General features: G+C 41.6%; 2 protein-coding genes and 1 long non-coding RNA gene across 11 annotated transcripts; all 3 read right to left on the minus strand.

Moving 5' to 3' along the window:
• Positions 1 to 838: 838 nt before the first annotated feature.
• On the minus strand, positions 839 to 13,304 carry CST7 (cystatin F). The gene is made up of 4 exons (XM_081033962.1): positions 13,035 to 13,304; positions 3,348 to 3,520; positions 1,158 to 1,274; positions 839 to 991 (listed from the first exon to the last, which is right to left on the minus strand). Exons 1-4 carry the CDS (start codon positions 13,102 to 13,104, stop codon positions 914 to 916), a joined length of 438 nt encoding a protein of 145 aa, XP_080890088.1. The 5' UTR covers positions 13,105 to 13,304; the 3' UTR covers positions 839 to 913.
• Positions 13,305 to 75,286: 61,982 nt separating this feature from the next.
• SYNDIG1 (synapse differentiation inducing 1) lies at positions 75,287 to 224,193 on the minus strand. 9 transcript variants are annotated; one of them, XM_081033966.1, is made up of 5 exons: positions 223,774 to 224,193; positions 168,541 to 169,100; positions 144,536 to 144,673; positions 121,867 to 121,926; positions 75,287 to 81,080 (listed from the first exon to the last, which is right to left on the minus strand). In XM_081033966.1, the coding sequence occupies exons 2-5, from the start codon at positions 169,018 to 169,020 to the stop codon at positions 80,922 to 80,924; spliced, it is 837 nt and encodes a 278-aa protein (XP_080890092.1). In that variant the 5' UTR covers positions 169,021 to 169,100; positions 223,774 to 224,193; the 3' UTR covers positions 75,287 to 80,921. The 9 variants fall into 9 exon arrangements, with proteins under 9 accessions (XP_080890092.1, XP_080890093.1, XP_080890094.1 ...); XM_081033967.1 differs by lacking the exon at positions 223,774 to 224,193 and adding an exon at positions 223,298 to 223,552; XM_081033963.1 differs by lacking the exon at positions 121,867 to 121,926 and adding an exon at positions 86,480 to 86,551 and having other exon boundaries at positions 79,871 to 81,080.
• A 48,503-nt stretch (positions 224,194 to 272,696) lies between these two features.
• LOC308491145 lies at positions 272,697 to 275,711 on the minus strand. The gene is made up of 3 exons (XR_013992287.1): positions 275,643 to 275,711; positions 275,143 to 275,167; positions 272,697 to 272,798 (listed from the first exon to the last, which is right to left on the minus strand). It is a non-coding gene; the product is annotated as an uncharacterized lncRNA (long non-coding RNA).
• Between the last annotated feature and the right edge of the window lie 12,647 nt (positions 275,712 to 288,358).

Here is a 288,358-nt window from a genome sequence, read left to right on the forward strand (position 1 = left end):
ACTGCTTCCAGTGCAAGTGCAAGGCCTGTCTTTTCCAAGGCCCCCAGGCGTTCCAGACCATGGCACTTTCCTCTTTCCCTTGTGCCCCCAGTGCAGCATATCCACCTCTGATCTTGTCTTCCCTCTCCTGGGTGGGGCTGTGGGGGTGGTCCCAGCACTCCATCCCACCGCACCTGTCTAAGCACAGCTGTGTGTATGCTGAGCGTCAAAGGCATTGGAGAGACTTAGGTGGACAGCCCACAATCAGAAGAAAGCACAGCTGGAGGGTGAGCACCCTCTGGGGGGTGTTACCTCCCTGCCAGTTCATGATGTGGACAGAGGCTGGCCTGTTTCTGGTTGCTTTGGTACGTTGGAGCCAGCAGCTAATGGCTGGAAAAGCATCGGGGTGCTTCATGGAGGTAACTTAGACTGGTCAGACCACTCAGTGAGAGGGACCCCTCACAGTGCTCACCTCACCTTCCTGACTCCCTTTAACAGGTAAAGCAACACCCATTACTCTGAGGTCAACTCTTTATTCATGTTCGTTCAACCACAAAAGGTGAAGATGCTCAATAGTAGACTTAGTCCCTCTGCTCAGTGCTGTAACGATTCAGACAAAAGGATGGATCTCTGGGCTTTCATCAGAGACCTGGGACCATGGGATAATCAGGCGGGGACCACTGGGTAACTGGGTGGGAGGGGCTCCCTCAGAGGTGGAAACATTCCCATTGGAGGACTCAGTCCCGTATGTTCAGACCCTGAATCCAGGTGCACAGCATCGGTAAAATTAAGTTTAGAAGATAATTCAATGTATTTAATCTAGTAGCTTCCATCCCAGCTACTCTATAATGAACCCATGGGCACTTCCATTCTGCTCACTGGGAGATACTATTTCAGAAGTGACAGCAGCTGTAGTATTGCTGAGAGGCCAAAGTCAGTGACAATGGAGAATGGTTACCTTGAACCTCTGGAGCCAGGGGATGACCCAGACTTCAGAGTAGCAACTGAGAGTCTGAAACAAAGAAGAGTACCTTGAGAATTATGCTGCCTGTTACAGAGGCCACCTGCTCCACCGAGGCCACCCACCAGAAGCTCTGCAGAGTTCCCAGTGCTGCTGTCTGTGTGTGTGTGCGCATGTGTGTGCATTTTCCTTAGAAGGTGAGACCCCTTTGTTTTACCTGCTTTAAGGTGTGGTTGGTTTGGAAGTCACAGTCGTCCAGACTGGGGTGATTGATTTTCTTGCAAGTAGTTCTGCCAATTTCCACATCAAGCATGTATTTCAGGCCTTTCACTATCTAAAGAGAACAGAGGGCAGGGCCCGGGTTGCTTGGTTCAGGTCAGAAGGGATGGCAGCTCTTTTGCCAGCAGGAGGTAGCATGAAGACAGGTGGTAAAGATGCCCTGATGGGGTTGGTCCATGCCCCCTGGAAAAGGAGTGAGTGGGGGAGAGGGCATGTGGAACTCACCAGAACCACTGTGGGAAGGAAGCCTGTGGCTAGACCCAGACCCCTCCTTCATTCACTCACCTTCTCATTCCTGTTCAAGGACCTAGCTCTTGGTCCTGGGGGGCGACATACATGCTCTGTGTCCTGTCTTAGGATATCGCCTTCCTGCCTAGAACTTTCCATCAGGAGGGCAGCACACTAGGATCGCCCTGGACCCCATGCCCTAACCATCCACTGGTGCCTGCCCTATGTGGCCTTTACATGTGATGAGTGCAAGCAGGGTGTCTGCTAGCTCCCCTCACCATTACTGTCAATGCTGTGGGGTTTTTGGGTTATTTTTTTCAGTTTCAGAATAGCCCTCCTCTACTTGGATATGGCAGCAACCTGGTTCATTCCTTTCATTTGTGGTCTCAGAGGACTCAGAGAAAGAAGTCCTCAATTTTCAGTCATAGCCCCACCAAATATCAAGTGAAATAAAGACCCCAACTTCACAGGTGTAATTCCCACCCTCAAAGGCCCTTGGGCACTGGGCACAGGGCATCTCACACTTGCAGCTTTCCTGCACGAGGCCACAGCCTCACATGGTCCCTGGGATTCTATCCTTGGAGTGATGACACTTGGCTATTTACATGGTAAACCTTATACAGTTGTACCTCGGTTTTCAAACATAATCCATTCTGGAAGACAGTTCAAGTTCTGAAACGTTCGAAAACAGCCGACAGCTAGGCCTCGGGATCTTGCACTCAGCGGAAGCTACGTGACATGGTCAACTTCCGAGGCATGTTTGAAAACCGAAGCATTTACTTCCAGGTTTATGGCATTCGTAAACTGAAATGTTTGTCAATGGAGACGTTCGAAAAATGAGGTGCTACTGTAAAGCCTTTCCCACACCAGACTGTCTTCTACAAGACGCTTTTCTAATCATAAAAATACACTACTCATAAAAGGTTTGCAGTTGCCAAAAAGAATAAAGAATAAAAATCAGCTATAATCCTGTGAACCAAAGATAACCAACCACTAGTACTGTGTAAAGACTGTCTGCGTCTTGCCTCCTTCCCTCACCACTACTCATTCATAGGAGTGTGTGGATTTTGTCCAAAGTCAGCTTCCCACATCCATGAATTTGCCTTTGAATGGCTGTACGATGTCCTTGGATTTAGCAAAGGCAATGACTGCCGGGCAGCTGTCTCTGGATTGTGCCTCATCTCTGTTCTGCATCCCTTATCCCAGGCTGACCTTTTGTTCTCAGCACACAGATGAGCAAGGCCTACTTTGCCCTGAAGGGTTCCCTCTAGGAGGGGGAACGCTGAGCCATCTGTATGACGACTTCGTAGGGTGTGACATGGGGATAAGGTTAGAGGAGGTGGGGTTTGTGTGTAGGGAAGGAGGTACATCTTGGGCAAAGCTCTGATGTGAAAGAATAAGACCCACGTGGAGAATGTCAAGAGGTCCCTTGGGGCTGCATTGTGGTGAGGGGGTGGAGAGGGGTGGGATCTGGGTGGGGGCATCTCTGGCAGGTGGTGCAGTAGGCCCCTCTGAGAGGGCAGCACCTGCATCAGTTTGGTTCCTATGGCCTAGCTTCTAGTTTCTCCCCACTGGCAGCCTTCTGCATGTCCACCTCTGGTCTCTGTTCTGCCCCTGCCCTCTTTGGTGCTACTCTTGGTGGCTCTGCCCAGCAGAAGCTGGTTTCAGTAAGAGATGGCTCCAGGACATTTTGTTCCAGGACATTTTGTTCAACTCTGGTGATATTGATTTGGGCTGCTCGTGGGCTGTCTGTAGCTGTTGCTGTCAGCCACATGACTTGGTCTGTGTTCTAGATGGTCAGGGCATTAGATGGGTGGGCTCCTGGTGGGACAGGAACCTCTGCAACCTGGCCTCCTAGCAGTGTCTCTGAGACACTGGCTGCCAGAACCCAAACCCTTACCTGGACCAGGGCTCTGCTGATGTGGGATTCCTTGAACAAGAAGGTGTCATTCGTGCAGTTGTTGAACCTTTCAACGCTGTGTCTGGCCGCTTTGAGGACTCCTGGGTCATTGGTCTTGATTGTTTTGGGAAATCCTGGCTTTACACATGAGTTCAAGATCTGGGAACAAAAATCTGAAAGAGCAAAACACAGAACCAGAAAAGAACATTGCTATTAGTGGAGCCCTCGGTCCAAGGTGCCACACCTCACACCTTCGTGCTCACTTCTCTCTGCTCCCAGTGTGGTCCCCAGCCTGTCCAGTTCCTTGCCCATCTGCCCTTCCCTCACCTGTCCACCCACCCCAGCCTGTCTAGCCCTTCCCCAAGTGCATTTCTTGTGTATCGCCATGGTTGTCCCTTACTGAAGGCTGCGGACCAGATGAGGTGGGTGATACAATGATGGTTAAGATATAGTCCCTGTCCCCTGTCCCGGCCCACACAGCCTCCTTCAGAACCCAGGATTATTTCCCTGGGTTATTATGTGTGTTAAAGAAAACCGGAACACGTCTGAAGGTGGCGGAGTCTCTGGACAGGATGCAGCCTCAGGGTGTTGGGAGAAGTCACTCCAGCTGGATTTCAAGGCTGCCATATGGGCCAACCTCTCAGCTTGTCCCCAACAAGTGGACCATGAGGGAGTGCCCAAAGGCCAGTCCTACCTTCTCAATTGTAAGGACGCTGCTGCTGTCCTCTGCCTCAGGGACTTTTGTTAGGACCCACCCAGCTTGCAGGCCCCACTGCCAGGGGCCCCCACTCTCTAGGCAGCACCATAGCACCTGGTACCCCTCATGTGCTGCCTCCTTGTGCACTGTTTTGGGTACAAGTCTGAGGGCAGGGCCAGGCCAGGAAGGCTTTATTCCACATAGCTGCTGTAGGGAGGGAGGGAAGGATTTCTTTTACCATTTCATGCGCTTTTTGTCCTGAGGAGGTCCGTATTTGGATAAAAGATGGGGGAAGCAACATGAGGGGCTTCTCCCCGACCATTACATACACCCTCCCTCTGACAGCCAGACAGAACCAGGGACCCCGAGACCCCTCCTCTGTTCTCCATGTCCTCTGCTCCCAGTAGCAGAGCTCAGATGGACCCAAGAACTCTATGAAGAAAAACCTGACTTTTTACTCCTTTATCCAGTTCCCCATGGGGTGAGGCCTCCTCATCCTGCAGTTGCAGGGGATTCAGAAGCTTATGTTTTCTGGAACTCTCATTCCATCAGTAAACAGGTAAGAAAAATATCAGAGCAGAGAGTGAGGAAAGGCAGGAGCTGTGCAGGGATCTGTCTGTGGGTATGGAGAGTCTGACAGCCAGCTGTGGGCCATGAGGCAGAGGTGTCCCAGGGGTCGGGACCACAAGGCCAAGGTGAGGAGGGCATGGGGAGAGGTGCTGAAAGGCAAGGCTGGCCAGGTGTGGGTGTGTACTAATTCAGGTTACTTTGGATTTTACTATAAAGAAAATACTATGTTGGTGCAAACATAATTGTGGTTTTTGCAATTATTTTTAACCTTTTAAACTGCAACAACATAATAGGAATGTCAAAAACCCACAGGCTCTTTATAGCAACAAATGAATGGTCGCCTTTTCTGGTTGGTGGCTCATGGATGAATTTGTCAATTTTACTACAAAGGTCATAGACTACATGTATATCAAAATAACAAAAAGTTAAAAGTTTGGAGAAAAAAATCGAAACAAATTGAGGGTAGGGAGGATGGGGAAGAGGGTTTTTAGGTCTGTGAACTGCTTCTCTTTACTAAGACTTTCCCGCAGATTTTCATGAAATGTTAGCATGCTAGACATAATCCACAATGCTGGCACTGGCCCAGTCAGCAACTTTATTTTGTTAATTAAATGGCATGTTCAGCTTCTCAGTAGCATGGCTGGTTTCAGTTGCTCTATAGCTGAACATGGCTGTGGCTGCCATCTGGGCCAGTGCAGACAGGGACGTTGCATCCTTGCAGAGGGAGGGAGGTTTAGCATGTAGCAGAAGTGCCCACGCAACAGGAAGTGGAGACTTGGGGTGTGTGGGCAGCAGCCGTGCTAATCAGACAAGCTTCCGGCTTAGAGATTCCTGCTGCATTATCTTAGAGAAGACAATGGTGGGGACAATGGGAAACAGATTTTTAGGGGAGTCAAGGTGGTTCCTTGGATTGTGAAGAAATCAAAACTTAGGGAGGAAAACAGCAGCATGGATTCAACAGAGCTTAGGAGTTTTAATAGAAGCATTACTCCCCGGGGCTGGATTGGGATGTCCCACTGGGGACAAGGAGTCCCCCACTCATGGGCACTGATGGAAGGGGGCTGAGAAAAGTACCTTTTACCTTGTACTAGAGGTAGGATTAGAAAGGGCCAGTGGGATGACAAGGCTGAAAACTGGAAACCTGAACTGCTCAAGGATTTGCACCCAACAGAATGGGGACCTGTGTGGCTCTGTGCTTACTATGGCCTGCCAGTGAGGCTGTGCCCAAGAGCCCAGGGGACAGAGCCCTTGTGGGAGGGGGATGGGGAAAGAAGGGGAAAGGCTTTATAGCTGGGTTCAGGGTCTCTGAAACAGATTGTGCTGATGGCCCCAGGCTGGGGTCAGTCAAGCATGCTGGGACATTTCCCAGGGGACTGGCCTGGGTTACACTGGTCACAGCAGAGGATGAGAAGAGGAAGACGGAAGTTCAGCTCAGTGAAAAGGCCTTGCCAGGGTGTCAGTAATCTAATTAGCTTGAAGTGAAGGGTCTCAGAGGAGGCCCTTTCTGTTGCCAAGTAAGGTCTGCATGAAGCCCTACCCGGAACCAGGATACCTAACGTCATGGTGTGTACATGAAACCCCCACTGAGTATGAGAACTAGGATGGGACGTCTGGCTGGCTGGTCTCGTGTAGCCTGCCCGCAGGGTCTCCTCTCCCCTGTGGGAGGTACAGTGGAAGGAGGCTGGGAATGGACAGAGAAGGTGTGGAGCCATGTAAGTTCTGTGACCCTGGGGGGGCATCCTGCCATCTGGGGAGGACCCACACTGCCTGACCAACTGGGATTGCCTGGCCAATGTGTCTTCCCTAGCTGGTTCCCTGATTCCAAAGGCAAAACATCAAGACTAAGTTCATGATTCCTCTGCAGGGCTCCCTATGCTTTAGCAGCTCAAAGGACCTGGCCCTTTCCAACAGAAGGTAATGACCAACTGCTGGTCCAAGTTTTTCCCAGAGCTTTGTCCCCTGCAAATGCCCTCTGAGGTTCTCCTTTGTAATAATCCAGGTCTCAAATGACATCCCACAAAAGCTGCCTGAGGCCTTCAGTTGAAGTGTTGAAGATGGAAGCAACAAAACCTGCTCTGTCCCCTGCGTGCCAAGAGCTGGGTTGATCAGGCTGCGTCAGGCCCTGAAACCTTCATTTCCCTGGCTGCCCACGTGGCTCTCATTCAGATGGTGCTGGGAGGTCTCCTGGCACCTGTGCACACTGATGCTGACACTGGGACAGGGCTGCCCCTGGGATACCTGTGTTTACTGACCACAGAAAGATAGGTGTGAATTTCAGTTTTAACAAAAAACTGTTTTGAAAAACAGCTTTGTTTCTGTTCATCACTGTAGTCTACACAGCAGAGAAAGAAAGAAGCCCCTCAATGGACAGGATCGAGTCTCCAGTTATTACAACGTCTCCCATCCTCCACTGTGGATTAATATGTTTGTTGCTTTGTAAAAATTACATTTATTGCCTTTTCTGATTACAAGCTCACCTATTTTTGGTAGGAAATTTGAAAAATATAGAATAGTTTAACAAAAATATTAGAAATCATTCTCAACATCTCCAAGGTAACCACTGTTAACCGTTTTTAAATAAAATGTATTACATTCAATTTTGCTTGAATTTAGCAGAATTAAAACAATGAAATGAAACTAGGTGTGGCTGAACCTCAGATAAATGTGATGTTAGTTCCTAAGTGATTTTGGTAAAGTTACAAAAATGTTATGAAAAATATTGAAGTTGGCTTATTTTATTGAACTACATATTTCCTAAAATACTTTAAGTCAACACAGGGGTCCAAACAATAAAAGCTCCATTTTTAATTTTTAAAAAAGTTGAAAAGTCAAACCTGTTTTTAGGATGATTCAATAGAAATTAACAAGGAAGGGCTGATCATAAAGAAAAACATCCCAAAGAGGTGACTCCCCTTCAGGGAAGAAAACACACAAACAAGCGGGTGTTGAGCATATGGTTGAGGTCCCTGGACCCCAATCCGAGAGCCAACCCCTCCTTACCGTTGTCCTCTGTTAGGGGACTTGTGGTTTGTGCTGGGGAGCTGAAGTCTGGGGGAGCAGCCTGCTCTTCAATTCCTTTTTCTCACGCTTCTGCAGGGGCAGTGTTTGCATCCCCACTCTACAGGTGAAGAAACTGAGGCCTCAGAGGCGTGCAGGGCAGGTTTAAACCCAGATTTGACTAATTCTAAAGACTACGTTCTCTTTTTCTCACTCGAGAAGTATTTTTTGGCAGCGATGCCAAGATGACTTTGAGACTGAGAAGTCCACAGCACAGGAAGGGAGGAGGCATGCAGACCTGGGCTGGGCAGATTCCAGGAAGGTAACCTGTAACCTGCACATAAAAAGAGCGCTGAGTGAAGGGAGCTGGGGGGAGGAGACCAGTGAGAAAGTGGTGGAAATGACCTAGGTGAGGAGGAGAGAGAGCTGAGTGTGGAGGCAGAACCCACAGTACTTAGCAGGAGGCAGATGTGGGGCCAAGAAAGTCTGTGACTCAGACTGGTGGCACCATGACGGCCTGGGTGATGGGCACTGAAAGGACAAACGGGAGGAGCAGATTGGTGAGAAGAAACAAAAAATTCTTCTGCAAAGGACCAATGCTGGGGTGGGGACAGGCCACGCATAGTTGGAAAGAAGTGAAGTTTCTCCAAATGAGAGGCGACTCCCTCGCTTGCTCCTTTGCCCCCTGCCCCCACCATCACCCCTGGCACCCCCACCTACTGCCTCCCAGGACAGCATAGAGAACACATGAAGGCCCAGGGCCTGATCCTCAGGACTTGAGCCTCACACAGTTCTATCCACAGCCAGGTGGGAAGTGAGGGTGATGCGCCAAGAAAGGAGAGAAAATGTGGGGGTTTGCTCCCCACTCTGGCCCTGCCAGACCAGTTCTGGAGCAGGACTCCACAAAGGACCCCCTTACTGCTTGTAGGAAAGAAATTGCTCTTTGGCTGGTCATGAAAATAACCTCAGATGGCAGGAGATTTTGGGGTGCAGGGAGGTACTACTGAGGGAGGAGCAAGGCCCGCCCCATCAGGGTCCCTTCCCTGAAGGGGCCAAAGGACGAGGGAGGGAAGATCAAAATGACCTCAGGGCGGGGCTAGGTGCTGAGCAGGGTATGATGTGCTTGGGACAGAGGTGCCCCCTTTCCCCCTTCACCCCCCGCCCTCCCAGGGACTAACAATTGTAACAATAACGGGACAAGCACAGTTTGTAGACGCAAAATGCTGAAGGACTTGGCGGAGGGCAGCCGAGTCCCAGCCCTTGGGACATCAGGACGCTGGCCAGATTTTTCCTGAGGGTGTGGACTCCTGCCTGGGCAAGTGCAGATCGTGTCCTCAGACAACAGGCCCTAGAGAGCTGGCACTGAGACCCAACGTGTGGGTAGGAATCAGCCACAGGGGCGCCGAGGTGCAGACCCTGCGACACCTGCCCCTGAACAACTCAGACTTGCTGCAGGAACCGGGACAACTAGGGCCACGCTGGCTGGCACCAGGGATCCCCGGGCCGTCCTCTGTACAATCTTCCATGATCAAAGATGTCTAAGGGTCTTCTCTCCCTGGTGATCAAAATGGGAAGCAAAGCTTCAAGGAAACGTTTTGATTTTTCTCACTTAAAAATGTAATTTTTCTATACAAATCACAAATGATTCCTGCTCCAACGTCCTGTTCCTGTTTCTGTTGCATCTCCATACCCCCTTCTTCAGAACTGTGACACTGACCCTGGATTTGCTTTCAGCATGCCAGGCTCTGCAGGACATCCATGTGGGCAGTGCCCTGTCTTTTATGAGCGGAAGACTTCATTTATAGGCCTCCTAGTGTGTGTTGACTCTTAGGGAAAATAGCTAAGTTTCAGTCAAATCTGCAGGTGAACAGGCGACACCAGCCTGGGGACACTGTAAATACCCTGATTATTAGTTGCAGCAATAGTTAACTGTTTCTAGGTAGATTAAAGAGGCTATAATCTGCCCTCAAATTACCATGAACATACATGCAAATGTCCTATAAAATTGTGTGGGACAAAGACTTCCTGATAAAAAACAGTTAGTAAAATAATCCAGTAGCAAATGTTTTTGATAAACATCCCTTAATTTACTTTTCCGAAAAACTTAATATATGCTGGATGCATGTCCAGTAGGGGTAACCAGAACCTGGGACATTGACCACGTGTCCACATCCTGAAGCCTTATGGAGGACCAGATCCTTTGGAGAGAGCTCCCGTACCCTTGGACCTGTCCTACTCCATCCTGTGTGCTGTCCTACATGTGGAGGGAAAGGGGGTGCTCTGGGAGGTTGGGGTTCCCAATCATCTTCATCTTCCAATACTCCTCTTTCAGGAGTATTCTAGGTGCAGCCTGGGAGGTGGAGGAAACCCCAGTGTGTGAAACTCTCCCTGAGAAAAGAATCCCAGGGTCCCCAAGAGCCAAACACTGGCAGTCCATGCTAATGACCTCCCTATATCACCTGGGGGTGTTTTCCTCTAGGTGGCTGCTTGGGCCTTCCCTGCCAGTATCATGGAGCCCTTGTTGTGGGCAGGGTGCTGGGACCTTTGGGGAGGTAGCCCCCATAGGCCCCCTGCTCCTGGAGCTCACAGTCTGGTAGGCTGGGCCTAAGGACTGGAGAGGTGGATGGTGCCTGTCAGGCTGGTGTCCACTTTCTGCCTATCTGGAGATGTCATTTTGAGTCCTGCGCCCCTCTGCTCCTCTCGTATGACACCAAACTTCAGTTGGTCTGGGTGGTTGACATTAATTCCATACCCCTTCCCCCCAAGCTATGTTCTAGGGGCCCTGGGTAATGAATAGGCCCATTTTTTTGAGGATGCTTGTGTTCTCTGGCACCAACGGGATGCCGGTTAGTCCTGGCCTTAAGCCATTGGGACATTCCCATAGTTTGAATCCCAGCTCTGCCTCTCACTGGCTGTGTCATTTGGGGAGAGCTGCTTAACCTCTCTGACCCTTGATGTCCTCATCCATAAAATGGGAGTGATATCGGCATTGCTCTCAGAAGGTAGTGGTAAGAATATACAAGATGTAACAGATAAAGCTCTTACCAATAAACGGCATGCAATAGTGTCACTATTATCAATATTACATCAAATATTCAATGTGGCTACAGTGGGGGTGTCTGAGGGCAAATTGGTGTCCTCCAGTGCGGGGAAAAATCTCAAAATGCAGAGAGTGGGTCACTAGCCCCCATGGGCTCATACACAGCCGGTAGGAGTTCCCAAGGCCCCTCCCCAAGATGCAGGGGCTACACAGACCCTCCCCTGCTGCAGGTGGCCTCCGGGTGTGACAGGTGCTCCCAGCCCTTACTTCTGGTAACCGAAGACTGAGGTCAACTTGCAGGTAGAAGGGGTGATAGCTGCTGGACCCCAGGCCCTTGTTCAGGTGGCCTCAAAATGAGATGAGTCACTGCCACTTGGAATTGGGGGGTGGTGAGTGTGACATGGTGGCTAAGTGCAGCTTCCCAGAAGAGCTAACAGGTTGAGAAAGAAGGCCTTTTCAATTTTCAACTGAAGACAAAAGGGCTGAGGAAACTGATGAAGCAATTCCCTAAGTGCTGAAGGGCTCAGCAGAAGAAACTACTGGGGGCTCTGCATTTAGGTCAGTGCGGTTTAGCTTCTGGGTGTGGTGAGAAAGCAGATGCTAAGATGGCTCACCCTCAGAGTCCCTGTAACCTCCCCCCCACCCCTCCGCCACGGGAAGAGTCCGGAATCTGTTTCCAAGAGGCAAGGGAGAGGATATGGGAGCCATAGGACAATATAGGAGGTGGGTAGGACCAGGTATGGGGTTGAGTTCCAGTCTCTGCTCCACCACCAGAGGAGCCTCCTCACTGGGGCTGTCATCTGTCAAATGAAAAAGCACCACGAGAAAGGATCAAAGCTGGAGCAGGATGGGGTGGGGTGGTATAGCATGGGGGCTGCCAGCACTGCACATACTCAGGAGGAGGGCTAGGGCTGGTGACTGCCAGCATCTCAGGCCTAGTGAGTGTCTCCGAGACTATCGCAGTCAAGCCTCACAAGGGCCCAAGGGGAATGGGTTATTTACCCATTTCATGGGTCATGAGACTGACACTCAGGGAGCTCTAGGCCCCACAGCCAGTAGGTTCAGGGAGTCTCTGTGCCCCAAGGCCCTTAGCATGTGCATGTGGACTCTGGACCCTCTATCGGTGGCAGAGAGCAGATCTGACAGGATTGCCCAGGCCAGATGAGAAGGGCTCTGACGGGGAGAAGCCTTCTCTACCTCCATATAGGGCAGGCATAGCTGTGGACAGGGCAGCAAATTGGAGAGGGCTCTGTCCAGTATGAAACACAATCCTATCAGTGAAAAGGCACTAATAGTCAGCTAAGGATTCCTCACGAAATGCTGATACTACTGTCCCTGTTTTGTTAGGGGAGGAAACTGAAGACAGTAGAAAGAATTTAGAAAATAATTGCCAGTAGTATAAATAATTAAATCGCAGTACAATTGAGAGGGCAGGCACCACTTCTACCTGCAAGTGGACTTCAGTCCTGGGTTACTAGTAGTAAGGGCTGGGAGGACGTGTGACACCCAGACCACCTGCAGCAGGGGAGGGTCCACACTGTCCCTGAATCCTAGGGAGGGACCCTGGGGACTGCTGCAAGCTGTGTCTGAGCCTGTGAGGGCTATTCACTCTGCATCTTGAAGTTTTTTTTTCCAATGAAGGACACCAGATTGTTTCAGCCCTCCAACACCAGCTTGCTTCCTTGTTGGTCAAAAGAGGTGGGGTGGCGGCCCTCCATGTTTCAACCAGCATTCAAGACCTATGATTCTGGTGCTGGGAGGGCACCTCCAGCTCCACTAGAGTGTGTGTGTGTTTGTGTGTGTGTGTGCGTGTGTGTGTGTGTGTGTGTGTGGCAGGGATGAGGGAAAAGCAGGGCTAGGCGCTCACTGGCTGCTTGACTTGGGCAAGTCACCTACCCTAGCTGTGCGGCAGTGCAAAGGCCACATCTCCCGTCCTCTCGTTCCTCCCAGCCCTGGCCTGGCAGGAAGGATGATGGTGTCTGATCATCAGGGTCCCTTGAGCCAAGTTACAGGACATCAGCCAGCAGGCAGGAAGGATGAGCCATTAGATAGAAACCGCCTAATCACGTGCATCCCTGTGATCGGTCCCCACAGAGGGTCATGGGGAGTCAGTCTTTGGCAGAAGGTCCTGAGGCTACCACGCTGGATCCTGGGAGAGGCAAGGAACAGAAGTCACCTCCCTCATCCTCAGGTGGCCCTCAGATTCCTATCCCTGAACTCCACGACGGCAGCTGCAACCAGCACTGGGGCACCTGCTGTCCACTGGGGCCAGCGCAGCCAGGAACCCGCCTCCTGAAGGAGCTCAGGGCATGCCAGGCCTCAGTTGGGCAATCTTGGTACCATACTTTGGAGTGGCAGAGCAGAGGGGAGACCCTCCTCTTACCTGCAGAAGGGTTCTCCGTGGTGCTCAAGATGAGGCCGTAGAAGGCAAGTAGCGCCTTGGCGGGCTGCATAGCTGGGCGGAAGGCAGTGCCTGCTGTGGGCCACTGGATTGGTGCTGGGGAGTGTGGGGCTAGGGTGGGGGCTGCCTGCCTTGCGGCTGGGCAGGGGTGGTGGTTTCTTGCTGAATCATTTTGACCAGAAGCTCTTCACCTCCACATCTATCGGCTACAAAGTCAACCACTTCCTTTATTGAAGTTTCCAAAGTGCGATTCTTTGCAAGGAGAAGAGGCAGAGAAACAAAACCTATGAACAAAGCCGCTGATATCTTCTACTCTTGAAACACATATAGAAGAGACATTGCATTAAAAAAAAATTAGCAGGGATTTTCAAAAGAAGAATTACTTGGATTTCCTTCTCCAAACCATACTTCGCAGGCCCAAGCCTGCAGCATTCTGAGGTTCTGAAGGGCCCCTGCAGGGGACTCTCTGCCTGTTATTTGTTGTAAGTGGACATCCCTCCTTCCCCCACTCTGGGAAGTGGGCAGGAAAGAGGGTGCAGACTGCAGTTTCAGAGAATGACCGTGGTCAGGGCACAGGCTGCCTCTGGTGATTTCTACACCTAAAATGGGAAGATGAGCAGTGTTTGCTGATTGATGGATCACAGCCCATTTTTGGCTCAAAGCTAGTGAAGGAGAAGAAAGAACAGTATGTGGCCCAGAGGTTCTAGTCCCTTGCAGAGTGCCTGTTTACATGCCAGCCCTGAGGTTAGGAGTGAAGCTTTGGAGCCAAATGGCAAATCCGGCTCTGACTGTTAACACTTGGGTGGCCTTAAGTATGAGACAGACTCTTATGCTTGTTTCCCACTTGATAGGGTTGTGGTGAGGATTTGGGGACTTCCTCAATGTAAATGCTCAGGACCTGGATAGAGCAAGCTGCACAGACGGTTCATGCACTCCTCCAGACTTCTGGGCAACACAGGAGATGACCGAGTCTCAATGCTCCCAGTACCATCTGGACTGTGACTGCACCAACATCCTCTGGGCTGGTTGAACAGGCAGACTCTCTGAATCAGGACCTGCATTTTAACACCATCCAGAGGGAGATCTGTATCCAATGGGCCCTACTGTGTCCTACTGGATTCTAGGCAGGGATCCGGGTTTGTGTGACTCAGATGAGCCGTGTAACCTCTTGGGAACCCACAGGTTCCTGGCTGCCATGAGGATTGTTATTAGTGTCAACTGAAAAGTAGTATTGACCAGCTGTTTCACCACCAAAAAAGACTTATTAGGAAACAGAAAGGTTTGCAACCCAGTACATGATGATATGGCAAGCCACGTGCAATACTCTGACCTGCATGCCAAGATGGAGGGGTATTTATAGAAGTGAGGGGAAGTTAGAACCACAGAGCTTTATTATAAACACAGTGTTCTTCCTGTAGGGTTCTTGAGATTACATATTATGTGGAACTTCCATAAACCCTAGTTCCTCCCATAAACCCTCCCAACTGATTATGTTTGCTTAAAGTTCCAGTTCATTTTTATCATTCCCCCCTTTTGATCGAGATCTTTCTCTGAAAGCATCGCTGATCAACAGTCAGGTTTTCCAACTTCAGCAGCCTTTTTGTTCCCCAATGTCAGGAAAGACTTCTTCTGGTTATCGTCTCACATCAGAGGGAAAGTGCATAGACTGGGAACAGCTTGTGTCCAGGGTTAACAGGCAACAGATTCAGAACTTAGTAACGAAGAATTCAAAACAATTAGAATGATCCAGTCTATATAATTAATTTAAACTAGTAGCTCAAACCTGTGGATAATATAGCACAGACCATTATTATCTTAGTTAGATCAAAGTTCTTGATGATAGATTCAATAACCAGAAAAGTTCCCCTTTCACAATAGCTTAGGAAATGTAAGCAAGGGTACATTCCTTCTAATGAAAAGAGAAAAATTAAATAAGAATTGATAGAAAAGAGTTATACAAGCCTGATTCAGTCATGTTTGTATTTTGTTTCCTTCAGAAGTCACCTGTTTTAATTTTTGACAGCTTTAGTTTCAGGTCATCAGACTATGTACAGTTCCAGTCAGGGTTTGGTGCTTTCTTTAGATATGACACATGTATCCCAGAGTCTACTCCCTGGAGATTAACAGCACAGGGGTTACTCAACAGTACCTGGTAAGGGCCCTTCTAGCAAGGCTGGAGGGAATCTTTTTTGAGGTGTTTTTTATAAACAAAATCTCCAGGTTGTAGAGTATAGATTTTGAGTTTTTCATTACCCTGGAGTACACTGTGAAAAAATTGTTCTATGAAAGCATGATTATTTTCAATAGACATGATTAAGCTTTTACAATATTGAAGTGTGTTTTCTTTTACCAACTGTGGATCAACAGAAGCAGGAGCCAAATGCATGGGCTGTCCTATAATTATCTCGAAAGGTGAAAGCTTATGTGTCCCAACAGGGGTAGATCTGAGCTTTGTAAGGACAAATGGCAAAGCTTTTGGCCAAGGTATTTGAAGAGTTTCTGCAAATTTTGCCAATTGAATCTTAATAATGCCATTAGTACATTCAACTAAACCTGAAGATTGAGAATGGTAATCACAGTGAAAATGTTGTAGGACTGGCCAAACAGCACAGACTTGCTTTAGCACCTGACCAGTGAAATGGGGTCCTCGATCACTGTGGAGTTCAGGAGGAGTTCCCCAAGTAGGAAGAATCTTCTCTAACAGGACTTTAGCCACTGCAGATGCATTAGCTTTTCTATATAGGAAAGCTTCAGTTCAGTGAGAAAATACATATCATGACTAAAACATATTTATATCCATGAGACAGGGGCAACTGTATGAAATCTACTTGGCAAACCTCAAATGGTTCATTTGGCTACTTAAAATGTCCAGAAGGGAGTGTGAACAGACTTTTCTGGGTTGTACTTTGGAAAGATGGGACTTAAGGTCGGCACGTTTTGCAGCCTTGTTAATATCCCCCCACGAATACTGATTAATGAATGCTATCATATTGTCAGCGGACCAATGGGTTAGTGCATGTACAGTAGTCAAGAGTGGAAATTTTAGAGTCTGATAGGACTGGGTTGTTATTTGGCCCAAACCAGAGCTTTCTCTTATCAAACCAGCAATTGTTGGATTTCCGATCTTGTTTTTCTTTTTCCAAAGTCAATTTTTGGGCGTCTCTGGCCAGTTTTTCTAAGTTATCAACTGGGGAAACATCTCTTTGGACCATGACAGAGATTTGACTGCTGCTGATGCCTTTAAGGGCAGCATTCTTAGCAGAAATGTCAGCCAGGTGATTTCCTTTAGCTTCCAGGGAGTCAAGTTGAGAATTCCTGGAATCTTAATAATAGCGAGACCACTTCGTGGATGGTGTAGATGCCTGACTACTGTGCTATACACCTGAAGCTGGGCTGTGGAGTACAGTATAAGGAATAGAGTCAATGGAACTGTAACAGCTATATATGATGTGAGAAGGGTAGTAGATTGGGGCAGGGGGTTATGACATTGTGAGGGGTGTAAATGTCTAACTAGTACATTGTTTTGTATATCTGGAACTAATAAAAAATAATAATAGCCTAAAGCATCAGGTAAAAGTATAGCATCCAATAATTCTTAAACATATGGACTATTTTTAGTTTTATCTTTATTGGAGGTAAGGTAACCACGTTGTTTCCATAACATTCCAAAGTCCAAAGTCATAAACTACTCCAAAGGCATATCTGCTGTCAGTGTAATGTTGACAGTCTTACCCTTTGCTAAAAAGCAAGCTGTAGTGAGGGCATATGATTCAGCCTGCTGTGCTGAAGTGGCCAGAAGTAAAGGTGCTGCCTCAATGACTTCAAAAGGGGCTACAAAAGCATATCCAGCACAGAACATAACTGTTTTTGTTTTCTAGGTCTGAACCATTTGTAAACCATGAGAAATCAGCTTTACCTAAAGGAGTCTCCTGCAACTCCTCGTGAGGAGTCAGGAGGTGACCTGTCAGTGTCCACCAGCAGTCATGAGGGGCTTCCTCACTTTCAGCAGGGAGCAGAGACGAGGGGAAAAAAAATGGCGGCGTGAGGTGAGCCTCTGTAACGCTCCCCTGGAATTTACAACGAATCTGACAACAATAACTCCACAAAGGACTCCCTGCAAAGCAGACAGGCAAGACGAAGAGGTCCACTATTGACTTCACCTCCAGGTGGGTGAATCGGGCGAGCGGGGGAGGAGGGAGAGGAGAAGTGCGGAGACAGAGCCGCGCGGGCGCAGGACACAGACCTAGCTCAGTGCTCGGAGCCCGCTGCTCCCGGATCTTCTGCAGCTGCGGGAGAGGGAAGGACTCGGACTGCTAGGGCTCCACTTATCGCACACAGGGCTGAGGGGGCAGCATATAGCATGGCTGAACCCAACGCTCCTGGCAGCAAAGACTGAGGGAAGAGGGCTGAAATCGGTGGTTTAAGCCCTCACTGCCGAGCGGAGAACGGAAGCCTTAGGCACGGAGACTAGCCGCCCCCTCCCTACCCTCCCAGAGCTCGTACCGCCCCCACCTGCCCGGTGCTAGAAGCGATAAAGTAGCAGTGTCGGATCAAAGGACAGAATATTTGCTGCTCTGAGAACTGTGGACCACAGACACAGATTCGCAGCTCAACTAGTTCCCGCAAAGGGGAGGGAGCTGTGGAAGCAGGACTGGCTGTGGTGGTGGTCGCCGCCATTGCTCTGTGCCACCTCTCACAACTCACCCCGCCCCTGGCCCCACCTATCTGGGCGGATCCCTGCAGGAGTAAACAGAACTGCTGAAACTTACGGGCTCTGAATCTGGTGCAGAAAGAGCTTTGGAACTTCAAAAGCTCTTTGCATATCTATCAACCTGTTGAAGAAGCCACTCCTGTAGATGTCTAGGAAGAGACATAGTAAATCAGTGATTGCCATGAATAACCAAGGCAACAAGATAGCTCAGAAAGAAAGTGAAAAGTCTCCAGAAAAGGAACTTAGAGATATGGACATTTGTGATTTAAATGACAGAGAATTCAAGATTGCAATTCTGAAAAAACTGAACGAGATGCAAGAAAACACAGAAAGGCAGTTTAATGAACTCAGAAACACAATCAAAGAACACCATGAGCATTTTACAAGAGATTGAAATCTTGAAAAAGAACCAAATAGAATTTCTGGAGATTAAGAACTCAATAGAAAAAGTTAACAATAAAATATCCAGCTTAGGCAGTAGAGTTGACCAGATGGAGGAAAGAATCAGTGACATCGAAGATAGGAACCTGGAATTTACACAGAGGGAAGAAGAAAGAGACTTGAGACTTAAAAGAAATGAAAGAACTCTACAGGAACTTTCTGACTCCATCAGAAAGAACAATATAAGAATAATGGGCATACCAGAAGGAGAAGAAAGAGGGAAGGAAACAGAGAATATATTCAAACAAATCGTCGATGAAAACTTCCCAAACTTGTAGACAGAACTGGATCCTCGAATCCAAGAAGCAAATAGAACACCTAATTACCTCAATCCAAACAGGCCTTCACCAAGGCACATTGTATTGAAGCTGTCTAAAATCAATTGCAAAGAAAGAATCCTCAAGGCAGCCAGGGAAAAGAAGACGGTAACTTACAAAGGAAAGCCCATTAGATTATCATCAGATTTTTCAGCAGAAACTCTACAAGCTAGGAGGGAATGGAACCAAATATTCAAACTATTGAAAGACAGAAATTATGAGTCAAGAATAATATATCCAGCAAAGATCTCCTTTAGATATGAAGGAGGAATAAAGACCTTTCCAGACATCCAGAAGCTGAGGGAATTTTCTAATACACGACCTGCACTACAAGAAATACTAAAGGAGGCTATTAGACCACTATCAACAGGGACAACTTGTGGCAACCGAAACATAAAAAGGGGGAACGTAAAGGCCTGAACTGGAATATGGGAATAGAGAAATTAAGCGTACTGAAGAAACTGGAATACTCTAAATATCAAACTTTCTTTTACATAAACTCAAGGGTAACCACTCAAAAAACATCCAAATCTGAAATATATACTGTAATAAAAGAAGAAACAGAGGAAAACATCATAGAATACCACCACACAGAAATAATAGACAACAACAAAAAGGCAAAGAAACAATGGAGACACAGCCTTACCACAAAACTAAAGATAGAATGACAGGAAATCCTCACGTATCAATAATCACCCTAAATGTAAATGGACTGAACTCACCAATAAAAAGGCACAGAGTAGCAGATTGGATCAAAAAACTAAACCCAACCATATGCTGTCTCCAAGAGACACATCTCAGCTACAAGGACAAGCATAGACTCAAAGTGAAAGGGTGGAAATTGGCACTCCAAGCAAATGGTACCCAGAGAAAATCAGGTGTAGCCATAATGATATCAGATGAAACAGACTTCAGGGTGAAAAAGATAACAAGAGACAAAGATGGACATTTCATAATGGTAAAGGGGACTATACAACAAGAAGACATAACAGTCATCAATATTTATGCCCCCAATCAGGGAGCACCGAAATATACCAAGCAACTACTAACAGAACTAAAGGGAGAAATTGACCAAAACACAATTATACTAGGGGACTTAAATACATCATTGACAGCTATGGATAGATCATCCAAACAGAAGATAAATAACGAAATCGCAGCCCTAAATGACACATTAGATGAATTGGACATAATTGACATATATAGAGCACTTCATCCTAAAACATCAGACTATACATTCTTTTCTAGTGTACATGGAACATTCTCAAGGATAGACCATATATTGGGACATAAAAGCAGCCTCAGCAACTTTAAGAAGATTGAAATCATACCAAGCATATTCTCTGATCACAAGGCTTTGAAATTGGATATCAACTGCGAAAGAAAGCAAAAAGAAACACAAATACATGGAGATTAAACAACATACTTTTAAAGAACGACTGGGTCAAAGAAGAAATTAGAGGAGAGATCAAAAGATATATAGAAACAAATGACAATGAAAATACATCCTACCAAAATTTTTGGGATGCGGCGAAAGCAGTCATAAGAGGGAAATTTATATCATTACAGGCCTATCTCAAGAAACAAGAAAAATCCCAAATAAACAACCTCATGTTACACCTCAAAGAACTAGAAAAAGAAGAACAAGTGAAACCCAAAGTCAGCAGAAGAAAGGAAATAACAAAAATCAGAGCAGAGCTAAATGAAATAGAGAACAAAAGACAATAGAAAAAATTAATGTGACAAAGAGCTGGTTCTTTGAAAAAATTAATAAAATCGACAAACCCTTGGATAGACTCACTAAGATAAAAAGAGAGAAGACACTAATTAACAAAATCAGAAATGAGAAAGGGGAAGTTATCACGGACACCACAGAAATACAAAGGATCATCCAAGAATACTATGAAGGACTATATGCCACCAAATTTAATAACCTAGAAGAAATGGACAAGTTCTTAGAAACATATAGCCTTTCAAGGCTGAACCATGAAGAACTGGAAAACCTAAACAGACCGATCACCAGTAAAGACATTGAATCAGTCATCCAAAACCTTCCCAAAAGCAAAAGTCCGGGACCAGATGGCTTCACTAGTGAATTCTACCAAACCTTCAAACAGGATCTAATACCAATCCTGCTCAAACTCTTCCAAAAAATTGAAGAAGAGTCAGTACTCCCTAACTCATTTTATGAGGCCAACATTACCCTGATACCAAAACCTGGTAAGGACAACACAAAAAAAGAAAACTACAGACATATATCTCTGATGAATACTGATGCAAAAATCCTAAACAAAATTTTAGCAAATCGAATACAACAATGCATTAAAAAGATCATTCATCATGACCAAGTGGGGTTCATCCCTGGGGCACAAGGATGGTTCAACATTCACAAATCCATCAATGTGATACATCACATAAACAAAATAAAGGACAAAAATCATATGATTATATCAATTGATGCAGAAAAAGCATTTGACAAGATACAACATCCATTTATGATTAAAACACTTAATAAAATAGGTTTAGAAGGAAAATACCTCAACATAATAAAGGCCAATTATGACAAGCCCTCAGCTAATCTCATAATTACTGGTGAAAAACTGAAGCCCTTTGCTCTACGTTCAGGAACACGACAGGGCTGTCCCCTATCACCTCTGCTTTTCAACATAGTGTTGGAAGTCCTTGCCAGAGCCATCAGGCAAGAGAAAGAAATAAAAGGCATCCAAATTGGGAATGAAGAAGTTAAAATATCACTCTTTGCAGACGATATGATGCTATATATAGAAAACCCTAAAGACTCCACCAAAAAGCTGTTAGAAACAATTAATGTATAGAGTAAAGTTGCTGGCTACAAAATCAACGTACAAAAGTCCATTGCATTCCTATATACTAACAATGAAATCTCAGAAAAAGAAATACAAAAAACAATTCCCTTTGCAATTGCAGCAAAAAGAATAAAATACCTAGGAATAAATTTAACCAAGGATGTGAAGGATTTATATGCTGAAAACTATAAGACATTTTTGAAAGAAATTGAAGATGACACAAAGAAATGGAAGGACATTCCGTGCTCATGGCCTGGAAGAATCAACATAGTTAAAATGGCCATATTACCCAAAGCAATATACAGATTTATTGCAATCCCCATCAAAATCCCAACGGCATTTTTTAAAGAAATAGAACATAAAATAATCACATTTGTTTGGAACCACAAAAGACCCCGAATAGCCAAAGCAATATTAAAAAAAAAGAACAGTGCTGGAGGTATCACACTGCCTGACTTTAGCTTGTACTACAGGGCTACAATAATCAAAACAGCATGGTATTGGCGGAAAAACAGACACATAGACCAATGGAATAGAATTGAGAACCCAGAAATAAAACCACATAAATATGGACAGATAATTTTTGACAAAGAAGCTAAAAACATACAATGGAGAAAAGACAGCCTCTTCAATAAATGGTGCTGGGAGAATTGGATAGCCACGTGCAAAAAAATGAAACTGGACTGTTATCTGTCACCATGTACCAAAATTAATTCAAAATGGATCAAAGACTTAAGCATAAGACCTGACACAATAAGCTGCATAGAAGAAAACATAGGTACTAAACTTATGGACCTTGGGTTCAAAGAGCATTTTATGAATTTGACTCCAAAGGCAATGGAAGTAAAAGCTAAAATAAACACATGGGACTATATGAAACTTAAAAGTTTCTGCACAGCAAAAGAAACCATCGACAAAATAAAGAGGCTACCTACTGAATGGGAGAAGATTTTTGCAAATAGTTCCTCCGATAAGGGTCTAATATCCAAAATATACAAGGAACTCATGAAACTCAACAACAAAAAAACGAACAACCCAATTGAAAAATGGGCAGAGGACCTAAAGAGGCATTTCTCTAAAGAGGACTTACAAATGGCAAATAGACATATGAAAAAATGCTCAACATCACTAATCATCAGAGAAATGCAAATAAAAACCACAATGAGATATCACCTCACCCCAGTCAGAATGGCTATCATCAACAAGACAAATAGCAACAAGTGTTGGAGAGGCTGTGGAGAAAAAGGAACCCTCATACACTGTTGGTGGGAATGCAGACTGGTGCAGCCGCTATGGAAGGCAGTGTGGAGGTTCCTCAAGAAATTACGAATAGAATTACCATATGACCCAGCAATCGCTCTCCTGGGTATCTACCCCAAAAATATAAAAGCATTTCTCTATAGAGACACGTGTACTCCAATGTTCATTGCAGCTTTGTTTACGGTGGCCAAGACATGGAAACAACCAAAATGTCCTTCGATAGATGAATGGATAAAGAAGTTGTGGTATATATACACAATGGAATACTATTGAGCGTTAAGGAAAGATGATATAGGAACATTTGTGACAACATGGATGGATCTTGAGAATATAATGCTAAGCGAAATAAGTCAGACAGAAAAAGCAGAGAACCCTATGATTTCACTGATATGTGGTATATAAACCAAAAACAAGACAAACAAATGAGAAACAAGAACTCATAGACACAGACATATTTTAGTGGTTACCAGAGGGTAAGGGGGGTGGGGGGAGGGAGATGAGGGTAAGGGGGATCAAATATATGGTGATGGAAGGAGAACTGACTCTGGGTGGTGAACACACAATGGGATTTATTGATGATGTAATACGGAATTGTACACCTGAAATTATGTAATTTCATTAACAATTGTCACCCCAATAAATAAATTGAAAAAAAAAAAAGAAAAGATTATTCATCACGACCAAGTGGGGTTCATCCCAGGGGCACAAGGATGGTTCAACATTCGCAAATCCATCAATGTGATACATCACATAAACAAAATAAAGGACAAAAATCATATGATTATATCAATTGATGCAGAAAAAGCATTTGATAAGATACAACATCCATTTATGATTAAAACACTTACTAAAATTGGTATAGAAGGAAAATACCTCAACATAATAAAGGCCATATACGACAAACCCTCAGCTAATCTCATAATTAATAGTGATAAGCTGAAGCCCTTTGCTCTATGTTCAGGAACATAACAAGGTTGTCCCCTATCACCTCTGCTTTTCAACATAGTGTAGGAAGTCCTCGCCAGAGCCGTCAGGCAAGAGAAAGAAATAAAAGGCATCCAAATTGGGAATGAAGAAGTTAAATTGTCACTCTTTGCAGATGATATCATGCTATATATAGAAAACCCTAAAGACTCCACCAAAAAGCTATTAGAAACAATCAATGAATACAGTAAAGTTGCTGGCTACAAAATCAACGTACAAAAGTCCATTGCTTTCCTATATACCAACAATGAAATCTCAGAAAAAGAGATAGAAAAAACAATTCCTTTTGCAATTGCAGCAAAAAGAATAAAATACCTAGGAATAAACTTAACCAAGGATGTGAAAGATTTATATGCTGAAAACTATAAGACATTTTTGAAAGAAATTGAAGAAGACACAAAGAAATGGAAAGACATTCCGTGCTCATGGATTGGAAGAATCAACATAGTTAAAATGGCCATATTACCCAAAGCCATATACAGATTTAATGCAATCCCCATTAAAATCCCGATGGCATTTTTTTAAAGAAATAGAACAAAAAATCATCAGATTTGTTTGGAACCACAAAAGACCCCGAATAGCCAAAGCAATATTAAAAAAAAAGAACAATACTGGAGGTATCACACTCCCTGATTTTTGCTTGTACTACAGGGCTACAATAATCAAAACAGCTTGGTATTGGCGGAAAAACAGACACATAGACCAATGGAATAGAATTGAGAACCCAGACACATGCAAGAAAATGAAGCTGGACCACCTCCTTACACCATATACAAAAACAAATTCAAAATGGCTTAAAGACTTAAATGTAAGATCTGAAACCATAAAATATCTAGAAGAAAATATAGGAAGAAACTTCATGGACATTACCCGGAGTAAGATTTTCACTGATATATCCCCTCGCGCGAGCGAAGTAAGAGAAAAAATAAACATGTGGGATTACATCAAACTAAAAAGTTTTTTCACAGCAAAGGAAACCATCAATAAAACAAAAAGGGATCCTACTCTATGGGAAAAGATATTTGCCAATGATATATCTGATAAGGGATTAATATCACAAATCTATAAAAAACTTACTCAACTCAACTCCAAAAAAACAAACAACCCAATTAAAAAATGGGCAGAGGACTTGGGGAGACATTTCTCTAAGAAGGACATACAGAAGGCAAGAAGACATATGAAGAAATGCTCAACCTCACTAACCATCAGAGAAATGCAAATAAAAACCACAATGAGATACCACCTCACTCCAGTCAAAATGGCTATTATCAATAAATCAACAAACAACAAATGCTGGCGCGGATGTGGAGAAAAGGGAACGCTAGTGCACTGTTGGTGGGACTGCAGATTAGTGCAGCCACTATGGAAAACAGTATGGAGGTATCTCAGGAATCTGAAAATGGAACTACCCTATGATCCAGTAATTCCACTCCTAGGCATCTACCCGGAGAAATCCAAAACTCCAATTCAAAAATCTGTATGCACTCCTATGTTTATTGCAGCACTTTACACAATAGCCAAGATATGGAAACAACCAAAATGCCCATCGGTAGATGACTGGATTAAGAAGCTGTGGTACATTTATACAATGGAGTATTACGCAGCCATAAAGAAGAAAGAAATCTTATCATTTGCAGCAACATGGATGGATCTAGAGAACATTATGTTAAGTGAAATAAGTCAGAAAGAGAAAGACAAGTACCATATGATCTCACTTATATATGGAATCTAAAGAAAAGACTATGTGAATGAACTAATCAGAGTCAGTTTTGGGGACGCAGAGAAAAAACCGAGAGTGGTTAGATGGGTGTGTGGGAGGGGGTTGGGGATAAGGGGAAAGGTGAAGGGATTTGGAAGCAGCTGGTAACCACAAGATGGCCTCAGGGTTTTTCTTTTGAAAATTAATTTGGGGAAGGTATTCTATAATGTTGTAAAGATTTTGTTGGGTATCCGATGGACATGCGTCCTATTTGGGAGACCACCTCAGGGATACTGTGGATACCTGATCATGGCATTGTACATCAGAAGCTAAACATTAATGAATGCCAACTATAATTTTATATATATAATGTGATGGTTCAGTGTGAGGTCGGAGGGATAGTGGATGGGGGGAGGGGGGTTCACAGTATGAGGGATATAAATGATGAACGTCTAAGTATTACCTTGTTTTGTACACCTGAAACTAATAAATAAATTAATTAATAAAAAAAAAAAAAAAAAAAAAAAAAAAAAAAAAAAGAATTGAGAACCCAGAAATAAAGCCATATAAATATGGACAGATAATTTTTGACAAAGAAGCTAAAAACATACAAAGGAGGAAAGACAGCCTCTTCAATAAATGGTGCTGGCAGAATTGGATAGCTACGTGCAAAAGAATGAAACTGGATTGCTATCTGTCACCATGTACCAAAATTAATTCAAAATGGATCAAAGACTTAAGCATAAGACCTGACACAATAAACTGCATTGAAGAAAACATAGGTACTAAACTTATGGACCTTGGGTTCAAAGAGCATTTTATGAATCTGACTCCAAAGGCAATGGAAGTAAAAACTAAAATAAACAAATGGGATTATATGAAACTGAAAAGCTTCAGCATAGCAAAAGAAACTATTGACAAAATAATGAGGCAACCAAGTGAATGGGAGAAGATTTTTGCAAACAGTGCCTCTGATAAGGGTCTAATATCCAAAATATACAAGGAACTCATGAAACTCAACAACAAAAAAACAAACAAACCAATTGAAAAATGGGCAGAGGACCTGAAGAGACATTTCTCCAATGAGGATATACAAATGGCAAATAGACATATGAAAAAATGCTCAACATCGCTAATCATCAGAGAAATGCAAATGAAAACCACAATGAGATATCACCTCACCCCAGTCAGAATGGCTCTCATCAATAAGACAAATAGTAACAAGTGTTGGAGAGGCTGTGGAGAAATAGGAACCCTCATACACTGTTGGTGGGAATGCAGACTGGTGCAGCCGCTATGGAAGGCAGTGTGGAGGTTTCTCAAGAAATTACGAATAGAATTACCATATGACCCAGCAATCGCTCTCCTGGGTATCTACCCAAAAAATCTGAAAGCATTCCTCTATAGAGACACGTGTACTCCAATGTTCATTGCAGCTTTGTTTACGGTGGCCAAGACATGGAAACAACCAAAATGTCCTTCAATAGATGAATGGATAAAGAAGTTGTTGTATATATACACAATGGAATACTATTCCGCGTTAAAGAAAGATGATATAGGAGCATTTGTGACAACATGGATGGATCTGGAGAGTATAATGCTAAGTGAAATAAGTCAGACAGAAAAAGCAGAGAACCCTATGATTTCACTGATATGTGGTATATAAACCAAAAACAACAAAAGAACAAGACAAACAAATGAGAAACAAAAACTGATAGACACAGACAATAATTTAGTGGTTACCAGAGGGTAAGGGGGTGGGGGGTGGAAGATGAGGGTAAGGGGGATCAAATATATGGTGATGGAAGGAGAACTGACTCTGGGTGGTGAACACACAATGGGATTTATAGATGATGTAATACAGAATTGTACACCTGAAATCTATGTAAATTTACTAACAATTGTCACCCCAATAAATTTAGTTAAAAAAAAAGATATCACAAATATCAAAACTTTGGACAAATTGTAATTTCTCTCTCTCTCTCTTTCTCTCTCTCTCTTTATTTATTTATTTTTTAATTAAAGTTTATTGGGGTGACAATTGTTAGTAATTTTTCTCTAGAGACCTTATGTCCCTTAAGGCCGAAAGCTCTAAGAGATGGAAGCTATGTTCCTGTGAGGAGAGCTGAGAAGAAGAGCAAAGAAGTAAATCATTCAGACATTGCAATAAGGTGGAAGCTGTAGGAAAAATTACATCATCCAAATCAGTCTTCAAAGTTTGTGAGAAATAAGAAGGATTTTCAGTAAAACCTTGAGACATTACTGTCCAGGTAAATTTTTTCCTTCCCAAGTGAAGGCAAAAGAGATTGGATAGCTGCATTAACTGGGATGCTAAAGAATGTACTACGTAAATCAATAACATAAAGAATTTACCTCCAGTTGGGATAGCTGCTACCAGTGTATGAGGGTCAGGAGCAACAGGGTGTCAAAGGATAACAATGTGGTTTATTACTCGGAGATCCTGGACAAACCTCTACCTTCATCCCTTTTGCTTTCTCACAGGTAGAATAGGAGTGTTACAGGGACTAGTGCAAGGACTAATAAGACCCTGAGTTATGTAATCTTCTATTATTGGCTTTATACATTGAAGGTCCTCTTTACTCATAGTATATTGATTAGTTCTGGGAAGAGGTTTTGAAAGATCAATTTGAATCTTAATGGGAGATGCATTGTGGATTCTGCCAATATCAATTGAAGATTTTGCTCATAAAAATGGCAGTTGGTCCAATTAGGGACAACTGATCAATGCTTTCAGTTCCAGCTACTACCATAAAAAACAGAACAAATAAAAAACATTGAAAGGCCCTTTAATTCACCTAGTTGGCCATTCTGACAGTTACCATCAAACTCTAACATTATTTCTCCCTTTCAAGAAAAGGCTATTCCAGCATGATACTTCTTTTGAAAGTCTTGACCTAATCAATGAGTAGGGGCAGAAGCACTAAAGAGAAAACAATATGTATCTCTTAAGGGGCCTAAGCAAAAAGGAATAAGTTCAGAGACATATTCGGAGACATGAACTTGTTGAGGTTTATTTGAAATCCCCACTATTTGAACTGTTTTATTACTCTGAGGTGCAGGCTGTTTTATGACAGTGGGATTGAGCACTGAGAGTGTAACACCAGTGTCAATAAGAATGGAATTAGTTTCCTTACCAATGTGAACAGAAGTTTCTCCAAGACGATTAAGAGGAAGGATTGGAAAAAGTCCCTGTAGTTCCTCGGAGCACCATCATTAGGGATTAGGAGGACCTTGAAAAGGCTGGTTAGAAGATTGAGAGCATCTGAAATACTTAAATTTATGACAATCCCTTTTCCAGTATCCTGGCTCTTTACAATAATGGCAAAATTTGGAGTCTTTCAGTTTCACATAGGGCCTCTCATTTGCCAAGGCTGAAAATTAAAAATCTTGGTAATCTTTCTTCTAGGTGGCTCATCTAGAGTATGAGCAAGTTGATTGGCCAAATTAACAAATCTAGGGAGGACATGGTCTCCTATTACATCCTGGTTCTCTTAACCAGGAGGGAAAGATTTCTGTTCAGCCCCTTAATAAACAAAGAATTAAAAGTTCCACAAGTGGTGTTAACATCTAAAGGAAGACCAAAGGTTTCCTTGAAAACAACCTGAAATCTATTATATTAGTCATGAACAGATTCGTCAGATTTTTGTGAGCAAGTGTGAATTTTGCTCCAATCAACAGGCTTTGGGAAAGAATTAGGAACTGGTACAGTTTTTGAGAAGTTCTTCAGCTTCTTCCCCAAAATTAGAAGTTTGCTTTTCTAAGTCCCTTTTGGGATGTTCCCATTAAGCAATTCTCGTGCAGTATCTAGTTTGGCCTTCACCAACTAACATATGAATTAGGTGATACAAATCAGAAAACCTGGGCCAATAGGCCTGAATAATAATATCAAATTCCTCAGCCAGCTTGTAAGGATCCTCATTTACCTTAGGGGATTCCTTTACAATGGCTTGTAACTCAGCTTTAGTCCAGGGGACATATGAAACTTGGGATTCCCAGAAACTTTTTAGGATTCCCAGAGGGTTTCATCAGTGAAAGTGCTGATAAGATCAGAGAAAGAAGCACTAGGGGTGGATTTCAGGGAAAATGGCACTGGAAGCTGAACTGAAAGTAAGGAAGACTGAAGTGGGAAGCAAGATGGTGTTAAAAGTGGAGTTTGAGGCAAAGGAGTTGGGGGAGAAGTACTTGCATGAGCTGGAGAAGAAGCCTGAGATGAAGTCTCCATAGAAGAATAGGGTGGACTGGAAGATGTTTTCTGAGACAATGGAGTAGAGGGTGAAAGGCAAGATAGCACTGCAGAGGAAGAACACGTAGTATCGGATGCCATTTTTCTCTTTTTAAATTTCCAGTAGTTTCTGTTAATTTTAAGACTTTATTTCACGAAGAGACAACTTCAGTTTCTTGGTCTTGTTGGGAACCTCAAAATATCATTCGAAATAGCCATTCCACTAAATTCTACCAATTTCAGTGCTATTATTGTCCAATTTGGTTTTAAGAAAATGAAGTTTGGGAATCTCAAAAGTTCCTCAGAGTGACCACTGCTTTTATGAATTACTTTTAGTCAGAACTGTCCATTTAGTTAAATATGCACATGAAAATTGCCTGTGACTTTTAACCATGTACTCTGCCAGCATTCTTAGCAGAGGAAGGACAGTCTTAAAATATTTAGATAGCTGAGATCCCCTTTTCCAGAGACTTTTCTCTAGAACAAGGTATCCAAGACAATTTACAACAGTTTGAGCAACCTGCACATCAGACACCAGCCAGCCTCATTCTAGAAGAGTCTGCTCACAGAGGACCAGGTCGAATGCTAAAAGCTAGTTCTAGGAAAATAACTAACCTGAAGAGTGTCCAGATATGGGCTGAGCTGAATGGCACTCCTCTCAATGAGACGTCATAGTCTAAAAGTGGGCCAAATTGACTAATTTCAGTAGAAATAACCTCTGTCCCTAAAGGGATCTTTATGTGAAAGCCAGTTTGGTCTCAAAAGACAACTTATTTCCAAAGAAATCAAGCTGACATGCCAAATTGAGCACTCACAGGCAATAGATAGACAAACAAATAAGCAAGTCCTTTTTAACACATGCACACACACACAAAACCTCCAAACAATTCCCAAATAAAGCCCAGAGAACTTCAAAACGCAAAAAGCAAAAGCTCGATTCTGAGAGAAGACTTACCCTAAGCTTCCAAATCAGAGAGCAAGCAGTGAGCCAAAGTAGCTCAATATGGGGCGCCAACACCTGGTTGCCGACCTGCCCCAAAGCCATTGGGGTTGTTCCTCTCTGGAATCCTGGACAAACCCCCAAAGTATTGACTGAAAAATAATATTGAACAAGTGTTTCATCACCAAAAAGGATTTACTTGGGAAAAAGGAAGGGTTGCAACCCCAGGGCCTGCAGACATGACAAGCCACATGTATACTCTGACCTGCATTTCAAGATGGAGAGGTATTTATATAAGGGGAAAGGAAGTTAATGAAAGGGGAAATTAGAATCATAGAGCTTTATTATAAACATGGAGCTCTTCCTGTTAGGGTTCTCATGTGTAGGGTTCTCACGTGTAGGGTTCTCATTATTACACAGAGTGCGAGAAGTTCTAAGCCTTAGCTCTTTCTATAGACCCTCCAGAATGATTATGTTTACTTAAAGTTCCTGTTTGTCTTTATCATCAGCAAAGCACATTTAACACAGTGTGTGGTAGATGTTGATATTTGATAAAATGTGGCTTCTGTGCTGTCCTGCATGTTCTGCTGGGCCTGCTCTGCCAGTCCTGACTGAGGCCAGTCCTGACTCTGGCTGTCGTTGAGGGCCCCAGGGTGGTGTCTTCCTGACAAGCTCTATTCCCTGACACATGTGCCATGTCTGGGATTCATCACCATTAGGGGACTGGGCTGGAGGAGAGGCAGGTGCCATGGCACTGGTGTCTGCCCAACTCAGGTGGCAGATTGTCCTTGGTGCTTACTGTTAGTGTTATAGGTTATTTTCCCTTTCAGAAGCATTGGATAAAGCTCAGACAGAGTAGCTTTGGGACTTGCCCTACTCACTATCTTCACCGGGCCTTGGCCCTTTCATCTGTGAATATGGGTGATGGTCACCCATATCCCCAGCTCCATGACCCTCAGGACTGTGGGGCAAGCAAAGGTACAGGGAGGTCCTTGTTATGTCTCAAAGTGCCATGGCAGGAAGGAGGTGATGTCGTATCAGCATTATACAGGGTTCTCCAGGGAAAGTGTTTATGTGTGTGTGTGTGTGTGTGTGTGTGTGTGTGCATGGTGTCATATATGTAGATATATGTTTGTGTCTCTGTGTGTATGTGCATGTTTCCAGGAGTCTATTTTTGTTTCAGTTTTTAAATGGTTTAAATGTAAATGTGTATAAGTGTGTAAAAATGATGACTGTGTATGTGCTTGTGTACATGTGTGCAAGTGGGTGTGTGTTTGTGTATGTATGTTGTAATGGTTAGTTTTATATGTCAATTTGACTGGGCCATGGGATGCTCAGATATTTGGTTAAACATGATCTCTGGGTGTGTCTGTGAGCTTATTTCTGGAGGAGATTAACATTTGAATCTATAGACTGAGTAAAGCAGACTGCCTTTCTCAATGTGGGAGGGACTCATCCAATCGGTTGAAGACCTGAGTAGAATAAAAGTTGAGTAAGAAAGAATTCTCTCTGCCTGATTGTCTTCAAGCCAGGATATCAGTCTTCTGCTTTCAGACTCAGACTCAGATTGGAACTTAAACCATCAACTCCTACTGCTCAGGCCTTTGGACTCAGACTGGAACTATAACATTGGTTTTCCTGGGTCTGGTCTTAGCCTCCATAATAGTATAAGCCAATTCCTTATAGTAAATCTCTACACACACACACACACACACACACACACACACACACACCCCCTATTGGTTGTGTTTTTCTGCAGAACCTTGACTTATATATTGTGCATATGTGTGTTTGTGTGTAAGCCTATATTTTTTGTGTGTCTGTGTCTCTCTGCTTGCATGTCTATATGTTTATGTGTCTATGCGTGTTCCTGTGAATCTGGGTAAAAAAGCTTTGTCTATGTGTCTCTGTGAACCTGAGCATGTTTATGCATACATATGCATGTGTGTGTGTATCTGTGCATGTGTGTGATTGGGTGTTATGTGCACTATTTCTGTTCCATCCAAGACATGCCTGAACAGTTGTGGCGGTGCTGGGCTCTGTACTGAGTCTCATTTATTCATTCATTCACTTATTACTCATCCATCCTTCAACCCCTTGCTACTTAAAGTGTGGTTCCCTACAGTGGAGTCAGCATTCCCTGAGAACTTGATGGAAATGCAGATTCGCAGGTCCCACCACACCTTCTGAATCAGACTCTCCTTGAGTGGGGCCCAGAAATCTGTTTTCACAAACTCTCCAGGAGAATTTTTGGTCTCTAAGGTTTGGGAAGCACTGATTGAACCCATTTTATCGTCTTTCCTGCCCTCCTTTTTTGTGGACACACCTGACATCCTTCTGGCCTCCATCCTGTGCCCACTGCTGGTCTTGGCCAGTTGTCATCCTACCATGTGAAGAACATGACTTTGCCCACTAACTAGTCATAAAGCAGGGTTTCTACATGAGATCCTAGCCCTTAGGGGTTTGAGTGGATGTGGGAGGGACATGGGGTGGGTCAGGGAAGCCTGGCTTGGTAAAGTCAAGTCGTGTGCATGCTCCTCCCCCCAGTGGATGTGGCCATGCCCCCAGATCCGTACCTCCACTGGTTGTGAAGCTGCAGAGTCTGGTTTTGCCAGAACCTCTGGAGCCAGGACTTAAAAAGCGCAACTCACGCCTCCTATGTCTGGCTTGGTGGGCAAGAAGTGTTGTCTGTCTAATTTGAAGAGTTAATGTAATCACAGACTTTGGATGTAACAAGGTGACTTGGGTCCTCTCTCCCTCAGACTGAGTCTCCTGGGAGCTCTTTCTTGCCTCTCCTTGGGGGTGAAAAAGAAGCAGGTGCAATTTAGGTGGCAGGGACTCTGGTTGATCAGTCCCCTCAACTCTTCTCTGAAGCTTCTTCTTCTTGACACCCTATTTTCTGCAGCTCATGGGACAGAGTTGGAGGCCACACAGTTGATTCACACATAGTGAATTCCACTACAGAGGGCATATCTCGACACAGATGGCATTGCTGTGTGAACTTCTGTGCAGGCCCTACTCTCAGGGTACTTATCTTGTTGCCTCCATCTCTTTTGCATTTTGAAAGGAAAATGCAATGAAGTATATCTAGTTATTTGATATATTGCTGCATAACAAATGACCACAAATTTAGCAGCTTAAAACAGCACACATCTATTATCTCACAATAATTATGGGTCAGGATCCAGGCTAGTTCGGTTGAGCTAGTTTGGTTCTCTGCTACAGGCCTTACTAAGCTGCAATCCAGGTGTCACCAAGGCTACAGTACCATTTGAGGGTTGAACTAGGGAAGGATTCCCTTTCAAGCTCACGCACTGGTTGTCAGTTGTCAGTTTCTTATGGGTTGTTCTTAGCCATGTGCTTCTTTACATCAGCAAGGGAGAAAAAGAGTATCCTAGGAAAATGGGTTACAATCTTATGTAAGTTATCACAGAGATGACCACTGTCACCTTGGTCAAACTATTGTTTAGAAGCAAGTCATAGGTCCTGCCATCACTCAAGGGGATAATGGCATAGGCTTTCACTGGCAGACATTGTGGGGGCCTTAGAAGGTGGCTGCCACACTTAGTAACTAAAGTTCAGTACAAATACTTATTAACTCTCTCCACTGAAGATGCCTACGAAAAACGACCAGTGAGATGGTAACGAGCACCTCTAAATGTAACTTCTTACTAGAAAGAGCCAAAGCTACTTGGAGTAATAGTGGTTCCAGGCCAGGGAAAAATGTACAAGGTGAGCCAGGAACATCTGGTCTTCCCAGAGAGTAGGGAAGCCATCGAAGACCAATGCGGTCACATCACAAAAAGATGAGAGTCAACCTGAAGAGGCTTCCACTGGCCCAAGGGGACAACTTAGCATCAATAAGAATAATAGTGACAGGGGATTGAAAAACACCAAATATTTGTACATGGTTACCTTATAGTAATGCTCACAATGATTATAATGGTGATGATACTCCCTTCCCATCATCTGAGGGCTATGGGGATGGTGGGGCCCCTTCTCCCAGCCACTGGTCCTTGTTCTACAACTGAGCTGCAGAAAGTGTCCTTCCCACCTCCACAAAGGTAAAGGACGGATAGTCAGTGTCCAGATGCTTCTGTGAAGTGGCAACTGCAGCGCTCCTTGACCTGCAGAATGTTGTGCTCCTGAGAAAACATCAGGATGGATTTTCTTGGTGCTAGCTATGGAACGCTGGGTAAGTCATTGGACTTGTCCAACCTCAGTCTCCTTGTCTGTTACAAAACAAAAGCAAGGGAGAGAGAGAGAGAGAGAGAGAGAGAGAGAGAGAGAGAGAGAGAGAGAGAGAGAGAGAGAGAAAATAATGACAGTGTTCACCTGTTAGGCTTCTTGTGGGGTTTAGCTGAAGTTTTGTGGAAGAGGGTGCTATGAGCCGGAAGATGTGCCCAAGGACAGACAGTAAATTGTTTGCTCACTATTCTCATAGCTGGAGTAGAGTTTCCTAAACTATCAGTTGTCAGCTGTTCACCAAAAAGTTTCCTTGCACAAATGCACACAAGGCACGTGGGACTTCTCAGAGCCTTCAGAATAGCAGGTGTAGTGTGCAGATGCCCAGACTTATTTGCAATGGCGGCATGGATACATCTCTGCCCAGAGTGTCTCTGACCACTGTATGGGGCTGGGGTCTAAGGGTTCTAGGGAGGGAAAGGCGGGCCGTGGAGAAGAGTGACAGGCAAAGTCCTGCAGGAAGTTGGGCGACTGACTGGCTGCAGCGTCTTGCTCTGGAGTTTTGAATTCAGTAAGGAGGCATTCCCAGATGTGGCCACTAGAGGGCCCCTGCCACACTGGGCTCCTAGCAGTTGACTCCATTCGACGGCAGTGGGATGCTGTGGATGGCAGGGCCAGGGCCCTGCTGTCCAGCATGCTGGCCTTGAGCTCCAGCTCAGCGGCTTCAGTGACTTGAGGCTCTCTGAGCCTCGGGATGCACATCTGTACAAAGGGCACAAGGTGGATCCTGTGGTTTGTGAGGGTCAAACGCCAGCCTGTGCGAAGGCAGCCCAGGGCCTGTCACCACACAAGAAGACAAAGGGCAAGAAACATACCTCTGCCAGAATTCCTGCTAGGGTGAAAGGAGCCAGATGTCAGTCAGGCACTTAAAAGATTGTAAAAACCATGTCCCTGGAAACACATGACAGAAATAGCTGCCAGACTGGCAGCTGAGTGGCTTTCGACCCCGACCCTGGAGGTCAGCTGGTCCTGGGCTGTTGGTGGGCAGGGGTGCTAGGAGAAGGCAGAAAAAATCTGAAGGTGGTCTAGAGTTGACCTGATTGGATGGGTGGAAATAATCACAACAGCTGACATTTATTGACCGCCTCCTGTACATACATTAGCAAATTGGCTCAGCCGATTGTCATCATTAACCTTTAAGATGAGTGTGAGTGTCCCCACTTTATAGATGAGAAAACTGAGGCTCATGGAGGTGAAGTCACTTGCATCATGTCACATAGTCTGTGTACTTGAGCTCCAGGCTTTATACTTAGCACTGAGGCTTGGCAGAAGTCTGAATATATGCCACGCTGTCTGCAGCAGAGGGGACTGCTCACAAATGCACCTACTCAGGAACACCGGGACATTACACTGAGTTTTGGAATATCACAGAGTCCTGGCATCCTAGGGGACACAGCTGCAGGCCATAGCCTTGTTCAGAGGAAAGAGCCTGGCAGGCCCTTCCAGGATACCTTCACAATCTGACGTTTGATGTCCCCCTGTGTGCCTGTTGTTTACATAGAGGCAGGACCGATCAGAAGACCAGTTTGGATGGGTTCTAGGCTCCAATCTTTGTGAACTGTGACCTGAGCAAATGTGTTTCATTCCAAGAAAGACCTTCTGTTCTTGTACCTGGTGCTCTCCATCAGCCTATGGCCCTCACTTCGGGGCCTGGAAGTTTGGAAAATCGCCACAGGAGACCCTACCATACACAGTAGTCTTGGCGTCTCTGAGGAGCTTGTGGTGAGGGGGGCAATCCAGGGGCTTAACTGTAGGCAGTGAGTCAGGGGGTGCAGTGTTCCCCACCCCAGGCCACTGGGGTGCAGGCTGGCTCACAGGAGTGCAGACCTGACTCCAGCATGAAACTCCTCAGGGCTGGGTGGGGAAAACCCCTAAACCCTGTGGGCCCTGAGGGCCTGCCCATACTGTGGTCGAGCACCTGCCCTGTCCCAGCTCACGTTTGCACCATGTGGGGGTTGGTTGACCAGAACCACACTGCCATGCAACCAAGAAGCACATGAGATTTTGGTCATCAAAATGGCGGCGTGAGGTGAACCTCTGTAAATCTCCTCTGAATTTACAACTAATCGAACAACAATAACTCCACAAAGGACTCCCTGCACAGCAGACAGGCAAGACGAACAGGCCCACTACTGAATTCACCTAAAGGTGGGAGAATCACGTGAGTGGGGGCGGAGAAAAGGGAGAAGTGCAGAGACGGAGCTACGCAGGCCCAGGACTCAGACCTAGCTAAGTGCTCAGAGCTTGCTGCATCCCAGAACCACCGCAGCTGCGGGAGAGGAAAGAACTCGGACTGCTAGGGCTCCGCTTATGGCCCACAGGGCTGAGGGGGCAGAATGTAACACGGCTGAATCCAACGCTCATGGCAGAGACCTCGGAGAAAAGACTGAGAGAAGAAGGCTGAAAACTGTGGTTTAAGCCCTCACTGCAGAGCAGAGAACAGAAGCATTAGGCACTGAGACTAGCCGCCCCCTCCCTACCCTCCCAGACTCGCTCGCCCCCACCTGCCCGGTGCTAGAAGCGGAACAATAGCAGTGTCAGATCAAAAGGACAGGATATTTGCTGTTCTGAGAACTGTGGACCGTAGACAAAATTCTCAGCCCAACTAGTTCTGGCAAAGGGGAGGGAGCTGTGGAAGCAGGACTGGCTGTGGTGGTGGTTACAGCCATTGCTCTGGGCCACCTCTCAAAAGTCACCCCACCCCTGGCCCCACCTATCTGGGTGGATCCCTGCAGGAGTAAAAAGAACTGCTGAAACATACAGGCTCTGAATCTGATGCAGAAAGAGCTTTGGAACTTCAAAAGTTCTCCACATCCCCACAGGGACGTGGCGCCTTATAACCCAGGCGGACTATTAACAGAGGAGAAGCCCATTTCCCAGGGAATCCCCCTATTGTGTGAGAAGCTGGAACAGTGCAGAGAAAACATAGCACTACTGTGTGAGAGAGAAAAAAAAAGGCTGCAGTCGGAGAGAAAATAAAACATTCTACCAATGAGTATTGGAAAAAAAAAAGGAACACTTCTTCCTATCAACCTGTTGCAGAAGCAACTCCTGTAGATGTCTAGGAAGAGAAATAGTAAATCAGCAATTGCCATGAATAACCAAGGCAACAAGACAGCTCAGAAAAATAGTGAAAAGTCTCCAGAAAAGGAACTGAAAGATATGGAAATATATGACTTAAATGACAGGGAATTCAAGATTGCAGTTCTGAAAAAACTCAACAAGATGCAAGAAAACACAGAAAGGCAATTTAATGAACTCAGAAACGCAATCAAAGAACAACATGAGCATTTTACGAAAGAGACTGAAATTCTAAAAAAGAACCAAATGGAATTTCTGGAGATTAAGAACTCAACAGAAGAAATTAAGAATGAAATAACCAGCTTAGGTAGTAGAGTTGACCAGATGGAGGAAAGAATCAGTGACATTGAAGCTAGAAACCTGGAAATTACACAGATGGAAGAAGAAAGAGACTTGAGACTTAAAAGAAATGAAAGAACTCTACAAGAACTTTCTGACTCTATCAGAAAGAGCAACATAAGAATAATGGGCATACCAGAAAGAGAAGAAAGAGAGAAGGGAACAGAGAATATATTCAAACATATTGTTGATGAGAACTTCCCAAACTTGTGGACAGAACTGAATCCTAGAATCCAAGAAGCAAATAGAACACCTAATTACCTCAATCCCAACAGGCCTTCTCCAAGGCACATTGTATTGAAGCTGTCTAAAATCAACGACAAAGAAAGAATCCTCAAGGCATCCAGGGAAAAGAAGACGGTAACCTACAAAGGAAAGCCCATTAGATTATCATCAGATTTTTCAGCAGAAACTCTACAAGCCAGGAGGGAGTGGAACCAAATATTCAAACTATTGAAAGAAAGAAATTATGTGCCAAGAATAATACATCCAGAAATATATCCTTTAGATATTGTCGGTGCCTGCCGACGAACAGTCCCTGAAGTGGGGAGTGAGGATTGAGAAAAAAAAAGAGAGAGACAAAGATGGGATCGGGAGGGCAGGCAATTCTAAGTAGACTGCCGCAGTTCTAAGTAGAATGCCTCAGTTTTAAGTAGAATACCTCAGTTCTAAGTAGAATGCCTCACCCTAAGTTTATTTTTGCAGCTTATATACTCTGGGCATCAAAAAGTAACAGAACTGTCTGCAATCTAGCAGTTACAATGTTTGGATAAACAAGGGCGTGTTTTTTGGCCAGCTCCGCACTACCTGACCTTGTCTGGTTCTGTGTTCTCAAAGTAGCAAGTTTTGTCTTGCTGGGAGCACAAAACACTCAAGGAAGTCAAAGGTTCAACATTTCACAAAACAACACCTGCTAGCACTTCAGCACGGTCTCCCACAAGATATGAAGGAGGAATAAAGACCTTTCCAGACATACAGAAGCTGAGGGAATTTTCTAATACACGACCTGCACTACAAGAAATACTAACGGAGGCTATTCGACCACCATCAACAGGGACAATTTGTGGCAACCGAAACATAAATAGGGGCAGCATAAAGGCCTGAACTGGAATATGGGAATGGAGAAAGTAAGCGTGCTGAAGAAAATGGAATACTCTAAATATCAAACTTTCTTTTACATAATCTTAAGGGTACCACCTCAAAAAAAATCCAGAATTGAAATATATACTGTAATAAAAGCAGAAACAGAGGGAAACATCATAGAATACCACCACACAGAAATAATAGACAACAACAAAAAGGCAAAGAAACAATGGAGACACAGTCTTACCAGAAAACTAAAGATAGAATGACAGGAAATCTTTACATATCAATAATCACCCTAAATGTAAATGGACTGAACTCACCAATAAAAAGCTACAGAGTAGCAGATTGGATCAAAAACTAAACCCAACCATATGCTGTCTCTCAGAGACATATCTGAGCTACAAGGACAAGTATAGATTCAAAGTGAAAGGGTGGAAATTGACACTCCAAGCAAATGGTACCAAGAGAAAATCAGGTGTAGCCATAATGATATCAGATAAAACAGACTTCAGGGTGAAAAATGTACAAGAGACAAAGATGGACATTTCATAATGGTAAAGGGGACTGTACAACAAGAAGACATAACAGTCATCCATATTTATGCCCCCTATCAGGGAGCACCAAAATATACCAAGTAACTACTAACAGAATTAAAGGGAGAAATTGATCAAAACACAATTATACTAGGGGAATTAAATACATCATTGACAGCTATGGATAGATCATCCAAAAAGAAAATAAATAACGAAATAGTAGCCCTAAATGACACATTACATGAAATGGACATCATTGACATATATAGAGTACTTCATCCTAAAACATCAGACTATACATTCTTTTCGAGTGTACATGGAACATTCTCAAGGATAGACCGTATATTGGGGCATAAAAGCAACCTCAGCAAATTTAAGAAGATTGAAATCATACCAAGCATATTCTCTGATCACAAGGCTTTGAAATTGGATATCAACTGCAAAAAGAAAGCAGGAAAAAACACAAATACATGGAGATTAAACAACATACTTTTAAAGAACGACTGGGTCAAAGAAGAAATTAGAGGAGAGCTCAAAAGATACATAGAAACAAATGACAATGAAAATACATCCTACCAAAATTTTTGGGATGCCGCGAAATTAGTTTTAAGAGGGAAATTTATATCATTACAGGCCTATCTCAAGAAACAAGAAAAATCCCAAATAAACAACCTCATGTTACACCTTAAAGAACTAGAAAAAGAAGAACAATTGAAACCCAAGGTCAGCAGAAGAAAGGAAATAAAAACCAGAGCAGAACTAAATGAAATAGAGAACAAAAAGACAATAGAAAAAATTAATGTCACAAACAGCCAGTTCTTTGAAAAGATTAATAAAATTGACAAACCCTTGGCTAGACTCACTAAGATAAAAAGAGAGAAGACACTAATAAACAAAATCATAAATGAAAAAGAGGAAGTTATCATGGACACCACAGAAATACAAAGGATCATGCAAGAATACTATGAAGGAGTATATGCCACCAAATTCAATCACCTAGAAGAAATGGACAAGTTCTTAGAAACATAGAAGCCTTCCAAGGCTGAACCATGAAGAACTGGAAAATCTAAACAGACCAATCACCAGTAAAGAAATTGAATCATTCATCCAGAACCTTCCCAAAAGCAAAAGTCTGGGACCAGATGGCTTCACTACTGAATTCTACCAAACCTTCAAACAAGATCTAATACCAATCCTGCTTAAACTCTTCCAAAAAGTTGAAGAAGAGACAGTACTCCCTAACTCATTTTATTAGGCCAGCATTACCCTGATACTAAAACCTGGTAAGGACAACACAAAAAAAGAAATCTACAGACCTATATCTCTGATGAATACTGATGCAAAAATCCTAAACAATATTCTAGCAAATCAAATACAACAATGCATTAAAAAGATTATTCATCACGACCAAGTGGGGTTCATCCCGGGGGCAAAAAGATGGTTCAACATACACAAATCCATCAATGTGATACATCACATAAACAAAATAAAGGGCAAAAATCATATGATTATATCGTATTATGCAGAATAAGCATTTGACAAGATACAAAATACATTTATGATTAAAACACTTAAAAAAATAGGTATAGAGGGAAAATACCTTAACATAATAAAGGCCATCTATGACAAGCCCTCAGCTAATCTCCTAATTAATGGTGAAAAACTGAAGCCCTTTGCTCTACGTTCAGGAACACGACAGGGCTGTCCCCTATCACCTCTGCTTTTCAACGTAGTGGTGGAAATCCTTGCCAGAGCCAACAGGCAAGAGAAAGAAATAAAAGGCATCCAAATTAGGAATGAAGAGGTTAACTTGTCACTCTTTGCAGATGACATGATGCTATATGTAGAAAACCCTAAAGACTCTACCAAAAAGCTGTTAGAAACAATCAACGAGTACAGTAACTTTGCTGGCTACAAAATCAATGTATAAAAGTCTATTGCATTCCTGTATACTAACAATGAAATCTCAGAAAAAGAAATACAAAAAATAATTCCCTTTGCAATTGCAGCAAAAAGAAAAAATACCTTGGAATAAACATAACCAAGGATGTGAAGGACCTATATGCTGAAAACTATGTCATTTTTGAAAGAAATCGAAGAAGACAGAAAGAAATGGAAAGACATTTTATGCTCACGGATTGCAAGAATCAACATAATTAAAATGGCCATATTACCCAAAGCAATATACAGATTTAATGCAATCCCCATCAAAATCCCAACGGCATTTTTTAAAGAAATAGAACAAAAAATCATCAGATTTGTTTGGAACCACAAAAGACTGCGAATAGCCAAAGCAATCTAAAAAAGAACAATACTGGAGGTATTGCACTCCCTGACTTTAGCTTGTACTACAGAACAACAATAATGAAAACAGCATGGTATTGGCAGAAAAACAGACACATAGACCAATGGAATAGAATTGAGAACCCAGAAATAAAACCACATAAACATGGACAGATAATTTTTGACATAGAAGCTAAAAACATACAATGGAGGAAAGACAGCCTCTTCAATAAATGGTGTTGGGAGAATAGGATAGCAAGGTGCAAAAGAATGAAACTGGACTGCTATCTGTCACCATGTACCAAACTTAATTCAAAATGGATCAAAGACTTAACCATTAGACCTGACACAATACACTGTATAGAAGAAAACATAGGTACTAAACTTATGGACCTTGGGTTCAAAGAGCATTTTATGAATTTGACTCCAAAGGCAATGGAAGTAAAAGCTAAAATAAACAAATGGGACTATAGGAAACTTAAAATCTTCTACACAGCAAAAGAAGCCATCGACAAAATAAAGAGGCAATCGACTGAATGGGAGAAGATTTTTGTAAACAGTGCATCCAACAAGCGGCTAATATCCAAAATATACAAGGAACTCATGAAGCTCAACAACAACAACAAAAGGAATCCCATTGAAAAATGACTGAGGCATTTTTTAAAGAAATAGAACAAAAAATCATCAGATTTGTTTGGAACCACAAAAGACCCCGAATAGCCAAAGCAATATTAAAAAAAAAGAACAATACTGGAGGTATCACACTCCCTGTTTTTAACTTGTACTACAGGGCTACAATAATCAAAACAGCTTGGTATTGGCGGAAAAACAGACACATAGACCAATGGAATAGAATTGAGAACCCAGAAATAAAACCACATAAATATGGACAGATAATTTTTGACAAAGAAGCTAAAAACATACAATGGAGGAAAGACAGCCTCTTCAATAAATGGTGCTGGCAGAATTGGATAGCTACGTGCAAAAGAATGAAACTGGACTGCTATCTGTCACCATGTACCAAAATTAATTCAAAATGGATCAAAGACTTAAGCATAAGACCTGACACAATAAACTGCATTGAAGAAAACATAGGTACTAAACTTATGGACCTTGGGTTCAAAGAGCATTTTATGAATTTGACTCCAAAGGCAATGGAAGTAAAAACTAAAATAAACAAATGGGATTATATGAAACTGAAAAGCTTCTGCACAGCAAAAGAAACTATTGACAAAATAATGAGGCAACCAAGTGAATGGGAGAAGATTTTCGCAAACAGTTCCTCTGATAAGGGGCTAATATCCAAAATATACAAGGAACTCATGAAACTCAACAACAAAAAAACAAACAACCCAATTGAAAAATGGACAGAGGACCTGAAGAGACATTTCTCCAAAGAGGATATACAAATGGCATATAGACATATGAAAAAATGCTCAACATCGCTAATCATCAGAGAAATGCAAATGAAAACCACAATGAGATATCACCTCACCCCAGTCAGAATGGCTTTTATCAACAAAACAAATAGTAACAAGTGTTGGAGAGGCTGTGGAGAAAAAGGAACTCTCATACACTGTTGGTGGGAATGCAGACTGGTGCAGCCCTTATGGAAGGCAGTGTGGAGGTTCCTCAAGAAATTACGAATAGAATTACCATATGACCCAGCAATCGCTCTCCTGGGTATCTACCCCAAAAATATAAAAGCATTTCTCTATAGAGACACGTGTACACCAATGTTCATTGCAGCTTTGTTTACGGTGGCCAAGACATGGAAACAACCAAAATGTCCTTCGATAGATGAATGGATAAAGAAGTTGTGGTACATATACACAATGGAATACTATTCGGCGTTAAGGAAAGATGATATAGGAGCATTTGTCACAACATGGATGGATCTCAAGAGAATAATATTAAGTGAAATAAGTCAGACAGAAAAAGCAGAGAACCCTATGATTTCACTGATATGTGGTATATAAACCAAAAAGAACAAGACAAACAAATGAGAAACAAAAACTCATAGACACAGACAATAATTTAGTGGTTACCAGAGGGTAAGGGGGTGGGGGGTGGGTGATGAGGGTAAAGGGGATCAAATATATGGTGATGGAAGGAGAACTGACTCTGGGTGGTGAACACACAATGGGATTTATAGACGATGTAATACAGAATTGTACACCTGAAATCTATGTAAATTTACTAACAATTGTCACCCCAATAAAATTAATTTAAAAAGAAAAAGAAAAAAAAGACAAATGGACTGAGGACTTGAAGAGACATTTCTCCAAAGAGGACATACAAATGGCAAATAGATATACGAAAAAATGCTATAACATCACTAATCATTAGAGAAATGCAAATAAAACCCACAATGAAATATCACCTCACACCAGTTAGAATGGCTATCATCAACAAGACAAATAGTAACAAGTGTTGGAGAGGCTGTGGAGAAAAAGGAAACCTCAACCATTGTTGGTGGAAATGCCGACTGGTGTAGCCGTTATGGAAGGCAGTGTGGAGGTTCCTCAAAAAATTACAAATAGAATTACCATATTACCCAGCAATCCCTCTCCTGGGTATCTACCCAAAAAATTTGAAAACATTTTATCCATAAAGACACGTGTGCTCCAATGTTCATTGCAGCTTTGTTTACGGTGGCCAAGACATGGAAACAACCAAAATGTCCTTCGATAGATGAATGGATAAAGAAGTTGTTGTATATATACACAATGGAATACTATTTGGCGGTAAGAAAGGATGATATAGGAACATTTGTGACAACATGGATGGATCTTGAGAGTATAATGCTAAGCGAAATAAGTCAGACGGAAAAAGTAGAGAACCCTATGATTTCACTGATATGTGGTATATAAACCAAAAACAATAAAAGAACAAGACAAACAAATGAAAACCAAAAACTCATAGACACAGACAATAGTTTAGTGGTTACCAGAGGGTAAGGGGGTGCTTGTTGGGAGAAGGGGGTAAGGGGGATCAAATATATGGTGATGGAAGGAGAACTGACTCTGGGTGGTGAACACACAATGGGATTTATAGATGATGTAATACAGAATTGTACACCTGAAATTATGTAATTTCATTAACAATTGTCACCCCAATAAATACATTTTAAAAAAGTATTATTTTTTATTAATTTCAGGTATACAGCATAGTGGTTAGACATTTATACAATTTAATAAATGACCCCCCTGACTAGTCTAGCACCCACATGGCACTATTCATACTTATTACCATATTATTAACTATATTCCCTATGCTTTACTTTACATCCCCATGACTATTTTGTAACTATGAATTTGTACTTCTTAATCTCTACACCTTTTCCACCCAGTACCCCATGCTCCCTCCCATCTATCATCCTGATAAACCTGGTACCCATCTGACACCATACATAGTTATTAGAATATTATTGACTATATTCCTTATGCCATACCTTACATCCCCATAACTACTTTATAACAACAAATTTGTACTTCTTAATTCCTCCCTCTTCTCACTGATTCCAACCTCCATCCCATCTGGCAACCATCAAAATGGTCTCTATATCTATGAGTTTGTTTCTCTTTTGTTTGTTTGTTTGTTTTGTTCTTTTGATTCCACTCGTATAAGCGAAATCACATGGCATCTGTCTTTCTCTGTCTGACACACTCCACTCAGCATAATACACTTCAGGTCCATTCATGTCACCACAGGTGACAAGAACCCATTCCCTTCCATGGCCGAACAATATTCCATTGTATGTATGTACCACTTCATCTTTATCCATTCATCCATTGATGGACACCTAGGCTGCCTCTACATCTTGGCCATTGTAAACAATGCTGCAATGAACACAGGTCCCCTGGAAGTACCATTTTGGGTTTCTTTGGATAAATACCCAGAAGTGGGATTACTGGGTCCTTTTTTGTCTCTTCTTGTAGCCTTTGTTTTAAAGTCTATTTTGTCTGGTATAAGTATTGTTACCCCAGCTTTTTCCCCCCATTTCCATTTTCACGAAATATCTTTTTCCATACCTTTCCTTTCAGTCTGTATGTGTCTTTCAATCTATAGTGAGTCTCTTGTAGGCAGCATTTTTTTTTGTTTTTCTATTTCTCTGTGAAGAATGCAGTTTAAACATTTCTCCAGAGCTGTTGTGAGTGTTAGGAGAATGTTGTCAGATGGTGGCGCTGTGATCTAAGAAATGAGCAAGGCCTTGCCTGAGAACTGGGGATTCCCAACTTTTTCCTCAGGGCTCCTGGATTTCCTTCTTTGGTGCCTGCCATTGGTCCTTCCCCTCTACCTTGTTTTTATACTTGCTCCAGCCCCAGGCCTACTCTGTAACAGTGTTGAGATTCCAGTAGTCTTTGACCCTTTCTGGAGAAATGCAGTTCTGTCTAAACTGCAAAGTTCCCTGCAATTCATATTCTCAGTAAGTGGGAAGATCCTGCAGATCTTCAAGGCCTGAGGCTTCACATTCACCCCAACTGGCCTTGTCCTAGAGAATCTTGGCGCCTCATAAGAGAGAGGATCCCTCACCTAGTGCTGCGTGGCAGCCACTGCAAAGCTTAGTGGTGTAAACTGACAACCATTCTATTATGATCACATATTCTGCAGACTGAGGACTTGTGTGGACATGGGATGTCTCCACGAGTTCTAGGGTGTCAACTAGGACTATCCAAGCGTGGTGGTTTTGAATCATGTAATGCCTGTTTATGCCAAGTCTGTAGCTGATGCAGGCTGTTGGCTGGGCCTCTGCTGGGGCTGTTGGCTGGAACACCTCCACATGGCTGCTTGAGCTTCCTCACAACATGGTGGCAGGGTTCTAAGAATGAGTGTTCCCTGGAGCAGCAGGTGGAAGCTGCATCATCTTTGAAAGCTTTGAAAGTCACATAGTGTCACTTCAGACCCCACTTCTCAGTGGGAGAGTGTCACTGTCACAACATAAGAAGAGCATGCGGGAAGGGATGTATTGTTGTGGGCATCTTTGGAAAGTATGTGCCTCAAATGGGTCCAGAAAGAATTAAGGTCTAAACATCTCTGGAAGAGACACTGTCTCCTTGTCTTTGCCCACACAGTGCAGATGCCACCTGCTTGGCATCTTGCTGGGCATGGCAAGGGCAGAGCATGCATGCCAAGGGTCAGTAGGCATGCTGGCCCTGCAGTTGAGTGATTTGGGAGGGGCAGACAAAACTCATAGAGTGAGTTCTGATTGTCCCATGACAGCACAGTTGGTTTAGAGTTGGATAGGTGACTGAAGGTGGCTCAATCAGAGTCCAGTGAAGGACTTGTTTTCTATAGTTGGGGGAAGAATACATATCTTCCATTCTTCATCCTGATCCCCCTTCTTCCTTTCTTCTTTTTCGCATGGATATGAATAAAGCAGCATGTAGTCCCCAGAGTTGCTGGTAGCCTTGTTTGTACATGAGGGCAGCCAGAATGAAGAAGAAGCCATAAAAGGGGAGAGACAGCTGTGACAAACCCCTGGATTAAACCCACTCTGAAGCTCACATACTGCTAGATTTTCCAGTTATAAGTTCCCATAAAGTCCCATTACACTTGGATTTTCCAGTTTTCTTTTTCCTCAGCATAAAAGGTCTCCAACTAACATAGGTAGGAAACAGATTTGTGGCTGGGTCATTGTAAAGGGTATGTGCTTGTTAGTGGCCAGCAAATCAGGAAGAGTGGAGAAGTTGGTACTGTTGTTTACCAGGAGAATTGAAAATCTTCCCAGTGGTGATGGAAGCCCAGGATCAAGAGTAGACCTGAATTCAAGTGCCACGAGCATGGTCAGTTTTCAGCAGACTGAAATGAGTTTGGTTCTTGGAGGCTGGACATAGCCTGCCTTACTTGTCCCTAATGATGTGGCAACTGCCCAGAGGTGACTTAAAGGCTTGACAAGGCTTCTGACATTCTGTTACCAAAAATTGTCAGTTAAAATACAAGGCATCCAGATAAATTTGAATTTCAGAGAAACAACAAATAAATTTTCAGTATAGGTGTATCCTAAATATTGCATGGGATATATTTACACTAAAAAAAAAAGAAATCATTATCTGACATTCACATTTAACTGGGCATTCTGCATTTCTGTTTGCTAAATCTGGCCTCCCTACCTTTTTGTAGCCTGGAGAACTTTACAGAAGGACAGAGTTGCCACCTCTTTACACATAATTCTTCTGTGTGGAATGGGAGAGCTCTCAGCTCCTGGCTTTGGAACTCTGGGCCCTGTGGGTCACCCTGGTGAGCTGACCGTACTGGCCAGCTTCTGGGTTCTGGTTTGGTCATCAGAGCAAGAGCAGAACCTGGTACTGACTGGATGGGATGTGTTTCCTTTTCTTCTCTCAGTCTTCCAATTTGTAGTTAAAAAGCATCCTCAGAAGCCTGGATATAAGCTCACCTGTGTGGGGACTGCACTCTGCACTTGGCATAGTGGCTCTTGGAGGGCTGGACTCACTCACCTGGCTGCCTGCTATATCATTCTGACAATGACTCACCACAATTAAGTTATCTATAACTGATTTTGAAAGAGGCAGCAGCCTCTCAGTCTGATCCAGGTGGGTGTCTGGAGACCAGAACGCTGCCTGTAGAGCCATCTCTGCCTGCTCTGAGGGAAATGGATCCCAGGCCTGAACCTAAAACGCTCACCCAGAGGGGAGCTCAGATGGCCAGCGCTGCCCAGCAAGAGCTGAGGGTGGATATGTGCATGCTGCTGGGCTGCTTGTTAGGCATGGGGCACTGCCAGGCCCCACGGCAGGACCGAGACATTCATTCTCCCAGCCTTTGAAGGGTTTCCTTTAGCTAAAGATAGCCAAGTGGCCCAGGGTCACACCCTTTCCCAGGGCCACTCTGAACCACTTTGTCTCATGGCAGGATGTCTCTGCAGGCATATCACCATTCCAGAGTTCCAGCTGCCCTCACTCCCCACCACGCTCCTGCTCACTCAGTGCCATCCCATTTGCTCCCTTGGGAAATTATTCCTAACAAGTGGGATCTGTTATCTCCATAGAAGTGATATTTAAGTCAGGTTCCCATGAGTAGGTAGGAGTTTTCTTAGGAGGAAAGGAGAGGGGTGAAAGCAGAGGGAACAGCATGAACAAAGTGTGGTATGCAGTTGTTGCGGTGCTCCTTGTAAGGATAGATGTGTTGCTTCTATGTGACTTCAGAGGAGGTCAGTCCAAGCCTCATCATGTAGTCCTGGATCTTTGGGTTATTTTTGGAGCTGCCTGTCCCTAGGAAAGTTTGGTTGAGGGGGGTACAAATGGTGGTGTTGAGAGCAAACTTTGTTCTGCAGTCGTCAGTGAGGCACACATCTAGTAGCTATTTAAGCCTCACCTGCAGAACAGTGGCAGCAGTGTAACCTATGACCTGGCACTGGGAGAACGAAGGGCCGTGTAACATTTAGACTCTGTGTCCTCTGTAAATCGCACCTCATCTGCCCTGCTGAGATTCTATCAAGTACTACTGTTCTAAATTGGGTTTTTACATACAAAGACGTTACATTGGGGTAACCACTCCTTCAGGGGTTTGGAGTCGGGACTCTGGGCAATTTCTGGAAGAGGCTTGGACTGTAGGACAAAGAGGAAAAGGCACAGATCAGGATAACTAGGTGCCTGGCATCCCCCAGGACAGGGACACAGGAGCTGTGGACTGGTGAGAGGAAGCATCTTTCTGACTTACCTTCTCTTCAATCTTTCTGACCAAAGCTGGTTCTTGGCTCTTAGGGATGCATGTGATTACATTTAGGGCCCATCTGGGTAGTCTGGGAAATTCCCCACTTCAAGGTCCTCAATTACATTCTGAAAAATCCCTTTGCCCTGTAAACTGTCATGTCACAGGTTTCAGGGTTATGATGTGGGCATCTCTGGGGGCCATTACTGTGTCAGCCACAGGGTGTATCAAGAAGAGGACGACCAGCTGCTCAGGCTGGTCCCATCCTGCTGGACTTGAGATGGGGCTTCCCTGAGGCCCTGTAATGTGGTGGGCAGAACTGGCGAGGCCTCTGAGGCATGCCCAATGACTTAGCTGACTTATAGGCCACTAAACCTGCATCCTCATCTTCAGGGAAGCTCTTGGGCTGAATTCTCAGACTAGACCCTGAAGCAAAGGCTGGAGAGCACCCAGAACATCTGGGAGGGGATCCCAGTGAGAGACATGTATACTGACAAACAATGGCCAGACCATACATGACAGTAGAACCCTGACCCACCACCTACAGCCCAAGCACAGGAATCTAGACCACAACCTCTTCTATAGCAACCAGCCCAATGGTCAGACTTGTCAATAACTGTCAGCTTCCCTAATTTTTGTCCCCACATCCAATTTAGCATGAACCAGAGAAGAAAGCCAAACATGCTCCCCTAATCAGTCACGTAGGATGCCACACTTCTAGTTGCCTGACTCACATCTCCAGGCCAACCTAAAACCTTTCCTTTTTTCCCATCATAAAACTTCCCCACTCTCTGGCCTTTATTCAAGTCCCTGCCACATGCAAGTATCAACAGATGGTTGTTGGCATCAATTCAACACCAAGAGGAATCCCCAGTTAGGGGTGTGGTGATGAAGGAAACTATTCAGTGCAAACAGCTCAGTTGTGATACAGCACGGCTATGGGAACAGCTCAGCCGTGAAACAGTTCAGTAGTGTTACAGCTCAATTATGAAGCAGCATGGCTGCAAGACAGTCCTTGGTCTGGGTCCCTCTTTGGCTAGACAGCTCAGCTCAGCTCTGCTCTGCTCTCATCTGGTCTGGTATGGTCAGCTCCACCTGCTCCACTCTACCGTACACTGGTCTGCTTTTATGTGCTCTTGGGAGATTCATCTCCAGCCAGAGAAATACAGTATTTAGTGGAAAGGGAAAGTGTGCTCTCCAAGTCAGAGAAAGCTGATTTATATAGACAGAAGTCCCCATCCCTGGACCTGATTGGTCCATTCTCATGCAAATGAGGATGCCAAATCGTCACAGTTTGATTGGCCCAGAAGGCACTGTCCTGATTAGTCAGAATGGAGCCACTCTGGCCAGTGAAGATGCTGATAGGGGATATAGCTGTGCAGCTCCAATTGGACAGGGAAAGCCTCAGTCCTATTGGTTGAATTACTATTTCAGGGACTCCTTTATAAGGGCTGGCTCAAATGGTAAGAATGCAGTGCATGTAGCCCTTTTAGTATGGGAGGCAGACAGCTTAGTGCAGATGTTTCCCTGAAGTACAGTTTGTGTGAGAGGTCCCTCTGTAGAAATGGCTGCTTTTTTCATTTTTCTTTCATTTGAGCCCAGTTAGCCACCAGGTACCCTATCTTCTTTCTCAAGGTCCTCATTTTCCCCTTTTTTCAGAACCTGTTGATAGTGTTGATAATCAGTCAGGTCAATTTGTCCCATGTTGGTGCTAGAGTGACTTGGCAACCTGCTCTGGTTCCATTTATTCCCATAGTGGGGCTCCTGTGGCAGGGCAGTAGCCAATAGGGCAACTAGAGCCATTTTCTTACAAGATGTCTCTCAGGCATCTGCCAAACTGAAAAAACAATTAGTCTTTTATAAAGGCAGCCAAAGCACTTTGGGAAAGGTTAAAGAACAACAAAAGCACTTAGTTTTCAAGAGAAATCAGGGGTAAATGACAAAAGGTATTTGACATCAAGAGTAAAGCTTCTAAGCATCATGCATTACAAACATGGAGGGGACAGTGGCTTGATGGACCATTTCTACCCTCCACGGAACCATTACTCTAGTTTTTTTGGGGGTGGGGACCTTTTCAAGTTTTTGTTTTTATACTTTTTGTGTGTGTGTTGAAAAGAAAAGCATAATTACCACAAATTATAAAGAACTAAAGCAGTACTAGAATAATGAATGAATCACTTCAGCCTGGAAAACAGATACTCTCAATAATATTAATGTTATGATACAAGCTATTCAAATATTTTACCTTTTTTTTGTCCTTTTAAATGTGATATTCTAAGCATATGACAAAGATAATGTTCTATGAGCATCAGGTGGAAACTGCTCTGCAAAGTTGGACGACAAGTTTTCCTCTCCAGTGAGAAATGGGCTTTAAATTCTAATCTTCTCTGCCTGGTTATACATCAACATGGCTGAAGGAGACAGTGAGGTTGAGGCAAATCCAGAAACCTTTCCACACAGGAGATGTTTTGGGGTCCCACTTAGGAAGCGCCAGATGAATCAGACAACTCTGCCCAGGCTTTTAGCAATAAAACCACCCCAACCCTCCTTAACTAGTTGTCTTCCTTGGCCCTCCTCCTCACTTTCAGGGCCTTCTGAGCAGCTTACTTTCTCTTGTAAAACCAATCATCAGGAAAGGGAGGGGAAGAGAGCTACAATGGAATAAAACAAAATATAACAACTTTGATGTGGGCCTTGGCAACTGGATCTGAGCTCCAGGGGTCCAGGCTGGGGCAGGACTGGGCAACCCATCTCTATTGGTGGAGTACTTGCTCCCAGGTTCAGGAGAGGATGAAAGAGAAACTTGTCCCTTAGCAGGGCTGAGGCACACAGATCTGATGTTTTATGCCCAAAAGTGTTGGCATAGACCAATCCTGGAATGGTATGGGATGAACAGGATTTGGGCAGGCTATTGCTTTGTGTCTCAGATCTTGGATCCCCATGGGAAGATGGTGGGTGTGAAGTGGCAATCCCTGATGGCACTTGCCACGCCTGAGTTTTTGTAGGTTTTAAACATTTGGTTATACAGAACATCAATAGCTTGGCAATGAAATATATTGAACAAATTACAATAACAATAGGCAAAACAATTTGCAACCCAGACCTTAAAATATCTCTGAGGCCTTTTGGAAGCCAACTGAAAATGTCAGAAAATTTAAATCCTAAATAGCCGTTGACACTAGAAGTAAAACAGAAATGTCCCTTAAGGGATCTGTGAAGATTAAGGAGTTTCATTGTTTCTAATTCTAGCTGGGAAGAAGTATTTATCCAGGTACAGCAGGAAGTATTGTCTATGGCACAGACTTCTCCTTGAGCTGTGAACACATAATCAAGGTAACTGTTGTTGAAGATTAGTCATGCTAAGGACTCTAAAGATGTTTGCTGGGCTTGAATGGCTTTGGAAGTTGACCAAGCAATTCAATTGACAGTTCTAGTTAAGTTTTTCATCATTAAGTCTAATTGAGTAGTACCAAGGCCACCTCATGAAAATATAATTCTGAGAAAGTGATTACCTCCATCTCCTGATAAACTTGTGGCAAGTAACATCTCACAGAAAGACCACAGGTTATCTTTATAAGCAGAGGGGTCCTCATCAGCATAGGAATCTACTATTGACAATCCCCCTTTTTTTTCTCCAATGAAAACTTGGAGAAGGGGCTAATATCATTATGAAAATAATAAAAGAGGATATCAAGTGACCTTAAAGGCGTTTCCTAGTCAGACTCCAGCTATCTAAACAATCAAATGCTCAAGGCTGATTTTCATATGCACAGACAAATATAACCTGTGTGGGTACAGTGAGTGGACTGCAAGAGCTTGTTCATTTATGGATTCATTAACAGGAAGGGAGGTGAGAAAATTTTCCAACCAGACTCAGTCTGGTTTCAACATTTCTCTAGAAGTCCTTCCCAGCATGTATGAACATTGTGGGATGAATAGTTAAGTTTGTGACAGTGTAGGCTGTTTCCAAAGGGGAGTTCCACAGCAGTCAGGGTTGAAATAGGTGGAACCAGATTTAAGGCATTTAAAATATAGGTAGCGATGTGTTAAGAAGTGGCTAGCAATTAATTTAACTATGGGACATGGTTGGGTCCCAATTGGGAATACTGTGGCTGATGCATAGGGTGGGTTTAGGTAGGCACAGAGGGAAAGTGGAACTCCCTTTTGCAATTTAACTTGATAAGTTTCAGAAGGGGAGGTTTGCTGAAATCAATAATAAAGTTAGGGACTGTTGAGAAATTGCTAACAGAAATAACTATGGGATCATCAGATTTACCAGAGGTAGAAGAAGGCATTGAATGGAAATTCAGCATTCAGACAGGTTCCCTGAGGAGGCTAAGGTGTGAAAACATTGTATCATAATATTTCTATGCCAAGGTTTCCCATTTACAGGGGTTAAAACAGCAAAAATCAGGAAGTACGATATAGTGGAGGGTAATGATATGGAATAGCTAGAACAGTCAATTTCAAAATAGGAAAGGTGACAAGAGAATTAAGATCACTAATATACCCAGAAAAATGACAAGTATGAAATACACATAAGGATTATGTATAGCACGAGTTGCCTTCATTGGCCCAGTCACAGATTCTGGGAAAAGCTACCTGCTTCAAGTGTGATCTGCTTTTAGTCCGAGCAGTTCTCTGTCTGGGTAATTCCATATATATATATACATATATATATATAATTTTTTATTAGTTTCAGGTGTACAAAGCAACACAATGATTAGACATTTACACTCCCACAAAGTGATAACCTAAATAAGTCCCACTACCTATGTGATACCATGTGAGCTATTACAATACCATTGACTATGTTCCTTATGCTGTACTGCTGTACTTTATATCACATGAATATATATATATGTGTGTGTGTGTGTGTGTGTGTGTGTGTGTGTATGTATAGGTGTGCCAAAAATGTATACACGTGGCTTATATTCATCTTTTGTTATTTGTATATATTGAGTATTAGAATTTTTTAACTTAAACTAATTGGGGAGACCATTGTTAGTAAAGTTACATAGATTTCAGATGTACAATTCTGTAATACATCATCTATATATCACATTGTGTGTTCATCACCCAGAGTCAGTTCTCCTTCCATCACCATATATTGGATCCCCCTTACCCTCATCTATCACTCCCCTCTGGTAACCACTAAACTATTGTCTGTGTCTATGAGTTTCTGTTTCTTCATTTGTTTTTCTTGTTCTTTTGTTGTTTTCAGTTTTATATACCACATATCTGTGAAATCATATGGTTTTCTACTTTTTCTGTCTGACTTATTTTGCTCAGCATAATAATCTAAAGATCCATCCATGTTGTTGCAAATGGTACTATTTCATCTTTTCTTATGGCAGAATATTATTTCATTGTGTATATATACCACAACTTTTTTATCCAATCACCTATAGAAGGACACTTTGGTTGTTTCCATGTCTTGGTCACCGTAAATAAAGCTGAATGAACATTGGAGCACATATATCTTTACAGATAAATGTTTTCAGATTTTTTGGGTAGATACCCAGGAGAGAGATTGCTGGGTCATATGGTAATTCTATTCGTAATTCTTTGAGGAACCTTCACACTGCCTTCCATAGCGGCTTCACCAGTCTGCATTCTCACCAACAGTGTATGAGGGTTCCTTTTTCTCCACAGCCTCTCCTACACTTGTTACTATTTGTCTTGTTGATGACAGCCATTCTAACTGGGGTGAGGTGATATCTTATTGTGGTTTTTATTTGCATTTCTGTGATGATTAGTGATGTTGAGCATTTTTCATATATCTATTGGCCATTTTTATGTCTTTGGAGAAATGTCAATTTACGTCCTCTGCCCATTTTTTAATTGGATTTTGTTGTTGTTGTTGTTGTTGAGTTGTATGAGTTCTATATATATTTTGGATATTAACCCCTTATTGGAGGCGTCGTTTGTAAAAATCTTCTCCCATTCAGTTGGTTGCTTCTTTATTTTGCCGATGGTTTATTTCACTGTGCAGAAGCTTTTTAGTTTGATATAGTCCCATTCATTTATTTTAGTTTTACTTCCCTTGCCTTTGGGGTTGAATTCATAAAATGCTCTTTGAGCCCAAAATCCATCAATTTAGTACCAATATTTTCTTCTATGCATTTTATTGTTTCAGGTCTTATGTTTACATCTTTGCTCCATTTTGAGTTAATTTTGGTACACAGTGACAGATAGTAGTCTAGTTTCATTCCTTTGCATGTGGCTTTTTAATTCTCCCAGCACCATTTATTGAAGAGCTTGTCTTTTCTCCATTGTATGTTTTTGGCTTCTTTGTCAAAAATTATCTGTCCATATTTATGTGTGTTTATTTCTGGGTTCTCAATTCTATTTCATTGGTCTGCCTGTCTGTTTTTCTGCCAATACCAGGCTGTTTTGATTATTGTAGCCCTGTAGTACAAGCTGAAGTCAGGGTGTGTGTTACCTCCAGCATTGTTCTTTTTTCTTAGGATTGCTTTGGCTATGCGGGGTCTTTTTTGGTTCCAAACCAATCTGACAATTTTTTGTTCTATTTATTTTAAAATGCCATTGGGATTTTGAAGATTTGGGCCACAGGACACAGACGCTCCAAACTCCTTGTATTCTGGAGCTATAGCAGTCATGGGAGAGGGAAGAATTTAGACTGTTAATGCTCCCTTTATGGCCCACAGTCCCACCTGAGGGGTCAGCATATAACTCAGCTGAACCCAACACTCACGGCAGAGACTTTGGAGCAAAGAGTCCGAGAAGGGTGAAAATAGTAGTTTAAACCTTCACTGCCAAGGAGAGGACAGAAGACATAGGCATGGAGACTGGCGGACACCTCCCCAACCTCCCAGAGCTCACCCTACCCCCACCCTCCCGGTGCTAGAAGTGGAATGGTGGCAGTGTCACATCAAAAGAACAGAATATTTCTAGTTCTGAGAACTGTGGCCCACAGCCATGGACTCACAGCCCCACTAATTCCAGCAAAAGGGAGGGAGCTTTGGGAGCAGGACTGGCTGTGCTGGTGGTTGCCGCCATTGCTTAGAGCCACAACTCACAGCCCACCCCGTCTCTGCCCCACCTATCTGGGCGAATCCCTGCAAGGGTAAACAAAGCCACTGAAATACACAAGCTCTGAAACTGGTGCAAGAAAGTCTTCGTAACTTCAGAAGCTCTCCACATCCCCCCACAAGAAAGTGCCTTGTGAACAAGGTGACCTGCTCACAGAGGAGAAGCCTACCATCCAGGGAAACCTCCCCCACACCTCTTTGTGTGAGAAGATGGAACAGTGCAGAGAAAATAAAACACTACAGCATGAGAGAATAAAATGCTGCAGCTGCAGAAAAAATAAAACATTCCACAAATACCTACTGGAAAGCAAAAGAAAGACTTCTTCCTTTCAACCTGTTGTAGAACCCACTGCTATAGATGCCAAGGAAGAGACATAATTTATTAATTGCCATGAATAGCTAAGGTAACAAGGCAGCTCAAAAAGAAATTGAAAAGTCTCCAGGAAATGAACTTAAAGGCATGGAAATATGTGATTAAATGACAGAGAATTCAAGATTGCAGTTCTTTTTTTTCTTTCAAGGTTGCATTTCTGAAAAAAGTCAACAACATGTAAGAAAACACAGACAGGCAGTTTAATAACTCAGAAACACAATCAAAGAACAAAATGAACACTTTACCAAAGAGATTGAAATTTTAAAAAACAACTAAATAGAATTTCTAGAGATGAAGAACTCAGTAAAAGAAATGAAGAATGAAACAGCCAGTTTATGTAATAGAGCTACTAGATGGAGGAAAGAATCAGTGACTTCAAAGATAGAAATCTGGAACTAACACAGATGGAAGAAGAGAGACATTTGAGAGTTAAAAGAAATGAAACTCTCCAAGAGCTTTCTGACTTCATCAGAGAGAGCAACATAAGAATAATGGGCATACCATATGGAGGAGAGAGGGAGAAGGTAACAGAGTATATTCAAAGAAATAGTCAATGAAAACTTCCTAAACCTATGGAAAGAAGTGGGTGCTCGTATCCAAGAAGCAAACAGAACACTTAATTACCTCAGTTCTAACAGGTCTTCTCCAAGGCACATTGTATTGAAGCTCTCAAAAATTAATCACAAAAATAAGAATTCTCAAGGCAGCCAGTAGGTTAAAAAAAGCAGTAATGTATAAGGGAATGCCCACTAGAATATCTTCAGACTTTTCAGAAGAAACTCTACAAGCCAAGATGGAGTAGGATCAAATATTCAAATTATTGAAAGACATTGTATAAACGTACCACAGTTTCTTAATCCAGCGAAACACAAAGATAAATAAATAAAAAAATTATTGAAAGACAGAAATTATGAGCAAGTATGATATATCCAGCAAAAATATCCTTTAGTTATGGATGAATAAAAAACTTTCCAGACATAAAGAAACTGAGGGAATTTTCTAATACATGACCTGCATTACAGGAAATACTGAAGTAGTCTATTTGACCTGACATAAAAAAACCAAAAGAATACAAAACCATGAGTAATATTCTGAACAGACAGAGAGAAGCAGGAAATGGCAACCCCTACACAAAATAGGACACTATACATTTAAACATAACATAAAGGGTAAAGAAGATACATTAAAAAAAGGAAAAAGAGAAGATAGAGACAAATTGTTACTGCAACTCAGATATCAACTCATAGCATAAGTAGGGATAACTTGTGAAAACAAAAACATAAAAGGGGAGAGAGTAAAGGTCTGAGTCTGCAAAGGGAAATGGAGATAAAAAGCATGGTAAGGAAAAAGGACTACTGTATATATGAAACTTTATTTTACATAAACTTAATGGTAATCAGTCAAAAAAAAATCCACAACTGAGGTACATAACATAAAAAAAAAGACACAGAAGGAAAAATTGTAGAATACCACCACACTAAAATAACAGATAGAAACCAAAAGGCAAAAAAAAAAAAAAAAAATGGAGACACTGAGATACCAGAAAAAAAAAATGAATAAAGGAAATCCTCTTATATCATTAATCACCCTAAATATAAATGGCTGAAATCACCAATAAAAAAGCACAGAGTAGCAGATTGGATCAAAAACCTAAACCAAACATATGTTGCCTCCAAGAGATGAATCTCAGCTATAAGGACAAACATAGACAACACGAAAGATTGGACATCAATACTCCAAGCAAATGGAGTAAAGTGGGTGTAATTATTCTTATATCAGATGAAACAGACCTCAAGATAAATAAGGCAATAGGAGACAAACATGGGCATTTTATAATGATAAAGGGGACAAAACAACAGGAAGACATAACACTTATCAATATATATGCCCCCAATCAGGGAGCAGCAAAATGTACAAAGCAATTACTAACAGAACTAAATGGAGAAATTGACCAAAACACAACTATAGTAGGGTACCTAAATACATCATTGAAAACTATGGATAGCTGTAATGACAAAGAAAGAATCCTCAAGGCAGCCAGGAAAAAGAAGATGGTAACCTACAAAGAAAAACCCATTAGATTATCATCAGATTTTTCAGCACAAACTCTACAAGCCAGAAGGGAGTGGAACCAAATATTCAAACTATTGAAAGAGAGAAATTATGAGCCAAGAACAACATATCCAGCAAAGATATCCTTTAGATATGAAAGAAGAATAAAGACCTTTCCAGATACAGAAGTGAGGGGATTTTCTAATGCAAGACCTGCACTATAAGAAATATTGAAAGAGGCTATTCAACCTGAAACAAAAATGTGAAGAATACAAAACCATGAGTGGTATTACAAACAGACGACAGAATCAGGAAATGGCAACACCTACACCAAGAAGAACACAATATACTTAAACATAGCACAAAGTGTAAGGAAGAAGAAAACAGACACTTAAAAAAAGAGGAAAAACACAACTTGCTACTACTGTGCAGAAATCAACTCACAGCATAAATAGGGATAATTTGTGACAACAAAACATAAAAGGGGAGAGAGTAAAGGTCTGAACTGGCACAAGGGAATGGACACAGAAAGCATGCTGAAGAAAATGGAATACTCTAAGTATGAAACTTTCTTTTACATTAACTTAATGCTAACCACACACACACACAAATCCAGAACTGAAAGATATAACATAATGAAAGAAGAAACAGAGGGAAAAATCATAGAATACCACCACACTGAAATAATAGAGAGCAACAAAAAGGCAAAGAAACAACAGAGACACTGTCCTACCAGAAAACCTCAGGTAGAATGATAGGATATCCTCATATATCAATAATCACCCTAAATATAAATGGACTGAACATGCCAATAAAAGACACAGAGTGCAGATGTCATCAAAATGGCAGCTTGAGGTGAGCCTTTGAAATGTCCCCTGGAATTTACAACAAATTGAAAAAACTATAACTCCACAAAGGACTCCCTGCAAGGCAGACAAGCAAGAAGAAGAGTCTCACTACTGAATTCACATAAATGTGGGCAAATTGCGCAAGCAGGAGAGGAGGGCAGGGAGAAGTGCAGAGACGGAACCATATGGCCACAGGATGCAGACCTAGCTCAGCTCCGAGCTCGCTGCATCCAAAAACTACTGCAACTGTGGGAGAGGGAAGAACTCGGACTGCTAGGGCTCCATTTATGGCCCACAGGGCTGAGGGACAGCATGTAACACAGCTGAACCCAATGCTCAAGGCAGGGACCTCGGAGCAAGGACTGAGGGAGGATAGCTGAAAACAGTGAGGGTTTAAACCCTCACTGACACAGAGAACAGAAGCCGTAGGCACTGACACTAGCTGCCCCGTCCTTACCCTCCCAGAGCTCACCTGTGCCCACCGGCCCAGTGCTAGAAGCAGAACAGTACCAGTGTCAGATCAAAAGAATAGAATATTTGCAGTTCTGAGAACTGTGGTCCACAGACAAAGATTCCCAACCCAAGTAGTTCCAGAAAAGGGGAGGGAGCTGAGGAAGCAGGACCGGCTGTGGTGGTGGTGGACGCCAATACTCTGGACAAACTCTCACAACTCACCCGACCCCTGTGCCCACCTATCGGGGGGGGGGCATACCCTGAAGGAGTAAACAGAACTGCTGAAACATATGGGCTCTGAATCTGGTGCAGGAAGAGCTTTGGAACTTAAAAAGCTCTCCACATCCCCACAGGGACACGGTGCCCTATGACCCAGGCGAACTGTTAACAGAAGAGAAGCCTGCCTTCCAGGGAATCCCCCTATTGTGTGGGAAGCTGGAATAGTGAAGAGAAAACATAACACTACATTGTGACAGAGAAAAAAAGGCTGTAGTCAGAGAGAAAATAAAACATTCTACTAACACGTACCGAAAAACAAAAGAAAGACATCTTCCTATCAATCTGTTGCAGAACCCACTCCTGTAGATGTCTAGAAAGAGAAATAATAAATCATTAAGTGCCATGAATAACCAAGGCAACAAGACAGCTCAGAAAGAAAGTGAAAAGTCTCCAGACAATGAAGTTAAAGATATGGAAATATGTGACTTAAATGACAGAGAATTCAAGATTGCAGTTCTGAAAAACCTCAAAGAGATGCAAGAAAACACAGAAAGGCAGTTTAGTGAATTGTCTTTCATTAATAAACTCAGAAACACAATCAAAGAACAACATGAGCATTTTACAAAAGAGATTGAAATAAAAAAAATCAAATAGAATTTCTGGAGATTAAGAACTCAATGGAAGAAATTAAGAATGAAATAGCCAGCTGAGGTAGTAGAGTTGACCAGATGGAAGAAAGCATTAGTGGTATCGAAGATAGAAACCTGGAAATTAAGAACTCACTTGAAGGAATTACCAGCAGGTTAGATGAAGCAGAGGATCAATTCAGCGACTTAGAAGACAAGTTAGCAGAGATCACCCAAACAGAACAACAGAAAGAAAAAAGAATAAAAAACAATGAAGATGGGTTAAGAGACCTCAGGGATAACATCAAGTGCAACAACATGCGCATCATAGGAATGCCAGAAGGTGAAGAGAGGAAGCAAGGGATTGAGAACATCTTTGAAGTAATAATGTCCAAAAACTTCCCTAACCTGATGAAGGAAACCAACATACAAGCCCAGGAAGTGCAGAGAGTTCCAACCAGGATAAACCCAAAAAGGTCCACACCAAGACACATTATAGTTACAATGGCAAAACTTAAAGACAAAGAGAGAATCCTAAAAGCAGCAAGAGAAAGACAGAGGGTTACATACAAGGGAACTCCCATAAGACTATCAAATGACTCTTCTACAGAAACATTGAAGGCCAGGAGGGAGTGGCAGGAGATACTCAAAGTGATGGAACACAAAGGCCTATAACCTAGATCGCTTTACCCAGCAAAGCTATCATTTAAAGTTGATAGAGAGATAAAGAGCTTCCGAGAAAAGAATAAGCTAAAGGAATTTATTACCACCAAGCCAGCATTGCAAAAAATACTAAAAGGACTTCTGTAAATAAAGGAAAGATGAAAACAATCTAACTACAAATTTAAAAATGGCAATAACTATGTAAAAATCAATAATCACTTTAAATGTAAACAGATTAAATGCTCCAATCAAGAGATATAGGGTGGCTGAGTGGATAAGAAAGCAAGACCTTTGTATATGCTGTATACAAGAGACTCACCTCAGATCAAAAGACACACACAGGCTGAAAGTGAAGGGTTGGATTAAGATATTTTATGCAAATGGAAATGAGAAAAAAGCTGGAGTTCCAATACTTATATCTGACAAAATAGACTTTAAAATGAAGAAGATATTAAAAGATAAAGATTGGCACTGTATAATAATAAAGGGATCGATCCGACAAGAGGACATAACCCTAGTAAACATCTGTGCACCCAACACAGGAGCACCTAAATATATAAAACAGATACTGACTGACATAAAGACAGATCAACAGTAACACTATTATAGTAGGGGACTTCAACAACTCTGACAATAAGGGACAGGTCTTCCAGACAGAAAATCAATACGGAAACCACAGCCTTAAATGATACATTGGACCACTTGGATTTAATCGATATTCTCAGAGCATTTCACCCCAATGCTGCAAAATACATGTTTTTCTCAAGCGCACATGGAATATTTTCCAAGATAGACCATATGCTAGGCCACAAAACAAGTCTTGATAAATTTAAGAAAATTCAAATAATGCCAGTTGTCTTCTCTGATCACAGTGGTATGAAATTAGAAATGAACTACAGGAAAAAACTGGAAAACACACCAGTTCATGGAGGCTGAATAACTTATTACTAAATAATGAATGGGTCAAGCAGGAGATCAAGGAAGAAATCTAAAGATATCTCGAGACAAATGAGAATGAGAACACGACGACCAAAAATCTATTGGATGGCGCGAAAGCAGTGCTGAGAGGGAAGTTCATAGCATTGCAGGCCTACCTAAAGAAACAAGAAACCTCACTAATCAACAGTTTATCTTCACACTTAAGGGATCTGGAAAAAGAACAGCAAAATAAGCCCAAAGGGAGCACAAGAAAGGAGATAATAAAGCTCAGAACAGAAATAAATGAAACAGAAACCAGGAAAACAATATGAAAGATCAATGAATCCAAGAGTTGGTTCTTAGAGAATATAAACAAAACTGACAAACCTTTAGCCAGACTCATAAAAAAAAGAGAGGACCCAAATTAATAAAATCAGAAATGAAAGAGGAGAAGTGACAACAGATACCGCAGAAGTACAAAACATTTTAAGAAATTTCTATGAGCAACTATATGCCAACAAATTTGACAATCTGGAAGAAATGGACAATTTTCTAGAGGCGTACAACCTTCCAAGGCTAACTCAAGAAGAAACAGAAAACCTGAATAGACTGATTACCACCAGGGAAATTGAATCAGTAATCAACAATCTCCCAACAAACAAAAGCCCTGGACCAGATGGCTTTACAGGTGAATTTTACAAAACGTTCAAAAAAGAATTATCACCTATTCTCCTCAAGCTCTTCCAAAAAATCCAGAAGGAAGGAAGACTCCCAAACACTTTTTACGAAGCCACTATTACCCTGATCCCCAAATCAGACAAAGAGACCACAAAAAACCAAAACTACAGGCCGATATCTCTAATGAACATAGATGCAAAAATCCTCAACAAAATATTAGTGAACAGAATTCAGCAATACATTAAAAAGATCATACACCATGATTAAGTGGGATTCATCCCTGGTATGAAAGGGTGGTTCAACATCCACAAATCAATTAATGTGATACACCACATTAACAACACGAAAAATAAAAAACACATGATCATATCAATAGATGCAGAAAAGACATTTGATAAAATCCAGCAACCAATTATGATAAAAACCCTTAAGAAAGTGGGAATAGAGAGATCATATCAACATAATAAAGGCCATATATGATAAACCCACAGCTAACATCATACTCAATGGGGAAAGCTAAAACCATTCCCTGTAAGATCAGGAAGAAGACAAGGTTGCCCAGTATCTCCACTTCTATTCAACATAGTGTTGGAAGTTCTAGCCACAGCAATCAGACAAGAAAAAGAAATAAAAGGCATCCAAATTGGTAAGGAGGAAGTAAAATTATCATTATATGCAGATGATATGATACTATATATAGAGAACCCTAAAGACTCCACCAAGAAACTATTAGAGCTGATAGATGAATTTAGCAAAGTAGCAGGATACCAAATTAATATTCAGAAATCAGTTGCATTTGTATATGCCAATAATAAAACATCAGAAGAAGAAATTAAAAAAGCAATTCCATTTACAATTGCTCCAAAGACTATAAAATACCTGGGAATAAATTGAACCAAAGAAGTAAAAGATCTGTACTCAGAAAATTATAAGACACTAAAGAAAGAAGTGAAAGAAGACATAAATAGATGGAAACACATACCATGTTCATGGATAGGAAAAATTAATATAGTTAAAATGTCCATACTGCCTAAGACAATATACATATTAAACGCATTTCCTATCAAACTAACAACAACGTTTTTCACAGAAATAGAACATATAATTTTAAAATTTATATGTGACCATAAAAGACCCCGGATAGCCTCAGCAATCTTGAGAAATGAGAACAAAGCGGGAGGTATAACAATACCTGACATCAAATTATACTACAAGGCGACAGTAATCAAAACGGCATGGTACTGGCATAAAAACAGACACATAGATCAATGGAACAGAACAGAGAGTCCAGAAATAAATTCATGCCTATATGGGCATTTAATCTATGACAACGGAAGCAAGAATGTACGGTGGGGTAAAGACAGTGTATTCACTAAATGGTGGTGGGAAACCTGGACAGACACACGCAAAAAATGAAGTTGGACTACCTCCTTACTCCATATACAAAAATAAATTCAAAATGGCTTAAAAACTTAAATGTAAGATCTGAAACAATAAAATACCTAGAAGAAATATAAGAAGAAACTTCACAGACATTACCCGGAGTAAGATTTTTACTTATATATCCCCTCGCGCGAGGTAAGTAAGGGAAAAAATAAACATGTGGGATTACATCAAACTATAAAGTTTTTTCACAGCAAAGAAAACCATCAATAAAACAAAAAGGGATCCTACTGAATGGGAAAAGATATTTGCCAATGATATATCTCATAAGGAGTTAATATCACAAATCTATAAAAAACTTACTCAACTCAACTCCAAAAAAACAAATAACCCAATTAAAAAATGAGCAGAGGACTTGAAGAGACATTTTTCTAAAAAGGACATACAGATGGCAAACAGATATATGAAGAAATGCTCAACCTCACTAACCATCAGAGAAATGCAAATAAAAACCACAATGAGATATCACCTTACCCCAGTCAAAATGGCTATCATCAATAAATCAACAAACAACAAGTTCTGGCGCGGATGTGGAGAAAAGGGAACCCTAGTGCACTGTTGGTGGGATTGCAGATTGGTGCAGCCACTATGGAAAACAGTATGGAGGTATCTCAAAGATGTGAAAATGGAACTACCTTATGATCCAGCATTTCCACTCCTAGGTATCTATCTGGAGAAATCCAAAACTCCAATTCAAAAATCTGTATGCACTCTTATGTTTATTGCAGCACTATACACAATAGCCAAGACATGGAAACAACCGAAATGCCCATCGGTAGATGACTGGATTAAGAAGCTGTGGTACATTTATACAATGGAGTATTACGCAGCCATAAAGAAGAAAGAAATCTTACCATTTGCAACAACATGGATGGACCTAGAGAACATTATGTTAAGTGAAATAAGTCAGACAGAGAAAGACAAGTACCATATGATGTCACTTATATGCGGAGTCTAAAGAAAAGAATAAGTGAATGAACTAATCAGAGACAGTTTTGGAGACAGAGGAAAAACTGAGGGTTGCTAGATGGGTGGGGGGGATAAAGGGGAAGGTGAGGGGATTAGAAAACAGTCGGTAACCACAAGATGGCCATGGGGTTGAAAATTAATTTGGGGAACGTAATCAATAATGTTATAAAGATTTTGTAGGGCATCCGATGGACACGTGTCCCATTTGTGAGACAACCTCAGGGATGATATAGATGCCTGATCACTGCACTGTACACCTGAAGCTGAACAATAATGAATGTCAACTATAGTTTTGTATATATATGTGTACATATATATATATATATATATATATATATATATATATATATATATATATATGTATGTACATACTTACAAGAAGCGGAGTACACCATTAGGAATAGAGACAGTGAAAATATGATGGCTGTGTGCGATGTCAGAGGGATAGTGGATGGGGGGAGGGGGGTTCACACAGTGTGAGGGATATAAATGATAAACATCTAAGTATTACTTTGTCTTGTGCACCTGAAACTAATAAAAAAAATGAAGTATATATTTAAAAAACCAAAAGAAAAAAAAAGGTGACAGTTGTGGGTGCCACATCAATTCCTCAAGGAACCCTTAAAGACAGAAGATCAGCTAAGTGCTGTGTCCAAGTGGAGAAGAATCTGGGCTTTATTCACACATTCATTCCCATCACCATGGGCTGTGGCTGCTTCTAACATTAACTCCATGGTCCTGTGGCCCCTCAGGCAGATTTAGGGGCCAGGCAACATTAGCAGTGGAGGAAATGTGTGGCTAAGAGAGGCAGGTGTCATCAACATCCACTACAGTTGGCGTCAACAAAATTAATCTGTGTTTGGAGAAGTCTTGTTATCAGTAAAAGCAAATTGCTTCACATATTTTTCAGTTTTCTTGCTTTATTTTATCAACATCCACACATGCCCTGTATTGTCTGCATGATTTAAAGCACTCTTGTCATTGAGATGTACCAGACACAGAGTGGTCAGGCTGTTTCATGAAGCCCACACATCGGGACAATGCCCTTTAGGGCCTAGACTCAACGACTCTTTTATCTTATGTCCTCATTGACAAGAAAGTCAAATAAGACACTTCCCTCTGAGAACTGAGAAGTTTGTTCCTTTCTACTTTAGTTGCAATGAGCATAATTTTCTTTCTCGAACATTAAAGAAAGAAGTTTGTTATAGCAATATCACAAAGCAAAGCACCTCCAAGGAGATTTTTCTTTTTAATTTTTAAGCCAACTATTTCCTAAGTGAAGCTGATATCACCAGTTCTTCTTTTAGGAAACTCTGAGATCTTAAATAATGCTGACTGGTCACCATTTATGGTGGGTAGATGACAATGACAGGACTTTCTTTGCCAAAGACTTTGATCCTGTTTCTTTATAAGCTTGTGTTTGAATTCTAAGATGCAGAAAACTATCTACACTTTCTTTTTAAGTAGGCTTCATGCGTCCACATTGTTCCTTTGTGAGAAGAGGAACTACCTTGTCTGCTGAGAGGAGTTTCCATCTGACTTATCTGAGCCTCGGTTTCCCTATTTGTAAATTGAAGAACTAATGCTCCACCTGCCTACCCCACAAGGGCATTTCTTGAGAGGATCAAATTTAATCAGATTCAAATATGTATGTATAACACTGTTTCCCAAATGACTAACGCTGAGGAAAATAAACACTTGCATGAAATAAAATGTCCTCAAAAAAATTGTAAGATACAGACGATGTTGCAGTCAATAACCAAGACACAGGGCTGAATTCGTAATCACTGTGACCACCTTCTTCATGCTAGGCTGTGCCCATGCTGGGCGTTACCTGCCTTACCTCATTTGCTCTTCATGGCAGTTCTGCGTGAGGGGGCCTGCCCCTCCTCCACTTTAATGATGAGGAAATCAAGGCTCAGAGAGGTTCAATAACATGCCAATGAGTGGGGCAGCAAGACCTCAGATAATCCTGCTGATCTTAAAGCCTTTGAGTATAACAGCTTCGTTACAGAAGTTCATAGGCATGGAGACAGCAAATCTTTGAGCAGAGGGGTGATGTCTTCTTAACATTTTTATGTCTCCAACCCAGTGATGCTTGGCACAACTAAATCTCTGACTTTTTATTAAACCGTGAAACATATCACACATATAAGTAATATAATGTTTATGTACACTTTAAGAACAATCAGCAACACATGTGGACACCCACCCAGCCTGTGAAAGGGAATACTGCCGGTGCCCAAGTTGCCCTTTGCAGAATGTGCCCTCTTCCCTGATCCATGGGGCATAACCACCACTTTGAATTGTGTGCTCTCAGGTTCCAGCTTCTCATTGTCTTTTAATCACCTGTGAGTGCTTCATTATAGTTTAGTGTTTTTTTCATTGAACCAGATCTAAATGGATAACATCATGTATGTTCTGTGACTTGATGTTTTTGCTCACTTGTGTTTTAAGATTTATTCTGTTGATGTGCAACAATTTTTAGCATCCCAGAGTTTCCTCCATGGCAGCATTAGTGGTAGTGGGCCTGTAAGAAATGTTTCTGATTAAGCAAATTGATAAAGAATCACAGGTGCCTCAGTACAGAGGATGCAAAGAGGAATACTGAGTTTGCAGACAGCCTGAAGACAAGGCTTGGTGATGGGTCTGCATTTACCTGGGCCTTCTTTAATGAGTACCTGTGTGGGCTGGGGGCAAGTTGGGGGCGGGGTTGCGGGGACCTGGGCAGGGCAGGGAATGTCACACTGAAGGATCAGCATGACCAGGGGCAGGAATGGGGGAGAGGTACAGTGAAAGGCACTATCTAGGGCAAAAGTTAAACTTTCAGTTCCATGTACAGACATTGCTCCTTAGAAGAGGCTCTTAGACTCATGTCCTGAAGGGAATGAGGCCACGTCCTGAGGACCCCCTGATGCCAGAGTCTCCCCTGCCTCAGAACAAGAGGACTGAAGTATACATACAATACTAAGGCCCATTGGTGAGCTCTAAGTCATCAAATCACTAGTATTTCTAGATGGGACCTCTAAATGTCATCATTCACAAAGTCCAGAGAGGCACTTCATAGTTTGCTTCTTGTAGCATGCTGCTTTCCTCAGACTTTTGCCTATCCATCACTGTCCCTGGGACACATGACCACCAGATAGAAGCTGAAAAAAAATCAGGATGGTCCTGGTCAAGCCAGGACAGCTTGTCAACCCTGGCAAATGAGATCCTTTGGAATATAGCCTTCTGAGCCATGTGTCCTCACCCTCTGCAGATCTCTTTGTTTCCCCAGTGGGATAGCTTCTGCTTCAGGACCTGTGAAGAGTTAGAAAACTCAAGGGCCAGCTTGATGTTTTTGAAATCAGGGTATGTCCTGGGGAGAGACAGCTATGAGGCTTCCTTCCTTTGGGTCGGTGGTGTGGGTCTTGCCCCTCAGGCTGAGGAGGTGGGGATCCACTCTGCACTCTGTAGGTTTGTAAGCAGAATTGTGGTGGCAATGTGTGCAATTTTATTCTCGTGTATGTGAGAGAGAGAGAGAGAGAGAGAGAGAGAGAGAGAGAGAGAGAGAGAGAACCAATTTGCTTCTGAACCATACAAAAACATTTACTTGAGTCATTTATTGAGAAAAAGAGAGTTAAAATCCCAAACTAGAGTAAAGTTAGGGAACAATTGGTGGCTCAGTGATAGTGGATCAACTGAAAAGCAGGAGGTCTAAGCCACTTCCCTTTCATGCTCATTATTCAATGTTAACAAAAGTTTGCAAAGAACCATGGAAAGTTAGCCCTTGGAGCACATGAGAGGCACCGGGAAAGGTGTTGACTGTAAAGAAGGAGGGTCCTCATCACCTGTGTTTACGTGCACGTGTACGAGGTAGAGCTGAAGTCATGGACAGATTCCACACACCAGGTAGGGAATTAACCTCGCTGCATTATGGTCACATGTCCTTATCCTACTCCATAATTATATTAAATACCCCCCCACACACACACACACAATGTGGGCACATCAGAAAGAGAGAACGTGCAAGGGGTGTGACAGCTCTGCATGCAACTTCAAAATGTCCTTTGTTCTCTGAGTTTGTTAATTTCGCAGGACCCTTCCACAAGGGATACCTTTTGCCAATGAGCTGTTCAGACCCCTGGAAGGCTGCCTGAGGATGCCTGGAGTGGAGATCCCTTCCTAGCAGTCTTAGAGCAAGCCCCTTATCTGTAATAGGGAGCTTGGGGGGATTGAGCTTCATGACAACCAACAGAGGAGGCTGGCAAGCTGCAGTCTCGCTGCCAGCAGCATGTGCTGTGATGACTCTGATGGACAGGGTCCTTTGGTGACGTAAGACAGTGCTGTGCACGTGATGCCAGAGTGTGTTCCTACACAGGGCTGTAAACCCTGTCTCGTGCATGCGGGTATTTGATATTGATTAAAATAATGTAATGCTTTTACATTATGCTCTTGTTTTATAGCATTTTTACATTTTACATTACACAATTTCAAGGGTAATTTTGACCACGTGAGGTTTTCCTTTTATGCTCTTTTAGAAACTATTTCAAGACACAGCTCCAGAGTATCACCTGAGCTCTTGTTACACCCAAATATAGTCATCTTCATCATCCACATAATCAATTATTATCAGAGGTTGTGTCTGTGACCACTGTGGTGTGACAACACTGATGTCACCCCTCGTCCTGGCAATCCTAAATTCTTACATGTCTCTTCTCACAAACATCCCACATCCTTTGTTGGTGGATACAGAAAGAGGGTCATGGGCAGTGAGTTCTACCCATGACTCCGCTAGGAAGGGAAGAGAAGGGAAGGGGAAAGAAAGGAAGGGCACCTGCTTGGAGTAGAGGACATGAGCATTGCAGAGCAGCAAATTGAGCTGGCCTCAGGCCCCTCTGTGTGGTATTTCATCACTAATGACACATGAGGTTCAAGAATAAATCTGAGCATTTGAGTCTCAGGTTCTAAGCCCCTTATGTTCCAGGATTCTGGGTCAATAGCACCTGAGTGGGCTTCTGGGCATCTCAATGTCACTCTCTTGGATTGGCCATCCCTGACCATCTCCTCTTGCTCCCCGCCACACCCATCCTGTTCCCTGTCTTTGTTTCTTACTGACCTCCCTGTGCTCTGTGATTACTTATTAGCTATTGGTTTGTAAGCTTATTGTCATGCCCATGGGGGCTGCATCTTTCTCTTACTGATCCCCATTACCTTTGAGTTCAGAGTGGCATCAAGCACTGAGGAGGTCTGCAGTAAAGATGTGTTGGGTGAGTGGGTGCGCAGCTAAGCATTCATGTCAATTAGGTGGGAATGTATCTAGGGAAGGCTAATGTTCAGATCAGACAGGATCCTTGTGGGTTGAGACAGTGGTCAAAGAAGTCTTTATAGAGAAGGTGGGCCTTGGCTGGCCTTGGGAGATGGGCAGCATGTGGTCTGTGGGCATCGGGTAGACCTGGAAGGCAGAGCTCCTGGACCACCATCAAATACCTTCCAGCTGCTGCCCATGTTGTGTGTGTGTGGGGGGGTGTTGTTAAGAGAATTCTGAGTTGACCTTTGACATTCCAGGACAGTTGTGCCCAGCTGGTGCAAAACCTCAATCTTATCAAATATGAACCAGAGTGTGATATTTCTGCTGGAAATTTGGGTGTGGAAAGCCCCAAATGGCTGCTATGGATTTGGTTACTGGTAGAGTGTCTACTTATGGGTAAAGGATTGGGAAAGAAAATGGGAATGAAATGGGGCTCCTCTACCTCGGGTTGCTTTATAAGGGTTCAAAAACACTCTCAGGTTGCTGAGGAGGCACAGTAAGCAGACCCCCAGGCAGTTCAATTGTTTGTAGCTTCTTTGCTCAGGGCCCACCCTCCAGGAGCTGTGGCTTGGGTGTGAGTAGAGGAACTGGCCTGGTTCATTTTCAAAGGAATCAAATTTGTTTTGCAAACCTTAAAAATGAAAAACATATTTATTTTTCTCTTTGGCACACAACTTAGAAGTGACGAGAGTTTTCCCAACTGTACCATTATGAGCCACTTCTGCTCCCAGACAAATCAAACTGAGTTTTAGTCCAGAAGATCTTTCACATGTGATAAGCAAGTGAAAATTGAGAAAATTTAATTGCACAGGGAACACAGAATGAAAAACAGCGTAAACTGCCATGACTATGCAAATCAAGGCTCTGCAAACACTGGCAACCTTTCCATGTGGTTCTGCTAATGAGACCTTCTGCAAAACAAACAAGCAAGCAAAACAAAACAAAACAAAGCAAAACAAAACAAAAAGCCTACTCTCTTTTCTAGACAGAGAAACAAAATTTGCCTGGAGCTGTGGATTCCCAATGGATTTGCTAACCCTATCAAGCTTGTCTCTATCAAAGTGAATCAGTGTGGGCTGACTACCCATTGCAGCACCAGTGAGCCATGCACCCCCTTTCCCTGCAACCCCAGAGGGTTCCTGCCAGAGCAGGAGCCACTTTGTGTTGGGCAGTGGCAGAGGGAATACTTGGATAATATAGGGAAAAGATGTAGGTCTGGAAATCCAGGGGTGAGTGAGTTCTGGAACTGATCACTGCAGAAGCCTGAGTGTCATCTGTGAGAAGGCAAGGAGGTTGGGGTGTGTGGGGACAAAGTGAGTTATGTGAAGGCCCTTCATAAACTGCAGTGTGGATTGTTGGTTTGATATGGGAAGGAGGAGGCAACTTGTGGTTAATCTCTAGCAGCTTGTGAATTCTGGGCTTATCTTTTCACCTCTTTGAGCTTCAACTTTCTAAAATCTCTGTTCTCATTTCCCAGACCTCACCAATGGAGATTGTTCCAGGCTTGGTTCTCCAGGAAGCAATTTCAGGGTGAAGTGTAAAAAGTTTATTGGGGACTAACACATGTGAACTGGAAATGAAAGAAGCCAGACTGCAGGAGAAGCTGTCAGAATATAGAGAAATTGGCAGCCATCAGGTACTTCCTAGCAAAGAATGCTGATAGAGGAAACCTGGTTGGGTGGAAATGGCTGGGCCCTCTGCAACTGTTCAGCTCAGCTATTGGCTAGGAAGAGTGTGGCTATAGCTCTGAGGCCACACTCCTCACAGCAGGCAGCCTGGGTCTGTGTAGAGTAGCTGTGCGTAGACCACAGGTTCCATGTAAAAGCAGCTGAAGGGATCTTGGCTTCCACCCTCAGGAAGGTTCAGGTGGGAACTCATTACTCTGAAAGCTGCTGAGTATTCCTGGGGATTCCTGAGGGGCACCTGGTGTATATGAGCACAGCATCACCAACATCTCAGGTGGCCATCTTTTCCAACTCTTCTCTCTGTTCTCACTGCGGGTGGCCTCATGTCCAAGCATCTCACACTTGTGTCTCTGCGGGACCCACCACCTCCACCCAACCTGACCTGAGAGTGCCAGTTCCCCAGTGGTTCCCCGCTGAGGTGAGGAGAGCCTGAGGCTAAGCCCTTTGAGTTGTACTGGGCACCCCTATCTGTCAGAACTCAGCTGTAGCTGGCCTGAAGGCAGGCTGAGTGAAAAAAACTCCAGCCTTGGAGGCTTTGTAGCTGTGTCACAAGCCTGGCTCCTTCTCTGTCTCAGATGCTAACATGCTCTTTGCCTGCAGGATTCCAGTGTCCTGGCTCAGGTGACACAGCCAAGTCAGGATCTCACACAGGTGCAATTTTGGTTTCCTGCCCTGCAGTGGGTAACAGGGTCTAAGGTGCTGGACCACCCACTGCCCACATGTGTGCAGCTTAAGCCCTTTGTCCATCAAACACAGTTTTGGTTTAGGGCCTACAGGCACGGGCAGTAAGACAGATGAACAGATGTGGCTGGAGCTGAAGACAACGGTGGAGGTGAGCGGTGATGAGGGCTCAAGGTGACTATGGAAGTATATGTGGGGAGAGGCAGGTAGTCACAGGGATGGAAGATGCATGAGCTTGGGTAGTGTTATGAGCTGAATTGTACTCCCCCAAATCCATATGTTAAAGACCTAACTCCACATGTATGGATACCCACAGTCTTGGCTTCCACTTCTGCACTGTCCCCATATGGCTCTGAGTATCCCCAGATCTGATCTCTTCCTGTCTTTGTCCCTCTAGAGCCCATCACAGAAGGTGCTCAGCAAATGCTTGTCATACCACACTGATGTAGAACAGGCTTCCATGAAGCCTCACATCTCTGATTCTATTCCAAAATGATGTCAAAGGACTCAGCATGGATAAGTCCTGTGGAGAACCCCTGCTGGACCTTGCCCAGCTGCAGTTTTCAAAATCAGTCAGGTCTCCCCTTCTTCACTGGAAAGGAACAGGAGAAACCAAACACTTCCTGTGCACAGCTCTGGCCCTGTGGATCTGATTTCCGACTAGGAGTTGGAGGAGTGGAGGCATGTGGCTCCCTGAAGGCATCTGAACCAGTGTAGTGGAAATGAGAGCCAGGCTACTGGCAATGTGTGCCTGACCTGGCATGAACATCTCCCTGGCCTGCACCTTCACAGAGCAACCGGGAAAGGAAGATTGGCCACTAGTGAGGAGACCTGAGTCCTGTTCTCCACCAACTGTCCGTGTGGACCTGAGCAAGTCCCTTCTGGGAATCCTGGCTCTGTCACCTATGAACAGGTCCATGGTCCCCTCTGAACCAGAGGGTTTCTGTGAGGCTCAGTGGTTGAGTAGACAGGAAAGCTGTCATTACAAAGCCCCGTGTCATATCAAATGTGAGAGGCATTTATTGTCTGTCACTGTTTTAGAATCAACACTTGTGCTGCTAAAGGCAGATGGGTATGTGTCCGGGGAAGCTGAAGCTTCTTCCAGGAGACAGGATACCCCTCTCCTCCTCTCTTCTTCCCCCTTTCCTTTTCTCTCTTAGTTAAACTATGGTAAGGGGTACGAATGAAGTGTGGTCATTCTGAGAGTGGATTCCAAGCTTACCAGGCTGGTTGGTGTGCCACCTAGATGGTGCTAAATTCAGTCAGTTTTCACCTGTTTGTGTTGTGAATGATTGAGGCAGAGGCTAAAGAACAGGTTGGCTGATTCTCTGTTTTGGAGCTTTCCTGTGCATTATAAGATGTTGAGCAGCATCCCTGGTCTCTATCCTCACACGAGTCAGAATGGCTGTCATCAACAAGACAAATAATAACAAGTGTTGGAGAGGCTGTGGAGAAAAAGGAACCTTCATACACTGTTGGTGGGAATGCAGACTGGTGCAGCTGTTATGGAAGGCAGTGTGGAGGTTCCTCAAAAAATTACAAATACAATTACCATATGACCCAGCAATCCCTCTCCTGGGTATCTACCCAAAACATCTGAAAATATTTATCCATAAACATATATGTGCTCCAATGTTCATGGTGGCTTTATTTACAGTGACCAAGACATGGAAACAACCAAAGTGTCCTTCAATAGGCAAATGGATAAAGAAGATGTGGTATATATACACAACGGAATACTATTCTGCCATGAGAAAAGATGAAGTAGTATCATTTATGACAACATGGATGGATCTTGAGATCATTATGCTAAGCAAAATAAGACAGACAGAAACAATTGAGAACAATAGGATTTCATTGATATGTGGTATATAAAACTGAAAACAACAAAGGAAGAAGACAAATGAACAAACTGAACTCATAGACACAGACAACAGTCTAGTGCTTACCAGAGTGTAAGGGGTGAGGGCTGTGATAGATGAGGCTAAAAGGGATCAAATATACGGTAATGGAAGAAGAACTGACTCTGGGTGGTGAACACACAATGTGATAGATTTATGATTGTGGGGAGCCAGGAGTGCAGTTTCCAGGCTCTCAGCCTCACGTGTAAAGGTACTGGCTCAGGTAGTAAACGGCCATCAACTGTGATTCGATGGCCATCAGCTGTGGCTAGTTGGCCGCCAGCTGTAACCAGTGAGCCATTGGCCACTAATATAACTGTCGTGGCTACACTAGCAGAAAATGCGAGGTAGCAAGAAGATGGTGGCTGGCAAGTGCAGATTGCAGTTAGGACGGCAGGTTGCGGACAGTGTGGCCCCTGCTTCCTCTGTCTCCAACCCAGCTGTTAGCGAGAATATAGTGATATGACTCCCCTATCTATGGCTCCACTGGTGTTCCTTTTTGGCGTCACCATGTCCTGCATTCTTATGTGGGGAGTGGGACCCCGCCTGACACCCTGCATGACAATGATGTATTATGTAATTGTACAACTGAAACCTACGTAACTTTAGTATAGTTGTCACCCCAAAAAACTTAATTAAACAAAACAAAGAAAAACCCACCTCAGGCATCAGACCCTGAAACTGAGACCAGAGGCTTAAGGCAGATTTGGCCATGACTCAGTAACCATTTGACATTTATATATCTGAGAGTAGTAACAGTTGTTGGCTAATGGGAAGGCTGTTCTTTTAATGCATTTTAAAGCCAGAGGCTGCTCCTAATGAAGGAGGCCTCTAGCATCTTGGCAGGTGCTGGAGAACTGGCTAAGTGTAAGAAATGCACTGCTAAGCTATTTTCAGGGCCCTGTTCCCAGTTAGCTGTATGGTCCAACTGTCTGTGGCACTGTGGGGACAGAGTCAGGAGTGCAGTTTCCAGGCTCTCACCCTCACATGGAAAGGTGCTCACTTGGGTAGTAAATGGCCATCAACTGTGATTGGACGGTCATCAGCTGTGGCTACTTGGCCGTCAGCTGTAACCAGTGAGCCATAGGCCATTAATATAACTGCTGTGGCTACGCTAGAAGCAAACAGGGACTAGCAAGGAGATGGGGGCTGAGCTAGCAAGTGCGGATTGCAGCTAGCAAGTGGGGTTGGTTGGTTGGCAGAGAAGCAGACGGCAAGTGGCAAGTTACAGATCTTGCGGATCCTGCTTCCTGTGTCTCCACCCAGACGCCAGTGAAACTATAGTGGTTTGACTTCCCTATCTATGGCTCCGTGGGTGTTCCTTTTCACCTTGGGCAGCTGCTGATAGCACAGTGACCTACAGATGTGGCCTGTCTCACCATGTTCTCCTTGGACCTATTGTAGTTCATTGGGGAGAATTGGAATATCTGGGCAAGTAGGACGTCTGGTAAAACTGCAAGTACCTGGTAAAAGGGTGGGAGGGCACTTGATGAAGAAGGGAACCTAGTGAAGAGGGGAACACCTTGTGAAGTGAGGACGCCTTGTGTAGTGAAGTGTGGATGCCTGTTGGAGAAGGGGCAGGGAAGAACCTTGTGGCAGATAGAGATAGGTTAGCCATGGACGCCTTTCAGGGTAGGGGAGGGAGAGCTCTGTGCACAGGAATGAGATATGCCCTAACCAGCTTTTCTGAGATCTTATTTTCCATGGAAGTCACTTCAGGTCTTGCACCCTACTCCCCACATTGCTCCCACCACCAGCTGGCAAAGACTTGCTGTGAAACATAAACCAAAGTACTTTTCAGGTCTCTAAGAGTGTTGACATGGCAACAGTGGGGCCTGGGCTCAGATGAAATTTTTCTTGCTTATAAAAACCACAGCTGAGCAAATGGTGTAAAAGGCAGCTGATGGGGTTTAGGATTCAATAGTGTGGGATACATCTTCACTTTGCTGTTTCCCAGGTGCATGACTTAGGTGAAAATTACTTATGTGCTCTAGGTCTGTATCTGTCAATAAAATAGTTGTAGTAAAGAGTTTTTACAGGAATGGAATGAGCTGCTCTCAAAGAGTAGGCTGTGCCACGGTGAGGGACCAGGTAGCAAATTCCATGAGTAGTGCTTTGTTACCTGGAGGGGACACCAGGCCAGTGCTTCTCTCCTTGCTCTGCAGTTGCCACTTTCATGGTGCTGAATCTCAATTCTGTCACCTACCCGCTGGAGTTCTTGGGACTACATGAGATAATGTGCAGGGCCTGTGCAGGGTGGTGCCTCATCGGTGGTGGCTGCAATGACAACTGGGATAATGTGAATTTATGGGCACATCGCAGCCCTGGCACAGTTAGAAGATTGCTATGCTGTGCAGCAGTCATGAATAGAACCACTGAAGATGACATAGAACCATGTTCCCCACAGGTCATAGGACTGCGCTGCACTGTGTCTACCTATTAAGTGAGGGGTAGGGCCACATGTGCTTCATTCAGCTGTCCTAACAGGTTTGGACTGGACCCCACCACACACATATGACCATTCACACCATATAGTACTACATATGGTCCTGGTAATGGTCCTCAGGAAGGACTTGGTAGAGCTTCACAAAGTATAAACAGGGCTAAGCTATGCAGTGTGATTAAAAAAAAAGAAACAACAAAAAACAAAACTATGGTGAATGTTTTAATAAAAAAAGTTTATTACAATAAAAGACACATTGCCATGAACCCCCCTCAAAATACTCCCTCTTGCTCTGAACACACTAATCCCATCATTCTAGCCACTTTCTGAAGCAGTTCTGGAAGTCCTCTTTCGTTAGTGTCTTTATGAGCATTTAAGAAATGGTGTATGTAGAAAGTAGCCTGAGGAATGGGCAAACGGATTCATCCTCCATCATGACAATGCTTGGTGTCACACATTGCTTCTGTCAAATAAAAACACTATAGTGTATCCTCATCCACCTTATTCACTGTATCTGACATCATTTGACTTCTGGCTCTTCCCCGAAGTCAAAATGACCATGAAAGGTAAACATTTTAAATCTATTCAGGACATTGAGGCAGCCAAGACAGCACAAATAAAGATCCTCATGAAAGAGGACTTCCAGAACTGCTTCAGAAGGTGGCAAGAATTATGGAATAAGTGAGTTCAAAGTGAGGGGGAGTATTTTGAGGGGGAGTAATGACAATGTCTTTTACTATAATAATTTTTTAATTTAAACATTCACTGTATTTTTTGATCACACCTCATATTTTAAATGGAGGCTTTTCCATCTGCAAAGTCAGGGACTGAGAGACGATAGAAGGTTGGTGTAGCAGGAGACAGGATGCCTGGGCACAGAGGGATTGGTGCAGAGTAACCATGGTGTGGTGGTAGAGATGGTAAGATGGGACACACAGGGTTGGTTCTACTTCTTAACCAAATCCAAAAACATGGAACTTTGGACACCTCTTGAATGTAAAATGAACTGTTTTAGGACAAATATAAAGAAGTCCATTTCATACAATGGCTCCTGATGAATAAACCCTGAGAGATAGCACTGAAAAGATGGGAGGATACAAACAAACTGTGGGATGACTACCTTGACACTGGGAATAATGGTGACCACCCCACCTTTCTCACATGACCCATGAGAGTGGCTGGGCTCTGTGTCCATGTACTCAGCAGAATCCTAGGAAGTGGGCCTCATTCATCACCCTCTTCTAAGATGAGGTTCAGAGAAGTGCACCCATCTATCCAGGATCACAGAGCTAGAAAGTACTGATCCTAAATCCATGCTTTCTCCAGGTTATTCTTACTCTTATAGGGACATTTGGGCTTCTTCCATATATTCTTTTGAGAGCACATTTTTGAAGCATCCATTAGAGCCAAATAGTAGAGGATCTTGGACTTGACCCAGGAAGGCAGTGCTAGTAATTTTCAAAATATTAAGATTTTAAGGTTAAGGGTGAGGGAGATCAAACCTGAGTGCTTACTCCAGGACACTTGTACCACACACTGGAACCACCAGGCTGTACTGTACTTCTGCTCAATCAAATCAGCAATTTGGAGCTGTGACTCAAGCAGCAGGAATTCTGTAAATGCTGGGGTGAAATCTCTCCTAGAGAGATGGTCTCAGTGTCCACCAAAAGTATCAGGAAAATAATACTTAGTAACAGTATTCAAGGTGGAACTGAAGCAGCCAGAGATGATTTAATTCTCATCTTATGAGACCTGTTTCAGCAGCTGAGTCCTGGGTCGCTCTGTGGTTATTTAAATAAGTAAAAACTATAAGTGAAACCCAAGAATTGTTATTAATCAGAAAGAAAAGTCTTAGGCAAAAAAGCTAAAAGATAATTTTTGTTAAATAATGAACATTGGTGAAACAGCAGAGAAGTGGTATTAAAATATCTGTGATTACTTATTTCTCAGCATTCATCTGATAACTTAAGCAGCATAAAACAATAGTTGCACTTTAAAAAAATGACAAGAAAATAGCTATTCATTTAGTCGACAGAATGGTCATCTCCTCTAAGATTATAGCGCCACTACTTATCACCAAGGTGAGTGCTAACTCTTTATGGTGAGGTGGCATCCACAGCTCCTCTGCTTTGAGTTCCTGGAGCAAACCCTGGGGCCCTTCTGGGAGGAGTCTTAGGAAGGACTGTAGCCTGCTCCCCACCCCCAGATCAATGAGGCCCAAGATTGCAGATTGCTGTGTGGTCGCTGCTGAGTTTGGACATGTTCCAAGGGAGAGCAGGTGTTCCTAGGCTGGGGACAGTGTGGAGGGAATAAAAGACTGGGCCTGGGGACAGGTCCCACGCTATTCTGGCTTTGCACTTTCAGGGATGGACCTATCTGAAGAACAGTGACAACATGGGTCCTGCCAGCAGTTTTGTCTTTCTTCTTGGTCAGGGAAAGAGAGTGGACTGAGGGAATGCCGGAGGAGTCAACCATGGAAACAGACAGAAGGCATGTCCCCTGCCTTCTGCCTATTGCACCATACTCCATAAAAAATAAACACATTGTTACTGTTTGCATATTGCTAACACTATGGTATTCCAGGCACTGGCAGACTGCAGAAAGAGCTGCTCTGTCATTAAATTACCAGAACCCATCCAGAGACAGTCTCGTGGGTTAGGATCTCTGGAGCTTCCACTTGGAAAGGTTAGCAGTGCCCATTTGTCTCATGGTCTACACAGTGCTGTGAAAATTAAATTAAAGGGTAAAAACCAAGGAAATACATGGGTAGAAATTTCAGGGTGTTATGGAGTTGTTTGGCAATAACTGATGCTATACAGTGTCACACACATGTGTCTCTCTTGCCAGCCCTGATTTCTCTGCATCCACATGCAACTGGTCCCAGGTTCTTTCCCTGTGTGTACCCGGAGGAAGCTCATCATAGGTGATTGCTCTTGGAGAGGTAGGCGATGAGCGCCACAGCCACGCCCACATAGATGCCAGTTCCAATTGTAATGGAGAGCACAGCCAGGAACAGCGCTCGCCGAGAACTGTTGCCAGCCTGATGGAAGTCCCCCTTGGCCACGGCTTTGTTCGTCTGTAGAGTTGGAAAGGAAGGGGGGAGAAGAAAGTCAAGATGGGCAAGTCAGAACAAATAAAGTGAGTGTAGGGCTCACCTCTGGCTCCCTTCCAATCTTGAACTTAACTGATTCCAGGGAGAAAGGACTTGCCAAGGGAAACTGTACATGCTCCCAGCTGTTGATAGCAGTTCTCTCTAACTGGCAGGGAAGGAATAGGCAGGTGTTGCTTATTACTGCTTCCCCACTGCAAGGCCCTCAAAGCACAAAAACACACAAAAGAGCCCCAAAGAAACCACCCATGGTTGGCAGTAACCCAGCTGAGCACCACCAGGGTGGGGCTTGGAGGCTAGGGCATCAGTATGCCAAGGATGGTATAGATATTACACCTCCAGTGCCCTTCTTTCTACTCAAAATGACACTTTCTTTCATTTGGATAACACAAAAATTTTTACAGTGTGTTCACACTTATTTAATCTTTACAGTATAGTAAGAGTGTGGGGAAAGATATTATGGTTCTCATTTCCCAGAGAAGAAACTGTGGCATGAGATCATTAAATCGATTGCAGGACACTTGAGACTATACTTTTCAGCTGGTGGCCCTGGAATAATGCTTTCCTGACCATCTCCCTCCCTTACATAGCTAGCATTGGTACAATTCATCCATCAATAAAATGATTTGATGTAAGACCAATACCTAGATTTCTGGTTGCTCAATTACATAACAAGGTGTTGATTTAATAAGATTCATGTTTCTTGGGGTCATGAAGTTGGAAGAATGAGGAGGTTTTGGATGATGTATCTAATTTGGTATTTTCTGACAGATCCATATACCCATCCTCAACCCCTTCCTTCCTTGTCCCAATCTACAAATGAGATTAGAAAAACAAAGCCAGGAGTGTGGAAATGGTCATGTGATGCAGCTGTGTCCATCATGGAGGGAATATCCAATAAAACGTGGTTCATCTGGCAGATGAGGGCAAAGGCTGCGAGGGTGCATAACTTCCAGAAGTGCCATGTGATGCCGAGGGCAATAATGCCACATGGGTGGTCAGATAAAAGCAGAGCCTACTGCCCAGTAGAACATCCTAACTCGCTCTCTGGCCCATCCCCAGGAACCAGATTCTGGCCGGATCTCATTTCCACATGTCACTAGTAGTATTTCTACTTTGTGTAGGCAGGTATGGGAATCAGTATATTTTTTATTTAAACTAAAAACACCAAGGCCTTTGCAATGGACCACGAAGAATGAGACTCCAAGAGGAGTCATGAAATTATTTTCCATCCTCTGCGGTCCTGACCCGATCTTATGAGGTTTGAAACTGTGTCGGGTTGAGAAGGGACTCTGGTCTGCTTTGTGGCCTCCCTCTCTTTTCCCCAATTTCTGAATCTCAAAGGCCAGTTTCTGTGACTTCCTTTCCCATTTTTTTCTTTTTTTGGCTTGGAAACGAATTTGGAAACTAACCACCAACAATTTTTTTTTAATTGAAGTTTATTGGGGTGACAATTGCTAGTAAAGTTATATAGGTTTCAGGCATACAATTCTGTAATACATCATCTATATATCACATTGTGTATTCAGCACCATCACCAATTTTCAATGGAGTAGGGCTAAGGGATTGCAGAATGGGACGCCTCCTAGGACAGTAGTAATTAATTAATTAATTAGTTAATTAAGTCTTAATTAGCTGAGTTTAATTTTATCTAGCAGCACTCCCACACTCTAAGGTCCTAGGACATAATTCACTATAAATGCCTGTCCTTAGCCAAGCAGCCGCCCTCCATTAGAACGGAATTTGCTGCTATCTCTGCCATTAGCACTATCCTTGTCACCATCACTGAATTCTGCTGCAGGAGCAATGCAGAGATACAGAGAGGAAGTCAGTGTGGCCACTTGTCATTCCTTACCCTTGGACTCAGGCCCCTACAGGGGCCTCCTGTGTCTCAGAGACCTGACCTATCTCATCAGAGTTCATGCATTTTAGTAATGCCCTTTAGTGGTAGCCTTCCCAGCTCAATGGTGAGTCACCTGCAGAGACAGGTCCACATCTCACTTGTCCACATGTTCTGCCTGAAGCCTGAGCTCATGCTCTGGGAGGATGGCAGGAACTCACTAAACACTTTTATTAAGATTTTTAGTAAAGTACCTTTAATGTACAATATTATATCAGCTTCCTGTGTACACCATAGTTATTCAACATTTATAGACCTAAAGAAGTGATCACCATGATAAGTCCAGCAACCATCTGACACCATCCACGCTATCACAATATTACTGACTATATTCCCCATGCTGTACATTGTATCCCCATGACTTATTTGTTTTATACCTGGAAATTTGAACCTTTTATTCCCTTCACCTTTTTAAAATTTTCAATTACATTTGACATTAGACATTATTTTATATTAATTTCAGGTGTACAGCATAGTGATTAGATGTTTATATAGTTTAAGAAGCTATCCCCCTGACTAATCTGGTACTCACCTAGCACCATACATGGTTATTACCATATTATGGACTATATTTTCCATATTTTACACCCCCCATGACTATTTTGTAATTACCACTTTGTACTTCTTAATCCCTTCCCCATTTTCATCCACCTCACCCAAACCCCCTCCCATCTGGCAACCATCAAAATGTTATCTATATCTACAAGTTTCATTGTGTTTTGTTTGTTTGTTTATTTAGTTCTTTAGATTCTACATACAAGCAAAATCACATTGCATCTGTCTTTCTCTGTCTAACATATCCACACAGCAAATGGCAAGAAGCCATTCCCTTGAATGGCCAAGCAATATTCCAATGTATATATGTATCACCTTCTCTTTGTCCATTCATCCATTGACAGGTACCCAGGCTGCCTCCACATCTTGGCCATTGTAAACAAAGTTGCAATGGACGTATAAATGCACATGTCTCCTCAAAGTAGCATTTTCAGTTTCTTCAGATAAATCCCAGAAGTGGGATTTCTGGGTCCTTCTTTGTCTCTTGGTACAGCCTTTGTTTTAAAGTCTATTTTGTATGGTATAAGTATTGCTACACCAGTTTTTATTTTTTATTTTTTGATTGAAGATCAGCTTCCTTCAAATCCCCCAAGTGGTATTGGCCCCCAAGTGCATGCTCCTGGTTTCTCTGATGGCCTTTGTGAGGAATGCAGGGCACTGGGAAATCTTGAGCTTTGGCTCAACTCCACAGACCCCTGCCCCACACCCATCTGTGGGTTCTGAGCACTTACAGTGCTGGCGCTCTCATCCCCAGGAGCCCCAAGTGTCTGTTTGGGAATTACTCTTGTTTTTTTGCTCTCATAGCTGAGGGACTTTGATCTGTATTTTCGTTTGGTTCTAGGGTGATTGTTCAACAGAGACCCAGGAATTTTGTTGTGTTAGAGACACTATCAACTGAGATGTGTCAGAAACTGTAAAGAGATAAAGCCTCGTTGGTACGCAGTCTTCTTTCAGTCATGTCACTCAACATCTGCATGTCACAGAAGCTCTGTGAGGCAGCACTGCTGTTTACATGCTACATACTGACTGGACACCAAGGTCTAACATGGGATCCCTGACATGCTTCCTTTGTTTTAGAAAATGTATCACAGTGTTATAAAACAGATTTCTCCTTCCATTAAGAGGGTGCAGACTTGGAGAAATGTTTCTACCCCGACAACTTCAGGACTAAAACTCCAGGCTTTTGGGACCAGTTTTCTTGTTATGCATGAGGGCAGGAGCTTTTTCCCTAGGTCCATGGGTCTTTGAACCCCTGATTCTGAAGGCAAGACTGCATGCACGTGCATTTTTATAAGAAGAGGCTCAGCCAGGCTCTCTGGTTTCACCAAATGGCTGTGTTCCAAGCTACTCTGCCTGCTGTATAGGGAGACAAGGAGAAGAGGTACTAAGGACAGAGCCAAGCCAGCATCTGCTGGCAGGGGCCGGAGGACATCACAGGTTATTCTTGGCTGGAATAAACAGATGTCATTTGCTTGTCCTAATTGGAAATCTAGACTCGTCTCCTCATGTAGTGAATGTTCAGCAAGCACACTGAGAAACTGGACCCCAGGGCATCCATGGGCCTGCTCAGCACCAACTGTGCTGTCAGATAGTTTTGTAATAGGAGTTCTCACATCTGGTGGACATTCAAATCCCTGGGGAGCTTTGAAAACTCCCAATACCCAGGCCACACCCCAGGCCAGGTAAGTCAGAAGCTCTGGGCTCAGACTGGGTCTTCTGTGCCTTTCAACCTCTTTGGTGATTCTAATGTACAGGCAAGGATAAAATCAAGGTGGCCAACAGTCCTGGTTTTCCAGGACGTGGGATTTGCTGTGCTAGGTTGGGACAGTCCAGGCAAACAAGGATGAGAACCATGACTTTTCAGGGAGGAAGCCATAAATCTACCCGCATGGAGAGAATTCTGGTGACTCCTGTATTTCTGACAGAATCACCTTTCACTTCAGCAGGCTTATGACGGTTGGGAAGGAAGCTGGGCGAGTTGGATGTCTATACACTCAGCTTCTTTGGAGGCACCACTTTGACTTCTGCACATAAACTGCATGTCACACATGAACTTATAGTTTGCAGGAAGGGAAGTGGCCCAGACCCATGGCTCTCCCAGTTTTATTTTCAACGTATGCAGTGTTATCTCCAAATCCCATTCTCTCTTGACTGGTTTATGGCTCCAAGGATTTTATAACCTCCTGATCACCTCGTTTTTAATGGCAGTATCAGGCTAACACATATTTATGCATGGTTAATTCTCCCTGCAGGTGGAAGCCTGGTCCTTTATCCTAGTTGGTCCTCCTGGGAAAATGCCTTCAGCTCTGGGAGGTGATATGAGGCAAAGAAAATGGAAGACTTAATCTCACTTTCACACTTTGTTCTGAGACAATTAAATAATGTATTTTATGTGGTCTTGGGCTTATTAAAGGGTTCCCTTCCTCCTGTCTTGTCCACATTCCTCTCGCTCCCCCTAAATGCTGCCAGAGACAGATATTTCCAAAGGCAGACATGTTCACATTGCCTCTGAGTGCCCGCTATGGTTCCCATGCCCTGCAGAGCAGCCTATAGCCTTCTGACCCTGAATCTGGACCCACAAGGACCCATGTTCCTATCCATATCTCACCCTTAAATCCCCTCCCATTGTGAGGTCACAGGTGTTCCCAGCCAAGGCTTCATTTAGGACTGTGTGAGACTTTATTTCAAATACTCCACTGATTTCAAAAGTGGAGTAGGGAGACTAGGGACTAGGGAGACTGAGACTTAGTATCCCCATCTGTACAGTGGACCCCACAGGTGGCTGTGAGGATGAAATGAGGTCCATGTGAAGCTCTTACCATGACCTGGGCATCTGGCAGGCCCAGTCAGGGAGGTCTCTCCCATTGTCGCCTGTCCTCTGCCCTCCAGATTCCTTTCCATGGTCACCTACCTGTGGCTGAGAGGCTGACCCAGGCTCCACTGTCAGGTCTCTGGCTACTCCCTGAGTATCACTGGATGGCCCCTGTCAGACACAGGAGGAGAGGGCTTGTCTCATCAACCTGTGAGGCCCCAGGAATGACCCCTCCTCCAGCTTCTCCTAAGCCTGCCTCCTGTGCTCTCAGTGCTCTTTGCTCTAGCCACTGCACTGTCTCTTGGGCTAACCACCCTCCCCACTGCCTTTGTAAATAAACCCTCCTCAAACGAACAAATTGGGGCAGATCATCTGTTTCCTGACTGCAGTTATGGGTTGTTATAAATGCTTAAATCAGTTGCGAAAAGGCTCTCCATCTGGAGAGGGCTCCCTGAGGACTGCCCTCGGGCAGCCTGGTGAGGAGCTCACTGGTGTCCTTCACCTAACCTAGGCAGCCTGATCTCTCCTGAAGGATGTGTTCATTATCCACTGCTGAGAAACACAGCATCTCCAATTTTTGTGGCTTAAAATAAGAATAAGTACCTACATCTCTAAGGGTCAGGAATTTGGGAGCTTCTCTCCTTGGGCTCAGAGGGGCCTGGGCTGCAATCCCTTTGACATCGCCATGGGATTACCAGCTGAGGCAGGAGTATCAAGGGCCCTATGCACATATGCTCGCTCAGCACAACTGCCTGAATAGGGGTGGGGCAGGTCACACCTTGCCCAAACATTCCTCTCCTTCCTCATGGCCCTCTTTGTCTGCAGTCCGCCTACAGTGCCCTCATAGACAGATGACCTGTTTCCACATCATCTAGGGTTCTGCTTGTGGGGGCCCCTTTATGGGCTGTGACAAGGTTGGTGCTCACAGAGACTTCTCTTGCTTTCCAGGGTGACTGTAAACTCCTATGAAACCACGGGACACACACCTAGTGTCATAGTAGACATATCCTCCCGCCAGAGTAGAATCAAATTGGTGCCAACCATCAGGGGAGTGACAAATTCAGGCTCCTAAGACTAGGCTAAGTGCTGTACCTCCTTCTGGAACTTGGGTTCAAAAGGCAGGTTGCCAATCAACAGCTTTCTCTCAGTACTGCCTCTGTTGCCATGAAGGCAGAAACACGAGGGTCAGTGTTTTGAATAGAAGGGAGGTGACTGCGTGTGACACCAGCCAGCCTCTCACCTAGTATGCAGTCCCATTCATGCTCTGAACATGGCAGGAGAGCACCTGTTCCCCCTTTGGGCAGGGACCTTCTCCCTTGTGGTTGGATATTTCTTCCCTGCCCTTTTGCCCATAGGTCACCAGTGAAGTGTATTACTGGTAACCTATACACAAAAGTGTATTTCTTTTGGGAGGCTATTTGCTCAGGAAAAAAAATGTGCAGGTGATTGGCTAGGTCCTGAGCAGCACCCAGCTACAACTTCTGTGTGCCTGTGGGAGCCCAGTGAGACCAGAAAACCATGACTTCCATCCTTGTGAAATCTGCTTGGAGTGAATCACAGGGAAGGGAGATACATGGCTCAGAATCAGAAAATAGGAATTAGTGGTCAGAACACAAGAAAAGCTCAGGCTCCAGGAGGCTTACTGAGTGCAGGGCTCAGACACACCCTCAATAAGGGAAATATCCTTTAAACCCACTGGAACATTTTACAATGAAACATTGAATGTGCACTCTGGTTCTTTATTTATATAACTACCCTCACTTAACTGATTGCAAAGACACATAGAAAACCCAATTTTCATTTTTTAATTTAATTTAATTTTTAAAAATTATTTTCAGGTGTACAAGGCAACATGATAGCTAGACATTTACATCCATCACAAAGTGATAACCCCCGTCCTCCAAGCTACTACCCCTATGACATCTTATATAACTGTTACAATACCATTGACTGTCTTCCTTACGCTATACTCTACCTCCTATGAATGAATAATATATATGTGTGTGTATATATATGTGTGTGTGTATATATATATATATATATATATATATATATATATATATATATATATATATATCTCAGACAATTAACTTCACGAATTCATCCTAGGCAAAGTGCTACATATCTCATTGCTAAATATCACTATAGTCACCTTCAAATTACTCCCCTTGGGAAGCTATGACGTGACATTAGCACTTAGTCCATACTTCAAAACAATTTTGGAATTCTTTCTGGAATGGCCATCAGAGCAGTCCGCAAATTACCCTTGATGTCCTGAATGTCATCAAAATGTCTTCCTTTCAATATTTCCTTTATCTTTGGGTAAAGAAAAAAGTCACTGGGGGCTGGATCAGATGAGTAGGTAGGGTGTTCCAATACAGTTATTTGTTTACTGACTAAAAACTCCCTCACAGACAGTGTCATGTGAGCTGGTGCATTGCTGTGATGCAGGAGCCATGAATTGTTGGCAAAAAACTTCAGGTCGTGTAACTTTTTCATGAAGCCTAATCAGCATTTCCAAATAGTAAACTTGGTTAACTGTTTGTCCAGTTGGTACAAATCCATAATCAATAATCCCTCTGATATCAAAAAGGTTAGTTTAACAATATCGCTGCAAAAAGTTCAACAACTTAATTATCAGACCGTGTGTGTGTGTATGTGTGTGTGTGTGTGTCTGTGTGTGTATTTACATATAGTTGGCATACAATGTTATTCTACTTCAGCTTCAGTTGTACAGAACATTGGTCATGCATCTACACAATCTATGAAGTGATCCCCTTGATAAATCCAGTGCCCAACTGGCACTATGGAAAACAGTATGAAAATACCTCAAGAGATATCATCAAAATGGCGGCGTGAGGTAAGCCTCTGTAAAGCTCTCCTGGAATTTAAAACTAATCGGAAAACAAAAACTCCACAAAAGACTCCCTGCACAGCAGGCAGGCAAGACAAAGAGGCCCACTACTGAATTCACCTCCCGGTGGGCGAATTCCGCAAGCGGGGGAGGAGGGAAAAGAGAAATAAGGGGACGGAGCCGCAAGAGCGCAGGACACAGACATAGCTCAGTGTTCTGAGCTCACTGCATCCCGGAACTACCGCAGCTGCGGGAGAGGGAAGCACTCGGACTGCTAGGGCTCCACTTATGGCCCACAGGGCTGAGGGGGCAGCATATAAGATGGCTGAACCCAATGCTCATAGCAGAGACCTTTGAGCAAAGACTAATGCAAGAAGGCTGAAAACGGTGGTTTAAGTGCTCACTGCCGAGCACAGAACGGAAGCCTTAGGCACTGAGACTAGCCGCCCCCTCCCTACCCTCCCAGAGCTCGCCCCACACCCAACTGCCCGGTGCTAGAAGCGATAAAGTAGCAGTGTCAGATCAAAAAGACAGGATATTTGCTGTTCTGAGAACTGTGGACCGCAGACAGATTCACAGCCCAATTAGTTCCGGCAAAGGGGAGGGAGCTGTGGAAGCAGACCAGCTGTGGTGGTGGTCGCCACCATTGCTCTGGGCCACCTCTCACAACTCACCCCGACCCTGGCCCCATCTATCTGGGCGGATCCCTGCAGGAGTAAACAGAACTGCTGAAACATACATGCTCTGAATCGGGTGCAGAAAGAACTTTGGAACTTCAAAAGCTCTCTGCACACCCACAGGGACGTGGCGTCCTATGACCAAGGTGAACTGTTAACAGAGGAGAGGCCCGTCTCCCAGGGAATCCCCCCATTGTGTGAGAAACTGCAATAGTGCAGAAAAAACATAGCACTACTATGTCAGAGAGAAAATAAAAGGCTGCAGTCGGAGAGAAAATAAAACATTCTACCAATAAGTATTGGAAAACAAAAGAAAGAACTCTTCCTATCAATTTGTTGAGAAGACACTCCTGTAGATGTCTAGAAAGAGAAATAATAAATCAGTAATTGCCATGAATAACAAAGGCAACAAGATAGCTCAGAAAGAAAGTGAAAAGTATCCAGAAAAGAAACTTAAAGATATGGAAACATGTGACTTAAATGATAGAGATTTCAAGATTGCAGTTCTGAAAAAACCTCAAAGAGATGCAAGAAAACACAGAAAGACAATTTAATGAACTCAGAAACGCAATCAAAGAACAACATGAGTATTTTAAGAAAGAGATTGAAATTCTAAAAAGAACCAAATGGAATTTCTGAGGATTTAGAACTCAATAGAAGAAATTAAGAATGAAATAACCAGCCTAGGTACTGACTTGACCAGATGGAGGAAAGAATCAGTGACATCGAAGATAGAAACCTGGAAATTACACAGATGAAAGAAGAAAGAGACTTGAGACTTAAAAGAAATGAAAGAACTCTACAAGAACTTTCTGACTCCATCAGAGAGAGCAATATAAGAACAATGAGCATACCAGAAGAAGAAAAAAGAGAGAAGGGAACAGAATATATTTGAACAAATTGTTAATGAGAACTTCCCAAATTTGTGGAAAGAACTCAATCCTCGAATCCAAGAAGCAAATAGAACACCTAATTACCTCAATCCCAACAGGCCTTCTCCAAGGCACATTGTATTGAAGCTGTCTAAAATCAATGACAAAGAAAGAATCCTCAAGGCAGCCCTGGAAAAGAAGACTGTAACCTACAAAGGAAAACCCATTAGATTATCATCAGATTTTTCAGCAGAAACTCTACAAGCCAGGAGGGAGTGGAACCAAATATTCAAACTATTGAAAGAGAGAAATCATGAGCCAAGAATAATATATCCAGCAAAAATATCTTTTATATATGAAGGAAGAATACAGACCTTACCAGACATACAGAAGCTGAGGGAATTTTCTAATACAAGACCTGCACTACAAGAAATGCTAAAGAGGCTATTCGACCACCATCAACAGGGACAATTTGTTGCAACCGAAACATAAAAAGGGGGAGAGTAAAAGCCTGAACTGGAATATGGGAATGAAGATAGTAAGCGTGCTGAAGAAAATGGAATACTCTAAATGTCAAACTTTCTTTTACATAATCTTAAGAGTAACCACTCCAAAAAAAATCCAGAACTGAAATATATACTGTAATAAAAGCAGAAACAGAGGAAAAAATCATAGAATACCACCACACAGAAATAATAGACAACAACAAAAAGGCAAAGAAACAAAGGAGACACAGCCTTACCAGAAAACTAAAGATAGAATGACAGGAAATCCTCACATATCAATAATCACCCTAAATGTAAATGGACTGAACTCACCAATAAAAAGGCACAGAGTAGCAGATTGGATCAAGAAACTAAACCCAACCATATACAGTCTCCAAGATAAACATCTCAGCTACAAGGACAAGCATAGACTCAAAGTGAAAGGGTGGAAATTGACACTCCAAGCAAATGATACCCAGAGAAATTCTGGTGTAGCCATAATGATATCAGATGAAACAGACTTCACGGTGAAAAAGATAACAAGATAAAGATGGACATTTCATCATGGTAAAGGGGACTATACAACAAGAAGACATAACAGTCATCAATATTTATGGCCCCAATCAGGGAGCACCAAATTATACCAAGCAACTACTAACAGAACTAAAGGAAGAAATTGACAAAAACACAATGGCACTAGGGAACTTAAACACATCATTGACAGCTATACATAGATCATCCAAACAGAAAATAAATAACGAAATTGCAGCCCTAAATGACACATTAGATGAAATAGACATCATTGACATATATAGAGCACTGCATCCTAAAACATCAGACTATGCATTCTTTTCGAGTGTACATGGAACATTCTCAAGGATAGACAATGTATTGGGGCATAAAAACAGCCTAGCAAGTTTAAGAAGATTGAAATCATACCAAGCATATTCACTGATCACAAGGCTTTGAAATTGGGTATCAACTGTGAAAAGAAAGCAGGGAAAAACACAAACACATGGAGATTGAAAACATACTTTTAAAGACCGACTGGGTCAAAGAATAAATTAGAGGAGAGATCAAAAGATACATAGAAACAAATGACAATGAAAATACATCCTACCAAAATTTTTGGGATGCAGCCAAAGAACTTTTAAGAGGGAAATTTATATCATTACAGGCCTATGTCAAGAAACAAGAAAAATCCCAAATAAATAAACTCATGTTACACCTTAAAGAACTAGAAAAAGAAGAACAAGTGAAACGCAAGGTCAGCAGAAGAAAGGAGATAACAAAAATCAGAGCAGAGCTCAATGAAATAGAGAACAAAAAGACAATAGAAAAAATTAATGTGACAAAGAGCTGCTTCTTTGAAAAAATTAATAAAATCGACAAACCCTTGGCTAGATTCACTAAGATAAAAAGAAGACACTAATTAACAAAATCAGAAATGAAAAAGGGGAAGTTATCAAAGACACCACAGAAATACAAAGGATCATTCAAGAATACTATGAAGGACTATATGCCACCAAATTCAATAACTTAGAAGAAATGGACAAGTTCTTAGAAACATATACCCTTCCAAGGTTGAACCATGAAGAACTAGAAAATCTAAACAGCCCGATCACCAGTAAAGAAATTGAATCAGTCAACCAAAACCTTCCAAAATCAAAAGTCCGGGACCAGGTGGCTTCACTAGTGAATTCTACCAAACCTTCAAAGAGAATCTAACAGCAATCCTGCTTAAACTCTTCCAAAAATTGAACAAGAGTCAGTACTCCCTAACTCATTCTATGAGGTCAACATTACCCTGATACCAAAACCTGGTAAGGACAACACAAAAAAAGAAAACTACAGACCAACATCTCTGATGAATACTGATGCAAAAATCCTAAGCAAATTTTTAGCAAATTGAATACAACAATGCATTAAAAAGATTATTCATCATGACCATTTGGGGTTCATCCCTGGGGCACAAGGATGGTTCACCATCCGCAAATCCATCAATGTGATACATCACGTAAACAAAATACAGGACAAAAATCATATGATTATATCAATTGATGCAGAAAAAGCATTTGATAAGATACAACATCCATTTATGATAAAAACACTTAATAAAATAGGTATAGAAGGAAAATACCTTAACATAATAAAGGCCACCTATGACAAGCCCTCAGCTAATATCATAATTAATAATGAAAAACAGAAGCCCTTTGGTCTACGTTCAGGAATACAACAGGGCTGTCCCACATCACTTCTGCTTTTCAACATAGTGTTGGAAGTCCTTGCCAGAGCCATCAGGCAAGAGAAAGAAATAAAAGGTATCCAAATTGGGAATGAAGAAGTTAAAATATCACTCTTTGCAGATGACATGATACTATATATAGAAAACCCTAAACTCTCCACCAAAAGCTGTTAGAAACAATCAACGAATACAGTAAAGTTGCTGGCTACAAAATCAACGTACAGAAGTCCATTACATTCCTATATACTAACAATGAAATCTCAGAAAAAGAAATTCAAAAAACAATATCCTTTGCAATTGCAGCAAAAAGAATAAAATACCTAGGAATAAACTTAATCAAGGATGTGAAGGATTTATATGCTGAAAATGATAAGACATTTTTGAAAGAAATTGAAGATGACACAAAGAAATGGAAACACATTCCATGCTCATGTATTGGAAGAATCAACATAGTTAAAATGGCCATATTTCCCAAAGCAATATACAGATTTCATGCAATCCCCATCAAAATCCCAATGGCATTTTTTAAAGAAATAGACAAAAAAAACATCAGATTTGTTTGGAACCACAAAAGACCCCAAATAGCCAAACCAATCTTAAGAAAAAAGAACAATGCTGGAGGTATCACACTGCCTGACTTCAGCTTGTACTACAGGGCTACAATAATCAAAACAGCATGGTATTGGCAGAAAAGCAAACACATAGAGCAATGGAATAGAATTGAGAACCCAGAAATAAAACCACATAAATATGGACAGATAATTTTTGACAAAGAAGCTAAAAACATACAATGGAGGAAAGACAGCCTTTTCAATAAATGGTGCTGGCAGAATTGGATAGCTACGTGCAAAAGAATGAAACTGGACTGCTAATTGTCACCATGTACCAAAATTAATTTTAAATGAATCAAAGAGTTAAACATAAGACCTGACACAATAAACTTCATAAACTTCAATAAACTTTGATCCATAAGTACTAAACTTATGGACCTTGGGTTCAAAGAACATTTCATGAATTTGACTCCAAAGGCAATGGAAGTAAAAGCAAAAATAAACAAATGGGACTATATGAAACTTAAAAGTTTCTGCACAGCAAAAGAAACCGCCGACAAAATAAAGAGGCAACCGAGTGAATGGGAGAAGATTTTTGCAAAGAGTTCCTCCGATAAGGGTCTAATACACAAAATATACAAGGAACTCATGAAACTCAACAACAAAAAAACAAACAACCCAATTAAAAAATGGGCAGAGGACCAGAAGAGACATTTCTCCAAGGAGGACTTACAAATGGCAAATAGACATATGAAAAAATACTCAACATCACTAATCATCAGAGAAATGCAAATAAAAACCACAATGAGATATCACCTCACCCCAGTCAGAATGGCTATCATCAACAAGACAAATAGCAACAAGTGTTGGAGAGGCTGTGGAGAAAAAGGAACCCTCATACACTGTTGGTGGGAATGCAGACTGGTGCAGCCGCTATGGAAGGCAGTGTGGAGGTTCCTCAAAAAATTACAAATAGAATTACCATATGACCCAGCAATCCCTCTCCTAGGTATCTACCCAAAGAATTTGAAATCATTTATACATAAAGACACGTGTGCTCCAATGCTCATTGCAGCTTTGTTTACGGTGGCCAAGACATTGAAACAACCAAAATGTCCTTCAATATATGAATGAATAAACAAGTTCTAGTATATATACACAATGGAATACTATTCGAAGTTAAGGAAAGATGATATAGGAACATTTGTGACAACATGGATGGATCTTGAGAGTATAATGCTAAGCAAAATAAGTCACACAGAAAAAGCAGAGAACCCTATGATTTCACTATATGTAGTATATAAACCAAAAACAACAAAAGAACTAGACAAACAAATGAGAAACAAAAACTCATAGACACAGACAATAGTTTAGTGGTTACCAGAGGGTAAGGGGGGTGGGGGGAGGGAGATGAGGGTAAGGGGGATCAAATATATGGTGATGAAAGGAGAACTGCCTTTGAGTTAAATTCATAAAATGCTCTTTGAACCCAAGGTCCATAAGTTTAGTACCTGTGTTTTCTTCTATGCAGTTTATTGTTTCAGGTCTTATGCGTAAGTTTCTGATCCATTTTGAGTTAATTTTGGTACAAGATGACAGATAGCAGTCCAGTTTCATTCTTTTGCACGTAGCTATCCAATTCTGCCAGCCCCATTTATTGAAAAGGCTGTCTTTCCTCCATTGTATGTTTTTAGCTTCTTTGTCAAAAATTATCTGTCCATATTTATGTGGTTTTATTTCTGGGTTCTCAATTCTATTCCATTGTTCTATGTGTCTGTTTTTCCGACAATACCAAGCTGTTTTGATTATTGTAGCCCTGTAGTACAAGCAAATATCAGGGAGTGTGATACCTCCAGTATTGTTCTTTTTAAAAAATATTGTTTTGGCTATTCGGGGTGTTTTGTAGTTCCAAACAAATCTGATGATTTTTTTGTTCTATTTCTTAAAAACTGCAATGAAATTTTGATGGGGATTGCTTTAAATCTGTATATTACTTTGGGTAATATAGCCATTTTAACTATGTTGATTCTTCCAATCCATGAGCATGGAATGTGTTTCCATTTCTTTGTGTCATCTTCAATTTCTTTCAAAAATGTCTTATAGTTTTCAGCATATATATCCTTCACATCCTTGGTTAAGTTTATTCCTAGGTATTTTATTCTTTTTGCTGCAATTGCAAAAGGAATTGTTTTTTGTATTTCTTTTTCTGAGATTTCATTGTTGGTATATAGGAAAGCAATGGATTTTTGTACGTTGATTTTGTAGCCAGCAACTTTACTGTATTCATTGATTGTTTCTAATAGCTTTTTGGTGGAGTCTTTAGGGTTTTCTATATATAGCATCATGTCATCTGCAAAGAGTGATTTTTTAACTTCTTCATTCCCAATTTGGATGCCTTTTATTTCTTTCTCTTGCCTGATTGCTCTGGCAAGGACTTCCAACACTATGTTGAAAAGCAGAGGTGATACGGGACAACCTTGTCGTGTCCTTGTCGTGTCGTGTAGAGAACAAGGCTTCAGCTTTTCACCATTAATTATGATATTAGCTGAGGGCTTGTCGTAGATGGCCTTTATTATGTTGAGGTATTTTCCTTCTATACCAATTTTATTAAGTGTTTTAATCAGAAATGGATGTTGTATCTTATCAAATGCTTTTTCTGCATCAATTGATATAATCATATGATTTTTGTCCTTTATTTTGTTTATGTGATGTATCACATTGATGGATTTGCGGATGTTGAACCATCCTTGTGTCCGGGGATGAACCCCACTTGGTCGTGATGAATAATCTTTTTAATGCATTGTTGTACTCGATTTGCTAGAATTTTGTTTAGGATTTTAGCATCAGTATTCATCAGAGATATTGGTCTGTAGTTTTCTTTTTTTGTGTTGTCCTTACCAGGTTTTGGTATCAGGGTAATGTTGGCCTCATAAAATGAGTTAGGGAGTACTGTCTTCTTACATTTTTTGGAAGAGTTTGAGCAGTATTGCTGTTAGATCCTCTTTGAAGGTTTGGTAGAATTGACTAGTGAAGCCATCTGGTCTAGGACTTTTGCTTTTGGGAAGGGTTTTGATGACTGATTCAGATTCCTTACTGGTGATCGGCCTGTTTAGATTTTCCAGTTCTTCATGATTCAGCCTTGGAAGGCTATACGTTTCTAAGAACTTGTCCATTTCTTCTAAGTTATTGAATTTGGTGGCATATAGTCTTTAATAGTATTCTTGATAATCCTTTGTATTTCTGTGGTGTCCGTGATAACTTCCCCTTTTTCATTTCTGATTTTGTTAATTAGTGTCCTCTCTCTTTTTATCTTAGTGAGTCTAGCCAAGGGTTTGTCGATTTTGTTAATCTTTTCAAAGAACCAGCTCTTTGTCACATTAATTTTTTCTATTGTCTTTTTGTTCTCTATTTCATTGAGCTCTGCTCTGATTTTTGTTATCTCCTTTCTTCTGCTGACCTTGGGTTTCGCTTGTTATTCTTTTTCTAGTTCTTTAAGGTGTAACATGAGTTTATTTATTTGGGATTTTTCTTGTTTCTTGAGATAGGCCTGTAATGATATAAATTTCCCTCTTAAAACTAATTTCGCGGCATCCCAAAAATTTTGGTAGGATGTGTTTTCATTGTCATTTGTTTCTATGTATCTTTTGAGCTCTCCTCTAATTTCTTCTTTGACCCAGTCGTTCTTTAAAAGTATGTTGTTTAATCTCCATGTATTTGTGTTTTTTCCTGTTTTCTTTTTGCAGTTGATATCTAATTTCAAAGCCTTGTGATCAGAGAATATGCTTGGTACGATTTCAATATTCTTAAATTTGCTAGGCTGATTTTATGTCCCAATATATGGTCTATCCTTGAGAATGTTCCATGTACACTCGAAAAGAAAGTATAGTCTGATGTTTTAGGATGAAGTGCTCTATATATGTCAATGATGTCTATTTCATCTAACGTGTCATTTAGGGCTGCTATTTCATTATTGATCTTCTGTTTGGATGATTTATCCATAGATGTCAATGATGTATTTAATTCCCCTAGTATAATTGTGTTTTGGTCAATTTCTCCCTTTAGTTTTGTTAGTAGTTGCTTGGTATATTTTGGTGCTCCCTGATTGGGGGCATAAATATGGATGACTGTTATGTCTTCTTGTTGTATAGTCCCGTTTACCATTATGAAATATCCATCTTTGTCTCTTGTTATCTTTTTCACCGTGAAGTCTGTTTCATCGGAAATCATTATGGCTACACCTGATTTTCTCTGGGTACCATTTGCTTGGAGTGTCAATTTCCACCCTTTCACTTTGCGTCTATGCTTGTCCTTGTAGCTGAGATGTGTCTCTTGTAGACAGCATATGGTTGAGTTTAGTTTTTTGATCCAATCTGCTACTCTGTGCCTTTTTATTGGTGAGTTCAGTCCATTTACATTTAGGGTGATTATTGATATGTGAGGTTTTCCTGTCATTCTATCTTAGTTTTGTGGTAATGCTGTGTCTCCATTGTTTCTTTGCCTTTTTGTTGTTGTCTATTATTTCTCTGTGGTGGTATTCTATGATGTTCCCTCTGTTTCTTCTTTTATTACAGTATATATTTCATTTCTGGATTTTTTTGAGTGGTTACCCTTAAATTTACGTAAAAGAAAGTTTGATATTTAGAGTATTCCATTTTCTTCAGCATGCTTACTTTCTCTATTCCCATATTCCAGTTCAGGCCTTTACTCTCCCCCTTTTTATGTTTTGGTTGCCACAAGTTGTCCCTGTTGATGGTGGTCTAATAGCCTCCTTTAGTATGTCTTGTACTGCAGGTCGTGTATTAGAAAATTCCCTCCTCTTCTGTATGTCCGGAAAGGTCTTTATTCTTCCTTCATATTTAAAGAGATCTTTGCTGGATATATTATTCTTGGGTCATAATTTCTCTCTTTGAATAGTTTGAATATTTGTTACACTCGCTCCTGGTTTGTAGAGTTTCTGCTGAATAATCTGATGATAATCTAATGGGCTTTCCTTTGTAAGTTACCGTCTTCTTTTCCCTGGCTCCCTTGAGATTCTTTCTTTGTCATTGGTTTTAGACAGCTTCAATACAATGTGCCTTGGAGAAGGCCTGTTAGGATTGAGTTAATTAGGTGTTCTATTTGCTTCTTGGATTCGAGGAGCCAGTTCTTTCAACAAGTTTGGGAAGTTCTCATTGACGATTTGTTTGAATATATTCTCTGTTTCCTTCCCTCTTTCTTCTCCTTCTGGTATGCCCATTATTCTTATATTGTTCTTTCTGATGGAGTCAGAAAGTTCCTGTAGAGTTCTTTCATTTCTTTTAAGTCTCAAGTCTCTTTCTTCTTCCCTCTGTGTAAATTCCAGGTTCCTATCTTCGATGTCACTGATTCTTTCCTCCATCTGGTCAACTCTACTGCCTAAGCTGGATATTTTATTGTTAACTTTTTCTATTGAGTTCTTAATCTCCAGAAATTCTATTTGGTTCTTTTTCAAGATTTCAATCTCTTTTGTAAAATGCTCATGGTGTTCTTTGATTGTGTTTCTGAGTTCATTAAACTGCCTTTCTGTGTTTTCTTGCATCTGGTTCAGTTTTTTCAGAATTGCAATCTTGAGTTCTTTGTCATTTAAATCACATATTTCCATATCTCTAAGTTCCTTTTCTGCAGTCTTTTCACTTTCTTTCTGAGCTATCTTGTTGCCTTTGTTATTCATGGCAATCTCTGATTTACTATTTCTCTTCCCAGACATCTACAGGAGTGGCTTCTGCAACAGGTTGATAGGTATGCGAAGAGTTTTTGAAGTTCCAAAGCTCTTTCTGCACCAGATTCAGAGACAGTATGTTTCAGCAGTTCTGTTTACTCCTGCAGCGATCCGCCCAGATAGGTGGGGCCAGGGCGGGGTGAGTTGTGAGAGATGGCCCAGAGCAATGGTGGGGACCACCACCACAGCCAGTACTGCTTCCACAGATCCCTCCCCTTTGCCGGAACTAGTTGAGCTTCGAATCTGTGTCTGCGGTCCACAGTTCTCAGAGGAGGAAATATTCTGTCCTTTGATCTGACACTGCTACTTTATGGCTTCTAGCCCTGGACATGTGAGGGCGGGGCGAGCTCTGGGAGGGTAGGGAGGGGGCAGCTAGTCTCCGTGCCTAAGGCTTCCATTCTCAGCTTGGCAGTGAGGGCTTAAACCACCGTTCTCAGCCTTCTTTCCTCAGTCTTTGCTCCGGGTCTCTGCCATGAGCGTTGGGTTTTGCCGTGTTATATGCTGCCCCCTCAGCCCTGTGGGCCATAAGCAGAGCCCTAGCAGTCCAAGTTCTTCAGTCTCCCGCAGCTGCATTAGTTCTGGGATCAGCGAGCTTGGAGAACTGAGCAATGTCTGTGTCCTGCGCCCGCGCGGCTCCATATCTGCACTTCTCTTCTCCCTCTTCCCCGGCTCGCGCGATTAACCCACCTGGAAGTGAATTCAGTAGTTAGCCTCTTCGTCTTGCCTGTCTGCTGTGCAGGGAGTCCTTTGTGGAGTTATTGTTTTCCGATTCGTTGTAAATTCCAGGGGAGCGCTACAGAAGCTCAACTCACGCCGCCATTTCTCCCCCTTCTCTGTTTCTTCTTTTATTACAGTATATGTTTCAGTTCTGGATTTTTGTTGAGTGGTTACCATTAAGTTTATGTAAATAAAAGTGTGATATTTAGAGTATTCCATGTTTCTTCAGCACGCTTACATCCTCCATTCCCATGTTCCGGGTCAGGCCTTTACCCTCCCCTTTTTTATATTTTGGTTGCCACAAATTGTCTCTGTTGATGGTGGTCGAATAGCCTCCTTTAGAATTTCTTATAGTGCAGGTCATGTATTAGAAAATTCCCTCCTCTTATGTATGTCTGGAAAGGTCTTTATTCCTTTTTCATATCTAAAGGATATCTTTGCTGGCCATATTATTCTTGGCTCATAATTTCTCTCTTTCAGGAGTTTGACTATTTGGTTCTACTCCCTCCTTGCTTGTAGAGTTTCTGCTGAGAAATCTGATGATAATCTAATGGGCTTTCCTTTGTAGGTTACTGTCTTCTTTTCCTTGGCTGCCTTGAGTCTTCTTTCTTTGTCGTTGATTTTTGACAGCTTCAACACAATGTGCCTTGGAGAAGGCCTGTTGCGGTTGAGGTAATTTGGTCTCCTATTTGCTTCTTGGATTCGAGGATCCAGTTCTTTCTACAAGTTTGCGAAGTTCTCATCGTATATTTGTTTGAATATACTCTCTGTTCCCTTCTCTCTTTTTTCTCCTTCTGGCATGCCCATTGTTCTCATATTGCTCTGTCTGATGTAGTCAGAAATTTCTTGTAGAGTTCTTTCATTTCTTTTAAGTCAAGTCTCTTTCTTCTTCCATCTGTGTCATTTCCAGGTTTCTATCTTCGATGTCATTGATTCTTTCCTCCATCTGGTCAACTCTACTACCTCAGCTTGCTATTTCATTCTTAATTTCTTCTATTGAGTTCTTAGTCTTCAGAAATTCTATTTGGTTCTTTTTAAAAATTTCAAACTCTTTCGTAAAATGTTCATGTTGTTCTTTCATTGTGTTTCTGAGTTCATTAAACTGCCTTTCTGTGTTTTCTTGCATCTCGTTGATTTTTTTCATAAGTGCAATCTTGAATTCTCTGTCATTTAAGTCTATAGTTCCATATCTTTAAGTTGATTTTCTGGAGACTTTTCACTTTTTTTCTAAGCTGTCTTCTTTTCTTAGTTATTCATTTTGATTAATGATTTATTATGTATCTTCCTAGACATCTACAGGAGTGGGTTTTCCAACAGCTTGATAGGAAGTGGTCTTTCTTTGGTTTTCCAGTATGTGTTTTAGAATGTTTTATTTTCTCTCCGTCTGCAGCCTTTTTTTCTCTCTCACACTGTGGTGTTACATTTTGTCTGCACTATTCCCGCTTCTCACACAATGGGGGTATTCCCTGTGAGCAGGCTTCTCTGTTAACAGTTTGCCTGGGTCACAAGGCACAGTGTCCGTTTGGGGTTGCGGAGAGGTTTTGAAGTTCCAAATCTCTTCCTGCACTAGATTCAGAGCCCATGTGTTTCACAGTTCTGTTTATGACTGCAGGGATCCACCCAGATAGGTGGGGACAGGGGTGGGGTGAGTTGTGAGAGGTGGCCCAGAGCAATGGCAGTGACCATCACCACAGTCAGTCCTCCTTTTGCAGCTCCCTCCCCTTTGCCGGAACTAGTTGTGCTGCAAATCTGTGTCTGTGGACCACAGTTCCCAGAACAGCAAATATTCTATTAGTTTGATCTGACACTGCTACTGTTCTGCTTCTAGCACTCGCAGGTGCGGGCTGCGCGAGTTCTGGGAGGTTAGGGAGGGGGTGGCCAGTCTCATTGCCTAAGGCTCCATTCTCTCGGGCACTGAGAGCTTCAAGCATCGTTTCAGCCTTCTTCCCTCATTCTTTCCTCCAAGGTCCTGCCGTGACCTTTGGGTTCAACCGTGTTATATGCTGTCCCCTCAGCCCTGTGGGCTATAAATGGAGCCTTAGCAGACCAAGTTCTTCCCTCTCCTGCAGCTGCAGTAGTTCTGGGATGCAGCAAGCTCGGAGCACTGAGCTAGGTCTGCATCCTGTGCCCACGTGGCCCTGTCTCTGCACTTCTCCCTTTCCTCCCCCTGCTAGTGTAATTTGCCTACCTTTAGGTAAATTCAGTTCTGTCTGCACAGCAGACAGAATTCAGTCTTCATCTTGTCTGTTGTGCAGGGAATCCTTTGTGGAGTTATAGTTGTTCAATTTGTTGTAAATTCCTGGGGATATTTTCAGAGGCTCACCTAATGCCACCATTTTGATGAAGTCTCAAGAATCATTTTGAAGTCGTTCGTTTATTTTCAAGTTGCAGTTGCATCCACAGATTGTCATCCAGTAGCACATTTAAAAAAATATACAAAGTTTACTAACAATTGTCACCCCAATAAACTTTAATTTAAAAAAAACCAAGACACCGAACAAAACATACCAATTCTATTGTTACCTTCTATCATATTGCTGTTCTGAATATATTTGAATGTTTGTCAGTTACTGTCCTTTCTGTTAAAAATCCAGTTTCACACCAGCAGTAGAAAGATAGGGATAATCTCCACACCTGTGAGTCAGAGATCTGCTCTGTAGCCTTTCAAACTTTCCTCACCCCATCCAGTATCTATTTGTTCCCTTTTGATTCTGAGCTTCCCACAGAGAATATGGAGGGCTATGTCTCTCAAGTATGGTGTTGTCATGGCAATGCAAGACCTTTGACAAACCCTCTGCAATTCACTCACATTTCTGTGTCATGTGAAGTGAGGCCAGGTTTTGCCTCCCAAGGTTCAAAAAGTCACCTCTCCTTGAAGCTCTGCTTCTTTTGGTGAGCATCCATGAGCTGGGTTCCAGTTGAGGCTTCCAGCATTTTGGTCAGTGTCCAACTGTTTGGTCAAAGTTTTCACTAGGTGAAGTGTGACCTGTCTGCCAAATCTGCCAGCCTTCCCTATCTGCCTAGGCAGCAGGGCTTAGTACCCAAATCTCCCCCTTTGCATGGGAGCTGGCTTGCAAGTCCTGGCTGTATCTTGGTTCTATATTACTGTCTGACCCTCTCAGTCTGCACTGTCACTGAGATGATTGGCTTTGGTACAAATTAGTGCTGCTGGGTTGTACTGGTGGCTTTTCTGCTGTAAGGCATGAACAGTACCTGCTTTCCTTAGGGGACCCTTTAGCATTTACGTTTTGAGATCCCTGTAAGGTTAAGGAATACACTCTCTCTGACACTCTGGATAACCAGGTGTTAGTCCCAGCTTGGCCATTAACTAGCTGTTGCCTTGGTCAAAGCATTTAACCCCTCAGGGTCTCAGCAGTTTCTAAGATGCTTCTATGATGGTCCTGGATTGTACCCAGAGAGTCCTAACTACAGAGAGTCTATAGGGAGTTGAGAGGTTTTTCTGGGGGATGAGGGAACCTCAATGGGTACTGGGGTGGTCTATACCCAGCCAACTTTGTAGGAAGAGAGCTATAGACTCCCTGCCCCACCCAGTCCCTGAGCCACCTCACCTTCTGAGAGCTGCCCGCTGTGGTTCTGAACCTCTGGATGGTACCTGATGGGGAAGCATCTGTTCTGCTTTTTGTCTTTTGCTTTTGTTTCTGGAATATGTTTCTTCTCCTTTCCTTGATTTGAAATTTAGGGCTTTAACAATGTGGTATGTATCACATCAAGGGATATTAGCATTTCATTTGAGAAAGCTCTCCCCTGTGACAGGAAGCTAGGGGATCCCACATTTTGCTGGAGTTTTCTAGGTTAACAAGAGGTTTCATGAAGAGGATCTGATGGCCAGTTGGGACCTGAAGATATACCTCTCTAAATTCGGGCATTGTTATTGCAGGTTCACTTTTCTCATCTCTTCAGCATTGTTGCTTTTCACAGGGAGAGGTTGTTAGAGTGAAAGTAAAGGGGGCTGGGGTAAGGACTTGAGGAAAATGTTGCTTGGGTAGAAAGAATTTTAAGTCACCATATGGCTGGAACCGTATGAGAGACACACACATGTAGTTTGTGTTGTTGCTTGCTCTCATTCACTTGTCTCTTTGCTATGATTCTGGTGCCTATCCTGTGTTTAGTGGATCCTATGAGTACTACGCCCAGACCCCTCTCTTCAAGACTAATGTCCCCCCTCCAACTTCAGAGAAGATGAGTTCTGATGGCTCACAGTAGTGTCCATCATAAGGCACTGCCTTTAGATGTAGAGAACTGCTTTGCCCAAGGTTGTCCTCCAGGGGCAGGTCAGACCAATGACTGGCTGATTTAGAGGGGAAAATTCTCAAGAAGATTTTGAAAATGCCCTATAGAATTGACTAAAGCCTTAATGGCCACTTAAGGTTTCCTACTGTATTCCAGGAAACTATGTAAGTTTATTTACATGATCAAGATAGGTGTCCCCTATAATACCAGATTAACATTGCTTTAAAATATATATGATGAAAATTATTTTCCATAATAATTAAATTATCCGATTTGTGGCTAGTCTTAAAAGCCAGTGAATATGGAAATAAACTTTCAACAAAAACTACACTTGATTGAAACAGTCTTCATAGTTAACACCCTCCCCCCAAAAAAAACCCACACCAACCCCCCCCCAAACAAATAGGCAACAGTGAATGCAGTGATGGGATGACAGCTGAATAAATTACAATTATCTTCATGTAGATTATATCATCGATGTTTAAAACACCAGTATGAGATAACTAAGAAGAGTGTTTGGAGGTATTGTCAATGAAAACATTGAGATGCCAAAAGTGTCTAGAATCTCATTCAAGCACAACATAGTAACACAGATGCAGAATTTCAGCAGGTTCTTAACATTATTTTCTTCAATGTCATCTTTCATTATAACATTGATGACATGCTATAAGAACTTAACAATTGTTTAGCTTATGGTAAAATTGGTTTTATTATATGTTATTTCACTTAAAGTCACAGAATCTATGGACACTGTTAAGTGAGGACTTACTGTATAATGTTGCACATCTGAAACTTATATAATGTTATAAACTGGTATTACCTCAATAAAAAAATTAAAAACACAATAACATAATGATAAGACCCTGACATAGGTAGGTGTGCTTGGTGCACAAGTGCACAGATGCATGTGTATATACAAATGGCTGAAGATGAAGGAGTCATGAAGGGCAATTGAGGTGGTTAACATAGGTGCTTGGTGAGGACACTAGTGGACCCAAGAAAAACAGAGGAGAAAAAAGAGTGAACTAAAAATATGAAGCATGTGTGAATAATTGCATTTGTGTAATTGTGCAAAATTGTGTATGTTGTATGAATGTATAAAGAAATAAAGTTTATAAACAGATATCCCTTTGGCCTCCTCATCAAGATGTGTTGCCAATTCAGAAACTCAACTATTTAACAAGAAAAAGGAAAACTGGGAGAAAGACCTGTGCAGCATACAGAAGACACCTCACTGTCTAATTGGGATAATGGGCAATTTTCATAGGTGTCTCCAGCTAGACTTTACCATGCCTATTGCTTCCATTCCTCTGCATCCCAGGTGGGAAATTACAGAAGACTATCAGGAAAGGAAGAGGCCATTTAGAAAAGCAGAAAGTTAAAAAACCTATGAATGGTACACTAAAGCTACCTTAGTAGAAGGCTCTGGAAAGCATATGCAGGAAGTAGATATGGAAATAAAATGTGGGCTTAGACTAAATTATGAAAAAATAGAAAATCTGAATAGACCTATCACTAATAATAAGAAAATTAAAGCAGTAATCAAAAACCTCCCAAGGGAAAAAAGTCCAGGACCAGATGGCTTCAATGGTAAATTCTGCCAAACATTCAAAGATTTACCTATCCTTTCCAAACTCCCCCCCCCCCAAAAAAAAAATGAAGAAGAGGGAATGCTTCCTAACTCATTTTATGAGGCCATACTGGCCTAATACCAAAACCAGATAAGGACAACAGACCCATCACCAGTAACGAAATTGAATCAGTCATCCAAAACCTTCCCAAAAGCAAAAATCCGGGACCAGATGGCTTCACTAGTGAATTCTACCAAATCTTCAAAGAATATCTAATACCAATCCTGCTCAAATTCTTCCAAAAAATTGAAGAAGAAACAGTACGCCCTAACTCATTTTATGAGCCCATCGTTAGCCAAAACCTGGTAAGGACAACACAAAAAAAGAGAACTACAGACCAATATCTCTGATGAATACAGATGCAAAAATCCTAAACAAAATTCTAGCAAATCAAATGCAACAATGCATTAAAAAGATTATTCATCACGACCAAGTGGGGTCATCCCAGGAGCACGAAGATGGTTCAACATACGCAAGTCCATCAATGTGATCCATCAATAAACAAAATAAAGGACAAAAATCATGATTCTATCAATTTATGCAGAAAAAGCATTTGACAAGATACAACATCCATTTATGATTAAAACATTTAATAAAATAAGTATAGAAAGAAAATAGCTTAACATAATATAGGCCATATATGACAAACCCTCAGCTAATCTCATAATTAACTGTGAAAAACTGAAGCCCTTTGCTCTATGTTCAGAAACACGACAGGGCTGTCCCCTATCACCTCTGCTTTTCAACATAGTGTTGGAAGTCCTTGCCAGAGCAATCAGGCGAGAGAAAGCAATAAAAGGCATCCAAATTGGAAATGAAGAAGTTAAATTGTCACTCTTTGCAGAAACATGATGGTGTATATAGAAAACCCTAAAGTCTCCACCAAAAAGCTCTTAGAAACAATCAACGAATACAGTAATGTGGCCAGCTACAAAATCAACGTACAAAAGTCCATTGCATTCCTGTATACTAACAACGAAATCTCAGAAAAAGAAACAAAAAAAATTTCTTTTGCAATTGCAGCAGAAAGAGTAACATACCTAGGAATAAACTTAACCAAGGATGTGAAAGACCTATATGCTGAATACTACAAGACATTTTTTAAAAAAATTGAAGAAGACACTAAGAAATGGAAAAACATTCCATGCTCATGGATTGGAAGAATCAACATAGTTAAAATGGCCATATTGCCCAAAGCAATATGCAGATTTAATGCAATCCCCATTAAAATCCAAATGGCATTTTTTAAAGAAATAGAACAAAAAAATCATCATATTTGTATGGAACTACAAAAGACCCCGAATAGCCAAAGCAATCTTAAGAAAAAAGAACGATGTTGGAGGTATCACACTCCCTGACTTTAGCTTGTACTACAGGGATACAATAATCAAAACGTATTGGCAGAAAAACAGACACATAAACCAATGGAATAGAATTGAGAACCCAGAAATAAAACCACATAAATATGGACAGATAATTTTTGACAAAGAAGCCAAAAACATACAATGGAGGAAAGACAGCCTCTTCAATAAATGGTGCTGGGAGAATTTGAAAGCCACGTGCAAAAGAATAAAATTGGACTGCTCTCTGTCAGCATAAGACCTGACACAATAAATTGCATAGGAGAAAACATAGGTACTGAACTTACGGACCTTGGGTTCAAAGAGTTTGTTATGAATTTGACTCCAAAGGCAATGGAAGTAAAAGCTAAAATAAATGAATGGGACTATATGAAACTTAAAAGCTTCTGCACAGCCAAAGAAACCATCGACAAAATAAAGAGGCAACCAACTGAATGGGAGAAGATTTTTGCAAACAGTGCCTCCGATAAGGGGTTAATATCCAAAATATACAAGGAACTCATGAAGCTCAACAACAAAAAACAAACAACCCAATTGAAAAATGGGCAGAGGACCTAAAGAGACATTTCTCCAAAGAGGACATACAAATGGCAAATAGACATATGAAAAAATGCTCAACATCACTAATCATCAGAGAAATGCAAATACAAACCACAATGAGATATCACCTCACCCCAGTCAGAATGGCTCCCATCAATAAGACAAATAGTAACAAGTGTTGGAGAGGCTGTGGAGAAAAAGGAACCCTCATCCACTGTTGGTGGGAATGTAGACTGGTGCAGCTGTTATGGAAGGCAGTGTGGAGGTTCCTGAAAAAATTACGAATAGAGTCACCATATGACCCAGCAATCCCTCTCCTGGGTATCTACCCCAAAAATCTGAAAACATTTATACATAAAGACACGTGTGCTCCAATGTTCATTGCAGTTTTGTTTACAGTGGCCAAGACATGGAAACAAGCAAAATGTCCTTTGATAGATGAATGGATAAAGAAGTTGTGGTATATATACACAATGGAATACTATTCGGCGGTAAGAAAGATGATATAGGAACATTTGTGACAACATGGATGGATCTTGAGAGTATAATACTAAGCGAAATAAGTCAGACGGAAAAAGCAGAGAACCCTACAATTTCACTGATATGTGGTATTTAAACCAAAAACAAGACAAACAAATGAGACACAAAAACTCATAGACAAAGACAATAGTTTAGTGGTTACCAGAGGGTAAGGGGGATTGGGGGAGGGAGATGAGGGTAAGGGGGATCAAATATATGGTGACGGACGGAGAACTGACTCTGGGTGGTGAACACACAATGGGATTTATAGATGATGTAATACAGAATTGTACACCTGAAATTATGTAATTTCATTAACAATTGTCACCCCAATAAATAAATTTTTTAAAAAATGTGGTTTATATACAGTGGAATACTACTGAGCCATAAAAAGTATAAAATACTGCCACTTGCTTCAACATGGATGGACCTTGAGGGTACTATACTAGGTGAAATAAGGCAGATGGAAAAGGACATAATTTCACTTATATGTGGAATATAAAAAACAAACAACAACAATAACAACAAAGGAACAAGCAAAACAAAACAAAAAACAAACTCATTGATACTGACAACAGACTGGTGGTTACCAGAGGGGAAGGGGGTTGGGGAAGATGAAATGAGAAAGGGAGGTCAAATGTATGGTGAATGGTGGAAACTAGACTTTTTTTCATAACAAGGCTCTTGCCTACAGTTTTCTCTTTTCTGCTCTCAACTCATGGCAGGAAGAGAGTACACCTGATTCCTGGTGAATTCATGAATCACAAAGGGGAAGCCAGTACCTAGCCTCACAGCCTAGCATTAAACAAAGGGGGTTTTTACTGTTTTCATTTCCTACTCTTCATGGGCCTTTTGCTGGGATGGAGGGGGCAGTTGGAAGCCCACACTTTCTTCCCATCTGGGAGGAACTGGAGGCTGCTGATGCATGCAAACAGGCTGCTTACTGGGATTACTCTGGGGCAGCTGCTCCTTCAGATAGGATCGGTGAGACAGCAGTACTGCCTTCTGCTTTCTGTTAAGTGGCCCTGAAGGCTAAACAATCAGACTCCATAAGCTATACAAAACCAGAACCCATGCTCTCTAAGTTTCACTCCAACAACCACAGAGATTCCAGGACTACCCTGTATGGGAAAGGGCACCACTGACAAACAAGTCTACCAGGAGAAAATGTTTGTGATACAGTGAATTGACAATGGGTTAATAGCTATAATATGAAAAAAGTGCCTACAAATCAATAAGGTGCAGAAGGCCCAAGAGAAATAGGTGAAGGTATGATAGTAATTTATGAGGAAATAATAAAAAAGGCAACTAAATATCGAACATATGCAGAGATGTTTAACATCATAGTAACTAATAACATGCAAATTGAAAAGAAAAGTGATCTCATTTTTTTTAAAATTAAAGTTTATTGGGGTGACAACGGTTAGTAAAGTTACCTAGGTTTCAGGTGTACAATTCTGTAATACACCGTCTATAAGTCCCATTGCGTGTTCACCACCTGGAGTCAGTTCTCCTTCTATCACCGTATATTTGATTCCTTTTACCCCCATCTACCACCCTCTCCTTCCTTTGGTAACCACTAAACTATTGTCTGAATCTGTGAGTTTTTGTTTATTCATTTGTTTGTCTTGTTCCTTTGTTGTTTTCAGTTTTATATACCACATATCAGTGAAATCATATGGTTCTCAACCTTTTCTGTCTGACTTATTTCGCTTAACATAATAATCTCGAGGTCCATCCATGTTGCCACAAATGGTACTATTTCATCTTTTCTTATGGCAGAATAGTATTCCATTATGTATATGTACCACAGCTTCTTTATCCAATCATATATTGAAGGATACTTCCATTGTTTCCATATCGTGGCCACTATAAATAAAGCTGCAGTAACATTGGAGCACATATATTTTTATGGATAAATGATTTTAGATTTTTGGGTAGATACCCAGCAAAGGAATTGCTTAGTCATATGGTAATTCTATTCTTAACTTTTTGAGGAACCTCCACAATTCCATAGCAGTTGTGCCAATCTGCATTCCCACCAACAGTGTATGAGGGTTCCCTTTTCTCCACAGCCTCTCCAACACTTGTTATTACTTGTTTTGTTGATGATAGCCACTCTAACTGGTGTGAATTGATATCTTATTGTGGTTTTCATTTGTATTTCTGTCATGATTAGTGATGTTGAGCATCTTTTCATATGTTTATTGGCCATCTGTATGTCCTCTGGAAAAATGTCTATTTAGTTCTCTGCCCATTTTTTAATGGATTTTTTTGTGGGTTTTTGTTGTTGTTGTTGTTGTGTTGTATGAGTTTCTTATATATTTTGGGTATTAGCTCCTTATTGGAAGTGTATAAGACATTTTTGATAGAAATTGAAGTAGACACAAAGAAATGGAAAGACATTTTGTATTCATGGATTGGAAGAATCAACATAGTTAAAATGGCCATATTACCCAAAGCAATATACAGATTTAATGCAATCCCCATCAAAATCCCAATGGCATTTTTAAAGAAATAGAACAAAAAATCATCAGATTTGTCTGGAACCAGAAAAGACCCCAAATAGCCAAAGCAATCCTAGAAAAACAATAATGCTGGAGGTATCATCCTCCCTGATACAGCGATAATAATCAAACAGTATGGATTGACAGAAAAACAGACACACAGACCAATGTCTTAAAATTGAAAACCCAGAAATAAACCCACATAAATATAGACAGTTTTCGATAAAGGAGCCAAAAACATTCAATGGAGAAAAGATAGCCTGTTTAATAAATGGTGGTGGGAAAATTGCAAAGCCATGGGCAAAAGAATAAAACTATGCTTTTATCTCTCACTGTGTTCCAAAGTTAACTCAAAATGGATCAAAGACCTAAACATATGACCTGAAAAAACGAGCTGCATGGAAGGAAACATAGGTACAGCAAAAGAAACCATTGACAAAATAAAGAGGCAACCAACCGAATGTGAGAAGATTTTTATATAGATGTTTTTGTTTGTTTTTTAAATTCTGCTTGGCAATTTCTCTGCTTTTAGAACAGTGGTTTGATGTCTGTTTCTAATTTTGAAAATCTGTTGGCCATTATTTCTTCAAATATTTCTTCTTCCTTTGATATTTCAATTATACTTGCGATACCATTTCTTATGGCCCCACTGTCCTCAGTTCTTGGATGTTCTACTGGTTTTTTTGTTGTTGGTGGTGTTTTTTTGTTTGTTAATTTTGTTTTCATTCTTTTTTCTCTTTGTGTTTCAGTTTGGGTAATTTTTTTTGACCTATCTTCAAGTTCACTGATTTTTTCCTCAGCTGTGTTGTCTATCAACCAAAGCATTCTTAATTTATATTATTGTTTTTACTTCTAGCATTTCTTTTTACAGTTTTTATCCTCTGATGACAATACCCATCTGTGCATGCACATTGTCTGCCTTTTTCATTACAGCATTTAACATATTGGTCATACATGCTTTAAATTCCCTGTGTAATAATTCCAACATCTGAATCATAATCAAGTTTGGTTCCAATGATTACTTTGTCTCTTCATACTTTTCTTGGTTTTTGGCATGCCTTGAAATATTTTGTTGAAATATATCTTCTATAGGGCAGCAGACATTAAGGTAAATATGCCTTTAGTGTGAGACTTTATTTTAATTTGGCCAGGAGTGGGGCATATTTGATGTTTGTTATAATTTTGGGTACCAAAAATTTTCCAAGTCCTCTTATATCCTCATTTTGGTCTTCCCCCTTGGCTTTGGGAATTCCCTATGTACTGCTCCTCAAACAAAGTATATGTCTTTCATCTCTCCCAGCTCAGATCCATGGTTATTATACTGGTGGCTTATTCACATGGTAGTAGGTTATGGGGGAGAGAGATGTTCTCTGTTCTGATTAAGTCTCATCCCTTGGAACATACAGTGGACCTGGATTGCACTCCACAAAGAGGTATGAACTTCACAATCTTTCTGTCTGTCCTACAGTGTAGAGTTCCCCACCCCCCATCCAAAGCATGCCAGAGGCCACCCTACATCAGATATGAATACAGAGGAAGTAATGAGATACCAACAGAAACATCAACAAAAGAAGTTTGGGATCAAATGGTGAAAGAGTTATTTAAAAATATGAGTAAGCAGAGTGGTGACTTAGAAATACAGCATTTCAGCAAATCTGAGATGATATGTTTTGTAAATGACAACTTAAGAGAGTGTGCCAAATTGGTGTTAACTATATGCTAAGCCAACTTCAAACCTTTGAAGTGCAATGCACTTATAATGCAATCAATTATTTACTTAAGTAGCAAAAGTAAATATGATAAGCTTTCCCAGCATATTGCTTTTGGAATACCAAATAAGAAGCATATTAAAGATTTTAAAAAAATACTTAAAGACAGTTCTCTTGTGTTCAGCCAGTTTCTGTTCCTTTTCTGTACATACACATAGTGTCAGGTTGTAGATACTTGAAAGAATGTTGACTTAGCTTACTTTTTAATCATTTAAAATATTTAGTGCTATCATTTATCATTATCAACATAATGCTCTCTGCTTTGCCGACTGAAGATTTATAAGATTAGCAGCCCTTTTATCTTCAGTAGGCAATGTGTTTATCAAAACTGTTATGCATGCTAATGTGCACTTGATAAGTATAATGGTTTTTGAGTAAAAACACCCTTTACTTTTTCCTGTAATAATGCCATGACCTAATAAGCTAAGAGGCATTTTAGGTCTCAGAGGTTTGGTTCATTTAATATAATCTTTCTCAAAATAGTATTTAGGAAAGCAAGCTGTACTGTTATTATTCATTTTCCTATAAACCTAGTAACGTAAATATGTTGTGTGTATAATATTCTTTCATCCCTAGAAATGCAGCTGTGACAGATTACATTTTCCAAAAAATGGCTGCTGCAATATTTCCCATCTCTCATACTCTCTAGAGCCTTTACTTAAATATCCCCTGCTGTGAGTCTGGACAGAACTTTATGAAGGCCTTGACCAGTAGAGTCTGGCAGAAGTGATGCTGCATGGCTTTGGAGGCTAGGTCATGATGAGGTCTCAAGATTTGCCTTGATATCTTGCGATGTTTGCTCTGGGAACGCAGCCATCATGCTGTGAGGAAGCTTGAATTAGCCCACATGGAGATACCAAATGAAAGGCTATGTGTAATGGGTGTTCCTGTGGACAGTCTGGTTAAAGTCTCAGCCAAGAGCGTCAATTACAAGCTATGGATGTGGAGGCACTATAGGTGTTTCCCTACCAGCTGTCAAGTCAGCTCAGCCTTGAACTTCACCAGACATTTATGAGCAAAGAAAAACCATCCCTGTGATGTCTCCTGGATTCCCAACCCACAGAACCCATGAGCATAGTGAAACATGTTTTATACCACTAAGCGCAGAGTTGTTTGTTTTTCAGAAATAAATGGATCAGCATCTTAAATAAAATGTAAAGGTTTATCAGAAAGCTGGGAGCAGGTGTTATATGTAAAACATTTCACTGCAAAACCAACAGGAATTACACAGATTGTGGGAGATTATACAAGCCTCCTTGAGGCAGAGGAATTCGCCTCCTGCTGTAGAAGTCTTAAGGTATTTCTTCTTGGAGGTCAGGCAGGGTTTTGTACCTCTTATTTATTGGTATACTTTGAGTCCACATTTTAATGTCAGGGCCTCAGCTGCCTCATATGCAGAACTGCAGAACTTGACAATGTATCTTGGCTCATACTGTTTTCAATTGGAAAACACTAAACTGTGAATTTAGACAAGAAAGTTAAGCTGGGTTATACCAAAGGGGGTCAGGTATATAACATGTTCTGGTCACCAGATGACCTCCTTTTTATCCTGGAGCTTTGTAATGTGATAAGATAATGAAAATATTATAGCCCACAAGGACGATACTATTATATGTAGTGATGACACTACATTTATCTGACCTATAAACATTAAAAATAAATGTAATTTGTAAGTTTCTTAAATTATATGTGTGAACATGCAAGCATGCACATGTGCAAATGCACACTCCTGTTTACGCCATATAAATACCAGCTCCCATGAGAACTATCTATAAACAGGAGCACATAAATGACAGATGGAGAAGAGAATTTGAGAGGTGTCATGGGCCGACAAACTTTCTGTTCTGTTTTTGTGTGGCTGCCCTCTTTGGAAGCCTACATATTCTTGCCACCTTCTTCTCCCTTTAAGAATCAAGCACAATCTTTAGAAGTAAAGTGCCTTTTCTGCTGGGAATTAATAACAGCAGAATGCCCTGAACTTTGGTCTTTCCAACTTTTCACTCCTTCTAGACAATTACTTTTGTTGATTCCCATCTTTGGGTCAGTTATAAACAAGCCAATCTTTGTCTTGTTTCCCTTATCATGTTATACATGCTGAGGAACAAAAGGAGAGGTGACTAATGCTTAGATCAGAATGGCCTAGAGCCATCTGCTCTTTGGGGAAGGCACAGTATAGTCTGCTCTCCTGCAGGGAGCTTGGATGAGCATGCTGCCCCAACTGAGTCTATGTCTTTCCTAGTCATCTGATTAAAAATCCTTGGAACTCAATAATATTCAAGTTCGGCTGAGGGTTCCAATAAGTCAGACTCCTAGACTTAATACCGAATTTTGCCCTTTTCCAGCATTCAAACAAAGTGTATGTTTTACACTTTAAATATATACAATTTTATTTGTCAATTATACCTAGATAAAGCTTGAGAAAAAACAATGATAAACCCAAGACCACAGGCTTCCTCTAGACCCTTTTGACAGCTCTAAATTACAGAAAACTTCAAACAGAATCCTTCCATCTGGTGAGTGAACTGCACCACCCAGGTACTCCTAAGATCTGAATCTTCTAAGTATCTGAGATTTTGCAGAGGCCAAAAGTGGAGGAAATGGGTGCATTTGTTTCCTTCCATATCTTTTGATTATTTTCTTTATTTTTGATGTTGCTTCAATTGAGGAAATACTAATTCTGGAAGATACCCTGGTCACTTGGCTATAGTTGACTGATATCTAAAATGCAAAGAAAAAAAAAGCAAAAGTGGAATGAGAGGGGAAAAAATAAGAGACTCTTTCACAAAGAAGAATAGGTCACTGTGGCTATTTTCAATGTGTGAAATATTCCATTAGCTTTATTATGTGGAGGACATTATTATGTGGAAGGAACATTTTAATACAGAACGTCTTTTTTTCTGGCTTCAAAAGTCAAGATACAAAGGTAATGAAACTGATGTTGTGATGATGTCTTTTTCTTCTTGGGGGCTTTGGGGGTTGGCAGAGTAACATTTCCCATGTCAGAAATGACAGTGGCAACAGGAGACAGGCTAAGCTCTCAGTACCAGTAAGGCCAGTGCACTGACTTGCAGAGATGTTGTAGGACACCCTTCTGGGGCTGGACTCATCCCCTCCTCAGCCAGCAGAGGAGTGAGAGAGTCATGGGGTAGCCCACTTTACTAAGAGGGCAAAATGAACCTAATGGCTTTTCTGGGTAAGGCCAGGGGACTCCAATTCCCTCTGGTTCCCTTAAGTTAAATGGGTCTTGCCTTAGGGCTGTGGGCCTTTCTGGGGGAAGAAAGCAATTATTACATAGCCGAGTCCTATGAACACCAAGCACTGTTTCTAAGCTTGTTAAATATGTGTCTCTTAGATATTTGTGCTGCTCTACTTCCAAAGAACACAAGCATGACTGTGATGGATCCACACAAGTTCCTCAGTGAATTCAAAACAGTTTTTTGTCCTTGTTTGTTTTCTAAGTCAACTGGGATTAGAGGTAAAAGGAGACACCATACAGAAAGGCAGGGTACTGATAGGAGGGCCCAGCCTTGTTTTCACCCAGGGGGAGGAAGGGATGTGTCTGCAGGCCTTCGGCAAAGATTCTTCTGGGCTCTAGGAAGGTGAACACATGAGATTCCCATCTTTACCCAGTCTAACTAAGGTTGGGGCAGGGGCGGGGGTGGGGGGAAGATGGACAATTGAAGCAGTCATGACAGGAGCCAGGGGAAAGAAGAGAAGTGAGCATGTGGATGCCAACAGAGGTTTGATTCCATGAGTGAGGTTGGGAGATGAGGGAGAAAGAAGATGGAGATAGGCCTTATGGAAAAGGGCTATACTTGGGGGGTTCTATTTAAATTTGCACAAACACAGGGCTTATGTCCTGTTCTCTGCTGTGTCTCCAACACCTGGCATAATGCTTGGCATATAGTAGGAGCCCAGTTAAGAGTTCTGAAGTGCACAATTACAGAGAAAAAGTGGATCGCCCTTCAGGATAGGAGCCTTATTCAGGAAGGACAATAAGGGCTGCAGAGAGGAACCTCGAGAGGGTAGAACCTGGGGTCAAAATACCTGGCTGAATCACTAACTAAGGATTTCAGGTGGGTCGTGTAGTACCTTGGACTCTCAGAGTCCCGACTTCTGCCACACTGGAGTAATGCCCCACAGCCCTCACTTATTTCAGATAGGTGTTAGGGTATCAGGAACATTGAAAGAGCATTACACAGGAGGACAGGCTATTAGGATGGACCACAAGCTGTGTGGGCTAATTTGCATACATGTTAAAATATTAGCAAGGAAGCGCCTTACCTACTGAAGTTACTGATGTCTATAAGAATATGATAAACATGTACAAATCAATTGTTAATTTCAACTATTATTATAGTTTTCATTTATTAAAGTAGGCCACCAAAAAAAATAAACTTGTTAGCTGCTAGGTAATAAAAGTTCTTGAAAGCAATAATGTTGCATTAAAAAATATTTGACCATTCATATACTTTAGGACTTTTCCCCACATGGTACAGACTCTAAGGTATTGTTGCATTGTGATAACTTCTTTCTTCAAAATGTCCATATTGAAAGGGAGGGCTCATGTCTTGGGTTACATTAATTTAGGCATAATAAATATTCTAAATATATGCTGAACCTTTAAACAGACAAAGCAGGAATTCTCCTTGCCAACAATTTGTCAATTAGTATTTTAATCACATTTATGTCTTATTTATACCCTGACAACCTCCAAGAAGGATCTGAGCAGAGGGTTAGCTCATTTTCCACATGTAAATGGCCCGTTCTCATTGCATTTTCCTAGTCTTAATTTCTAAGGTCTAATTAAATATATTGCCATGGTCACTGCAGAATCTTAAATGAAGAATTAACATTTTTCAACCAATGAGAGTGGAAAGTTTTGGGAAAGTGCCCTTACATGTCAGGCCCCTTTGTTCTTAGATATTGCTTCCCTGTTTTAGTCTTTACATCACTAATCAAACACACATAAAATATATTTATTATAATCTCTTATCAAGTCATAGATTGCACGAATACTAAACATTCTTAATTATGCATATTAACATTGTAAAGTGATGTACAGCCCCCTTGACTATCAGTGTGCTCTTTTTTTTAAATAAACTTTAATCAGCACTTTGCATAGCCCTAACTCTGTGTAGGGGGCAGCACACTCTGTCAATTGAAGCCATCCCAAAAGCCTTATAAGCCCATTCTCTCCTGTCTTCAGATGCTAAGAATGCAGACTCCAAATCTAATTTACATCTTTGTTATTAGTGGGTCACAGTTCAAACTGGAAACATCTCTGAAGTCCTTCACTGTAGCTGAAGAAGAGCTGACTTTTCGGGGGCTAATGGGCATGGCACGCAGCAGGACTCAGCCATCAGAGGGGCTTTGGAAAGATGTTGCCCAGGAGGTTGCTGTGTGGTCTGAGCAGGAGTTTTCACATGTTGACAGGAGGGTGGGCACAAAGGGAGAGTCTCTAGATGGATACTCCGAGGTGGGGTGGGGCAGGGAGCTTTAGGAGTTGCAACAGGTGGGTGCACAAGGTGTGGGTGTAAGCAAGATGCCATGGGCAGTCTGACACAAGTCCTTTCCTCAGCAGGTTGAAGTGTTTGCATTCTATCCTGGTGGCCTTGTGGAGCTCTGAAGTTTTTAAGCAGGGGTCCCCATGGTCAGGTCTACGTTGTAGGAAGCTGACTGTGTAGGAAGCAAGAAGACTGCACTGGGTGTGGAGGATGTGATTCTGTTCAGGTAGGTAGATAAGAACAAGGACTAGTTGCCTTAATGTGAGAGGCACTGTTCCTCTGACTCTGCACGGCATGTTTAACCCTATCACCTACGGCACAGAGCAGTTCTGTCTGGAGCTAGATGACAGCATTTGCCTTATCTTGTCCTGTCTTACCTTAGAGGCCCAGGAATGGTGAGCAACTTACCCAGGGTCACAGAACTGAGAGTGGACATCACCAGGATTGTCTCCAAAATCCCACCCCCATATACACAGAGACTTTATCTGAATAACATAGAGGTACATATGGCATCTTTGGGTTTGTCTTGGAGAGAGGCCATTTAGCAAAATGTTGAAAATGTCTGCTCTGAGTCAGGTCCCTAGCCCAGGTCTTTGGCCTGCACTCTTGACTTTATGGCCCTGAGACTTTGGGCAAGTTACTTGATCTCCATGAGACTCAGTTTCCTCATCTGTAAAGCATGCCTCCCGTCTGACCACAGAACTGTGGAGGGATGTGTGCAATAAAGCTTATGAAATGCCTGGCACATGCAAATGCTCAGAAGACAATAGCCAATATTACTGTCAGTGTCGATATTGTGGACTGAGGGAGGTGTCCTTTCTCTAGTGTGGTGCTGGGCAATGTGTCCTGTCCCTCAGTAGCTGACAATGATGTGTCTAGAACAAGGAAATTCCTCAGACCCTGAGTCCTTGACTCTTATAACCATCTGTTCATAAACCACCATGAGCTAAAACCCTTAATTCATGCTTTTTGATGATGAAAAATTATTGTTACAATTCTATTCTGGGGGTTGAAGGGGTATAATTTTGAGTTTAGATACATTTAGAAACACATCTAATGTTGACTCTGCTTTAAGCCTTTCCCTCTGGGTTTTGGATTCTGTTAAGTTACTGAGAAATAAAATTGATCATTTTTCAGATTAATGAAAGATTGTGCCAAGATCACTTTTAAGTGCTGCTGCCAGGGTCATTCTTTAGTTTTATGGCTTGTGATGCTCCATGTCATCCATGATGTGCACAGACTTATTTCCTCTCCTGCTTTATGATAAGAGTACTAGGAGATCTATGTCAGAAAGCCAGTCACACCAATTAGACAGGGGTAGGGTGTTGGTGGTGTTCAGAGCATGTCTGATTTCTGTCCTGGCACCAAAGGGTTAAGTCCTCTGTCCTAAATCAAAGACACCACCTCCCAAAACCCTTCGACTGGAGTCAGGCTGTTCCTTTCTAATAAAATAGTGGAATTATTTGGGGAAGAGATCACTCTGGTAAAATATATTGAGTTACTTTGGGGTCTCCCTGCTCCTAAAGTGGTGATGAGGAGTAATAAAGAATGTTGAGAAAGAATTGGCCTTTCACATGAATGGCTCTTAGGCCAAGAATGCAAGCAAATAGAATTCATCTGCATTTAACCAGTCATATGCTTACAGAATTTGATAGATAAATCAATGCAATATTCACTGGGGTAATATTTTCTTGCTATTACCACTATGTGGTTATGTAACTATCAGCACAGTTGTGCAATGGACTTGATAAAACAAGAACATTCATGAAAATGTCTAATTACAGGACAAAAGGGAGGGCTTTGTGTGTTCTTGTATTTTATTTTAAAACTCCTGAATTCAGATTTACCCCTCCTGGGGATCACATCTGACACTGACAGGAAGATGGGTTTGGCCTGACTTCCTATGAGTCTTGAACCAAGAGATCATCCCACATGTGTGATATTGGTGCCACGGAATGGAAACAGAACCAGAAAGGACCAGAGAGCTTCCCTTGAGGGGCTGCACTGGGTGATTATCTGGGTCACAGAGGGAAATTCTCATAGCGAGAACTTGGCACAAATTCTGTAGACCAAGTAGAACCTCGCAGGAAAGGAAGGCCAAGGAAGGATTCCTGGGGGTCAGTGATGGGTATGGGAGTGTGGGCCATGTCCTGGCCCCATATGCTGTGGGGAGGACAGCCCAGATAATATTATGGGCAGAGGGGAGGGAGGCCTGGGTATCCATGCAGTGTTTTGGAGCCTTATACGTAAGCAAATACAAGTTCCATTAATAGAAAGAAAGAAAACAAGAATGACATCACAGAAATGGTGGTGTGAGGAGTGTTTCTTGAAATCTCCCCTGGAATTCACAACAATTGAACAGCTATAAATCAACAAGGGACTCCCTGCATGGCACACAGGCGTGTCTGAGAGACCTGCAATTGAAATCATTTAAAGGTGGGCAAATTGAATAAGTGGGGATGGGAGAATGGGAAAGTGCAGAGATGCAGGTTTCAGGCCAAAGGACACAGAAGGAAGCTTGGAGCTCCATGCATTCTGGAGCTTACTGCAGTTGTGGGAGACTGACCCACAGTCCCGCTTGAGGGAATTAGCATATAACATGGCTGAACTCAACGCTCATAGCTGACACCGTGGAACAAAGACTGAAGGAAGAAGGATAGGGAAGGTGGTTTAAGCCCTCATTGCCAACAGAGGATGGAAGACATAGATATGGAACCTGGCCAACTGCCTCCCCACCCTTCCAGAGCCTGCTCTACCACCACCCTCCCAGTACTAAGAGCAGACACCAGAAGAAATGGTAGCAGTGCCAGCTCAAAGGAACAGAATATTTACAGATCTGAGAACTGCAGCCCTGCAGCCACAGACTCACAGTGCAAATAATTATGGTGAAAGGGAAGAAACTGTAGGGTCAAGACAACTGTGAGTTAGTAGTCTTCATCGCTCGAAGTCACTTCTCAGAACCCAACCAGTCATCATCCCCACCTATCTGGGCAGATCCCATAAGGACCAGAGCCGCTGAGACACACAGGCTCTGAATCTGGTTTCAGGAAGACCTTTGGGACTTCAGAAGCTCTCTACATCACCCCACAGAGATGGTGCCCTGTGACCTAGGTAACCTGGTCATAAAGGAGAAGCCCACCTTCCAGAGAACGCCACATTGTATGAGAACCTGGAGCAGTGTAAAAGAAAATAGAATGCTACAGCGTGAGAGAGAATAAAAGGCTGCAGTCAGACAGAAAATAAAACATTCCAGCAACACCTACTGGATAGCAAAGGAAAGGCCTCTTCCTTTCAAGTGTTGCAGAGCCCAGTCCTGTGGATGCCTAGGGAGAGAAATAATAAATCATTAATTGCCCTGAATAACCAAGGTAACAAGGCAGTTCAGGAAGGAAACGAAGTCTCCAGAAAATAAACTTAAAGACATAAAAATATGTGACTTAAATGCCAGAGAATTCAAGATCACAGTTAAGAAAAAACTCAATGAGACACAAGAAAACACAGACAGGCAGTTTAATGAACTCAGAAACACAATCAGAGAACAAAATGAACATTTTGTCAAAGAGATTGAAATATTAAAAAAGAAACAAATAGAAATTCTGGTGATGAAGAACTAAATAAAAGAAATGAAGAATGAAATAGCCACCTTAGGTAATAGAGTTGACTAGAAGGAGGAAAGAATCAGTGACTTCGAAGATAGAAATCTGGAAATGACACAGATGGAAGAAGAGAGAGACTTGAGAGTTAAAAGAAATGAAAGAACTCTATAAAAACTTTCTGACTCCATCAGAAAGAGAAACATAATAATGGGCATACTGGAAGGAGAAGAAAGGGAGAAGGGAACAGAGAGTATATTCAAACAAATAGTCAATGAAAACTTCCCAAAATTGTGGAAAGAACTGGATCCTCAAACCAAGAAGCAAGTAGAGGAAGACCCAATTACTTGAATCCCAACAGGCCTTCTCCAAGGCACTTTGTGTTGAAGCTTTCAAAAATAAATGACAAAGAAAGAATCCTCAAGGTATCCAAAGTAAAGAAGACGGGCTATATGACCTGAAACAAAAATACAGAAGAACACAAAACCATGAGTAATATTCTGAACAGACAGACAAAGCAGGAAATGGTAACCGATACACAAAATAGGACACTATACACTTGAACAAAACATACAAGTTAAAAAAGAAAAAAAAAACATTAAAAAAAAAAAAGACAATTTGCAACTGCAACATGGAAATCAATTCACAGTATAACAAGGGATAATTTGTGAAAACAAAAAATTAAAAGGGGAGAGAGTAAAGGTCTGAACCAGCAAAAGGGAATAAAGAAAGAAAGCATGCTGGAGAAAAAGGACACTGTAAATATAAAATATTTTTTTATATAAATTTAATGGCGACCACTCAAAAAGAGAAAATCCGGAGCTGAAATATATAACATAAAAAAAGAAGAACAGAGAAAAATCATAGAATACCAACACACTGAAATTATAGACATCAAAATGGCAAAGAAACAAAGGAGACACAGCCTTACCAGAAAACAAGATAGAACAATAGGAAATCCTCATATATCAATCATCACCCTAAATGTAAATGGACTGAACTCACCATTAAAAAGGCACAGAATAACATATTGGATAAAGAAACTAAACCCAACCACATGCTGTCTCCAAGAGACACATCTCAGCTACAAGGACAAATATAGACTCAAAGTGAAAATGTGGAAACCGACACTCCAAGCAAATAGTATTCAGAGAAAATCAGGTGTATCCATACTGATATCAGGTGTAACAGATTTCAGGATAAAAAAGGTAGCAAGAGACAAAGATGGACATTTCATAATGATGAAGGGGACTATACAACAAGAAGACATAACAATCATCATTATTTATGAACCCAATAGGGCCCACTGAAATATACAAAGCAACTACTATCAGAACTAAAGGGAAAAATTGACCAAAACACAATTATAGTAGGGGACCAAAATATTTATTGTTTCAGGTCTTATGTTTAGGTCTTTGATCCATTTTTAATTAATTTGGGTACACGGTGACAGTAAGCAGTCTAGTTTCATTATTTTGCACGTGGCTATCCAATTCTCCCAGCACCATTTATTTAAGAGGCTGTCTTTTCGTCATTATATGTTTTTGGCACCTTTGTCAAAAATTATGTTTCCATATTTATGTGGTTTTATTTCTGGGTTCTCAATTCTATTCCATAGAGATAATTAATATGTGCAAATCAATCAATGTGATATACCACATAAACAAAATAAAGGACAAAAATCATATGATTATATCAATAGATGCAGAAAAAGGGTTTGACAAGATACAATATCCATTTATGATTAAAACACTTAATAAAATAGGTAAAGAAGGAAAATACCTTAACATAATAAAGGCCATGTATGACAAACCCTCAGCTAATATCATAATTAACGGTCAAAAATTGAAGCCCTTTGCTCTATGTTCAGGAACACAACTGGGCTGTCCCCTATTAACCTCTGCTTTTAACATACTATTGGAAATCCTAGTCAGAGTAATCAGACAAGAGAAAGAAATAAACGGCATCCAAATTGGGAATGAAGAAATTAAATTGTCACTCTTTGCAGATGACATGATGCTATATATAGAAAACCTTAAAGACTCCACCAAAAGCTATTATAAACAATAAACGAATACAGTAAAGTTGCCCGCTACAAAATCAGTGTATGAAAGTCCATTGCATTCCAATATACTAACAATGAAGTCTCAGAAAAAGAAAAAACAAACAAACAATTCCTTTTGCAATTGCAGCAAAAAGAATAAAATACCTAGGAATAAACTTCACAAGGATATGAAAGACCTATACACTGAAAATTGTAAGACATTTTTTAAAGAAATTGAAGAAGACACAAAGAAATAGAAAGACATTTCATGTTCATGGATTGGAAGAATCAACATAATTAAAATGGCCATAACACCCAAAGCAATATACGGATTTAATGCAATCCCCATCAAAATCCCAATGGCTTTTTAAAAAAGAAATAGAACAAAAAAATCATCATATTTGTCTGGAACCACAAAAGACCCCCGAATATCAAAAGCAAGCCTAAGAAAAAAGAACAATGCTTGAGATATCATACTCCCTGACTTCACTTTGTACTACCGGGCAACAATAATCAAAACAGTGTGGTATTGGCAGAAAAACAGACACACAGACCAATGGAGTAGAATTGCATTAGTTTTTTTTTTTCCATTCAGAATAATCTAATTACAAGGCTAGTTAATGGAAATTTCTATTACACAATACTTCATTTGCTATGTAGTCCTAGAAACAGATCTAAAAAGTAACCTACTGGTTAATAGGTTGTGACTCTCTAGGGCAGTGACATGATTAAATAGAAACCATAGGCTTGAATCCTATGGACACATTAATCTAGATTTGATGTTGGTTCAGAATCCTTTTGAAAAATTAATAATAAATATCCATCTTGATCTGTATGTTTTCTTTCCATGTCCATAAAATGAAGAGCTTTTCCTGACCACCAGTTTTCCATACAACAGAAGAATAAATCTTGTAGCACTAGCCAGAAATGGTTACTGCTTGGAAACTTCACAGACACTGGCCTCTTTCAATGGGCAGACATCGACACCTCATTCAAAATGAAGCTGCTAATCAGTGACATCCAGAGCTTCATTAGTATTCATCATCCCCCAGGATGCTTAGCATTTTCACATAACAGCTCCATTACATCAACAGCCATTCTTCAGACCACCCATGAAAGACCCCAAGTTCCAACGCAAAAACGCATTAATTTTTCAATTGTCTTTTTGCTATTTAATTTAGTTCTGCTCTGACTTTTTATTTTCTCCTTCTGCTGACTTTGGGATTCATTTGTTCTGTTTCTATTTTTAAAGGTGTAATTTTAGGTTCTTTATCTGTGATTTTTTTCTTTCTTGGATTAGGCCTGTGATGAGATAAATATCTCTCTATTACTGCTTTTTCTGCATCCCCAAAATTTTGGTAGGATGTGTTTTCATTCTCATTTGTTTCTGTGTATCTTTTGATGTCTCCCTTTATTTCTTGGTTAACCCAGTCTTTCTTTAAATGTACGTTTTATTTTATTTTCTTTTTAATTTATTGTGGTAACAATTGTTAGTAAAATTACATAGATTTAAGGTGTGCAATTCTGTATTACAGCATCTATAAATCCCATTGTGTGTTCACCACCCAGAGTCAGTTCTCCTTCCATCACCATATATTTGATCCACCTTACCATCATTTCCCACCCCCCGCCCCCTTACCCTCTGGTAACCACTAAACTATTGTCTGTGTCTATGAGTTTTTGTTTCTCATTGTTTGTCTTGTTCTTTTGTTGTTTTTGGTTTATATACCACATATCAATGAAATCATATGGTTCTCTGCGTTTTCTCTCTGACTTATTTCGCTTAGCATTATACTCTCAAGATCCATCCATGTTGCCACAAATGTTCCTATATCATATTTTCTTAATGCTAAATAGTATTCCATTGTGTATATGTACCACTACTTCTTTATCCATTCATCTATCAAAGGACATTATGGTTGTTTCCATGTCTTGGCCACCGTAAACAAAGCTGCAATGAACATTGGAGCACACGTGCCTTTATGTATAAATGTTTTCAGATTTTTTGGGTAGATACCCAGGAGAGGGATTGCTGGGTCATATGGTAACTCTATTCGTAATTTTTTCAGGAACCTCCACACTGCCTTCCATAATGGCTGCACCAGTCTGCATTCCCACTAACAGTGTATGAGGGTTCCTTTTTCTCCACAGCCTCTCCAACACTTGTTACTATTTATGTTGTTGATGATAGCCATTCTGACTGAGGTGAGGTGATATCTCATTGTAGTTTTCATTTGCATTTCTCTGATGATTAGTGATGTTGAGCAGTTTTCATATGTCTATTTGCCATTTGTAAGTCCTCTTTGGAGAAATGTCTCTTTAGGTCGTTAGCCCATTTTTCAACTGGGTTGTTTGTTTTTTTGTTGTTGAGTTTCATGAGTTCCTTGTATATTTTGGATATTAGCCCCATCTGGGAGAAATTGTTTGCAAAAATCTCCCATTTACTTGGTTGCCTCTTTATTTTGTCGATGGTTTCTTTTGCTGTGCAGAAGCTTTTAAGTTTCATATAGTCCCATTTGTTTATTTTAGCTTTTACTTCCATTGCCTTTGGAGTCAAATTCATAAAATGCTCTTTGAACCCAAGGTTCATAAGTTTAGTACCTATGTTTTCTTCTATGCAGTTTATTGTTTCAAGTCTTATGCTTACATCTTTGATCCATTTTGAATTAATTTTGGTACATGGTGACAGATAGCAGTCCAGTTTCATTCTTTTGCACGTGGCTCTCCAATTCTCCCAGCACCATTTATTGAAGAGGCTGTCTTTCCTCCATTGTATGTTTCTTGCTTCTTTGTCAAAAATTATCTTTCCATATTTATGTGGTTTTATTTCTGGGTTCTCAACTCTATTCCATTGATTTATGTGTCTGTTTTTCTGCAAATACCATGCTGTTCTGATTATTGTAGCCTTGTAGTACAAGCTAAAGTCAGGGAGTGTACCTCCAGCATTGTTCTTTTTCTTAAGATGCTTTGGTTATTTGGGGTCTTTTGTGGTTCCAAACAAATCTGATGATTTTTTGTTCTATTTCTTTAAAAAGTGCCATTGGGGGCCGGCCCGGTGGCTCAGGTGGTTGGAGCACTGTGCTCCTAATGCTGAAGGCTGCCGATTCGATTCCCACATGGGCCAGTGGGCTCTCAACCACAAGGTGGCCAGTTCGACTCCTGAACTCCCTCAAGGGATGGTAGGCTCCGCCCCGTGCAACTAAGATTGAATACGGTTGCTGAGTTGCCGCTGAGCTCCCGGATGGCTCAGTTGGTTGGAGTGCGTCCTCTCAAACGGCAACTGGACCTGGAGCTGAACTGTGCCCTCCACAACTACGACTGAAAAGACAACAACTTGAATTGGAAAAAATCCTGGACATATACACTGTTCTCCCAATAAAGTCCTGTTTCCCTTCCCCAATAAAATCTTTAAAAAAAAAAGTGCCATTGGGATTTTGATGGAGATTGCATTAAATCTGTATATTGCTTGGGCAATATGGCCTTTTTAACTATATTGATTCTTCCAATCCATGAGCACGGATGTCTTTCCATTTCTTTCTGTCTTCTTCAATTTCTTTTAAAAATGTCTTATAGTTTTCAGCATATAGGACTTTCACATCCTTGACTAAGTTTATTCCTAGGTATTTTATTCTTTTTGCTGCAATTGCAAAAGGAATTATTTTTTGCATTTCTTTTTCTGAGATTTAATTGTTAGTATGTACGAATGCAATGGACTTTTATACATTGATTGTGTAGCCAGCAACTTTACTGTATTCGTTGATTATTTCTAATAGCTTTTTGGTGGAGTCTTTAGGGTTTTCTACATATAGCATCATGTCATCTGCAAAGAGTGATTTTTTAACTTCTTCATTCCCAATTTGGATGCCTTTTATTTCTTTCTCTTGCCTGATGGCTCTGGCAAGGACTTCCAACACTATGTTGAAAAGCAGAGGTGTTAGGGGACAGCCCTGTCGTGTTCCTGAACGTAGAGAAAGGGCTTCAGTTTTCACGATTAATTATGATATTAGCTGAGGGTTTGTCATATATGGCCTTTATTATGTTAAGGTATATACCTTCTATGCCTATTTTATTAAGTGTTTTAATCACAAATAAATGCTGTATCTTGTCAAATGCTTTTTTTGCATCAACTGATAGAATCATATGATTTTTGTCCTTTATTTTGTTTATGTGATGTATAACATTGATGGATTTATGGATGTTGAACCATCATTGTGCCCCTGGTGAACCCCACTTGGTTGTGATGAATAATCTTTTTAATGCATTGTTGTATTCCATTGCTGGAATTTGTTTAGGATTTTTGCATCTGTATTAATCAGAGATATTGGTCTGTAGTTCTCTTTTTTTGTGCTGTCCTTGCCAGGTTTTGGTATCAGTGTAATGTTGGCCTCATAAAATGAGTTAGGGAGTACTGTCTTCTTCCATTTTTTGGAAGAGTTTGAGCAGGATTGGTATTAGATCCTGTTTGAAGGTTTGGTAGAATTCACTAGTGAAGCCACCTGGTCCCGGACTTTTGCTTTTGGGAAGGTTTTGGATGACTGATTCAATTTCTTTACTGGTGATCGGTCTGTTTAGATTTTCCAGTTCTTCATGGTTCAGCCTAGGAAGGCTATATGTTTCTCATAATCTATCCATTTCTTCTAGGTTTTTAAATTTGGTGGCATATAGTCCTTCATAGTATAATTGGATGATCCTTTGTATTTCTGTGGTGACCGTGATAACTTCCCCTTTTTCGTTTCTGATTTTGTTAATTAGTGTCTTCTCTCTGTTTAATCTTAGTGAGTCTAGCCAAGGGTTTGTCAATTTTGTTAATTTTTTCAAAGAACCAGCTCTTTGTTGCATTAACTTCTTCTATTGTCTTTTTGTTCTCTATTTCATTTAGTTCTGCTTTGATTTTTGTTATTTCCTTTCTTCTGCTGACCCAGGGTTGATTTGTCCTTCTTTTTCTAGTTCTTTAAGGTGTAACATGAGGTTATTTATTGCGAATTTTTCTTGTTTCTTAAGATAGGCCAGTAATGATATAAATTTCTCTCTTAAAACTGCTTTCACTGCATCCCAAAAATTTTGGTAGGATGTATTTTCATTGTCATTTGTTTCTATGTATCTTTTGATCACTCCTCTAATTTCTTCTTTGACCCAGTCGATCTTTAAAATATGTTGTTTAATCTCCATGTATTTGTGTTTCTTCCTGCTTTCTTTTTGCAGTTGATATCCAATTTCAAAGCCTTGTGAACAGAGAATATGCTTGGTATGATTTCAACCCTCTTAAATTCCCTTAGGCTGATTTTATGCCCCAATATATGGTCTATCCTTGAGAATGTTCCATGTACCCTCTTAAAAAAATATATAGTCTAATGTTTTAGGATGAAGTGCTCTATAAATGTCAATTATGTCCATTTCATCTAAAGTGTCATTTAAAGCTGCTATTTCGTTATTTATTTTCTGTTTGGATGATGTATCCATAGCTGTCAATGATGTATTTAAGTCCCTTAGTATAATTGTGTTTTGGTCAATTTCTCCCTTTAGTTCTGTTAGTACTTTCTTGGTATATTTTGGTGATTCCTGATTGGGGACATAAATATTGATGACTCTTATGTCTTCTTGTTGTATAGTCCCCTTTACCATTATGAGAGGTCCATCTTTGTCTCTTGTTACCTTTTTCTCCCTGAAGTCTGTTTCATCTGATATCTGTATGGCTACACCTGATTTTCTCTGGATATCATTTGCTTGGAGTGTCAATTTCCACCCTTTCACTTTGAGTCTATGCTTGTCCTTGTAGTTGAGATGTGTCTCTTAGAGAGAGCATAGAGTTGGGTTTAGATTTTTGATCCAATATTAACATATTGCCTCTGTGCTTTTTATTGGTGAGTTCAGTTCATTTACATTTAGTGTGATTATTGAAATGTGCGGATTTCCTGTCATTCTATCTTTAGTTTTCTGGTAAGGCTGTGTCTCCATTGTTTCTTCCATTGTTTCTTTCCATTTTTGTTATTGTCTATTATATCTGTGTGGTGGTATTCTATGATGTTTCCCTTTGTTTCTTCTTTTATTACAGTATATATTTCAGTTCTGGATTTTTTTTGAGTGGTTACCCTTAAGTTTATGTAAAAGAAAGTTTGATATTTAGAGTATTCCATTTTCTTCAGCATGCTTACTTTCTCCATTCCCATATTCCGGTTCAGGTCTTTACTCTCCCCCTTTGCCACAAATTGTCCATGTTGATGGTGGTCAAATGGCCTTATTTAGCATTTCTTGTAGTGCAGGTCGTGTATTAGATAATTCCCTCAGCTTCTGGATGTCTGGAAAGGTTTTTATTCCTCCTTCATATCTAAAGGACCTCTTTGCTGGATATATTATTCTTGGCTCATGATTTCTCTCTTTCAATAGTTTGAATATTTGGTTCCACTCCCTCCTGGCTTGTAGAGTTTCTGCTGAAAAATCTGATGACAATCTAATGGGCTTTCCTTTGTAGGTTACAGTCTTCTTTTCCCGAGCTGCCTTGAGGATTCTTTCTTTGTTGTTGATTTTAGACAGCTTCAATACAATGTGCCTTGGAGAAGGCCTGTTGGGATTGAGGTAATTAGGTGTTCTATTTGCTTCTTGGATTCGAGGATCCAGTTCTGTCCACAAATTTGGGAAGTTCTCATTAACAATTTCTTCGAATATATTCTCTGTTCCCTTCTCTCTTTCTTCTTCTTCTGGTATGCCCATTGTTCTTATATTGCTCTTTCTGATGGAGTCAGAAAGTTCTTGTAGAGTTCTTTCATTTCTTTTAAGTCACGAGTCTCTTTCTTCTTCCATCAGTTTAATTTCCAGGTTTCTATCTTCGATGTCACGGATTCTTTCCTCCATATGGTCAACTCTACTACCTAAGCTGGTTATTTCATTCTTAATTTCTTCTATTGAGTTCTTAATCTCCAGAAATTCCATTTGGTTCTTTTTTAAAACTTAAGTCTGTTTTGTAAAATGCTAATGTTGTTCTTTGATTGCGTTTCTGAGTTCATTAAATTGCCTTTCTGTGTTTTCTTGCATCTCTTTGAGGTTTTTCAGAACTGCCATCTTGAGTTCTCTATCATTTAAGGCATATATTTCCATATCTTTAAGTTCCTTTTCTGGAGACTTTTCACTTTCTTTCTGAGCTGTCTTGTTGCCCTGGTTATTCATGGCTATTACTGATTTATTATTTCTCTTCCTAGACATCTACAGGAGTGGCTTCTGCAACAGGTTGATAAGAAGAGGTCTTTCTTTTGTTTTCCAATTCTTGTTGGTAGAATGTTTTATTTTCTCTCCGACTACAGCCTCTTTTTTCTCTCTGACACAGTAGTGCTATGTTTTCTCGGCACTATTCCAGCTTCTCACACAATGGGGAAATTCCTTGGGAGACGGGCCTCTCCTCTGTTAATAGTTCACCTGGGTCATATGGCGCCACGTCCCTGTGGGAGTGCGGAGAGATTTTGAAGTTCCAAAGCTCTTTCTGCACCAGATTCAGAGCCCGTATGTTTCAGCAGTTCTGTTTACTCCTGCAGGGATCCACCCAGATAGGTGGGGCCAGGGGCGAGGTGAGTCATGAGAGGTGGCCCAGAACAATGGCGGCGACCACCACCACAGCTGGTCCTGCTTCCACAGCTCCTACCCCTTTGCCGGAAGTAGTTGGGCTGCCAATCTGTGTCTGCGGTCCACAGTTCTGAGAACAGCAAATATCCTGTCCTTTTAATCTGACACTGCTACTTTATCACTTCTAGCACCGGGCATTGGGGGTGGGGCAAGCTCTGGGAGGGTAGGGAGGGGGCGGCTAGTCTCAGTGCCTGAGGCTTACGTTCTCTGCTCAGCAGTGAGAGCTTAAACCACCGTTTTCAGCCTTCTTCCCTCAGTCTTTTCTCTGAGGTGTCTGCCGTGAGCGTTGGGTTCAGCCGTGTTATATGCTGCCCCCTCAGCCCTGTGGGCCGTAAGCGGAGCCCTAGTAGTACGAGTCCTTTTCTCTCCCGCAGCTGCGGTAGTTATGGGATGCAGCAAGCTTGGAGCACTGAGCTAGATTTGCGTCCTGCGCCCGCGGGCTCCGTCCCCGCACTTCTCCCTTCCCTCCTCCCCGCTCGCGCTATTCACCCACCTGGAGGTGAATTCAGTAGTGGACCTCTTCATCTTGCCTGTCTGCTGTGCAGGGAGTCCTTTGTGGTGTTATTGTTGTGCGATTAGTCGTAAATTCTAGGGGAGTTTTACAGAGGCTCACCTCAGGCCGCTATTTTGATGACATGTCTCCACCCATTATATTTCTAATAACGTTGTTATATTCAAAATTCGTAAGGAACTCACAACTCAACACCAAAAATAAAAAATCCAGTTAATAATTGTGCAGAGAACCTGAAAGGACCATTCTCCAAAGAGGATGTACACATGGCCAATAGAAATGAAAAAATGCTCAATGTCACTAATCATCTGAGAAATGAGATATCACTTCACATCTGTCAGAATGGCCATGATCAATAAATCAACAAACATTAAGTGTTGTGAGGATGCAGAGAAAAAGGAATCTTCATGCACTATTGATGGGATATCAAATTGGTGCTGCTGCTATAAAAACAGTATGAAGGTACCTCAAAAAATTAAAAAGAGAACTACTTTATGACCCAGCAAGTTCTATTCTTGGTGATTATCCAAAGAAATCCAAAATACAAATGCAAATAGATATATGCACCATTATATTTACTGCAGCACTATTTACAATAGCCAATTCTGGAAGCAACCTAGTAAGTATCCATGAGTGCATTAATAGAGAAAGAAGATGTGGTATGGATATACAATGGAATATTATTTGGCCATAAAAAGAATAAAATATCACCATTTGTGACAACATGAATGAAGTTGGAAGGTATTATGGCAAGTGAAATAAATCAGACAGAAAGACAAATACCATATGATCTTACTTATACATTGGATCTAAAGAACATAATAAACAAACAAACAAAACAGAAACAGACTCATAGATGCAGAAAACAAACTGATGATTGCCAGAGGGGTGGGGAGTTGGAAAGTTGGGCAAAAAACGTGAAGGGTTAAGAAATACAAATTGGGGGGCCGGCCTGGTGGCTCAGGTGGTTAGAGCTCCATGCTCTTAACTCTGAAGGCTGTCGGTTAGATTCCCACATGGGCCAGTGGGCTCTCAACCGCAAGGTTGCCGGTTCAATTCCTCGAGTCCCACAAGGGATGGTGGGCTCCGCCCCCTGCAACTAAGATTGAACACAGCACCTTGAGTTGAGCTGCCTTCTGAATGGCTCAGTTGGTTGGAGCGCGTCCTTTCAACCACAAGGTTGCCGGTTGGACTCCCGTAAGGGATGGTGGGCTGTGCCCCCTACAACTAGCAATGGCAACTGGACCTGGAGCTGAGCTGCTCCCTCCACAACTAAGACTGAAAGGACAACAACTTGAAGCTGAACGGCACCCCCCACAACTAATATTGAAAGGACAACAACTTGACTTGGAAAAACGTCCTGGAAGTACACACTGTTCCCCAATAAAGTCCTGTTCCCCTTCCCCAATAAAAATCTTTTTTAAAAAAAGTATTACAAATCGGTAGCTACCAAATAATCATGAGGATGTAATATACAGCATAAGGAATATAGTCAATAATGTTGCAACAACTATGTATAGTGGCAGGTGGGTACTAGATTAATCAGGGGGATCACCGCATAAATTTTATAAATGTCTAACCACTATTCTGTACACCTGAAACTAATACAAAATAAATTGAATGTCAATTGTTCTGAAAAAATATTTAAAAATCAATAATATTAAAAAATACTCGACTTTTTCTGTCTGACTTATTTTTCTAAGCATAACAATCTCAAGATCCATCCATGTTGTTGTAAATGGTAGTATTGAAGAAACAAAAGCTCATAGACGCAGACAATAGCTTAGTGTTTACCAGAGGGTAAGCGGGGAGGGAGGTTGTAGATGAGGGTAAAGGGAATCAAATATATGGTGATGGAAAGAGAACTGACTCTTGGTGGTGAACACACAATGTGATTATATATGTATATGTGTATATGTATATGTATATATATGTGTGTGTGTATATATATATATACACACACACACATATATATACATATGATGTATTACAGAATTGTACACCTGAAATATATGTAACTTTACTAACAATTGTCACTCCAATAAACTTTAATTAAAAAAATACTCAGATTCTTGATATTAATGTATTAATGGATTTTTAATAACGTTGTAATATGCTTCGTTTCAAAAAAACCCCCCAACAACTTGAACTTGAAAAAAAAAACTTGAGGTTGGATTATGGTGACCCTGAATTCTTTTTGCCCTGTATCCTGACAAAAGCAAAGAAATAGCCTATCTGAAGAAGATGGCCTCATACTAAACCTCAAAATACTCCAATGAATACTTTATTTTTCAAAAATAATCACCAGCATATAATTTTTAAAAAGTTCAACAAAATATAACATGAATGAGAAAACGGAGGAAAAGACTAACAGACTTGCAGGGATTCTAGATATTGTAATCATCAGGCACAGACTATAAAACATCTCTACTTACTATATTCAAGGAAACAAAATAAGTTTGAAAATCTTGGCAGGTTAATTGGAAAGTATAAAAAGAATTACAGGAGATCTGAAATAGAAAAATGAAAGAAAATCTAGAACTGATGAATTTATAAAAAGGATATTATAATTCAATGAATGGGTTTATCAGAAGTCTCAACACAACTGGAGAGGGAATTGTGAATCAGAATTCTATACCTAGTGAAAACAAGTATAAAAGTAGTACAAGTAATAAAAAGTATGAAAGTAACAAAAAGATATTTTCAATGACAAAAAAAAGAGAGAATTTGACACCAGCAGATCCATACTAAAGGAAATTCTAAAGGACATTCTCTAGACAAAACGGAAATTATTCAAACTAGGAGGTCAATGATTCAGGAAGGAATAAGGAAAAAAGGAATGGAATATGTGTGTATATAAAAATAAAAACTGACAATACAAAACAATAACAACATTGTCTTTTTGGAGGTCTATATATCATCTATCTATCTATCTATCATCTATCATCTATCAATCATCTATCTATGTATCTATCTATCCTTGTATTTGTATCCAAAAAGGAAATAAGAAAGGCCCAAATCAATGCTTCTTGCAGAAGCATTTTAGTTTGACATAGTCTCTCATTCATTTATTATAGCTTTTCCTTCCCTTGACTTTGAAGTCAAATTCATAAAATCCTCTTTGAACCAAAGGTACATAATTTTAGTACCTATGTTTTCTTCTATGCAGATCTTATGTTTAAGTCTTTGATCCATTTTGAGTTAATTTTGGTACACAATGAAAGAGAGCAGTCCGTTTCATTCTTTTGATGTGAAAACAACAAAGGAACAAGACAAACAAATGAAGAAACAAAAACTCATAGACACAGACAACAATTTAGTGGTTACCAGACGGTAACAGGAGAGCGGGTGATAGATGAGGGTAGAATCGATCAAATATATAGTGATGGAAGAACTAACTCTGGGTGGTGAACACACAATGGGATTTATAGATGATGTAATACAGAATTGTACACCTGAAATCTATGTAACTTTGCTAACAATTGTCACCCCAATAAACTTTAATTAAAAAAAAGAAACTGGGTTTTTGTTTTTTTATTTGTTTTTTTGTTCCTTTGTTGCTTTCAGCTTATATCCCACATATCAGTGGAACCATACGGTTCTCGACTTTTTTGCAGACAATAGTTTAGTGGTTAGCAGAGGGTAATGGAGGAGGGGTATAGTAGGTGAGGGTAAATGGGATTAAATATCCATATGGTAATGGAAGGAGAACTGACTCTGGGTGGTGAACATACAATGTGATTTATAGATGATGTATTACAGAATTGTACACTTGAAACATTACTAACCGTTGTCACCCCAATAAAGTAATAAAAAAAAAAAAAGAAACTGCAAGATGGAGCCAGTCAAGCAAGTCCTGATAACCCCACAGGTTGATTCTTTTATAATATCAAAAGCACGGTGGCTCAAGAACCAACTATGAAAATGAAATTCAACAAATGGCATTATTTGGTAGCCTGCCAGGAAACCATGCCCTCATTCTCCTTGAGAGGCACAATGTCCTGACGGCAATTATAGAACAGTTTGGGTTCTTTCTGGGAAACAGGTTGAAAACACTGAGAAGAATACTAGGAACCAGCCACAAACAATTAGTATTACTATCCAGGGTAAAGAATCAGAAAGGAAATATTTAACTCCCTTTGGAACAGCAATGATGTCCCTCATGTGTTCTATTAGGGCTTATTTGAGTGACAGGTTTTCACATTCAAAATCCCATAATTGTTTCCCGCCACCTTTGCAGAATTTGCAGAGCCCCTTATTTAGAGGGGAAAGGGCACTGCCTGCAATGTACTTGACTTATATATCTACTCTGCTGAAGAAAGTCACATTCAGGAGAAACAAATACCTTTAGTATGTATCATTACTCAGGATTGCTGGTTCTCTCCTGTAATTTAATATTATTCAGTCTTGATGGAGTCAGATGGGGAAAGGACAGACATATCCCTGGAAGCTATAATCAGGCTTCTTATTTCACTGAGAAAACAAGAAGAAAGGATTCTGTATTTAATATGCTTCTTCTCTATATAGGGATTTATAATGTCTAAACAATGCCCATGGTTTCTTTAAACACTATTTGGGTGGAGTCAGTCCCCAAGTACTTAATTACTGAGCATCAACCCATAAGTGGGCAATGATGTTGGAGCAGGGTGGGGATCTAGGCTCTGTCCTGGAAATGTGAGATGGGACCTGCTACATGACCTCTTAGAGTCTATTTCTTCATTTGTAAATGTGGAACGGAGCACCACCCTCAGAAGCCTGTTGCAGGATGTGAGTGAGGGATAATGTGTGCAAATGACCAGCATGGCACCCAGCACAGCAAATGCTTACTGCACAGGGAGGGGGCGTATTTATTACTGTTCCCCCCACCCCCCCCAACACTGTCCTCAAATCCTCCCTTCCCATTTTACTCAGACAGATTCCACGGCCTGATGTGCCAACTGCTCCTTTGCCTGCATCACCGAGTTCCTGCTTCTCTTTCTCTGTGGTCTTCTTCAGGCATGTTGGCAGCCCTGGTGCATCACCCTTCTGCCCACACCACAGCTGCATATGCACTGAAAGAATGTTGCTAAAGGAGCCCTGCAGAGGTCCTGGTTGCCAAGGCATGCTCACCTCCATCAGGTGCTGCAACCCTGCCCTCCCTGCCCTGGTGCAGACTCACTGCTCCTCAAACATCAGCACCTTGTGCCTCAGCCCAGCTTCCTGTGCAGCTCCCACCCATCTCCTGCCACTCTGCATGAACTCATGAGCTCCCTCCACTTCTCATTCCACCTACCTGCATAAGAACGTCTCACCAGAAATTCTCTTTTACCACCTCCCCCTATCAAGTGAAACATTGATTTTCCCTGTTTGTTGGATCATATTCATCAGCATACAAATATGCTACAATTTCTCCTACTTAAAAAATAAATGCTGTTGATATCACTTCTCCTATTAGCTACCACTCATTTCTCTCTTTCTGTTTATAGCAAAACTTTTCAAAAGTGGTAATTCAATGTACCATACCCAATTGCTGTTTTCCCATAATTTTAAAAATTCCTTTTAATTAAAGTATAACATATCTACAGAAAAGTACACAAATCATAAATGTGATGCTTAGTAAGTAAGCCAGTTTTCACTTACTGAGCTTTACACTTATGGGTATGGTAGCAAGTGTGTAGCCAGCACCCAGAAGTCCCTCTTGTACACTTTGTACAGTGCTCACTGTTCTAGTTCCCAGCAGCACAGCTCAGTGTCATCTGGATATTTTTCTCCTGCTCTCTCTTGAGCCCACACTCATAGGCTTTCACTTCCAGCACCCCCAAGACTGCTCATCAATGCTGCCACTGGCCTCCTAATTGCTGAGAGCTTAACACTCAAACCTGGTCTTAATTCCTGTCCTCAGCCCACACTTCTCCCTTGAATCTCCTCCCAAATGTGCACATCCAGCTTCCCATTTGGTGTCTCCACTTGGATGCCACCAGGCATTGCAAACCTGCCAGGGTCAAAAGGTCAAGGGTCAAAGCCCAGACTATACCTTTGGCAAACAGTACCCTCCACTTCCCCCTGGCCTGTGGAGATTCCACCTTTCAAGGGGTCCTTCCATTCTTCCCTCCTCTCACACCCACAACAGAAATCTGTTGACCACAACCCTTCCACAATTCATCCTTGTCTCCTCACTTTTGTCTAAATTCTCAGCCATAACCGTAGTCCAGAGTACAACTGCGTCTTCTAAATGATTACACCAGCCTCCAGCATGGTGTACCTGCTTCTACCCTTGCCCTCCACATGCTTCCCCGACAGTGTGGACACAGATGTTGTTTCCCCCTGCTCAAACACTCCAGTGGCTTTTCACCGAAAACGCCCAGTGGTGTCTACCCCCACCTACCTGAGTCTCGTTACCTCTCTGGCTTCACTTCCTCCTTCCGAACCCAAAGGGCACCTGCTTCAGCCATGGGAGCCTCCACATCATTCTCGAAGTCCCCAGTAATGTTCCCACCTTAGGGCCTCGCACTGGCTGTCCCTCTGCTGGAAATGCTCTTCCTCAAGAGATCCTCGTGGCTCAGTCTGTAGTTTTATCATGAAATGCTATCCTCTAAAACAGCCGTTCCATGAACACCCCATTGAAAAATGTATGCCTCATATCCATTTCCAACTTAATTTTTCTCTTTTATAACTTACTGCAATTGAGCACTCTATAATTTACTTTTATTTGTTTCCTGCTTCTCATCACTAGAATGTCAGTTTTGTAAAGGTGTGGTTCTGTTTTGATCACTGCTATATACCTACACCCAGATGTTAGTAGGTGCTCAGCAAATGTCGGATGAATGAATGGATTTCAAGGACACAGTTACTGACCAGGTTGGAGTCCCGTTCTTCTAGGTTGTAGTACCATAAAGAGATTTCCTTTTTTCCCTTAATTTGTCCAATTCCCTTTGCTGGTTCTATTCATAAAATTCATAATCTATTCTTAATACCCTTTCTCATTTAATTATTGTTACAATGTTGCAGTTAGCAAAGGAAAGAAACATTTTATGAAATGAAATGAAATAAAATGATAACATAATAAATGCAGAAGATATCTGCAGTAGATACAGGGCATGGTGCCCTCAGGTCTGCCCAATGCCCAGTTACGGTCCAAAGGCCTCCTTGGGGGAAGGTCTCCAGCTTGAGTCTCAAGCTGGCACCTGCCACATGGTGTTGAGTGAAAGTGCTGAAGATAAGCATCACAGCGCTTTCTAGAATGGGCTTCTCTTCCTCACTTACACCACCCTCCAAGCTGGGTGGAGGATCAGATTCAGAAGCAAGTACTGTGCTTCTATTTTTGTTTTCAAATAGATAAAAGTCAAAATTATACTGCAGAAAATTTGATTTTAAGGATTAGAAATATCTGTATTTGCATCTTTTTTATAATTAATTAGATTTATTGGGGTGACAATTGTTAGTAAATTTACATAGATTTCAGGTGTACAATTCTGTATTATATCATCTATAAATCCCATTGTGTGTTCACCACCCAGAGTCAGTTCTCCTTCCATCACCATATATTTGATCCCCCTTACCCTCATCACCCACCCCACACCCCCTTACCCCTTGTACCCATACTTTCTACCTCTCTAATTTCTATAACTAAATCCCTTTAAAATTCATTTTTTATCTATAAAATGGGTATAATAATTTTCCACCTTTCAGATTCATTGCAAATATTAAATGAGATAAAATGTATATATTAACTAACTCACAGCAGTTGCTCAGCAAATTATGGATTCCTTTCTATTCTCAACATCGATCAGAAGCATCAGTTCCTAGACGTATTCACCAAAATTGCACACAACCCTTTTCTCTCTACAAAATGGTTTATGAAGCTTGCTTGCATTGGAGCTGGGTCAAACAATTAAGAGTGCTGGACCAAAATGAAGTGGAAAATGCTACACTCATTCTCCTGCACGGTCCTCCACATTAAGTCCTTAATGACAGTCAGGCTCAACCAATTGCCTTTTCTAGAGAGGGCTCTGAGCCAGGCTGTCCTGGCAGTCCCAGCCCACTGCCAGCCAGCCATGGCCTTAGGTCACTATGCAGCCTCACTGAACTCTGACATCAAAGTGATGTGATGGCAGTGCCACAACACAGCCTTGGAAGGTCATGCGTGTGCACTCGCACTCCTCAAACTGAAGGCAGCATCAGGTTCCCAGGCTCCTGCTGTCATCCCAGTCTCTGACTGAGCAGATCTGTGGTAGGCCCACACAACGTGCACTTCTAACAGTGCTGGGGATGCCAATGCTATTGGTCAGGACCACTCCCTCAGAAGCCAGATGTGCAATATTTAACATGGGACCAGAACCTAGTAGATCAGCATATGTTACCCAGTTTACAAACACTTTTATTACTACCATTACTACTACTTAACACCTCTTGCAAATTATGAAATCTATTGGAGAAAAGAACCTATGTCTGTTTCTAGGTGTCCCTTCACCTAGGAACCCACATGTGTGCTGAAAATTTGGATTTCCAGTAGAGCGTGTTCAGCACCTGCTGCTTTCCAGGAACATTCTGGCATCTTCCCCTCTAACTTCACTTCCCTAACCCCTGTCAGTTCTATGCCATAGGTTATTTAATACCACTTCATGGATCAGGAAATTGAGGCATGGAGAAGTTGCCTACTGACTTGGGCCCAGCTAGAATAGGACAGAACAAAAATTATCCCGGGTTTTATCAAGTCTAGAGGTCCGGTTAACTTGTCTCACCACTCCTCCATGTTATCCAACCACTGAGATTTTTGTTTTATTTTCCTGGAATGGCCTTTCATGCTCCCTTGACCTCACTGAGTGGTTGTCTGGCAAAGTGCAGACACTGTCTAATTGTCAGTGACTACACTGAAATATGATCTGTGGTAAAAGAAAAGAAAACAAACAAACTAAAGTCATACCGATGTCAAAGATTCCCTTGAGAACAGCATTTGGAACTTGAGGGGTCTTGGCTTCATCAATATGCTATTTGCTCTACTCTGACATCACCACCCCAGCCCCCATTGGAGGCAACCACAAAGGGCACTGCAGAGATGGTTTTGGACACTCTAGTGCCTGGGATAAAACTCCCAGCTGATTTGCTCAGGAAAGCACTGACTTAATTGGGTGTGATGACTCCCAGAGTGTGTCTGTTGTATTGCATGTACACGCTTGCCCTTTGACAGTTGCCTGCTATCCGAGTACCTGTCTGCAGTTAGGCTATAGAGGCACAAAGAGCATGCATGGCAGTCTCATGGCTGTGCTGAAGCCTGTGTGCCACGAGTGGTTGCCTTCAGGTCTGCAGCAGAGCACAGAACTGCACAGCTTTGGACTGTAAAGGAGAAAGCTGGTCTCAGCCTGGGAGTTCCCATGTGGAAAGATTTGGATACAAGCTCTGTGAAGTGCACTCACCTCCAGAGATTTCTTCTCTTCTGAGCTCACCCTCAAAGCACAGCGGAAAGAAGGACAGAGCTAGGGACCCCTGAGGCCCCTATTTTTATTCCAACATTGAATGCAACCCCTACACTTTTGCCTTCACCTCCAAGAGATATGACCAGAGGCCTCCACAAAACTTGCATTTCACATTCACTGTCGAACAAATAATCAGAATTATCTTTATTATTGAAGGTATTAAACTTCATGACTTCTCAGGCCCAAGTCTAAGAGATTCTTACCAAGTGAAGAATAAAATTACTTTTGGAGAAAGAGACTCTAAATTCCAGTTTCTGCAATTATGGCTTTGATTTTTATTATAGTTACAATCTTTCAGACAAAGATGCTGTGCATAGTTTGCCCTGTTCCAGAGACAGAGGCTTTACCCTAGGATACGTGGAGCAGCCAAGACAAGGGACTGCCTCTGCATCTGGCCATGTAGGCAACGTTTCCCTGTGCGCTCTCCTTTTATCCAGGGCTTACCTCCTCTAGGTATCCTGCAGATTTGTTTATGCGATGTCTGCTCTCATCTCTTTGAACAGGTAACACCTGTCCTAGTGAAATCCAAGGTAAAAAAATAAATCCCACTCTAAAATTTGGCAATCAAAATAGATTTCTGATATTGATGGTGACCTCCTACTCAGGAGGTGAGGGTAAAGGCTTTCTTTAGTGGGATTGGTCCCAGGAGGCTGGGAGTGACTGACCCTCCTTCACCACGCCAATGTGGTGGGACTGGAATGCAGGAGAGAGGGTTGACGCCACATATTCAGCTCGTGGGAAAAGCCAGACCTGCCCACAATGTGTGAGAAGCCAGTTCTCTTGGCTCCATCTTGACCTTCCCTTTTGTAGTGAAATGACTCTGTCAATGTGCAGTATGCTCTTTAACCCAGGTTCCGGGTACAGTGTAAACAGGAGTGGGTAAGCATTCTACCTCCGGGGTCTTCTTCGAACATGTTCCCCATACGGAGGGCATCTATCCATATGCTTTCTCCAGGTCCCGCCCTGTGTCCCAGTACTCAGCGTACACAGTACCCACATCCTCTCCTTGGGGTGCAGGCACACCCAGGCTTTGCCCTACCCCACAGCCACTCAGGTCCCTACCAGACATGGCAGAATTGATTTCCAGCCTCTGCTTGTACCCAAAGAATGGGGATCTTTCGCATTTGTAGGACAAATTCACACAAGAGGTGTTCAGAGTGACCCTCCAGGTCATCCGTGGACATGTAGTAACCACTCAGCCCAACCTCAGCAGTGCTGGACTTTCCCATCACCCACTGCCCCATCCATTATACTCCAGAACAAAAATCACAGAGCAGTGCTGTACAGGGCCCCACCTCCACCCTCAGCTTTCCTATCCCTGCCTTGGAGGGCCTTTCCAGTGTCCCTGCTAAAGAAGCTCCTGCCCTCAGGAGCACCACTGCCAGTCAGTTCACTGTTCTCCCCTACTCCTCCATGGTGTCAAGAAAGGGAGCAGGGGACAAGGGAAAAAGAAAAGGGCATAAAAGGGCTCTCACCAGTCAAACAAAACAGAATCAGTACGGAAGCCAGCAAGAAGCAGTGAGAGGCCACTGCTGGGCTCTGCCAGGGAATCTGTTTTCAAGCCAAGAGAAATAAATAAATGTTTCAAGCAAAAAACCTGCCAGAATCAGCTGATTGAAGCTTCAGCGCCTGAACCCTAGAAGCTGGAAGGGAATCCCAGCACTGAGGAAAATTCAAGAAGCCTTGAGGACATCAATGAGCATGGTGTCACGCTCACCCTGGCTAAGCTATGGAGCCGCCTTTCTGTTTGGTTGGGATGATAGTGTGGGTCATGGTGATGCTGAAACCTCATGCTTTAATTAGCAAGTATAAACATCTTCCTTTGATTAATAAAAATGGGAACACAGGTTATTTCTGAAAGAATACTGTTCATTTGCTGGAGGAAATCTTTCAAAACCTGGGTTCCATGAAGGCATAACAAGAAGGATGCTTTGCAGTGAAAAAGGGCTGGGAACTGATACTTTTAGAAGCCCTGGATGAAGGAAAGCATGGCCACTCCACACCCTTTCCTCTAGCAGAACATTAATTTGGGATGAGTATGCCCAGGCTGCTACCGTGTTTCCCCGAAAATAAGACCTAGCTGGAAAATCAGCTCTAATGTGTATTTTGGAATAAAAATTAATGTAAGACCCGGTATTATATTATTATATCATATTAATTATATCATATCATATCATATTACTATATTATATTATATAAAACTGGGTCTTATATTCTAGTAAAATAAGACAGGGTCTTATATTAATTTTTTCTCCAAAAGACACATAAAAACTGATTGTCCGGCTAGGTCTTATTTTTGAGGAAATACGGTATGAAACTAGAATATATTTTATATGAATGAGCCTTTCATAAAGAAAACAAAACCACCTTCATCTCCTTTCTCACTAAATTAGACATTGTTGCCCTGGGCACCAGCACTGGCTCAATCCTGCTGGCAGGGCTCAAGTGCCTGCTTGAAGGTCACGCTCCCCAATCTATCTGTTTTTCCCAAGTGTACACTTGTTTCCATCACTCAGTCCTCTTCCTAAAGACTGCCCACCTTGCCCTAGGGGCCACGGTAGTCCTATGATGAAAATGAGGTGAGATGGCCCTGACCCCACAGGGCCTATTCTCCAACCATAAATTATGGACCCCTCTAGTGGCATGAGCTGAATGGCTTCTTGGGCTATCTTCATTGGCTGGATGTGTTGTGCATGTGTGACAGACAGAGCGAGGCCTTACCTCGTGGGACAGGTAGAAGGCTGCGACACCAAAAGGCCAGAAGCAGCAGAGCATGGAGAAGACGCTGAGGCCCAGGTGGTCCCGTGGGGGCATCATGAGGAAGTTGTCCTCACTCTCTGTGTCACTTGAGTAGTTGCTCTGTAGGAGATAAATGGGTGGGGAAGAGAATTAATAAAGGAACTGTTCTACAACACCCTTTTGACATGGAGGTAGAGGCTGGCACAAGGAGAAGCCCTCGGGAAGGTCACTCTTGTAGTGATTGTCTGCAAGTACTTCCTCCCAAAAGGAAGCCCCCAGTGAAGGGAATTCTTACCAAGAACAGGAAGAGAAAAATCCCAGGTACAAGAATCTTGAGTCATCTCACAGAAGATAAAATCCTACAGAAGTCAATTACTTTGGGATCTTTGGGATGGAGTGCTGGACAGTGGGGGTAAAGGTCTTATCTATCAAAGGATAGAGTTGAGCACTCTCAGAAGGCATACACATATATATGTAAATTCTACTTTTTATTCTGAGCCAGAGTGGTTTTTAAAAAGCAGCTGGGATGATTCTAACACTGACCAAACCTCGCTGCAGAGGGCACACCAGTGCTCCAAGGTGCTAAAGGGCTGGGTCCTGCCAAAGTGCTTCTATTTCTACATACCTGGGTAGAGGATGCTTTTGTCCTCATTGGTTATCCTACTTGCTGGGTCCCCCACTGTGAATTTTCTTTCCTCATCAGCACATGCTACACTCACTGACTCACCCTAAACCAGGGTTACTCGATGTGCTTATTTTACTCCAGCTTTTTTTTTTCTAAAAAGGAAATGGAGCATTTCCTCCTGAAAAAGAGGGTCATTAGCTTCCTAGCTCTCTTTGTGAGCTGCAGGAGTTTGTTAAACATACAGCCTCCTATTGCAGGCTGGAGACATTCTGCACCAAACTGCAATGCATGTTGGCAACTTCCTCAGGTGGCTTCAGGTGAATGTGGTCACCTGAAGCACCAAACACTCAGGTGCGTACTCTATGTGAGCCTACCACCTACGTGGACAACTTTGCCATCAGTACCACCCCCGCAGTGTGTCCTCGTGTTTCCCCTGACATTCCTACTCAGACACAGATGAAGCCCACAGGTGATGATTGTACCCTTTCCAATTTTGATTAATTAAAATGCACATAAAATGCTAATAAGAGCTTCTACTCAGTGCACAGACAGCAGAGGTCCTGCAGTGAAATGATAGAAGCTTTGTGTTAGGATTGCTTTTGTCTAGTTGACTGAAAGAAAACAGGCAAATTCTGAAGGGCTCACTCACATCACAAACAAGGACTTTCTCTGGAGGTGTGATGGAAGTGGGTGACACACTCTCTGCATTACACCCATCTACCTCAAAGCTGCAGGTCAGGGGGTCTGAGTCATCACTTCTCAGAGAGGGCTAGCTCCTTCCTGCTGGTGGGCCGTGTCTCCGCCCAGGTTAGTCAGGACCACTGGTGGGGTTGAGGACCACACAGCATCCCCTCCATGGAGCTGTGTCCGTGAAATTTATGTTATCTTTACTCTGCATCATCACCTCCCATATGGTCTCCTCAACGATAGGGGAAATGAAAATTACAATGTTTATGTCTGTCAGAGAGGGGAACTAAACAGCTCTCAAGAATGCATGATTCATGAGTGAGATTCATGGGTGGACTGAGAGCTGCTTGGATGGAGATGCACATGTACCACCTGCTGAGAATTTGAAATATTTTATTTGAATGAAGGCTCTGTAGTGTTGCCAGGCAGAGTCTTAATGTTGTAATAGCTGTTCCTCTCCACCAACAAACAGTAGTGTCAACTCCATGGGTCTTCAGACCCATACTCTGGAAAATAAAGTGACATGGAGTGTCAAGACTGTGTTGGAAAGAATGAGCTGCACTTTGAAGGGCTCTCTGCATGAGGTTCTGGGAAATTCTGGGAAGTGAGGAGCCTACAGTGACAATCTCAGGGCAGACCGTGTCCACAGAGCCCACTTGGAGGGGTGGATGACCAGGACTGAAAGGACAGCCACTTCTTCTAGCCCTCAATTCAGACCCTGAGCTAATGATCTTCATGCTGATGGATCAAGATTCTGCTTGTGGGTGTCCTTTCACATGTGCAACAACTCTGTCTATGGATATTTGTTTAATTTTTTGTTTTGTTTTCTTTGTTCACAAAGTATTTTACATGTATACACCTGAGCTGGATAGATTATTCACAGCAACTCTGTAAATAGGCGTTGTTCCTATTTTTATTGTTATTTCTATTTTACAAAGAGCAAAGCTGGGCTCTGAGAAGTGGAAATATTGCCTAATCACACAACCACCCAATCAATGGCTGCTCATTCCAGAGCTCTGTACTGTATGTTGTGTTTGGACACCAAAAACATGGCTATAAACAAACTCCATTTTGCCTCAATTGCTTCTTATCCAAAGATAAGGTGCCTTCTCTGCCTCAGGGATTCTGAATACTTTGCTTCTTGAGTGGTCTGTTCCTTGGTGGTGACAGGGAGGCCAGTGGGGGTAGTGGTCAGTTGAAAGTATTCCCAATCAAATAGCCACTGCTGTGTGAACTGCTCCTCAGATCACATAGGAATGCTAGCAGCATCTACTTCCATCTTTGGATGCTGCTTAGAGTTACATCACTAACCCATGAAGCAAACAATAAGATTTGAGGGCACCCCTCCCCAAAGAAATACCTTCACATACTTTTTTAATTAAAGTTTACTGGGGTGACAATTGTAGTAAAGTTACATAGATTTCAGGTGTACAATTCTGTATTACATCATCTATAAATCCCATTGTGTGTTCACCACCCAGAGTCAGTTCTCCTTCCATCACCATATATTTGACCCGTTTACCTTCATCTACCACCTCCCTCCCTTCCTACCCTCTGGTAACCAGTAAACTATTGTCTGTGTCTATGAGTTTTTGTTTCTCACTTGTTTGTCTTGTTCTTTTGTTATTTTTGGTAAGAAAATATTAAATAGCACCATTTGTGACAACATGGATGGATCTTGAGATTATAATGCTAAGCAAAACAAGCAGACAGAAAAAGTAGAGAACCATATGATTTCACTGATATGTGGTATATAAACCAAAAACAAATTTTTATTTAGAAGCATAAGGGAAGCACACTTGGTAAATAGCAAAGTTGTGGCTACATGGCACCAAAACAACTAGTCACCTTTGGTTAAAATATTTAAAATATTTTAAACCTGAAAATATTTAAGAATCTATCTTAAAATAGATTCAGACAAATCACAGGGCAGATGAAGCAGCCTACCTACTTTCCATGTTCTTTTTGCCATTAGTGGGCTATAAGTAGTCATGGGCATTGTGTCACCAAATAGCAAGGAATGAGGCTGCCTGTATGAGGCTCTATACATACCAATAAGCCAGGTAAGTATAGATCAAAATGGTGGCGTGAGGTGAGCCTCTGTAAAGCTCCCCTGGAATTTACAACTAATCGGACAACAATAACTCCACAAAGGACTCCCTCCACAGCAGACAGGCAAGACGAGGAGGCCCACTACAGAATTCACCTCCAGGTGGGTGAATTGCGCGAGCGGGGGAGGAATGAAGGGAGAAGTGCAGGGACGGAGCCGTGAGAGCGCAGGACGCAGACCTAGCTCAGTGCTCAGGGCTCGCTGCATCCCGGAACTACCACAGCTGCGAGAGAGGGAAGAACTCACACTGCTAGGGCTCCGCTTATGGCCCACAGGGCTGAGGGGGCAGCCTATAACACGGCTGAACCCAACGCTCATGGCAGAGACCTCGGAGCAAAGACTGAGGGAAGAATGCTGAAAATGGTGGTTTAAGCTCTCACTGCCGAGTGGAGAACGGAAGCCATAGACACTGAGACAAGCAGCCCCCACCCTACCCTCCCAGACCTCGCCCCTCCCCCAACTGCCCGGTGCTAGAAGTGATAAAGTAGCAGTGTCAGATCAAAAGGACAGGATATTTGCTGTTTTGAGAACTGTGGACAGCAGACACAGAGTCGCAGCCCAACTAGTTCTGGCAAAGGGGTGGGAGCTGTGGAAGCAGGACCAGCTGTGGTGGTGGTCGCTGCCATTGCTCTGGGCCACCTCTCACAACTCACCCCGCCCCTGGCCCAACCTATCTGGGCGGATCCCTGCAGGAGTAAACCGAACTGCTAAAACATACGGGCTCTGAATCTGGTGCAGAAAGAGCTTTGGAAGTTCAAAAGTTCTCCGCACACCCACAGACACGTGGCGCCCTATGACCCAGGTGAACTATTAACAGAGGAGAGGCCTGTCTCCCAGGGAATCCCCCCATTGTGTGAGAAGCTGGAATAGTGCAGAGAAAACATAGCACTACTGTGTCAGAGAGAAAAAAAAGGCTGCAGTCGGAGAGAAAATAAAACATTCTACGAGCAAGTATTGGAAAACAAAAGAAAGACCTCTTCCTATCAACCTGTTGCAGAAGCCACTCCTGTAGATGTCTAGGAAGAGAAATAATAAATCAGTAATTGCCATGAATAACCAAGGCAACAAGACAGCTCAGAAAGAAAGTGAAAAGTCTCCAGAAAAGGAACTTAAAGATATGGAAATATGTGACTTAAATGATAGAGAACTCAAGATTGCAGTTCTGAAAAAACTCAAAGAGATTCAAGAAAACACAGAAAGGCAATTTAATGAACTCAGAAACGCAATCAAAGAACAACATTAGCATTTTACGAAAGAGATTGAAATTTTAAAAAAGAACCAAATGAAATTTCTGGAGATTAAGAACTCAATAGAAGAAATTAAGAATGAAATACCCAGCTTACGTAGTAGAGTTGACCAGATGGAGAAAAGAATCAGTGACATCAAAGATAGAACTGGAAAAAAAAAAAAAAAAAAAAAGATAGAACTGGAAATTACACAGATGGAAGAAGAAAGAGACTTGAGACTTAAAAGAAATGAAAGAACTCTACAAGAACTTTCTGACTCTATCAGAAAGAGCAATATAATATAATGAGCATACAAGAAAGAGAAGAAAGAAAGGAGGGAATAGAGATTATATTTTAATAAATTGTTAATGAGAACTTCCCAAATTTGTGGACAGAACTGGATCTTCGAATCCAAGAAGCGAATAGAACACCTAATTACCTCAATCCCAACAGGCCTTCTCCAAGGCACATTGTATTGAAGCTGTCTGAAATTAACACCAAAGAAAGAATCCTCAAGGCAGCCAGGGAAAAGAAGACGGTAACCTACAAAGGAAAGCCCATTAGATTATCATCAGATTTTTCAGCAGAAACTCTACAAGCCAGGAGGGAGTGGAACCAAATATTCAAACTATTGAAAGAGACAAATCATGAGCCAAGACAAATATATCCAGCAAAGATATGCTTTAGATATGAAGGAGGAATAAAGATCTTTCCAGACATCCAGAAGCTGAGGGAATTTTCTAATACACGGCCTGCACTACAAGAAATACTAAAGGAGGCTATTCGACCACCATTAACAGGGACAATTTGTGATAACCGAAACACAAAGAGGGGAAGAGTAAAGGCCTGAACCGGAATATGGGAATGGAGAAAGTAAGCGTGCTGAAGAAAATGGAATACTCTAAATATCAAACTTTCTTTTACATAATCTTAAGGGTAACCACTCAAAAAAAATCCAGAACTGAAATATATACTGTAATAAAAGAAGAAACAGAGAGAAACATCATAAAATACCGCCACACAGGAATAATGGAGAACAACAAAAAGGCTAAGAAACAATGGAGACACAGCCTTACCAGAAAACTAAAGACAGAATGACAGGAAATCCTCACATATCAATAATCACCCTAAATGCAAATAGACTGAACTCACCAATAAAAAGGCACAGAGTAGCAGATTGGATCAAAAAACTAAACCCAACCATATGCTGTCTCCAAGAGACACATCTCAGCTATAAGACAAGCATAGACTCAAAGTGAAAGGGTGGAAATTGACACTCCAAGCAAATGGTACCCAGAGAAAATCAGGTGTAGCCATAATGATATCAGATGAAACAGACTTCAGGGTGAAAAACGTAACAAGAGACAAACATGGACATTTCATAATGGTAAAGGAGACTATACAATAAGAAGACATAACAGTCATCAATATTTATGCCCCCAATCAGGGAACACCAAAATATACCAAGTAACTAGTAACAGAACTAAAGGGAGAAATTGACCAAAACATAATTATACTAGGGGACTTAAACACATCACTGACAGCTATGGATAGATCATCCAAACAGAAAATAAATAATGAAATAGGAGCCCTAAATTACACATTAGATGAAATGGACATCATTGACTTATATAGAGCACTTCATCCTAAAACATCAGACTATACATTCTTTTCGAGTGTACATGGAACATTCTCAAGGGTAGACCATATATTGGGGCATAAAGTCAGCCTCAGCAAATTTAAGAAGATTGAAATAATAGCAAGCATATTCTCTGATCACAATGCTTTGAAATTGTTTCTATGTCTTGGCCACCATCAAGTATATGGTGATGGAAAGAGAACTGACTCTGGGTGGTGAACACACAATGGGATTTATAGATGATGTAATACAGAATTGTACACCTGAAACCTATGTAACTTTACTAACAATTGTCACCCTAATAAACTTTAAATAAATAAATAAATACTTTTAAAAAACAGCAAAATTACAAAAGAATTCTACTTAGAATTCCGTACAGTCATGAAAAATGTTGGTACAGATGTTTATTTACTGCCCTGGAAAGATTTTTATCATAATTGAAGGGAAAAACCAGGGTAGAAAGTAGAATATATCATATTTCCTCCACAGTGTTAGAAATTAGATGCTTCTGGATGGTGGGCATATCATTGATTTTTTCTTTCTTTTTACATTTCTGGGTTTTAGTTCTTCTACAACAAGCAAGGTTTATTTGGCAACGGATATGATAAAGGTGCAGATGTGCTAACAGGTGCAGGGGCTTCTACTATCTCTCTGTCCTCACAAAGAATCCTGTGGAATACTATTTCCCTAAGACTCAGCATAGGGAAATCACATAATGTGGGCCCACTGCTCAATGAGCAGCTGGAGGAGCAGGATCAGAAGGAACCCAACATTACCCAAGGGAGCAGAGTGAGATGCAGGTCAGACATGACTATTTGTCCCTTGGACCTGTCTCACTGAGGGTCAAGACCAGAGGCTCATATGTTGTCCACATTTGTGCTAACTAGTGCACAGCCATAGCCACATAGAACTACTTAAATTATCTAACATCAAATATACTTAACGATTACTTCCTCAGCCATACTACCATATGCCAAGTGCTCAATAGCCAGAGGCTGTTAGTGCTTATCACACTGGGTAACACAGACATAGAGCATTTCCATCATCTCAGGAAGTTCTATTGGACAGAACTGTCTTATGGGCTCTGACCACTATTAACTCTGACCTCATTCTCCCAGCCACAGAGAGCTCTCTGCTGTTCCTCCAATATGCCCAGCATGCTCTTGCCTTGGGGCCATTGCACTTGCTTAGTATTCCCTCAGCCTGGAACTCTCTTCCCCAGATACGTACATGACTAGCTTTCTGTAATGCAGGGCTTTTCTCAAATGCCACTTTTCATCAGAGCTTTCTCAGATACCCTGCCAGACTGTCACTGCTGTTTCCCACCACTATCCCCTTACCTGCCTGGTGGGTATCCTTTGCTCCCAACTGGTACTGGCTTATATATAGCCTGACTCCCTTCCTCTTAGCACCATGAGGGCAGATATTTTTGCATGTTTTGCTTACAGCTATACTCTAGGTGCTTACAATAGTGCCTGGTACACAGTAGGCACCTACTCTATATGTGTCAAATGAATGAAAAATTCATGCGTGCCCTTAGCCAACATGGGCAGCACTAACCGAAGCAGCAAAGTTCCCAAAGTTTGCCCAGAGTTCCTTGGGCCTCCTTTGGGCTTATCAGTGTCCATGAATGCACTCACTGTCTTTAGTCCTTGTGCCCCAACTTGGCTCCTCTCCTTCCCCACCTAAAATGCCTTCCCTATGCACTCCAGGATGCACATCCTCACCATACATTTGGGTGAGACCACAGGGAAGGTGAGGGAGAATGATGATTTTGTCAAGTTCAAGGCTGTCTTACTTAGGGAAGCTGATGCACAGCACCAAGAATAAACCATGGCAAAGATGCAGGATACTGGATGAAGCTCCCCAACTATCTGTGTCTGTCAGAGGCATATTCGATATTCTACGGTCTTGGCATCCAGCACAGAGCACAGTATCCCCATCTACATCAGAAAAGTAGAGAAGTGCAGGTAATCATTGTTGATACCCCAGACAGGTCAATACTTAACAGAGCTTTTATTGCCACAAAAGGAAATAACTCTTAGCGAGCCATGTTGGCAAGGCCAATGTCTGAATTTTGAGCCCTGAGGTCCTCGGAAGGTCAGCACTGGGACCATCTTCCTTTACCTGCTATATTGGAGTGGCTCCTAGGTGTCCACTTGTGTCCACTTAGGGGTTATCTGTGGCCAACCTGGCTATGAAAGACCAGGCGAAATCAACCAGGCTCTCCCCAAAATCTTGCAGCCCACTGGCCTCTGTTTTACCCAAAATCAGACCACATGAAAACCACAGATTTCTGCTGAGGACCTACTCTGTGTAATGCACACATGGCTTGCAGTGTGCAAAGATGCAAAGATGTATAGAGATCTGGGGGTTCGATAACATGGAATGCAAGGAAACGATATTTTAGTTTCTAAGCAAATATTGCCATAAATTATTAACTAATTAATTTGGGTATATAATTTAGTTTCTTCTACTAGTAGTAATTTTCTTATAGATAGAGACAATTTCCTACACTGGTGTGATGGAGGCAAAAGTAAGCTAACAAAAATCCTCTATTCTAATATGAAACTGCCCTTTTGGAGCCCTAAATAACTTGTCTGTTGAGCACATTGTTGCATGGACCACTTAAAGAACAGGGCAAGGGGCTGGAAAGAACCCCAATGTTTTCCCAAATTGCTGTGGATTTGAAGATCCCTAGGGAAACTTGTGCAGGAGAGGTGGAAGGGAGAGGGGAAGAGGAGAGAAGGGCTAGGGTTGTCATTTAACTCTCTATTCTAATTCTTAAAACCTGGGAATTCAGTTATTCTTTGTTAACCAACTCTCCATTAATCTCCATTAATTCAGAAGTAAAGAACAGGAACATGAGATTTCCTAATAAATATGTATTTCTAACTGCAAATTGTTTGAGTTGCTCCAAACAATTTTGTGTTCCTTCTGTATTGCTAAAAATGGGGAAACATCCACTTAGCCATCGTGGTGGGTCTAGTCTAAACTGTTGGTTTCCATTTGCTTTTGGGGAGACATCACGGAGCCCATGATGCAGGTGGGAGCATCACTTGTCATTTATAGAGGGGCACTCCCAAGCTATAGTTCATGCAGTGGTCTGTGGCCTCTGTGAAGGACAGGGGATGGGATAGACAGCCTTCAGTTCCAAAACCTTCTTGTACCCAATTTTGCCTCTTCCTGTTTTGCATGTTGGGTTCCCAAGCAAAAAAAATTTTATAAAACAAATGGCTGTCAGCTAAAAAACAACAACAGCAAAACAAAACAAAACAAAACAAAACAAAAAACAAAAAATGTTTGACAACATGGGAGTTAGTGCATCACTGAGAAGTAAAAATTTTTTTGGCCCCCTGCTAAGAGGCCAAAAATAATATAAATTATTTTATATTCCCTGAGAAGGGAAGTATTTCTAGAAGACATTAATCCCAGTAAAGGTTTAAAAATAAAATTTTCTGAGTTGGTGTAAAAATAAAGTTAACCCAGAAGATAAATCCTTTATTCTGTTCTTTAGATTCCACATATAAGTGAGATCATATGGTATTTGTCTTTCTCCATCTGACTTATTTCACTTAGTGTAATATTCTCTAGGTGCATCCGTATCATTGCAAATGTTAAGATTTCATTCTTCTTTGTGGCCAAGTGATACTCCATTGTATAATGTACCCCATTACCCTATTTTCTTCTTTTTTTAAATTAAAGTTTATTGGGGTGACAATTGTTAGTAAAATTACATGAATTTCAGGTATACAATTCTGTATTACATCATCTATAAATCCCATTGTGTGTTCACAACCCAGAGTCAGTTCTCCTTCCATGACCATTTATTTGATCCCTTTTAGCCTCATCTACCACCACCCTTACACTTTAATCTCTGGTAACAACTAAACTATTGTCTGTGTCTACGAGTTTTTGTTTCTTTATTTGTTTGTCTGGTTTCTTTTTTGCTTTCAGTTTTACAGCCCACATATCAGTGAAATCCTGTGGTTCTCAACTCTTTCGGTCTGACTTACTTCCCTTCGCATAATAATCTCAAGATCCATCCACGTTGTTGCAAATGGCACTATTTTATCTTTTTTATGGCAGAGTAGTATTCCATTGTGTATAAATACCACATCTTCTTTATCCAATCACCTATTAAAGGACACTTTGGTTGTTTCCATGTCTTGGCCACCATAAATAAAGCTGCAATGAACAGTGGAGCACATATATCTTTACAGATAAATATTTTCAGATTTTTTGGGTAAATACCCAGGAGAGGAATTGCTGGGTCATATGGTAATTCTATTCTTAATTTTTTGAGGAACCTCCACACTGCCTTCCATATTGGCTGCACCAGTCTGCATTCCCACCAACAGTGTATGAGGGTTCCTTTTTCTCCACAGCCTCTCCAACACTTGTTTTTTCTTATTGATGATAGCCATGCTAACTGGTGTGAGGTGGTATCTCATTGTGGTTTTTATTTGCATTTCTCTGATGACTAGTGATGTTGAGAATGTTTTCCTGTATCTATTGGCCATCTGTATGTCCTCTTTGGAGAAATGTCTATTCAGGTCTTCTGCCCATTTATTAATTGGATTGTTTAATTTTTTTGTTGTTGAGTTGTATGAGTTCCTTATATATTTTGGATATTAGCCAGATGACATGATGCTATATATAGAAAACCTTAAAGACTCTACCAAAAAGCTATTAGAAACTATAAACAAATACAGTAAAGTTGTTGGCTACAAAATCAATGTACAAATATTCATTGCATTCCTATGGACCAAGGGTGTCCAAACTTTTTTCAACGTTTTTCACCAAGGGCCATATGCGGTAAAATACACAAACAGCCGGGCTACTCACTCAAGATGAAGTATGTATTGCCTCACATGGTTTATTTAAGTAAACTAAATATATTTTTGGAATTTGCTGTGGGCCAATTAAAAATGGATTGCAGGCCGCAGTTGGCCCATGGGCCGCAGTTTGGACACCCCTGCTATAGAATAACAATGAAATCTCAGAAAACGAAATAAAAAAGAAAAACAATTCCTTTTGGAATTGAAACAAATAGAACAAATACCTAGGAATGAACTTAACCAAGGATGTGTAACCTTTACATTGAAAGCTAACAGATGTTTTTAAAAGAAATTGAAGAAGACACAAAAAATGGAAAGATGTTCCATGTTCATGGATTGGAAGAATCAACACAGTTGAAATGGCCATTTTACCTAAAGCAATATACAGATTTAAGGCAATCCCCATCAAAATCCCAATGGCATTTTTAAAAGAAATAGAATATTCATCAGATTTCTATGAAACCACAAATGACCCTGGTTAGAAAAAGCAATTCTAAGGAAAAAGAATAATGCTGAAGTTATCACCTTTTCTGACTTCATCTTGTACTACACAGCAACAAAAATCAAAACATTATGGTATTGGCAGAAAAACAAAAACAAAGACCAATGGAATAGAATTGACAATCCAGAAATAAACCCATATAAGTATGCACAGATAATTTTTGATAAAGAAGCCAAAAATATACAATGGAGCAAAGGCAGGCTCTTCAATAAATGGTGCTGGGAGAATTGGATAGCCACGTGCAAAAAAATAAAACTAGACTGCTTACTGTCACCATGTACCAAAATTCACAAAAAATGGATCAAAGACCTGAACATAAGACCTGAAACAATCAATTGCATAGAAGAAAAGATAGGTACTAAACTTACGGACATTGGGTTCAAAGAGCATTTTATGCATTTGATTTCAAAGGCAAGGAAAGTAAAAGCTAATTTAAATAAATGGGACTATGTCAAACTAAAAATTCTCTGCAAAGCAAAAGAAACCATCGACAAAATAAAGAGGCAATTCTGCCAGCACCATTTATTGAAGAGGCTGTCTTTTCTCCATTGTATGTTTTTAGCTTCTTTGTCAAAAATTATCTGTCCATATCTTTGTGGTTTTATTTCTGGGTTCTCAATTCTATTCCATTGGTCTATGTGTCTGTTTTTCCACCAAAACCAAGCTGTTTTGATTATTGTAGCCCTGTAGTACAAGGAAAAATCAGGGAGTGTGATACCTCCAGCATTGTTCGTTCTTTTTAATATTGCTTTGGTATTCGGGGTCTTTTGTGGTTCCAAACAAACCTGATGATTTTTTGTTCTATTTCTTTAAAAAATGCCATTGGGATTTTGATGGGGATTGCATTAAATCTGTATATGGCTTTGGGTAATATGGCCATTTTAACTATGTTGATTCTTCCCATCCATAAGCACAGAATGTCTTTCCATCTCTTTCTGTCATCTTCAATTTCTTTCAAAAATGTCTTATAGTTTTCAGCATGTAAATACTTCACATCCTTGGTTAAGTTTATTCCTAGGTATTTTATTCTTTTTGCTGCAATTGCAAAAGGAATTGTTTTTTGTATTTCTTTTTCTGAGATTTCATTGTTGGTATATAGGAATGCAATGTACTTTTGTACGTTGATTTTGTAGCCAGTAAATTTACTGTATTCATTGATTGTTTCTAATAGCTTTTTGGTGGAGTCTTTAGGGTTTTCTATATATAGCATCATGTCATCTGCAAAGAGTGACAATTTAACTTCTTCATTCACAATTGGGATGCCGTTTATTTCTTTCTCTTGCCTGATTGCTCTGGCAAGGACTTCCAACACTATGTCGAAAAGCAGAGGTGATAGGAGACAGCCCTATCGTGTTCCTGAACGTAGAGCAAAGGGCTTCAGCTTTTCACCATTAATTATGAGATTAGCTGAGGGCTTGTCGTATATAGCCTTTATTATGTTGAGGTATTTTCCTTCTATACCAATTTTATTAAGTGTTTTAATCAGAAATGGATGTTGTATCTTATCAAATGCTTTTTCTGCATCAATTGATACAATCACATGGTTTTTGTCCTTCATTTTGTTTACGTGATATATCACATTGATGGATTTGCGGATGTTGAACCATCCTTGTGCCCCGGGGATGAACCCCACTTGGTCGTGATGAATAATCTTTTTAATGCATTGTTGTATTCGATTTGCTAGGATTTTGTTTAGGATTTTAGAATCTGTATTCATCAGAGATGTTGGTCTGTAGTTTTCTTTTTTTGTGTTGTCCTTACCAGGTTTTGGTATCAGGGTAATGTTGGCCTCATAAAATGAGTTAGGGAGTACTATCTCTTCTTCAATTTTTTGGAAGAGTTTGAGCAGGATTGGTATTAGATCCTCTTTGAAGGTTTGGTAGAATTCACTGGTGAAGCCATCTGGTCCCGGACTTTTGATTTTAGGAAGGTTTTTGATGACTGATTCAATTTCTTTACTGGTGATCGGGCTGTTTAGATTATCCAGTTCTTCATGGTTCAGCCTTGGAAGGCTGTATGTTTCTAAGAACTTGTCCATTTCTTCTAAGTATTGAATTTGGTGGTATATAGTCCTTCATAGTATTCTTGCATGATCCTTTGTATTTCTGTGGTGTCCGAGATTACTTCCCCTTTTTCAATTCTGATTTTGTTAATTAGTGTCTTCTCTCTTTTTTTTTATCTTAGTGAGTCTAGCCAAGGGTTGGTTGATTTTGTTAATTTTTTTCAAAGAACCAGCTCTCTGTCACGTTAATTTTTCTATTGTCTTTTTGTTCTCTATTTCATTTAGTTCTGCTCTGATTTTTGTTATCTCCTTTCTTCTGCTGACCTTGGGTTGCGCTTGTTCTTCTTTTTCTAGTTCTTTGAGGTGTAACATGAGGTTATTTATTTGGGATTTTTCTTGTTTCTTGAGATAGGCCTGTAATGATATAAATTTCCCTCTTAAAACTGCTTTCGTGGCATCCCAAAATTTTGGTAGGATGTATTTTCATTGTCATTTGTTTCTATGTATCTTTTGAGCTCTCCTCTAATTTCTTCTTTGACCCAGTCGTTCTTTAAAAGTATGTTGTTTAATCTCCATGTATTTGTGTTTTTTCCTGTTTTCTTTTTGCAGTTGGTATCCAATTTCAAAGCCTTGTGATCAGAGAATATGCTTGGTGTGATTTCCATCTTCTTAAATTTGCTGAGGTTGATTTTGTGTCCCAATATATGGTCTATCCTTGAGAATGTTCCATGTATACTAGAAAAGAATGTATAGTCTGATGTTTTAGGATGAAGTGCTCTATATATGTCCATGATGTCCATTTCATCTAATGTGTCATTTAGGGCTGCTATTTCGTTATTTATCTTCTGTTTGGATGATCTATCCATAGCTGTCAATGATGTATTTAAGTCCCCTAGTATAATTGTGTTTTGGTCAATTTCTCCCTTTAGTTCTGTTAGTAGTTGCTTGGTATATTTCGGTGCTCCCTGATTGGGGGCATAAATATTGATGACTGTTATGTCTTCTTGTTGTATAGTCCCCTTTACCATTATGAAATGTCCATGTTTGTCTCTTGTTACGTTTTTCACCCTGAAGTCTGTTTCATCGGAAATCATTATAGCTACACCTGATTTTCTCTGGATACCATTTGCTTGGAGTGTCAATTTCCACCCTTTCTCTTTGAGTCTATGCTTGTCCTTGTAGCTGAGTTGTGTCTCTTGGAGACAGCATATGGTTGGGTTTAGTTGTTTGATCCAATCTGCTACTCTGTGTCTCTTTATTGGTGAGTTCAGTCCATTTACATTTAGGGTGATTATTGATACGTGAGGATTTCCTGTCATTCTATCTTTAGTTTTCTGGTAAGGCTGTGTCTCCGTTGTTTCTTTGACTTTTTGTTGTTGTCTATTATTTCTGTGTGGCGGTTTTCTATGATGTATCCCTCTGTTTCTTCTTTTATTACAGTATATATTTCAGTTCTGGGTGTTTTTTTGAGTGGTTACCCTTAAGTTTACGGAAAAGAAAGTTTGATATTTAGAGTATTCCAGTTTCCCCAGCACGCTTACTTTCTCTATTCCCATATTCCAGTTCAGGCCTTTACTTTCCCCCTTTTTATGTTTTGGTTGCCACAGATTGTTCCTGTTGATGGTGGTCTAATAGCCTCCTTTAGTATTTCTTGTAGGGCAGGTTGTGTATTAGAAAATACCCTCAGCTTCTGGTTGTCTGGAAAGGTCTTTATTCCTCCTTCATATCTAAAGGAGATCTTTGCTGGACATATTATTCTTGACTCATAATTTCTCTCTTTCAATAGTTTGAATATTTGGTTCCATTCCCTCCTAGCTTGTAGAGTTTCTGCTGAAAAAGCTGATGATAATCTAATGTGCTTTCCTTTGTAAGTTACCATCTTCTTTTCCCTGGCTTTTTTCCCTGAGTTTAGACAGCTTCATTACAATGTGCCTTGGTGAAGGATTGTTGGGATTGAGGTAATCAGGTGTTCTATTTGCTTCTTGGATTAGAGGATCCAGTTCTTTCCACAAGTTTGGGAAGTTCTCATCGTCGAATTTGTTTGTATATCTTCTCTGTTCCATTTTCTCTTTCTTCTCCTTCTGGTATGCCTATTATTCTTATATTGCTCTTTCTGATGGAGTCAGAAAGTTCTTGTAGAGTTCTTTCATTTCTTTTAAGTCTCAAGTCTCTTTCTTTTGCCATCTGTGTAAATTCCAGGTTTCTATCTTCGATGTCACTGATTCTTTCCTCCATCTGGTCAACTCTACTGCCTAAGCTGTATATTTTATTGTTAATTTTTCTATTGAGTTCTTAATCTCCAGAAATTCTATTTGGTTCTTTTTCAAAATTTCAATCTCTTTTGTAAAATGCTCATGGTGTTCTTTGATTGTGTTTCTGAGTTCATGAAACTGCCTTTCTGTGTTTTCTTGCATCTCATTCAGTTTTTTCAGTATTGCAATCTTGAATTCTCTGTCATTTAAATCACATATTTCCATATGTCTAAGTTCCTCTTCTGGAGACTTTTTACTTTCTCTCTGAGCTATCTTGTTGCCTTTGTTATTCATGGCAATCACTGATTTACTACTTCTCTTCCTAGACATCTACAGGAGGGCTTCTGCAACAGGTTGATAGGTATGCGAAGAGCTTTTGAAGTTCCAAAGCTCTTTCTGCACCAGATTCAGAGACCGTATGTTTCTGCAGTTCTGTTTACTCCTGCAGGGATCCGCCCAGATAGGTGGGGCCAGGGGCGGGGTGAGTTGTGAGAGGTGGCCCAGAGCAATGGTGGCGACCAGTACCACAGCCAGTCCTGCTTCCACAGCTCCCTCCCCTTTGCTGGAACTAGTTGAGCTTCGAATCTGTGTCTGTGGTCCACAGTTCTCAGAGCAGCAAACATTCTGTCCTTTGATCTGACACTGCTACTTTATGGCTTCTAGCACTGTGCAGGTGAGGGCGGGGCAAGGTCTGGGAGGGTAGGGAGGGAGCGGCTAGTCTCAGTCCTTAAGTCTTCCGTTCTCTGCTCGGCAGTGAGGGCTTAAACCACCAATTTCAGCCCTATTCCCTCAGTCTTTGCTCCGTGAGGTCTCTGCCGGGAGCGTTGGGTTCAGCCGTGCTATATGCTGCCCCCTCAGCCCTGTGGGCCGTAAGTGGAGCCCTAGCAGTCCGCGTCCTTCTCTCTCCCGCAGCTGCGGAAGTTCCGGGAGTAGCGAGCTTCCAGCACTGAGCTAGGTCTGCGTCCTGCGCCCGCGCGGCTCCATCTCAGCACTTCTTCTCTCCCTCTTCCCCCAGTCGCGCGATTCACCCACCTGGAGGTGAATTCAGTAGTGGGCCTCTTCGTCTTGCATGTCTGCTGTGCAGGGAGTCCTTTGTGGAGTTATTGTTGTCTGATGTGTTGCAAATTCCAGCGGAGCGCTACAGAGGCTCACCTCATGCTGCCATTTTTTCCCCAATCCCCCAACAGGTTTTAAGGTTTTAAATGGGAAGGCAGACTTGAAGGTCTTGGTAGAGCTATCAGATGGTTCACAGAAGTAAAGAAGTGTCCTGTCACTGTCCCAGCTCCGTCTCCTCGAGCTTCATTTGTGGGTTCTGAAATAGAAGTTCACTCTAGCACACACTTTTTTTTCTAATGTATAAAGAACAGCGTCGCCATTAGAAGATGAGTCTAAAATCAGCATGTGGCAGATAGAAGAGCTGCCAGCAAAGCCAACTGTGTGAACTTGGCCATCTCTCAAGCTTCGGTCTCCTCATGTGCAAGGTGGGATAGTAATAGTACCTGTTGCCAGTATTGATGTGAGGATCAGATGGCACAATATGCATGAAGGGCCTTCCACAGAGTATATACTCCATAAATAAGTGTTTTCCTTCCCCTTTCTTCCTTTGGTGAAGAAAAGGCTCAACCCTTTTGGGAACTATTTCTAAGTGATGACATCCATGTGCTCTAGGATCCAAAAGATTTTGTACTTTCAAAATAAATGGGTAATAATTGGCCTTACAACATTTCATGATCATCTTTAACAGCAAGAGGGCTGGTAGGCCTTTTTAGCCCTAAACTTCACTCACTTCATTTTAGAACTTTAAATTCAATTTTTATATTTTGTAAAACTGCTTTATTATTTGTGCCTATAATCTCTCTGTTTGAGTTTATTTGTGTGAAAAGGAGAAGTGGTTTCCTGGTGTTGGTGTTCCTGTAAGCTGCAGTTTTAACTACTGGCTGAGAACTGGATGACATAATGGTCAAAAACCAGGGAGGAGGCCCTGGGGGTTTGGGGTACCAGGCCCAATTTATCATGCAGCCAGTGTCCTAAGGGTACCCTCTGAGGAAGGCCCATATATGGTCATACTGAGTACAGGGGTACTGAGTGATGAGCAGTCACCTCTGCATTCCTTCAAATCCTGCAATCTCCCCCCTCATGCCCCAAACCATGTGATATGAGTCACAACTGATCCTTCACTGTGACTAATAGCTTACTCTCTTAGGGCAGAGCAGGGAAAACTATAATTTCTGAGACCTTTCCATAACGATTCTTGAAATTAGCTACTGTGTTTCTCCCAAAATAAGACCTAGCCAGACAATCAGCTCTAATGCATCTTTTGGAGCAAAAATTAATATAAGACCCGGTCTTATTTTTCTATAATATAAGACCTGATCTTTAATATAATATGATATGATATGATATAATATAATATAAACAGGGTTTTATATTAATTTTTGCTCCAAAAGACGCATTAGAGCTGATGGTCTGGCTAGGTCTTATTTTTGGGGAAACACAGCACATAACCCAATCACACTAATGCCACAACCTTATAGGCAAACTGAAAATTCCATATGCTCTTGCAAATATGTGTCATATGAGCAAACCTCTGTGGATCAGGGAAGTCTCCATTACAAATGCCAGAGATGAACCTCTCCAGGTAGAGTGATAAGGGGACAGATAAGAGGCAGGTTACCCAGTAAATCAGTACTCCAGTGATAAGGGCCCCTGCTATTAACCAGGGCAATGGCTTTCTGAAAACTGCTGCAGTTTTCAGGAAACAGTATCAATTTGCTATAGACCAAGTGAAACTACAGAATTTCCAAAGAAGTTAAAATACTTTTGTTTTCTTTTATCTGAAGTAAATATCTGCTGTTTTTGGTTTCAGTTATAATATAACCATGGCTGTTGTCATTCTGTTCAATGAGATGGTCTTAAAAAATATGCCAAGTAGTCCAAAATTTTTACTTTGTGGCAGAATGTTACAATATTGGCACCCAATTTGTTGGCACTTTCCTGTATTATAATCCTAATTAGGCACTTCCACACTGACTTTGGGCTTGACCATATGACTTGCTTTGGCCAATAAGGCAATGACATGTGTAACACAAGCAAAGATGTGGAAAGTCCTTGCACACTGAGACTCACCTCCTCTTGCTACTCTTGGAATCCCTACCATGGCTTCCATGTGATGAAGTGGACTGCTAGATAATGAGAAACATGTGGTCCAGTCACCTCTGTCACCACAGCTAATGGCCAGCCAACCATAGAGCAGCAGCTAACACAAACCAGTGAGGGAACCCAGATAAGACCAGCAGAGCAAACACTGTTCAGCTGAGACCCAGTCAAATTTTTGACCCTGAGAATCTTGAGGTAAACAAAGAGTTGTTTTAAGCCATTAAGCTTTGTTATGCAGCAAATGCTAACTGATACATACTTCATTATTTTCTGGAATGGAAAAAAGAGTAAACTTTAGAACAGTTACTGCATGTATGATTACACTTCCAACCAGTCATTAGTTTTTTGTTTTTTGTTTTTGATTTGCAGAAAAATAGATTAAAGAGTATCATAGCTATACCATACGAATGCTGCTGAGAAATTAAATTTTTTTTTTTTACAGAATTCCTAAAGGACCAAATTAACCACTTTGGGTGACCCCTTGATGTCCCCCATGAGTGTATAAACACCACAACTATGTCTTGATTTCTTCTCAGAGCCTGAGGGGAGGGAACCATTTCTTGGTCTGGGTTTGCTACCTGGATATCAACCAGAAAGTCTCACTAGATGCCTGAGAAGCAGCTCAACTTTTTTTTAAAGTTTTTAAAAAAGATTTTTATTAAAATATAGCTAACATACAATATTATATTAGTTTCAGAAGTACATAATAGTTATTCTATAGTACACACCTAGCACTATACAGAGTTATTACATTATTGATTATATTCTCTGTACTAAAAAAGTGCTCACCATGATAAGTCCAGCAACAATCTGATAATGTACCACGCTATCACAATATTATTGATCTTTTCCCCCCTTTTCACATTTTTCAATTAGAGTTGAGATTCCACATTATTTTATAATAGTTTCAAGTGTACAACACAGTGGTTAGACATAGTGGTTAGGAAGTGATTCCCCTAACTAGTACGACCTGGCACTATCCATAGTTATTGTGATATTATTGATTATATTCCTTATACTTTACATCCCTATGACTATTTTATAACTACCAATTTGTATTTCTTAATCCCTTCACTTTTTTCACCCTGCACTCTGACCCCTTCCTTCTATCACCTCATAGATCTACTACCCATCTGACACCATACATAGTTATTACAATATTATTGACCATATTCCTTATGCTATACCCTACATTCTCATGACTACTGTGTAACAACCAATTTGTACTTAATCCCTTCCCCTTTGCACTCACCCCCAATACCCTTCCCATCTGACAACCATCAAAATGTTCTCTGTATCTATGAGTTTATTTCTGTTTCATTTGTTTGTTTATTATGTTCTTTACATTCCACTTATAAGTGAAATCATATGACATTTGTCTTTCACAGTCTGAGTTATTACACTCAGCACAGTACCCTCTAGGTCCATCCATGGTGTCATGGATGGCAAGATTTCATTCTTTTTTATGGCTGAGTAACTTTCCATTGTATACATGTACCAGCTTTTAAACAATTTGCTTCATTAATGTTATTGGGTGTACTTTTTCTGACTAAGGTAAAAATGCCAACATGATCCATCTCAATACTAGTCAGAGGTGACTATAAAATAATAGTAGGTGCCATTATTATGATAAAGATTCCAGTTGTTGTATTATTAAAGGTAGATGGGTTAGCAGAGCTCACCTCCTCAGAAGCCTGTACTACCCGTTAAAGCTTTGAACCAACCAGGTAAAAAATATCTGTCACCTCAGCCAACTACCTCCTAGTGTTAATTTAAAGGTTGTTCTCTGAGTTAGTTTTGAATCTTTGTAGAGTTCCAAAAACCACATCTACTGGCTGAGGTCATTCCATAAAAGTTGTTGAATGAATTCAGTAACTGATTGCCAAAAATGTGGATTAAGACATAATATAAAAAAAAAATTGAATTTAAATATTGGTTGTGTTTATTTGTAAGCTCAATCAGCATGCAAGTCTTAAAGAAAAAGAAATAAAATTATTTTGAGTTAGTTCATTTTGAAGCCACAGGATGGACGTTGACTGAGAACTAAAAAGATACGCTAATCACCTGTTCATCTCCACTGAGCTTGGCATAACGTACTTATTCAAAGATATGGATATAAAATATATGGATATAATGAGAGGGAGGGGAGAAATGAAGCCCACACAAGTGACAAAGGAATGATGGACTCATTCAGAATTTTTTTTTACAGTTTCAATCTAGTAATTATTCCAAATATTTTATTGCTGGTGGATATTATATATTGGAGTTGATGTTCCAAAAACTCATAATGAAGCTGAAAATCCTCTGCTGGCCAACTTGGCCACTTGAGGGGTTGAAAACATCTCTGCATCGGAGAGACCTGACTCCTTTCCTCCCATGATCTCTAATCAATGGCAAATTTCACTCTTTAATTATTTATTTACCTTTAATGCTATCCTGATTCTCTTTCACCATCCCTTACAATAGGCTCTGCATCTAGTTTGGTCCTAGCCCCATGCCCGCTCCCTTCTCATCTCTATCTCTCCTACACCCTGCAGCTAGAATAACTTCCAAAAATACAGATCTGACCATGGCCCTCCTGCTTGAAACTCCTCAGTGGTTCTTCATGCCTAATTAGCCATCAAGGTGTCTATCAGCATGGACTGTGTGGTGCAGCACAGTAGCACCCCGGATTTAAGTAGAGATAAAGTTGTAGACAGGTCTGGGCTTTCCAGTCTCAGGCTCCTCTCTTCCATAGGTCTCCTTCTTGATTCTATTATCTGTCCATCCTTCCTGTCTTGTAGGCATCTACTTAAAGTCCAACTTCCCGCAGAGGGCTGGTAAGGTCCACAGTGATGGGACTCCATGCCCCCTTGGTCCTGTCTCCAAGACCTCACCATGATCCATAGGTCTTGGCAATTCTAACCGGTTACTGTTCCCTGCAGATCTAGGTTAGATGCCTCTGTGTTTTATCTCCTTATGATATCCCCTTGGATTGGAATTTTCTCACCACCTTCCCACAACCCTTCTTGCCTGACAGTCTGGTTCTCCTCTTCAAGATGCAGTGCATGAGCTCTATCCTCTCCTTTAGATGCTCTCAGCAGACTGAGTAGTCTATCATCACAACTCCTGTGTTATACTGAAATTGCATTTTTGTGTATTTGCTTCCTAAGCTTCATGCAGGTAAGCAGCATCAATACTTTTTCTTTCAACAAAAATCTCAGACCTTAGAAAACAGTGGACACTTAACAGAGGCTTTGAATGGAAGCCAGAGCACTCTTCCAACTTTCTCAAAACTCTAGCATGCCAGAACTCATATCCTTCTCTTTCCCTTAACAGGTGTCATCAGAGGGTGTGAAGGTCTCCTCAGACAGCCTCTCCCACTCCAACAATTTCTCTCCACGCCCTATTGGCTGGTTTTCAGCTCCATTCATGGGGATTGCTACAACATCACTTTTTTCCCCCTTGACTAAGACATATCTCTCCAGCTGCTTCTGGTTCTCATTGAACCTCCAATCCTGATGCTTCATGTCCTTGGCCCATCAATTCTTTATGATTTCACTGGCCTTCTACTACCCAGTCTGGGGCCCAGTGGGTGTGGGTCTGATTCTACTCCAAATCTCCTCCTTCTTGCTTTCCCCAGACTCCCCAATCTCACAGACAGGAAGCCCAGAGTTTGCTCTGTTGAGAGCCTCACTTGATGAACGATAGCTACATGTTGTTGGAGAAAGACATGGAGCCCTGGACATGACCAAATCTTCACATAGAACCCCCCCCCCCACCACCACCACAGCTTGGAGGTTTCTTCAACAGTCTTTTCTAGAATAGTCAACCACATCACTGCTTTGAGTGTCTCCAATCTCCTCCAAACCTCTCCAGGCTCCAACATGGGGCCACTCATTTCCTTTCTCTTCAACCCAGAGCACTTCAATTCATTAACCTTCTTTCCACCATTCCCTTCTTTCTCAGACAAGCAGTAGGCTGACTTCTTGTGAAAGGCCAGAACTTCTGCATACATGCTTGGACATATATGTCTCTGCCTTTCCCAGACAGCTCCCCAGCCTTGATCCTGCATTCTCTGCCCTGAACATTTCCCTTAACCTACAAAATATTCCCACCTACCTTAGTCAAAAACAAACTTCCATTCCCTTTGACATACATTTCCTTTTGAAGGTCCTTCCCCTCCAAACTGACTGAAAATCTGGAACTTCTCTCCCTGCCACTTACACCCTGGAGGAATATCCTCCACCCTCACAGCATTGAAATTACTTCCTCAAGCTTGGGTGCCCAGAGATGAGTTGTACAATTGGAGGCTGCTGTGCCATGCTATACCATGTCCGATGTGCACTTTTCTGAGAATGTAATCCAACGTCCTTACATGCCCTCTAGTCTACTGAAGGAGTGCCTTCTGTAATAATTCAACTCATCTTTTCTTTAGGTGATTGATTTCTACTGTTTCTTCCAGCAGGTTTTAGTCATACCAATGATCCCTTTGGAATGCCAAATTAAGGAAAACACACATATGTGGCATCAAAAAGACTTCCCACGTTGTCCCAACACATGCATTTCTAGCCTTGTGTGGCCCTAGGACCATATGCCCCTCTCTCACCTTGCTCACTTTTGCCAGTGACCCCTTTCTGCTGTGGGTGGGGTGTTGTTGGGAGTCCACAAGTGACCTACCAGCACTGGCAACCTTTCAATACATCTGTAGTTCCATCCTGACAGCTGTTACCTTGGGTCATCTCTGATCAGAATCCTTGCTGAAGACCTCATTGGGTCTTGATCATCTAGTCTCTCTCCACTCCTTCCACCTGCCACAAATATTCGAGTTAAGAGGCGCCAAGAATACTTCAGTCTCTGCATTTTTACACACTAGTTTAATTCCCTAATTTACACTAGGCACTCATGTGTTCTCACCAAATCCCCACACCCCATTTCTGAAGGCCTATGACAAACACATCCTCTGACCTCCAGCTCCTGGAATTCCTCTTCCTCCTCCACGTCATAGGAGAGGGTGTGGATTTTGATGTCATCAGCTGAGAGGTCAATGAACTTTCCATCGTGGTAGTCTAGGCTCTCTTTGGTGGGTGACACGTCCTCAGTGAAGGTGGTCTCACAACAGTCGGCAGCCACACTATCCCCCCAGGAGTGCAGCATGCCCTCTGAGTAGAGGATGATGTTGGGATGGTAGTGGGATTCCACCGACCGCTGAAGGGTACTGGGGTCTAGCAGTTGCTGGATTGGCTCATTCCTGCTGCTGTCCATGGTAGCTGGTGCTGCACTGCCCACCACCCGGCAGCTCTGGTACTGGGGCCCTGGGTAAATGGACACAAGGCCATCTCTGGTCTCAGCCATGAAGTTTCTGGTGTTAATTAAGCCATTCCTCTTGCCAGCATTGCTGATTTTACTGTGCACAAGCACACTCTGCTGTTCAATTATGCCATCCATGGTGCTTTCTCTCACCAACCGGATGTCAGGCTGGAAGGCTGGACTCCAGGGTCACACTTGCCACAGGAAACCCATGTCTCCTGGAGGAGAAGGAACAGTGATGAGACTAGAAAATCACATCTGAAAAAGAGCTAATCACCCAGACCGTGTTGTTTCAGGTGTACTAGTCCACCAATCTGCACAATAGCTAGGAGAGTTGGATGAATGATACATCAGTCCTACCTATTCTGCCAATTTTGAAAAGTCTATCAGAGCAGCCAGATGGAGTAAACCAGAAACTAATTATTTGCATGTCTACAAAATCTGTTTCCAAATGAAGAATATTCTGCAGGAATTGGAACCACTGCAGCTCCAGAGAAACCTATGATTTTTACTAGAAATCCTGAAACTCATGGGTAAACCCAATCACATTAGCATCAGAAGAGTCCACAGGGAAAATAAGGCTGTAAATCTGTAATGGGGATGGACTTTTCCCAGGTCTACCGCTATTCATTCAAGCAAAAACACACATCCAAGAAAGAAAGGGTTTAGAATAATATCTTACAGAGATTTAGAAGGTAAATGACAAGAAGACCCATACCATTAGCACTGCATAGGAAATACTCACATGCACATTCTGCTGTAGGTATTAGAAGTAGCTAAACACTCACATATGCCTACTGACCATCCAGCATAATCTCCGGAATCTGGGACTAGAAATTTCCTTGCCTCAATAGTGCCCAACTTAGAGAAACATTTACATATATGGGATACAGTTAAGTCCTCTAAATTGTTTCTCCCTAGGGTTCCTTTCTAGGGTTTTGAATGTTAAAAGAAATAAAAAAGAAAAAAATGATACCCAAGCTTAAGATTTTTAGAGATAAAGAATACATTTCCTAAGGCTTTCCCTATTTGCAAATTAGTAACTGTTAGGTAGGAAAATATCCTGCCTCAGGGACTTCAGATGCTCAGACTTTCTATGAGATTTAAGAATTTTCTTACATTGTAACTGCTTTATTTGGTGGTAGCTAACAACAGGAATCTACAATTTTAGACTGACCAAAGGAGGGGAGATAGGACACATTTGAGACTAACTGGAAAATTGTATTTTAATAGAGTTGACAAATGACTAGTCAAACTATTGAGAAATTGGTGGGTATTATTAATGTTACACTGTGTCAAATGTAAGAGAGGTCAAAAATCATGCTGCCACTTCCGCTTATGTGGCACTCAGAAGTATTTAGCTCTGGAGGCACAGTCACAGACTGAGAACTAAAACCATAATTAAAATATCTGAACAAGATCTTGTGAGTACCTGCGATATGCACGGCACAGTGTGTGTTTCAACATCAGCTCTGCATTTGATCATCTTCCAGCTAGCCTAATATTCTTACTGAGGTATTTCTGGTCTAAACATGCCTCTGCTCTAATCCTCCTCCTTTCACAGAGAAGTCATTGGGTTCATCTCATAATTGGGCCCCTTACCTCGTTTGTGATTTTGTTGCATGTACTGCGAATACTAGAATAATCTACTTTAAGCTCAGTTTGTTCTCTCAGACTTAGCTCCTTCTACCAAGATCCATGTAAATACCTTACAAAAGACAGTTGGTTGCATTTGTTCAAACTCCTAAGGAGCCATATGTTCTTGTCCAGCCAGAGTAACCTTTCCCTTTTCTGATGCAGTCACAGCACGTGTGCTATGGTTTCTCTTGTAGCTCCTGTTGCATTATTCTCTGACAACATGACAGCTACTTATGTCAATATCCTTCCTCAGCCCCAGCCCCTGGCCAGGAGCTCCTTAAGACCAAAGAACCAGTTTTACTTTATCTCTTTCAATCACTTGGTATGCAGCAGTTACTCCATGGACGTTTGTTGAAATAAACAGTATCAAGTGTTATATGATTAGAATAACCCCTACTTAGTGATCTCCTTGAGGTGCACAAGCCCCTAATGTGAATCTGATATTCTAGCACAGCTTAGGTCTCTTAATTTGTGGTAGCACCACTTGGAAGTTTGTTAAAAATGAAGAATCTTGAATGTCACCTGCAACTACTGCATCAGAATCTGCATTTTGACGTAATCACAAGTGATTATTCTGCACATTAAAGTTGAAGGCACCATTCTATAGCGTCTGATGTAAGGTTTGGTTTGTACATGTTGGCTCAATTTTACAATTGATTATTTACTATATATTTTAAAGTAATCAAATAAATATAACAATTTATACTCCTAAAAACTGTTTTTCTTCTTGAAACTTTGAGTATCATAAATTATGATTACATCTGAATGAAAGGGACTGAAATTAATGGATTTTTATTTCTGTCACTGCAGCATCTTTTAGTATCTGTTTTAAAACAGACTGGCTTGTCATAAATAGTCTTTAACTTTGTAATTCTTCTTAATTCATTTCCTCTCTGTTTACTTTTATGCACTCCTATGTGATAACCTTCTCCCAAGCACGAGTTTAGCAGCTCCGAGATAAAATGGAGAGAGAATGCTTCAAACACTGCTACTAGCTGGGGTCATCCACCAGTCTCTTCACCATTGCTTTCTGGAGCCTTACCAGTGACTGTGCTATTCTTCCAAGGCTCTTTACAACAGATATATAATTATGTAATATAATCGGTTATATTATATAACAAATAATACTTTGTTATTTTGTGTTTTTTCCTTTAGTCCATGATATTGAAAACCAGTGGTTACAAAGAAGAAAACCTTTCACTCTATCCTTTACTTTGGTTTGAACAGCTTCTGTTATATCTAGGACACTGCCTTCTTTTGAAACAAACTCTTTCTGGGCTGCACTAATAGCTAAGCTTCCAGTTACAACCTCTGGTGCAGGCGTGGAGTCTGTATGAGTCTGGCAGAGGAAGCTGCACCTACTGCTTTACCAATGTTGGCAGTTTGGGGAGGAGAGAGGATAAAAACAGTCCTCCTTGTCTTTGAGAGTGAACGACCATTACTCCTTCTTCCCTAGTTCTTATTCTCTGTACCACTGCCTGAAGAACCCTCCTGCCCACAGGTTTCGGTGAGTATCAGATAGGTGAGAAAACTAATAGAGACTATGAAAGAAAAATAAAAGACAGAAAGTAGGTATGCAACATTTGTACAAAGTTTTTATTGTATAGAAACACGTTTTTCTTTACTGTGAGACTGTCATAATATAAAGAGCACTACACTAAGAGTCAGAAAACTAGAGATTTAGCCTCAGTTTTGCTACTAAATGTCTGTATAATCTTGCGTAAGTTGGTTATAAAAATGGAATTTTTAAAAAAATTTATTGGGGTGAAAATTGTTAGTGAAATTACATAGATTTCAGGTGTACAATTCTGTATTACATCATTTATAAATCTCATTGTGTGTTCACCACCCAGAGTCAGTTCTCCTTCCATCACCATATAATTGATCCCCCTCACCCTCATCACCCTCCCCCCTCCCACCTTACCCTCTGGTAACCACTAAACCATCTTCTGTGTCTATGAGTTTTTGTTTCTCATTTATTTGTCTTCTTCTTTTGTTGTTTTTGGTTTATATACCACATATCAGTGAAATCATAGGGTTCTCTGCTTTTTCTGTCTGACTCATTTCGCTTAGCATCATACTCTCAAGATCCATCCATGTTGTCACAAATGTTCCTATATCATCTTTTCTTACTGCCAAATAGTATTCCATTTTGTATATATACCACAACTTCTTTATCCATTCATCTATCGAAGGACATTTTGTTTGTTTTCATGTCTTGGCCACCGTAAACAAAGCTGCAATGAACATTGGAGCACACGTGTCTTTATGTATAAATGTTTTCAGTTTTTTGGGTAGATACCGAGGAGAGGGATTGCTGGGTCATATGGTAATTCTATTTGTAATTTTTTGAGGAACCTCCACACTGCCTTCCATAATGGCTGCACCAGTCTGCATTCCCACCAACAGTGTATGAGGGTTCCTTTTTCTCCACAGCCTTTCCAACACTTGTTACTATTTGTCTTGTTGATGATAGCCATTCTAACTGGTGTGAGGTGATATTTCATAGACACAGGCAATAGTTTAGTGGTTACCAGAGTGTAAGAGGGGGACGGTGGATGAGGGTAAATGGGGTCAAATATATGGTGATGAAAGGAGAACTGACTCAGGGTGGTGAATACACAATACGATATATAGATGATCTATTATAGAATTGTACACTTGAAACCTATGTAAGTTTACTAACCATTGTCACCTCAATACATTTTAATTGAGAAAACATATATATATATATGTTATATATATGTATGTATATATATGACATATATATGTGACTATCAACTATAGGAAAATTAGAGAGATAAGGAACATATCAAATGACGTCATGGGTGGATTCAACCAAGTAAAAATCCAGAATATGGACAACTCTACAGAAAAAATAAGCCAGAAAATGTAAGGATTAAGAAACAAACAGAGGGAGCGAGATAAAGATTCTATAGATTAAAGAGACTTAGAAGACACCAATAACTAGTTATATATATTAATCTTATTTGAATCTAATTCAAACAAACAGATTTTTTTGTATGTATATAGGTACATGTAGGTGTGTGTGTGTATATATATATATATACACACACATATATATACATCTATACATATACAAACATATCTATACAGAAATGTCCTTATATATTTATACATATATTCATATATATTTATATATTAAGACATTAGTGAAATGAGATCACTGGCTGGATAGTTGATGACACTAAGAGGTTCTTGTAATTTTTTAAGGTGTTGTTAATTTTGAAGGTATGTGATGAGGATTTAAAAAGAGCTACCTACTTTAAGAGATTCATAGTAAAGTATGTACAGGTCAAATAAATAATGTGATATCTTGGATTTGTTTAAAAAATTTGGATAGGGAGGAGAAGTGGGTAGGTTACAGAGAAAAAAGATTGGCCATGGGTTGTGATAATCAGTAAAGTTGGTGCATGGAGTCTTATATATTTCTCTCTATTTTCATGTATGTTTGAAATTTTCTATAATAAAGTGTTTTTCAAAAATCAACAGGTGTTCTATTGTGTATATATACCACAACTTCTTTACCCATTCATATATCGAAGGACATTTTGGTTGTTTCCAAACAAATGAGAAACAAAAACTGATAGACACAGACAATAGTTTAGTGGTTACCAGAAGGTAAGTGGGTGGGGGGAGGCAGATGAGGTAAGAGGGATCAAATATATGGTGATGGAAGGAGAACTGACTCTCGGTGGTGAACACACAATGGGATTTATAGATGATGTAATACAGAATTGTACAACTGAAATCTAACAATTGTCACCCCAGTAAACTTTAATTAAAAAAAGAAGGAAACAAACAAAAAACAAAAAAACCAAACCAAACAAACAAAAAAAATCAACAGGTGAACGAACGTGTGTGTAAGAAAGATGTTCCCCGCAGAGGGAACAGCATGAAACAAAGGCCAAGAGGCAGAGGTGTATATAGGTAATGTTTAGGGAAATTCTAGCAGTGGGGAGCCAAGAGATAAAGTTGAAGCTGGGGAGAGGCCTTATTTGGAGGGTGTTGAATACCAAAGTAAAACATTTATTTTAATAAACAATGGGCATTATTGAAGAAAGTCTCTTGAGTGGAATGTGATAATCATAGATGTATTTATGGTCAGTGTGGGAAATGGGTACAAGAGAAACCACGGTAAACACTGGTGACCCAGTTTTGCGGCACAATGTACTCCTCTAATGCTCAGCTGGATGCTCTATAGGAACCTTTAGGGTGACATGAACTAAGAGAGCACTAATTAGTATTCCTGTGTTCTATGTATTTCCTCTCTCACAAATGACTCACAAAGAAGCAATGTGAGTAGCCAAGTCAGTGGCTGGAAGACTCCACAACCAGCAGCTCCAATGCTACTGTCACACCAGACAACAGAGGTCTTCCTGAGGGACACAGATGCCTGGAGATCCTGCTGGAAAGCACTGCTTCACACGGTTAGTTTTTCCCCTTTAACTGATGGGGTCTTGCATGGGGGTGTCAGGGAGGCAGGAGGTGAGGAACTCAGGCGTCCTGCTTGTCCCTCTCACCTACTCAAGTACAACCGTTCTTCCAGGCTGTGTATGAATTACCACTTTGCTAGGATCACTAGGTGAGGATATTTGTGAATTATAGACTGGATTTCTAACACTGAGGTGGCAGTGGTGCCTGAAGCCATCTCCAAAAAGCCCAGGAAGAACTCTTGGCCAGGTGCATAGTACTCACAGCTTAGTACCCATGACCTAGGCACATTAGCTGGGTCCTCTGAGAGTTAAGGGGAGCTGGCAGCCTTGCTTGCTTGGGAGTCTGGAAGTATCACAAATTGAGTGCTAACTGCAGCTTATTCAGACATTGCCCGAGGTTTGCTGGTTTGGAGGCAGACCGGGGCTTATCCAGAAAGAGGTGACGGCAACAATAGCTGGCCCTGACTACTGTTGCTACTCAGGTCAAAGAGATGAGGATTTACTTGAAACTGTTTCTGAATAATTCATGCAAAAATAGTTATGAACAGCTAACACCATCCAAGACAAAAGAGCCATCCAGGAACAGAAAAACCACCAAAATAAGTAATAATGAAGAATGGGGGGAACAGAAGAGTTGGAAGATGGGGTAGAAATAGAGTTCTTTCACCCCACCCCCATTTTCTTGCTTATTTTAGTTTGAAATTTGATTCTTGGTGCTTCTATTGCCATTAAACCTAATTTCAAAATCACTCTCCACACTGCATCCCTTCAATCTCCCAAGTTCAAAAGCCATTCTCAACTCTTTATTCCTCCCCCTCTATGCCATCCAATCACCAATTCTGTTGTTTTCCCTCAGGGATTCCCCTCACATTCAGGCCACCCAGAAAGCCTTCCTCAGGGATAGTCAGACCAAGATCTCCAAGACAGTGCCCTGAGGGCCCCCAGGACCAGGCAGGGCACCCACATGCAGGGGCCCAAGGTGCACCACCACTCCTGCTGCCTCTACCCATTCTGGAAAGCATTTCTATGTTGCCACTTCAACTTTTCAAAAGATTCTGAAAATAGAGATGTTTATAAATAATCTCTCAAATTTATTCTTGTTGGCTCATTTTTTTGTACAAAAATTATGAATGATATTTGAGTCCACAAACAGTTGCCAAATCCCTCCCCAGGGCCATTGGTATGAGGGATCATGAAGGGACTTCTCATTATGTCTCTCCTGAGAGGCTCATGTGGGCCCACTGTTCACAGTCAAGGCCTCAGGTTAGGCTACAAGGCTGAGGCTGTTCCTGATACCCCATTCCAACCTCACTGTCCACCCCACTCAACTCCATGTACCAACTCAGGAAGTCCAACTTTTTACTTTCCTGGAGACAAATGTCCTCTCTGGCCTCTGAATGTGCTGAGCCTACCTGGGTCTGTCACTCTCCTGCCTCTGCTTTTGATCCCATAGCTGCCCACTAACTCCATAAATGGTTTTGCTCAGACATCATCTACCCCATGCAGCAGTGTTTAGGTCAGGCCTCTGTGATGCACCCACCATGGTCCCCTGTGAGTCATGTTGACTGGGTTTTGCCTCAAATGATCTGCAAGCTCCTTCAGGTAAGAGAGCAGCTCAATTATCATTGCAATTCTGATGATGAGTCTTAGATCATTCAGTGTGCTTGATGTATAACTAATAATATTTTGCCAATATAGGCTACAAATGGACCCTCAAACACATGTGACAGGAACTTCACTGATGAAAACAAAAGTTTTTTCTTCATCAACCAAGATAAATTACTTGTTTAGTCACTAATTTAGAGAGATGGGTAATTTAAAAGCTCACCTATCTTAATTAAGTTATTGAAGGCTGGTGGATTTTCCTGATTTATAAATAAATCTTTGACTTAGAAAGAAGCTATTCCAGCAAGAAATTTTACATTGTATAGAGGAAAAGCATAATTCTATACTTTTGGTGATGAGGTATGGACTTTTATCCAGCAATTTCCTAGAACTTCCTTTGGCACACACACAAGAAAACTGCTATTTTGTTCTCATCTAAGAGGTATTTGCACATAGACAAGCAGTAAACATCAGTAAAATATTATGATCCTGCTTAAAAACAAGCAATGATTCCTATGTCATTCCTATATTGATTAAAGACAATAGCTCATTTTAATTAAAGATAAGATCTAAAGATAATAGAAATACCATTTACCTATGAATCTGGATTCTGGAGTCTTTCTAACTCTGGACCAGCAAATACCCCCCCCACACACACACACACACCACTCAAGTAACAATCATCTCTCAGTACAAGTGAAGACCACCCCAGGGTCAGAGATCAGGCTCAGGGGGCCAAAAGCCAGCTCTCCAGAGTGGACTGTGGCCTGAGCAGAGGTGGCCTCAACCCCCAATGCAACATCACCTATAAACGTTTCAAAACAAGGAATTTGAATTACTTCTCCCCAAACCGGGGAAGGAAGTTGATATGTGTCCGGCACCAAGCATATGGCAAGCATATACTGGGGACTTCCATGCATCCACATGACAGGCATTTAGTGGGCACCAACTGTGAATGGGCATTGTGCTGAGAGTGCGGGTGACCAGATGGCCTGGATGCTGAGCACAGCACAGGAATAAGATTATCTCTGAACAAGCACTAAAGTATGCTCAGTGCTCTAGGCGAGGAAAAGCTTGCCTTGAAGGAATAAGCGAGATAACTGGGCACAGTAACTTGGTCTGGGGATTCAAAAAGAGCCTCCTGTGAAGATGTCATTTAAGAGAAGACCTGAAGTGTGGGGAGTTTAGGGTCAAGACAAAAGGGGAAATTATTCTAGCTGGAGAAAACAGGAATGCCAAATGCTTTAGGGCTCTGCGGCAGGAAACATGCCGGTGGAGCTGGATGGAGTAGAGGGTTGGGAGAGATGAGAGGATGGAAACAGTGGTGAGAACACTTGACCCTGTCCTGAGAACATAAGGAGTCCAAGGAGGAGTGGAATGGAGAAGAGAGGCCCACAGATGCTCAACTAAGAAGGCGGGAAACAGGAGTCCCAGCCAACGTGCTGATGGATGGATCTTAGGAAGGATCATGGATGGAGAGATGAATGAAATCCAAGAAATATGTAGGAGGCAGAATCTACAGGCCTGGGTGCCTCCTTGAATATGCATAATGGAGGGGGTGGAAAATGTGAGGATGAAATATCCCCCTTGCTTCTGGTCCAGGCCCCTGTCAGACTGAGGTGCTATTTACTAAGGTAGAAAACAATGGGTGAGGGGTGGATAGGGAAATGTTGGGGTGATGATGATGAATTCACATATACCGGGCAAGCTGAATACATGGATGCTATACCCCATGCCTTGGCTTTTACTGTCCCAGGGACTGACAGAACCATCTTGGCTCACAAAAGCAAGATCAGAAGGTTAACCTTCAGCCAATGATAGATAAGGAGATGGTGAATAAACACCCAGAATATTTGTCTCTGGGGTGGGACAGTCTGAGGAGGGTATACTGCACACCATCCCACATGCCCCAGTATGATGCATAGTACACCCTTCATCAAAACCTTCCCTTCTGTCTCACTTCCCTTCTCCTCTGCTGATGCTCCCAAATCTTGTCTTGGGGCCTGCTTCTTGGAGAAGGAACCCAAAGCATAAGACTATTGTCCAACAAGCCTGTGAGGTGCTTTCTGTAGACAAGAAAACCAAGGGAGCCACCTTATCTGTCTATAAACTCAGAACTGTATATTATCGAATGACTGCAACTGGTTTCTTTTGTCAGAACTTGGAGAAGAGGGTAGATATTTGCCTTCACATACCTAAATAGAAGCCACTTTAAAGAGATGGAAGGCCTCCTAGGTCAGCAAGATCAAAGGGTAACATGCTGGCTTAGATGAACACATTTTAAAACAAAAATTTCAAATAAGCCTATGAGACAGTTATTTCTGCAAATTCATAAGCTGCCTTATTACAGGCACAGGATGGGCTAGGTCACACAGGCTCATGTCCTCAGTCCCCAAAAGGATTGCTCACTGCTGATAAATTGGCAATCTGGTTTCATAAAGCAGTCTTAAAACGGGGGGTAATTTAAGACTACCCTCTGAAAGATGGATTCTCTCACAAGCAACTTGGGAAACAATTACGTTTCCTGGCCTCCATAAGACCCCAACTCACCAACTCTTCACCAAGAAAATGAACCCCCAGGGGCCTCAGAGATCCAGCCTGGGGTCATATTTCTGGTGGTGTCCTTCACATTCTACAATGTTCTAAATCATAACAGTAGATGATCAAAACACAAACAAAAAAGATACTCCAGCCAGGAAGAATCGGTGGGATTTAACCCATGTATATCTGACTCCAAGGTTTACAGTTTCCTTATTCAGCTGTATTAACATAAATACATCATCTGAAAGTTGGGGTAATATGTCAGACTCTGGACCTGCATCATCAGTTCTCACACCTGAAAGGCATCTGGTATTTCAGGATGATCCTAATTCTGTTGCTCTCTGTTGTTTTAATTATAATTTCATTCATTTTTAAAAATAACAGCGTTGTTGACATATGTGGACCCTGAGAAGGAAGATATGTACTAAGGGCTCCTGGTGGCTAACTGGGCTCAAACTTAAAAAAACATAGCCTAGCAGCTGTTTCTACACAGGGGCCTGTCAGGCAAGCCTCCCTTCAGGGAGAATCCTGCACTAAGCTGCCTGCCTTCTGCACTGAACTGCTGGCCTGCACTGGGTTCCTGCCATCTGAGTCATCCTGATAAAGGAGTTCCTGGAATCCTATTTCAACCAACAGGACTCAAACTTTCCCTATCCAATCAGAGCTGTGCAGAAATAGCCCCATCAGTATCTTCATTGACCAATCAGAGTAGTTTCATTCTGACCAATCAGGACAGTGACTTTTGGATCAATCAAACTAGGAGGATTTGGAGTCCTCATTTGTTTGAAGATGAAGCAAGTAGAGACCATAGGCAGCGACTTCTGTCTATGTAAGTCAGCTCCCCTCTGTCTCAGAAAACACACTTTCCCTTTACATCACAGACTGTGTTTCCTCAACTGGAGCTGAATCACTGAAGACTTCTCCCTGGAGCACATCAGACCTGTGCAGGAGCAGAGCAGGGCTCTCAAACCAGAGATGCACCTCACCCCAGGGCCACCTAACAGCCATGGTGTTTCACAGTCGTGCTGCTTCTAATTGAGCTGTAACATTTTAGAGCTGTTCCATAGCCTTGCTGTATCAAAGTTGAGCTGTTTGCACTGAATAAAGTTTCCTTTTTCACCACACCCCAAATTAGGGATTCCTGTTGGTGATAAACTGGCACCAACAACTATCAGCTGATAGAGATAATTCACATACCGTGTTTCCCCCAAAATAAGACCTAACTGGATAATCAGTTCTTATGTGTCTTTTGGAGCAAAAATTAATATAAGACCCAGTATTATATTACATTATATTATATAAGATCTTACATAATATTACATTATATAAGACTGGGTCCAAAAGATGCAGTAGAGCTGATAGTCTTATTTTCGGGGAAACATGGTACCATAAAATTTGTGTAAATTTTAAAGCTTACAATTCTGTGGGTTGCAGTATATTCAGAGTTGTGTAATTCTCACCACTATCTAATTATAGAATATCTTCTTCACTTCATACTCATTAAGGGTTCACTCCCTATTCTCTTCTTCACCAGCCCTGGCACCATTAGTCTACCTTCCTGTTCTATAGATTTGATTGTTCTGGACATTTCACATAAATGTAATCATATAATATGTAAGCTCTGTGGCTGGTTTCTTTCTCTTAGCATAACGCTTTCAAGCTTCATCCATGTTGTGGTATGTATCAGTACTTCATTCATTTTGATGGCTGAAGAATAAGCCAGTGGCTGGATATACTGCATTTTATTTATTGCTTTCATTGGGGGATGGTTCTTATAATTGAGTTCCTATGTAATAGTGGACTAATTATGTTTGCATATCTCATGTTGAATGGTTGATAAAATAACGTATTCTTTCTCTGGCAAATACATGGTGAGAGTCAAATTGTCTTGAAAACAGAACAAAGCATAAAAAAAATGCAAACAAACTCTAAGTCTGCACATCTGTGGTGAGGGAAATGCATTTCATGTATGAACATAGAGTGACAGACACCATAAATGTTGAGTAAGCTGAAGCAGGGATCTCTCAAACATTAGCTGAACCAGAGAAACCCCATGTGCAGACAAATCATGTGACCTGCTGATGGAAGAAAACACTGCAGGCTGAGCCTGCCTCCTCACTGAAATAGAAACTCAGACACTCAAATGTAGCACATATTTTGGAATCTCTGAGTTTCACATCAGATTAGGATATTCCATGCTTCAGCAAATGCCTCTCAAACTTCCCTACTGAAAACAAGATCTGAGCAATTTTATTTTCCAGCTGCTTCTATCCTCTACAACATACACCCTTTTAAAAGAATCCTAGCGTGCTCTACCAGGAAACATATAGTAAGAATATGACAGAATAACACATGGACCTATCCATGTAGAAATTGGGATTATTCATTATAGGTTGCATTTTTCTCAAACTTGTCTCTAATGTTTAATAGATGCCTTGCTCTGAGAAAATAACTAGAAAAAAATCAAATGGAAATTTTGAGAACCAGTGTTGTAAGTGTAATAATTTCCAGACAAAGGCAGGATCAAAGACAAATGGAAGTGCTAAAACTTTCTTATATTAATTTTCCTTTTTTTCCTGAGCCTGTAAACATTTTTAGAATAAAAAAAAATCAATGTCTCTCCTGCCTCACCCCTCACCCACCCATTTTGCCTACACACCTCTTCCCATAGAAAGACTTCAAGATCAGCACTGTTGGGTTTAGGATTTGTTTATGTGTGTGGTGGAAGGAATTTTACACAGTAGTATCTAATGTTCGCACCTCTGTGGCTAATTAAGAACCTCATTTGCCAAAGATTTTGTGTAGTGATAGTCACATTTAACATATAAAACAACCTTCAGAGCAGTATCTCCAAGCAGAAAAAGAATACTATCTATGCCAACTGATGACGAAAATTAAACTAATTAGCAGATTAGTTTAGTCAGGACACTTGGGATGTATGATAGGCATGGATTGCTCCTAACACTTTTAATCCCTTCTCATACAACTCAATTAAGAAAAGTATTAGGAAAACACAAGGTGCTGGGTCTTCCCTAAACTCCAACACTATTAGAAGCCTTTTGTGTAAACAGCAATACTTCCCTCCTGCTAAGCAAATGACATATGTATTTCTGCCAATGCCCATATGTTCAGAGAAAAGAGCTGCTTGCAAATCCTCATTAAAAAAATTAAAATTTGTTTTTAGCACAAACAAGTAGAAAAGCCTGTGATTTGGCAGTGGAGATAGGTAATGAAGCATTGTAAACAAGATCAGTTGTTATTATTTAACATTTAAATGGCACATTACAATTTCAAAATGCTGCATCATGGAACTTGCCAATTGTGGTGGTTTGGGACTTTCTGCTCACAAAGTAAATCCAAACTTTTGCTAGTGAGCAAGGCTTTGACATAGCACCTCCAAGAAAGAGTCCACAGAAATTCTAAATGTGATTCATTAAAGGTCAGAGACGTGCAGAAGAAATGCTGTGATGTTGGAAATGACAAAATCTGCATTATTAGGACCATTGCTGCCTGTGCAAGTTGTACCAACTTCCTTCAGTGTTGACTCCATCTCAGTTTTAAGGAAGATGTTGTATGAGAAGGCTCTAACACCAAAAGCATATCCATGTTCACTTTCACCAACTCCATCAATTTCATCACCTTTACCACAATCACTACTACCACCATCACCAGATCACCACCACCACCACAATTACCACCACCATAATCCCTATCACTAACACCATCAGGAATTGGCAAATAATAGCCCACAAGACAAAACCAGCTCAAAACCTGCATTTCTATAGCCCACAAGCTAAGAATGGTATTTACATTTTTAAGTGATTGAAGAAAAGAAATGTATTCTAGACACATAAAAACTATAAAAAATGCAAGTGTCAGTATCCATAAATAAAGTTTTATTGAACCACATCTACATCCATACATTCACATATTCCTATGGCTGTTCTGCACTACAAGGGTAGAGTGAGTAGTTGTGGCAGAGGCCATGTGGTCCACAAAGCACTGAAAGCAAAAGGACAGAAAATATATACAGAAGGAAACTTATAAGCAAAAAAAAAAAATAACAACCAAGGCTCATTTTAATGAATGTAAAACACAGCAGATATTAGAAGTGGAAAATGTTACCATGCAGTAACATAGTTATTACAAAGTAAAAGGTTCAATTCATCAGGTTCAAGTGTCAACTTCTATATATGACATATCAATTTGTGTCATAATATACAAAGAAAAATTGCTAAAATTATAGGGATAATGTGATAACTTATCAGCCAGAACAAGAGACTTCAATACACTCTCTCAATAATGTTAAGACATAAGTAGACCAAGAATAAGAAAGGCATCCATTATTACCAAAAATAAATAAATAAATAAGCAAAAGAACATATATAAAATTCTGAGTCCAACAATTAGAGAACAGATATTCTTTTAGGCACATGTTTTCTTCCTTTTTCTGTTTCTCTTTTACCTTTCCTTCCCTCCCTCCATCCACTCTCTGTTCCTTCCAAATATTGATCAAATACTAGGCTGTGAAGTATCAACTTTCAAATAATTAGTATAATTAGTATCTTATCGACCACTTCCTGTAACCTCAACACAGTTGATATTAAAAGTCAATATATTTAATAAGTCAATTTATTAAAAGTCAATACATTTATTAACTTTTACTCATTTGGAAATTAAGAATAAATACTTCCTTAATATCTATTGGACTAAAGAAGAATCATAACAAAATGTAAAATTACTTAGAACTGAATCATATTGACAAAATACATATCAAAACAAATTACATATCAAACCTAGGAATGCAGGTTAGCCAATTCTTAGAGGAAAATATATAGTTTTAAATGCTATATTAGGGGAATAAAGAGTAAAATGTAATAAGTCAACAACTGAATTAATAAATCAGCTAAAATAATAACAATAAAGGGAAGGAATATACATGACAGGTGGTAATAAAGAGCAGAAACTAGTGAAATAGAAAGAAAAGATACAACACAGAGAATCAAAAGAGAGGAAAGTTTGTTCTTTGAAAAAAAATCCTTTGATGAAATGGATTAACAAGACAAAGAAAGTAACCATAATGGAACCATGCTTCTGAAACAAGATGGAAGATGAGCACGCATTATTTTTCTTCCCTTTTTTGAAGACCTCATTAAAAGTGTTAGTAAAGTCATAAAGTAAGATTTTAATAGAAGAGAAAATTGTAACAAATACTTAAAAAAATAAAAAAAATTTAGAAGCCAAAGTAGATGAGTTCAACAAATCTTTGGAAGAAGGAAAGTCATTGCAAGCTGAACAAGGCAACTGCAGCCTGGAATCTGTGAGAGGCGACAAATGGCAGCTGAGAGGACAAAGGCATATAGACTGACATCAGGTTTCGCTAGAACACACTGGAAAGACAATGGCATAAAGCCTTAACAGTTGGGAGAAAAAACTTAAGTTATACATCCAACAAAGCAATCATTGCAATGTGAACAAAAACAAAAAAAGGAAACACCAACAACAATACACTAAATAAATTTTATTTATTTATCTCATACACAGCCTCTCTAAATAACTAACACACCGCCTTTCTAAATAACTAACTTACAAATCTACACTAGAAAAAATGATACTGGAAACCAAGGGAATGGGAAATCAGAGATAAAAGAAACAGTGAATAACTCCAGAAATGAATAAAAAGAAATCCTGGTATAGCAGCTGTCTAGCAACAATATGTACAATTTGTAACAAACATCTGTGCGCTTCACAAAGGCCATCTTCATGAACAGGAAAGAGAGAACAGACACAAAGCTGCAAGATATCAGTGATGCTGGGAGGAAGGCACAGGTTTCTTTCCTCAATATTGAAAGTAAGTCATCTAGAAACTCCAGAAAAAACACAAAATCAGAAAAACTGTATGAAAATTCAGTGGGTCCAAATACAATGTAAAATAAAAGTGCCTATTATTTTGAGCAGTTATGGAATGTAAAATAGAATCAACTTGACCTAAACACAAGAATATTTTCCTTCTGGTGCAGGAGGTCATGATACTGGAAATTAGTAGAGAGGAAATATTATTTTATTACTACAACTTGAGTTTATAGTCAGTTATGCTTACATAATGTCTATAATAACTTTAATAATTTAACATTTGTATTACATCATCTATAAATCCCATTGTGTGTTCACCACCCAGAGTCAGTTCTCCTTCCATCACCATATATTTGATCCCCCTTGCCTTCTGGTAACCTCTAAACTATTGTCTGTGTCTATGAGTTTTTGTTTCTCATTTGTTTGTCTTGATCTTTTGTTTTGGGTTTATATACCACATATCAGTGAAATCATAGGGTTCTCTGCTTTTACTGTCTGACTTATTTTGCTTAGCACTATACTCTCAAGATCCATCCATGTTGTCACAAATGGTCCTATTTCATTTTTTCTTATCGCCAAATAGTATTCCATTGTGTATATATACCACAACTTCTTTATCCATTCATCTATCGAAGGACATTTTGATTGTTTCCATGTCTTGGCCACTGTAAATAAAGCTGCAATGAACATTGGAGCACACGTGTCTTTATGTATAAATGTTTTCAGATTTTTTGGGTAGATACCCAGGAGAGGGATTGCTGGGTCATATGGTAATTCTATTCGTAATTTTTTGGGGAACCTCCACACTGCCTTCCATAACCGCTGCACCAGTCTGCATTCGAGGTGGGCTTCTTGAGACTCCTCCAGAAGCCACCACAAATTGAAGAACTATAACCCATCAAAGGACTCTGCTCATCACACAGAACAACTAAGAGACGCTAAGGAGGATTACTTGAAGATGGGCACACATGGTGAGCAGGGGAAGAGGGAATAGAGCACCGTGGAGATTCCACCGGCTGGTGCAGCTGCAGGGACACGCGGTTCTCAGGATGCAAACTGGAGATTGCAGCAGCCTGGCTATGGGCTCTCTCCCTGTGACCCACAGCTGATCTCTCCTGCTGAGAGAGCAGCTTATTCAGCCTTTGTGGCATTAACCTCAGCTGAGGTCTCCAGCTGCGCCCTAGGTCAGACAAAAAGCAAAAGCCATACCTTGTCCCCTCCCCACACTCTCCCACAGCAATCTTACCCCTCCCTTCTAGGGTCTCAAGCTGCTCCCTGAACTAAGGAGTAGTGTCAGATTACTGAGGAGCTGCAGTGCTCAGGATCTGAAAAAAGCCGGTTTGCAGCTGTTACCTAGGGAAGAAGCTGGGCACAGAGACAGAAACCACCTCTCTTCCAAGCCCCCACCTTTTCTGGGCTGCTTGCAGCAGGGACACATGCAGGGGTCAGCAGCATGTAGCAATGGCAACTCTGGGCTTTCAGCAGCTCAGAAATCTCACACCCTCCACACACCCCTGAGGGAAGAAGTGCCCTAAGACTCAGGAGACCTGGGAACAGGGCATAAACCCACCTGCCAGAAGCTGGCTGTGGTGCTCTCAGTGGACGCACGTGCAGGCAAGAACAGAAACTGCACTGACTTTGTAAAAACGACCAACCACACCCCATAGCCGCACTCATCTAGAACTGCAGTGCCAGAGTCACTCTGGGTGCCAGGTGGCTGGCTCCACGTCCACAAGATGCAGAGGAGTCTTTGTACAACAGAGGACAACCTGGAGAAAGCTTTGTGGGCTTAAGCCAAGACTGGTGCTACTTTTTCTTTTTTTTTTAGTATCACTATTATTTTTAGCATATATATGTATATATATATATATATATATATATATATATATATATATATATATGTATATGTATATGTATACACACACACATTGTTCCCCTTTCACTCTTCTTTTTTTTCTTGTCCTGCTTTTCCTCCCTCTTTCCATTACTCTGTATTGATTTTTTTTTTTTTTTGGTGTTGTTAGTTTTTATTTTCTTTCTTTAGTTTTTTCTTTTTTTTTCTTCTTTTTTTTGTATTTTTTATATTTTTGCCCATGTTGAGTGTTGGTTGTTGTTTGTTTTTACATGTGAGTGTATTTGTTTTTTTCCTTTGTTGTTTGACATGATCCCATATGTTTATACTACATAGGACCACCCAGCAAAAACTGAGAACCCTAGGGAATCTACCTAATACATTGAAACAAACAGAGAGAGTCAGCCAGAATGGGGAAACAAAGAAGCATGTCCCAAATAAAAGGACAGAAGAAACCTCCAGAATTAGAACTAAATGAAATAGTGGTAACCAACCTATCAGAGACAGAGTTCAGAACACTGATAAGAAGAATGCTTAAGGAGCTTAGTGACAACATAAAGAAGGATAGAGAAATCATAAAAAACAACCAGTTAGAACTAAGGAACACAATAACTGAAATAAAGAATACACTTGAAGGAATTACCAGCAGGTTAGAAGAGGCAGTTAATCAAACCAGCGATTTAGAAGACAAGTTAGCAGAGGTCACCCAAGAGGAACAACAAAAAGAAAAAAGAATTAAAAAAAATGAAAATGGTTTAAGAGACCTGTGGATAACATCAAGCGCAACAACATGGGCACCATAGGAAAACCAGAAGGTGAAGAGAGGGAGCAAGGGATAGAGAATATGTTGGAAGTAATAATGACTGAAAACTTCCCTAACTTAATGAAGGAAATCGACAGACAAGCCCAGGAAGTGCAAGAGTACCAACCAACATGAACACATACAGGACCACAACAAGACACATTATAGTTAAAATGGCAAAGGTTAAAGTCAAAGAGAGTATCCTAAATGCAGCAAAAGAAAGACAGCGGGTTACATACAAGAAGACTCGTGTGGGGACAGAGCCCCAGAGAGCAGTTTCAAGGCTCTCGGACTCATGTGGAAAGGTGTTGGCTCGGGTAGTAGATAGCCATCAACTGCGCTAGTTGGCCTGCAGCTGTAACCATTGAGCCATTGGCCACTAATATAACTGCCCTGTCTACGTTGGGGAGTTGAGAGGGCAGTGGAGGAGAGTCGAGGAGAGTCGGCTGGTTGGCAGCAAAGCGGACAGCAGGTCGCACGTCGTGTGAACACAGCCTCCAGTGAGACCATAGTGGTATGACTTCCCTACCTATGGCTCCGTGGGTGTTCCTTTTTGGCCTCACCACATACTGCGTTCTTATGTGGGGAGCAGGAGCAGAGACCCTGCAGGCTGCCCACCACGACAACTCCTATAAGACTATCAGCTGACTTTTCTACAGAAACTCTGCAAGCCAGAAAGAAGTGCAGGAAGTATTCAAAGTGATGAAAAACAAAGGGCTACAAGCTAGATTGATTTGTCTAGCAAGGCTATAATTTTTTTAAAAATAAATTTATTGCGGTGACAATTGTTAGTGAAATTACACAGATTTCAGGTGTGCAATTCTGTATTACATCACCTATAAATCCCATTGTGTGTTCACCACCCAGAGTCAGTTCTCCTTCCATCACCGTATATTTGATCCCCCTTACCCTCATCTCCCACCCACCCAACCCTGCCTTACCCTCTGGTAACCACTAAACTATTGTCTGTGTCTATGAGTTTTTGTTTTTCATTTGTTTGTCTTGTTCTTTTATTGTTTTTGGTTTATATACCACATATCAGTGAAATCATAGGGTTCTCTACTTTTTCTGTCTGACTTACTTCGCTGAGCATTATACTCTCAAGATCCATCCATGTTGTCACAAATGTTCCTATATCATCTTTTCTTACCCCAGAATAGTATTCCATTGTGTATATATACCACAACTTCTTTAACCATTCATCTATCGAAAAACATTTTGTTTGTTTCCATGTCTTGGCCACCGTAAACAAAGCTGCAATGAACATTGGAGCACACGTGTCTTTATGTATAAATGATTTCAAATTCTTTGGGTAGATACCCAAGAGAGGGATTGCTGGGTAATACGGTAATTCTATTCGTAATTTTTTGAGGAACCTCCACACAGCCTTCCATAACGCCTGCACCGGTCTGCATTCCCACCAAAAGTGTATGACGGTTCCATTTTCTCCACAGTCTCTCCAACACTTGCTACTATTTGTCTTGTTGATGATAGTCATTCTGACTGGGGTGAGGTGATATCTCGTTGTGGTTTTAATTTGTATTTCTCCGATGATTAGCGATGTTGAGCATTTTTTCATATGTCTATTTGCCATTTGTAAGTCCTCTTTGGAGAAATGTCTCTTCAGGTCCTCTGCACATTTTTCAATTGGGTTGTTTGTTTTTTTGTTGTTGAGTTTCATGAGTTCTTTGTATATTTTGGATATTAGCCCTTTATCAGAGGCACTGTTTGCAAAAATCTCCCATTCAATTGGTTGCCTCTTTATTTTGTTGATGGTTTCTTTTGCTGTGCAGAAGCTTTTAAGTTTCCTATAGTCCCATTTGTTTATTTTAGCTTTTACTTCCATTGCCTTTGGAGTCAAATTCATAAAATGCTCTTTGAACCCAAGGTCCATAAGTTTGGTACCTATGTTTTCTTCTATGCAGTTTATTGTGTCAGGTCTTATGCTTAAGTCTTTGATCCACTTTGAATTAATTTTGGTACATGGTGACAGATAGCAGTCCAGTTTCATTATTTTGCACATGGCTATCCAATTCTCCCAGCACCATTTATTGAAGAGGCTGTCTTTCCTCCATTGTATGTTTTTAGCTTCTTTGTCAAAAATTATCTGTCCATATTTATGTGGTTTTATTTCTGGGTTCTCAATTCTATTCCATTGGTCTATGTGTCTGTTTTTCTGCCAGTACCATGCTGTTTTGATTATTGTAGCCCTCTAGTACAAGCTAAAGTCAGGGAGTGCGATACCTCCAGTATTGTTCTTTTTTCTTAAGATTGCTTTGGCTATTTGGGGTCTTTTTTGGTTCCAAACAAATCTGATGATTTTTTGTTCTATTTCTTTAAAAAATGCCATTGGGATTTTGATGGGCATTGCATTAAATCTCTATGTTGCTTTGGGTAATATGGCCATTTTAACTATATTGATTCTTCCAATCCATGAGCACCAAATGTCTTTCCATTTCTTTGTGTCTTCTTCAATTTCTTTCAAAAAGGTCTTATAGTTTTCAGCACATAGGTCCTTCCATTCTTGGTTAAGTTTATTCCTAGGTATTTTATTCTTCTTGCTGCAATTGCAAAGGGAATAGTTTTTTGTATTTCTTTTTGTGAGATTTCATTGTTAGTATATAGGAATTCAATGGACTTTTGTACGTTGATTTTGTAGCCAGCAAATTTACTGTATTCGTTAATTGTTTCTAACAGCTTTTTGGAGGAGTCTTTAGGGTTTTCTATATATAGCATCATGTCATCTGCAAATAATGATAATTTAACTTCTTCATTCCGAATTTGGATGCCTTTTATTTCTTTCTCTTGCCTGATAGCTCTGGCAAGGACTTCCAATACTATGTCGAAAAGCAGAGGTGATAGGAGACAGCCCTATCGTGTTCCTGAACGTAGAGCAAAGGGCTTCAGCTTTTCACCATTAATTATGAGATTAGCTGAGGCTTTTCATATATGGACTTTATTATGTTAAGGTATATTCCTTCTATACCTATTTTAAGTGTTTTAATCATAAATAAATGTTGTATCTTGTCAAATCCTTTTACTGCATCAATTGATATAATCATATGATTTTTGTCCTTTATTTTGTTTATGTGATGTATCACATTGTTGGATTTGTGGATGTTGAACCATCCTTGTGCCCCGCGAATGAACCCCACTTGGTCGTAATGAATAATCTTTTTAATGCATTGTTGTATTCGATTTGCTAGAATTTTGTTTAGGATTTTTGCATCAGTATTCATCACAGATATTGATGGCTAGTTTTATTTTTTTGTGTTGTCCTTACCAGGTTTTGGTATCACGGTAATGTTGGGCTCATAAAATGAGTTAAGGAGTACTGTCTCTTCTTCAATTTTTTGGAAGAGTTTGAGCAGGATTGGCATTAGATCCTGTTTGAAGGTTTGGTAGAATTCACTAGTGAAGCTATCTGGTCCCGGACTTTTGCTTTTGGGAAGGTTTTGGATGACTGATTTAATTTTGTTATTGGTGATCGGTCTGTTTAGATTTTTTAGTTCTTCATGGTTCACACTTGGAAGGCTATATGTTTCCAAGAACTTGTCCATTTCTTCTAGGTTATTGAATTTGGTGGTATATAGTACTTCATAGTATTCTTGCATGATCCTTTGTATTTCTATGGTGTCCGTGATAACTTCCCCTTTTTCATTTCTGATTTGTTAATTAGTGCCTTCTCTCTTTTTATCTTAGTGAGTCTAGCCAAGGGTTTGTCGATTTTGTTAATCTTTTCAAAGAACCAGCTCTTTGTCACATTAATTTTTTCTATTGTTTTTTTTTGTTCTCTATTTCATTTAGTTCTGCTCTGATTTTTACTATTTCCTTTCTTCTGCTGACCTTGGGTTTCACTTGTTCTTCTTTTTCTAGTTCTTTAAGGTGTAACATGAGGTTACTTACTTGGCATTTTTCTTGTTTCTTGAGATAGGCCTGTAATGATATAAATTTCCCTCTTATAACTGCTTCCACTGCATCCCAAAAATTTTGGTAGGTAGTATTTTCATTGTCATTAGTTTCTATGTATCTTTTGATCTCTCCTCTGATTTCTTCTTTGACCCTGTCATTCTTTAAAAGTATGTTGTTTAATCTCCATGTATCTGTTTTTCTCCCTGCTTTCTTTTCGCAGTTGATATCCAATTTCAAAGCCTTGTGATGAGAGAATATGCTAGGGATGATTTCAATCTTCTTACTTTTGCTGAGGATGATTTTGTGTCCCAATATACGGTCTATCTTTGAGAACGTTCCATGTACACTCAAAAAGAATGTATAGTCTGACGTTTTAGGATGAAGTGCTCTATAAGTGTCAATTATGTCCATTTCATCTAATGTATCATGTAGGGCTGCTATTTCGTTATTTATCTTCTGTTTGGATGATCTATCCATAGCTGTCAATGATGTATTTAAGTCCCCTAGTATAATTGTGTTTTGGTCAATTTCTCCCTTTAGTTCTGTTAGTAGTTGATTGGTATATTTCAGAGCTCCCTGATTGGGGGAATAAATATTGATGACTGTTATGTCTTCTTCTTGTATAGTCCCCTTTACCATTATGAGATGTCCATCTTTGTCCCTTGTTACCTTTTTCACCCTGAAGTCTGTTTCATCTGATATCGTTATGGCTACACCTGATTTTCTCTGGGTACCATTTGCTTGGAGTGTCAATTTCCACTTTTTCACTTTGAGTCTATGCTTGTCCTTATAGCTGAGATGTGTCTCTTGGAGACAGGATATGGTTGGATTTAGTTTTTTGATCCAATCTGCTACTCTGTGCCTTTTTTTTGGATGATTTCAGTCCATTTACATTTAGGGTAACTATTGATACATGAGGATTTCCTGGCATTCTGTCTTTAGTTTTCTGGTAAGGCTGTGTCTCCATTGTTTCTTTGCCTTTTTGTTGTTGTCTGTTATTTCTGTGTGGTGGTATTCTATGATGTTTCCCTCTGTTTCTTCTTTTATTACAGTATATATTTCAGATTTGGATGTTTTTTGAGTGGTTACCCTTGAGTTTATGTAAAAGAAAGTTTGATATTTAAAGTATTCCAGTTTCTTCAGTATGCTTACTTTCTCTATTCCCATATTCCAGTTCAGGCCTTTACGCTCCCCCTTTTTATGTTTCGGTTGCCACAAGTTGTCCCTGTTGATGGTGGTCTAATAGCCTCCTTTAGTATTTCTTGTAGTGCAGGTCGTGTATTAGAAAATTCCCTCAGCTTCTGGATGTCTGGAAAGGTCTTTATTCCTCCTTCATATCTAACGGAGATCTTTGCTGGATATATTATTCTTGGCTCATGATTTCTCTCTTTCAATAGTTTGAATATTTGGTTCCATTCCCTCCTAGCTTGTAGAGTTTCTGCTGAAAAATCTGATGATAATCTAATGGGCTTTCCTTTGTAAGTTACCGTCTTCTTTTCCCTGGCTGCCTTGAGGATTCTTTCTTTATCATTGATTTTAGACAGCTTCAATACAATGTGCCTTGGTGAAGGCCTGTTGGGATTGAGGTAATTAGGTGTTCTATTTGCTTCTTGAATTCGAGGATCCAGTTCTGTCCACAAGTTTGGGAAGTTCTCATCGACAATTTGTTTGAATATATTCTCTGTTCCCTTCCCTCTTTCTTCTCCTTCTGGTATACCCATTATTCTTATATTGCTCTTTCTGATGGAGTCAGAAAGATCTTGTAGAGTTCTTTCATTTCTTTTAAGTCTCAAGTCTCTTTCTTCTTCCCTCTGTGTAAATTCCAGGTTCCTATCTTCGATGTCACTGATTCTTTCCTCCATCTGGTCAACTCTACTACCTAAGCTGGATATTTTATTGTTAATTTCTTCTATTGAGTTCTTAATCTCCAGAAATTCTATTTGTTTTTTTTTCAAGATTTCAATCTCTTTTGTAAAATGCTCATGGTGTTCTTTGATTGTGTTTCTGAGTTCATTAAACTGCCTTTCTGTGTTTTCTTGCATCTCGTTCAGTTTTTTCAGAATTGCGATCTTGAATTCTCTGTCATTTAAATCACAAAGGTCCATATCTCTAAGTTCCTTTTCTGGAGACTTTTCACTTTCTTTCTGAGCTATCTTGTTGCCTTGGTTATTCATGGCAATCACTGATTTACTATTTCTCTTCCTAGACATCTACAGGAGTGTCTTCTGCAACAGGTTGATAGGTATGCGAAGAGCTTTTGGAGTTCCAAAGCTCTTTCTGCACCAGATTCAGAGCCCGTTTGTTTCAGCAGTTCTGTTTACTCCTGCAGGGATCCGCCCAGATAGGTGGGGCCAGGGGTGGGGTGAGTTGTGAGAGGTGGCCCAGAGCAATGGCGGCGACCACCACCACAGCCAGTCCTGCTTCCACAGCTCCCTCCCCTTTGCCGGAACTAGTTGAGCTGCGAATCTGTGTCTGTGGTCCACAGTTCTCAGAGCAGCAAATATTCTGTCCTTGGATCCGACACTGCTACTTTATCGCTTCTTGCACCGGGCAGGTGGGGGCGGGGCGAGCTCTGGGAGGGTAGGGAGGGGGCGGCTAGTCTCTGTGCCTAAGGCTTCCGTTCTCCGCTCGCTCGGCAGTGAGGGCTTAAACCACCGTTTTCAGCCCTCTTCCCTCAGTCTTTGCTCCGAGGTCTGCCGTGAGCGAGCGTTGGGTTCAGCGGTTTTGTATGCTGCCCCCTCAGCCCTGTGGGCCGTAAGTGGAGCCCTAGCAGTCCGAGTCCTTCCCTCTCCCGCAGTTGCGGAAGATCCGGGCGCAGCGCGCTCCGAGCACTGAGCTAGGTCTGTGTCCTGCGCCCGCGCGGCTCTGTCTCCGCACTTCTCCTCTCCCTCCTCCCCGGCTCGCGCGATTCACCCACCTGGAGGTGAATTCAGTTGTCGGCCTCTTCGTCTTGCCTGTCTGCTGTGCAAGGAGTCCTTTGTGGAGTTATTGTTGTCCGATTCGTTGTAAATTCCAGGGGAGCGTTACAGAGCCTCACCTCACGCCGCCATTTTTTTCGTATCCCTATAGACTTTAATGCCTATGACTTCTTTTATGGAATCAATCCATCTCATATTTTGTCTTCCTCTTTTCCTGCTGCCTTCTATTTTCCCCATCATTAATTTTTTCCCCAAAAAAAGCAATCTATGAAAAACAAATATAGGTGGAGGTCACCAGGGATCCTATTAAATTCAATTTTTATTATAAATGTTGCAGTGCCACTAAAAAATAAAGCCCAAAGAATAAGGAATTAATGTGGATGTCTAAAATCTACCCAAATTTTGCTGTGAGGTTGAGTGAGGAGGGCAGATCTAGGACATGCATATGTAGGAATCAATTTGGTCCCCTCCCCCTATTCCACTGAAAGAACCCATTGCCTAAATGTTAATGAAACAAGAGGGTAATTTTTAAGGCTCACCATGCTTGATCTCTCAGAAACATCTGCCCCCTTGGCAATTTCCCTCTCCTTGAGATAATTCCCCCCATGGCTTCCCCAACTGCATCTTCTCCTGCTTTTCCTGCTCCTTCCCCAGGTCTTCCCCCCTACTTTCTTCCAGGTCGTCCTTCTCTGCCCAGCCTTTAAGTGTTGGGTTTATTTAAATCCTTTTTTCATTCGTAGTCTATTTATAGCTCATGGTGCTAACTATCACCCATGTGCAATGGCCACCAGATCCACTTGAATCTCCATTAGAGCTCTCAAAAATATCACGCTCAATGTGCACCAAACCCTCTGCTCATTTCTCACCCCACCTAGTGTCTGTGAAAAGTCCCACCATCTGTCCATATGTCCAAATCCCAAACCTGAACATCTATTTTGCCACCTCCTCCTCCTTTTCATCAAAACTGAGTCATTGACAAGTTTTGCTGAGTATTTCTCTCATCTCCCCTATCACCACAGACCAAGTTGTTATCATCTCTCACCCATGCCACTTCAACCCTCTTCTAGCTCTTCATACAACCATTCCTGGTCAATGCAGTAGCGATAGGGTTCTCTCATGAATACAACTGCTCTTGTGACACACCTGTGTAAATTACTTCCGTGACATTGCCCCTGGTGTACAGACCAAAGACCTTTATGTAGCTTAAGAGACCAAGCATGAGCCAACTTCTCAACTCCTGCCTCCTGCCCAACTTTCTGTGCTCTAGGCCCACTGGCCTTCTTTCACTTTTTTGAAGTAAAAGCTATTCTTCACGAACTACAGATTTCAAGTTGGGATCTTGATCCACTCTGAATAAAACTGAAAACTAATAACTTCCATGTTTCACAATAGGGAAAATAAAACCTGATCACCCAACTCCTCAAATAGCCTCATAGCCATACATGGGTCCTAGAGCAAAGGTTAGGAGTGGTCAGCCCACAGGTGGCCTGAAGGTGACCAAGTCCATCTTGCATGAGTTTCTTCTCTTTGTCTAAATCCCCACCATTTCCTATTTTCTTTTGATGAGCTTCTTTAAACATTTTAGTTATTTTTGTGGTATCTTATGTACCTTCTTTATGGGCATCTTCATTTGGCCCTTCATACAATCTAACATTGCACTGAAACAAGCTATCAGAGACCCACACACGTTGAATGTTTGCTCTCACTGGGTCCCATGGATCTCCTTTCTAAAAAACAGACCTGAATAAATAAAATTTATTCAATCCAATCATTCAACAAATATGCACTGAGCACACTCCCTATATCAGGCACCATTCTCGTGCTGGGGTACACCAGGGAACCAGCCAAAAAACAAGCCTCTGTCCTTGTGAAGCTTATGCTCTATTTAAGGATAAAAGGCATATCATGGATTTAATAAGTGAGTTGTGCTAATAAGAGTAATCAAAAAGCTAGAGTAGGGTAAAAGAGAGAGATTGGAGAGCTGGGCAGGGGGAAAGGAGGCATTGTATTGTAAGGGGGTATGCTGCTCATTTCAGTGCAGTGTTGTTTCAGTGAGAACTTTGCATCTCATCTCAGGAACAGAAATAGATGAGCTTTTCATGAGTCCATGGTCTATTTTTACCACTTGGACGCTGTGAGTCATGTTGCTGATTGTGTTTCCCTTTTTGCGTTGCTGCTGATGAGCTTATAACCAGTTCTGGACATCAACATATATATTTTGGATACAGACCTCTCTTCTGGTTTTGTCTCATTTTTTCCGTAATCCTTCCCCTTCACCTTGTTAACATCACCTATGTATTCAGTTAGTTGATTAACCAAATTTTGTTATATTGCCATGTGTCTTTGTCATGCCATGGGTGACAAATACCATAGGTAAGCAATCCATTCCCTAGGTAGATTTCCATTCAGTAGCTGCCCATCTTCTGTAAAGTGAATCCAGCCTTCCCCCATGTCTTCCGGAAAGAGTGGCTGAGAGGAATGGAAGAGGGCCCAATTTACTTGCCAGTCTCACTTGAAGACAACAGAGCTTCTGAGACACTGACCATGAATCTGGGGCAAAGGACCATTCACATATCTGGGATGATGGACCACTGAAACTTGGAAAACAAGTGTAACATGCTTAATGATATGACTTCTGAATGAGCAGTGAGCATAATTTTGTCAAAATAAATATCCACTGAAAATCTTAGCTAGTCAGAATTTACAGAATAAATACAAATTCAGATAAAACTCTCTTGAAGGTGCTTCCCATACATAACAGAAGCATGTATCTGATGGCACTTAATTATTATAAAGTTGCTAGGATTCACATTACTTTAATGACTTTTGTATTTCATTACTTTTAATGGCAGAGGACAGCCCCAGGACCCTTCATACCTTCCTGACCAGAAGCCAAATGGCAATGCACTTTGGAGAATTTATATTTGATCTAAAAATGCAAATGAACATGTTCTTAAGAGAGATTGGATGAGCCAACCAAAGAATGACACTTACTCTTAAAAGTCACTAAAATAGCTGCTGGGATCAAATGAATGATTGTTTCAGTCATATTCTTTTCTATTAGACTCTACGGGATAATATTCATTTGTGAGGATCCTTACAATTCATTTATATTGTCTCCCTAAGATTCACTCCTGTCTGTGCTGGGATGTGACTCATTTTGAAGAGGCTCTGATACTCTGTGAATCGGAGCAGCAACATCTATGCATAAGCAAAGCCACTTCTCAAGTGACACTGCCTCTCAATGTGATACATCAGCCCCTGCTCTCTGCTGGTCCTGGGAAGAGTTCACTACTAAGCAGGAGACAAGCACATAATACAGAACAGGTGTACCATTTCAATTAAGCTATGATTCCTATGTCCATGGTTATGCCCAAGACTTCCCATTGGCAGGCCCTGAGACAAGGATTGAAGTGTAAATCATTTATTGGGGAGGTGGTTCCAGAAAACACTGAACAGGTGGTGGCGAGTAAGGCAGGGACCAGGGAGAAACCTAGAAAGTGTGTTAATAAGCCAATGCAGGCCTCTGGGGCTTAATTTTGCTGGGGAAATTGGGAAACCATGTAGAGTACACACTCAGAGTTATTTTACCTGATATGTGAGAGAACCAGGGCATTTGCACACAAATTCTCTGTCCATCATTGGTTAATGGCTGTTCCAGGAGCATTCACTCTCTTGCCCTTGCAACTTGCCCTGGTGTGGGCTGAGTGATCCTCTACTCTTGGTAAAGAGCCTCCAGGTAGAAAGTCTCAGGTGTTAGCTATAAGAACATCTGGACTTGCAGAGATGAGTGCACAGAAAGTACACCTGGACATAAATTCCTGGATGGGATATCATGAGTGCAATTCTTCTTTAACTCCATGAGGTACAGCCTATAGTGTGATGGATGGATAGAATCAGAGGCTATGTGGGCCAAGTACCTCACAATTAAGTATGTAACAACTATCCTGTGAAGTGGATACTGTGATTACCACGTTTCCCCAAAAATAAGGCCTAATTGGAAAATAAGCCCTAGCATGATTTTTTCAGGATGACATCCCCTGAATATAAGCCGTAATGCATCTTTTGGAGCAAAAATTAATATAAAACCCTGTCATGCGGGGTCCCAGCTCCCGCTTCCCACATAAGAATGCAGGATATGGTGAGGTCAAAAAGGAACACCCGCGGAGCCATAGATAGGGGAGTTATACCACTGTAGTTCTGCAGGCGGCTGGGTTGGAGACACAGGAAGCAGGATCCACATGATCTGCAACCTGCCGTCTGCTTTTCTGCCAGCCAACCAACCTCACTTGCTAGCTGCAATTCGTCGTGCTAACTGCAATCTGCTCTTGCTAGCTCAGCCACCATCTTCTTGCTGGCCCCCATTTTCTGCTAGCATAGCCACAGCAGTTATATTAGTGGTCAATGGCTCAATGGTTACAGCTGACGGCCAACTAGCCACAACTGATGGCCATCCAATCACAGTTGATGGCCATTTACTAACCAAGTGAGCACCTTTCCACGTGAGGGCGAGAGCCTGGAAACTGCACTCCTGGCTCTGTCCCCACAGACCCGGTCTTATTTTGGGGGAAACACGATACCACTACCATTTTTAGTAGAGGAGACTGAAGTATGGAGAGGTAAAGTCAGTTGCTGATGGTCAGACAGCTATTAAGTGACAAAGCTAGAACTTGAACATAGTCTGGTTTCAGAGTCCCACGTCCCCAACTCTACTCCACACTACTTCCCATCAGAAGTGTGGTTGGTCATGCAAACGGCCATAGCTTACTTTAAGACCTGAAAGAAACTTGAACGTTAATAAATGGGATCTAGCAAATGGGTGGGGAAAGTCTTCATTAACTGCTGTTGCTCAGCAGTGTCACATACGAGGTCTGATAATTACATTTCCGAACCCATCCTAGAAAAAGTGCTGCGTACCTCATTGCTGAATATCACTATGGTCACCTTCAAAGTACTCCCCTTAGGAAGCTATGCACTGATGTCAGAACCTAGTCCACCTTTCATAGTAATTTTGGAACTCTTTTTCTGGAATGGCCATCAGAGATGTCATTGTATTAGCAATCAAGCACGGCCTTGATGTCCTGAATGTCATCAAAATGTCTTCATTTCAATATTTCCTTTATCTTTGGGTAAAGAAAGAAGTCATTGGAGGCTAGATGAGGTGAGTAGGGAGGGTATTCCAATACAGTTATTTGTTTACTGGATAAAAATTCCCTCACAGACAGTGTCCTGTGAGCTGGTGCATTGTCATGATGCAAGAGCCATGAATTGTTGGCAAAAAGTTCAGGTCATTTTCATCTTACATTTAATGCAGCCTTTTCAGCATTTCCAAACAGTAAACTTGGCTAACGGTTTGTCCAGTTGGTACAAATTCATAATGAATAATCCCTCTGATACCAAAAAGAGGTTACAACATTGTTTTGATTCTTGATTTGAACTGACAGAACTTTTTTGGTTGTGGAGTATTGGCTGTCTTCCATTGTGCACTTTGACGCTTTGTTTCAGGGTCATATTAGTACACCCATGTTTCATCACCAGTGATAACACAGCCCAAAATATCATCTTACCTCTCCAAAAGGCCTTGGCAAACTTTCACTCTCCTTTGCTTTTGTTTATCGGTGAGCTCCCTCAAGACCATTTTTGTACACACCTTTCTCATGCCAAGATTTTCAGTTAGGATTTTCCTAACTGTTTCTATTGATGTTTACTTGGTCGGTTATGCTTCTCACAGTCAGCTGACGATTTTGATGCACAATTCGATGAATTTTTGTAGTGTTTTTATCTGTTCTCCTCATTACTCACCACCCTAACCTCTCTTTATCAGTGATGCATTCTCTCCCCTCAGACAACCGTTTAATCCATTTGTACATTGCTGTTTTCTTCATGGCATTCTCCCCATAAACTTGGACTAACATGTCCCTGATTTCACTTCCACTCTTGCCAAGTTTAACAAGAAATTTAATGTTGGTTCATTGCTCTTGACAGTACACAAAAACACGCAACAACAATAATGAACAACACTCAACAAGATACCACCACATGTTGACATGAACACAGCTGTGTGATACTCATATACCAACGTTATGAAACTTTACTGAGGTGTTTGTACAGTTCTGCCAGTATAAGTGCACAGTGACAAGTTCATGAACTTAATTGTCACACCTCACATATAACATCTTATTCATCATGTAGTGCTAGTGTGCTTTGAGTGATGAATGTCAGCTCAGGCTGGCATCAAAATACCACAGCTTAAACAACAGACTTTTTTTCACAGTTCTGGAAGCCAGGGAATCTAAAGTCAAGGTGCTGGCTGATAATGGTTTCTGGTGAGGACATTCTTCCTACCTTGCAGATGGCCTCTTTCTCGCTGTGTCCTCATGTGAACTTTTCTGGGTACGTGCACATGGATAGAGAGCAAGACCTCTCCCTCTTCCTCTTTTTATAAAGCCACATATTTCATCAGGAGATCCCACCCTCATGACCTCATCTAACTCTAATTACCTCCCAAAACCTCCATCACAGTGGAGGTTAGGGCTTGAACATGAATTTTGGAAGGGGGTGGGGGGCACAGACATTCAGCCTATAGCACAATAAAATAATTTTCAAGAGTTTTATTATATATAGAAGTACAGTATTCAAAGCAAAGCATATATGTACTATATAAAGTATAAAATACAATTTATAATATACCTATGTATATAAAATATGCAAATATGCTATCTATCAAGATAGGTAGATAGATATATTTCTTTGCCTAAAAGCTTCAAATTATTCCAGACACCTACTAGCTTGAGGAATCTGGTGGGGTTTTTGTTTGTTTTTGTTTCTTTTTAATGTTTATAGGATAGAGTTGGTGAGCTACCTGCTTCTGCTTTCAATTTGTCTTCGCTAATTAGAAAACTCTCCCTCAGGTCCCCCTGGGATCCTGAGCACTGTCAGCTTCAGCCCATGAGCACAATCTATTTTTTTTTTTATGAAATAGATCTCTCACAGCACAGGCTTCCAAGTAGAAATCCCACATTCTGTGTCTTGTGCTCCTCCCAGGCCAGCACTGATGTTCTGAGAGACATGCCTGATACGACCAGCATTTAAAAGCTGTGCTTCAACTAAGTGCGTTGTGGAACCAGACATGGAAGTCCTGTCTAAAGCACAATGCTGTGAGCACCTCAGTCAGTACTTTGGATTTCATGTTTCATACATATTGGGGATGGTGCACAGCACTCAAATCAAGGCAGAGGCAAAAAAAAGAAATGGATCTGCTTTTGTTTGAGTACTGCAAACACCAGATTCTCCAAGTTGATACGGAAATGCCCAAGTAGCCCAACATTCTGTAGAAACTCATGGAAAGGGATTAAAAAGAGAACTTGATAGAAAGAAAGAAGCTCAATCCTTTCCTTTTAGCATGTAAGGAGTTTCTTTTTTTTCTTTCCATTATATTTATTCCAATTGTATTAACGTCCTACAATTAGATTTATTCATTTTTAAAGAAATATTACAGTTGCCATTTGGCATCTTTTAAGATGTTATTACTGAGCTATAAACAATCACACCAAAACACGACCTAGAGGAACAGGGATGCCAGCACTGCTCCAGTGCTTTTGTTTGCACAGTGGTCCAGACACTGACTCTTGAGTCTGGTGGCAACCCCCTAGCTGATGAATGCATGACTTGCAGGCCTTTTGTTTTGGTTTTCCTTTACTGATACCTTCTGGCCATTTTACTTCCCACCTAACTCAAGAGAGGTGTAGGAATAAAGTGAGAGTGATTATGGCACTTCTAAATGCAGCTATTTGTATTAGAAACATTCTTTGCTCAGAATCACTAAAATTAAAGGCACAATTTATGAGGCATCTATTATCTCCACCCCCTTGGCTGATAATTAGAAATCAGCTTTACCCATATTTTTATCAACCATTCATAAAGAGTTTCATTTTGTTCTATAAAATTTTTAAGTGACAGGAGAATGGCCACTCCTTACTTTATCAAGAATGTTTCCTTTCTGAAGAATCATCTAAAGACTAGCTGAACAGGATATATGAGTAAGGATATAAAGAAGAGGTCATATTGAGACTGGTAGGAGGGACAGAAACATGACATAGGCTGACCCCAAACACATAGATAGTTGTTGAACACTGGGAGGAGTTGCAGCCCCAAACTGTGCTCCCCAGCCCAGAGTTTCTGTGCTGGGAAGAAGAGTCCCCACAACATCTGGCAGTGAAAATCAGTGAGGATCAGAGCAGAATAAATGAAATACAAAAGATGAATGATACCAAGAGGTTTCCTTCTTTTTTTTTTTTTTTGGAAAGATAAGCAAAATGGACAAGTTTTAAGCAGACTGATCAAGAACAGAGAGAGAGTGACATCATAGAAATGGCGGCAGCGGGGCACACTTTTTGAGTACTCCTCCGGATCTTATCACAAATGGGAACAATAACCCATGAAAGGATTCTTTGCTCATCACCCAGAAAAGCTAAGTCACTCATGCAAGGATTACTTTCAGGTGGGCAAATTGGGCAAGCAGGGGAAGAGGGAAGGGAGGGGAGTGGAGACGTGGCCAGGATCTGCAGCTGTGGGGACGCAGACTGCATCTGCGGCGGTGGAAACGTGGTGTGCACCTATGGCTATGGGGACGCTGACGGCATCCACAGCTGCAGAGAGGCAGCGGATCCCAGGACGGAACAGAGAACACAAAAGCCAGGAGGTGGGCTCTTTCCCTGCATCCCACAGCTGATCTCTCCCACCGAGTGGGCAGCACATCCAGCATTTGAGGCAATAACCACAGCTGGGTCCTCCAGTTGGGCCCTAGGCTGGACAAAGGACACAAACTCCATACCTGGGCCCTTCCCCCCCTTCCAAACCTACCCCACACTTCCAGAGACTTAAAATGGCCCCTGAACTGAGGAGTAGTGTCAGATTAGTGCTCAGGCTCTGGGAAGACTGGCAGGCAGCTATGACCCAGGGAAGAGGCTGGGAAGAGTGTAACTTTTACTGGGCTAGGAGACAAGAGACTCCTCTACCTCCAGCCACCACCTTTTCTGGCCTGGGGGAAGAGTGTGACACGGCTGGGCTGGGAGAGAGAAGACCCCTCCATCCCCAGCCCCCACCCTTTCTGGCCTGCCTAGGGCGAGGCATTTACAACTGTGGAGGCACTCCCAGGGATCAGCAGTAAGTGGAAGACCCAGCTCCCGGCTTTCAGCAGCTCAGAAATCTCCCCCCACCACACACACACACACACACACAAACACATGCACACACACACAGAAGAAGTGCCCTAAGACTCAGGAGAACTGGACAGAGGGCTGGTGGTGCTACTCTCAGTGTGCATATGTGCAGGCAAGGGCAGAAACTGCACTGACTTTGTAAAAACAACCATCCAGAACCCTCAGCCCCACGCATCTAAATCTGCAGTCGCAAAGTCACTCTGGTTACCAGGTGACTGACTCTGCCTGCATAATACGCAGGGGACTCTTGGGTACAGCAGAGGACAACCTGGAGATTACTTGGTGGGCTTAAGCCAAGACTGGTGCTGCTTTTTGTTTTGTTTTGTTTTGTTTTGTCTTTATATTTTTGATAACTTTCCCTGTGTTGTATGGGGGTTGTCAGTTGTTTTTACATGTGAATGTGTTTGATTTTTTTCTCTGTTGTTGTTGTTGTTTTGCTTCGTGATTTGCTTTGTTCTGAAATTGCCCTATCAGGGCCCAGATTAAGAGGCACTAAATTCAACATATCCAAAGGCCAACTCCAGACCAAACCAGAATACTACCGGGTTTCACCTACAAGTCACACACCCAGAGGGAATTCTCTACAGGCACAAGAGCCCATAGAGGCCAAACCACATTTAAGCGGTCAACCCTCACACAGCAGAACACCCAGCGGTGGGCAGAGGCAAGTCTCACAACTAGTCAGTCTAGGAGTTAACCCCACCTACTCATAAGCAAAAAGCAATTCAAGATCTTCCTTAACTAGACAATATACACAAGAGTCACCTTTGGAGAACGAAGTAGTGCAAGTCAAATATAAAGGACACATGCTACATAAGATAACCCAGCAAAAAGTAAGAACTCTAGGGGATCTACCTAATACATCAAAGCAAACATAGAGAGTCAGCCAGAAATGGGAAACAAAGAAACATGTCCCAAATAAAAGAACAGAAGAAACCTCCAGAAGTGGAACCAAATGAAACAGAGGTAAGCAACCTATCAGAGACAGAGTTCACAACACTGATGATAAGAATGTTTAAGGAGCTTAGAGACAACATAAAGAAGGATGTAGAAATCATAATGAACAACCAGTTAGAACTAAAGAACACAATTACCGAAATAAAGAACTCACTTGAAGGAATTAAAAGCAGGTTAGATGAAGCAGAGGATCGAATCAGCGACTTAGAAGACAAGTTAGCAGAGATCACCCAAACAGAACAACAGAAAGAAAAAAGAATAAACAACAATGAAGATGGTTTAAGAGACCTCTGGGATAACATCAAGTGCAACAACATGCGCATCATAGGAATGCCAGAAGGTGAAGAGAGGAAGCAAGGGATTGAGAACACCTCTGAAGTAATAATGTCCGAAAACTTCCCTAACCTGATGAAGGAAACCAACATACAAGCCCAGGAAGTGCAGAGAGTTCCAACCAGGATAAACCCAAACAGGTCCACACCAAGACACATTATAGTTAAAATGGCAAAGCTTAAAGACAAAGAGAATCCTAAAAGCAGCAAGAGAAAGGCAGAGGGTTACATACAAGGGAACTCCCATAAGACTATCAAATGACTTTTCTACAGAAACATTGAAGGCCAGGAGGGAGTGGCAGGAGATACTCAAAGTGATGGAAAACAAAGGCCTACAACCTAAATTGCTTTATCCAGCAAGACTATTATTTGAAGGTGATGGAGAGATAAAGAGCTTCCCAGAAAAAATAAGCTAAAGGAATTTATTACCACCAAGCCAGCATTGCAAGAAATACTAAAAGGACTTCTGTAAATAGAAGAAGGATAAAAACAACCTAACTACGAATTTATAAATGGCAATAACTATGTACCTATCGATAATCACTTTAAATGTAAACGGATTGAAAGCTCCAATCAAGAGACATGGGGTGGCTGAGTGGATAAGAGAACAAGACCCTTGTATGTGCTGTATACAAGAGACTCACCTCAGATCATAAGACACACACAGGCTGAAAATGAAGGGTTGGAGTAAGATGTTTCATGCAAATGGAAATGAGAAAAAAGCTGGAGTTGCAATACTTATACCTGACAAAATAGACTTTAAAATGAACAACATATTAAAAGACAAAGATGGGCACTATATAATAATAAAGGTATCGATCCGACAAGAGGACATAACCCTAGTAAACATCTATGCACCCAACATAGGAGCACCTAAATATATAAAACAGATAATGACTAACATAAAGACAGAGATCAACAGTAACACTATCGTAGTAGGGGATATCAGCATACCTCTGACAACAAGGGACAGGACTTTCAGACAGAAAATCAATGTGGAAACAACAGCCTTAAATGATACATTGGACCACTTGGATTTAATCGATATTCTCAGAGCATTTCACACCAATGCTACAAAATACACGTTCTTCTCAAGTGCACATGGAACATTTTCCAAGATAGACCATATGTTAGACTACAAAACAAGTCTTGATAAATTTAAGAAAGTTGAAATGATACCAATTGTCTTCTCTGACCACAGTGCTATGAAATTAGAAATGAACTACAGGAAAAAAACTGGAAGACACACCAATTCATGGAGGCTGAACAACATGTTACTAAATAATGAATGGATCAAGCAGGAGATCAAGGAAGAAATCAAAAGAGATTTCGAGACAAACGAAAATGAAAACACGACGACCAAAAATCTATGGGATGCCGCGAAAGCAGTCCGAAGAGGGAAATTCATAGCATTGCAGGCCTACTAAAGAAACAAGAAACATCACTAATCAACAGTTTATCCTCACACTTAAGGGATCTGGAAAAAGAACAGCAAAATAAGCCCAAAGGGAGCACAAGGAAGGAGATAATAAAGATCAGAGCAGAAATAAATGAAATAGAAACCAGAAAAACAATACGAAATATCAATGAATCCAAGAGTTGGTTCTTAGAGAAGATAAACAAAATTGACAAACCTTTAGCCAGACTCATTAAAAAAAGAGAGAGAAGACCCAAATTAATAAAATCAGAAATGAAAGAGGAGACGTGACACCAGATACCGCAGAAATACAAAAAATTTTAAGAAATTATTATGAGCAACTATATGCCAACAAATTTTACAATCTAGAAGAAATGGACAATTTTCTAACTTTCAAGGCCATCTCCAAAAGAAACAGAAAACCTGAATAGACTGATTACCACCAGGGAAATAAAATCAGTAATCAAAAATCTCCTAACAAACAAAAGCCCTGGACCAGATGGCTTTACAGGTGAATTTTACAAAACGTTCAAAAAAGAATTATAACCTATTCTCCTCAAGCTCTTCCAAAAAATCCAGAAGGAGGGAAGACTCCCAAATACTTTTTACAAAGCCACTATCACCCTGATCCCAAAATCAGACAAAAAAAACACAAAAAAAGAAAACTACAGGCCGATATCGCTAACGAACATAGATGCAAAAATCCTCAACAAAATATTAGCGAACAGAATTCAGCAATACATTAAAAAGATCATACACCATGATCAAGTGGGATTCATCCCTGGTATGCAAGGGTGGTTCAACATCCGCAAATCAATTAATGTGATACACCACATTAACAAAATGAAAAATAAAAATCACATGATCATATCAATAGATGCAGAAAAAGCATTTGATAAAATACAGCAGCCATTTAGGATAAAAACCTTTAAGAAAGTGGGAATAGAGGGATCATATCTCAACATAATAAAGGTCACATATGATAAACCCACAGCTAACATCATACTCAATGGGGAAAAGCTAAAACCATTCCCCCTAAGATCAGGAACAAGGCAAGTTTGCCCACTAACTCCACTTTTATTCAACATAGTGCTGGAAGTTCTAGCCACAGCAATCACACAAGATAAAGAAATAAAAGGCATCCAAATTGGTAAGGAGGAAGTAAAATTTTCATTATATGCAGATGATATGATACTATATATAGAGAACCCTGAAGACTCCACCTAGAAACTATTAGAGCTGATAGATGAATTTAGTAAAGTAGCAGAATACAAAATTAATATTCAGAAATCAGTTGCATTTGTATATACCAATAACGAAACATCAGAAGGAGAAATTAAAAAAAAAATCCCATTTACAATTGCTCCAAAGACTATAAAATGCCTGGGAATAAATTGAACCAAAGAAGTAAAAGATCTGTACTCAGAAAATTATGAGACACTGAAGAAAGAAATGAAATAAGATACAAATGGATGGAAACACACACCATATTCATGAATAGGAAGAATTAATATAGTTAAAATGTCCATACTGCCTAAGGCAATATACATATTCAACACAATTCCTATCAAACTACAAATGACATTTTTTACAGAAATAGAACATATTATCCTAAAATTTATATGGGACCATAAAAGACCTGGGATAGACTCAGCAATCTTGAGAAATAAGAACAAAGTGGGAGGTATAACAATACCTGACATCAAATTATACTACAGGGCTACAGTAATCAAAACAGCATAGTACTGGCATAAAAACAGACACATAGATCAATGGAACAGAATAGAGAGTCCAGAAATAAATCCATGTCTAGATGGCCACTTAATCTATGACAATGGAAGCAAGAATGCATGGTAGGGTAAAGACAGTCTATTCAATGAATGGTGCTGGGAAACCTGGACAGACACATGCAAAAATATGAAGCTGGACCACCTCCTTACATCATATACATAAATAAATTCAAAATGGTTTAAAGACTTAAATGTAAGATCTGAAACCATAGAATACCTAGAAGAAAATATAGGAAGAAACTTCACAGACATTACCCAGAGTAAGATTTTTACTGATATATCCCCTTGCGTGAGGGAAGTAAGAGAAAAAATAAACAAGTGGGATTACATCAAACTATAAAGTTTTTTCACAGCAAAGGAAACTATCAATGAAACAAAAAGGGACCCTACTAAATGAGCAAAAATATTTGCCAGTGATATATCTGATAAGAGGTTAATATCACAAATCTATAACAAACTCACTCAACTCAACTTGAAAAAAACAAACAACCCAATTAAAAAATGGGCAGAGGACTTGAAGAGACATTTTTCTAAAAAGGACATATGATGGCAAACAGACATATGAAGAAATGCTCAACCTCACTAACCATCAGAGAAATGCAAATAAAATCCACAATGAGATACCAGGTCACCCAGTCAAAATGGCTATCATCAATAAATCAACAAACAACAAATGCTGGCGCGGATGTGGAGAAAAGGGAACGCTAGTGCACTGTTGGTGGGATTGCAGATTAGTGCAGCCACTATGGAAAACAGTATGGAGGTATCTCAGGAATCTGAAGATAAAACTACCCTATGATCCAGTAATTCCACTCCTAGGCATCTACCCGGAGAAATCCAAAACTCCAATTCAAAAATCTGTATGCACTCCTATGTTTATTTCAGCACTTTACACAATAGCCAAGATATGGAAACAACCGAAATGCCCATCGGTAGATGACTGGATTAAGAAGCTGTGGTACATTTATACAATGGAGTACTACGCAGCCATAAAGAAAAAAGAAATCTTATCATTTGCAACAACATGGATGGATCTAGAGAACATCATGTTAAGTGAAATAAGTCAGAAAGAGAAAGACAAGTACCATATGATCTCACTTATATGCGGAATCTAAAGAAAAGAATATGTGTATGAACTAATCAGAAACAGTTTTGGGGACACAAAAATCCGAGAGTTGTTAGATGGGCGGGGGGGAGGGGATTGGGGATGGGGGGAAGGGTGAAAGGATTGGGGGGCTGCTGGTGACCACAGGATGGCCTCAGGGTTTTTTGAGAATTACTTTGGGGAACTTATTCAATAGTGTTTGGGGATTTTGTTCAGTGTCCGATGGACATGTGTCCTGTTTGGGAGACCACCTCAGGGATGCTGTGGATGCCTGGTCATGGCATTGTACACCAGAGGCTGGACATTAATGAATGCCAACTATAATTTTATGTGTATAATGTGATGGCTCGGTGTGAGGTCGGGGTGGTGGTGGATGGGGGGAGGGGGGTTCACGGTGTGAGGGATGTAAAAATAAAATAAAATAAATAAAAATAAAATAAATTTAAAAAAATAAATAAATAAATTTAAAAAAAGAAGCTGTGGTACATTTATACAGTGGAGTATTACTCAGCCACAAAGAAGACAGAAATCTTACCATGTGCAACAATATGGATGGACCTAGAGAACATTATGTTAAGTGAAATAAGTCAGACAGAGAAAGACAGGATACAAGCCCTGAACCAGAGGGCTTGAATTCTCAGCAATCTCCCCATACCGTATGATCTCACTTATATGGGGAATCTAGAGAAAAGAATAAGTGAGTGAACTAATCAGAAACAGTTTTGGAGACAAAGAGGAAAAACTGAGGGTTGCTAGATGGGCGGGGGGGGGGGTCGGGATAAGGGGGAAGGTGAGGGGATTAGAAAACAGTCGGTAACCATAAGATGGACATGGGGTTTTGAAAATTAATTTTGGGAATGTGATCAATAATGTTGTAAAGATTTTGTAGGGTATCCAACGAACACGTGTCCCATTTGGGAGACCACCTCAGGGATGATGTAGATGTCTCATCACTGAACTGTACACCTGAAGCTGAACAATAGTGAATGTCAACTATAATTATATACATATATATATATATATATATATATATATATATATATATATACTTACAAGAAACGGAGTACAGCATTAGGAATAGAGACAGTGGAAATGTATCCCTCTGTGCGATGTCAAAGGGATAGTGGGTGGGGGGAGGGGGGTTCACACAGTGTGAGGGATATAAATGATAAACGTCTTACTTTGGCTTGTGCACCTGAAACTAATTTAAAAAAGAGAGAGAGAGAGAGAGGCTCCAAATAAATAAAATCAGAAATGAATGGGGAAAAGTGGCAATGAACACTACAGAAATTCAATGCATTATAATACTAGGAACAATCATTTGCCAACAAATTGGAAAATCTGGAAGAAATGGATAAATTCCTAGAAGCTTACAATCTGACAAGTCTGGAGAAGAAACAGAAAAGTGAATAGATTAATAACTACTAATGAAATCGAATCAGTAATCAAAAAAATTGTCCACAAACAAAATTCCTGGACCAGAGGGCCTCACAGTTGAATTGTACCAAATAGTCAAAGAAGAATTAACACCTATCTTTCTCAAGCTATTCCAAAATATTCAAGAGGATGGAGGGCTCCCTACCTCATTTTATGAGGCCACCATTACCCTGATTCCATAGTCAGACAGAGACATTGCAAAAAAAGAAAATTATAGGTCAATATTCCTGACGAACATAGAGTCAAAAATCCACAATAAAATATCAGCACACCAAATTTAGCAATACATTTAAAAGATCATACAACATGATCAAGTGGGATTTATTCCTGGGATGTAAGTTTGGTTCAATATATGCAAATCAATTAACGTGATGCACCAGATATAGAATGAAGGATGAAGTTCATATGATTATATCAATAGATATAGAAAAAGCATTTAACAAAAACAGCAACCATTTGGAAAGAAAAATCTCAGCAAAATGGAAATAGAGGGAACATAACATGATAAAAGAAAGGCCGTATATGACCAAACCCACAGATAACATCATACTCTAAGGTATAAAGCTAAAAGTGTTTTTGTTAAAATCAGGAATAAGACAAGGATGTCCACTTTCACTACCTTTATTTAACATAGTCATAGCCACAGCAATGACAAAGGAAAAGAAATAAAAGGCATCCAAATTGGAAAGGAAGATTTAAAAATGTCATTACTGCGATTATGTCATAGAATTGGAGGCATGAGGTGAGTATCTTGAAATCTCTCCTGGAATTTACAACAAATTGAACACCTATAATTCCACAAAGGACTCCCTGCACAGCAGACAGGTAAGATTAAGAGAAACACATTTGAAATCATCTAAAGGTGGGCAAATTGGGAGAGCGGGAGAGAAGGGAAGGCGGAAGTACAGAGATGTGGGCTGCACAGGCCACAGGACTGACTCAGACCGTAAATCGGAGTTCCGAGCTCCTTGCATTCCAGAGCTACCCAACTCACCAGAGATAGAAAAATTAGGACTGTTGATGCTCCCCTCATGGCCCACAGTCCTGCCTGAAGGATCAGGATATAACAGGGCAGAACTCAACACTCTGGGCTGAGACCTCTGAGCAAAGACTGAGAAAAAAAAGGTGAAAACAGAGGTTTAAGCCCTCACTGACAAGCAGAGGACAGAAGGCATAGGCATGGAGCCTAGCTGAACCATCCCTACCCTCACAGAGCTCACTCCACCTCCAACTCCCCAGTGATAGAAGCAGAACAGTAGCAGCGTTAGATCAAAAGAACAGAACATTTGTAGTTCTGAGAACTTCAGCCCACAGCCACAAACTCACAGTCCAATTATTTCTGGTGAAGGGGAGAGAGCCTTGGGTGAAGGACTGGTGTGCTGGTGGTCATCACCATTGCTCAGAGCCACCTCTCAAAACCCACTCTGCCCCTGTCCCCACTTATCTGCGTGGATACCTGCAGGGGTAAAAAGAGACACTGAAACACACAGGCTCTGCAACTGCTGCAGGAAGAGGTTTAAAACTTCAAAAGCTCTCCACATTCGCCCATGAAGGTGGTGCCCTGAAACCCAGGAAACCTGATCACAGAGAAGAAACCCACCTTCCAGGGACCCCCACCTTGTGAGAGAAGCTGGAACAGTGCAGAGAAAATATAACAATACAGCATAAGAGAATAAAAGGCTGCAGTCAAAGAAAAAAGAAAAAAAAATAGAAAAAGACCTCTTCCTACCAACGTGTTGCAGAATCCACTCCTGTGGATGCGAGGAAGAGAAATAATAATTCATTCATTGCCATGAATAACCAAAATAACAAGGCAGCTCAGAAAGAAAATGGAAAGTCTCTAGAAAATGAACTTAACGACATGGAAATATGAGACTTAAATGACAGAGAATTCAAGATTGCAGTTCTGAAAAAAACTCAACGAGATGCAAGAAAACACACACAGGCAATTTAATGAACTCAGAAACACAATCAAAGAACAAAACAAACACCTTACCAAGAGATTGACATTTTAAAAAGAAACAAATAGAATTACTGGAAATTAAGAACTCAATGAAAGAAACAAAGAATGAAATAGCCAGCTTAGATAATAAAGCTAACCAAATGGAGGAAAGAATCAGTGACATCAAAGATAGAAATCTGAAAACAACAGAGATGGAAGAAGAGAGAGACTTGAGAGTTAAAGAACTGAAAGAATTCTACAAGAACTTTCTGACTCAATCAGAAAAAGCAATATAAGAATAATCACCATACCAGAAGAAGAAAAAGAAGACAACAGAGAGTATATTGAAACAAATAGTCGATGAGAACTTCACACACTTGTGGAAAGAACTGGATCCTCAAATCCAAGAAGCAAACAGAACACCTAATTACCTAAACCCAACAGGCCTTCTCCAAGGCACATTGTATTGAAGCTGTCAAAAATTAACAACAAAGAAACAATCCCAAAGGCAGCCAGGGAAAAGAAGAGGGTAACCTACAAAGAAAAGCCCATCAGATTACCATCAGATTTTTCAGCAGAAATTCTACAAACCAAAAGGAAATGGAATTAAATATTCAAACTATTGAAAGAGAACTTATGAGCCAAGTATGATATATCCAGCAAAGATATCCTTCAGATATGAAAAAGGAATAAAGACATTTCCAGACATAAAAAGCTGACAGAAATTTCTAATACACAACCTGCACTACAAGAAATACTGAAAAGGCTATTTGACCTGAACCAAAAAAGCAAAATAATACAAAACCATGAGTAGTATTATGAACAGAAGACAGAAGCAGGAAATGGGAATCCCTAAACCAAATAGGACACTATACACTTAAACATAACATGCAAGGTGAAAAAAACACACAAAACACTGAAATAAGAGAGAGAGAGGAGAAAGACAACTTGCTTCTGCAACTCACAGCAAAAATAGATAATTTGTGAAAACAAAAACACAAAAGGGGAGAGAGTAAAGGTCTGAACAGGCACAGGGGAATGGATAAAGGAAGCATGCTGAAGAAAATGTAATACACTAACTATGAAACTTTCTTTTACATAAACATAATGGTAAACACGCAAAAAAAATACGGAACAAAAATATACAACATAAAAAAAGATGACACACAGAAAAAATCATAGAATATCTCCACACTGAAATAATAGACAGAAACAAAAAGGCAAAGAAACAATGGAGACACAGTCCTACCAGAAAACAACAGATAGGAATGGAAAGGAATGATAGTAAATCCTCATATGTTAATAATCACCCTAAAACAAAATGGACAGAACTCACCAATAAAAATGGACAGAGTAGCAGACTGAATCAAAAACCTAAACCCAACCATATACTACCTCCTAGAGACACATCTCAACTACAAGGACAAATATAGACTCAAAGTGAAAGTGTGGAAATTTCACCCTTCAAGCAAATGGTATTCAGAGAAAAGAAGGTGTAGCTATACTAATATCAAATGTAACAGACTTCAGGTTAAAAAGGTAAAAAGACACAAAGATGGACATTTCATAATGATAAAGGGAACTGTACAACAGGAAGATATAACAGTCATCGATATTTACTCTCCCAATCAGGGAGCACCAAAATATACCAAGCAAATACTAACAAAACTAAACAGAGAAATTGACTAAAGCACAATTATAGTAGGGGATTTAAACACATCATTGACAGCTAGGAATAGATAATCCTAAAAGAAAAAAATGAAGAAATATCAGCCCTAAATGACACATTAGATGAAATGGACATAAGGAAAATTTAGAGAAAGCATCATTCTACGATATTAGACTATACATTCTTTTCTAGTGTACATGGAACATTCTCAAGGATAGACCATATATTGGAACAAAAACCAGTCTCAGCAAATTTAAGAAGATTGAAATCATACCAAGCATATTCTCTGATCACAAGACTTTGAAATTGGATATGAACTGCAAAGAGAAAGCAGGAAAAACCACAAATACGTGGAGATTGAACAACATACTTTTAAATGGGTCAAAGAAGAAATAAGAGGAGAGATCGAAAGAAACAAACGAGAATAAAAATACATCCTACCAGAACTCAGACTGCTAGGGCTCCGTTTACGGCCCACAGGGCTGAGGGGGCAGCATATAACACGGCTGAGCCCAACGCTTACAACAGAGACCTCGGAGACAAGACTGAGGGAGGAACACTAAAAACAATGGTTTAAGCTCTCACTGCCTAGCAGAGAATGGAAGCCTTAGGCACTGAGACTAGCCGCCCCATCCCTACCCTTCCAGAGCTCACCAGCCCCCACCTGCCCGGTGAAAGAAGCAGAACAGTAGCAGTGTCAGATCAAAAGAACAGAATATTTGCTGTTCTGAGAACTGTGGACCGCAGATACAGAGTCGCAGCCCAAATAATTCCGACAAAGGGGAGGGAGCTGTGGAAGCAGGACCAGCTGTGGTGGTGGTCGCTGCCATTGCTCTGGGCCACCACTCACAACTCACCCCGCCCTAGCCCCACCTATCTGGGTGGATCCCTGAAGGAGCAAACAGAACTACTGAAACATACGGGCTCTGAATTGGGTGCAGAAAGAGCTTTGGAACTTCAAAAATTCTCTGCACCTCCACAGGGACTTGGCACCCTATAACCCAAGTGAAATGTTAACAGAGGAGAAGCCTGTCTCCCGGGGAATTCCCCCAATGTGTGAGAAGCTGGAATAGTGCAGAGAAAACATAGCACTACCGTGTGAGAGAGGAAAAAAAGACTGTAGTTGGAGAAAAAATAAAACATTCTACCAACAAGTATTGGACAACAAATGAAAGACCTCTTCTATCAACCTGTTGCAGAAGCCACTCCTGTAGATATCTAGGAAGAGAAATAATAAATCAGTAATTGCCATGAATAACCAAGGCAACAAGATAGCTCAGAAAAAAGTGAAAAGCCTCCCGAAAAGGAACTTAAAGACATGGAAATATGTGACTTAAATGACAGAAATTCAAGATTGCAGTTCTGAAAAAACTCAATGAGATGCAAGAAAACACAGACAGGCAATTTAAAGAACTCAGAAACGCAAACAAAGAACAACATGAGCATTTTACGAAAGAGATTGAAATTTTAAAAAAGAACCAAATGAAATTTTTGGAGACTAAGAACTCAACAGAAGAAATTAAGAATGAAATAACCAGCTTAGGTAGTAGAGTTGATCAGATGGAGGAAAGAATCAGTGACATCGAAGATCAGAACCTGGAATTTACACAGATGGAAGAAGAAAGAGACTTGAGACTTAAAAGAAATGAAAGAACTCTACAAGAACTTTTTGATTCTATCAGAAAGAGCAATATAAGAATATTGGACATACCAGAAGGAGAAGAAAGAGAGAAGGGAACAGAGAATATATTCAAACAAATTGTTGATTAGAACTTCACCAACTTGTGGACAGAACTGGATCCTTGAATCCAAGAAGCAAATAGAACACCTAATTACCTCAATACCAAAGGCCTTCTCCAAGGCACATTGTATTGCAGCTGTCTAAAATCAACGACAAAGAAAGAATCCTCAAGGCAGCCAGGGAAAAGAAGACAGTAACCTACAAAGGAAAGCCCATTAGACTAGCATCAGATTTTTCAGCACAAACTCTACAAGCCAGGAGGGAGTGAACCAAATATTCAAACTATTGAAAGAGAGAAATTGTGAGCCAAGAATAATATATCCAGCAAAGATATCCTTTAGATATGAAGGAGGAATAAAGACCTTTCCAGATATACAGAAACTGAGGGAATTTTCTAATACATGACCTCCAGTACAAGATATACTAAAGGAGGCTATTTGACCAACATCAACAAGGACAATTTGTGGCAACATAAAAAGGGGGAGAGTAAAGGCCTGAACCAAAATATTGGAATGCAGAAAGGAAACGTGCTGAGGAAAATGGAATACGCTAAATATCAAACTTTCTTTTACATAAACTTAAGGGTAACCACTCAAAATATATCGAGAACTAAAATATATACGGTAATAAAAGAAGAAACAGAGTGAAACATCATAGAATACCACCACACAGAAATAATAGGAAACAACAAAAAGGCAAAGAAACAACGGAGACACAGCCTTACCAGAAAACTAAAGATAGAATGACAGGAAATCCTCACGTATCAATAATCACCCTAAATGTAAATGGACTGAACTCACCAATAAAAAGGCACAGAGTAGCAGATTGGATCCAAATCTAAATCCAACCATATGCTGTCTCCAAGAAACACATCTCAGCTACAAGAACAAGTATAGACTCAAAGTGAAAGGGTGGAAATTGACACTCCAAGCAAATGGTACCCAGAGAAAATCAGGTGTAGCTATAATGATATCAGATGAAACAGACTTCAGGGTGAAAAAGATAACAAGAGACAAAGATGGACATTTCCTAATGATAAAGAGGACTATACAACAAGAAGACATAACAGTCATCAATATTTATGCCCCCAATCACGGAGCAACAAAAATACCAAGCAAATACTAACAAAACTAAAGGGAGAAATTGACCAAAACGCATTTATACTAGGGGACTTAAATACATCATTGACAGCTATGGATAGATCATCCGATCTAACCATAACAATGAAACAGCAGCGCTAAATAAAACATTAGATGAAATGGACATAATTCACATATATAGAGCACTTCATCCTAAAACATCAGACTATACATTCTTTTCAAGTGTACATGGAACATTCACAAGGATGTACCGTATATTGGGACATAAAATCAGCCTCAGCAAATTTAAGATTGAAATCATACCAAGCATATTCTCTGATCACAAGGCTTTGAAATTGGATATCAACTGCGAAAAGAATGAAGGGAAAATCACAAATACATGGAGATTAAACCACATACTTTTAAAGAACGACTGGGTCAAAGAAAAAAATTTGAGGAGAGATCACAAGATACATAGAAACAAATGACAATGAAAATACATCCTACCAAAATTTTTGGGATGCAGCGAAAGCAGTTTTAAGAGGGAAATTTATATCATTATAGGCCTATCTCAAGAAACAAGAAAAATCTCAAATAAATAACCTCATGTTACACCTCAAAGAACTAGAAAAAAAAGAAGGAGGGAAACCAAAGGTCAGCAGAAGAAAGGAAATAACAAAAATCAGAGCAGAACTAAATGAAATAGAGAACAAAAAGACATTTAGAAAAATTAATGTGACAAAGAGCTGGTTCTTTGAAAAAAATTAACAAAATCAACCAACCTTTGGCTAGACTCACTAAGATAAAAAAAAAAGAGAGAAGACACTAATTAACAAAATCAGAATTGAAAAGGGGAAGTAATCTCGGACACCACAGAAATACAAAGGATCATGCAAGAATACTATGAAGGACTATATGCCACCAAATTCAATAACCTGGAAGAAATGGACAAGTTCTTAGAAACATATACTCTTCCAAGGCTGAACCATGAAGAACTGGAAAATCTAAACAAACCGATGATCAGTAACGAAATTAAATCAGTCATCCAAAACCTTCCCAAAAGCAAAAGTCCGGGACCAGATGTCTTCACTAGTGAATTCTACCAAACCTTCAAAGAGGATCTAATACCAATCCTGCTCAAACTCTTCCAAAAAATTGAAGAAGAGTCAGTACTCCCTAACTCATTTTATGAGGCCAACATTACCCTGATACCAAAACCTGGTAAGGACAACACAAAAAAAGAAAACTACAGACCTATATCTCTGATGAATACTGATGCAAATATCCTAAACAAAATTTTAGCAAATCGAATACAACAATGCATTAAAAAGATTATTCATCATGACCAAGTGGGGTTCATCCCCGGGGCACAAGGATGGGTCAACATCCGCAAATCCATCAATGTGATACATCACATAAACAAAATAAAGGACAAAAATCATATGATTATATCAGTTGATGCAGAAAAAGCATTTGACACAATATAACATCCATTTATGATTAAAACACTTAATAAAATAAGTATAGAAGGAAAATACCTTAACATAATAAAGGCCATCTATGACAAGCCCTCAGCTATTCTCATAATTAATGGTGAAAAACTGAAGCCCTTTGCTCTACGTTCAGGAACACGACAAGGCTGTCCCCTATCACCTCTGCTTTTCAACATAGTGTTGGAAGTCCTTGCCAGAGCCATCAGGCAAGAGAAAGAAATAAACGGCATCCAAATTGGGAATGAAGAAGTTAAATTGTCACTCTTTGCAGATGACATGATGGTATATATAGAAAACCCTAAAAACGTCACCAAAAAGCCATTAGAAACAATCAATGAATACAGTAAAGTTGCTGGCTACAAAATCAACGTACAAAAGTCCATTGCATTCCTATATACTAACAATGAAATCTCACAAAAAGAAATACAAAAAACAATTCCCTTTGCAATTTCAGCAAAAAGAATAAAATACCTAGGAATAGACTTAACCAAGGATGTGAAGGATTTATATGCTGAAAACTATACGACATTTTTGAAAGAAATTGAAGAAGATACAAAGAAATGGAAAGACATTCCGTGCTCATGGATTGGAAGAATCAGCATAGTTAAAATGGCCATATTACCCAAAGCCATATACAGATTTAATGCAATCCCCATCAAAATCCCAATGGCATTTTTTAAAGAAATAGAACAAAAAATCATCAGATTTGTTTGGAACCAAAAAAGACCCCGAATAGCCAAAGCATCTTAAGAAAAAAGAACAGTGCTGGAGGTATCACACTGCCTGACTTTAGCTTGTACTACAGGGCAACAATAATCAAAACAGCATGGTATTGGCAGAAAGACAGACACATAGACCAATGGAATAGAATTGAGAACCCAGAAATAAAACCACATAAATATGGACAGATAATTTTTGACAAAGAAGCTAAAAACATACAATGGAGGAAAGACAGTCTCTTCAATAAATGGTGTTGGGAAAATTGGATAGCCACGTGCAAAAGAATGCAACTAGACTGTTATCTGTCACCATGTACCAAAATTAATTAAAAATGGATCAAAGACTTAAGCATAAGACCTGACACAATAAACTGCATAGAAGAAAACATAGGTACTAAACTTATGGACCTTGGTTCAAAGAGCATTTTATGAATTTGGCTCCAAAGGCAATGGAAGTAAAAGCTAAAATAAACAAATGGGACTATATGAAACTTAAAAGTTTCTGCACAGCAAAAGAAACCATCGACAAAATAAAGAGGCAACCGACTGAATGGGAGAAGATTTTTGCAAAAAGTGCCTCCGATAAGGGGCTAATATCCAAAATATCTAAGGAACTCATGAAACTCAACAACAAAAAAAGAAACAACCCAATTGAAAAATGGGCAGAGGACCTGAAGAATTGAAAAGAAAAAGAATCTCAGAAAAGTTAAGTGGTCTAAGATCATTGAGCACGCAAGCAACAGAGCCCAGAGTTTAAAACCTGTCTTCCACAGGCACTCTAAAAAGTATAATGGGGAGGCATGGCAGCCACAGATACAGGAAAATCACAAATATGTGTCTCACTGATTCCTCTCTCCCCCACTGCCAGCTGAAATGTAGTATATTGCCCGCTTGAAGTAAATAATGTGACAATGAGGACACTGAATTGCAGCCTGGTACCTGAAAGAGTTACTGCAGCTTCTCTTTAAAACACATGTTTATGAACCCTCAGGAATAATTTGAAATATCTAAATATCTTGCACAGAGAATATTGAACAATCATTGTTAAAATTACCTACTACTATCTTCATTCAAATTCTGGTGTCGTGGGCAGGACGGTGGTCAGCCTATCTTTAATGTTTTGAATATTTAATGTTTGAATATCTTTAATGTTTTGCTTTTTTGACACGTTGGTCCAATGTCTGCAATGTAAAGATGTTGGGTCAAAAGCCATGGCTCCAGTGTCATCTCACAACAGCATGTTTCCACAAAACAACCTTATGACTTTCCATTGAAAGAACAGAATGTTTTGCTACTCATTTAGCCCCACTGTTTCACTGCTACTGACAAATGAACACTCCATCCTTCAATCCTTGCCACCTTCATCTACTCATTAAAAGAATTTTGCTGGTAACTTGAAGTCTGCTCAAACTATAGGTCACAATCAATCTGTGTTGGCCATGAGAATCTCCAATGTGCACGGGGGCCCTGCAAAGGCCGAAGTGAGAGGCTCAGGGTCATACTGTCATGGAAAGACAAGGTTTTGTTTGGGGGAAGGAAGACATGAAACTGCTCACTTACAGGATGGTTATTCATATTACAAAAGTTCATATCCTTAGCTAAGGATACCTTTAAATAGTGTAACTTATAAAGGTATTCAGAAGTCTGAATCCTCCAAGAACATCATTGACAATTTTTAGGAAAAGTTTTTATACAAAGGATGGTGCAGAGGTGTGCAGGTTGGGAGGGGGCCATGTAAGCATGTGTGTGGGGGTTCAACCCCCACTGTCTCTACAGGCTTTCTCCACGCTATTCTCTAGCCAACAATAACCACACTTGGAATTAAATTTGAGCAAGTAGTGTCTCTCTAGAGGGTGATGTGATTGGTGTTATGATCAAATGTTTTCTAATTAAGAAATGAAATATTTAGTACTCTTCAGAACCTCAGAATAGTACTATCTTTGATAGAAAACTTGCATAAGAAAATATGTTTGTATTCTATTATAATAGTAATAACTCCCAGAAAACTTGAGTTAGAGTTAATGAGAAAGATGAGTTGAGTCCAGTGTAGCACTATAATGTCATGCTAAATATGGAAGAAATTAACTGCTTATTATTTATGAAATTATTTTTAAAACTTTTACCAAAAAAAAAAAAGCTTTTTTTGTCTATCATGGTTCAACTGGATTTTTGTCTATCCCCTGCACATCAAATGGTATAAGTCAAATCTATGTTGTTTCAAATGTCTCTTTTTCCCAGGATCTGGGTTTCTCCTTCTCCCTTTAGTTCCCCACTTCATGTCTCAAGGAATGTTAGCAGATTTTCTTTTTCTATCCCAAAATGAAAATGGGGGTGTTTTTGTTTTTATTTTAACATCACATATGTTCTGGTGGAATCATTTAAAGCAGTCATTTCTGAGTAGGTAAAAATGATATGAAACTTCATCAGCTGGAGATACAGGGGAATGCATCTAGAGGTGAATGCAATGGGTTTTTAAATCCTTCATCAAACATGGCCTCCAGAACTCCAAGGAGGGGCAGTAAACACGGAGGAAGGGCAAATAGTTAATGAGTGTGGTGGTGGGATGATGGGTACACTGGAGATTTAGTGTACTATTCCCTCTATCCTTATGTACCATTGAAATTTTCCATAATAAAAAAAAATTGAAACATAGATTTCCCAATTATTTCCTTTACTTAACAAGGCCCTTCTTGATTAGGCCTATTACATTTTCCGGAAGTAGGTGGGGGCAGGATGAGAGAGGGCACCAGATTAGCCATAAATCAACATTTGCTCCTTGAAAAAGTGCCAGAGGGTGTTAGCCAGAGGGAGGAAGGACTCTTCCTCACACATCCCACAGGCCCAGCTCTGTGGTGTGATCTCCAGACAGATATTCCACACAACTGCAAGGCACAAAGTATGCAACTATTCATCAGAAAATTCAGCTCCAGCTACTTCCTGTCCTAGCCAGACTACACCGGCCCCTTGGCGGCTAATTTTCACTTTAACTGCCGGGAGAATTTCTGGAGTCAGACCCCTCTTGGAGGACTACATTCCTGAACCAATGGCACTGCCGGGGTAACCGCACCTCAGCAAAGAAAAGTTGGCTCGCTCCTCCTGGGTTTGTTACCAGGCTGCTCACCCTACAGACTGCAGGTCTGCGCAACACGCCTCTTCTTTTGGGCTCTGACCAAACACTGGCCAGCAGGAGTGGGGCGGACAGACTCGCGCGCACGCCCCACCGCCCGAGAACAGAGTAGCGCACCCCTTAGCTCCCAAATCAGCCTCGGACAGTGCTGCACTAAACACCAGGAGCTGGCCAAGGAAGGCACAGACATCCGGTGCCCGCCAGGAGCAGGGCAGCGCTACCGCATCTGACGCAGAAGGGCTGCCAGCACCTGAATTCTGGTGCTGGGAATCCAAACCTCTGCGTGAGAGCAGACTCCAGAGGAAATTAAATGCGACCAGAGGACCCCTTCCTCTAGTTGTCCAGAAAACTCAAGCGACCACCAAAGCAGGGCTGTGAGCGCCCATTCTTCTGGGATTTGAGAAAATGCACAGCTATCCAAGCCCCTTCCCTAAGGAAAATGCTTAACTCTGTCGTCCAGGTTCCTCTCCCTATTGCTGGGAAAGCGCACACAAAGAGGTCGAAATCATACCTAGGGAAATCGAGGCTAGAACTTGAACCCTCCATACGCACCCACTTGCTTCGCTCACCGCGCCTGGTCTGGTGGCTCCCAGGGACCAGGCAGTTCACGGATGCCTGTCCTGCCCTCGTCGGTATGAGGGATTCGGGGAGTTCCTGCCTCCGTCTAGGTCGCCTGTTAGGAAATTCCAACCCCAGCGCATTTGAACCCTCGCCTTCCTTTTCCCATCAGCTATGTGAAAATCGAAGCCCGCTTTCCTTCCAGGCCACAGACAGACCTTGGTCCCCAGCTCCGCGGCTGCCCACTCACCAGCCGCAGCCAGTCTCCTTCGGGTCGCTCCAGGGGGTCGACCGAATCCGCAGAGCCCATGCCCACCGCGCGCCGTCCCGGCCTGGGCAGCCCCGCTCTGCCGCGCTCCCAGATCTCGGGCTCACTAGGTCCCACTGACTACACAGCAGCCCCTCCGTGTCGCCTGGGCGCCGGGGATGGCGAGGAGCCAAGCTGCAGGCTGAGCTGAGAGCACCCCGCCCCTTCCTAGGCATCTTCCTCGCCTGCTCTGTTCTCCCCTCCCGCCTGGCGACCTCGCGCCTCACAGGTGCCGCTGCAGTGACCCCCCCGACTCACCCCAGGCGCCGCGCCGCCACCGGGTCTGCGCGCTCCGGGCGGAGCCAGGACGCCCTCCCTCGCGGGGCCGCCTCTGGTGCTCGCCGCCCGCCCGCAAGCCCCCCCCCCCCCGCTCCAGCCAGCCCCTCCGCCTCCCGCAGTGCCTGGGCGGTGGGACTTACCTCCGGGACAAGGTGACCCGGTTAGTGCGCCCAGGCGGCCTCCCGCTCGTCTCCGGAGCGAGCAGGCGTGAGGGGCACGGGGCGGGGCGGCGCCCGCCTTTGCTCCTCAGCTCCTTGGCTCTCTCCTTCTCTGCCCTCCCCTTCTCTTCGATCCCTTCCGCTCCGCTCCTCTACCCCCGCTATGCCCGCCCTGCGCTCGCCGCCCGCGCCCCAGCAGTCCGGCGCGTTCTGGAGCGCAGGACTAGGGACAGCGGCGGCAGGTCGGGCGGCCGGGAGCTCCCGGCCCTGTGGCCCCTAGGAAAGGAAGGGGTGAGGGGAGACTCCTGCGGCGCGCGCCTGGCCTGCGGGTTGAGGAAGGGGAGCTCCGGGGCACGCGGCTCGGCTTACGGAGCCTGGCGACACGCGTGCAGGAGACAGCAGTCATGGGCTCCGGGGGAGGATGGCAGGGAGGAAAAAGAGGAGGGTGTAGAAGGAGGAGGAAGAGGAGGAGGGAGTAGGAGGAGGAGGAGGAGAACGAGTTGGGGGAAGAGGGAGAGGGGGAGGGGAGGAGGGGGACGGGAAGAAGTGGAGGAGGGGAAGGAGGAAGAGGAGGAGGCGGGAGGGGAGGGAAAAAGGAGGAGGGGGAGAAGAGGGAGGGGAAGGGGAGAAGAGGGAGGAGAGGAGGGGAGGAGGGAGAGGAGGAAGGGGGAGGAGAGGAGGGGGAGGGGAAGAGGGGAGGGGACAGGGGAGGAAGAGGAGGAAGAGTAGGAGGAGGAAGGAAGAAGGGGAGGGGGAGGAAGAGAAGCAGGAGGAAGAAGGAAGGAGGAGGAGGAAGAGGAGGAGGAAGGAAGGTAGGAGGGGGAGGGGGAGGAGGAGGACGACGAAAGGGAGGAGGGGGAGGAGGAGGAGGAAACTTCCCTGCAAGAAGGTGGCGGCCAACTTTTCCCCAGGCAGACCTGCCCCTGCTGGTGTTCCAGTCTGGCAGGTGGCCAGGGGCAGGTGTCTGGGAATCTGAGAATGACAGAGGCTGAGGGAGAGGGGCAGCCACTTGGGACTCAGAGGACAGGGATTTGACACCTGGGTCCACCAAGGGAGGAGATGGCTCCCCTTGGTCCTAAAGGCCTCTCCAAGCTCTGGTTCCTCTTTGAGGTTAATAAGGACCCACTTTATGGGTCTGGCATCTGTTCAAGTCCATCCAGGTGCAAACCAGGTGGAAACCAGGTGCAGGGCCCAGATTCCAAGACCCCCACCCAACCTGAAGCAGGTCTGTTGTCCAGTCGTCGCTGGCTTTTTGCAGTTGGAATTGAAAGGAAACTAGGGTGGCTGTGGTGGGAAATGGAGTGTTGGCACAATCCTGAGGAGAGTAGGTAGATGGGAGCCAGAGCCAAGGGAGGGCCAACTCCCAAGTCTGCGTTTTGTTAGCCGGGAGTCATATTTTCAGTTTGGATTTCATGAACTGTGAAAGATATACCATAAAGAGGGTCAAAAGTGATTTAGAAAAACATCTGTGAGCCAATTTTTACGCCAGGCACAGACTTGCCACTAGCCCCAGCCTTGCCAGTGCAGGCTTGCCCCTCGTGATCAAGGCTGGTTATGCCTTATGAAAGCCACCTAGGGGCCGAGTCCTCCTCCAGCTTGGTAAACAGCCCTTTGCCTCAGAGGTTGCTGCTTGCTTCCTTTGCCTCCTCTTGTGGAATTTCCATAGGTAGGAGTTGGAGGTGGTGCCAGAACAGCAGGTCCCTCCTTGTTGTTCTTTTGATCAGACTTGGCTCCCCTGGAACTTCAACAGCCCAAAGAGAATACCAAAGTCAGAGTGCAACCATAGGACACATTTGAGTTGGAGGAGCAGGTTAGCTGAACCAGCACCACCTGTGGTTTGTCTTTACCCACATGGAATCACATCCATCTCTCTTCAAAACATGGCAAAGCACAACTGGGGATTCCTCCTCTACATCCCAGAGCTGCAAGGCTGTGGTCTGGAATGTTGAGAAACGAATATTGTACATTTCTCCATCTGGAAGAACTCAAATGAGAGGAAAATGCCACCTTAACTTAGTAAAGTTGATTACTGTTCCTGAATCCTTCTCTGAATAGAACATTCTCTCATCTGAACCACTGAGCTGAGCAGATAGATATTGTTAGACTCACTAGAGGTGGAGAATCATTATTCCTGTTTATCAGATGAAGAAGCTGAGGTTTTTTACAAAAAGGTTAACAGATTTCTGCAGGCACCCAATCTGCAGGCACCCAATCTGCAGGCACCCAATCTGCAGGAGAAGCCTGACCCAGGTTCCCTGCCTCTCCGTTAGTGCACTTTTGCTTGTCTAGACTTTGAGTTGACGATGTTTTGTCAAGAGAACACCAGCTTCCGTTACAATTTTGACTCATCTTTGCCTCTAGGGTACGGTTTGAATTTTAAATTGGACTTTTCCTAATATAGCAGACAGGCAGCTTCCTGAGTATAGTATAACACGTGATCACTGGTCACCTCCGTTTGCCTGTGGAGTACTCCCTCCAAAACTGAGGGTTACAGAAGTTAAAGGAAGAAAATGCCTTTGCAGTTGCCCCCTGTATTGAGTTCTGTTGACTATCTCCATGCCCTAGGTACTTTGAAAGTTTCAGGCCAATGCTTTGGAACTCTGTACCCTGGCTCTTATAAGTGATTTTTGAGTATGGAGGGGGAGTCTTGCATTTCCTAAAATTTTCAAAGGCTTAATTTTTATAACATGCCTCACTCAATGTAACATCTCCCAGTTATATGGCTGGGCTCTCTTAGCACACTGTGTTTATACTTGTAAAGCTCTCTGCTTGGGCACATCCCAGGTACTGAACAAATACTCAGTGATTGACAGTTGTTGGGAAAAAATCACATTGGATTGTGGGGTCAAAAAATATAAGTCTCTGAAGAAGAGGATAATTTTAAAGAAAAGGGAAAATTTCATGATGTGGTGGGTATTATTGTTATTATTATTCATTATTTTCTCCCATGCTACTCATATAGCTTAAAGATCCCCAGATGAATGTTGTCTTTTTTTGTCCTCCCCCCTACATACACACACATATCTTTTAGTGTTTCTACAATCCTAATGGGCCTTACACTTCATTGCAAAAGAAACTTGTCAGGACCAGGAATCTCAAATGAAGAGAGAGATGTCATCTGCTCCTAGCAGATGTGCCAGCTAAGGGAAGGGGTCCGGGGCTGCTGGTGGACACTTCAGCTGATCCAGAATGGTAGCTGCACACATAGGATCCCTTGTTGTTTTAAATGCAGATCCCTAGTTGTTGTTTGGAATGTTTTCATAACTATTATGCTATGATTTAACGTTGAAATAAGAAAGTAAATGAGGGACTGCAGTGGGACACAGTAGAAGTTGCCAAATCTCTGGGATATTGGGTACCTTCTCAACAATGCTTATCTCCTAGAACAGATTACAAAACTTTCAGAGATAAGAGAGTTTGGTGGGGCCAATTCATGTGTTGTGAAGAAGTGTCACTCAAGCACCCATCCAAATGTCAGGCCTCTGGACTACCTTCAGGAGAAGGTGTTATATCCCCAGAGAGATGGCTTGGTAAGAGGAAACATAGATTTGAGTTTTTTCAAATACATGTCCCTTAATATGTCTTGAACTAAAGGATTTAGACCATGGGCAAGGATTACAAAATGCCCATGTGGTACTGTATGTGGTGTCTAGGGCTCAACAGTGCTCATTCAGAAATCATCTATAGATCAAATATGTAGAATACTTTGCCTCCGACATTGATTGTAATACTAAAGATGAAGAATGGTATACCTGCTTGTAAAGCAATGCAATGAATCCAGTTTTTCCTGGCCTCCCTCACCCAACGTGTTATTAAATTGTTTGACTTAAATTGGTGACATCCAGGAATTGAAAAGCTGCAATATCTTATTAAAGTAGGAACTTACTGACTCAGAAGGACAGAAAGATGACCATCCAGATGTTCAATGTAGACATGGTAGGTGAGGCTCTAAGAAAAACAAAAATTGCTATCAGGAATAAAAGGAGAAATATTAAAAACCTAGAAAAATTTCTGAGGTAATGTTGAAGTGAGAATTTAGAATAGGAAGAAAGATGCAATAGGATGTAAGAACGTTAGAGTTGGAGGAGCCCTTCTTGATTACCTAGTGTACCACGCTCTGATTCTACAGGTGAGGAAATAGTTCCAGAGGCTCTGAGTGGAGGGCAGTCAAGCTCAGATCTGCGTTACTGATTTCCAAATCAGCAGTCTTGCCTCTGCATCTATTACATCACTTTGAAGAGCATCAAGGAAGAGAGAAAGTGAATATATTTTAGGCAACCTCTATAGTGCCAGTGTATCAATTATCTACTGCATAACAAACTACCCCAAAACCCAGTGGCTTAAAATGACAATCATTTATTTGCTTACAATTCTGAGAGTTGTCAGTGCAGGCTGAGCCTCCTGGGATAGATTGCTTGTGCTTCACGTGGTGTTGCCTGGGCTCACTCAGGCAGCTGTGGTCAGATGCCAGTCAAAATCCTTATTCATATGTCTGTGGGTTGGTGGGCTATGGACAGGGGTGATGGGCCAACTGGACTATAAACCTCTCCTTCTGCAGTAGGCTGGCCCAGGATTCTTCCACAACTGGAATCTGCAGGGTGCCCAGCAGCAGCAGCAGGCCTGGACACATACAGTTTTTCACACTGATATCATGTTAAAAATAGCTAATCGGTCATATTGACCAAAGCAGGTCACATGGCACAGCTTAGATTCAGGAGATGGGGAAGTAGCCTCCACCTTTTAATGGATGGAGCCATAAAGTCACATTGGAGACTGGATGTGATGAGGTTTGGGAAGAATTTGGGGCAATTTTTGCAATCAATTGCACCTGAGAATATGACAGGATCTTTTTTTTCTTTTTTAATTTATTGGGGTGACAATTGTTAGTGAAATTACATAGATTTCAGGTGTACAATTCTGTATCACATCATCTATAAATCCCATTGTGTGTTCACCACCCAGACTCAGTTCTCCTTCTATCACCATATATTTGACCTCCCTTACCTTCATCTCCCTCCCCTTCCCCCCCTTACCCCTCTGGTAAACACAAAACTATTGTCTGTGTCTATGAGTTTTTGTTTCTCATTTGTATGTCTTGTTCTTTTCTTGTTTTTGGTGTATATACCACATATCAGTGAAATCATACGGTTCTCTGCTTTTTCTGTCTGACTTATTTCGCTTAACATTATACTCTCAAGATCCATCCATGTTGTCACAAATGTTCCTATATCATCTTTCCTTACCGCCGAATAGTATTCCATTGTGTATATATAACACAATTTCTTTATCCATTCATCTATCAAAGGACATTTTGGTTGTTTCCATGTCTTGGCCACCGTAAACAAAGCTGCAATGAACATTGGAGCACACGTGTCTTTATGTATAAATGATTTCAAATTCTTTGGGTAGATACCCAGGAGAGGGATTGCTGGGTCATATGGTAATTCTATTTGTAATTTTTTGAGGAACCTCCACACTGCCTTCCATAGCGGCTGCACCAGTCTGCATTCCCACCAACAGTGTATGAGGGTTCCTTTTCCTCCACAGCCTCTCCAACACTTGTTGCTATTTGTCTTGTTGATGATAGCCATTCTGACTGGGGTGAGGTGATATCTCATTGTGGTTTTTATTTGCATTTCTCTGATGATTAGCGATGTTGAGCATTTTTTCATATGTCTATTTGCCATTTGTAAGTCCTCTTTGGAGAAATGTCTCTTCAGGTCCTCTGCACATTTTTCAACTGGGTTGTTTGTTTTTTTGTTGTTGAGCTTCATGAGTTCCTTGTATATTTTGGATATTAGCCCCTTATCAGAGGCACTGTTTGCAAAACTCTTCTCCCATTCAGTTGGTTGCCTCTTATTTTGTCGATGGTATTTTTGCTGTGGAGAAGCTTTTAAGTTTCATATAGTCCCATTCGTTTATTTTAGCTTTTACTTCCATTGCCTTTATAGTCAAATTCATAAAATGCTCTTTGAACCCAGGTCCATAAGTTTAGTACCTATGTTTTCTTCCATGCAGTTTATTGTTTCAGGTCTTATGCTTAAATCTTTGATCCATTTTGAATTAATTTTGATACATGGTGACAGAGCAATCTATTTTCATTCTTTTGCACATGGCTATCCAATTCTCCCAGCACCATTTATTGAAGAGACTGTCTTTACTCCATTGTATGTTTTTAGCTTCTTTGTCAAAAATTATCTGTCCATATTTATGTGATTTTATTTCTGGGCTCTCAATTCTATTCCATTGGTCTTTGTGTCTGTTTTTCTGACAATACCATGCTGTTTTGATTATTGTAGACCTGTAGTACAAGCTAAAGTCAGGGAGTGCGATACCTCTAGTATTGTTCTTTTTTCTTAAGATTGCTCTGGCTATTCGGGGTGTTTTGTGGTTTCAAACAAATCTGATGATTTTTTGTTCTAAATCTTTAAAAAATGCCACTGGGATTTTGATGGTGATTGCATTAAATCTGTATATTGCTTTGGGTAATATGGCCGTTTTAAATACGTTGATTCTTCCAATCCATGAGCATGGAATGTCTTTTCATTTCTTTGTATCTTCTTCAATTTCTTTCAAAAATGTCTTATACTTTTCAGCATATAGGTCCTTCACATCCTTGGTTAAGTTTATTCTTTTTGCTGCAATTACAAAGAGAATTGTTTTTTGTATTTCTTTTTCTGAGATTTCATTGTTAGTATATAGGAATGCAATGGACTTTTGTACATTGATTTTGTAGCCAGCAACTTTATATATTCGTTGATTGTTTCTAATGGCTTTTTGGTGGAGTCTTTAGGGTTTTCTATATATAGCATCATGTCATCTGCAAAGAGTGATAATTTAATTTCTTCATTCCCAAGTTGGATGCCTTTTATTTCTTTCTCTTGCCTGATGGCTCTGGCAAGGACTTCCAACACTATGTTTGAAAGCAGAGGTGATAGGGGACAGCCCTGTCATGTTCCTGAACGTAGAGCAAAGGGCTTCAGATTTTCACCATTAAATATGAGATTAGCTGAGGGCTTGTCGTATATGACCTTTATTAAGTTACGGTATTTTCCTTCTATACCTATTTTATTAACTGTTGTAATCATAAATGGATGTTGTATCTTGTCAAACGCTTTTTCTGCATCAATTGATATAATCATATGATTTTTGTCCTTTATTTTGTTTATGTGATGTATCACATTGATGGATTTGCGGATGTTCAACCATCCTTGTGCCCCGGGAAAAAATCCCACTTGGTCGTGGTGAATAATCTTTTTAATGCACTGTTGTATTCGATTTGCTAGAATTTGGTTTAGGATTTTTGAATCTGTATTTATCAGAGATATTTGTCTGTAGTTTTCTTTTTTTGTGTTGTCCTTACCAGGTTTTGGTATCAGGGTAATGTTGGCCTCATAAAATGAGTTAGGGAGTACTGTCTTTTTTTCAATTTTTTGGAAGAGTTTGAGCAGGATTGGTATTAGATCCTCTTTGAAGGTTTTGTAGAATTCACTAGTGAAGCCATCTGGTCCAGGACTTTTGCTTTTGGGAAGGTTTTGGATGACTGATTCAATTTCGTTACTAGTGATGGGTCTGTTTATATTTTCCAGTTCTTCATGATTCAGCCTTGGAAGGCTATATATTTCTAAGAACTTGTCCATTTCTTCTAGGTTATTGAATTTGGTGCCATATAGTCCTTCATAGTATTCTTGGATGATCCTTTGTATTTCTGTGGTGTCCGTGATAACTTCCCTTTTTTCATTTCTGATTTTGTTAATTAGTGTCTTCTCTCTTTTTATCTTAGTGAGTCTAGCCAAGGGTTTGTCAATTTTATTAATTTTTTCAAAGAACCAGCTCTTTGTCGCATTAACTTTTCCTATTGTCTTTTCATTCTCTATTTCATTTAGTTCTGCTCTGATTTTTGTTATTTCCTTTCTTCTGCTGACCTTGGGTATCATTTGTTCTTCTTCTTCTAGTTCTTTAAGGTGTAACATGAGGGTATTTATTTGGGATTTTTTCTGTTTCTTGAGGTAGGCCTGTAATGATATAAATTTCCCTCTTCAAACTGCTTTCGCTGCATCCCCAAAAGTTTGGTAGGATGTATTTTCATTGTCATTTCTTTCTATGTATCTTTTGAGCTCTCCTCTAATTTCTTCCTTGACCCAGTCGGTCTTTAAAAGTATGCTGTTTAATCTCCATGTATTTGTGGTTTTTCCTTTTTTCTTTTTGCAGTTGATATCCAATTTCAAAGACTTGTGATCAGAGAATATGGTTGATATGGTTTCAGTCTTCTTAAATTTTCTGAGGCTGATTGTATGTCCCAAGATACGGTCTATCCTTTAGAATGTTCCAGGAACACTCGAAAAGAATGTATAGTCTGATGTTTTAGGATGAAGTGCTCTATAAATGTCAAATACGTCCATTTCATCTAATGTGACTTTTAGGGCTGCTATTTCGTTAATTATTTTTTATTTGGATAACCTATCCATAGTTGTCAATGATGTATTTAAGTCCCCTAGTATAATTCTGTTTTGGTCAATTTCTCCCTTTAGTTCTGTTAGTAATTGCTTGGTATATTTTGGTGCTCCCTGATTGGGGGCATAAATATTGATGACTGTTATGTCTTCTTGTTGTATAGTTCCCTTTACCATTATGAAATGTCCATTTTTGTCTCTTGTTATCTTTTTCACCCTGAAGTCTATTTCATTTGAAATCGTTATGGCTACACCTGATGTTCTCTGGGTACCATTTGCATGGAGTGTCAATTTCCACCCTTTCACTTTGAGTCTATGCTTGTCCTTGTAGCTGAGATGTGTCTCTAGGAGACAGCATATGGTTGGGTTTAGTTTTTTGATCCAATCTGGTACTCTGTGCCTTTTTATCGGTGAGTTCAGTCCATTTGCATTTAGGGTGATTATTGATATGTGAGGATTTCCTGTCATTCTATCTTTCGTTTTCTGGTAAGGCTGTGTCTCCATTGTTTCTTTGCCTTTTTGTTGTTGTCTATTATTATTGTGTGGTGGTATTCTATGATGTTTCCCTTTGTTTCTTCTTTTATCACAGTATATATTTCAGTTCTGGATTTTTTTTGAGTGGTTTCCTTTAAGTTTATTTAAAAGAAAGTATGAAATTTAGAGTATTCCATTTTCTCAGCACGCTTACTTACTCTATTCCCATATTCCAGTTCAGGCCTTTACTCTCCCCCTTTTTATGTTTTGGTTGCCACAAGTTGTCCCTGTCGATGGTGGTCGAATAGCCTCTTTTAGTGTTTCTTGTAGTGCAGGTTGTGTATTAGAAAATTCCCTCAGCTTCTGTATGTCTGGAAAGGTCTTTATTCTTTCCTCATTTCTAAAGGATATCTTTGCTGGATATATTATTCTTGGCTCATAATTTATCCCTTTTAATAGTTTGACTATTTGGTTCCACTCCCTCCTGGCTTGTAGAGTTTCTGCTTAAAAATTTGATGATAATCTAATAGGCTTTCCTTTGTAGGTTACTGTCTTCTTTTCCCTGGCTACTTGAGGATTCTTTCTTTGTCGTTGATTTTAGACAGCTTCAATACAATGTGCCTTGGAGAAGGCCTTTGGTATTGAGGTAATTAGGTGTTCTATTTGCTTCTTGGATTCGAGTATCCAGTTCTGTCCACATATTTGGGTAGTTCTCATCAACAATTTGTTTGAATATATTCTCTGTTACCTTCTCTCTTTCTTCTTTTCTGGTATTATTATTATTATATTGCTCTTTCTGATGGAGTCAGAAAGTTCTTGTAGAGTTCTTTCATTTCTTTTAAGTCTCAAGTCTCTTTCTTCTTCCATCCCTGTAATTTCCAGGTTTCTATCTTTGATGTCACTGATTCTTTCCTCCATCTCGTCCACTCTACTACCTAAGCTGGTTATTTCATTCTTAATTTCTTCTGTTGAGTTCTTAATCTCCAGAAATTCCATTTGGTTCTTTTTTAAAATTTCAATCTCTTTCGTAAAATGCTCATGTTGTTCTTTGATTGCATTTCTGAGTTCATTAAGTTGCCTTTCTGTGTTTTCTTGCATCTCTTTGAGGTTTTTCAGAACTGCAATCTTGAATTCTCTGTCATTTAAGTCACATATTTCCATATCTTTAAGTTCCTTTTCTGGAGACTTTTCACTTTCTTTCTGAGCTGTCTTGTTGCCTTGGTTATTCATGGCAATTACTGATTTGTTATTTCTCTTCCTAGACATCTACAAGAGTGGCTTCTGCAACAGGTTTATAGGAAGAGGTCTTTGTTTTGTTTTCCAGTACTTGTTGGTAGAATCTTTTATTTTCTCTCAGACCACAGCCTTTTTTTTCCTCTCTCACACAGTAGTGCTATGTTTTCTCTGTACTATTCCAGCTTCTCACACAATGAGGTTATTCCCTGGGAGACGGGCCTCTCCTCTGTTAACAGTTCGTCTGGGTCATATGGCGCCACGTCCCTGTGGGGATGTGGAGAGCATTTGAATTTCGAAAGCTCTTTCTGCACCAGATTCAGAGCCGGTATGTTTCAGCAGTTCTGTTTACTCCTGCAGGGATCCACCCAGAAAGGTGGGGCCAGGGGCGGGGTGAGTTGTGAAAGGTGGCCCAGAGCAATGGCTGCAACCACCACCACATGTGGTCCTGCTTCCACAGCTCCCTCCCCTTTGCCGGAACTAGTTGGGCTGTGAATCTGTGTCTGCAGTCCATAGTTCTCAGAACAGCTAATAATCTGTTATTTTTTTTTAACACTGCTACTGTTCCACTTCTAGCACCGGCAGGTGGGGGCGGGCGAGTCTGGGAGGATAGGGATGGGGTGGCTAGTCTCAGTGACTAAGGCTTCCATTCTCTGCTCGGCAGTGAGAGCTTAAACCACTGTTTTCCACCTTCTTCCCTCAGTCTTTTCTCCGAGGTCTCTGCCGTGAGCATTGGGTTCAGCCGTGTTATATGCTGCCCCCTCAGCCCTGTGGACCCTAAGCGGAGCCCTAGCAGTCTGAGTTCTTCCCTCTGCCGCAGATGCGGTAGTTCTGGGATGCAGCGGGTTCGTAGCACTGAGCTATGTCTACATCCTGCGCTTGCGAGGCTCCAACTCCGCACTTCTCCCTTCCCTCCCCCCCACCCCTGCTGGCGCGATTCTTCCACCTTTAGGTTAATTCAGTTGTGGGCCTCTTCGTCTTGCCTGTCTGCTGTGCATGGAGTCTTTGTTAAGTTATTGTTGTTCAATTAGGTGTAAATTCCAGGGAAGCTTTACAGAGGCTCACCTTACGCCGCCATTTTGATGACGTCTAGAGATAGGTTCTTTATACGCATAACTTCATTGAATGTTGATCTGAGTTGTGGGGGTTGGTAGGAGTGATGAAGAAGCGGGGAGATGAAGAAGCTGAGTGTTGGGGACTGAGCATCTTGCCTGTCATCACACAGCTAGTGAGTGAAGGAGTGGGGTTCATATCTAGCCTTGTCTTCAACTTTGCCAGTAGCAACATTAACAGAGTGTGTCTGTTGGGAGTCTGCTGAATGCTTACCATCAGTTGAGGAGTTCAGATGTAGGAGGCAGGCAGACCTCGAGGTGAGCATCTGCCATTTCCATCACTCTCTGTCCTCACTTATAGCGCCCGGGTTTCCTCATATCTAAAATGAGCATAATTAGAATACCTGTGACCTGGCATTTTATGAGGCAAGAATATGTTCAATCCACTCAGCATGCCTTCCTAAGCAGAGATGGCTGGTTATTGTTCTTAAAGACAGTTGGCAAGACTGTCAGGGTTTGCTGGGTACTCTTCCCAAGAAAGATGAGGGGAAAGGCAAATTCTAGATTCTTGGCACAAAACTGATGGTGGTGCTGGAAGGCCTACAGAATGCTATGTAAGAGGTGTGATAGATGTTCTCTCTTTCATCCAAGTGCTTCTTGTTTCAAAGGGCAGAGGCTGAGTGTGGCTGACAGTGCTGTGTCCCCTTAGTTCCCCCTAGATCTCTTTGGTTGATTGCATCTACCTGTTCTTCGGCTTCTGTGGATCATGCTGTTAATGACTCTCACCTGCACATTTCTTTAGTATCACTCTAATTCTGGGAGAGCCTTAATTTCTCTTTTAAGATAGTGCAAATGTAGGCTGCCAGCTCCACTCAGCTCCAGGCCTTGACAACCAGAGCCTAGAGAGACACCTGGGCATGTCTAGGGCCAGGGGACACTCTATGGTATAGTAGAAGGGGGCAGGTCAGAGTCTGGTGGGTCAGATTAAATCCACCTCATCGTTTTTACCATGTTGACATTCAACCAACTCTTCAACCTCTTTATCAGTTTCTCCATCTACAAAATGGGCATGAAGGCATTTGCCAAGGAAGGTTAGTCCAGGGCACCTATACAAGTGAATACACCAAAAAGGAGCTGTGGTTTCTGTGGATATAGTCAGACATGCTGGTGAGTAACACTTCAGAGTTGTTTCTTCTTCCCTCAGGACCTGACTAAAGCTGAACTAGAAGGTTTTGCTACCTATTCTCTTAGTGTCTGTGTGCCCATCCTCTGCTGGTGTAGTTTTTCTCAGCAGAGCTAACAATTTCACACACCTGGACAAGCTCTCTCCACCTCAGTAAAATACAGGTGGTGCAATATCCAGAAAGCAGGTATCTTGGCCTTAGCTTCCTTTCCTGAAATCAGAGCCTGAGGGTGTGTTGAGGCAGTTTGTTTAGGAAATAGTTTCTGGGACAGTGAAGTGCTACCAGGATGGTCAACGGGGAGGGAGAGGGAGCCAGTCCAAGGAGGAATCCCTGAAGTGATCACCACTGTGGGCAACAACCGGTTCTTAATCTCCTGGAACTGTTTGATGAATAAAGGAAGTGTTTCTCAGAATCACCCAGGTGAGAAAAAAAGAGGAAGCGCATGTTCAGAGCCTCTGTTCTCCCTGGGCCCAGAAGGCATCAGCACCCCGTATTCTGGGTGGTGCCTGAACATGTTTCAAACAGCTTCCCTCTGGCACCAGAGAGGCATCATCTAAGTAGGATCTTGGGACGTTTTGTTGTGCGATTCACTGTGAAATTCCTGTATCACCCAAGTCCACATTTTACTTTAAGATGTTAGATATCAAATTGCTCTTTCTTTGAATGTGAGCCTCTGTTAAGACTGGGCCACAAGGCTGCTTGTTTTTGTGGATTACATCAGATACACACAAAGGTAGGTTTGGTTAAGCTGCCCAGTTGGGATAGATCTTGTGCCTTTCCTAGTGAGCAGCCCATACATACTGTGCAGCCAGAGATCAGTCAGAAAAGAGAGATCAAGTTCAAGTGCCCCTGCTGTGCTGTCCTGCTTGCCACCACACTGCATCTACTCCCTCTCTTGACTTTGATAATTCATTTCTTCTTCTTAGACTGTCACTTGACCTAAACACAGGTTTGGTCTCACATTCTTTTGGACATTTCTAGCTATGTCAGGTAGCAATCCAGCCTGCACACCAGAGCCTCCAGCACCAGCTCCCTGTGTCACCAACTTGTATGCTCCTCCAGATCCCAACACTGCCTCACTCTTGTCCTGCCTCAGCAGATGGCTTCTATTTGACTTTTATCTTATAACTAATTCCTGCTGTTCAGTTAATGATTCATAACATATATCTATTATTATGACAGAGTGCAGTATCAGACTAATCAGTATCTTTCAGAAAATGTATTATATTTGCCAAAAGTTGAAAAATAGGATTGTTTCCAGGACTGTTGGAGAGGGGAAAAAAAGTGAGAGAAAGCTTGGCTTTACAAAACCTTGCTTTCAGAATGGACAGTGAGGTCAAAATTTACAGCAGTACTCAAAAACACTAGCCCTCCAAAATGGATTCAAATGTCTACTTTGATCCATGCCCTGAAGTGGACAGAGCAATGTACCTTCTTCAATAAAGTGAAAGAAGGCCATGTTTTCCTTGCTGTACAAAAGAACTACATGTCCTAGTGTAGCTCTAATATAATGAAAAGCTAAGAGGTTGGGATAATTGAAAACATTGCTGGTTCAGAGCAAAGCATTTAAATATGTCATTAATTATTAGCATGAACTCCAGCATTTTTCTAAAAGGCCTAAGGACTCATTTTTAGCTCAAGAAGATATATATTTTTGCTACATGTGCTTGTTTTTCTTCCAATAATAAAGAGTTCTATTGCAAAATTAACCACTTCTGTAATCTTACAGGATATGGAACTGGGGGGGGACCCCACAAAGGTAAGCAATTTCATTTTTGTGATTCTCAGGTTTTCACTCGTATTTAATCAGGCCAGTGCCAGAGCCAAACCATGAAGCACTCTCCTGCACTCTAGGTTTGTTTGCTGGGCGATCATCATGTTCGTGAACAGGGCCCACAGAAAACCAGGGCTTGGCATTGCCCCAGCTGTCCTGGTAGCTTCTCCTTCCTGGAGTCCCTTAAACGTGGTTTGCTTGATATCAGGAAACCGCGGTGCCATGAGGAGCCCCTCAAACAGCAAGCACTGGGCATGCCACACAGAAGCTATCCAGTTTGGGATGCAGGACAAATATGCCTTGGCTGGCTTTACAAATGAAAGAATTTCCTCTTGTCAAAGAACCACCTGACAATCCAGAACATACAGAAGGGGTTTCACAACTGTGGTGTAGTTTGTCAAATACGTACATCTCATTCCCACAGTCATGGAAGGAATAGCAGAATAAGACGACCCCATAAATAATGGAAAGTGATGGTATCTGCAGTGGCAGACTGCTTTGGAAGACCAACTGACTAGATGCGCCTTTCCTGGCCTGCACATTTGTCACTGGTTTAGGAACATTTGCTGGTATCTACAACAAGGCAGAGATGAGCAGCAATGCTGGGGGCCATGATAGGCAAGGCAGATGTGGCCCTGCCTATTTGAACAGGGAAACAGGCAGTGGCTCTGCAGTTCCACAATTCCTCTGACTGGGAATGCAGGGGTCCCAGTGGAACAGAGCAAGTAGAAGTGTAGTCCATGGAAGCTGGGAGTGATCAGGACAGCTGAGCCCCAAGAGCGTATCAGGAGTTACAGACCTGTGTGTGGGCACTTGGGTACACTGTGGTTCTCGTATGCACCAAGTAGCTTTTACAGGTTTTTAGATCAGAAGAAGCGTGGAGCAACAGTGTGTAATTCCTGTGAGGTCAGGAGGTCAGGCTGGGGAGGTAGGCAGTTGCCTGATCACTAAAGGCCTCAGACCAGTTGTTAAGAAGGTTGGGCCTCACCCTTTGGCCACAAGCAACATTGGACTAGAAGAATGACAGAATCAGATTTATATATGTAAGCTAAGCCATGAATAAATCTTCCATAGACAGCAAAGAAAGATGATCGATCGGCTTTGGAGTTTCTTTAGAAAAGTTTGAAATCATCACATCATTAGCCACACTGATTTTGTCATACTTTTGGCTATGTGTTTCTCTTACAAAAGTATCTGCAGGCTAGTGCCATGACTCCCTTGTTCAGGACAACACTTGGAATTCCCATTTTTCTTGGCCAGGCATGCTTCTGCACCTGCCCCCTTATCTGCTTCACTGCTGGCTTGCATGGCCATCCCACCCATAGGCAGGCTTGTCTCCAACATTCCTTCTTCCGGAACACAAGATTAGGATCCTGTCCTTCTTTCAAGAAGGGACTTGCCCTCCTTATGTCTCTGTTGGCCAGACCACTTCCTGCCTGGACCACTGTTCTTTATTCACCTTACTTATTGTACTTAATGGACCAGAAGGTGTTTGCCAGTAGACTGTACCTGTTTGTGCACGTGTGTGTGGGGCAGCATGTGCATGTGTGCATGTGAACATAAGAAGGTGAGTGATGAGTAGTCATTACCTGCAGCAGCCACCATGAATGCTTTTCATGGTGAGAGCTAAAAAGCATCATAAAACTGAGTGCACACCATTTGAATACTGTGGAATATTCTTGCTGCAAACAAAATTATTCCTTAGAATTTATATATACCGGTATTATATGGCTTTTGGCCTTCTTAAAAATTTTAATTGATAATTAAAATTTGGGGTTACTTTTAATAAATACAATGTATATTTTTTCAAAGTTTTTATTGCTGTAGGCTTTTAGCAGTCACAGCTGGGTTTCCCACTAACCAGGTACCAAACTGTTCATGGCTAGAGACATAGCGCTGGGACAGCAGTGGGGACAGCTGGAGGCTGAGGTCTGCTACTTCCCGCCCACACACAGAATAGCTGTACCCACAATAATGTATTTGGTCTTGTGAAGAAACTCTATTTAGGCACCGAAATAGTCAACAGGCAGAAAAATATACTTTATTACTTCACTAAAAACACAGTTTTCAACAGAAGCATGTATTTTTCCTGTAAACAACAGAACTGTTCCCTAACTGACAAGTAAAGGCAAATTCTGGAGAAGCAATCAGGATGTCATAGCTGCATGGTGAATGGCACCTGTAAGCATGCATTCCCTCGGCTGCCCTCTCCTTTGGGCCTGTTCTCTTAGGACAGTTTGTGGGCAGAGGGGACATGCAGGGCGGAGCCTGCAGGTTGGTACCAGTACAGTCTCATGGCATAGAAACCGCAGCATGATATGGGGAGGCCAGAGGCCAGGGTGACACCATGGATAAAGAAAGCAGCTGTGCCAATTCTCAGTGTGGCAGGCCTCCCTGCTCTTTCTAAAGTTAGCAGTTGTGCTTAGACAGTGTGTTCTAATCTCTGTCTCCCTCTGGTTATTATCTGGTTATCTCTCTGATTATTTCTGCTTTGCTAGCCTGTCACTCCAGTATTTCCAGCTCACTTAACCTCAGCTCACTTCCCTTCTGAAGAGTTCAAGGGGAAAGTAAAAGGAAAACATCAGGATATGTCAAGTGGCCTCAAATGTTCCAAGGTGACAAAATCAGCTGAACCTTCAAGCTGAATAAATGGGGAGTTTATAGAGGCAATACAAACAATGTTGTTGTGGTGTGTTTTTTTTCTGTGAAGATAAGTATATTTATGGGTTTCCTTAATTCTAATATATCACAGTCTTTAGACCCACGAGTTCTGACTGTCATATAAATAGCCTGCCAGCCAAAATCAAAATAGTAACACAAGAATTATCAAAGTTCTTTAGACACAAATGCCACAATAATTTCTATTGTGGTTTAAATGGCAGACACTGATGGAGATGCCTTGGGAGTTTTGCTCTCCTCCTTGCAGGGAGCAGGACAGACCACTGAAGAGGGCAGGTAACCTACTGACCAGGAGCTGTGGTAGGCCAGTCAGCAGGCTCCTTTTTGCTGTGCTTGCTGCAGAGCATCCTGAGAAAATGTGCTGTTTACGGTGACTGAGAGGCATGGGGGTGACTGTGCAATGGGGGGACATCTCTGAAGTCCAACACCTGCACTCATGAAGCCTCCCTGTCTGTGTAACACTTAGCATAGGCCCTTCCGTATATGTTGTCTTTGTGCTGGTCATGAGGTATGATGGACCCAATCCATCACATTCACATAAAGGGACTTCTTTCTAAACCACACTTTGGAAACCCATTTTTTGCCACTGATTCCATTTGGCTCTTTACTTTCCTGGCTAATGATGTAGCTACTTACTTCTATTTCCCCCAGTCTTTGTATTTGACTTCAGACCGCGGCTTCTCCCAGCTGCAGTTCTGGTACTGGACCTCATAGGCTGTTGGTTTACTATTTCTGGGGCAGTAACCAGGTATAAATCAGGGCAAATTCTGTGTGCCAGAATCCAGTCCTAGCTGAGATTTTCATACCTCTTTTGTGTGCTCTTTTCTCACTCCTTTCAAAGAAGGATCCATTCATTTTTACAAGAAGGACAAGAGGAAGGAGGAAGGAAGAGGAGGAGGGGGGAGGGGCAAAGGAGGAAGAGGGGGAGGCGGAAAAGAAGGAGAAGAAGAGGAAGAAGAAATAAATATCAGAGCAAGAAGAGCAATGAAGAGCCTTGAAGACTTGGTTCATGGAGTGGAAACTTAAGATTGTAAAGGGGGAAACATACAGCAAACCTTGCTTTTGTTCCAGACTGAGGAAGCAGCAACTTGATCCATTTCTCAGTTTTTGTATCTGCAAACTGGAGATGCTAATTTTTTATTTTACCTCACACCCAAGGGCAATGGGAGGATGAATGAGCTTACATTTCCACACAGTACTGATATGATGAAAGGTGCTATGTCAATAGCTGGAAGAAATATAAATAGTCTGAGCTAGATATTCAAGATGCTTTGGGTGTCCCTTGATGATACTTTATTGACTCAAATAAATTCTGCTTGAACAGATGAATGTTTTAAATTTTTGTAAGCAGCAGTGAACACCACCTTTCCCCCAGACATGGGCCTGTATTTCACCTTTAAAGAGACATTCTCGTTGATATTTCATTATTTGTTCCTAGCTCTGAGTATGTCTGTACTCACAACAGCCCCAGGAGGCAGGACTGGTCCCTCCATACAAGGGAGGGACCTGAGGTTCAAAGAGGTCAAGTGATATTAATAAATCACTGAGCTGGAAAGGGCCATAACTTTGAGCATCCTGACTCCAGGCCCATGCTTGGAAGGATTTAACTACTTCAACTCCCCTCATACAGGGCTAAGGGGAGTGTGGAAGAGCTACTCATCCTGGGTTTGTCTCATTCTCATATTTATGTTCTTCTGCTTCCAAAATCAAATCCTCAGAAATGCTCAGAAATATCTTTGTGTCATGCTTCTATGTTCATGACAAGTCACTTTAGGAATACCTGAGTACTCCTAAAGGAGGACCTGTGTAACACTGTACATCAAATCCCAGACATGCAAAGCTCACTCCTGTCAGTGCCTTCTAGGGCTGCCATTTCTTGTTAGGTCTGATACCAGCCCCTTAGGTCTGATACCAGCCCCTCTTCTTGTCCATTAAGTCTTATATCCTAGCTCTTTAGTCACTGAATCAGCCATCATTCTCTTTCCACCAATAAAAATGAACTGGCATCTTAAGATGACTAACCATAGAGCTGGGAGGACTATGGACGGAGCTGGGCCCCTTGTTAACTCTCTAGTCCTGACTTCCTGTTAAAACTTTGTGGTAACTTCTGAGAGAGAGAGAGAGAAAGACAGAGAGAGAGAGAAGAAGAAGAAGAAGAAGAAGAAGAAGAAGAAGAAGAAGAAGAAGAAGAAGAAGAAGAAGAAGAAGAAGAAGAAGAAGAGAGGAAGAAAGGGAGGGAGGGGGCAGGGAGGAGGAGAGAGGGAAAGAAGAGGGAAAGAGAGAGGGAAAGGGAGAGGGAGACCATATTGGGAGGGCTCTCTTGCTTTTTGCATGTGTGTGACTGGTTGGAGCTCTGGCCAAAGGTGTGCGTTCTCACACTGCTGTGGTGATTTCATTTCTTTTCCCAAATAAACCGCTCTTTTGGTGGATTGTCTGGAGTTGTTTTGATCAGTCGTCATCACTGTGTCTCTATTTACTTGAAAGTTACTGGATCACTATTTCATTTTCTCTTGAAGCTAAATATTCTAATTTTGTCAACATTTCTTTTAAACTTTATTTTTCAATCTCCTTGATCTATTTAACTGCATACATTTGGACAGCTTCCCAGTTCCCTACAGTTCCTGATGAGGTTGTGTGGCTGTGCAATAATGGGGTGTGGTTCTGGCTCCATGTGGAGCATCATACTAACATTGGGAGACCATCCTTGGTGATCTCCACCAAGATACCCCCTGATTCCTATATCTGACCTGTGCCCTCACTCTACAATTTCTGTATACTGTTCTTCTAACTCCAGCACTCATACTTTCTTCAGAGGACTTGGGCTTACCCTTCAAGCACAGAGAACTGGGAGTGCCTGTGGGTTTGTCCTTCCTGGTGTCCAGTAACCAGTGATGGATGGACAGATAGACATTTAAAAGTCCAGCTGCCTTGCTTCCAGGCAGGATAAATTCAGAGGCATTGCTTACCCTCCAGAGCCCTCTGTGGGGTCAAGCTTCAGCTCATTTCCATAGAACTTCTCTGACATCCTGCCCCATGTGACTTTCTATCTTTCCCACCCTCCTCTCCTGCTCCCTGACTGCCTCCTCTGGGACTTCTTCCATAACCAGTCACTTGCCCATGGATACTCATCTTGGGGTCTGATTCTGGCAGAACCTGCCCAAGACACTTGGGTTTTAAGACATCTTCGAGGTCCCAAAGGCTCTCTAGATAACCTTATCCATGTGACCTTGAGCACATTGTTCACCCGTGCCTGAGTTTGGATTTTTCAGTCGAACTAGAGTTCCTGTCAGTTCTAACTTCATAGACTTGATAGCTAAGATCCATAAAAGGATGCGTATTTCCAGAGGCATCGTAAAGTCCTGTGTATGAGCTAGATCTCTGGGTCAAAAGGCTGCATTGCCACTTATTAACACTGTGTGTGAGTGTGAGAGCAGATGTGTGTGCACGTGTGTCTGTCAGAGAGAGTCACCCTGCCCTGGGTGAGCTGTTTAATCTCTCTAGGCCTCATGTCTAAACTGAATTGGGGGCAGGCAATGATAGCATCTTTTCTCCATGTAGAGAGGGTTCAGTGGCATCGCCATGCAATATGCATGGTCTGCAGCCTCCTGCTATCATTCAATGTGCGTTAAATATTAGTCCTTTACACTTTTTCTCTTGAAGTCACAGCCCGCAGGACATCTGAGAGTGTTTCTAGGAGAATTCTCTCCCTGATCCAGGAGGCTCTCTCCTGTTGCCTGGGATTGGGAGCAGGTGGAGAGATTCACACATCAAGAGGTTATTGTGCTCGACATTCTGCAAAGGGACACAATGAGCCAGGAGATGCATGGCCCATTCCTGAGGCAAAGGAAACAAACACCTCAGCTCATGGGCTGAGGGGTGAGCACAAGCCTCTGGCACCCATCTTTGCAAAGGGTCAGGGATTCCTTGGGCTCTGAGGGAGACGAGAAGACATTCATCTCCAAAGCCAATGGTGAAAGCAGAAGTAAACTCTTTTTACTCTTCCCTTCACATTGCATAACAAGAAGTCCTTTATAATGAGAGTATTTTGCCAAGGAGGCAGTGTCAGAAATTTATGGCACCGGTGCCTGCTCATTGGATGCTCACATATAAGATAAAAAGGACAAAACACTTAGGAAAATTAGAAACCATTTAGAAAATAAATCTACCGGGAATCTGTTGAATTTCTTTTTTTTTAAATTGTCACCCCAATAAACTTTAATTTTAAAAAATCTGTTGAATTTCAATCAGCCAAGGACAACTGCTATTTTTCTACATATTTTCCTGTCTCCTTTCTTCATCCCCAGTCAGGCCACATTTCTGAAAGCTTGACTGAGTGTTTGTTTGTTTGTTTGTTTGTTTGTTTTTGTCTATAAAGTGGTATATTTTGCAAGATTTAGGACAAGCATAGACTCAAAGTGAAAAGGTGGAAATTGACACTCCAAACAAATGGTACCCAGAGAAAATCAGGTGTAGCCATAATGATATCTGATGAAACAGACTTCAGGGTGAAAAAGATAACAAGAGACAAAGATGGACATTTCATAATGGTAAAGGGGACTATACAACAAGAAGATATAACAGTCATCAATACTTATGCCCCCAATCAGGGAGCACCGAAATATACCAAGCAACTACTAACAGAACTAAAGGGAGGAATTGACCAAAACACAATTATACTAGGGGACCTAAATACATCCTCGACAGCTAAGGATAGATCATCCAAAAAGAAAATTAATAATGAAATAACAGCCCTAAATGACATACTAAATGAAATGGACATAATTGACATTTATACAGCACGTCATCCTAAAACATCAGACTATATATTTTTTTCTAGTGTACATAGAATATTCTCAAGGATAGACCATATATTGGGACATAAAACTAGCCTCAGCAAATTTAAGAAGATTGAAATCATACCAAGCATATTCTCTGATCACAAGGCTTTGAAACTGGATATCAACTGCGAAAAGAAAGCAGGAAAAACCAGAAATACATGGAGATTAAACAACATACTTTTAAAAAACGACCAGGTCAAAGATGAAATTAGAGGAGAGATCTAAAGATATGTAGAAACAAATGAAAATAAATCCTACCAAAATTTCTGGAATGCAGCGTAAGCAGTTTTAAGAGGGAAATTTACATCATTTCAGGCCTACCTCAAGAAACAGAAAAAATTCCAGATACATAAAAATCACATTACACCTTAAAGAACTAGAAAAAGAAGAACAAATGAAACCCAAGCACAGCAGAAAAAAGGAAATAAAAATCAGAGCAGAACTAAATGAAATAGAGAACAAAAAAACAATAGAAAAATTAATGTGAAAAAGAGCTTGTTCTTTGAAAAGATTAACAAAATTGACAAACCCTGGACTAGGCTCAATAAGATAAGAAGAGAGAAGACACTAATTAACAAAATCAGAAATGAAAAAGGGGAAGTTATCACGGACACCACAGAAATACAAATGATCATCCAAGAATACTATGAAGGACTATATGCAAATTCAAAAACCTAGAAGAAATGGACAAGTTCTAAGAGACATATAGCCTTCCTAGGCTGAAACATGAAGAACTGGAAGATCTAAACAGACCGATCACCAATAACGAAATTGAATCAGTCATCCAAAACCTTCCCAAAGGCAAAAGTCCGGGACCAGATGGCTTCACTAGTGAATTCTACCAAATCTTCAAAGAGGATCTAATACCAATCCTGCTCAAACTCTTCCAAAAAATTGAAGAAGAGACAGTACTCCCTAACTCATTTTATGAGGCCAACATTACCCTGATACCAAAACCTGGTAAGGACAACACAAAAAAAGAGAACTACAGACTAATATCTCTGATAAATACCGATGCAAAAATCCTAAACAAAATTCTAGCAAATTGAATGCAATAATGCATTAAAAAGCGTATTTATCATGATCAAGTGGGGTTCATCCCAGGGGCACAAGGATGGTTGAACATCCGCAAATCCATCAGTGTGATACATCACATAAAATAAAGGACAAAAATCATATGATTATATCAATTGATGCATTGAAAGCACTTGACAAGATACAACATCCATTTATGATTAAAACAATAAAATAAGTATGGAATGAAAATACTTTAACATAATAAAGGCCATATATGACAAATCCTCAGCTCATATCATAATTAACAGTGAAAAACCGAAGCCCTTTGCTCTAAGTCCAGGAACATGACAGGGCTGTCCCCTATAACCTCTGCTTTTCCACATAGTGTTGGAAGTCCTCGCCAGAGCAATCAGGCCAGAGAAAGAAACAAAAGGCATCCAAATTGGGAATGAAGAAGTTAAATTATCACTCTTTGCAAATGGACATGATGCTATATATAGAAAACCTTAAAGACTACATGAAAAAGCTATTAGAAACAATCAACGAATACAGTAAAGTTGCTGGCTACAAAATCAACGTACAAAAGTCCATCGCATTTCTTTATACTAATAACGAAATCTCAGAAAAAGAAATACAAAAAAGCAATTCCCTTTGCAATTGCAGCAAAAAGAATAAAATACCTAGGAATAGACTTAACCAAGGATTTGAAGGATTTATATGCTGAAAACTATAAGACATTTTTGAAAGAAATTGAAGAAGACACAAAGAAATGGAAAGACATTCCGTGCTCATGGATTGGAAGAATCAACATAGTTAAAATGGCCATATTACCCAAAGCAATATGCAGATTTAATGCAATCACCATGAAAATCCCAGTGGCATTTTTTAAAGATCTAGAACAAAAAATCATCAGATTTGTTTGGAACCACAAAAGACCCGAATAGCCAAAGCAATCTTAGGAATAAAGAACAATACTAGAGGTATTGCACTCCCTGAGTTTAGCTTGTACTACAGGGCAACAGTAACCAAACAGCAGGGTATTGGCAGAAAAACAGACACGTACACCAGTGGAATAGAATTAAGTACTCAGAAATAAAACTACATAAATATGGACAGATAATTTTTGAGAAAGCCAAAAACATTCAAAGGAGAAAAGACAGCCTCTTCAATAAATGGTGCTGGGAGAATTGGCTAGCCACGTGCAAAAGAATGAAACTGGACTGCTATCTGTCACCATGTACCAAAATTAATTCAAAATGGATCAAAGACTTAAACTGCATAGAAGAAAACATAGGTACCAAACTTATGGACCTTGGGTTCAAAGAGCATTTTATGAATTTGACTCCAAAGCAAGTGAAGTAAAAGTTAAAATAAATGAGTGGGACTGTATCATTCTTAAAAGTTTCTGCACAGCAAAAGAAACCATCGACAAAATAAAGAGGCAACCAACTGAATGGGAGAAGTTTTTTGCAAATAGTGCCTCCGATAAGGGGCTAATATCCAAAATATACATGAAACTCAACAACATAAAAACGAACCCAATTGAAAAATGGGTAGAAGACCTGAAGAGACATTTCTCCAAAGAGGATATACAAATGGCAAATAGACATATGAAAAAATGCTCAACATCATTAATCATCAGAGAAATGCAAATAAAAACCACAATGAGATATCACCTCACCCCAGTCAGAATGGCTATCATCAACAAGACAAATAGCAACAAGTGTTGGAGAGGCTGTGGAGAAAAAGGAACCCTCATACACTGTTGGTGGGAATGCAGACTGGTGCAGCCTTTATGGAAGGCAGTGTGGAGGTTCCTCAAGAAATTACGAATAGAATTACCATATGACCCAGCAATCGCTCTCCTGGGTATCTACCCCAAAAATATAAAAGCATTTCTCTATAGAGACACGTGTACGCCAATGTTCATTGCAGCTTTGTTTACGGTGGCCAAGACATGGAAACAACCAAAATGTCCTTCGATAGATGAATGGATAAAGAAGTTGTGGTACATATACACAATGGAATACTATTCGGCGTTAAGGAAAGATGATATAGGAACATTTGTGACAACATGGATGGATCTCGAGAGAATAATGCTAAGTGAAACAAGTCAGACAGAAAAAGCAGAGAACCCTATGATTTCACTGATATGTGGTATATAAACCAAAAAGAAGAAGACAAACAAATGAGAAACAAAAACTCATAGACACAGACAATAATTTAGTGGTTACCAGAGGGTAAGGGGGTGGGGGGTGGGTGATGAGGGTAAAGGGGATCAAATATATGGTGATGGAAGGAGAACTGACTCTGGGTGGTGAACACACAATGGGATTTATAGACGATGTAATACAGAATTGTACACCTGAAATCTATGTAAATTTACTAATAATTGTCACCCCAATAAAATTAATTAAAAAAAAAATGTTGAAAAAAAAAAAAAAAAAACAAGACAAATAGTAACAAGTGTTGGAGAGGCTGTGGAGAAAAAGGAACCCTCATACACTGTTGGTGGAATGCAGACTGCTGCAGCCATTATGGAAGGCAGTGTGGATGTTCCTCAAAAATTATGAATAGAATTACCGTATGACCCAGCAATCCTTCTCCTGGGTATCTACCCCAAAAATCTGAAAACATTTATACATAAGGACACGTGGGCTCCAATGTTCATTTCAGCTTTATTTATGGTGGCCAAGACATGGAAACAATTAAAGTGTTTTCGATGGGTGATTGGATAAAGAAGATATGGTATATATACACAATGGAATACTATTTTGCCATAAGAAAAGGTAAAATAATGCTATTTGTGACATTGAGGATGAATCTTGAGATTATAACACTAAGTAAAATAAGTCAAACTGGAAAAGTTGAGAGCCATATGATTTCACTGATACGTGGTATATAAAACTGAAAACAACAAAGGAACAAGATAAACAAATGAAGAAACAAAAACTCATAGACACAGATAATAGTTTAGTGATTACCAGAGGGTAAGTGCAGAAGAGGGTGGTAGATGAGGGTAAAAGGTATCAAATTCATGGTGATGGATAGAAAACTGACTTTGGCTGGTCAACACACAGTGTGATATATAGATGATGTATTACAGTATTGTACACCTGTAACCTATGTAACTTCACTAATAATTGTCACCACAATAAACTTTAATTTATGCATATATATACATATATATGTATATATGTATTTTTTTAAAGAATGAAATCTTACCATTTGAAACAATATGAATGGATCTAATGCATATTATGATAAGTGAAAGCAGTTGGACTGAAAAAGACAAATATCATATCATCTCACTTATATGTGGAATCTAAAGAAAAGAATAAACGAGCATATAAAACAAAATATACTCATAAATACAGAGAAAAAAATGATGGTTGCTAGATGGGAGGGGGATTGGGAGATGGGTGAGAAGTAAAGCAATTGGGAAGTATAAGTTGATAGTCACAAAATAGTCATGGGGATGTGAAATACAGTATAGGGGATATAATCAATAATATTGTAAAGACTACGTAGGGTGCCAGATGGGTACTGGACTTATCAGGGGAGTCACCTCATAGATGATATAAATGCCTAACCACTGTACCAGACACCACCTGAAACAATATAAAATAATATTGAATGTCCTGTTTTACATATATATGTATATATATACATATATATATATAACACACATATGTACATATATATTATACACACACACACACATATATATGGCCAAACAAAGTATACACATTTAAGAGAGAACAAAACTGTATTTATTCAAATTGCAATACACAATATACACCGATAACAAAAGATGAATACCTGTCATGTTTCACTTCTGCAATTACAAGAGGTGCTGAAAGTGGTTACCATCAGTGCCCTGACACTTCTGATTACAGCAAACTACTGTTTGAGCAATGTTGAACAAAACGCCTACTTGTATCTCTTTGCATGCCATTTCAATTTCTTCTCAAAGTACAGCCAGTGTAGCCAGTTTTCTATGGTACACCACATCCTTTAAGGTGCCCCATAGGTAGAAGTCAAAGGATTTTATGTAAGGAGAACATGGAGAAAACTCAACCACACCTGTTTGTCCTATCCATTGTCCTGGCAAATTCTCTTTAACGTAAGCTCTCATTTCTTAGTGGAAGTGCGGTGGTGTACCAGTTTGTTGGAAGTAAAATCAATCATTCCCAAAAGTGTATGAATTACAGGTAAAATGGTTGTACGCAGCATGTCTACTTTGAAAAGTAATACATAGATAACGTCTCTTAAAATGTGTATACATTTTTTGGCACCCCTGGTATATAATTATGGGATGGTGGAGTTATCTTTTTGAGGAGTGTAAATGTATAATTGTTATGTTGTTTTGTGCACCTGAAACTTATAATAAAACTAAATTTACTTTAAAAACTGAAAAGACTGACCTAAAAATTAAATACAAAATAAAGGGAAGGGAGGAGATTATATACATCAAAAAGTAAATGACATGTATGTTCTGGGAGGGTATGGCTTGATGTACCATCCTGGAAACAAGCTACCATTCCAGAGTTCTAGAATGTGGAGCTTAGAAGCAGACAGATTTGAGTTCAACCCTAGGATCCTTTACGTACCTTGGGGATCTGGGGGCAAATTATACAATCCCCATAAGACTGTTTCGTCATCAGGAAAGTGGGAGTAATGATACTACATCCTTCAAAGGATTGCTGACAGGGCTTCCAGACTGTTAAACTGCTTAATGTATAAGGTATCTGGCTTGTGTTTCTTGTGCCAGATCCTGTGAGAGGGGAGGTGACCTGGCACGGGAACTCACTGGCCACATACTTGAAACATTAAGCAGTTAAACTGCCATAGATTGAACCAGTTATGATTAGATGTTCCAGGACAGGTGCTAGTCTCAACCCTGGCTCTAATGTTTGCAGGGGTTTTAATCACTCTGTGCCTCAGTTTTTTCATCTCTAAAATGTACATAATAATAGTTTTGGCTTTTTAGGAATACCGCGAGGATGAATTATTTTCCTAGAATAACATAGCTGCGCAACAGATGCTAATCGCTACAGTACTCCACCTTTATCCTCTTTCTGTGGTTTCAGTTACTCGTGATCAACAAGTCAGAAAATGTTAAATGAAAAACAAACAATTATTTTATTGTTTATTAACAATAAACAATTAACTATTAACAATTACTAGGTTTTAATACACATATCATTCTGAGTAGTATGATGAAACCTTGCGCTCTTCCACTGCGTCCCGTCTGGAACATGAATCATCTCTTGACCCACATGTTGTGTGTACTTCTCACTCTTCAGTCACTTAGCAGCCATCTGGGCTATCAGATCAATTGCTGTGGGATCACAGTGCTTCTGTTTAAGTAACCATGATTTTACTTAATAATGTCTTGAAAATACAAGAGTAGTGATGCTTGCAATTTGGATATGCCAAAGAAAAACTGTAAAGTGCTTTCTTTAAGTAAAAAGGTATGTATATATAGGAAAAAACAGTATATATAGGGTTCGGTAGCATCCACAGTTTCTGGCATCCACTGAAGGAGGTCATGAAACACATCTCCCATGAATAAGGTCGGGGGTACTACTGTATTATTATTCAGATGAATTATTTCTAATCCACACAACAAAAATGCAAGATAGGTATTTCTCCTCATTTTATGCATGAGAAAACTGAAGCTCATGAGAAAAATTAAAACATCTCCCCCAAGGATACAGTGGTATTTAATTATGAAGTTAAACTTTGGTCAAGATAGTAACGTCTAAGTATTACCTTGTCTTGTACACCTGAAACTAATAAATTAAAAAAAAAAGAACCCTGAGGCCATCTCGTGGTTACCAGCTGCTTCCTAATCCCTTCACCTTTCCCCTTATCCCCCCCACCCCCTCCCATCTAACAACTCTCGGTTTTTTTCTTTGTGTCCTCAAAACTGTCTCTGATCAGTTCATTGACTTATTCTTTTCTTTAGATTCCGCATATAAGAGAGATCATATGGTACTTGTCTTTCTCTTTGTGACTTATTTCACTTAACATAATGTTCTCTAGATCCATCCATGTTGTTGCAAATGATAAGATTTCTTTCTTCTTTATGGCTGCGTAATACTCCATTGTATAAATATACCACAGCTTCTTAATCCAGTCGTCTACTGATGGGCATTTCGGTTGTTTCCATATCTTGGCTATTGTGTAAAGTGCTGCAATAAACATAGGAGTGCACACTGATTTTTGAATCGGAGTTTTGGATTTCTCCGGGTAGATGCCTAGGAGTGGAATTACTGGATCATAGGGTAGTTCCATTTTCAGATTCCTGAGATACCTCCATACTGTTTTCCATAGTGGCTGCACTAATCTGCAATCCCACCAACAGTGCACAAGCGTTCCCTTTTCTCCACATCCACGCCAGCACTTGTTGTTTGTTGATTTATTGATGATAGGCATTTTGACTGGGGTGAGGTGAGATCTCATTGTGGATTTTATTTGCATTTCTCTGATGATTAGTGAGGTTGAGCATTTCTTCATATGTCTTCTTGCCTTCTATATGTGCTTTTTAGAAAAAATGTCTTTATAGGATTCAAGGAATAGAGTTTGACTCTCCAGGAAAAAGATTAAGACAATAATAAATTTTTTTAAAAGGTCATGCACTAAAATTGACTGAGAATTAGAATAATAATGTGGAATCAGATAGTGCCACAATTGGGATGTGACTTCAGTCTCATCCATTTATCTGTATGCCTGTGAAGCAGGTGGTAGCACATGAGGCTTTGATATCAGGGCAGTTGCTTGAGGAGTTTCTCAACTAAAGAGAAATTGGTAAAAACAGGACTGAGTGTGGATAAGGGGAGGTTTTCAGATTCCCAGAAAGATAAATTGCTCTACTGCCAGGCCAGCGAGTTGCCAACTCACATACACACAGACACACACACACACACACACACACACAGAAACACACACACACAACATATGCTGTATGTTCCAATTATCGGCTAAAAATATTAAAGAAAGTCTGCATCAAAATCAAAACTGTTTGCTCTGCAAAAGAACTTGTTAAGAGGATTAAAAAATTGAAACTACTTCTGCATAGCAAAAGAAACCATCCACAAAATAAAGAGGCAACCGACTGAATGGGAGGAGATTTTTGCAAACAGTGCCTCCGATAAGGGTCTAATATCCAAAATATACAAGGAACTCATGAAACTCAACAACAAAAAAAACAAACAACCCAGTTGAAAAATGGGCTAACGACCTAAAGAGACATTTCTCCAAAGAGGACTTACAAATGACGTAGACATATGAAAAAATGCTCAACATCACTAATCATCAGAGAAATGCAAATGAAAACCACAATGAGATATCACCTCACCCCAGTCAGAATGGCTTTCATCAACAAGACAAATAATAACGAGTGTTGGAGAGGCTGTGGAGAAAAAGGAACCCTCATACACTGTTGGTGGGAATGCAGACTGGTGCAGCCGCTATGGAAGGCAGTGTGGAGGTTCCTCAAAAAATTACAAATAGAATTACCATATGACCCACAATCCCTCTCCTGGGTATCTACCCAAAGAATTTGAAATCATTTCTACATAAAGACACGTGTGCTCCAATGCTCATTGCAGCTTTGTTTACAGTGGCCAAGACATGGAAACAACCAAAATGTCCTTCGATAGATAAATGGATAAAGAAGTTGTGGTATATATACACAATGGAATACTATTCAGCGTTAAGGAAAGATGATATAAGAACATTTATTTGTGACAACATGGATGGATCTTGAGAGTATAATGCTAAGCGAAATAAGTCAGGCAGAAAAAGCAGAGAACTCTATGATTTCACTGATATGAGGTATATAAACCAAAAACAACAAAAGAACAAGACAAACAAATGAGAAACAAAAACTCATAAACATAGACAATATTTTAGTGGTTACCAGAGGGTAAGGGGGTGGGGAGAGGGAGATGAGAGTAAGGGGGATCAAATATATGGTGACGGAAGGAGAACTGACTCTGGGTGGTGAACACACAATGGGATTTATAGATGATGTAATACAGAATTGTACACCTGAAATCTATGTAATTTCACTAACAATTGTCACCCCAATAATTTTTTAAAAAAGAAGTTACTCCCAATATAATGGAAGACCTGTGGAAATCCCTCCCTTTAAGCCATTATCAGTGACATGTAGGAATTATCAGATGGACTGGAGGGCACCTGCAGACCAGGTGGCTGAGGAGTCAGAGCAAACGCATACTGGCAATGCCAAATCCAAACCCTTGCTCATTAAGCAGTTCTGTCGTCCAGCCCTGGCAGCCCGGGTCTGATAGTCAAGGAAAGGGCTGGTTCTCACCCAGTGAAGTGGATGGTCACCTATGGTAGAGATGGCAAACACATGGCATGCAAGTCCCTCACACTTCCATTCCCTCTAACAGACACAGCTACTCAGTCTCTGCCCTCTCTCCCAAGAAACCCCATCACAGATCCAGAATGTTTCATACAAGGGTCCTCTTTCAGCCGCAAACAACAACTAAACTTGAATTCTATTAACACCTGCGCTCTGACCAGGTTCTGGACCAGGAGTTTGGCTGTGGAGTCGGGACTCCGGGAGTGCTTCTGGCGGTAGGTGCTCATGTGCACACGTACTCAGGCCACGAGCCTCCCTGCCACACGTACAGTTGTGCAGAGACTGAAGCCAACTTGAGAGATGGCCTCCATGTGAGTTTAGTCTGGCGGCATATGGAGTTCAGAGACAAGAACAGGAAAGTGACAACAATCAAGGAAACATTAAAAAAAAAAGAATGAGTAATTACAGGTGATGATAACAATTGGAAAACTAGAAGGGTCATAAGAAAGAGAAATACGGTGAGGATTAAATTAACCCTCCACTAGGGAAAGGCCTAAATGACCACAAAGAACCAGCCATGGAAAACGAGTGGTGTGAACTGGGTGTGGGTACTGCGTGTGTAAATCAATGGGGTGGAAAAGGGGCTGGCGGGTCCGAAAAACAGAAAGGAGAATGGAGAGAGTTCCGGGGGCAGAGGCTCTTGCAGAATGCAGGGAGGACCATGGACTGTCCTCTGGGGAACTGTGCTCTGACCTCACACACTCTCGACCAGCTGCTCCAAGTCATGGACATTGTGGTTCGGGTCCTTGGCCAGCCAGAAGCTGTTGCCCACCCTCATGAAGAGAGCCTTGATCTTGTTGCTGCTCAGAAAGCCATCTGCCCGCTGGCCGCCGCAGTCCATGCAGGACACAGGCCTCCACAGCTGCTGTGGGGACACAAGAGTCAGCTGGCCCTGTCCTGAACATGTTCCCCGGTACATGGTCTGGCTAGAGCTTCAGTCATGCAGAGGCGCCTGGGACAGCCGTGGCTCCCAGAATCACAAATTTGTGACAGTGCCATAGGGAAAAGCCTGTATGCCTCTCCACCTTCCACCCCCTCAAAAGGGAGCAGGAGAGCATAGTGTTCAACTCACACTTGCTGCCCAAGGTTGGACTGTCTTTGCTATCATCTATCCCAGCCCCTCCCCTGCTGTGTGACAAGAATAAAATGGGGACAGTATGCACATTAAGCTCATATGGCTGCTGTTCCATTGAGCAGGACAAAATCATGGAAAGCACTTAGCGCACATCTGGGTACATAGTGAGTGCTTTATGAATGTTACCTATCCCTCCTGTTAATGTGGAGGGGAGCCTGGAAAGCAGGACTATTGAGGTTTATGGGGGTTAAAGGACCACATCAGCATCATCGCTATTCTGATTCCAGGAACAGCTGACGTTAGAGTTCTCGTTCAAGCTCCACCACAGCCAAGGAAGAAAGGAAAACCATCTTCATTTTTCATACATGAAATGTGAGGCTGGAGATGTAAAGGAACTTACCTACCGCCTGCCCCCACCGCACCCCCTCCTGTCTCCACACCACCAGCCATTCAGTGACGGAGCCAGGATTCCAAGCCTTGTCTGAGCCCAATGTGTGCTCATGACACTTGTGCCTCCACGAAGGACCTTTAAAGGGCAGAGGATTCAGTCGTCATGTTCCCATTTCTGTGTTTCCCCTGGAGGCCCTGCCTAGGTCTGGGGCGTATCTAGGGCGCTGCCACCGACTTACTGTGTTACTTCTGGTACATCACGTTCCCTCTCTGGAACTCAACGTTCCCTACTGGAAAAAGGCCCCATGCAAGCCATCTCATCTTAGTGCTTATTAGTGCTGGCCCCTATTTTAGTGCTGGGACTTTCACCAGCTCTCTATTAAGCATCAGCTTACCTCCTGTCTCACAGAGAGAACAGGCAGCTCGCTCTCGCGTGTAATAATAGGAGCGTAGTCAATGTTGACGGGTATACAGTAAGAGCTACTGCTTCTTGAGCACATAGGGTGTGTCAGACCAGTGTTAAAGGATTACCTCACCTAGTCCTTGTTACCAAACCCAGGAAGTAAGTGCTCTAGTTGTCAGCTCACAGAAGAGTACGCCAACTCTCCCCGGGTCAAGAGCTCAGCTAAGGTTATGTTATGTGCAAGAGGAGATCCTGAGACGTTCTGGTTTAATTGTGTGTCTTGCTGTTTTACTTGCAATGGCTTGGTTTTCAGAGAATATCCACATATTTCCTGATCTGCCCATGGATTTAAATTATTCTGGAGGAGGAATTAAACAGCATTTTTTTTTTTTTTTTTGCTTTCTTGTACAGCAATTTTGATTTGTATGTGTTGAAAAAGTGTTCATATATTCAGGATTTGTAGATATTTTTTCATTCTGGTGATAGCAAACAGGAATAATAGATAAATGAAACCTCTCAACAGACATTTAGGCCCCATTTAGTGCCACAGAACTTCCCTCTCCTAAAAATCTTGGAGCGATTTAGAGAATCACTGAGATTTTTATCACTTACTCAGAATCTTTCATTGTTAGGTATGTGAGCAAGTAGTGGACTACACATACTCATTATTTTATTTGCAAATGAAAATATTCACAAGGAAAATGTTGAGGGGCCTGTAAGTGTGTGTGTTTGTGTGTTGGAGGGATTAGTGTGTGTGTGTGTGTGTGTGTGTGTATTCCCATATTCACATATATTTAAAAAACAAAACAAAACATATTTTACTTAAAAAAATAAGATCTTGCCAAGACCATGCAACTGAAAGGTGGCAGTGCTGGGGTTTGAACCCAGGGAAGCCTGGCTGCAAAGGCGTTGAACTGACATAGGTAGGTTCCCAGGTCATGGTCATGGCATGAGCTCAGCATGTTGTGTGCCTGAGTCGTGTCCCCAGCCACCTGTCCCCAGTCAGGTGAAAACTCAGCCCTGAGATATGGCAGACCTGGGTTCTAATCCATAGTGGGGGACCTACCAACTGGACATGTGACCTTAGTTTGGGAAGTGGCTGCTCAGCAAGGTGAAGCAACTCGCCCAGAGAAGTGGAGCTGCCCCTCAGTGGAAACAGAATTCCAGCCCACGTCTGACTTCCAGGCTGCAGGTGTTTCCTACCACACTCAGTAAGCCAACACATCTTTCTGGAGTGCACCTTGTTACCAGGGCTGGTGTTTTATTAGCTCAGCTCTTCCTCTCCTTGAAAGAAAGAATTCAGTCCTGAGACAGAGTTCGTATAACACAGAATCACAAGATGTTTATTACTACAAGCAAGTATTCTCCCAGACATTGAGGGGGCTGACCCAAGAGAGGGAAGCCGCCTCTCCTTACATTGTGTGTGTTTATTTGTATGCATAACATTGTACTCTCCCTCTCTCCAGCACGTACTATTCTCCCAGCTGGTATGCGTCATACTCCCTTCGTGCTCCCCAAGTTGTCGGAGCTCATTAAAATGGCCCTGAGAAGTATGATGTACATTCAGATAAGCAGGATGGGTTGTGTCTCTCAACTGTAACGATGCTTCCCTTTGATTTAGGAGCATGTGTGAGCCTGGAATCCTGCTGGGCTGGTAAGGCATCGGTGCCCTAAGTGAGGGCACCTGGAAGGGGTGACAAACTAAGTAGGAGTTGCAGCAAGACTCTCTAACTGGGGCTAGGTCTCTCCTTCTGCGCATTTCTATTTATCTACCTATCCTATCATTCACCCCTCAAGAGTTTGAGACCCTTAAATCTTTCAGGAACGGGGGCAACGAGTCTCTTCCTTATCTACTTCCTGCTGAAAGGGGGTGATGTCGTAGTCAGGGTCTCATCCTCTTGCTATCTGTCAGAAGGAAGGAGGTGTTGTCCCTGTACTGTTGGCAGGTGGGAGGTGAAAGCTGCTAGTGACCACGTCGACAGGAGATGGGCATAAATCTGAGTCTTCGATTTTCAGTCGAACAGGTGGGAATCCCTGGACGACTATCATTTCTAAGTGCACTGTACTAGTCTGGAAGAGACAAAGTTGACAAGTTGATTGAAAAGACATGGGTGGAGTAGTAGGAGAGGCAATATACAAACATAAAACTACCACGTCATGGGAGGGAGAGTGTCTTTTACCGCACGCAAGACGGAATGACTTGCTCGACGTTACTTTGCAAAATTACGAAGCCGTTCAGCCTGATTGTATATCTTACTAATATCTTCTATCTGACCGGTGGCATGTATGTAAGTCCAGCAAGTCTTATTAGTGACCGCACATACCCCCCCTTGATTCAGCTAATAAGTATCAAGGGCGGGTTGGTTAACTGATAACATTTGTAAGCGAATCAAGGACCACTAGAGAAAGTGTCTCCAGTGTCTTGAGCTAGGGTACCTATGGGGTTTGTTAGGTTGGTTAAAGCAGCCTCCTGACAGGCAAACCCTCTCCAAGGAGCTACTAGATCGATGGCAGCCCCAGGACCGACTAGAATAGGTCCTATGGCCAGTTTGGTTTGGGAGTGAGTAATGTTAGGAACAGTGATTGATACGTCCCGAGGGCCTGTAAACCCTGAGGTGTATTGTCCTTCAAACTGAGAATTGTGATCACATAGGTAGGCCGGGGCTATTGGTGGCTGGCAGTAGACCACGTTTTGCTGACTCTCCACTGGGTAGTTCATTTTGAGGAGGACGACAGAGAAAGAAATGCCGAGGGAGAAGCATCAGCATCATGTGCAGAGGAGGAGTTAAAGTGTGATGAAGTCTGATCCCCAAGTAGGGGCTGTACTCCACTGGCGAGATACAGGCCTCCCCGCAGACCAGCATCCCTGGGCCTGGGCGGTACCCTCTCTGCTCTTGGATGCAGGTAGTAAAGTTTCCAGGATTTTGCCTGTCCCTCCCAGTATGTGCACCATTTCCTGGGGTTTGTAGTTTGTTTCCCGTCATTAGCTCTGTGACTAGTTGGACTCCAGAAGATAGTATTTGCAGTGCACTTTCTAGAAATGCCCAGTGTAAGGGATAATAAGGGGACCAGCCGATTAAATGTAACCTCCCTCTTGATACATACAGAAGTGACGAGGGTGAGATGTGGATATAGAGTTGAGGGTTTTGACCCTAATCGTATCAGACCCATTAACTAGTGGGGTGATGTCAATGCAGCCCAGATGTGTAGCAGAGGGGGCAAACCCCACAAGGAAGGGAGTGGTCTTGGGCAATTCCCAGGGGACCCCTGGACGAAAGGTAAGGCTGAGATTAAAACGGGCAGGTTGAAACTGGGGAAGAGGAGGTGTGCTTCAGGGCTGCTCGTGGCATATCCAGCAGTCAGAGAGGCTATTTGCCTTTGCAGTTATGTTTGAAAAGTTTACCAGGGTGTGATTCTCCTATTCCCCCTGAAGGGGCAGAGAATATAATAGAACTCTAGGAGAACGAAAGCCACGATGACGAGTTCACCTAACTGTTTAAGAAACAATTATGTAGTGGGGTACCAGAAGAACAAGAGCTGAGAGGAAAACCAAATAGCAAATAGAACTCAGGTGTCAGTTATCAGCACTCAGCGGCAGTGCCTTGAATAATACTGTAACTTGAAGTCCTCTGGAGGACCCCAGGAGTGCTGAGATCCCGTTGGCATGTCTTCTCCGTCACCCTCCCATGGTTTTATCCGGGGGTGATGGATCCAGCTACAATCTCCTGGCGCCTTGACAGCTGTAGGGGTAGAAAGTAAGAGTGAAGGCGCCCTTCCAAGTGGAGCCTAGTTGGCATGTACGGGTGCTAGCTTTCCAAGAGCTTATGATTCTCTGGCTGCCAGGCAGGTCCTGGGTACGAGACAGTGGGTTCTGCCCTGCAGGTGAGGGCAGAGCCTTTTGTCCACAGGGCCTTAGGGCCTCCTGGAACTGCCCTAGAGCGGTGATATATTGGAGGACGTTTGTAGCCTCTGAATCTAAGAGTATGTCAGATGAGAGGGAGGCCCTCCTATATGGAGCCTCATGAGGGTGAACTGTAGGGAAGCCTGGGGCGTATTGGAACTTGCAATAGAGCTATCGGCAGGAGCTTAAGCCACACTTGACAGTTTTCTTGACAGAGCTTCCTTAGGATGTTCTTAAGGGTTTGCTTTGCCCACTCTGCTTACCGGAGCTAAGAGATCTCTGTGAGGAATGTAAGAACTATCGCTAGGGCCTTAGCCCCTGTTGTGTAATATGTGAGGTAACAGAGGCCCATTGTCACTTATAAGGACTAGGGCAGACCAAACCTAGGAAGGATTTCTTTTAGCAAACTCTTAGAATCCTCTGTGGCTCTCTCTTTCCAGGTGGGGAATCACTCCACCCACCCGATGAAGGTGTCAGTAAATACCAAGACATATTGAAATCTTTTGCATGGAGGCAACTGAGTGAAATCCAATTGGCATTCCTCTCTTGCATAGCTTCCCCAAAGCTGAATAGACTGCATAAGCAGTGGAGGCTTATTCTCCTGGGGACTGTCGTAAGTGCAAAGCATAGAGGCAGGACTCACCTGGTTAATTGTCTTACATATAAATCTTCCACTAAACATTTTCCTGCAGATTTTGTGCATAGCATTCTATCGAAAATCATAGGAATCACGAAGTCCTTTAATGACTTTCCACTGGAGGGACTGTGGAAGGTGTAGCCTTTGACCTAGCTCATACCATCCCTTCTGAATGGCCCAGTTTTCTTCTCTTCTGACGTACATGATGGGGGAAGAGTAGGGCCCAGTAAAGAAGGGTGGAGAGCGCCTATAAATTTCTAATGAGAGAGAGTGGTGGCCTTGGCCGCCTGATCTGCCTGATGAATTCCATGAGCTATTTCATCTTGTCCCTTTTGACATCCCCGGCAGTGGGTTACTGCCACCACCATAGGTAAGTGTACGGCCTCAGCCTCTCAGAGGGATAATATCTGAGGTCCATATTTTATAGGAGTGCCTTTGGCAGTGAGGAATACTCTTACTTTTCAGATAGTACGCAGCACTAAGAAAGTATATTTAGAGCCTGTGGAGGTACTGAGCCTTTTGTTTCTTCCTAGCTGTAAAGCGCTAGTTAGGGGGATGAATTCAGCTAATTCAGCTCAAATCCAGGGGGTAATGCTTTGGCATCTGTGGTTCCACATGTGGTGATTATGGCATATTCTGCATGCATGACTCCTTTCCTTACAAAGCTGCTACCATCAGTAAACTAAGTCTCATCTGCATTTTCTACTGGCTGGTCCTTTAAGCCTCTCCTACTAGCATAAGTTAGCTTGAGGGTTTCTTCGCAGGAGTTTATGGGGGTGCCCTCGTCTGGGCAACATAGTAGAGTGACAGGGTTAAGGGTGGTGTACCTTTAGATAGTCACATCAGGATTTTCTAATAGCAACAGCTGATAGTTGAATATCCTGCTGTCCATCATCTAATGGGGGCCCTTAAGGACTAGGAAAGTAGCCACCTGGTGGGAGGTGAAAACCTGTAAGGCCTGACCTAGAGTCACTTAAGAAGCCTCTTCTGCTACAATGGCAGCTGCCTCTACTGCTCAGAGGCGACCTGGCCAGCCCTGTGCCCCTGAGTCCAATCTCTTAGATAGATACCTCCTAGATAGATAGAATGGAAAGAGTGCCAGTGGGGTCCAATTCCTGTGTTAATACCCCTAGTGCTATACTCTGTTTTCAATGACATATAGCCAATGAAGTTTTGTCGGTTGAGGCAGTCCTCAGGCCAGAGCCCAAGTAATATCTCTTTCATTGCTCAAAGACTGGCAATTGCTCTGAGCCCCGGGCAAGGGAGCCTTGTTCCCCTCTCTCCTTGAGGACTTCCTATGCAGGCTGAACCCTGAGCCTGTATCCAAGGGGCCAGAGTCTACAGCCTCCTGAGGGTCCATGGGATATTCTAAGTTGCCTCTTGGTCATGGGAGAGGGCAGCTGAGTAATTGCCCTGACCTTGTCAGGAGATAACTTTCGTTCTTCTGGGGTAAGTATTGGTGCTACATATTGGACCTGTTGACTGACTAGTTGAGCTTTGGTCTAGAGACCTCATAGCCTTGTTTGGCTAGGAAATTTACAATCTGCATAGCATGCAGTTGTGCTAGTTCATGGGTGGGGGAGCAAATGAGTAAATGATCTACATATTAAATAAGCACCCCCTGCTCAAGGGACAGGCAGCCTCAGTCCTTACCTAAAGCCTAACCAAAGAGGTGTGGTCTGTCTCCAGTCCTTTGTGGGAGGGCAATGCAAGTGAGCTGTTGATGATTCTCACCCCCATCCGATTCAGAGGCAAAGAGAAATTGAGAGGAAGGATCCAGGGGTATACAAAAGAAGGCATCTTTTAACTCCAGGTCTGAGGACCATTCTTTCTCCAGGGGTATCTCTCCAAAAATCATTTTTGGGTTTGGAACCACAGGTTGGAGGGACACCACAGCCTTATTAATGACCCTTAGATCTTGGATTATTCTATATTCCCTGAAACTTTCTTTACGGGGAGTCTGGGGTGTTGCAGAGAGATGAGCATGGTTTTAACAGACCTTACTTGAGGAATTTGTTAATAAGGGGCCCCAGGCCCTCTTGGCTTCAGGTTTCAGTGGCTATTGTCACTGGTGGAGGTAATGGGAGGGATCTTTAAGTTTAATCTTAACTGGAGTAGCGTGTTTAGCTCATCCTGGAATTTCTGTGGCCAAACTCCTGGGTTCACTGAGCTGAACTATTCAGATTTCATCGAGACAGAGATCTCTTTGCCAGCAAGCACTACAAGTATATGAGGAGAAAATTTTCGACAACCAGATATGCTCCCACTTTCTGGAGTACATCCCTGCCCGGATGGGGGCTGGGCATTATGGCATAACTAAGAATGAGTGACAAAATAGAGCCTCTCCCCCATGAACAACATAGAGGAGGAGTAAATCTCTGGGTTATGGACTTTCCCTCGACCCGAATTTCTTGGCAGGATTTGAGAGAGAGAGTACCGGACAAAGGGTTCACAGCAGAATAGGCGGCTTTCGTATCAAATAGAAAATTGATGGTCCTACCTGCCATGTCCAAGGTTGCCCCAGGCTCTGTCCCCTCAATGGTGAATCTGCGCGCTGGAGGGAGCTCTGGGTCTTTTCAGTTCAAGACCACGATGAGTTGGGGTTCTGATGGGGTGGCCCCTCGGCCCTCCAGGCAGTCTTTTCCCCAGTGGCTGAACTTCTTGCAGTTGGGACATGGTGTCCATGGCTTCTCTCCTCCGGGCATCCATTGCCCTAGTCTGTTCTTTCTTCAGTTGTAGCACTTTCTTGGGGATTTCTTCCCTGGGTGGCCTGGAGTTGGATTTTGGACTTTTAAAGCAGACAATAATTGAGCCTGTCTCTTATTCCTTTGCTTTTCTTCTGTTCTCTCTCCCTGACCTTTTCCTACTTCTCTTGGTTCTGATTGCAAAGGACCAAGGAGGCTATGTTAAGGAGCTCCCCCAGAAGTGTGCTGGGTCCTACTGCTGGATTCAGGAACTTCCTCCTGATGTCTGGGTCAGAATGAGTAATGAACGAGTCTTTGAGTATTAACTCTCCTTCAGGAGAGTCAGGATGTACATTTGAATATTTGTGAGAGCTTCTCTCTGAGTCAGTCCAGAAAAACCTGGGGTGGCAAGGGAGGTGGCATTCTTACAGAGGTTTTGTTAACGTTAGCTAGCTTCTGGTAATTACTTGTCTTAATCATACTTTGTCTTAGGCCCTCAGTTAAACAGAAACCTGGAGGATTTCAATGCCAAGTTTCTTCTGGGGATTTATAGTCCCTGTTGGGGTCAGTGCTGGGTTTAGCCAGCAGCCCTGTTGGATAATTATTAGGCTTAGTCATATTAGACTTAGTCATAGTTAGGCAGAGACTGCCTGTATAGCAAGTGGCAGCCTCTATAATTGTGTCATTTTCTGCCTTAGAAAGACTTTGTCACGTGTTGACGTGAACATCTCTCCTGGTGACGTCAAAGGTAAGAGTGGGCCTGTGAAACTCATTGATATATGTTTCAGGGTCATCGTAGCAGACCCCTAGGTCTGTCTTTATCTGGAGGAGGTCCTGTAGGGTGAAGGGGACCTACACTCTCCTAGAGATGACTGTTAGGCCTCCTCTTCCCTCCTGGAGAATGGAAAATTTGGGGGCGCTGTGGGACCCTGGACATGGAGGTGAAGGCCCTTTTGCGTCTGAGGAGGGGCAGTTAGGAGGGGCAGTGTCTTCCAGTCCTTTAAGGATAAGGGGAAGGAGGGTGTCCACTGGGCCGGCCCGGATATCAGGACCTCTCTGTGGACGAGTTGATGGGACTCGAACTCCTGAAGAGTCTGTCTTACAGGAGCTACAGAGGTCTGAGTGATCGCTGAGGGCCATAAAGGCCTGGACGTACGGTACTTTTGTCCACTTTTCTAGTTTGTGTCAGAAGAGGTCCGACTGTACGATGGTGTTCTGCTTTAGACTTTCATTTTCAGGTCTGCTTTCTCCATCCCCTAATTTATATTGAGGCCAAGACGTATTGTAGAGAAAGGTGAGCCTCCTCTTCTTTAATGTCTCAGGGTCAAACTTGTTCCAATTTAGCAGAATACCACTGGTGGGGATTCCTGAGGGACAGAGTCCTTGTCACCCATCTATAGGAAAAGACAAACACAGAGGCAGGAGTTAGGGCATCCACTCTCTATACCCCATCTCCGAAACACTTCCGAAGCAAAGCATACCCCTCACAGACCATGGGACGGGCCTGTGGCAGTCCTTGCAGCTATGAAATTAAGCATATCCTGTTCACGTGTTTGCCCTTGTGTGCCCCTACACTATGGACTTAATGCAAACCACACCTCACGCTTGCGGGAAAGCCTCCATCTTCCTCCCGCCCTTGCAGTGAGGAGGGGTAAACAGTGGGTATCATCTTTCTTGCTTTCCCCTTAGGTGTTCCCTGTGAGGGGGGTGACGCACCAGCCCTCAAAGCAACTGTTTCTCAGAACTCTTAGATGGACCCTAGATCTATAGGCTAGTTTGTAGCCATCCGACCTTTGGTTATCCGTCCAGATCTCAGAGATTATCCTATCCATAATGACCCTAAGAACCTACCCCTGAATGGACTATTATAATTGATCAACCTGATCATTCAGGAGGTAAAAGAGAGATCTCTCCTTGCAATCAATGTCAGTATTTGTCCAGTTCTGGACCACACTAGTCCACAATCTGAGAAATCTGACTGAGCCCAGGGAAGAGAAGACAGACAGTGGCACAGAAAGCTGAATCCCAGCTGAGTGGGCTGGACTCTGGGCAGATGTTTTTCTGCCAGTGCCAGTCAAAGGGCGGTGGGCTCCCAACATTAGGGATAGCACAGACACAACAGGAGAAGTGGTGCACAAAGAGTGGGCTACTTGGAGACATAAGTCTAAAGTCCCCAGTCCCCAGAGGTGCCGGAGGAGTTCACGGAAGTAGAGAACACTGTTTTGCAAGCTCAAAAGAAGAAAGGTACATCCTGGGGTCCTCGGTACGAGCTTAAGGGAACCTAAGTAAGCACAGAGTTCCTGAAAGCCATCACTCTCACTCATTTTGAGCCATTCCACATGGAGTGTAAGGGGAAGAGGAGAGAGGGGGAGAGGGGGAGAGAGAGAGAGAGAGAGAGAGAGAGAGAGAGAGAGAGAGAGAGGGAGAGAGAGAGCTTTCATTTCTGTGGCAGAAGTAAGGCTGGAAGTAAATTGGGTGCCCAATGTGGGGTGGAGACAAGGTGGAAGATACCCATCCCAGGAGGCTGTACTATTCCCATCATGGGGAATTGCCATGGGTAGGGAGTACTGTATGCTTGTGGAACTGTGTGCCTCATTGCATGGTTATTTTCTTTAGTTTGGCGGGGTGCCTGTTACCTCTCTTCCCCAATCCGTGACTCATTAATCCTTTTCACGGGAGTCTTTAAGCAGCAGGGCTCTGGCAGTGTTTAGGAGCCTGACCCATGCCCACGATGTGGCTAAGGCCTTCCCAGAGTGGTTTAGTCACGGGAACAGAAGACGGTGGAGAGAGTGGGTGAAGGGGGCAGTGTCTGAGAGAAAGCAGATAGTGAAAGCAACTTGAGGCTTCCCTAAGGGAGGAGGGAAAACCAAGAGCCAAGTGAGGAAGTCAAAGACAGAGGGCTGAGCCACCTTGTGGCTACACTTCAGTATTGCTGCAGGGAGGGATAGTGTGTGCTTGTGAACCAAGTTCCTCATCGGCACGCGGATTTTGTCTTGCGCCCAGTGGGACTTAAGCCTCATGTCCCAGACCTCAACCGAGTCATTTTCCCACTGGAGACTTCTTTAAGGTAGATGATGCCTTAGAGCCTTTTAAAGGTCTGTCCCGGGCCCACTAAATTGTGTGGCAGACGGGGTCTCAGCCGGAGAAAGGAGTTAGAGAAACAAGAAAGAAAGAAAAGTACCTTGAATCCAGTGGATCCGAGTCACCACACCAGAAAGATGTTACGGGGAATGATGTTGCACCTCACTTCTTTGGTCTTCTAGAAGGAAAGAATTCAGTCAAGAGAGAGTTTGTCCAGCATACATCAACAAGAAGTTTATTAGTGAAAGCAAGCATAGTCGGACAAGGAGCAAGATGACCCAAGGGAGGGGAACAGACTCTCCTTACTTTGTGTGAGAGCTTTTGTTTCTGTGTGGTGAACTGTCTCACCCCTGCCCTCTCCAGTGCCTCTCATTTTCTTGGTGGCATGCCTCGTACTCCCTTCTTGCTCCCAAGGTTGTCTGAGCTCATTACAATACACGGAGAAGCACTGTGTACATTCTGGTAAGCAGGATGGTTTCTCTCTCTCTCTCTCTCTCTCTCACTTCTAACAACACATCCTTTGCTTCAGTTGCATGTGAGAGCCTGGAATCCTGCAGTGCTGGTAAGACACTGGCGACCTAAGTGAGGACAGCTGCAAGGGGTCTTGAGTTTAGTAGGAAATCCAGCCAGGGGCTTTCTAACCTGGGCTAGGCCTCTCCTTCTCATGCTCAATGCTATCTCTGTACCTACCCTATCAAAACTGGTCCCAAGGAACCCCTACTCCCGTTCGCTCAAACTGAGTGTTGGTACCTACGTGTAAGGTCTTCGTCATCACTGTCAGTGTCTGAGCAGCTTTCCACCAGCCAGGCTTTACCAACAGAAACATAAGCAATAAAGTTATTAGAAAGACTTTCTCCACCATCCTCCACCTCCACTGGAGGCTATTGAGAGTTGTAGAGCATTACCACAATATTTCGTCCAGGTTCTCAGACCATCTGTGGGATCTGTGGGGTCAGAGGCCTTCAACAAGACGTTGTTCACAGATGCCATTTCTACAATCAGGCAGATGCTGCAGGAATTACCTTTCAACTACTCACTCCCACTGGCCCACAATTGCTCCCCCTCCAATCTCATTAACTTGAAATTGCAGCTCTTATGTATAAACTTGAGTGTGGTATGCATGACTGAGCAGTTGGAAGTTTTAATTTATTTTAACTCATTAAATTAATTAATGATCAAGTAAAAACAAATTAAAAACAATCACACTGGGCCACTGGCTGCCACGATGCATAGCCCATCTCTAGAACTGAAAGGTGTGCAAGGTGTGCCCTCCCCTCCGAGCTTGCTCCATCAGAGTGGTTTTGGGGCCTGATCTGATCATTTACTTGCAGGAACTTCAGGACTCATGTGCATGTGCCAGGCGCTACTTCAGGCTCAGCGATCCTCCAAGTGTAAGGTCAAAACCAGATCCTACAGGATCCCCAGAGGGGCCCCACCTGCAGACACAGCTGAGAGCATGGCTGGCACACCTGTGTGCGACACCATCAGAGTTTTGGGTGGGGGCACTTCCCGGACTTCTGAAGCCCACGCTTCTCACCCCTAACTCTGAAGTGGAGCTGAGGGAGGCAGTGGCAAAGACCTCTCAGTGGGTGAACGACTTGTTCAATGATAACTGGAAAACATTGCTGAAAGAGTTTTTAAAAACACAAATAATTGAAATGAACACAGGGCACTGTGTTCATGGGTTGGAAGACTTAATAACATTACTATTTCCATACAACCCAAAGCAATCTACAGATTCAGTGCAAGACCTCTCAAAAGCCCTGTGTTATTTGTACTTAAGAAAGAGAAAAACACCCTAAAATACATGTGGAGCCACAAAGCACGCGGTTAGGCAAAATGATGTTCAGATTGAAGAACAAATGGACAGAGTACGAACTTCCTGGCTTCAAAACACATGACAAAGCAACAGTAATCCACACAGAATGGTACTGACATAAAAACAGACACATCGATCTGTGAAAGTAAAGCAAGGGCCAAGACATACAGTCCACATGTCATGTAATGTACGAGCAGGGAAGCAACAATGGGGTAAAGACAGTGTATTTAATAAATAGTTTTAGAAAATTGGACAGATAAATGCAAAACCATGAAACTGTACCATCTTATTACTCAATATACAATAATAAACTAAAAATAAATTAGATTTAAATGTAAGACAATGAAACCATCAACTTGTAGAACAAAATATAGGCAGTAAAGATTGTGACATTGCTCTTAATAACATATATCTCCTGGGGTAAGGGAAATACACACACACACACACACACACACACACATAAACTGGAGACCATCAAATTAAAAGCTTTTGCATGGCAAAGGAAATCATCCACAAAATGCAAAGACAACCAACTGAATTGCAGAAGATAGTCACCATGATATACGATAAGAGGTTATCATTCAAATAAATAAAGAGCTCATATAACTCAACACCCAAACAACAAAGAATCCAATTAAGAAATGGGCCAAAGAACTCAACAGCTATTTCTCAAAAGAAGACATAGGTGGATAATAGACATATGAAAGATGCTCAAAGTCACCAATCATGAGACAAACTGCAAATCAAAATCACAATGAGAAATCAACTCACACCTGTCAGAATGGCTGCAGCACAGAACGATGATTCAACAACCAGGAAATGTTGGCCAGGATGTGAAGAAAAGGGAATCCTGCTGTGCTGTAGCTGAGGTTGGAAACTGGTGCAGGCGCTATGGAAAACAATTCTGAGGTTCCTCAAAACATTAAAACTAGAACTGGCTTATTACCCAGCAATTCCCCTTCTGGGTATTTATCTGAAGAAATCCAAAACATGAATATCAAAGACATATGCACCCATATTACTACTGCAGCTCTATTTACAACAGCCCCGATAGGGTAGCAACGTAGTTCCCATTCAATAGACAACTGGATCAAAACAAGAAAACATCATCAACAACAACACCAAAAACCACAGGTGGCGTATATATAAAATGGAACACAACTCGGCCAGAAAGAAAATGTTACCATTTGTGACAACATGGATGGACTTAGAGGGTATTATTCTAAGGAATATAGGTCAAACAGAGAAAGGCAAATACCATATGATCTCACTTGTATGTGGAATCTCAAGAAAAAATAATAAAACGGAAACAAACGGATAGGTACAGAGAACAAAGTGATGGTTGCCAGAAGGGAGGTGGCTGGGGCCTGGGTGAATCAGGTAAAGGCTTTAAGATGTACAAAATGCTGATTACAAAACAGTCACGAGGATGTGAAGTACAGCATAGGGAATCTAGTCAATAATGCTCTAACAACTACGTATAGTGCCAGGCAGGCACTAGCGAAAACAGGGTGATCACATCATAAATTATATAAAGGTCTCACACTATGTAGTTCACCTGAAACTAATATAAAATAATGCTGAATGTCAGCTGTAAATGAAACATGACAAAAAACCATGCTCTGAGATTTGGCTGGTTCTGTTGGAAAGATAATTTTTAGATAGCAAAGCAGAAAATGTTGATGTCAGCCGCAGCACACTCAGAGCCCATGGACACAATTCCTTTTTCTAAGGCATCATTCATATAGTAAAGGAACAAATCAGACTTCCACACATTTCCTTTTTGTCTCTGATTCCATATGTGCCTTCGTCAGTCTTCAAAGTATCAGGTACCACCTAACCGGTCGCAGGGACCTTCTCCCATTATATCCGACCTGAGTCTTTGTAGTAATGCGTAGAATCTTCTTCCTCACTGCCAGAGTACGAGAAGTTCTCCACCGGCCAGTCTTTTCAAACAGAAAGATGAGCAATACATTTATTTAAAAAAGTGTCTGTCTCCCCCATTCGGCCTCCTCCAAATGAGCATATGAGAAGACACAGAGTATCACCCTGATCTTTCCTGCAGGTTCTCAGACCATTGCTGGACTCTGTGAGGTCAGAGCCCTTCAACGAGGGATTGGTCAGAGATGCCAACCTTCCAATCAGTGATATGTTGAAGGAATCACCTTCTTGTTCCCACTGGCCCACAATTGCTCTCTCCTCCAAACTCATCAACTTGCAATTGCAGCTGTTGTATACAAACTTGAGTGTGGCTTCTGTGACTGCACAACTGGATATTTATTTTCTTTTAATTCATTGAGTTAATAAATGATCAAGTGAAATAAATTGAAAGTGGCACAGCTGCCCACTGGCTCTCCCAGCGGATTGGCCAAAGCAAGAACTGAAAGATGTGGAAGGTGTATCCTCCCCTCCCCAGATTGTTCTTGCATAGTTGTTCGCAGATCTGAACTGATCATTCACTCACAGGAATTCAAAAACTCATGTGCATGTGCCAGGTGCTTCTGCAGACTCTGGGGACACTCAAACAGTAAGGTCAAAACCAGCTATTAAAGGATTCGCAGCAGGGGGCCCGACTGCAAGCGGAGAAGACCAGCAGGGCTGGTACCCCTCTGCTAGGTGGAATCAGAGAAGTGGTCTGAGTAGGGGCCACTTTGCTGTCCTCAGGTATCCCCACTTCATCCACCTGAACAATGGAGTAGAGCAGGAGGAAGTCAGTGGCAAAGTCTCTTAAGAGGGTGAATGACTTGTACTGTGAAAACTACACAGAATTGCTGCAACAGCAAAAAAGGACAGAAAATTTGAATGGTACGTTGTGTTCCTGGCTTGGAAGGCTTAGCATCGTTACCATTCCCATACAACTCAAAGGGATCTGCCGAGTCAGTGCAACTCCTATGAAAAGCTCAAAGCCATTTCTACAGAGATAGAAAAAAACAAATCAAGAAATGGTCATGGAACTACAAAGAACCCCTGTAGCCAAAAGCATCTTGAGAAGGAAGAACAAAGATAGAAGCTCAATTCTTTCTGGCTTCACAACACATGGCAATGCTACAGGAATCTACAGAAAACAGTATGCGGCTGGTATAAAGGCAGACACATTGTTCTGTGGAACAAAAGACAAAATTCTCAAACACACATATATGACCAAATGATTTTCAAGAACGGTGCCAATATCACTCCATGGAAGAAGGGAAATCTCTTCAGGAATCAACACAATGGAAAAGCACCCACAGAATAGGAGAAAACACTTGGAAACCTCATATATGAAAAGGAGCTAATATCTAGATATGTATGACACGCCAAAACTTCATTATAAAGAAAAAAAGGATAGGACCCTATTGAAGAAGGGGAAAAGACTGAAAAAAAAAGAAATTTATACAAAGAAGACATACAAGTGACCAACAGACCTTTGAAAAGATGCTCGACAGCAAAAAGCACCAAGGAAATAAGAATCAAAAGGACAGGGGACTACTGCCCAACCCCCGTTAGACTGTATTAGTCAGAAGGAGAAAAGTAACGTGTTGGCGAGGATGGGAAAACACTGGATCCTTTCTGCACTGTTAGTGGGCAGGTAAAGTGGAGCAGTCATCGTGGAAAACAGTACTGAGGTTCCTCCCACTATTACAAATAGAACAACCTCACGACACACCCATCGCACTTTCGGGTATACATCCCAAGGGAATGAATTCAGAATCTGCAGGCGATAACTGCATGGCCCTGATCACTTCTGCGTTGCTCAGAATAACACAGACCCGAAGAAACAGCCCCTGCGTCCAGGGACAGGTGAGTGCATAAAAAAAAGGTGGTACATGCCTTCACTGGAATTGCATTCCCCTTGAAACATGAAGGGAATCCTGCCATTGGCAGCAACAGGAATAAACCCGGAAGACATTATTCCACGAGATATAAGCCAGTCTGAAAAAGAAAAGAAAACACACACACAAATACTTTCTGATTCCATTTAAATGGGTTTCTAAAATAGTCAAATTCATAGACAAGAGAGTACAAGGGTGGTTGCCAAGAATTGAGGGGACAAAGAAATATAAAATTACGCTGAAAGGGTGTACAGTTCCAGCCATGTGAGATGAAAACCATTTAGAGATTGCCTGTACAGCAACATACCATGCACACCACTGTGGTATTTATTTAAATACGTACAGAGGCCAGATTTCATGTTGTGTGTTTTGACCACAAGAAAAAATAAGTGGAATGAAGTAGAAAGTAAGGAGAACTGACCCTGGGTGGACAAACACATGATGTGAGATATAAATGATGTATTACATAATCATAATCTAAAATCTATGTTCTTTACTAACAATTGTCACCCCAATACATTTAAAAACCAAAGACAAGAAATAAAGAAATGGAGTGGGGAAAAGGAAGTGAGAGGACGAGATGAAGGAGGATTAACGGAAGCAATGACAACAAAAAGCAGAGAAGGTAGAAAGGGAGTAGAGAAGAAAGGGTCTGGTTTCACACAGGCCGATAAAGAAGACCACAGGGCAGGAGGAAAGCTTCTGTCTCTGGGTTGTCAAGAAGATGTGTACAGTGTTTGCTCCAGAAAGACGGCTGTTTCCTATCCCCATTCAAGAAACAGCCACACAGCATCTTAAGTCTGGGCAAGACGGGGCTCACGGCTTGATGCCAAGCAGCTTCTCCCGACCTTGAAACCATCACCTGTCCTGGGAACCCTCCCTGTGTCTTCGTTCGCTGCTCTAAATTGTTTTCATCGTAAAGTGCGGCCTAAGGTTCTCAGAGCTGTTCTCACAAATTGAGTCTACTCGCCATTGTCTCTGAATCCTTGCAACACAGCTGTTGGTTGCATTTCGTACGACCGACACATTAGGGTTCCCTTCAGACCACGGGGAAAGTATCATCTAGAAATTAAGGACTTCTTAGACAACCTTGTCTCAAGAAGACAGGTTCTGGGTAAACAAGTGATATTTTACATTCTAGAAGTCTTAAAGTTCTGCTTAGTGGGGAGAGTTTGAAGACTACAGGACAATGAAGTTCTACTAAAATACATGTAATTCACAGGAGTCCTGGGCCAAATGAAACTCCCACTAAAATTAGGCTCATTTTATATTTATCTTGACTTAAAATACTCCCTTCACTTGATTTCTTACAGAGCACTGCAGAAGAAATGGTGACCCTATTTCCAGACAAAGGTTCACAACGACTATGGATGGTAATGCTCCTGCCTCCCGGCTGAACTTTTCTTTCCCTGTGTTGCAATGCACAGCCTCCCCTTTGTCCTCGTATGAAGGAAGCCCAGTGCCACCCTGATGCCGAGTACCTGTCAATGACCTCTTAGCTCTTTTCAACACAGTGATTCTGGCTCGCACACAAAGCCAGAGCTACGATGAGTGATGGGAGGCCTATTTTCCACATGAGAAACACATGGTGTCTTCTTAGTAAGAGTGTGTGAGGGGAAATGTTAGACCTCCATGGAGAAAGTCACAGTGAATAGCACCCAGCTCTTCCTGGAGGCTCCTCTAGAAAGAGGGGTGGCCTGGGGCTACACCAGAGGCCAGTTGCAAGACGAGCCCTGTGCAGCACCCAGCTATATTGGGCGGGAGGAGTCATTCTGAGGCCTTTAATAGAAAAGCGATGTGAATCAGGGGAGTGGCGGAGGTGGCACATCATGACCTCTCAAAATGCCACGAGACATCCTAGGAGGTGATGGTCGTAAGTAAATGAAGTTGTCACAGATGCAAAACAGAGGTTCTAAAACACACGTCCATTTAGACCCGGCGAACATTGTGTTGGGCCGTGACGGATTTGTTTCCAGGGTAGTTGCCATGCACTTGGCACAAACGTGGTGCACACATTAGGGTACAATGTGATTAGTACGTACACACCACATTAGTACGTACACACCTATGCACAGAGGATGCCATAAGATGAGAATATTTATTGTGGAACATGACAGCAGCAACTACGGAACGAACAGGAGCATAAATCTAGGGAAACACTCCTCACACAAAAATTTACACACACACACACAAATTGTAACACTCAGGGATGTACACAGAGACAGTCAATCCCACACATGCACATTGAATGACCAAATTGGAACTGGAGAACAAGTAAACAGTTCTGTACTTAGATGGCCAGGTTCTATCCTCACATCATCAGTTCTTACGCCACCAGACAGCTGACATCACGGTGACTCTGCATTTTAAAGCCAGCAAGAAAGCCCCTATTTTGTCATGTTCTCTACATTTTGTCACCAAATGAGGAATTCTAGAATACGTACCACTGACAGTGTCCACTGGAGTGTCCTGAAATGATAGAAAATATGACAAGGATCAGATCATGTGGGTTGTGTTTGCACAGGTCTTTAGTTTCCTTAATGACAATAGAAAACCAATGGGAACACTGGGGGGTCAAGGGAACCCAAAACAAGAAATCAAGCAAAAGTACTCATGTCAAAAGCCTTAATGAACTTTTGCTGCAGGAAGTATCTCACACAGGCATATTGGGTTGCCAGTTACACAGTTGTATTCCAAAACAAACAAACAAACAAACAAAAAATGCTGCGTAGGAAAAAGATCACTCCCATATATTCTGTTACCAATGCTGCCATTGTTGAGTGCATATTCAAAACAAGTATCAGTTGGTAACAAATTCACACTCAACACTCTCCTCAACCAGAAGATTGTATTATTGGGAAAGGACATGCCAACATTTTCAAACTTAGTTTGATTGAGTGTGTTAAAGAGGATTTCTGTCTCAGAGGGTGGAAAACAAGCTTACTGTGATAGGTTTGATGTCCTCATTGCAATTATCAGTGAGCATGTCTTCCTCTGGGATGTTGGGCAGAGCTACAAGAACACAGAGTAAATGTGTCATCGGTTACACTACTCAAACCTACTCAGGGAGATGAGCTTGATGTGGACGTGAGAGAGACTGTGTGGCTATGGGTTTTTCATAACTATGAGCTGAACATGTGCCGTGCTGAACTCCTTGGTGGAAGAAGCAAGGCCAAGGAGAGGCGAGGAAAGAAGTGAGACATGGGGTCTTTGGTGTCTAGCTAAATAGAATGTAATTAATTTGAAATACTCTTAAAACGGGTAGACAAATAAATGCATGTTGTGTTTCAGTGAGAGATTTTCATTAATTTTTCTGCCCATTTTAAAACACAACACAGTCATACTTTTTCCTGAAATGTTACAAGACCATTTCAGTTTTCCATGAATTCATATATGCAGTCCTCTCTTCATCATCTTTATTATTGGATTTTCTTAACTTTTTGACAGTGATGAGATAGGAATGCTATTTACGCTGCTTCTCATAATTTGTGACTATACAGGTCAGGAACATGGATTATATGTACAATGCTACGGACTCGTCACTACTATCTACATCCAATCTTTTTCATCATATCCACCTCAGTTCCCTTTAACAAATCACTCTACTTTCTCCCTCCTTCCAACCATTGTTATCTCTACTTGTCTCTCAACTGTGAATCTGCCTGTTGCAGGGACCTCATGTAAGTGGAATCACACATTATTTGTCTTTCTGTGTCTGCCTGGTGTTACTAAGTACGATACTTTTTCAATGTCCTTTCATGTTGCAGCATATTTCAAAGTTCAATTCCCGTTCACGACTGAACGACAGTCCACTCTGGGTATATATCAGACTGTATTTATCCACTCATCACTTGATGGACTTTGGAAACGTTTGCAACCGGTGGCTGTTGTGAAGCATGTCGCTATGACATCCGTGTGCTGATATCCTAGGATCCTCCTACAGTGACACATAATCTTATGATCTTCGCCCAACTTATAGAATGTCTCCGCAGCAGACGTAAACCTTAACATGAACTGTGCACATTTTAATCAATAAGACATTGATGTCATTGCAATGACTGGCTTGGTGGGCTGTGGGAACGTTGTGTATCATCTTGTCAACTCCTTTGTTAATCCCAACCTGTTCTCAACAAGGTGTATCAATGTTTCCAAATCTGGAGACATTGCATTCCGGAGGGATCTATTCAGCAAAAGGTAAACACTCAGCTAATGTGAGCATTAGCTCAGGACATTGTTTACTATTCAACGTGAACGATATTTTGAGTTGTCAATGCAGCTTGACTTCATAGTTACAGCAGTACTAATTTCGTGAAGATACTTAAATTTGCAGGCATAAAAGAAGAACGTGGCTTAGCATTTTTATAGTTTTCTGTTAAAACTGGGACACAAAATTCTTAATTCTGAATTAACCTAATGAGCATAGATCCGCAGTACCTTCTGCAGGATCCCTGTCAGGGTAGAACTTGAGGCGTGGCCGCTCACGCACTCTTCTTTCCCATCTCTGGCTGGAAACTGATGAGTGGGTTCTGTTTATGGGAAGACAACTTCCCTCATCATGGCTGCTACTTCCTGAGAAATACACGACAATAGATAGACCCTGTGACATCTTAGTGGCAGGAGACCATAGGTACATTAGGAATAATTTATTCACACTTCCAACTATTGTTCCCTTCATTCACCAGCTAGCTGAGCAGATGACCCAGTAGACTTAAAGATGGACCTAGATATATCTTGTAGTTTGCTGAGCAACCAAATCCCCAACACACAGGTTTTGTAGGAAAAATCTTGAATGAGCTGAGGCATTATAGAAACGCAACAAAACACAGTGACTATGCCTAGTACACTGAGTGAGAAAATGTGAAAAGGAACTCCTTGTTAGTATTCTGTGATGAGTCTAAACAAAATTAAATACCGGTAAAGCCTGCAGACAAATAAAAGACTGGTCTTGTGTAATTGCTCTGACTTTCCAATCATTGAATGGCTGCAAGAATGAGCTAGACACTTGTAGAGGTTAAGTTCAGATAGGATAGTTGGATGGCTCCACTGAAAGGGCACATGAGAGGTGACTTTTCGCCCTCTATATGGGTGTGGTGGAGCCATGAGGAGTCCAAATCCACAACACAGCCCCACCTTCCAATTTTCAATCCATGACCCAAATACAACAATTTTCTCCAAACCAAGATCCTCTGAAAGTCAAGGGGAGAACACAATGGTGGCTATCTGCCCCTAATGACATCACACACTCAGCTATTTCTCACCATGTGTCCCCTCACCAGATAACCACCCTGAGTCATTAGCAGTCTTATGTACATATTTGCTTATGTAAATATACTGTTTATGCTGCTTCTAATAATTTGTGATTCTAGAGTGAGGAACATGGATTATATTTACAATGCTGTGGACTCCATGCTATCATCTATGTCCAGTCGTTTTCCTCATATGCCCCTCGGTTCCCACTGACACATCACTCTAACTACTCCCTCCTTGCAGCCCTCGTTATCTCTACTTCCTCCGTCTGGTAATCTGCCTGTTGCAGGAACTGAGCTCATATAAGTGGAATCACACTTTATTTCTCTTTCTGTGCCTGCCCGATGTCACTAAGCATGATGTATTTCCAAGGTCCTTTCATGTTGTAGCATAGTGCAAAATTCAATTCCCGGTCACGACTGAATGGCATTCCTCTATGTGGATACATCAGATTGTATTTACCCACTCAGCACTGGATGGACTTTGGAAAAGTTTCCATCTGTTGGCTATTGTGAAGCATGTCACTATGAAGTTTATGTACAGATATCTTGGGATCCTCTAACAGTGACTCGTAATCTTATGGTCTTGGCCAAACTCATAGAATGGCACAGCACCAGGAGTGAATCTTAATGTGGACTGTGCACATTCGAATTAATAAAACATTGATATCACTTCACTAAGTGTAACAACTATATCACCGGAAAGTGGGGTATTATTAATACAGAACTCTGGAGGTGGGGTATTATTAATACAGAACTCTGGAGGCGTGGGCTCTGAGAAAGCTGTGTATCATCTGGTTAATTCTTATGCTAATCGCATCCTATTCTCCACGATCTCTCTCAATGCTCACAGACTTCCAGGAGGGATCTATGTGGCGAATGGGAGAAAATCAGCTAATGTCTGAGCCCTAGCTTATGATATGTTTTGCTATTCAACGTAAACCAAATTTTGAGTTGTCAATGCATCTATACGTTTAGAGTTACAAACGTACTTATTACATCACATCTTTTCAATTTGCACACAGGAAAAAGAATGCGAATTAACATTTGTATAGTTTCCTCAGAAAAATGGGACACTGAATAATTCTTCTTGAATTAACTTAATAAGCATATTTCCACAGTACCTTCCTCTGGGTCCTCAAAGGCATGGGCCCTTCGGGTTGGACGGATGTGTGGTCTCCCGGATCTCATCCTCCTGAGGACACCTGATATTCTCATCTTCAGGGGAACCGTGTCCTTATCCTGGCTGCAACATCCTGGGAAATGCATGACAAGAGAGAGAACCGCTGACTTCTTTCTGGCAGCAGACCATAGGGACATTAGAAATAATTTATTCACACTTCCAACTATTGGTGTCTTTATTCACCAGCTGCCCAGATGACACTCCTGAAACTAAGTTGGACCTAGGAACATTGTGCAGTTTGGGGTACACCTCATACGGCCAACAGGTAGATTTTGTTGGCAAACACCTTTATTTAAATGAGACATTCTACAAGAACAGCAAAGCCCAGTGAACAGTCTTGTAGCTTGGGGTCCAATCCCATTTAGAAGCCGCACCACTCAAGGAAAGTTACGGAGACCCCTCTGGCCCTCAGGGTCTGTTCTGAGATGCGGGAATGTGAGGATGACCTCCTTATTGGTATTCTGTAATGAGGCTAAACACAATACTGGCAAATCCTTCAGAAAAACAAATAGCTGGTGGAATGTAAGTACTCAGAGTGTCTACTCATTGAATGCCAGCAAGACTGAGCTAGATAGACCCATGGTGTGGTTAAATGGAGAGAGGGGATACGGATGGCTCCACAGCAAGAAAGGGAGGGAGGTGACTTCTCTCCCTTTACAAGGGTGTAATACTTCATAGCTCACAGACAGTATCCGTTATCATCTCCTGTGATGACCACAGCTGGCCTACGTCAGGAGAGGCAAAGCAGGGCTTTGACCCATGTTTTACGGCAAACGGCAAAAACATTTAGAGATATTAAGTAGGTCACCCAGACTCGCAACACTGCTGTGTGTGGGATCTGGAAGTAGTGGTTGGTGTCCAGGCACAGAAATCACAAGCCCTGAGTCACCTGAGATCGTGCCCTGGACCCCTGAACCACACCAACCCTCCATTCCTCCTGCCTAAAGTTTCAGTGGGACGCAGGTGATGTCCTGGATGAGGTGACAGAACTACGCACAGTCCACATTCATCACACAGCCCTGCCTTCCCTGAAACAAAGCCCCACTGAAGGACCAGGGAAAGTCCGCACGTTGGGCCATCTTTCCTCAGTGTCTTCACACTATCAGTGTTCCACACTAAGCTTTCCCCATGATCAGTGACCACGCTGAGGGACCAGAGGTCTGTGCGCCTCCCAAGCCAGCTCAGAACATTCTGGGTCGACGGCCATGTGACCACTTGGCCAAAAACTAGCTTCCCTTTAAGTGACCTACTCTGGATGAGCAGTTCATGCACATGACCCAGGAAAGTAGCCGTCTGTGCTGGTGCTTTGGTAGATAGTTCAATGAATTACGGCTCAGACCTCCACTGTGTGCGGACTACTGATGTGAGCACTCGACTGCGCAGCCTGAACTCGGGCCTGACTTAGAGCGGGAGTGGCAGCACCAGCTCTGAGTGTCCCCTTCCCGCCAGGGACCCCCTCACTACATCACAGCCTCTACAACCGCCTCATCCCACCCGACCCGGAAGAAGCAGGGGGCAGAGTCCCGTTCCTCTGAGAGGGACCCTTACTTAGTCATAGCCAGTGACCCTCCCTGAGAACTACCCAGACCCTCGTAATCCTAGTTCTTTGCACCCACTCGAGGCAAGGGCATGTCGCACTGACCTCCCAGGAAGAACCCACACAGTCATGTTCCCTGTGCACTTCAACCCATGGATTCCCACCATGTTGTGTCCTTCTATTCTTAAAACCTCTGGACTAAGACTGCTGATGTCAGGTGTTGGATTTTACAACTACAGTCAGAGGAGTTGCCCTGATCCCGACCCAGTGAAAGGGGCATGTCTGTGCCTGCGCTTGATCTATTCCCTTGAAGAACAAGTGCAAAACTGGCACTAGGAAATGCTCCACTTTTCTAAGTTTAGGAAAATAAATGTCAGCCCTCTGTTTGGAAGAATCAGAAATGCAAATTAAGTGATACAAGTAAACTACAGATGAATTGATCACTCCACAGACAAACTGGGAGTGGTGGAAAGGACTTTAAAAAATGAGGAAAATATTTGCAGTAAAAGGTGAGCAGCCTGCTGAAGGAGCAGCATTCAGGCGATCAGTGGGAACGTACCTCCACAGCAGTTGAGATTTCCCATTGCTAGGATCTGAGGTGTGAGAGCCTAAGACGGTCTCACCTCTTTCCTCTCAGTACACAGAGTGACAGTTGGAAGGGAAGGCAGTTGGGCATCATCACGTTACCATGGTGACCCGTCATCATAGAACTTTCAGGGAGAACACTGTCTACACTACTACAGGGGCCCAACTTCTGCTTTCTAGACTAGTGTGTGTTTACATGGACACATGTGGCATTTAAGAGTGCATGTTTGGTTTCAAACACTGAATCCCCTCATTATTATGCATGTCATGGAAATAGGTTACACGAGAAAAATGACCTGCCCACCTAAAATATTTGATAGTGGAAATTACAGGGTGAACATGAACAAGGCCAACATGTTGAAAATCACAATTAATTCCATTCATGTTTGATATATGACTCCCAACCATTTTCACCATTCCTGAGACTCCAGACTTTCTAGAAAGAACAGCTTGAAATCAGTTCCACATAAAAAGCAGAAGTGATAGAAACTCAGTTTTAAAGTCATATTTCTGTCTAAGCATATAATTATCAAGTTATGGAAATCCTTGCTTCATTCTTTATGCATATTCCTTATTTTTCTCTGCATGCAACGAAATCTATATACTTATTCATGTCTCCATCTCTGCCAATTCTCTGAACAGTTTCCTGACATTCTGTGTTTTCAAGAGTGGCTCTTCACAGAGTAATTCAGAAAAATGAATCACTATATTTTACCAGTGGGTTGGGTGAATATATATAATCAATGCCTTTCTAAATGAATTTCACCTAACTCAAAACTCTAGGAGTCAGGTTGTGTTTTGTCTCTTAATGCAACACCTAATCACAATCTTACAATGTGGCCATGCACACTTGTTACAGCAAGGTATATATGAGACCCCAATATTTGGAACAAGTGACAATTTTAGGATAAAGATGAAAGTATCACATATTTCAAACAAAGTGGATACCCTTCACGGTGTGAAGGGTTATAGTCCAAATCATTGCTGATTCAGGGCTAATTTCTAAAAGTGAAAAATAAAATGGGTGGCAACGGGTCACTAATAAGGTATAAAACCTGCATTAACATACACGGTGCCATAGTTTCTCTAGGGATTACCCAACTGAGCAGAGGTGGGAAGAAAGTAATATGGTGTTGTTCTAAAGGAAGAATTTTGATTGTCTCTGCTTGAAAACAACGTGTGCCTGTGTGTATGCGCACACACAGACAGAAACCGGAGGAGGAAACGAAGACTTGGACTTGCTGATGACGGAGCATATGCTCCTGGAATTATTGGGCTTTCAAGACAGAAATGTTCATTGGTCATCTAGCGAGGAAAAAGCCAGTGACCTGTAAGGGAAATGAAATTAGAATCTCATCCACCATCTCGTACTAATTGGTACAAGAAGACAATGGAACGTTATAGTTAGTGAAGAACAGTGAGCCACGATCTTGTACTCAGTTAGAGGAGCTCATGGGTATGGAAGGCACTGACGGCCACGCCTGCATGAACAACCCCAGATAATATTATTGTTCGCAGGAACCCCCTTCCAGGAGAATGAAAAACGTCAGAAAATACAATTCCTAGAAAGATAATGGCATAAGGACATGTGGTAAGTATTAAATTTGAGGTTACTTTTTTGAAGGAATACTAAGTGAGGCTGATGGGAGAGATGGCGTGACTTGTTTAGGGACACTGAAGTGACCGGGTATATTGATTCATTAAGTTCTAACAGGTTTGGTATGCTTTTCTATGGATGTGTTTTATTTATATAAAATATTGGAAAGGAAATCGTAGTAAATAAATACATTCATGTAAAAGTCTCTAGATGTAAACATAAAACATAGACCTAAATCTATACATTCAGGGATGAATTAACCACCACTATATGTGCTGGGCTGGGAGAGGAGGAACAGGAAGGGGGCTCCTGTTCCTTGGTCTCCTGGAATCCCCTGAAGTTGTGCCAACTCCATCCCTCTGAGACTCAGGCCGAGGCCCCAGGTCTGGGCCTGCACAGGTATTGGTACCAGCTGTGCAAGGAGAACATGGCTGCTGGACTGCTGGGGAATCACGGAGACGGGAGGGAACCTGGTGAGGGTGTGTGGGACCCAGGAGACTCCTCACACCCTGGAGAAGTGACCACGGGCCCTGAATTCCCCAGGGGTCAGGTTCACGGGGCACTGAGGCCTGTGTGCTGCTCTCGGCTGAGGGTGAGGTCTCTGGCCTGGACTGTCTATAAATGTCTGACAGGAGTGAACTGAACCTGGACATTTAGCCAGGCCGGCTTCAGGTGACTGGTCCCCTGCTCAGTGAGACTGATGAAGAAGAAAGAGGGGGACTCCAGGTCTCCAGGAAGGAAAGACCAAGTACGGCCCCTCCCGTGCTCTGTGAAGAGCAGGAGGCGCGATGACAGGTGGGAGTGGTGACCCTGCCCCTCCACCCACACTCAAAGCCACCCATCATGAGAGCAGCACAGTAAATGTGGACAGGCTCCTGGAATACTTCCCTTTTCCTTTTTTAAATTTCAGTCTTTTTAGACTGGCTATCATCAGCAAGACAAATAATAACAAGTGGAGAAAAAGGAACCCTCCTACACTGTTGGTGGGAATGGGAATCTTTTTTGTTTCTTTTAACATCCTGAAGCTTTCTCTGTGCCTTGCAATTTAAATACAATGATGTTGTGGTAATCATAATATTAATAATTATTTTATTATAAAAGAAATTTTGGCTTAGTGTAGTCTGAAGTGAAAAGATCACAGATGACACAGCTATTTTAAATGTAATGAAACCAATTATACTTGTTACACAGACTTAAAAATTGGAAAAGAAAAAAAGAACATAGGCAGATTGCAATCAAACCCTTACCATATCCTAAAAGAGCACTGCCCTGAGTTTTCAATATTTTTGTCTTTTGATTGATTTGTTACGTATATGTGAAAATCCAATAGACACTCAACCTGAAAAATGGTGCCATGAGGTGACCCTGGCTCTCCACAGGGCTTTACAGAGGCTCAGAGGTCCCCACTGGTTGGCCTCATGTTTATTTGCACATACAGTTACAATGCACCTACCCCACAATGAACAACCAGTTTAGGTTTTCACATGCAGAGTCTCCCTGCTCCTACCGGAAGTGGTCTTTGATGACTTGCTGGTTCAATATATCAAGTCCGGCATCAGCAGGATCAAAACATATCAAGGAATTAATCTTTGGCCAATTAGCTAACTGCACCTCCCACTCTCATACTTGATTTTCCCAGAGCCGTCACCTTACCTGCTTGACAATGGGATTGCTCCTTGTCCTTCACCTGCACTGTGCATTCCTGTGACTCAGATCCTTCGTGTTGACATTTAGTCAGGGCTAACTCCATCCCTGCTCCCAGTTCCGTTTCCTAGGGCCCCATGCTTGCACTTTAATGCTCTGCCCTTGACATCTTGAAATTTGAATTTGTGTTTGTTAAGTGAAGTCAGGAGGGAGCCAGATGGGACAATGGAACATGAACTGGAAATGTGGACACTTGGCTGACATGCCATCTCTCTTTCTGCCATGACTCCAGAGTACCTTCGCCGCAGCACGACTCCCATTCCCTGAGGCCCGCACCCTGCTTGGCCTTCTCTCTCGCTTCTTTACACACACAATGATGGCTGCTGCTCTCCACCCCTGACAGAGTCCTGGATATGAGTGTGGGGAGGGCTGAGTTAGGTACCAGCATTACACAGCATCTCAGTGCAAGGACTGGTGTTCCCTCCACATAGGCTGGAAGCACCACCCTGCATCTGGTGGGCAACCATCCAGAGGTAGCTTCTTAAATGCCATGAGCCTCTCACCCACCCCCACTCAAATAACTAGTGTGCCCCGGTTCAGAGGTTCAAATCCTTAGGAGCCATCCATCCACCATGGGTAGTGACAATGGGCTCATGAGAAAACTCCTGGCTCACATTCCTCACACCCCTACCCTAGCTGGGGTGAGGAACGTCATTTTGGTGGCAGGCAGGACTATTGCGTTTGTGAGGGTTTGCACTGGCCTTGAAATGACCTCTCTACCTGGATCTTTCAGTCAACTTCTTGCCTGGAGGGATCCTTTGTTCTGCTTCCAATGTTCTTGATTCTGACCTGTGATTTTTCTCTTCTGTCCTGCTAGGTACACCCTCCAAAATCAGACACAAGATATAAATTGTTTAATTTTGCTGGTTCTGCATAAAAGTTAAATGCTCTGATATTTGCATTTAAAACCGGCATGATTTTAGGTGAATCAGGAGCAATAAAAATTCATCCTAGTAGTTTAAAATGTGAATCTTTATTTACTTAGAACAACATTAAATAGCAAACCTAAAACAAACCTAAAACACTATAAGATAGCGAGCCCATAGAAGAAAGACAAAGATTCATGCATACTTTTAATGACACTATGTTTTTATGGGTTTTACAGAAGTAACTCGACAATTAATATTTGTTCTGGATCCTATAAATTACATCGTTGGTCCATATGGTATAAATCCTGAAGTTACGTTTTAATGTTATGTGCTGCCTTGATATCTAGTAAAACTGGGAGGGACTCAATTGTTTTAACTTAAACGAGTTCTCTTCCCTATTCTGCTCCAATGGATAAGGTCCCAAACAACGCCACCAATGCACCAGGCCCGGACACCGTTCCTGCTTATCCTGAGTAGATTTCCCTGCCAGTCTGTGGACTTACTCACACAAGCCAATCACATCTTCCTGCAGGAACCAGGGAGCATTCTTCCTCTAGTACTGCAAAGCCTGCCCTCCACAGCCCCTGTTCACTCCGTTCCCAAGTACAATTCCTGTGGGACCTGCATGGCACGCAATATCTTCTACCCAGCTATGCATGCGACTCTTAAACTGTTGTTATCTCATGTTTCTAGTGTCCAGTGTCATGCGCTCATTCATGCTTTATAACATTAGTCTAGAAATCCCTCCCTCACAAATGGAGCAAAGAAGTGCCAAGCACAACTGCCTGCCTTTGGTGTACAACAGAAATCATCTTTCAGCTTAGCTTCTAGTCACTGATCATGTTAGTTTTCTATTGCAGTCTAACAAATTAGCTCCAAATCTAATGGTTTGAAACAACAAGTGTTTTTTAACTCCCAGGGTCTGTGCTCAAGAACCTGGGTGTGGATTAGTTGTGTAACTCTGGTTGAAGATTTTTCAAAAGTTTGTAGTCAAACTACTGTCCAGTACTGAGGATTCATCTGGGGTTCAGCATGGGTGGATCCACTTCCAAATCCTCTCACACGGCTAGGGACTGGCTTTATCCCCCGCAGCACGTCTCTCAGTGCCTCTCCCTCCCCAGGGCTGCCTCAGGTAAGGGCAACCTGGTTCTCCTAGGGCAAGAAATCTGAGAGAACAAGAGAGAGGGGGAAAAATCCGAGATTGAAGGTGAAGTCCTTTAAAATCGAACCTCAGAAGTGACATCCTATCATCTGTACAGTATTTTTGTTAGAAGCAAGTTGCTAAATCCAGCTCCCACTCACATGGTGGGAACTGTGTATATTAGGAGGTTAGGATCACTGGGGGCCATGTTAGTGGCTACTTACCACAGTCACCTCCCTGGTTCCCAATGATTCACGTCTCTCCTACAGGCAAAATATACTCTCTCCCTTCTAAGGTTTCTGGGCTAGTTTCCTACGGCTGCTGTAACAAAATGCTACAAAATGGATGCCTTAAAACAACAGAAATGCATTATTTTGTAGTTAGGGAGGCTAGAAGTCTGAATCAATGTGTTGGCAGGACCATGTTCCCTCTAATGCTTCTAGAAGAATATCCCTCCTTTCCTCTCCTACTTTCCGGTAGCCTGAGATGTTCCTTGGTTATGACAGCATAACTCTTACTGCCCCCATGGCTGTCTTCTCTTTGTGTGTCTCCTTGTTTTCACATGCATTTTCCTCTCAGTGTTTCTTTTCTTCTTATAAAGACGCCACTCAGACCGGATCAAGGGCCCACCCTGTCCCAGCCTAACCTCATCTTAACTAATTACGTTTATAATAAGATCACATTCTGAGGTACTAGGGGTACAACATACCTCTAGGAAATACATTCAACCAATAAGATATCCAAATATACTTTAATATTATGAAAAAAGTTTTCTTATTTTAAAAGCTTTTTTTAAATTGTCTTATATAAATTAACACACTTTACTAAATCCAACAGATAAAAATAAGGAAATATATAATAAATGTATAACTTACGAACAAACTAATAATGTAACGCCAATCAATGACAAATACATTCCAGAAGAGTTCTTGAAACTTACATGTAGATGTATCCTATATCAATATCTGGCAATCCATAATAGAAGGGAGGAATACTAACATAAACATATTCATAGTTGATTGAGAGAAAGTGGATGTTGATTCTAAACACAAATTCACACTTGACTTTTATTGAGAAGCTTTTAAAAGATAGAAATAAACATTTACATATGCAGATCTAATAAGCGAATTTATTTAGGCTTTGGTTCAGCTAAGAATGTGTTCCGATTTAAGTAACAGAAAATCTAACTTGCAATAGCTTAAAAAAACAAGTATTCTTTTTCCTCACATAACATAAAATCTAGGAGTTAACATAATTTGCATAAATTCAGCCTATCAAAGATGCCAGACTGGGTCTCGCAGGGCATTGTCCCATACAAAGCTTTTAGGAATAGACGGCTTTATTCTGCACGCTTGTTACTTTTGTTCACAAGACAACTTTTCTGCTGCAAAATATACATTCATTTTCAAGACAGAATGACAGAGAAAAGAGGGCAGTGCCATCTATGTCTGCCTTGTTTTTGGAGGACAAGCAAAAGAAAGACACACTTTCTAAAAAGCTCTCACTGAAAAATAGGTATGTCTCAGGGGCCAGAGTGAGTCACATGGTCACTAGACTCACGGAACTGAAGTGGCAAATGGCCACCGTCTTCACGGTAGAGATCAGTATTCAGTGAAAGTGTTGATTTCACTAACTCTATTCTCTAATATTTAAAACAAATTTATTTCAGTACAAATGAAATGAAGAATAAAAAAACAAACCAAAAAATCTCTAATTCAAAAAAGTGACTTTTTGACATATTAAGCAATTCGTACTAATGCAAATGTCATCAGTGGTTAACCTTGCATGATAGAAAGAA

This window comes from Rhinolophus hipposideros (genome assembly GCF_964194185.1).
Source record: "Rhinolophus hipposideros genome assembly, chromosome: 22".
NCBI lineage: Eukaryota > Metazoa > Chordata > Mammalia > Chiroptera > Rhinolophidae > Rhinolophus > Rhinolophus hipposideros.

Bases quoted from the DNA above. Each gene is read 5' to 3' on its own strand.
- SYNDIG1 (XM_081033963.1), bottom strand. From the start codon at position 169,020: ATGGATGGCATAATTGAACAGCAGAGTGTGCTTGTGCACAGTAAAATC. The intron at 144,674-168,540 runs GTCAGAGGATGT...TATCTCCTACAG, and splicing joins AGGAATTCCAGGAGCTGGAG to AGCAACTACTCAAGTGACAC. The intron at 86,552-144,535 runs GTAAGGCCTCGC...TGTGTCTGACAG, and splicing joins CCTTCTACCTGTCCCACGAG to GGGCCATCCAGTGATACTCA.
- CST7 (XM_081033962.1), bottom strand. From the start codon at position 13,104: ATGCAGCCCGCCAAGGCGCTACTTGCCTTCTACGGCCTCATCTTGAGC. The intron at 3,521-13,034 runs GTAAGAGGAGGG...TTGCTCTTTCAG, and splicing joins CACGGAGAACCCTTCTGCAG to ATTTTTGTTCCCAGATCTTG. The intron at 1,275-3,347 runs GTAAGGGTTTGG...TGTTCTCTTTAG, and splicing joins TCAGCAGAGCCCTGGTCCAG to ATAGTGAAAGGCCTGAAATA.